Below are 288358 nucleotides of genomic sequence, written 5' to 3'. Positions count from 1 at the left end.
TTCCACTGAGCAATAATGAACATTTTTTGCCAAGATCCAAAGAGTTCTTACTGCTGTCATTTTAACTACATTTTCACACTTGGCTGTTTTCAAAACACTATAAAACTATGGAATAGTGAACTGAATGCAGTTCTGCCTGTGTTGGATTGTGAGCTGGAGCTGAATCTGGTGTTTCAGCTTGGTCTCTGTTGCTAGAGAGATAATACTTTCAGCAGCCTGGTGATGAGCAAAAAAAGCCTCCCAACCGTAAAGGAAACTGAGAAAACAAATAACTCTCAACTCTGTTATTACTATTTATGAGATTAGAATATTTCCTATTCTTATGAAATAATGTGTAAAGCTATTTTCCTAGAAAACTTTTGCAGAGCATCTCAGTGCTGAATTCTATGACCAAAAAAGGGTTTCTCGGTGTTTCTGAAATGCTTTTCCCAAATCCAGGTAGCATATAGGATTTTACAGTGATCTTAGACACTTGTTTGGCCAGTGAACACATGGGATGTCACAGTGTTCTCCAGCCAAATGATGTTCCTAGAGCCTTGTCTGATACTGAGCTTGCCCCTCCATGCAAGCAAAGGTTACTGTGGAGCATTCACCTCATGAAAATTTTCCTAAAGTGATGGTAGAGGAAAAGGTTTAAACAGCTGTTGAGAAAAGAGGGTTATGCAGGAGTTAAATAGTTCACATAATAAGCAAAGTTTAAGAAGTAAGCCAAACATTAGAAAATAGCAAAACAACAGAAAGAAAAGCAGAAATATTTTGAAATACATCAGTGCATCCTCATGGAGATGCCCTTTATGGAACCTAGTGCCACTGGATTTGCTCTCTCCTCACCATTTAAGGAGCTCCTTGCATTTTCTGTGCATCATTGCAACATTGATCCTAGCGTGCAAAGAGTAATTGTGTTTTCTTTTAGTGAAAATCTCCAGCCCCCAGCTTTGTTTCTATGGCCTTGTTCTTGTAACCATTCTTGAGAGGGTGCCTTATATTGTTCCACTTATTCATTAATAACATGTGTTGTGGCTTTTTCTGATGTAAACATTAGCCAGGCTTTCATGAAGTTTTAGTAAACTTGTCCACCACCACATACGTTTAAATGAAAAATTATTGATGACCCCTTTTTCAAGCCGTTAATAAGGGAGGACGTGCAATTTGGCTGATGAATCACAAGTTTGCTGTAGATTTAGGCTATGCCTCTGTCCATCTCAGTAGAGTCTGTCCCCTTCTTCTCCATGGTAACTGCTCTGCCTCTGACATCACTAGCCAAAATAGAGCAGGGAGGTTAGAAAATCCTGAGGGGGTGCGGGGTGGGGAAGAGTAGAGACAGACAGAATGAAAATATACTTCCATAAGGAAACTTCCTTGATGCTTTAGTCAACAGACAGTGTCCAGTGCACTGATCAGGCAAAGGATGTCTGAAATCTGAGAAATGGTAATATCAGCATTTTAGAGCTGGAAAATTGAGTAAGATTATTGAGACAACTTGGAAAGCAAATCAGTCTGTGACTTCTTTTTGGACTGAGTTATAAAGCACTCGATCCGTGTGATTTTCTTTCTTGGCATCAAAACCCCTCTTCTTCCTAAGGGGGATAAAGACCTCGCCATCAGGAGTTGAAAAAGTTCTTTGACAACTAGGGAAAGGAAAGCCAAAAGAGCAGAAATCTCAGATTAGATGTACTAAAGCAGATGCCAGTACCACTCAATCTTTATCACAACCCTTATCTGTGATGTGGGATGCTGCTTTTCTAAAGCCTACACCCCAGGAACCATGAACTAGATGACCATCTTAACTTCAATTAAAAAGAAAAAAGAAAAGGAAAAAAAAAAGAGGCATACTTTTTATGTTAAAAGAGACAAATTTGACAAAAAAGGCCAACATAACTTGGAACTTCAAAATCAGAAGGAAAGAAAATGAATGCAAGGTTTCTCAGCTACTAATATTTTGGAGTTCAAAGTAAAATTGGGAATTTCCTAGACCCCAGTTTAATGGTCTGGAGCCATCAGTACTGAAATTTGGATGTCACTGGAGGACAGAACTGCTTAGAAGTCGTATTGAGGGATGGGCGGAGACAGTGAGTGTGGGGAAAAGGTTAAGAGAATGGGAGGGTGTTTAGGCTCATCTCTGTTCATTTGAAAAAGGCTGTTAGTCTTGGGAGGGTTAAGTGTTTCCAGTGGAATGGAATCTCAGCTCGAGCCTTGTCAGAGCTCTGATGTGACAACACGTATAAAATAAACAGCAGTGGAGCGTTCAGAAAATGCACACAAGGCAGGTCTGTGCAATGTCGGGATCATTTTAGATCACTTCACAAAGTGATTATTCCTTTTTGACTTGCATGGTTAGCCAATTTTAAACGTCCTGAGCACTGTTTCGTTTAAGAGAAAAAAAGCTAACAGAGGAGCCCTATATTTTCTTACTGCAGCCCTGCTTTATTTACACAGACAGTACACGAAACCCTTTTTACTTAGGCAGAACAGGAATGAAACAGCAGGAAACAGTGTCTTTGTTCACAACTCTGAGGCAGCATTTAGTCCCAAAATCTTTTTCTCTGTGTTCTTTCATTTCTATGTTTTTCCTTTTGCAGTGCTAGCTTCCCCCACCCCACCCCATAAACCAGATGTAGCAGAGGTTTTGTTTATTTTTACTGTAATAAAATGTCTTCTAGGAAATTTAGAAAGCAAGTTGTCCAATGAACAGCAGAAAGAATGCAATGTACATTCCTATAAATTTGTACCCACTGTCCCTGTCTCTACTTCCACTCAGAGCTCAAACAACACAGACAGTGATCATGTGGCTGATATCCATTTGCAGTTTGGCTTGACTGCTTATCAAGCTGGAAAAATAACTGTTAAATGTATGCTATGGCCTTTCCCTCAGCAAGTTCCTAGCTTGAATATCTTCACTCGGTCATTGATTTTCACGCAACTTGTAAGAAACAGTTATGTTTGAGGTTTTCACTGTAGAAACTAGGGAAGCTGATGGCCAGATAGCATTGTCTCGTGTTTCATTTCCTTAGGACAGCCAGATGAAAAACAATAAATGAATCCACCTTTTTTTAAAATTATTTTATTTCAGTGAACTAAAGAATGAAAGAAATAAATAAGGAGGGAGGAAGGAAGGAAAGAAACAAAAAGGAGGGAGGGAGGGAGAGAGGGACAGAGGAAGGAAGGAAGGAAAGAAGGAAGGAAGGAAGGAAAGTATGGGGAACAATGGAAAAATTACATTTTAAGCTAATGTGCGAGGAGAAAGGAAGAAGAGAATGAGCAACTGAAGAGAAACAGAAACAAAGAATAAAAAGTAATCTACACATAATTTAGGTAAAGGAATTTTACACTGCTTATTTTAGAAACTGAATTTAAGCTGCCTTGCAACTACAGGTGTGATTAAATCACATTTCTCTATTAAAGTCAAAGATTAAAAGATAACAAAATTTAGTTACACCATCGGCAGAAACAGCTGTCAGATGTCTGCTGTCTCTGTTTATTTTGGTAAGTCTGAGTAAGTTTGGACCTTTGCACATATGCACAGCATATATATATTAAAAGGACAGGTGACATGATATGGTCCGTCCTTAAGAAGATTTTAGCCAGATACTTAAAGATACATGTTCCAAAATGCTTTTGGCTAAAAGGATGGATATTACACTGTGGTCAAACACCCAGTGTTGAGGTTTGGACTGGTGTCCAGCAGGACCAAGGGAAGTGGCAGGGAGCTGTCAAAGAGAAGCAGGAGGTCCTAGCCTGGGTCCTTGGCTCAGCCCCCGATCTGTAGGAAAGGGACCTCCAACCACCTCCTTGGCCCCCCTTGCCTCTCTGAGATGAGGGTCCCCCAGATCATGCAGAGTATCTGCTGCCACACGGCTTTAAACTCAAGATAGAGAGGTACAGTGTGACCAACCACCCTCTGAGCTTCCTGCCCTAACCCCTGCAGGGAGGAACATCCCTTCCTGCCTCTGCCCCTCTCCTCCCTCTGACATGGTGGCTGCCCCTGGTGAGCAGAGAGATCATGCCACCCTCTGATGGGCACACTCTGCCTCCAGCCTTCATGGTCGTGCACATGTAAGACAAAGGCTGTACCAGCACTGGCAACGATGTGCAGAAGTATTGTAGGCCACTGGTGTGCAACCACGCAGGATGACATCTTCACTTGCTCCAAAGCCCAGGAGAGAAAATGGCACAGAGCAGGAAGGAGTAATGCAAGCAATAATCATGGGGTGATTCAGATATGAGCAAGGCAAGCCCAGAAGCACAGACATTAGCTCAGGGGTGATGAGGAAATGTCAGCATCTCTTTCCAGATCACTGTGCTTCATGAGTGGGCACCTGCAAATACCAAGTGCACAACTCCCACCTCATCTTCTCCTCCATCTTGCACTTTCACCACGCCGTGATGTGTGGCCTTTGCAATTCGTCACCATGCTGCAGCCACTCCATGGGGTCACAGAAAGCTGCACCTAACAAAGAGTAATGGAGCATATAAATATTTTTAAATTGGTGAGGAGGCAAGGTACAGATGACAAGAATCAGCCTGAGAGCCTAACCCCAGCTAACATCACAGCTGGAATCCAGCTAAAGGAGCAGAGAGGATTTAGGGGTACACCTCTGGGTTTGAGCCGGCAGGCTGGCTACCCTTTTAAGGCAAAGATAGAGGTCTTTTTTCTAGATGGATCAGATAGTGTTGCTGCCCATCTCAAAACTGGGCAGAAAATATTTTGCTCTTTGGGTTCAACTGTGCTGTTACTCTTCTGTGTTTCCGATAAAGCTTTTTTCGGGGCACTTAATTTGTGCTGACGTGGCTAGTTCAGTCATTGGTACAGAGTTTCCTAGAGGCCTGAGCACCTTCATCAGGTCCCCATGTCCCATGAGAGCTTCAGGGGAGGGAGCTTCCAAATGTCAATTAATGTGTTGGTCTCTCCCTTGTCCCGGTTAGAGCTGCAGATATGTCAAGTGACAAGTGTGGGTTTGCTCCAGCCATGTGACAATGAATAAACCCTGACTGTGTGATTCAGATCATGCAAATGCTGTGTGATCTGAGTGAGGATGCAGGGGCTGATGCGTAGGTTGGAAGAAAGTGGAAGAACCTGCAAACTGGTGTCCTCCTTATCAGGTAGAGGAGCATGTGTTGGTTAAAACAAAATGTTTGTTTTCTCCAGCAGTGGATTCCCTGTTTCATACTGCCTGTGCCCTCAAGTTTGCTTCAGGAGACACGCAGTGAATCAGGTTTCACATTGTTTGCATTTGATCTCAGCACTGTGTGCCAGGCAAAAGAGATGGAGTGGGTTCTGACTAAGTCCTACAAGAACAGCAGACTTAGATCTAAAAAGGAAATGACAGGGAAGGCGATGAAATTATCTTAATTGTGGAGTTTGTGGATTCCCTGGTGATTTTTGGCACATGTACTCAATAGTCGCCTGTAGCAATAGACACATTTCAGAATGCAGTGTGGAAACAGCACTGCTGTCTGGTTGGGATGAGCACTCCCTGGCTGTGGAGGGCCAAGTGGTACAGCTTGGTTGTGTGGAAGGTGCTTTAGGAGGCAGAGGATGTCTGCCTGCTCATAAGCAGAGGATGTGACATGATATAATAGCGTGGCTCATTGCCATTGGACCCAAGTTGTAGCTATTACTGCAGATAATTACAGGTGTTTCAAGTTTGTCAGTGTGCTTTTTCCAGAACTGTGTGTCTTAGCACATTTCAAAAGAAGCAAGCAACCCACAATAAGCATGCTAATCAGCAAGTGGTGCTGATGAGAGACACCAAAGAGATGCTGGAGGAAAAAATGCCAAAAATGGTTCATAGGATTGGGCGTTGTGACTCTCAGCCAAACTCAGATCCTGCAATCAGTCTCCTGTCTTTGTGGGGTGACATTTCTGGACTTTGAAGTCACATTTTCTGTTGACACCTTTGAGTGTTGAAGATGAGCCCATGCTGCAATCCCTGGTGTGCAGAATCAGCGAATGGGCTAGTACAAATCATTCCTGTGGCAGAACAGAACAGCACACAGCCTGCAAACCCTGCAGCAGGCAGGCACTGGCTGTGGACACGGCAGCCCAGCTGTGCCACTGTGCCTCTGGGTGCTGCTGACTGGGCTTTGTGAGGCTCCTTTGGAACAACGATGTCCTTTGTCAAGCCAGACCAGGCACATGCCCTGCACAGGAGGTCCCGGCTGGAAACCTGACTCCTGGGAATTCCAGGAGGCTGCTAGGACTGCTTCTGGCTGAAGGAAGTGACACCTCACTTCAGAAACGAATCACAGAGTCTTCTCTTTCATATTCCTATAAACCACATAAAATCCATCCTTCTTTTCCTTTTTGTTTTTCTGGGCTCTCTCCCAAGTGTGCTCTCAGAATTTCCATGAATATTAACACACAGTATAATGGAAACAGAATTTAAAAACACATCCCATCTTTTTTCTTGATGACCTAAGCTATTTTAAGGTGAGGGTGTCATGATGGATGAGCAGGGAAGTTCATTTCCATTTTAATTTCAAACTTCAATGGAGTGGGTCACCCACTTCATTCTCTGAATGAGGCATCATGTGCTGAAAGCTGTTATCTCTAGGCTTGGCTGCATTAAGTGCATTACATTAACTTCAAATCTCTTCACATTATATTTAAACTCTAGGTGTGCTTACTGGATGGATTTGCAAAGGCTACTGTTAGCCTAGCAAAGCCAATCTCTCTCAAGGAGCTGCTCCTGTTACCAAAGGTGAAAGAAGTTATACAAAATTTTGTTTAAAATGGTAGAAATCAAGGCCATGGCTGGGACTGAGTGAAAGAGGGTACTTCTTAGTGTGTCTTTCCAGTGAAGTTAATACTGGAGAGGTAGAGGGAGTTGTTTTTGTCAAATTGAAGGAGAAAGCTTTACCTATATTTATCTCAATATAAAAAAGTATTTCAGGTCATCCTGAGGTCTTTTTGCTCAGGCCAAGAGAAAACACTTCACCACTGTCTTGTGAATCTTCTGGGAATCTTACTTTTAATTTTATTTTTTTAAACAAAATTGCTAGTCAGCTATCAAAACCTACTGTTTTGAAATTCAGTGACTAGAACACTGTTTCAAAGACTGAAGTCATTCTTAAAATCTTCAATGTGATTTAGGTTTTTCCAAAATGGAACATTTCATTTTGCACATGTATAAGTGACATTGCATGGCATTTTCAAAATTCCTTTTTTTTCTTCACACTTTTTTTTCCCCAGCCAAAATTATTTGCTGATTTTGACCCAGTTTTGCAAGTTGTTCCGTTTAGTGTTTGTTAAAAAATTTTCCAGATGATCTAGTTGTGCTGGGGTCAGAGGCCAGGAGAAGACATAAGCTCCAGCGAGGGCTGTGTGAGGAAGGAACAGAGGGGCAGGGGTGTGAATGGTTGAGCAGTGCCACAGCAGCTAAGGGTCTTGGCCACTGTCCTCATTGCGGATGCTTAAATTCAGCAAATGGGGTGTCACAACAAGGGCAATGCTCAGGGAACAAAAAGTAGGCGGAAAACCTGGAGTGCAGACGATGCCAGAAGAACCGACATGAAACAGAGAAAGAGTTAACTGGAACAACCAAAATAAACCATGAGTATATTTTCTGGTGACAGTAAAGCCACACTAACTCATCACAGCTCAGTAAGCAAACGAATGCAACAAAAGTGATTTAAAGCAGACTCCAAGTCTATGAAGACAGGCATGCAGAGGGTTAAGTTCAGCCAGCTGAGCAATATATCTTTGCCTGAGCTGGCCCAAACAGGAATGGGGAGAGGGTGAAGTCCCAGTCACAGGCTCAAATTTTTTGCCCATTAGACTGCCAATATTGACTGTGAGCTCTCAATCTCACTTGCAATAAGCCAGGCTCTGTTTGCATCCCTATCCCTATGGTGGCTACAGAAGCCAAGACTCTCATTGCCCAGACACATCCTGGAGTGGGTGATGCGAGGTGCTGTGTACCCTGTGTGGTTCCAGGTGAACAAAGCACTGAAAGCACAGACGATATCCCCCAAATCCACTCCTGCCCTTGGATAACACCATGCTTCTTGAAGGTAAAGCCTCTGTGTTCAGACACTGGCTGGGTTTCTTCACAGCCCAGGGTCTGAGCCAGCCCCCTGTGGTCAGGTGGCAATGCCAGACCCATGGCATGCAGCAGAGATGAACTGTGGAGGACAACGGGGGCCGCCTCTGCAGGCAGAAAAGGAAAACAGACAGGAGCACACTAAAACATAAAGAATACAGGAAAGAGTTTCAGGAAACAGCACCTTAAAAACTTGCAGTCAGTTCCCCCTCTTCTCTTTTTCAGTGGCCATCCATCCCTCTGTGCTGGTCTGGGACAGAAGCATTTGGTTGGGACTACACAGCACTGAGATGTCACAGCAGTTAGAGCCAAGCAGATCCTCTGGACCCATGGGGACCTGTCCTCCCTCTTATTATTTACATCTTGGGCTGGCTTCCATGGTAAACTATGATAGATCTGTTTCTCTTCATATCTGTGTTTTTCTGTAATATTTAAGGAGGAGAGACATCCATGGGAAAGAGTACTCACCCACAGGGCTGGGGGAAGCCCACATATTTTAGGTATTCCTCAAGGATACAGAAGTTACACAAGGATAAAGGAAGCCCAGCAGCTTTGGACTTGTGCAAGCAGTGGTGGAGGGAGGCACAAAAATAGAGTCTGGTGATTAAAATGTGAAACCTGTGATTGCCTCAGTCTCCCTTGCTGCAGACCAGGTATCCCATAACTTGTGTAGAGGACATAATACTCTGGCTGTTTCCCTCTCCACAACTCTCCTGAGCCAGATGGAACCAGATGTCGCAGGTGTCTTCTGGTCCATGGTGCCTGGGTGGGAGAGGCACTGCAGTACCACACTGCCACAGGGAGTATACCAGCCTCCACAGCTGCTGCTTCCCACTGCAGCCCTTTCCCATCCTCCCTAGTATGCTGGATATGTCTGTCATCACATAAACTGATCCCTCAAGCATTACACAGGAGGATGCTTGGGAGATCTCAGCAAGGAATATAGGGCCTTTTACAGACAGTAGGGGGGAAACAAATGGTACTCATGTCTCCAGGGTTAATTCGAGAGAGTCGTTGTAAGCTCTTGTTTCTTCTCTGCATAGAGGAATAATTGTGTTGATCTTCATCTAGAGTAAATCAGCATTGCTGCATAGCCAAATGAGCATCCCTCAGCCAGCAAACTGAGAGCATCCTTCTCAGTTCAACATGAGATCAAAATCTTTAAATTCCCAATGGTGCCGTTGCTCCAGTAGCTGCCTCTGGCTTTGGCTATGTCCTATGTACTCTGCCTTTATCTCCCTGTTTCTCATGGGTCCCCTTTCATTTTATGAATGCTTTTCCAGTGAAAACAACAAAACAGGTAAAGAGCTTTTGGGTATGCTCAAAAAGGAAGAATGACTCCACAGTGAGGGGCCACAGCTCGGCCGAACCATGGTCAGGTCTTTGCTCTAGGCTCCCCAGGCTTTTAAGCCATGAAAATAAGGGTTAATAAAATAAGCATGTAAGCTCCCCTAGCTCTTAACCCATGAAAATAATTTCCTGTAAAAATATCAACTGAAAGCACAAAAGTCCAATGCTAGGGAATGTGGGAGAGTCTTAACACCTTCATGCAGTTTCCATCTCATCCTACAAGTATTTAAGTGTGGTTCTGCCCTGCCTGAATGGTGCAGGTAGATGAAGGATGCTCTCTGAAGCACCACCTGGAAGAAGGAGTCAAGCTGTGCAGTGATTGGTTTTGTACAAGACTGATCTCTTAATGAGGAGGAAGCAGCACTTGGCCAGCTCTTGACTTAGGGTGATCACAGAACACCATCACCTCAGTAGAAGAAGGGGACAGTATAGGCCCCAACCTGACCAAGAACTGCTTGGAAATGTAGAACAGAAAAAGGATTAAATAATACTGCATTCTGTTTTTACGAGCAGGGAAATATAAACAAAAAAAAAAAGCCGACAGAAACATGTCAAGGTTAAAATTAAACATCTAAGCAATGTATTGTTTTTTGACAAAGTGTAAAGATCTGGTGAAAAAGGTAGAAAGGTTTTAATTCTCAAAAAACAATGCTGCACTCTAAGTTAGCTGATTCCTAGTCTAATATCTTAGTTTAAATTCAAAAAAGCGCTGTATCTTGCCAGCATCTGCAGGTACACAAACCCAGCATTGCTATGCCATAGACCCAGGGTACCCCTTCAATGAAGGAGAAAACTCACATCCCCCAGTAGCCTCTCATGGATACTTCAGGTATGCATTGGACTCCTTGGTTTGCTGATTTGACTCACGAAGTTGGAGGAAAATGAGTTCAATCACAAAATCAAAATGGTTATTCTGCACTAAGCTACTGAGCTGACCTGAGCTCTAGCATGGGAAGAATAAGAGCTTGTGAATGGGTTGATTCAGTTCAGAAGAGAATGGGACAAGGGCACTAAAGAGCACGGGGATCTCTGGAACATAAGGTTGAGGAGGAGGATGAGTGATCAGAGGTCTAATGCACCAGAAAGCATGTTGTACAAGGGTTTCGATTCCACTCAACACTTCTATCCAGAACTTTCTGTATATATGAGGGACAAACATTTGAGGCCCCTTTCCCATCTTTACAGAAGGCTTTTGCTGTCCTTCACATGCCTCTCCTCTCTGGCTACAGTACATGACTTCGAGCTATTCTGCCTGACTTGGTTGTATCCCCTCCAGATATATTCTCTGCCACCCTGGGATATTTCTGCTGTTATCAGTGGGTATTAAGCCCTATTTTTAATGGCAGACTAAAGGGATTTTTCTGTCAGATACAGACTTATTGCCTTTTGTTGACCTGGTGCTTTCCATTCTTCTTGCCCAAGCATCTCCTTGACAGTCTCGCTTTCCGCAGAGTAACAAAGAAATGGTTCTCCCCAACTTATGGTGTAGTACCACTAGAATGGCTCTACTGGAGCTGCACTTCTCAAACAGAAATGCCCTTAGAGCAGTTTCACAAGCTTTTAAAATCCAAGAACCACCTTTCCTTTCTGAAAGGGCTCCAAGGACATCCTATGCTGTGTCTCCATGGAGGTTTTCATTCACAATCCAGTAACAATTAATCCATTAAAAACACATCTATTCATTTTCTTTATTCCGTGCATTTATGTATTTTCCATCTCCTACATCAGAAGAATGCTGAGTGGGAGTAGGTTAGGAAAGAAGGGGGTTTGCAGTCATTGTCCTGGTCACAGTACCATCTGATGATACAATTCTTTAAGGGATGTTTCTATTTTTGCTCTGTAGAGCTCCAGTCCAGCAGATGAGGAACACTACCCAAGGACCTTAATGCTTTCCTAGATGATGAACTACTAGTATCTTCCATTTGCCTAAAACTGCTTAGCCTCCCTAACATCTTTCTTCCCTAAAAATAGTTATATTAAAACTGAAGTTTTGTCTTTAGAGAAGGGTAATAATCAAACCCTGAACAAAGCAAGAGATTACAGGTTTAAGAGAGTCCTTACAAAAAGGACTGAAATTAGGGAGCGCTAATACTTTCTGCTGCCAGCCACTCGTTCAAACACAGCCTAGGTCATTAGTAACTGGAAGTATTTCCTGCCTGGCGGAATTTTCATTGAGCTACACAAATAGAGGTGAAATGGAGAGGCTCCTTAACACAATGGCCAGATGCCAACATCACAGCCCCCCAGTATAATTTTCAATGGAATTGAATGGTTCAAATGGATTATGAACAGCACATTTTTTCACATGGCCTAAGTATTTTCCTCCACAGTCCTCTCCTAGTGGTGAGTAGCTTGCCTTACTGCTATCACAGCTGTAGCTTTTTTGTGAGTAAGTGGAAGATTTCACTCTCATGGGCTGCCAATTAGGTGGCTTTCACTACCAGCTAGAGCCAGAAAGATCATTAAGTGCAGCCTTTTGTCCTGCGCTTTACAAAAGGAACTATCAGCCATTCCAGAGGAGAATAAAGACTTCTCCTACCTCCTGAAGTCTAAACTATGGAACAGAATTAACTTTCAAAATGTTGGAAATATGTATTGATTTACCACAATTCTTGTTTCCCATTTAAAGAGACAGGTTGCCTTTTTCGTATGACCACTGGCATTTTATTTTAATGTTTTGGCTTTTTCCTGGATCTCCCCTTATAGTGTTAGTGCAAGCTGGTGACCAACTCTCACTCATAGGATAGACATTTCTTTTCCTGCTACTTAGCATAACTGTACCATTTTCTTTTCTCAGAAATGTAATAATGTCTTTATTAGGAGGCTGACGTTCAGGTATCAAGACCCTCTAAATTTGGATTAGACAAAAACCCAGGCTATTCATCACTTGTGTTCGTTTGCAAGTACCTTCTCGAAGAGCAGCAGTCAGATTGCTCATGTCCTGGTCATATCTCAGTTTGGCAAACTTAAATTGAAGTTTGGGCTGGAATATTTTTATGGACTCTCAGCCTAAAGCTTTCCCCAGACTGTTAAACAGATGCCACATTTCATACCAGATGTGAATTTCCTAAAATAATTCCTGCTGTACATAGAGAGGACTAACATTAAGCCTTTGAAGTAGATAGCAAAACCTGCCATCGATTCTGGATCATATATCTATGGAGTGTAGAGATATTTGCAAGTTCTTTGGGACAAGAATACCACATAGATGCAGAATATCACTGCAGGCCAGTAGAAGAGTCTGTGATTCATTTAAGATTGAAATCATTCTGCTGTCTTCAATGGGAGATATATTTCAGAGAAATATGTATACTAAATGTATTTTTACATCCTTAGAAGATTTTGGAATGACAAATATTCTTCTATTCCTTCACTGATACGAATCTACTGGGGAGCTTCTCTTTTCAGTTTCAACATTGGCAAAAAGTACACAGCTAAGTGCTGAATGATGACCAATATCCCCCAAGGACAAGTTTCATCCCAGATGGTATATCTCTGAAAAAAATCCCCACTTTCAGTGGATGGGCATGACATCATTATAAAAAAGCTCCTTTAGAAAGTTTCTGACTGGGAATTTTCTTACAGACAGTTCTAAGCACAATCTGCTACTGAGAAGGAGACTGGGAGGTATTTGGCTCCTGCCAGGCATTGTTTCTTACTTTGATTAAGCTCTTAATCTTGTGTTTCCTCTGTGAATATCAAGCTCCAGAAAACTGCCTTATTCAGATGCCTAAAGGGAAATAAGATTCAACTTCAAACAAACAATAATCACTGCTCCATTTTTGATCATAATCTAGGGGGAAATGTATCATGAAGCATCGTGGCTCGATACCTCCAAAAATCAAGTTTAGGAGTCAGAATTTAAGAATCTGTCAGAGCTAATCACTTCAAATAATGCTGGAATAGAAGATTGGTCTCACCACAAGAAGCAATTGCAGCAGGAGATAAAAAGATTACATGCTGAATGATCTGATGTGAATAGGAAAGATGCTATTCTTAAAGCCTTGAGCTCCCATGATGCAGTATTTCAGCTTTGGACCAAAATGGTAAAACTAAACTAGAACTGTGCACTGTTAACGTCAGAGCAATCAGCCTCTGGGATAAGAGTAGAATTCCTACTTGAAAAACAATTTTTTTTGTTGAATTGTGATTATTAGTATTTAAAACAGCAGCAATTAGAGTTGTTGACTCCAAGCCACACTGTGCTAGCCTTTATTCCATGCATTATAATACATTGCCATTGCCCCAAGGACCATAGAAGTGTAAACATACAAAACAGAAATACAGTTGCAGGGGATACAGAGAAGAAATGACCTGTCAAATGTTTAATATCATATCAGCATCACAGCCAAAAATACAATATGGGGTCCTAGTCTATTTGCTTCAGCCAAGCACCGCCAAAGCTGTCTTCCTGCAGAATTCATTTTACTTTAAAGGAATCTCAGTCTCAATGAGACTTTATCCTTGTGGGAATGCAGAGGCAAATGACAGCAGCTGTGATAAGGTAAATCCCATGTGTTAATCACCTGTTCTGGTTTCACCTCTGAATTGAAAAGCCTTTGGAATGAAGCCTTTGGAAAGAGATGTTCCTAAGGGAACACGAAGTATGTCCAGGTCTTCCTAGGATACTTGGGCACCTTTTCAGGGAATTAAAAAAAGTGCTCTACAGATGCTCAGGCATCTGAAGAACAGTGAAAGTCAGGCTGGCAGGTTGCATTCAATCCTAGTCGAGCTGTGTTCAGGAAAGGTGAATCCAACAGATAGAGAAAGGAGTTTCTTGGGGAGATTAAAGAGATGCTGTCATATGAGGAGAGACCACAAGAGCCTATCTCTTGAGTCTGGCTTCAGCTAAGCTCAGCAGGAGGAAAATATCAGGTTGGGAGAACAGCTGTTCAAGTTATAGGATGACCTTAAAAAGTGGCAAATGAGTAAAAGTTTTCCACAAATGCATTTAACCTTAGAGCAACCCCTGCTGATAGGACTAGTGAGGCAAAAACCAGTGTTGCTTTTACAGTGGAGTTTGTGAACTGGCTGTTTCGATGTGCTTTGTTATGGAAAAAGGAGTAGAGTTAATTGGTCCTCCAAGGCCTTTGTTCTAAGAAGATACTGCTGTTCTTTAAAAGATACTTTTCTAGAAAAAAAAAGCAATGGATTTTTTAAAAAGCTCCGTGTTCCACAGAAATCTTGTAAAGTCTCTTTTCTATTGCAACACCATGAAATATTTTATAAATATGGGGATATCTGATAGCTTCTTGAAGAGTTTCTTGTGATTATTGAGTAATTTAGTCTTTATTATTCTTCAGCTGGACATTTCACATTTTTAAAAATTATACTTCTAAAACCTGAATCCTGTCGGCCAAAAAAACCCCCAAAAGTTCCCCCAAAATGCAAGAAACTGAAAGAGAAACTCTTCCCACCTGAAAAGCAAATCCATGAACTGCAGTTATCCTGGAGTTTGTAACAGACGTATTTATAGCAATCTTTTGACCCTCCCCCCCGGCCAAGATGATTAATTTTTGAGAAAGTTTGAAGCCTGCCTTTAAAGGATGCCTTTACTACCACATACACCCATATCTGTTGCCTCTGTGGGAAAAAAATAATTATGATACATTGCGTTGGCATTGGTATATTAATCACACATATATGATGATAATTCTTGATAATGCAGCATAACAATATAATACAGCATTAAGGTAGAGGTCTGATTACATGTCATTCAGCAAGGGTTGAGCCACTATATTTAGATGCTGACAAATTTGAGAGAGTACTTATCCATCTTCCTGAGGAATTTCTGCAGCTCTCCTTCCTGCAGGATCTGAAGGCATCACACCAGCTGGGCATTTTGCTCCTAGTGCTCCTCCAAGATAGGAACGTGATGACCTCCTCATTCCACACCTGCCTCCCAGGGCTCCCGGTCGCTGCTTGCCACGATGGTACCAACCCTTCTGCTGGCTCTCTCAAGGGCAGCAAAGACCTGGTGTCACCTGGACTGGGCTGAAGTGAAGGACATGTCCCAGGAAATCTGCATCTGTGATGATGGAGATCTGGTGTCTCTGGTACAGCATCACCCAGATGTATGCTTTCACTGTATGTCCTAAAACAATAGTTTGACGTAACTGAATCTGATTCTTAGTTAAAACATGGGCACTTTCCTTTTTCCCTATAGTGTATGTAGGAGGGGAGGAGTAGAGAGTTCTTGAGTAGGTGTAAATGCTCCCCTTCAAATTCCCCTTTTCAGTGCCCCAGTGTAATTCCAGTTCAGGGCACTGTGTTCATCCGCAAGGTAGCCCTAAGGAAGCATCCTTACCTAGGAGACATGAGGTCCCCACATCCACACTGCTGCTGAGACACATTTGCTGGGAGCTAGAAGAAAACACTGCTCACATCTAAGATGAGGAGCCGTGGTTACAAAGCCCTCAGGGACAGCAGAAGTCAACTCAGCAGTGACTTTCCCAGATTGAAAAAGATCCACATCCTGGACAGACCTAGGGACTTGTAGTCAGAGCCTTTTTAGGAGCTTGTGAACTGACCGTGGAGGCAGACCCATCAATGTCAAAAGCTGGAGGAGGCATCAAAGGGCTGGCAGAGAGGTTGGCAAGGAGAAGCTGCAAGAGTGAAGCTAGCCCAAGAGAGCCAGGAATTGCCCATCATTCAGCCCAGAGCTACAGCAACATGAAAAGACAAGGCAATCAATCTTTCTAACTTACTTGGCTACATGATCAAGGAACATTAAGCACTGCATCATAAGGTTGCTGTACTTGGAAAGGTATTTCGAGTCCACAGTGTACTGAACCAGAGCATACTGAGCGAGGCTGGATGGTAGGTTATTGATTGATTCTTACAGAGACAACTAACTCCTCAGCATAGCAAGAAAGGACCACACATAAAGATCACGCACATGAGCTATACAGCTCTTCCCCTCCTTTAATCAGACCCCAGGATCCAGGCAAATGAAGCACATCTGAATGTCTCTGGCAAGAACACAATCCCACAGAGCACAAAGACAGCATGGTGCAGGCAAGGTTAGAAATAGCTGAGCCAGAGGACACAGGAACTCAATCTCACTTCGGCACAGGGACCTGTCTACCCGTGCTTTGTAACAGGTGGACAAACAAATAACAGGATCATATTTGATTGCCCCCCTCAGAAATGTCAGGTCATCATTGCAAGGGCAGCTGACTGAAAGGAATGCAATTTCAAAATCACTGCATTTAGCTGTGACTAAAGCTAGCAAACGGGAAAGTTTAATTTATTATTTTTATTCATGGGGTTGTGGGGTTTTTTGCATTTTTGCTTTTAAATCACTTTTCTGGAAAAAGAGAAGTGGCTTCCCTCCCACCCACCATCCCCCTCCCCCAGCTAATCAACAGTCAGATTTGCAGCTAGTTACAACCTGAAGAATAAATAAGGTATTTCTTTTTGCTAATCAAGAGAATAACGTGTGCACATGCTTAAACATCTTAGTATAGCAGAACAACCATTCACAATCTTCTAATCAGTTACATTTTTAAAATTCCTAATCTACGTTAATATAATTTTGGACAAAGCTGAGAATCCAGAAAACTAACATTTAGACTGATATTGTTAGCTAAGTCAAACCACATTACATGTGCTGGAGAGAAGTCACTTACAAAAACATTTTACATTAAAACGTATGGCTTGTTCTCCAAAGAAAACATGCTAATGGAAATTATTTTCCTCTTAGAGTTCACCAGGTCTGTCGAACTAGTAGATCTCAGCCTAATTGTAAGTCTAGGCTTTGAAGAGAAAAACAGTCTGCCCTTTTTTGTTGTCTTTTCTGCTTCTCAGCTTTGACTGGGTTAAATGTTGGACTGATGTAAACTGGAAACAAAAGCAGAGAAAATGTTATTCAGCTGCAAAAGGGATCACACTTGTCAAAATGATCCACCGCTTCAGTAAACTTTCACTCCTGGCAATTAGCCAGTTCAGCCAGTTTTTAAAATTTATAGCAGTTCATCTCTCCTGACAACTGTTATTTTTAAATCTCGGTCCTTCACTTTTCTTACCCCCCAGAGGAAACTGTCCAGATCCTTAAGGCTGAGCACAGCCTCTGCAGCCTGAACTATCTGTGCTCCCCCGAGGCTGCAAAGGCAGCTCGCTTGGTTAGGGTACACCTAGGTATAGCTGGCACTGCTTACACAGGGAGAGGGAAGGTGAAAGAGGCAGAAGATGCTACAGGCAGATGTTATAGAAGAGGAGGAGATAGCTGCTCAGGTGGCCCACCCTGAGTTAGATGCCTAAACAATTCACTGGGAGAATTAGGGTTTGCAACTGGTTTCCTTGTAGAGTAAGACAGAGCCTAAACTAGCCAATACATATCTGAAAGGAGAGTTATGGCTGTGTCCCATCCTTCTCAGATGCTTTGATGACTGAGTTGCTGGGTGTAAATACTGCAAAAGATCAAGGTGCTTGAATACCACTGCAAGGGACTGACTGCCTTTTAAAGCATGTACGTAACCATGACTTATTTTTGTTCTGAAAGTAGCTTATGTTCTTCCCATATGGGTGTACGTGAATGCAGCCCCAAAATAACAACCTCCACTTGGTTGGGAGTGAGAATACAGAAGAATGAGCAAAGCTGTAAACAGCCAAATTCTCCAGGGAAATAAGTAGCAGTTAGGAGTTCATAATCAAAGGCTGTTTCATGCCTTTATAGGTATTGACTCCTAAAGGAGCAAGTTAGACTTGGAAACTCCCCATCTATGAAATTTGCTCTGTAAAATCTTGGATGGAAGTAACATATCATCTCACCACCAAGTCTCAGATCCTGGGGGAGCACTGATTAGCAGTTGCTGAGGAAATCATCTCAAAAGCAGTTCCCACAGATTTGGAAGGTGCATAAAACTCCTGTGGTTGCTGGGGAGAATGCCCAGGGATTGCCCCAAGGCTCACAGCAGACAGTGCTCTGGGCCAGAGAAAGAGAGAGAAAAGTACCCTTGGCAGAAAATATGTAAGCATTCAGTGGCTGGGGACACAATACTGAAGGGCTGTGTAGGGCTGAGGAAGACAAAACTGATGGGACTCCAACTCATGCTGCCTGAAGGGCAAAGCTAAATGTCCATAGAAGAATATACAGCCTCAGTAGCAGCTGGTTTATCCATTTCAGCAGAGGCTAGGAGTGACCTAACATACGTATAGCATGGATGATCCCATGACCAGGACTTAAGAAAAGCTAGGACATAAATTATTTGCAGTACAGACATGCTCTCTGATGAGGGACCTGACTCAGAATCACACCAGCCCTGTCCTACTGCCGGTGTGTAGGACACACAGAGTTCATGGCCAAAACAGCAGACTATTTCCCTCTTCACATACTGGAGTCTCTTGAATTGCCTCTTAAAATCAAAAACTGACTTTTTTTCCCTCCCCCCATGCTCCTCTGCTGCCTTTGGTGCTGTTAGGGAGGGGCCTCAGTCTGTTCCCAGCACAGGATGGCTATTAGCACTTATACCAGTGCAGACTGGGTGGGCAAGCATCATTCCACCATTAAGTGGTAACTGCAACATAGCGTTGCCCTAGCCCATTATTTCCCCACTGTGTTCTTCTCCCAGGTAAGCTGTGTGCTAAAGCATTCTCTGCACAAAGCTGACTTGTTGCACAGTGTTTGGGAGATGTTAAGTCCCATCTTCCCCCACACGCATACACAGCTTTCTGAACTATGCCAGCACTGAACAGAGATACTCCATTCATCAGCTTCTTGTATTTATTTTCATCTGCCAAAAACCAAATCCAAGCCTGAAGGCTTGCAGGAAAATCTTGGAGTCCAGATCAAGGTTTCAAATAGGAGTAGAAGTCACAGATATTTATACTAACATGTACGTTTTTGTGCATGCAGAACATATTTGAAGAAAGTCAGAATTATCCACTATATAGCAGATTTTTACTGTATCTTTAATGTTCAACTCTACACCCACGTTCATGTTCAAGCTGGCTAATATGTTTTGCAACCATATGGAAATGCCATGTTTTGGACCTACTGTAAAAAATATGGCATCAATAAAATGCCATATTTCAGTTAAAAAGAAGTATTGAAAGAATAATCTGGTCTACCAGTAATGAATACAGACGGGGAAATTGCAACAAATTGGCTTTATCAGTAAGGAAGAGATGGAAACTGGAGAGAACTGGCTGAACCCCATGGCTTATTTAGTGGTGGACTCTTTGTGGCAGATATGAACCATCTCCAAATTCTCCCTGAGCAAGTGGAAAAGGCACTCTCCAAAACTGACTCCAACCAATGTCTCAGATGATTCCATTTATCCATTATATGCCTCTTCCCACAAGTTTTTTGCTTAAAACCTCTCTTTGGAAGAATAGGGAATTGTATTTTTTCTGGATTGCTGACTGTACCAATGCACAGACCACTCATGAGACTCTGACAGTGATGCCAGACTGACATTTAATGGTTAAACTGTGGATGTGGTTTATTCCAGCAGAAATCACTGCAGCCTTTCACCACTGAGCAGCTACTTACCCACAATGTACTGAGATGCTTTGCAGTTACAGATGGGGGCAAAAATGACTTCTATAGGTAAACTGCATTAGTCCGTCTATAAGCCCTACATCCTGACTCCAACAGTAGAAATATAACCTCTCAGTCTCTTGCGGGTAAGGTCTAGTGTAAACTGTGATTTACAAGATTGAATATCTCTTCCAGAGTGCATTAACAGGCTCTGACTCTACTCTCTTCTTTTAACTCAGATGGGGATTTGCAGCTGTGTAAACGAAATGAGAATCGCATCTATATCTGTGCCCAAAAAATGAGCTAAATATACAAATAGGCTGAAATGAATATGATTTAATCTTCAAAGCAGACACATTTTGAAGGATTTTATTTCCTTTCCCTTCTAAAAGACAAGCTCTTTCTGTGAGCCTGTATCTACAGAATGATACTGTTTGGGGGGACCCACTAGCTCTTCCTTTGGCTTAGGGACTATCATGACCCAGATCAGCTAAGGAAAGGAGCAGCCTCTGTTTCAACACCCTTATAAAGAGTGGGGAAAACTTGAAGGAGCTTGCTGGGCAATTTTATCATCCCATGTACCCAGGACTAGTGGCAATCATAAACCAGATTCACTTCCATCCAAAGACACTTACCAGTAAGTTGTAATAAAGTTCTCTCTTGCTGGTCATTATGGCAAAAAAATGGAAGAGGCATGAGCCCATATGGTGTTCATGAGGAATTGCATACCCAGTGGGCAACTGATAGCAGCCTGATATCAAACATTTATCTGTGGCTTGCTAGCAAAATGAAAATCCACCGGGGCAGGATGAGAGGAGGAAATCCCTTCAGTGGGTGGTGGAGTGTGAAGGGATGTTGCCATTTTGGAAGCAGACTCATAACCAAAAGCTCTGCAAGCCAATATTACTCAGATAAATCACACAGAGGAAGGTTTAGGACAAGGTGTCACTTGCCCAGCCTGGATTAGCTCTGTGACAAGAATGCCTGTTTCTCTGCACTATGGCATTCTGCTTTCAAGAAGCCAGAGAGGACACAGCTCGTTCAGCCATGCGCTCGTGGCCTTTGCAGTCATGTCAAAGCTGGGCTTGGGGCCATTCTGGCAGCATTGTTGGCTTCAGCTAAATCTGCCTGTTTAGTAAGGTAATGTCCCCTAAATTCCCAGTGTGCTGAGAGTTTCCTGTAAGTGTGCAGATAGATGTGTGTGTAAGTGCAGCATGGTAAGACCATGAGGGGAGAAGCAGAGAAGGTTTTATCCATATGCGGCAGTAACTCAGTCTGGGGAGGTGAGATGAGCAGGCAGGAGAGGGCACTCCTACTAAAGCAAATGGGAGCACCAGCCCACCCAAGACATGGCATTTAGTGTAGTTTCTGCCACATCTGTGTTTGTGCAGGAACTGTTTCACATCAGGTGTATGGTTTAATGAGAGGGATCTACCTTGCCTTGCAATAGGCTGGGGCACTCACTGGCTGAGCTGGGAGGACTGGGCTGCAAATCTCTGGGGACACAGTAATTTATCATGAGCTGCCCAGATTCTGGCATGAGCAGTGGGTCTGGCTAGAGACAGCAAACATCTATTGCTCATGTTAAAGAAAAAAAAAGGAAGCAAGAAAAGAGGTTAATGCTGCTTACTCTTGATAAAGCTTTTAGCGGCAAAATGTCACATTCTTCAAAACCCAATCAGCCAGTCATGCCCTAGGCTTTAACAGCTGTAACTCTAATTGGACCAAGAAAATTAGTTGATCTGCATCATGAAAACACAAAACACAGCAAAAAACCACAACACACATGCTAATCGAGTTAACATAGTGAGACAGTCATGAGTGTTGACTTTATTGCCAGTGTAGCCTTTACAGCCTCCCACAGATGACAGAGCCCACTCTGAACTCTGCCTCCAAAGTGCTTGAGGTCCTTAGACACAGCAACTACACCAAGCTGCCCCATAAAGAAATGAAGTTTTAATTACTGCTATCAGTCAGACTTCAAGCAGCGAAACAACCAGCTCACCCAGATGATTAGCATTCCTGCTGCTGCAAGAGCATGAGTCCAGCCTCGTGGAGGGAGGCAAATGTTGATTGACATCTTCCCACACTCATTACACTGTTGTCTCCTTCCCTGGGAGAAGGGCATGCTCCCTTTTGTCCACATCTGACAGCACCATACATCACCTCTTGGTTTCCTGCAATATTAATCCAGTGGCACCACCAAGAATAGTTCCAGACCTCAGGACAAGGAGGGAACTGCCCAGGGTCAGATTTTAGAAGCAAAAAAATTATTCCAAGAGACAGTCAGATGGACAGCTTCCCATTTTAAGTTGTGAATTCCTTTTTTATTTATCTGCACTGCCTCCCAGCCCTCTTCATAATGGCAGACTAGACCTGGATTTCTGTTTGTGAGAGTTCCCTGCAGTGTTGTGTCTGAAGGCTGAGATGTACTGCAGCCTACTCTGAAGGACTTCTGGGATTCTTGTTACAGAGTTGTTCATGAAAAACAGGGTTATTCATGAAAAACATCCGCTTGGATTATTTAGGGGTAAGAAAGGCCGGCGTTGGTTGCAATGGTGTGTTCTTGCAGAGTTCTAGAGATGGAAGAGGATCCAAGATGGTACATCCCTGCCAGAAGAGGACTGCTCCCTACACAGCACTTCCCAACATCTGAGTCTGTTAAGCTTTATACAAGCAACAAAAAGCAAAGCTGTTTTCAACGCTTTCCCTGGAGATTAATCCAAAACTAGTCAGATCCCAGCATTCAAAGACTGTCATAGCATTGAACAAAATGTTCTGCTCCCCAAAGAGTGCCAAACAGTTCACTCTTTTCCTTGATGTCTGCATCCTTGGGGTGTTTGTGGACTATGGTTATCTCCTCTATTAATATCCCTATTTAAAGCTTCTCCCATATGCAAAGGCCTTTTCCATCTATGGAGGGATGGATCTATGGATGCTATCTCTTTCAGAAAAAAGGTAAATTTCATCAGGCAAAGAAATTGTTAATGCCATTGGAGATTTTTTACATGGTCCTGTATGTTTACCAAGGAGCTATGAAATCCTGCTTCCATGCAGCATTTTTCCTCTTGGGCCCTAAAATCTTTTAAAGAGCATACAACACAGAGGCCTTTCTCCAGGCTCTCTTCAAGGCCATCCTCCCATGCATTTCCTTTTCCAAATGTTGCTGCCTGTTTTTCACAGGAACAGTAATAGGCAAAAGCCTTTCGTCTGCCTTTAATTTGGGCAGAAAAACCTTTAGGTAGCAGATGCTCTTGTTTTAGTTACTCATTTCACAAAGGAGTTTATCTGCTATCTACAGGAAAGGTTTTATGGGTATCTCACACATTAAGTTGTATAATTCCATGATTTTTTGAGGTATCATTGTATCAACAACAGCTATCTCAAGAGACCAAAGGGAAGAAGTATTCTAGGGTCCATGGGAGACTGTTACAGTCATACTCACCTTCAAAGAGGAGCAGTCCCAGAAAAATATGGGGTCCTCACCTCTTGAATCATCAGGGATGTGATGGTCAGGTCACACTTCCAGTGGTCTGGGTTTAGTCTCTGCTCTAAACAGGGCAAAATGAGGATGTGAAAAGCAGATTTCTTCCTTTACAGATTCCTGCAGTGGATTGTGGCAGGGTGTGACTGAGGATAGAGGGAGATGTGACCACCTGGGAGACGAGAGTGATCTAAGCTGGGCTCCAAGCAAGGAGCCATAGGACACCCCACCATTCTCCAGTATGTTTCTGGTAAGCTCCCACACTCAAGCTCCTTATTACAAAAGATGGCTGGCCAGGGTCACCTAAATACTAGGTAATTGCATTCCAAGGCTCTGACAGTAACCAATTCAGCCAAACTGCTTGTGTTTAGTTTTCTGGCTGACACACGTAGCATGTGTAGCCAAGGCCAATTTGCTGCCCGCTATTTCTCTCACATCTCTTTAGACACTTGCTTTGCGTTCCTCCCTCCCAGAGAGCATCTGTGCTTTTTGTTGTTTTCAGCAGTTAGCATTTAACACAACTTGATCTTACTGTCTTCTCCACATATCCCTTCTCTCCTTAGGCTGCTGATGCAACCATGGTTGATGCTTTTGAACCTGGATTGTGTGCATATCTCAGGGTTACTTGTGACTGCATGCTGGGCTTCAAAAAGTAAGTGCCTTGTTGGAGTCCTGTCTGAGAACTGGAGAAGGGCCAAGTGTGTCCAATTCACTATGCAGCCATCCATATCCCTGGAGTTTCATAATACTATCCATCTGTTCTTTCACTTCCTTACAAGAAAGGATTGTGGGGTTACAGAGGTACCAATTAGCACATCTTGTTGAGACTGTGTTTAAAAATATTCACTGTCCATCTGTGTGGAGAGAAAAATCCATTTCTGTTAATGTGGTTGTTTTCCTTCTGACACTTGCTGTCTGCAGTACCCAACTTGGAACAATCAGTGTTGGGGAAAAGGGAGAGCTTTACAACCAGTGGGACTGGCCAGAGTCAACACTGGAGAGTGAGAGGGAAGTTTTGGATGCAGGAAGGTGGCAGAGGAAGGGGAAGTATATGTAATGTCCCCCTTTCCCACCACAAATACCACTGGAGACAAAGCCTAAAATGGTATGGTGCCACGCTTGAATTGCTCTGTCTAACAGGACTCTGTTAAGTACATTCTCACTTGTATCTTGCTGGCCAAAGAGGGACTACAAAGGATGGTTTTGCAGAGCGCAAGCACTGCATTGACCACAAACTGGGATTCGTTTGTCTTACAGATGTCCCTAAAGGTCTCATGGCAAGAGTGCCAGCCATTCCCCATAGCCGCTGACTTCAACTCCATTGTGCTTGGACATTATTTGTGATCCTCTTTCACTGTCCCTGACAATGGTGGACAACAGAAAGCAGTAGATGTGTGAAAGAATCTGGCTGCCCTCTCATCTGAGGGCGGCTTTGGTCATCAGGCCAAACTCAAGAAAATGGCTGGCATGGAATGCCTCTGCATCCCTTTGTAAGCAGAAAGATTGAGGGGGGTAGCGGCTAGCGAGGAGAACAATGAGCAGCTCTACGCCGTCCCTCTACCATCCCCTGCAAGGCACCCCTTCCAAGAGCCACTCAGCCCATTTTCAAATTTATGGCCTGTCGTCTTCCTTCGCAGAGCTGGCACTTTCCTCCAGCAGCAATGAAGCACTGAAAGGCACTTACCATGTCTACCGTCACTCCCTCGAACACCTGGGATTTGCCTTCCTAGCTATGTCTGCGTGCTAGGTTAGTCTTGCTGCTGGTGCTATGGCAGGGAGAAATGCAAAGCAGCCGTGGCCATAGAGACACTTGAGAGAAACAGTAGGCAACAAATCATGCTTGGCTGTGCAGTCCATGTAGCTGGGCCTACACTTTGCCCTGGACTCTGTTACAGCCCCAAAAGGCAATACTCTCTACAGAACTCTGGCCTGATGTGTTCGACTGTCTCTTGGGAGCGACAGTGGTCAATGAGCAAGGAGAATGCTGTCTGTTTGTGTTAGGTAGCAAGATCTGACAATTTGAATAAAGCTGAGGGACAACTCTATTACCACACGCAGATCCCAGGATATGCCAGGACCTCTCTGCACTGCAGCTATGGGACAGTTAGGGAATACAAAACCTTTAGCTTAAGCAAGACTTAAAAGTTGTTCTATGATATATTTCTTGGCTATTTATGAATTTATGTGATCTCATTGCAGTTGGGACTGACACGCTGCAGTCTTAGGTCTGCTTAGCTTCTTTCAGCAATAACCAGAGGGGAGGAGACAGTACCTGCTATATCTTTCTTACAGCTACCTGCAATTTTCATCTCAGTGTCATAACCTGGGTTTGATCAAAAAGGAAGCCTGAAGGGAGCTTACAGACCCAAGCCACCAAATGTGAGAGCCTTTCAGGGCAGGCTGGTGTGCAAGCAAGAGTAAGATTGCCCAGGTGCTGGCAAATAGACCATAACCTTCTTCCTCACTGTGAGCTCAGCAAGTCTAGACTTGCTCTGGGCAGGCTTTAGCAGGAGCAGCAATCCCCTCTAGAGGTGTTGGCACAGTGTCTGAACATCCCTTCTTCCCTTCCCTTTGCAGATCCTTTTACATGATTCCCGTAGGCCACAAACAGGACAGCTGTGAGACAGGAGTTGGGGCAGAGGGCTGGAAGGGCTGTTAAAGAGAGTTTGTGTACCTGTTCCCTTTCTACAAGTATATCCACTTTCAAGATAGTCAGGATGAGCTTGCCAACTCCTTCTGTCACCTTCCCCTGCTTTCTCCTATCCAGAGGAGGAGAAAAAGTGGAAGCACCCCAAAAGAATGTGTATGTGTTCTCTTTGGTTCATCAAACCATATAATAAATTCCCTGAAGCTCAGTGTCTGTAATGCTGGAAAACTGCAACCTGGCTAGAGCTGATTTCTGTATAGAAAATAGCTGTTCAGCCACAGAGCAGGTAGTGAACTGGCTGAGCTCCTCACCTATTTTGATGATCTTAAAGAAGCTTGCCCAGGTTCACTGAGAAACATATCGGCATGTTTGGGACATCAAGGCACTCAGGGATACCAAAACGTTACTACCTGGGTAGCCAAGGCTTCTTGCTTCTGTGGTGGCTATGTGGGAAGTCCTAGCACCTCTGGCTAGGTGCTAATGGGACACTGAAGGTGTTTGTAGCAATGTCAGCGCTGCCTTGCCAAGTGTTTTGAAGCATGAGTCACCTCTTCCTGAAGCATGAGACTGGCTTACAAGTTATTAATATTTATTTTCTGACTGAAAGTAGGAACGACCTGCCTTTACTTCCAAACCTTTGAATATGTAGGATTAATTCCAACGATGCTTGCCGAATTTTGTCAGCATGCATGAAAACTTTGGTTTGCTGTCTTTGTGTTGCTTTCGTTGCTTTAAAATAAAAATAAAACTGAGGGTTTTTTTCCTTTCATCACACAGATCCAAATCTGGAAGGACTCATCAGCTGTTAGGAGATTTATTGTAAAACCACAAGGATTTGCAGTGGTTATTGAGCAGCCATATGCTTGGCTCAGTGCAGTGACCTTCTGCACCTCTGACCAAGCTGCCTATCTGTCCACTCTAAAGCCTTTCCTGCTGACAAGAGTTTACATTAGCTCAGCTAGAGCAAGGACATTGGATTTATTCCCTTTTGCCCTTTTCAGTATTCACAAATAAAATTTGTCTAGCACAATAGATACAGTTGCTAGTGGAGTCTAAAAACCTCATAACTGAGGATGCAATAAGCCAAGAAGAAAACACATTTCCAATCAACCCCATATGCTGGAAGAGTATCTTGGAGATTCATTCTGCTAAAAAAACCCCTGGTTTTTCTTCACCTCTCCCTTTGCTTATAGAGAGAGGACAGAAGAGCTGCTTAGCTGTTCACCCGAAAATGCTTACTGCCTAAAACTTCCACACTTCCTATTGGCAATGAGAGTGAAAAGGTTTTCCTTGGAGCTACAGGATTGTGCCTCTGTGGTGCAGACCTGGAGCACATGGTTTTGTAAGGCTGGGTGTGTAAGGGCTAAAGCACAGCAGTCAGGCGGTCAGACATCCTATTTTTAGTAGTGCTCTGTGTACCTGACGTATCCTTCATTGGCTGCTGATGGTGGACAAAACCACTGAACCAGTAACCTTTCTCAGGGCATGCTCTGAAGCACAATGGATGGGGGGAAGGGCGTTTTGGAAGCTCCCTCTGTTGCCTAAAAGCTGGTGAAACTTCCAGAAAGACGTGCAAGGCAAGGGGGAGGCTTTGCAGGAAGCACAGAGCTCTGGCAGATCATTGATTTCTGATTGACTGCCAAGGATATGAAGTGTTGGTTGACGAGGGTTTGCATGTTGGAGAGAAGGGAAGTGCCCTTTCACACCTTCTCAACCTGTTTGTGGTTGCATAAGCCTGAAGGCACAGAGCTTGAGGTTGCTATGCCAACTTGCTGAGTTCCTCCCATCCACTTGCCCTTCTGAACAATGGGGTAGGCCTGGAGAAGTGGAAGTTCACCCCGAAATGATCCATCAGTGGCGGAGGGTTTGCTCCATCAGTGGAGCAGACTGAAGGGCTCTGCAAAGTGTGTGTACCCATGGCCCTTGTGCCACCAATGAGAGAATGCACTAGAGCAACTGGTTTGCAGCACTTCTGCTTCCTTATCCTGAGGGCTTTGCCTTTGCTGCTGAATTTTGTTTTAAGTCCTCATTGGGAGCGCAAGGCCTGTGTTGTTACCCATCAAAAGAATCACAAGCACAGCATGAGTCTGTGTGCCTGCTTTCCTTTCTGTAGCATTAAAATAGAGCAAAGTGCCATTCAAAGACTCTGAGAAGGAGGAATCGCTATTTCCAGGTACTTACATAAACTGTCTTCAAGTGTAAAAGTGGAAAAACCTGAACTCCTTAGGTTCTCCTCCTACCCCCTTCCTTAAGAAGGACACTATATAGAATTAGCTTGTATGGTAAAAGGGTCTTCGAGACAGAACAAAAAAGCAGTGTGGCTTAGGCCTGTACCACATGGAAGAGGCTGGCAAATGAAGCAGTTCCATGTTTTTGCATCCTATCTTAATTAGCAGTGATTTCTAGCACAAATTGTTATGGTTAGCCCCTTCCCTTTCTTTGTTTGACCTGCCACATAAATCACAAACCCTTTTCTCTACACTCTAGGGCTATCAGGAATAGAAATCCTGATGGGTTAGTTTACCAGTAATTAAATTTGTCCCTTCTGTTCATTTCACGGGTGCAGTTGCCCTCTGCTTTGAAGCAAAGTGCAGGTCAGTGCCAATGGGAGCCTTTAATAATCTGGTCTTATCTGGCACTGAAGATGGAAAGTTTTCTTGCTAATTGTATTATTGCAAAATTATCTAAGAGGAACAAGCTCTTCTGGACAGAGGGAGGTTGGAAACGTGCAGAGTGATAGAGAAGGTAATGGGTAAATTTATACTCCTGTACACATCCTCCAAGGCTTCAGCCAGAACAAACACACAGAGAATGCCTTAGATCTGATTTCCTTTGACTCAGCAGCTTGCTTTGTCATTTACACCAGAGTAAAAGCTGCTTTGATAGGCTTTCGTGTCAGAATGATAGCTTTTTACATTGCTAAAACTGGGGTGCCAGGCTAGCACAGCCTCTAGCCTGAGCAGAGGAAATGGGTTTGTGGCAAGCCCTACTGCTTCTGCTGGGCAGGGCTCGAGGTGGATGGCCCAGCCTTGAAATCCAGCCCCTGAGGAGGCAGGCAACAGCACTGTAGGCTCCACACAAAAAAGAACTGCTTGTAGCTGTTGCTAAAAAACCTGAATTTTCCTGATTCCAGATCACTGGAGAGATTTGTGGGCAGAGTAAATACGTGCAAATGCAGAAGCTTTAATCTGACTTCTGATTTTTTAGTTAAACAAATAAGTTGCTAGTTATTTCCACTGCAGAGAAAAACCTGACCCTGCAGCACCCTGAGGGCCTCTTTTCTCCTATCTAGTTGGGTTTAATCTTGCAGTTTTTAAGCCTGTTTCATGATTTTGAGGACCTGACATATATTTGTGGAGAGACTGTAGCAGGCAACACTGCCTTTTAAAAACTGGGCCAAAGCACTTTCGTGTTCTGGTTCCTTGCAAGGACACAGATGAGATTATTGACATATCCATTAACTGTACTTCCCAGGAAGGTTTTGGTACTCAGCAATGAGTTTGTTATGCACACATCTCTGTGTGCTGTGTCACCTCCTGGCCATACAGCTGATGCCTGGGTCTGGGGACTGAGAACTATTTCCAGTTGTGCATCCTGAAGGCTATTATTTGTGTGTCCCCTTTGCAGACAGATAAAACTCATTCTGCTCATGCTCTGAACTGGCCAAAAGCTATATAATTTCTCAACAGGACTAATTAGCTCATGCTCCACAGCTAGCTCATTAGTAATGGCTGCTCAGTTTTCAGTTAGTTTGGAGTGTGGGCAGAGGGACCTTAAGTCAGGAGATGCTTACCCCGAGTAACCTGGGAGTAACTGCTTAAAACCTGTATGCACATTCAGGTTTTCCATCTGTAAACTGCTAAAATATTGATGTTCCTGCTCTGCAGGGGAGACTTAACCTAGGGAAGCAGCTTCCTAGATATTTGCAGAACATGTGGAGATATTCACAAAAAAGTTAGACTAAGAGTGCATAGTATTACCATTATTATTATTATTATGGATTTTACGTTGGTTCTTGAGTACATGATTGCAGTCCTCTGAGAGGGGGAAACAGAACAAGAACAAAGTAAATATAAAAGAACAGTCTGTCATTCTCACCTCTTCTTCCCTCAGAGTGATTCCCATTCACTGTCTTCCTTTCATGATGAAAAAAGGTGTATAATATCTCTCAGATCAAAGGAATATGGTATTTTTCAGTCCCCAAAACATTCTTATTTTCTTAATGAAAGGAACTGTAAAGCCCATGTTCTAACATAGGACTGGTCCTTTAGATAGAGGAAGGCACAGAAACAACTAACCCTCTGTAAAGACACAGTGCCCTAATTCATGTTCTTGTTAGCAACCACAGTGAACCCAAGTACTAAATGAAACCTGTGCACAATCATGTGGTTGTAGAGCCAGAACCACCACCAAGCTTCAGGGTTGTGGTTGTGCAGTCCACCCACGTGGCTTCAGGGAGCTCTATTGGATTTAGACAAACTTGTCAGCCAGGCATAAAAAGACAATGGTGTGAGAAGAGCTGTGCTAGAAGGACATACCTGTAAAGGCTGACAGGTTTTGCAGGTGAATTAACCTTGTTTTCTGGAGGCACAGCTGTAGATTGAAGGTGTTGATGGAGTAAGGAAGGAATGTGAGAAACTAGATCCTTAGAGAAGAAAGTTTTTGCCTTTGACAGCTTGTAAGGCAAAGAGGGTTTCTCATTGGGAGTGTTTATACGGAACCAGCTCATACCAAATACAGTGGCCAGACCCAGACTTGCAATTGCCACTTCTTAATGGAGACCAAAACAGAAGAGCTGGTTACAAGGCAACATCACGTGCTGTAGAGGGCTCTGGCTTGTCTCTGTTTTATCCATTTTTCATGCATCTCCTCTTGTTCCATTTGTTTTGTCTTTTTTTTCAGCTGCATCTGATGAACCTTAATTGTACTTTTGATTAGATATTTTTCCATGAGGACTTATGCTCTCCTCCACAGTCCTCTTCATCTTCTCCAGACTATTCCTTCCCCTCTGCTCTCTTTAGTTGTCCATATTCCCATTGCAGATAAAAATCTTCCAGAGGTGATCATCAGCCCTTGTAAGAGGGTCAGAACCAATAGTAAAACAGGGCAGGTAAGGACATATCTTGGGGATCCAAGCAACATCACTGAGGACACAGCTACAGAAATGGCCCAAAAGGAATTATTTTGCTCTCTGTCTTTTGGAAGGTGTCAGTCAGGGGAGAGTTTTGGGGGCCTTTTTGAATGAACCCCTTTCTACCAGCATCATTCAGCAGGAGAGATCTGCTTTGGCTCCTTCACAGGTGTTAATCTGTCTGGACAAGGACCTGGGAGCAGGTAGGGAAGTGGGATGGTAAATGGAAACTGGAAATCATGGAGTATATCTACGCCCACTCTGTGAAGCACTCTGTGTTCACTGTCAGGTGAGTGCATGACTTGTTCTTCTGCTCCAGCAGGATCAAAAGCTACATGAATGGATGTATTGGGGATTGCTTTTCCTCCATCAGAGCATGAGAGTCTACAAACCACCCTTGCCTTAGAATTCACTGAGGGTAAAGAAATTATTTGTACACTTTGGTTGATTTTTTCCCCATGTCCTACCCTGAAGTATTTTTAAATAAGCTTTTTTTTTTTTTTGAACTTTAATTTTTCTTCTGAATAATTTTTCAAATATGGGGAGTTTTAAAAAGTTTCAACAGTGGAATAAAAATGAAAGGATGCATGCATGTCTGGTGAAGAAATCTGGACATCCTGTGTCAGTGGCAAAAGGAAAGGAGGGAGGACCAGAGATGCAGTCTTTTCTCAAAAATATTTCATTAAAATGAATGAAAAACTAATTCATGGCAAATGCAGAAAAGAAGAGGTGACTTGAATTCATTTTTCACAGCCAAGTAGTGCTTTTCCATTTTGTAGGGATCTCAGTAAATACTATTAGCACATTTTACACTCTGGGATGCTGAGAAATTACAGTTATACACAAATTCTGTGACAGGACCAAGAATACAAATCAAACCACCACTTTCTAAATGGTATGCCTTCTCCAGCTGTATTCTCCCAATTATTACTGTTCTCACTCATAACTGATGATCATTAGTTATTTTCCCAGTCACTGTAACACCCCTGGAGAGCCCTTCACTGAGTTTAAATGCCGGTAGGGGGTACAGGTAATGCAGGGTCAGTAACACTTGCAGCTGTTCATCTGTTTGCTGTTCAGAACATGACTTGGTACCTGCAGCTTACTGAGTTCTGAACACTAACATTTCAGCACTGCTCAAAGGCAGGAGCAGCAACCAGGAGAGATGAATGTGGGAGGGAGGGAAGGAAGGCAAGGGGGTGGAAAAATGAGCCTGCTTTACTGAATAATGAGGGGAGTAAAAATGAATGGGAAAAGAGAGAGAAAAGCTGGTTTAAATATTTAATCTCTGTTGCATTTGCTTTCGAAGAGGAGACAAAAGCCTTGGAACATCTTTTGTCTTGAACTAATTCTGACCAGAGATGAATGGCATGTGATTGTCATTTCTGTCATTTGCCTTAAGGTGGAGAGAAACAGACTGGTCCTGCTGCATCAGCCCATCACATCAGTCTCTGTCTCCAGACACGGCCAGTACCTGAAGCTGCAGAAGGCATTAAATTACTCATGACAGTGACAGTTCAGCCTCACAAGCCCACATTTCCCTGGATCCTGGTGCCAGCGTGGTCAGTGTGCATGCTGCCTGAGAGCTGCACCTGTCTTCAGGGAGGTGGAAGCTCCTTTGAGGGGTCTCAGAAGCAGCTGTATCTCACCACAGAGCAAATTGCTTCATTTAGGTCTTCCCCATTTGAAACCAGCTGGTTAGTGCAACACACATCAGCTGTATTTTCCCCTTGTATCTCCCCATTCCTCTGTGCATCTTTCTACCCAGCCTCTTTCTGCAACATTTCTCTTCCGCTTCCTCTGACTTGCCCTCCCTAGTCCTCCCTCTCTGCCCACCACTGTACAGGCAGAACCAAAAAACATGCAGCTGTCTTGTCTACCAGTCACAGCTGCACCATTTGCAGTACCTTCCAGCTGAGGCAGCCCCACAGATGAGCCAGCAGGACCTGCATGCCAGCATCGGACGCAGCAGCTACATGTGCTGATGAGCCACTGCATCAACAAACCATGGAACCATAGAATGGTTTGTGTTGGAAGGGACCTTAAAAATCACCTAGTTCCAACCCCTCTGCCATGGCCAGGGACACCTTCCACTAGAACAGGTTGCTCAAAGCCCCATATAACCTGGTCTTGAACACTTCCAGGGATAGGTCATCCACAACTTCTTCGGGCAATCTGTGCCAGTGCCCCACCACTCTCATAGTAAGTATTTTTTCCCTTAAATCTAATCTAAATTTCTCCTCTTCCAGTTTAAAGCCATTATCCCTTGTCCTATCCCCACTCCATCTTACTGGTAGGCCCTCCTTAGGTACTGGTGCTAAGATGTTCGGCACAAATTTCTCTTCTTCAGGCTGAGCAACTCCAGATCTCTCAGCCTGTCTTCATAGAAGAGGTGTTCCATCCCTCTCATCACCTTTGTGGCACTCTAAAACCAATCCAACAAGTCCATGCCCTTGTTGGGGCCCCCAGAATCAGATGCAGTATTCCAGATGGGGTCTCATGAGAGGTGAGCAGAGGGGCAGAATCACCTCCCTCAACCTGCTGGCCACACTGCTTTTGATACATCCCAGGATATGGTTGGTTTTCTGGGCTGTAAGTGCACATTGTTGGGCCATGTCGAGCTTTTTATCCACTGACACCTCACATTGTTCAGTTGATATAACTCATCTTCCACACATTCTGTTTCTCTTGTCTCTCACAATGGACACCCAAAAGCTATGGCCAGTGTCACCCAGTGAGGCAGGCACAGCCCTTTGTAGCAATGGTGGTTCTCTGCAGCCTGTCATCCTAAGAGAAAGCCTTAGACAGATAAAAACCTCATTTAGGCTTTCTTTATAGACTGGAGGAGTGGGAGGAAGAAATGCCTCCAGAGAATAATACATTGTAAGCCTGCCTTTTAAATTGGTAAATATCTGTAAGCCCTAAGAAAGGCTGATAGTTTCTGACTAACCAGAGGCAACTGTTGAGACTAGGGACTTTTCCTCTCGTTTTGGCAATGACTTTGTCTCTCTGATTCACTTATTCCCTTTATAACCCTAAAAGCAAAGAGGTGCTGCTATTTCTACTCCTCAGATGGGGACAGATATAACATGACTTCTCCTTCAGAACCCCTCAGGATGCCTTTGAAAAAGTAGGGATTTTTTTAAAGCTCTGGTCTCCTGAGCCATGAGGGAAAAGCATGAAAGCCTGGCTTTTTGTCAACTCCTTAACTGGGAGCACACCATAGGAAAGGAAGCAAAAAACACCAACCTAAAAACCTACAACAGTGTCTTCCAAGCCTCTGAAGGCTCATAGTTATCAATTATCTTTTGAAGGCTTACTTCAAAAGTAATTTATTTTTTTACTAGCTGTCTGATAAGAGATCAAATAAAGCTAGGGTGAATAGTCAAGTATGTTCCTATTTTATTTTGATATCATTTGAGGAACTCGATTGGCTACTTGAAATGCTGGAGAGAACAGCTGAGTAGGAGTTTGGACTCGGTGAAGCCAGCTAGGCAAGAGTTTTGCATTTGGTTTTCAAAAGAGCTTGAGTAGGCTGAGATTCCAGGCTGATGAGATGGTCTCCTCGATGACTACACTTCTTTCTTGGTAGAGAACTCAGTTCACTTGACACGTGAGCTATAGGGATGAAAGTGGAGTTTATTTTCTGTAGCACTACAGGACTTGACTTTGCTGATTTTTGTGGCAATTCCTCCTCTGGTAATGATATCAAGATGCTGGTTACTCTATTTGGATCTAAGCTATACAAATAGCTGACCGGACACCAAAGATGGCAGCTTTTGGTCCAGGTTTGATCTGAACCAATGACTTAGGAATGGGAAGCATCATATCTTATGCGAAAAATTTGTCTGAGCCATAAAAATACTCCTCTGCTTTTTGCCAAAGAAAAAAGGTGCAGGAGCTGACAAAGGAGATCTGGTACTGTGGTCTAAAAAGAGCTCAGTTCAGGTCATGACCAATTACCAGTTCAGTACCAGGTGAAACACCAGGAGTGTTTCAGTGGTGCTCTGCCGAGCTGTGCTCTTCCTTCCCAAATCTGAAGTTGTTTGCAGGAGCTGCTGCACCCCAAATTTGATCAATGCTGTTTTGCCTTTGTGTTAGCCTGGGAGCCTCCAAATGCACATCAAGACAGCTCAGGACAGGCATGACTGACCTTAGTGGCAGCTGCTGCCTCTCACAGACAGTTACAGCAGGACTCATCCCACAGCCTGCGCCGTATCCTTCCATGTCTGTCGGCACAGAGACACTCACAGGAGTGTCAGACTATGTGCCTGCAACAGCCACGAGAGGAGTTCTCCTCGGCAGCTGCTGCTGCTGCTGGCTGTGGATGGCTGCTGAGCAGCGCCAGGAGCGCGGGCAAAGCAGGGAAGCGTTATTCCGAGGGTGGCGACAGAAACCTCCTTGAAGGAGAAAAAGCAAAGCATCTCAGAAATTCCTCCCAAGCTACAGGAATTTTTTCACGGGGAATAAGGGGATAGGAAAGGGGGGGGCATCTGGAGATGAAACGTACATGGTAGGTGGAAGAATCTTTGTGTTCAAAAAAGAGTAAATTTGCTCAGAAAAGGAGGAGGATTGCAGGACACCTGAAACTATTTTCGCATTTGGAAGACTGTGCCTCCCTTCCATTTTCTTATTGTCAAAATACCTTGGAAATCTCAGAGTGTTTTTCTTCCTCTTTCCCCCACCCCGCCCCTGATCACGAGTTTTAGGTGGGAAATGCTGAAATAGTTCATTTCAAATCTTTCAAAGTCAATCTTTTTGACATCTTTTAAAACACACTCATAGATCTAAACTATTACTTTAGCTCAAAAAAAGAGAGAAAATCAAGGCCATTACCAATTAAATAAATTGCAAACACAATTTTTCATTTAGGGTTTAACAAACTGCTTGGATTCACCCTATTTTTAATTTGTTTCTGTCTGTTTTCTGAGTTTCAGTTCCCCACACTTTCAGTTGTTTGACTTTTTTTAACATTTCTACTACCCATTTGTAGTTTAGTTTTTCATTTATTTAAATATTAATGAGAGAACAGCACTTGCACATTGTTCTTGTTTCTCAGTTAAACCAACCAGCCATTCTAATGTAAATGTCTCTGAGGTTGAGGAAACAGGAGAAAGTATTCCATACAGCAAAAGTATCACAGAAATCATGGACAGAAAGCTCTTACTTGGGGAATGAGTCAATCTGCTGCTATCTAGCAGAAAAGATCAGCACGGAAGTTTAGAGCCTTTAGAAACAGCTTATGAATTTACAGCTTGCAAAGTAAATGAATTCTCTATGTCTCTCATACACACACGCTAACTCATTCCCCACACATGCACACATACAGGTCTCTGGTGGAAAGACAGGGAATGTGCAGTCTGTGATGCATATGAACTTTCTGTTTAGAGGAGAAAAGATTTTTCCAATAGGCACAAAATCCCACCCCCTCAGCACCCCTCCTTCCCCTGTGTCTGACACTGACTTCAAGGGAGGAGTTGAGCCAATTATCTGTGAGTCCTACAGAAGAAAAATCTGCAATTTGCCAGTAGTTGTGAGACCGAGAAGGAGAAAGGCAGCGAGGGAAGAAGAAAGACTTAATTGGTAAATATAAAGAAAACCCCCTTCTGTCCTAGAAAGAGAATATTTTAAAGCAAATCTCAGAGCAGCAGAAAAGAAGCTTGTGCAGAGGGATGTACCAGGCAAGACCTGGGGAAGCGTAGACAACTTCTATGCCTGCACTGATCTTTCCCCATAGGGTCTGAGGCAGCATAGAGGCAGGGTGGGCCGGCCAGATGCACCCACTACCCTGCACAACTAGGTCCTGCTCCTGAAATTCTTTCCCCCTCAGCAGAGCCTACGCAACTTGTAAGAAAAGACAGTGAGGGTGGGAAAGACTCTGCTTTTCCTTTTCTCGAACTGAGGCTGTGAAGGAAAAAGCTCATCTCACCAAAGGGAAAAGCTGTCACTGATTCTGAGACTCTTCTTTAGCCCATGTCGATTGCCTGATCCAGTAATTACCATTCATGGGATAACACCCTCTGGAGCCCTGCAGTCCTTCCCAATCCTGCTAAGTTCTTGGAAAATACTGGAGAAGAACTGAGCCCAGAATAAGCAACGTAGGATCCACAGAACAACAGCTTTTTACAGCAGCAGCCACCCCTGATTAAAATTATCAGCTTCATCAGACTGCACCAAGATCCAGGACTGCTCCTCCAAGGAAAGAGAGGTAAGAAATCAGCACGGAGTTTGGGATGAAAGTAGGAAACAAACATCCCATGGGAGTGATTTTGGTGCGCATGGAAATTACAGGGACGCTAATAGTGATTAACAAGTGACAGGTCTGTTATGCATGATAGCATTTGTGTCTGCCTATGTCCTTTTTAGTTGCGTGCAGCGATTTACTCTGGGGTGGCAAACAGAGACAGAAGCAGTAGCTGGAGATGGAGGAGTGCAAGGGAGGTAGTTCAGAAGTCTGTTCATGGATGGGGAGTGGTAGGGAGCATACGCCCTGATGGGAGGATGGAAAACTAAGGTGCAATAGCTCTTGGTAGGTTGAATGAAGAATATCTTCCTTAGATATCTCTCTCTGGGTGCTCAGGATCAGATTTGTCAGTACTTCACTGGAATTCAGTCGAGCACTCTCCAGAGCATGCAAAAGCAGGTTTGTTGTCATTCACCCGATGCCTGCCTATGAAAAGAGCGGTGGTGGTTAGCGGGTAGAAGATGACACAGGGAGTCAGGATAAATGGGATTTAATGATGAATTTGGTCTGCTGTTTCAGCTCTCTCTGGGCATATGAGCCTTTCCCTTTATTAAGAGGAGATAACATTAATTGTTTATATTTCTATGGCATTTTGAAATCCCTGCACTGTACCAGTATAAAATCCTAATGTAAAATTTCTAGCATCAAGCCAGTATATAAAGCAGAAGGTATCACTGGGAATTAATCTATGCTTAAGAATTTAATAAACTGGAAGGAAAAGATGTAGATTAAAGCCAGCTGGAGCTTGTTTGTCTCCTCATTCTCTTCTGATTGATTTTGCTTTACTTAGTACATGAACATGTGGTCGCTCTCTCTATTTCTTTTCTTCTGCCTTTAATCTTTTTCAATGTATAAGTGAGTGCCTGTGCTCCCCCCTGCCACCTCTGGGTGTGAAGGCTGAAGTTTCATTCCTTTTCTGAAAAGGAAAGAAAGCAGACTGTGTTGAACTGGAGAAAAACTGGAGTGGGGGGATAAGAAGAGAAGGCACAAAACACAAATATAATATCCCAGTTCAACAGCACGCTCAGGAGTTATATTTGCAGGAGAGGTGATGAGTAGCAACTCCATGAGTCAAAGTGCTGGAAAGCATTTTTCAACTTCAAGTGAAATGAAAAACAGTTAAGAAAGCACAGGAGTTCTCTTGACTGAATGCCTTGACAGGTGGAACAAGGACAGCGTAAAGTGATCAGGTCCCTCAGCAAGCATGTTCTGTACAGGACATATAAGGCATTTGCTTAAAATGCATAACTGTGCTCAATCCCTGATGCTTTTGCACCGAGTTGTACAAAACTGATCTCTAGTAGGTGTAAACCAACACAGTCCACTCACCCCCATGCAGCTACACTGGTCCATCTCAGTCTGAAGAGCTGACTCACTTCTAGATACTGATGCTGGGCTGTAAAGAAGTTTGTAGTTTTCCTCATTAATCTATCTCCCTGTTTTTCAGGCCAGATAAGCCTGAGAGGGAGAAAGGAAGCATTAAGTCTGTTCACAAATGGAAGACAGTATTGAACTGGCTACATAGGAAAGGGCAGAGACAGTGTACATGGCAGTGTTGTTTCAGAGACTGAATATGGTGTTTCTGCACTACTGGAGACAGGTCCTGTGGTGACTAGAACACAGAGTCCAGTTCAAATACTGATGTGCTCCTTGCTGTCATTCCCACCACAGCAATCCCAACAGTACCATATGTATGTGTCCTTTCAAAGTTGTGTGCTGACATTACTGTCTGCCTCTAATATCATGCTGTCCTGCCTGCTGACTATAATTCAGAGTGTAAGCTACTCTGAGGAGAGCATTACATTTTCTTTTATCCTTTAGTTAAGGCTGAATATGCTGTTGTCATGCAGCAAATTATATTAATAATGATAAATAGTTGTGTTTTGCTATTTCCTTGGGCAATAGCACAGCACTTGAAATGATGCTGGGTCAGAATTCCAGAGACTTCTTTATTTAGCAGTGACTGTATCTTCACTGCTGCTTTGGTGCTTAGCACATGTTAAACAAAATAAAATATTTTAAGCTCTTGACTGAGATAATTGTCAGCCACATAAAAGCCTGGGAGATAAAATTCACTCAGCGTAAAGATAGGAATCCAGATCTGGACCCAGAAATGATATTTCAGTGTACATAAAGTACTTGCATTGTAATATTAAATAAACAATACCTAAGTTAAATAAACGGCATAGTAGGAACTTGATTATTCTTTAATAAGATTCTAGTAACCCAAATAAACTCTTTCCAAAATGTGCCGTCTTTGCTCTAACAGTCAGCTTTCCCCACACAGGGGTTATATTTTTCCTCTCTGCACACAATTCATTTGAACTGGTACACGAAAAACGTCTGAGCATCACTTTTTCTTTCCTATCGAAGTTTTCTGCATCCGAGTGCTATGTCAAAATGCAATCTCCAGGTTCTCTGACATTTTAGATGTCAGGGGTTGGAAATCATGTCTAATAGCGATGTAAGATGGCTGTCCTTCATCTTTTCTCCTGCTTGTACTTAGCACCCGCAAAGACTGTGACACCCATAAGAGCTGTGTATGTACAAAGACTGAAGCTCCTACGAAATCTACATTTCTGCAGTTCTACCCATGGCCAGCCATCCTGCTGCAATGCTGATAGTCTGCTGAAAGGGAATTCCCACACTACCAGTCCAAAGAGCAAGATTAAAATCTTGTTTCTAAAAGGTCACTGAAGGTACAGATGTTTGAATTTATCACAAGCCAGTGCTATTTTGTGGCTCACACTCCCTGCACCAGCAATGAAGGTTGCATGGGACCAGCTATTTAAAGTTACTGAGATGTCTAGCTGCCACTGGTGTTCAGCATGATTTTTGTTTGTGTCTGACTTTTAGTTGATCTCAGAAAACAAGTATTATGCACAACTCCTATTTAGGCAACAAAATGAAGCGATCTAGGTTCTAGTGGCAGCTGCAGTGGATGTAATATATTGGGGAATCTGACCTCTGTGTTTATGTATCTAAATGAGAACCAAGCTCTACTGAAAAATCTGGTAATGTGTAAGTGATGCAGATGGTGGGAAGGAAGTTGGTGTCTAAGTTGAAGCACAGGTGATGAATTTAGCCCTTAATGTTTAGATGAAACAGCAAATTGCAATGCAAAAGCGTGTTATTTTTCAGTGTAAATGCCTTCATTTTTATATTGCTTTAAAAGAAAAGAAAAAAATACCAACAACAACAAAAAAAATCAAACAAACAAAAAACCCAAAACCAAAACCAAATATTCCCTGGAAATGAGACTGAAAAAGTTTAAGCATTTCCCATTAAAAGATTTCTGTATGGACCATTCATCTACTAACCAGGACTATGCTCCAGAGCACTCTTTGTCAAGCTTGTGGTAAGGAGCTGCCCTATTTTATCTTCCATTTTGTTTCTGATCTTTCCTCCAACTCTGCTCTTTCCTCTTTCAGGATCAAGCAATGATGAAGACCATGTCTGGTGGAAACTGCAACCTGAATGTGCCAGCCAAGAACTCGTACCGGATGGTAGTGCTGGGAGCCTCCAGGGTGGGGAAAAGCTCCATCGTCTCACGCTTTCTCAACGGCCGCTTTGAGGATCAGTACACTCCTACCATCGAGGATTTTCATCGCAAGGTCTACAACATCCGGGGAGACATGTATCAGCTGGACATCCTGGACACCTCTGGCAATCACCCTTTCCCTGCTATGAGGAGGCTTTCTATCCTGACAGGTGAGAAAGTCGTGGGGAAGTGAGTAGATGGGTAACAGTGGGTGAAAGATCTTAAGGATAGATTATTTTCAAGATTAGCTTGAAAAGTGTAGCATGGAGATGACTTTTACTTGGGAGGGAGCTAAAGGGACTGCTTGATGTCGTTGCAAGATACACTTCCAGAGAGAGAGATTTCCTGTCTGGGGTGCTCCAGCACTATAGGGAATGCATTAGCCACAGAAGGGAAGTCCACTAAGTGAAGGTCTGAAATTGAAATTTTCTTCTAGTTTATTTCCCTTCTACCTTCCCCTCTTGCTCCGTATTTTTATTGCAGTCACAAATAAATGCCTGAATAAAATCTTGAGGGCACAAAGAGCAGAAGAGGGCAAAATAAACTTGTCATTATAAGACACATGTAGTGAAAAACAAATGTGAAATGCACAAGAAGGGAATTCTAACCAAGAAAATCCCAAAGAATTTTTTATTCCTAAAATTTCCAGCCCAATTTCTTTGATTTGATATTCCAGTAAAAGGATAGCTCTTTAGTCTGTGCTTAATCAAATGTGTTAAAAGGAGGGGAGGGGAAAGGAAAATGAGGGGCTCAGTTTGAACATTCTCACTGTCAAACTGTTCCTGTTGTGAGCTAAAATAAATTTTTTAATTGTAAAAGTAACAGTAGAGATATCTTCAGCCACACCTCACAGCAAACCTACTTTCTGGATTCGCTGTCTACCCTTCTAGCTGGCCAGTGAAACATAAGTTTCACATCTGGCCAGGATAGCATGTGCATTCAGTGAGGTCCTAGGACCAGTTTCTGGGATGCAAATGTGAGCTTTTGTCCCTGAAAGCTCTCTTAGCATGTTCCACATGAATGTCATTCAACAGGCAATGATTTGCCTTATTTTCTACTTGCATAAGGAATTGTAAGTCAGGAAATGTCAAAAGGAAATGCCAGGGGATCTGTGTCATTTATGTATTTCTTTTTTTCCATGGCCTGTTTCTCTTGAGCAAATGCAATGGCAGCAGAGTACTGCCCACTGAGAAACTTCTTATTACTGACTTAGGCATTCAGGACTGACCAGCTGTAAATCTTTAGTTCAGGTGTTGTTCCATGCATTGTGTAATCAAAAGACCAAGGCTGAGTGGCTACTAGCTCTCCACTCCTACTGGTGTCAGAACAGGCTGTGTTTTACACAGAGATACAAACAAAATGAAGAGAAAGGAAGAGCAATGCAGCAGAGCTGAGATAGAGCCACGTTTACAAAAGAGAGCAAAACGCACAATAACTTACAAGCTCAGTGCAAACTAGGAACATGCTCAGATATCACTGAAGTAACATCATAGCTGAAAGTCTTTTCCGTAGCACTACAGAAAGGTGTGGGGAGTTTGAATTAGAAGAACTAAAGTACAGCTGAGTGAATAGATGCCAAAGGACCAACCAAAAAACATGGGGAAGAGATGGCAAATAAACCTATGTCTTTTTTAAAATTTGTTCCTCTGACACTGGCTGCAATGAACAAACCTTTACAGTATCTTTGTTTAAATTGCAGGGGATGTTTTCATCCTGGTATTTAGCCTGGACAACAGAGAATCCTTTGATGAGGTCAAGCGGCTCCAGAAACAGATCCTTGAGGTCAAATCCTGCCTGAAGAACAAGACCAAGGAATCAGCTGACCTCCCTATGGTGATCTGTGGAAACAAAAATGACCACAGTGAAGTCTTCCGCAAGGTACGCACTGACGAAGGTGAGAATCTTGTCTCCAGCGACGAAAACTGTGCTTACTTTGAAGTGTCAGCCAAGAAGAACACCAATGTGGATGAGATGTTCTATGTTCTCTTCAGCATGGCCAAGCTACCTCATGAGATGAGCCCTTCTCTCCACAGGAAAATCTCCATCCAGTATGGTGACACTTTCCAACAGAAATCCTTCCGGATGCGCCGATTCAAGGACATGGGTGCCTATGGCATGATCTCTCCTTTTGCTCGCCGGCCAAGCGTCAACAGTGACCTGAAGTATATCAAATCGAAAGTTCTCCGGGAAGGTCAGTCCAGAGAGAGGGAGAAATGCACAATCCAGTGAAGGAGGCTTGCACTTCTGTCTGAAGTCAACATCCACATGCAGTGCCTTAAAGAAAAAATGGTCCATGGGAACAGAGAACGGGCTCATGGGGTTTATTGAGAAAACCCAACGTGGAGAAAGGATAACTCTTCCTGTGGATTCTGCTAAGTCACAAATGTAAATAACATCATCCTTGAAAGTGACTGGGAAAAAAGTATATGCCTGAGACACGAGTGCATCTTTTTGTCTTTGCAATGTAGTTCCTCTTCATTCCCCTTTTTGTTTAAAGAATACAGGTCTGAGAAGTAAAGATCTTTCAACCTTATCCTTACAAAGAAAATAGATCAAAAATGCACAGGAGGCATTAACACTTACCCAGCATGCAGCTCTTGCTAAGAGAGAGGAAGTTATGTGTGTGTGTGTGAATCTCTGTGTGCCTGTGCGTATGTGTGCTCTCCTTTTAAAAAGTGGGACTTGCATTTCAAAGGGCAGCAGTCCTAACTGAGGATTCACAGATTGGGAGTGGACTCTACATGTGGATGCACGACTTCCACTCACTTCTGAGGGCACCTGCATTAAGAAGAACTTGATTTTATGTTTGTGGGAACAGTTACCATTTGACATAGACATGAACGTTGGTTTATGTTATAGATTTTATTTGGAATTTGGGTTTTTTTTATTGTCTGGGGGTGTATTTTTAGCAAAATCAGATGTGTGTTTGGCATTAAATAGTGTCTGCTTTCTACCACTGAAAGGTGGTTTTCATCTGTAAAATTTTCTAGTATGTACATTGATTGAAAGTGAAATAGTTCTGCAAAAACCAATGCATTGACTGCTTTTCAAGCCTGGTGTGATATTGTTTCTCAAAGCAGCCACACCAACTCTGAGCACCATAGTACAAATGCCACCCTCTGCCTTGATGGTCACCAGAGTAACGATTTCTTCCTCTGCCTGTGTCAGCTGAGAGTGACCAGATTAATACGTAGACTTAGGCCACTTAAGAGGCAGGATTGGGTTGTTCTTCAAAATTAGGAACTGAATGATTATAGGGCCAGCTCCATCGTATTTCTTCCGTTAATGTGCCTCTAGTAATTTTGTTCATGGATTCCCCCACTGTCTGATAAAGGTTGCCTGGATGTAAACCTTTGCACTGCAGAAGCTCTTCAGAACAGAAGCTTTGTGCTGGCTGTCCAAACAGGGTTGAACAGACTGGTCAGATAAATCTGGGGCTGTCCATTCACTTCTTTCTTTTCTCAGCTCAGTGCAGGCTTCCTTGCCTTCATCTCTCTCCCTGTTCTGCTTTTGGTTCTGTTGTTTGATGAGTTCCTGTATGCCCTCAAAGCCCAATATATTCTCTCAGATATGAGCTTACCACTCTTGCTGACTGAAATGAGATGTGTGCACACATATGTGAACAAAGCATGGCCCCAAGACTGTACACAACAGCAGAATATGTATGTTATATATACCTCAGATATATTCTCCCTTTCTCACCCTCAGTTTCTGTTCTTGGCTGTGGCTGCCTTGCTGTGTCTTGGGCAGAGCTGTGAGCTAGTTCGTGCTATAATTTGACGGGAAACCAAGAATGATGATTGTCTGTAAAAATTAGCCTCTGGGACGCAAAATCCCATATTCATTTATCAGCTCCACCCTTCATTGGTACTGTATATTGACTGGTAAAATATACTGTTCTTTTATTCCTGTTGCCAAGGCAGCATCTTTCTGATCATGTCTCCCTCCCTCTCTATAAATATGTAAATGGTTTATGATTAAACCTGGTTTATTTATTACCTGTGTCCTGGTCTTTTATACTTTCTCCAAGAATAAGGAGGAAGGTCCTGTTTTTATGTTGTGCTGGTGCATCAAGGCAAGTGAGTTCTGGGTTGCAAGTCCTGATGAGATCTCCAGTAAGTTCTGGAAGAACCTTCTAAGTCCTCCAGACACCAGAGGCTACACACTTGTCTGTTTGGAACAGAACTATATCCACATCTATCTATCTGTCTATCTATCTGAACATTAACTTATATATATAGATATCTGCAGAGGCAGATAGTTACTCTTCCCCATGCTGCCTCCAACACAAGAAAACAACTCTGTTCTTCATGCACAGAGCTGATATGCTGATCTCTGGTGTGACTTAATGTGGTCTCTGCAGACACATCACTGGTTATCTTCTCAGCAGTCTCTCCCTCTCACCATTTGCACCTCCCAGCTGTTTGAGTCCTGGTCCCCCAGAGCACATGCCCACCTCTCTACAAACTCTCCACCCAAGTCCATGACTCTGGGACTCGTGTGCCACAAGGACATGGAAGGGTTTTGAAGATGGAGTAAGAAGGGCACAAGTGTGAACATTGGTTGGGTTAAGAGGCTTTGGGAAGCTAAATGAGAACTCCTTGCACTATAGACCAGGTGCTTCCTTACTGAGCCTATATCTGTTCTCCCTGGCTTGCTGGATAAAGCTGAATTTCAAGAGTCTTCATAATCAAGTCTCTGCCTTTGTCTTAAAACACTGACCTTACAATTATTTTGCCTACTCTCCTTCCATCTCCCTGAAGACACCAGCTTTCCTCACCCTTCCATGTCCTCCCATTCCTGCCTTTTCCATCATGGATAGAAAGATGCCCAGTGTGGAAAAACAATGTTGCAGAGACAACAAAGGCACAAGAATAGGGGAGGCTGAAGACCAAGGTGCTCACAGAGATAGGCTGGATCCCATGGGGAGGCCAGTGAGCCCCAGCTTCACAGTCCAGTTTGGCTGGCCAATGCTCAGGGTGAGAAGCATCTGAGAAACTGGCTGGGAATGAAGGTGAAACAGTATTACAGTCACCCACAAAAACAAATGGCAAAAAGCAGATAATCTCATTAAAGTAATCCTAGTCTTCTCATTGCATTTTGTTACTGATGGTAATTGCTTTTGAAGTTAGATTATTGTGCTCCTGAGGATATTTTTTTTATTATTATATCATTACAGTCATTCTATTAATATCTATATATTATTTGAGCTCTAGAAGTTCTTACAGCCCCTAAACCAGACAGTATGTGTATCAGTTGTTTATTCACAGTTAGCAGCCATTATATTCTGTGAAAAAGCCTGGGACTGGAAAACAGAGAGCAAAGCTACCTTCCTGCACAAAGGGTATAAGGTAAGGCAGGAAGAGGAAAGGCAAATTACTTCTTCCCTGCTAACCACTGAATGTGTCTGACTGTAAGGTAGAACAGGGAAGGGCTTTATGAGAAACTCTATTACGTGTGTGCAGAAACTGCAAGACCCTGAAAGGAGCAAAGACCAGACCTACGGCCAGGTCTCAGAGGCAATGGAAAGAGAAACCGTCTTTTTTTTTTTCCCCCCTTGGGATTCAAGGCACCTGCATAGAACTTACTGCAACCCAAGAAGTTATGAAAATGCACAGGACTAAGGGCAAGTCTGGAGGAAAGGATCTGTGGAAAAGATGCTGAGAGCTGGTGTATCTTTACTTGGTCTTACCTGGTGTAATTGAGTTGCTTTATACCAATAGCTACCTTGTCCTATATTGCAGTATATAAACCCAAACATTAGTGGTACAAAGCCTCGCTGATGTTTTTGTGTGCTTACTTTCAGAACATCTAGCAGGGACTTGATTGAGGATCAATCACAGCCCTGGAAAAAGACAGGACTGAGATTTATTTTGTATATTGCTCAATACAGCAAGAAAGTCCTTGTCCTGGAGAAATCACAAGTCAACACATAGGAGCTACTATAAATATTGGCAAAAATCTAATTAAGCCACAGGAAATCAGGAAAGAAACACTGGTTCATGGTGAATTAAGTAAAAAACAAACTGAGTGTAGGAAGGACAGAGTGAAGGCCTGTTTTGATATCCAAAGGACTAAATTAGGCTTCTGTTCTGAAGGATCCCCAGGAGAACTGCTGCCACCAGGCCAGCCTGATGCTAGAGAGAGGCTTTCATGATGCAGCCTCACAAAGAGTATTGTCTCCTTGAGACCCTGGGGTACAATATGTCTGATTGTCTGGGAGGTTAAAGGGCTTTTACAAAGGCAAGTAGGAAATGGTGGGATAATTTTTAAAAGGGCAGCAGAAAGGAGCTTCAAAAGGGGACTAACAAATGTAGGAAAGCAACAGGAGGTTGTGCATGTAAAGAAACAAAAAGATAGGCTAGAATGTATTCTATAAATCGTACCTTTCATCTTTATTTCCTACTTCTCTGCAAACAAGTAAAATGTGAAGAAATTTTATTTAGCTTTTTTGTCCTTCCTCAGATGTTAGCTGCTGCTTACCACTGTGAAGAAGCCACCCCCCACCTCTCATCACACCTTTTGCTGCCTTAGATTTACTCTCCTGTTATGCACCTTATTATGGGTTGCCTTACTAACTCTGTGCCAGTGTCTTGGCTAGGGCAGAAGCTTACAAGCAGAGGTGTTTTTGAAGTCACTGATGATTATTTGATGTAATTTGAAATCACTATTACACTCAGGGGTTTTACTAGCATTATTGTTTCTGTAAAATTACATGGCGGCAGGCTCAGATTAAACGGTCTCCTTGAAAAAGTATGTAAAACATGAGATAATGTACATTTTCCCCACTGGTTTCTATAGCAACAGCCTTTTCTCTGCACTCAAAAAGAGCAGAGAATTTGCAGGGGGGAGATGGGTAGCAGTGGCTCTGCCCTAGATCTTTCAACTCTGAGTCCTCTTGGGAAATTTTCCACCCTTCAGTTTCTCTTATGTGGAGAAACAAAGATCACCAGCCAGACCCACTTCAAAGACAAGTCAATATGTCTTGTAAAGCTGTGGGACGGATATGCTACCATAGATAAGAAAGCCATTGCCACGATGTGATTGGCATTGCTCCTGGTACAGTATCTGATACAGGGAATACACATCCCAAACTGCTGTAAACCCAGCTTCTGTACTCGGGTTTGATTAGAGCTAGCTGTGAGCCTTGCCCAACTTCTCTCTAACCTGTGTCTGGTACAGTCTCAGCCTGAGACTTCCCAGAGAAACATTTCCTTTTGCTCTCATGACAACATCACCCAAAGACCTTTCCTTGCCTCTACCATCACTGGTCATCCATAGCATGGAGAACCACCCTAGGTCCCAGGCATCATGTTCCTAGAAAGTTATTAACAGTATGGGAGGAGGCCAAGAACTAGCAAGAAAAACATTTTATGAGTCTAAAGGGATTGACTTGAATAAGCCTAAGAAAACTCTGAAAGGGATAATTCTGTGCCATGTAGGCAAACAAAGTCTGAGATAGACTGGCTGAAAACACCCAGATGTGTTTGAAAGGTGGAGATGACAACTGAGACAGCCTTTTATTTAGAGTTGGACATGGGGACAGCTCAGTGGGAACAGGAGTATTAAGCAAGAAAATATAGGCAATTCAGCAGTGAAGACTTTAGGGCAGTGGAATTTACTGGAAACTTTTCTAAGCGATGTCATGAAAGTCCTATTAGGAAAACACAGGGAAAAACATTGAAATCTACATAGCCAGCAGGGGTATGCTGTTGGCAGTGTGTTGGACTGACTGAACCACTAGGTTATTTTGATCCCACACTTGTTGCTGTGACGGATTCTGATCCCAAGTCTGCTTCAAAGAAATCTCCTCAGAGTGTCTGTCCTCACCGCAAGCTCCTGGCCCCCAAGTGGAGGATTGGTAGCTCATCGGTCCCTTCCCAGCAGACCACTAACAATAGAGACCAGACTTCTTACGTCAGACTCTGCTTTTCGGAGCACTTTCAGAAAGATCCCTGGGCTGTTTGCAGCAGACAGCTCCTTTGGTGAATTGTCCATGAAAGGTTTCTTGTGCATTTGTTTATTGTTCAGAAGTATCTGATGACTTATTAATGCATATGTGTCCTGTGCTTTAGCTGGGGTGGATAACTAAGATTATTAGTTCACAGTAAACATGAAGAGAAGGAGGAATTAGGTCACTGTGTTTCAGGACATCGTGTAGCAAAGTAAAATTATATAAAAGGAAAAAAACCTCCATTGACACATTGCATACGTGTCCTCACATTACTCTGACCTGGAGGGAAGCAACTCCCTCTCTCCAGTACATTCTTCCCCTCCAAGCTCTGGAAGGAGGCATTCCAGATGGACTGTTATTTATTCAAGAGTGTCCTTTCACAAGTATTTGGCTTTCAGCATTTAGTATAGAACACCAACTCACACATGAGAGCCCTGAATATTTTACATGGGTTTTAATGATATGTCTTGAGTCCATATTTTGAGGTTAAAAAGCAAATCAAAACAAAAACCTCTACAGTTTCTACAGTTGTGGTAGATGAAGGGGTAAGGGTGGATAATTCTAGCTGCAAGAAACAGTTCCTTCATGCATCGTGACCTTATCTGGAAAACTGCACAACTCTATTAAACTGGGACTTGAGGTCCTTCTGTATTACACTGGGAACTAAAGCCACATAGAAGCACAAGAAACATACTCCCAGCAGTGGAGCTGAATCTTGCATTTCAGAACCCACTAGCATCAGGACTGTGACAGATCCAAACTAGTTCTTCACTGTCTGCAAAGCTCCCAGGAGTTTCAGAGTTAAAGTAGGTTCAAACTGGTAAAATAACTGGGTGTTAGGTACCATGGATTTCTGTCTTACTCTTCAGGTCAGAGATCTAAAAGGCCTAGGAACACTTCTACCAGTGTCCAAACTTTACTAAATCAGCATCTTTGTTTCCCATCCCCGATGGAGGGCCAATAGCACTCATGGGAGAGCTGACAGAGGATAAACATCTTCTAGATTGTGAGGCACTTGGGTACCACAATGATGGATAAACACGTTAAAAGGTGAAGAGGAAGACTGGAAACAAGTATCACCTCAATCAGGAGCTGAGCTGCTGCAGTGCCAGCTACACAGAGAGCAATTACATTTTGCATAATCCCTGATTTCTGCACTACCTACAGTCTTGTTCTCCTCAGCATCTGCTGAGCTGGCAAGTCCCATGACTTCAGGATTATAATCATACACTGGCAACCCCCTGTTCCTCAGTCATCTGTGTGCTAAGCAGTAGTGTGCTGTAGAAGGGTTTTTGCTCAGGGACCCTTGGGTGAATGCACAGCACAACCTCTTCTTTCACCCTCTCTCTGCTGGAAAAAGGAGTGACTTAGGAAAACACAGCCTTGTTAAACACGATCTGAGGGGCTAGAAGATGGCATAGGAAAGATCAGTGGCACTGCTTTTGGCTGGTCCAGGGCAGAATGTCTCATCTTTTCTGTCACAAAACAGTTTGTTCCTTGCTGGGTGGATCATTGCCAAGGTAATAAATAGAAGTTTCTATAAAGAAATAAAATAAAAAGGAAAAATAAACACAGAGCAATGACTTGTACTGCAAATTGACAGGAGACTTGCCTGAGGCAATGGATAAGGGGTGACAGGGATGAACAGCTCTCTTGTGGAGTCTTATTAGAGAGCAGAGCAGAGCTCTTCTTAGATACTCTTTATGAGATGCTGCCATCTGGGAGAAATCCAGATTGGCAATTATCAGAGAGAACAATTCCAGCTGGCCACAACACTGTCAAGGCAGAAAATTATCCCCTTACACAATGGTACTGACTCAGACTGCTTGCAGCTTTTGACGACTTTGGGGCAGTTACACAAGGTCTGCCATTAGTCATGGTGGTATTTATTTGTATTATGGAGCCCTGCACACAGACCAGGACCCCATTATACCAGACAATGTACAAATGCACAACAAATAGAAAATCCTAATGTACGCAAAGACCAGGGCAGAATCCTACTCATTAACTCCTGTACTCCACAGCATCTGCCTTATATTCTATGATGGTTTCTACCTGTTTCCTACCAACATCCTTATCTGCAGCCTAAAGTGAGAAGAAGTTGCTGTATGCAATATTAATCCACCACTTTCCTGATTAGCATCTGAGAGTGAATTATTTCAGTAGAGACCTTGGAAGTACTACATTGTGGCAGTAGCAGAACCAAGACCTAATACAACTTAGTAATAACCTTCCTTCAGCTGGACTTAGTGAAAGAGAAAAAGCAGATGTAAGGATTATACATTGCTTCCAAAATGCACATTGGATGGGTAAATTATTTATTATTCTTGCATTGGTTTCTTGCAGTGTTCCCTAGCAGTCTTGTCAAGGAGATATCTTTTAGGAAGACAGAGCACCTTTGTGGCATTTTGGTAGTCCAGTTGTTGTGCAAACCCCAAGCCAGCCATGACTCACAGTGATTCAGACCTAACTCTGAACTGTGTCCTGAGACAGGCAGCAGAGCTGTCTTACATATATGGCTGTTGTGAAATTTGAATCTGGGCAGGACAAGAAAGTGAGACAGCCATGCTGGCATTGCCAAGTTATGGTAAAGCACTGCTGAAACTGCCCTTTCCTTTAGTGACCAGATAATGCTTCAAGGAATGTCTGCTCCTCTCCTGCCTGTGAGTCAGGACCTCTCACAGCTCTTAGGAGAACGAAATGGATCATATACTGCTAGGAGGAGGGTGTACACCCACCTTTCACAAAATCACAGGATATTCTGCGTTGGAAGGATCATTATGTCCAACTCTTAAGTGAAAGGCCCATCTGGAGATCAGACTCACAGCCTCGGTGTTATTAGCACCTTGCTCTAACCAACTGTGCTAATTTTTGAAATACAAATTGATGGAACAGAAAACACTGTTAGCCACCCACAAAATTCATAGTTGAAAGCAATGAAAAAGCACAGGGGAGACTGAGATTCTCCTCAGCAGCCCCTTTGTACTGCTGTAGCCCATGCAAGAGCCATTATTTGACCTTGATCTCCCAGGGAGGAATACCTCTGGCACAGGTTTTGACAAAACTTTGGTTTCTCCCTCCACAGCATGATTGTTGGAGAATGGTCTGCCCTCAGATGGTAAAACCCTCACAGACAACACAGAACCCAACCGATGGAGAGCACCCAGCAGCAGCAGGACACTTTACTGTGCTAGAAAGTGAGGAGATGCATAAGAAATGAACACACTTGGTGAAAGGGAGAGCCCTAAGGATGTTTTCTATCCCTTCTTCTTGAGACTTCACATCTTCCCCAATGAATTTTCTCTTTTCAGAAAAGAATTCTGCCAAAGAGGAAAATGTCTGAAAGCACCTCATTAATTAAGGAGCCTCGAGTTTTGATGATTTTCCATGCGACTTCAGACTCCCAACTGACTTTTGAAAATGAAATGAGCTTAGGCTCACTTAAGTGCTTTTTTAAACTTTATCCAAATTGGTTGAGTGAAGAGGGAGCATTTAAGGACTGAGATTTGTGAGGAGAAAATACTTGTTCTGAACCAAATTTCCACTGAAAGAGAAAACTGAAAAGGTAAGTGATTTTGCCTGAGAGGTTCTTGAGTAGTGAAGATTTTCTTAGTAAAGCAAGAACTGTCTGAGAGGTCCTTGCGTTTTCCCACTCATTTATATTAGGAAAAAAAAAAAAGAAAAGCTTTCTGTTTCTTAAAAGAACTGAGAAAAGGAGTGTATTCCAAAGCGAAATGTTGGTTTTGCATTTTTTGCCATGGTATATTTTTGTCAACCAGGAATTAAAGCAAAAGGGAGGGTGGAGCCCAAAACATTATGTGTCATCTGTGCCCCCACCTGGGGTTGGCTGGCTCTGTGTTTCCTACCTCTATCTTTCCCCTCACTGGCTATAGGAGAATCTGAAGCAAGAATAAAGAACCAGTTTGATTTTGAGTGGAGGTATTTGGAGTGCTCCAGGACTCTAAGCCAGTAGGAAGAACATCATTAGCAATTGAGTCAGAAAACTACCTCTAAATTAGCTCTCTGTTTTGTGTCTGCCGCTATTCTTAACTAGAAAGGTCCTGTCCTCTTCTATTCTCCTGCAACACTCTGGCCACAGAGCTGCAGGCTCACAGGCTAAGCCAGGAGTTTTACTTTAAAATATATATACAGGATTCTTTAATACCTTGAGATAGCGTCAAGAGAACAAGCCACAGACTTGTTCCCAAGAGGTATTTTTTATTGATAATTTAGGGGAGAAAACAAGGGAACTTGGCAAAAGCTCAAAAGGGCACCACACAAGCTAGAAAAAATGTTCCACCACAATACTGACCCAGCACAAACTATTCCACAACAGTTAAGTCAAAATCCAAACTCTCCAGCTCCAAGCCACCCAAAACACCAAGAAAGAAGCAGAGAAAGAGAAGCAGAGGGAAGAAGAAGAGAGGAGGAGAAAGAGGGAGAGACAAATTATATAGCTACCATAGGAACCTTGTGGAAGACCAGCTCTCACATGTCCAGATGGCAGGGCCGTGACATGTGGCAAACATATGCCTATGGTTTTAGGGAAAGATAACACCTATTATTTCCAGCCCTCCTAAACTTCAGGTGAAAGCTTTCTCCTTTTTTTCTGCTTACTCAGAATCAAGAGGACCTGTGTTGATACTGCCAGATATTTCCATGTTTTGTATATCAGGTCTTGTGATCTGACTGTCCTCATCACCTGCATGATTTTGCATACTGCAGAGCCATGCCTTCTTGATGGCTTTTAGTCCATGATCTTGCTGTATTCTCAAGCCTGTGACCAGAGTCTCCACAGACACAGTTTCCAGAGCCTATTCCCTTTTGACATGTCAAAGGAGATGGCTGAGGAGACAAGGGCTTTTCATACACATGGCACAGTGACTTTTCTCTGAAATACATTCTGTCCCATCTCAGAAAGCCATCAGATGTCATTTCATGCCATACAAAGAGAGCCACGATACAGAAAGTGACAAAATACTGACAGAACTGAGGGTTTTCCACTGGCTTACTTCACATAAGTAAACATTGGTCCCAGGTAAAGAATTAGAAACAGTACAGTAAAGAGTAAGCCTAGATTACAGGAATATTTCTGAATTTCCATGCTGCAGTGCTTATCCTGACTTTGTCCTATACCAGACGACTGTTTTGATCTGCAGAGAAAGGAAATCTGGGATAATACCCTAAAAAGAGACTTGTGATATGTTCCAACAGATGCATAATGTGCTCCAACAAGTCCATTGTGGGGCACAGCCACAGACCATCCCAGAGATAAGTGTACAGCCAGACAAAATAACTCCAGAAGTGACAAGTCAAAAGGGGGCACTGTGGAAGACTTGCAGTTCTACGCCAGGGCAGTTATGTAAGGCTTGCTGCACAAACAGTGCCACGTTCCAACAGCTTGATTCTAGGATACTTACAGAAAAGCACAGCTAAGTCCAGAGCTCAGGGCCAGTAGCCTCAGAGGGACAAGAGTATGTTGGCACCACATTAACAAGCTAGCAAGGTAAGTGTAGGGAGACGCCAGCCTTTGACACCATGCAACAAAGCGGCAACCTCACAAAGGCCTGATGCAGGATAACTAGTCCACCAGTTCCTCTGTGGCAGGAAACGTCAGAGGCTCATGCCTTGACATGACTCCAGCTGAATATGGGCATTTAGCCAGAAACTGCTCTGTGGTGGGATGTCCTGTCTGCCTGTTTGCCAGGAGGGGCAGAGAGGGAGCAGCTGAGTATATTGAAAAAAAGGCCAAGCCAAGGGTGATGAGTAAATCTTCAGGTTACCCCAGCAGAAAGCCAATTTACTTTCTGAAGCCTGGAAGGTGCAGAGAAGAGAAAGTACAAAAAAGTGGTCAGGAACTGGGAAAAATTAACCAGACAGAGCTGTCATAGGATGAAGTCTGTCCTGTGGACAGGAAATGTTTCTTTGGAATAGTTTTAAAAGTTTCATTTTCTGCCTCTGTTCCAGAGGCCAGAGACAAGAGCCTGACTATTTTTAAAGATGTCTGACGCATTATGAAGGACCTTGTGTGACATGATAGGATGCTGCAGTCAGGAAATGGACACCCTGACCCAGGAGAGGCATTCCAGCACTGCACTCCTAAGCTCAAGTTCTGTCCGTCCACAGGCTTTGGTCTGTTTCTCAGGAAGAGATAGGAAAAAAAAAAAAAAAAGCCTTTAGTTTCACTCAAGAAGAAGTAATTCAGGGGGAAAGAGGAAACTTTGGGAAGCAAACTCAGGTGGACAAAAAATTGTCTAAGGAGATGTGTATGTCAGACATCCCTTTTAACCAAGTGAGTATTAGTGCTGTTCCTGGCATCTGGGATTTGACATTAGCCAGCAGTAGCTGGGCACCAATGGCCTATGACTTGCTGGATTAACAGGAAAGCACCAGACCATGCAAGGTATTCACAAATGCCTGTGCCTCCAATGTAGCTGTGAGAACATGTTGCCAGGGCAAACCCATACTAGCATGTAATCTGATGCAAACCCAAAAACCTAGAGGTGTTAAATCCTGAGAGTTAATCAAACACACTGGAACCTAATACCCCAAAGACTTTGTCTTTTATATCTCACCATAAAACTTGAGAAGCTGAACAGGGGTTAAAGTGACAAGTTATCTCTCGGAAGTATAGATCTCATCCTTAGACAGAAGTCTTGACTTCTTTTCCCAGCCTGGGAACCACAGCTTCACAGCTCTTGCCTCCTCACAGAAACAGCAAATGCACATTCAGGCAGACTACAAAACAGAAGCTACCAAGAAAGGTGGGATGGTTTGCCACCTAGGTAATTACAGTCTCTAGTATTCCGCTAGGAGGTGGGGCAACACGAGCCTCTATTCTGCAGAAGAAAGGGCTTTAAGGTGGCAGTTGTGTTAGTGGGTTTACAAAATCAAATGCTCAAAGGCAAAAGACATCTTGGTCATTACTATATTAAAAAATTAAATGGTGCCTGGGTGTGTTCCCAGACTCCAGAACTGAATCACCCCCTCTTAAATTGTTTGTACATTTCCTGCCACATTTTTGACCCAAATCAGGGAGGGGTCCCACCAGACAATGCCTGCCTTTAAGCAGTCTCTGATTTAGCCCAGGACAGGAACAATTCTTCATAAGGAGTTTACAGACAGACAGCCATTTCTAAAGGGTAATGAGGTTTAATGTAAGTGAATGCAGACCTTTCCATTCCAGTTGGTTTCAGTGCCAGAGAAAGATCCTACATTTAGTTTTCTGGTACAACTCTGATCTACAGTACCATTGAAGGAACAGGGTAGAAATGGCTGCAGGGTTTGGAAAAATCTCTGCCGTAACCTGCTCATAGTGTGAAACAACATCATCCTTCACGTCTTTGATAAACAGAGCTGTGGCTGCTTCCTTCATCTCTATCTCTGTTAACAAAAGGGCCCACTGGCAAACTCATGGAATAAACTAGAACAGGCACGAAACTCACTATTTTGGAAGGTAAAGCAGAGAAACAGCAGTGCATTTTTACATCTAAGGCTCTGGAGTAGCAAAACTATATGTGGTGGGGAGTAGGGAAGGAAGACTGCTCAAAAAGAAAAGACAATGAGGTGTGAAGGCAGGTCACACAGGGCTAGGTTGCTGACTTGAACCATGAGTCAAGGGTCTCATGCCAGTTTACATTGCCCCGCTGGCGCTGTTCAAAAAGCCTAAATGTACTTGCAAGCTAAGTCACAAACCTTTAGCTCCATTTGTCTTTTGCATCAGAAGTACTTGGAGCACAACAGCAGTAAATTAGTGCCAGCTCTCCTGCTGAGATAATTCAGAGGATCTTTCCCTGCCCAGCAGGGCCTGATTTTTCATGTCGATTCCATATTGTGATTAATATGGAGGCATTTGCTCATTTAACAGGAGATATAAAAACCCATAAAACCCCCACAAAAATACTCTAAAATCTTCACCAAATAGGGCTTTTGAGGGGAAAACTTGCTTGTTTCTTCTTCTCCACTCAGCGAACTATTAATTAAATGAAGATCTGTGCCAGTGATGGGCAATGATACAAAGAGATTGATTGATCCACCCTATTTCACCCTCACATACCTACATGTACATGGGGTACATGTACATCCTCAGTGAGACTTGTCAATCACCTCAGTGCTTGATATTGTCCCTGCCTCCCACACCACTGATTAGTGTCACTCACTGAATGAGCAGAGAGGGCGCGGAGGCAGATTCTGCCAGCAGTAAGAAGCTTACTTCCAATCAAATCTGTGGAATATAGCCTAAGATTCATGCCATGTAGGTGGAGGAGGGAGGAGAGGAAAACATCTTTCCCTTGAAGGACTCATGGTTGCTTTTATTTCTTGTAGAAAAAGAAGCAGTCTAGTTTACTAGAGGAGAAAGGTGTAGATTGATTTTTAGGAGCACTGTGTGACATCTTGGCAATGAAACCGTTCAGGGTTAAGGGGTGAGAGAAACTATGCTACTTGTGGAGGGTCCTTGTGTAGGTAGGTGATCAATATCCATCTACCAGAGATAGTGAGATTATCTTTGTGGGATTAGTTCCACATTGCAGGAGCCTGAGAGATTCTGCGGTATGATAGAGAGATAGGGAAGGAAGAAGGAGGGAAGTGGGAGGCAGGATTGCACATCTGCATGTTGACAGCCAACATCTTGGAAGCTCGATGCAGAAGTCTTTTGCTAAATGTTGGTCTAAGAAGAGGTGACATGCGGTAGCTAGAAATGGTGCTGAGCTGCAAAGAACTGAACTGGAGTCTCTTCAGGTCTTGAGCATGCTTGGGAACCGGAGCTCTGGTTACCGCCCTGTGAAGGCGGCCAAATTCATTTGGATGTTATGGAATTGGGAGGGTGATTGGAAGGTCCCAAATTATGTCTGGTTGAAGACGAAGAACAGGAATTATACCGCAGACTGGGGTGTGACAGAAACATCTGTGTTGCTTAGTGGTTCTTCAGTGCATTTGGAGTCAGGACTTGTCTGCAGTGGGACAGAGATTCACCTGCGTGGTGAGTTCTACCTTCTGCAAAATTAGCCTGTTAATATTGCTGAGATAGACACTGCGAGGCTTGAAAACACTTGCAAAAGGGTACAGGGGAGCCCAACTACCCATCCCAAGAGATACCTGGAAGTCAAACAACAGTGAGCCCTCACCACTTCCACCGATGGCAGTGACGTCTGAGTGGAGGAAAGGAATGGGGGAGGCTTACAATCAGGTTGGACTGGGCTTTTAAAAGAGCCACATCTTCAGAGTGCCATGAATTTTGACATTTGTGGTTTGAGGAGCCTGGATAGGTCAATTTTTACTGTGGTAAGGGAAGTTAAGGAGAGAGGATGTAAAAGGAGATGGAGGGCTAGGAAAGAGCTCTTAAGGGTAGGGGTAGATGCTCCCGCAGTCATTCAGAGGAAAAAAACTACTGGGAGCAGGGGCTGCTCTTCCCAGCATTAGTCATCAGCCCCCTGTTGAAGCCTGTCAGGAGCCCGAGCCAGCTCAGCAGCCCTGGCAAAGGCAAGGTCAGCTGCAGGAGCAGGGTTGCTGTGTTCCCACCCAGCAGACTGCTGCTCAGGGCCTGTCCTGCCTGTACCCAGATGCACCTCGACTGGCCTTTCCTGTAAAAGCAACAGACCTTGGGCCATATTGGCCCTTTGCAGCACCTGCCACGTGGGATTCCACCCTCTTGGGGCTCTAACTAAAACCCATAAAGCCATCAGTGCCATTAAAAGGCTGTTATGTGATGACATACAATTAGGGATTACAACACAGCTTGATTCTGCACCCTCTGACATTGCCAACAAAGCCCTGCTAGGGCAGAAGTCCTTTCCAAGGCAGTGATAGGGTTCTCCACATGACGTTCACACTTTGAGGAACTGATCATTTCACTGTCAAACAAAAGCCATAGAGCTGGATTCCATGCACAAATGACTCCGTCTAGAAATAGATGTTCAATTAAGGGACAATATGTTTCCAAAAATCAGTTTGTTTCCTACAGTTTATAAGCTTTCCTTTTTTTTTCCTTTTTAACTGACTTTTCATTTCAGTCAATTTGGGGTTGGTTTATTTTTAACTGAGTTAGAATTTCTGTACACTAAACCCCCTATGTAGAAAGAACAGACTCTGCTATTTCTTTTTCTTTCAATCATAGAACAGCTATCACATTTTCCCCTCCATCTTTCACCCCAAAGCCTTTCATGCCATTGTAAACTAATAGATCTAAGATCTGTTTTTAAGGGAAGCTGCAGAGGCTCAGAAAACCCAAAACCAGGCAGGCCCTGTGAGCTTATAAGTGCTCTTAAGGACAATCAAGAGAAGTGAAAAGTGAAAATGAGAAGAAATTGGTGTGTTGTTCTAGTTTACACCTCTGAGAAAGTACATCCAACAGTCCTGGCATTAAGTAAACGACCTGCAGTGAGGAAAAATGAACAAGAGTTCACAAAATAGATCCTTCTTCCCAGCAGAGATCCCTGCATCCTCACACATAATCATTCCTTGAATTTGGTGAAGACAAAGGGACACACGGATAAAGGAAGGAGAAGCTGCTCAGAGCAGGTACATGTCAGGCAGGTCTGGTTGTTTCAGTGCCACATCTTTCTTTTGGGCTTGTCCAGTGGCTCAGGATTACCACTTTCACTGAGTGCTCAGGTCAGATGGAGGTGAGGGTCCCCATCCTCCCCATGCCTCCAGCAGGAACTGAAAAGCCTCCTGGAGAAGCATGCTTTGCACGAGTCCCGGGCTGGAGTTGTCCAGCTGGTTTGGCACCGGGTTTCACCAGGATTTCAATCCTCTTATGTTTCGTTGTCCCTCCCCCACAGACTCCTGAGCCTTCGGTACAGGGCAATCACAAAAGCAGGAGAAGCCAGTGGTGCACGTGGAGGTGCCAGTGGGGGCCAGAAGATGGGAAGAAGGAGAGGGGAGATTGAATTATCCTTTACTATGCTTAGTATGCTTTTGAGCCACTCCGTGTATCAGCGAGCTGACCATCACAGCGGGTGCTCTCCCCGGGCTGGGGGGGAAAAGTGGGGGTGCTCCAGCTGCCGTGGGGCGTGTGGGCAGCACGGGGGCTCCCCGGGGAGCATCCTTCACACGCCTCCGCCACAGCCGGCAGCCGCGATCCCACCGCGGCGCTGCGCAGCCCCCTCCTTCCTCACCCAGAGAACCCAGCATAGCTCCCCAGATTGTCCGTGGGAGAAGCTGGGGGGGGGGGGGGGGGGGGGGAAGGAAGGAAAGGCTTAAAAATGAAAAAAAGGCGGAAAAATAACCCCACAGGCCGCCCCTCTCTGCGGGGGCGAGAGGTGCCGGGGCGCCATCTCGTGGCGGCTCTCCCGCGGTGACAGCCCCGCGCCGCGTCCCCGCCATGTCCCCGGCTGTGCCCTGGGGGCCGGGCCGGCGGGGAGGGCCAGAACCGGCTCCATCCTCCTCCCGGGGAGCCAAGAAAAGGCAAATTTCTGCGCTGACGGACTGGGTTACTTGTGGGGGTAGTTGGAACGCCGTGAAAGCACTTTCCATCGTTTTAGCGACAGCCGTGAGCCCAGAGCAGTGGCGTTGAAAGAGTCCCCTGAAATGCAGCCCCTCGGGGCGCTGCGGTGCCTCCCATCCCTCGCCCACCCCGAGCCAGGGCAGCGCAGCTGTGCAAACACCGTGGCTCCTGGGGCAGCCCTTCCGCCGGCTCCGCTCCCCCCGCGGCTGAGCATGGTGTGAAGCTCCCAGCTCTCCCAGTGGACCAGGGAGGAATTTTCTGGCAAAACACGGTTCACGTTAACAAATGTCGGTTTGTTAAACGTCATACTTTAACCACTGTGAAGCCCAGTGGTGTGCTGGTGAACTAAAAGCCTGAGTCACTGCTCCTTTGCTGCATATGCCAGGTGGGAAAATTCTCAGCTGGGAAATTGTATAGTGGTAAGGTCTTTGCCTATGGGCAGCTTGCCCTGGCAGTGTTACAGGAAGGTTTCCATGACCAATCATGGAAATTCTGGTCAAAGGAAGAGGGAAGGCAAAATAAGAGACCCTGTGAGCAGCTGTCGGCAGATATTGTCCTCTGTGCTCACCTCAGAGTGCTTGACCGGCACTCAGAGAAACAATGAGGATCCCAAAGACCAGGAAAAGAAGACTGTGAAAATGAATTCTCAAGCTTTATTCCTAGCGTGGTCCTGAAGTGCAGCAGCAGAACTAAAAGAAAGTTTGTTTCTGAATGAATTGTTCTTGACCTTCTTAGTCATTGGACTCAATGTAGTGAGTCAAGGCTGACAGAGTACGACCATCTGCGTTTGAATTCCCAGAGAATGGTTTGATGCTGTTTGACAATCCAACCCCTTATATCTACCAAAAGGAGGGAAGTCTGTTGTGACAGTATCAATCACAACATTGTACGTATAACTCAGCACCCCTCAGATTACATTCATGTTTGCCCCAGCATCTTTGGTGTACTTTACAAGTGCAGTTATCTTCTTTGGGTCTTCTTTTTCAGATTCTTTTCTTCAAAGCCAAATCTGTAGTTGAGTCAGATTTGGGAAAGGAATTGCTTTTGTACTCTGAAGTAAACACGAGAGAGGTGAAGATGTACAGAAAACAAACTCTTGCATGTAGTTTCTTTCACCTGATCTCCTTAGAAGTTAGCTTCAAATTTTTAGGAAAGGCAAATTGCCTCTTGCCTATAAGTTTTCCAGGTGGTGCAGCTGTTTCTGCCAAAGAAAAGGCTACTTCGAACCAGAGAGCAGCCTCCTATCAAACTAGGATCATAGACTGGGTTTGAGCTCCTCTGAGAGGTTAGAGTTCTCCTTGCCCAGTGTTGTAGTATGGGCTGCCATATGGCATGGCATCAGGTATGATACTCTTTAGAGACAATATCTGTCTTTCTGTTGCCTCTCTTTTCCCATCTCAAATTCATATAAAAACCTTTCCTTAACATCTGAGAATGAAGGGAATTGGAACATTTACTCCATAATTCCCCACAGAAGAAGCCTTTGAACTTTCTATTTCTGTTCTTTATGACATCAGCACAAATGTGTCCTGGACAAGTCCTGATAAGATCCTTAAGAGGAACACTCTGTGCTTTGTGTGCTGCATAGTGGTCCACAGACGCACACAGACACTGGTAGAGCTAGGTAGGAAACTCATGTCTTAGAATATCACATCTGTTTCTTTTTGTACCTTGAAATTATCACCCCCCATAGTCATACAATCATAGAATCATCGAAACTTGAAGCTGAGCTCACAACTAAGCTCATGTCAAGCGTGTCATATCTTTATCTAAAACCGAATTCAGTTTTGTTGCCAAATTCATCTCCTTTCCTTGGCTGCTCTGTAATCAAGTCAAGCTTCCTCTTATCTTGACACCTTCTACCTGCTTGAATAACACTGAAATCCTTTGTGTCATGGTGCCTAATCCTACAGATGTAGCACATTGTCTTTCACGACTACCCAAAGGAGTTTTGTGAAGAACAAGTAGATCCATCTGAGTGTATTTTGTGTCTGACTGGTGTTGCTTCTGCACAGTTTAAAGCCGTGTTGAGTGTATGAGGTCATATAATGAAATAGTGTCACATTACCTTGTGCAGCAGGACGCAGCATTTGGAAGCAAATGATCCAAAGTCTGTCTTTTTGGTTGAAGTGACTGCCTTTTCTGAAGCAGGTTAAGCCTAGAAAAAAACCAGAAGGAGTCAACCAACTGCATTTTAGGCAGGCTATGCTCATACTCAGGCTATGCTCACACTAGAGGAACATTAGAAGTTGCTCTACAAAATTGCATGTAGTCTTCTGTAACAGTTATGGTAGTGCAAAGGTGGACCTCCAACAGAAAACAGGCAGGTGACTTAAGGAATGATAATCATGCTCTCCTTATTTTTTCACAGTCATGGGGAATGAAGCGGATATTAATTTTACCTTATTGGGAAATGACCTTGATACAACCCTCATGGCCAAGAAAAGTCAGCTCAGCAAGGTTATCTATGGAGCAGAGACTATTTATCTTTGGTGTCTTGCACTTTGTCCAAACACACAGTCATCCCTCCACCAACTATAATAAAGGTAATGCCTCAAACAGATCTAAAGTTTTTCATTGAGAAAGAATGTTGTTTTCAGATAAATGATGTCTTGTGGAAGACTGGGAAAAGTGCTGTATAATGAAATTATGAAGCCAGTCCTCTGAATGTGGAACTGACATAGCCCATTACTATATCTTTGATAAAGAAGCAGGTAGAATCTGAAGGTACAAATGTCCTTTCCCCTGTTCCAGTTCTCATTTCAGTGTCTAATCAGACCTCCAACATCTAGCTAGATGCTGCTGTGTGAGCAGCTGTCTCACACCTGCGCCGTTGGACAGTAACAGTTATCTGAGTGGGAGAAAGAATCTGAACCAGGAATCCCAGCTCAGTTGCTGTCTTGGTTTGAAAAGAATTGTAGGATTGATCAGAGGATTGGGAGGAAGAATTCCCTTGGGCCAAACAATATCTCCTCCAGTAACGCAGGTGACAACCTGGAAATAAAGTCAGGAAAGAAGAACTAGAACTAGTCACTGCTAGTTAAAGTGCTTTTTTTTTCTTTCCCATTTTTCCCTGCTCAGTTCCCCAGAGGACTGCTTCTTGAATCAGCTGTGCTATGGTACCAGGCATGACTCAAACTGCTACTTGACTAATGTCATGATTTACAATCTTTCTCTGCAGCCTGGGTGGGCAAATATGCTTCCCATCCCTGTTTCTGTTACAGGCCAAATCCCAATTATTCAGGGAAAGAACCAAACAAACAAGTGATGTCATGACAAACTAGTTTAGGCTGCACTGGGAGTTTGCATTAATTCCTGCATAAAAAGGAATTTTCTTAGAAGACAACAGTCAGCAGCTCAAGAGTGGAGCAAAACTTGGTATCATGTAAACTCAGCCTTCCCCTTTGAGCCCACCAGGATGTTCACCATCTGTCTGTGAACTCCATAGTCTCTTCTACCCCCACCTACCTGAGCATGATACACATCAAAAAAGTGGCTGCAAGAGAAAAACCGTCCCTGTTTATGTGGCTCTCATGTCTCCTGATTTAGCCTCGCAAAGCTTGGTAAAACACAGCAGAAGCCCTTTCGGACTACCAAAATCCAGATACAGGACCTAATCTGAGAGAAAAAGTAACTGTTCTCTTCCCTGTGGCCCACACCTCTTCCAAACAAAAGCACACAGCTATTGATATGCATAAGCTAGGGCTTAAAAATTTGATTCTCAGCCACACTTTTTTCCTTCATGAGGTTGATGGGCCTTTCAGTTACTCTCCTGAGCAAGCATAAATTGCATTTGTTCTTATAACTTCCATGTCGGTATGTGGCTTACAGGAATAAGGCTGCAACCACGATATACAGTACTTTATAGTATTGTATATGGTAGTTATTTTTTGTTTCCTGTTTGAGAGTGAGATGATTCCATTCATCCAGGCACTGATAAGAAGGACAGAGTGGGGAAGCAGAGTGACACACCAGTAGGGAAATAAGTCATAGAAACATAGAATGGTTTGGGTTAGAAGGTACCTTTAAAGATCATCTAGTTCAACTCCCCTGCCATGGACAGAGACACTTTCCACTAGATCAGGTTGTTCAAAGCCTCATTCAATCTGTTCTTGAACACTTCCAATGCTAGCGCATCCCCAGTTTCTCTGGGAAACCTCTTTTAGTGTCTCTCTACCCCCATTGTAAAAAATGCCTTCCTTGTATCTAATATGAATCCAGCCTCCTTCAGTTTAAAACTGCTTCCCCTTGTCACTACAAACCCTGGCAAAAAGTCTTCCTCCATCTTTCATATCAGCCCCCTTTATATACAGAAAGGTTGCTATTAGGTCTCCCTGGAGCCTTCTCTTCTCCAGGCTGAACAGCCCTGCAGAGAAGGACTGTGCTAAATGGTACTAAATAGTTTTGGTCCCTGTATGGACCCTTGAGGGACACCACTCATGAGAGGATCGGGACACACTACAAGCACACCACTTGCATACCTGGTGCCACTTTTACTCTTTTCTCCATTTGCTGCAGGCTCATTCCAATGAGAACAGCCTAACAGGAAACAACTCTGACAAATATGAGCCTTGGTTTACATAGCAATTTGTAGCCAAACCTTTACTATCCAGAATTCTTAGTAGCCATCCATGGTCTCCTACCAGGCTATTCTCCAAGCAGAAGAACCCTGCACTTGGCCAGCTCTGACACCAGTGAGTATAGTGCATCTCAACAGTTGCTCCAATAAAAAGATCTGGTTGAGCCCCTCTGGTTTCCTGCGAGACTTATCCTCCCATACAGCTTTAAAGTTAGTATTTAAGGATCACTTGCTGAGATGAGAATGAGTTTGCTGCTGTAAACAGGGGACCATGGCTGGCAGTCATGCCACATGGATTTAGGCATGATGTCTTTAAAGATGCAAAGCGAGGCCACAAGAACAGCAGTGTCTCCTCTTTGTATGCTCTTTAAGAGGGAGAAATGAAACAGAGTGAATATGAAGCAGGGAATATAAATGGCAGAAAAACTTCCCCAGGAAAACTAGCCTCCCTCCAAGCCCCAAACCACCAAAGAAGGAAACAAAGCCTGTGTGGCAGGAATTGGGTAACTGTTGCTGATCAGGATGAAGCCCAACCTTTGAGCAGCAAAATGAGTTCATTTTGACTGATTTCCATGGATATCTGCTTCTACCACATCTGCTGTGGGGAATTACAGATTGAAGGCTTAGCACTTTAAATAGATCACAGCTATTGCCACAAAAGGCATTAATAAAAGGGGCTCATACTTCAGCTGATGAATAGTTGCAGAGCTGATTTCCGACTTTGTACTGCATCATGAGCAGAAAGAAATCACTGGTCCTAACCCTGTGGCAAAGAATTTGCTGTATGAATCCAGGTCTTTGAAAGGTCTCACACCCACTGAAATTAATGAGTATTGAGAGACCGTGTACCTTTGGGGTTCCAGAACAAAACATTTAATTCTGTGTACTAACTACAGGCTTTGTGCTGTACATACATACACACCCACACACATGCGCTCTCATCACAGACTTAATTGTAGGCAAGCACTTCCAACAGGAGTGAAATTAAATGCCCAAAGAAAGGTTATTCTTTAAATTTATTTCTAAGATGTTATGCCCTCAAGATACAAGTGATGTGTGTTCAATCTCTTCTCTCTCTCTCAATAGACACCCTTATGTATTATCTCTTATCTCGCCAACACCAGTACTTGAAAGCATGATGTACTCTGCAGCACCTACTCTGTTTTGGTCTATTTCTAACGTTGAGAGGCTCTAACACACTTTTCTTCACAGATATAATTAACCCCTTTACTGAGGCAGATGCAGCATTGTCCATTTCCAACCTGACCACAGATGGAAAGAAAAAGCATTGCTTCCATTTCTGTCTATTTTTTTTGCACTATATGTTGCCAGAAGTATTGGAACTGAAGACATTCCGGTTAGGAACCACCACGTGTATGAACAGGGATGTGATGAAGTCAGGTGAGGAAATGTTTCTTACCATCATACATGAAATCTGTAATTTCCTTCCAGTCAGGCACAGCTGCAAGGTCTCCTCAATACAGAGCAATGAGGAGAGAAAACCTTTCTCCTCTTGCACTCACTCCTGTTGTGGGTAGGTCCAGATGTTACTGTCAGTGTGGTGGGAGGGGATGTTGCGAGCATAGCTCGCAGGAAAAACAACTGCAAACTCTCTGAACAACACATAGCAGGCTGTCACATAGCCTGTTGTTCCCAAGCAGACACTTCATGCTTCGCAGTATGTCATTTTATGCTAGTTGTAGAAATATTTTCTCCCTTCTCTCTCCATTTTCAATTGTTCAAAGACAATCTTTTTGGGAAGGAGTGGTCTCATTAAGACAGTAACAGCCTCAAAGGTGTATGAAGGCTTTTAGACAGCCCTGGTTGCTGGAGTAGAATATGAAGCCTGAGCCACTTGCCCAGGACTCCAGCACACCACTAGAGAGTTTGGTGGTTTAAAAGGATTCAGCTGGCTGTGTGTTGAGGGAGGAGGGCTAGCTAAGTACAGCTAGTATGAAATCCAGCTCTGGCATTTTTTAGGTTTTTTTAAAGCCTACTGCTTTAGAGCCTAGCACACAAGTCAGGCAGGGATCCATCACCAAAACCTGGTCTCCTGAAGGCAAGGCCTTTCCAAAACAGAGTGCAAGACACAGCTCATTTTTAAAAGACCAAAATATTATGAGCTGAGTGATCTATAAGAGGCATGCACCTCAGCCTTGTTCACTAACCATGCTGTTGGATGGAACAGCATTTTTTGGAGGCCAGATGTAGGCAAAATATGACTGGTTTCTGCCAGAGTAGGCAGAGCAAGGTCACTTCTGTGGATTATAAATTAAGTTAGGCAGATGCACACTGAATGGCTTAGACGCACCCAAGCTTGTGGAAAATCAGGGCATAGCAGAGGCTAAATGCTAGAAATCAAGGAGGGGGTTACAGATGAGAATGTAAGCATGTAAATAGTTACACAGGAGGATCTGAGATTCATACACTTGGATTTAGGGACCTCACTTCTGCCAGTGACCTGTTTTAGATGTTCATGTCCTTTGTTATCTCAGTCTGGGATTCTTTTTCTTTGAAAGTGAGAAGATTAGCAGCGTCCCAAGTGATACCAAGAGAACATTAATCTCCAGAGAACTTCATTCCAAGTTCAGCCCAAAAGTCACTACACTGCTTCTCTCTGTATGCAGCATCTGTAAGCTCTCTGGGTATTTACACCACCCATCGTTTCAACTGCATGTCTACATCCAGGATGTCCTTTGACAACTGCTAAAATGCCACTACATCAGAGCAAGAACTGCTTACTGGAAGATGGCACAACTTCACACTACACAAAAAGATCACTGTCATGCAGTCAGCAGCCTGGCCTAGTGGACAACTGAATGAAGAAAGAGTGAAACAATGTGCTGGTGCCTGGCTCTGCCTCAGTTTACCGTCTGTAAAATGGGGCTAATTGCACAGTACTGTAGATGGAAAGCACAGATAGGCCTCTAAGATCTAGGCTAAAAACAGTATAGCAAATAACTCAGGCATATTGTAAGAAGGGTGCTGTTTCAGTATTTTATAGACTGAGAGTTTTAAACGGGATGAAACAGAGGTCTTAATTACCATTAGAAATCAGAACAGAACTCGCCCCAGATGACACTCGCAGTCAAAAAGTTTTTGATCTAAAACAGACAAGGAAGCTACAGCACAGCTGGACTTGAAAAACCATAGTAGGAAATATGTTAAGGATTATTTTCTGATCGCTCTTGTTGTTATGAGCTAGCAATTTGTGACAGTTACAAAGAACTCCATTTCAGGATAGAGGATTTTGACTGGAAAGAAAAAAATTGATGACTTTATGCGCTGAGGGATCATTTCAGCTGTAGAGGGAACATAGCAAAAGACAAAGGGACAGAAGCTTAAACATGACATGCTAAAATTAGCTGGGGAATTAGTTGTGTTAGCAATACATGCCATTACCCAGGCAAAACCAAAATGTACAAAAAGTTTCTTTCTCATGATTTATGGTCCAGCTTTGTGAAAGCATCACATCCGTAGTGCTTGCACCACCACGAGTAAACTCCATATTTCTTCCCATACAAAAGCACACCACTTACCAGCTGGAGTTAAGAAACTCCCTCCATCACATTACAGCAGAGTGACTGTCCGAATGATGCTATTGCTCTTCAAAAGGCACTATAGCAGTAAAAAGCCTTTGAGGGGAGACAGTTGTGTCTCCATTTCCCACCTGTATTTCATTTTTCATTCTCCCTTACCAACCCCACAGATCCATCTGCCCTGAAAAAGAGGGGTAGCTGCAAGTGTGGCACATGGCATGCCCTGCCTGCTTTTCCTGCATCTCTGTACAGCTTGTCTGAGAATGCCTGCTACTAACCCTTTTTTCATTGAAGGCTCTCCCACAGATTCTGCAGAGACACCATATGGCTGGTTTAGACAAAACTCTGTGGTATTTTTTCTCCTTTCTCCCCAGCCAACTCACAGTTAATCCATGACATCCCTCAAAGGGCACCAGACTATTCATCCAGCTGCAAAGTGAGTGAAAAAACACAGACTCACTTTGACACTGTATCAGCTAACTCTCCAGATAACCCAAAAGCTCACCAAGAGGACAAGCCTGATGTCATGCAAGCCCTGGACAGAGCAATCCCAGATCCTGGTGAGGGTATCAGCTCCAGGAATTTTCCACCCCTTTGGTGAGAGTTCAGACACTGGAATCTAGCTTGCATGAGGAAACAGATAGGCATGTTAAGGGAGGACAGAAGATAGAAAACCTTAACAAAAGCACCATTAATAGAATACACTGGGAAGTAACAGGAGATCCAAGCTAAGCACGGAGACATAGAGAACTAAGTGCTAATAATGCAGAAGGTCTTCCACCCAAAGCTATTCTGTCACTTGAACATTTGAACCCGCTTTAAGGACAATCTAAAATAAGATTGGGCACCCAGCAGCTGCATTCATACCAACCTTTCCTTGGAGAAGGGAAATGGGAAAGAGGGATATTTTTCTTTAAGCTCTCCTCCAGACATAAGGCTACAGCTAAGATGTATACACCAGTATCAGCTTTGAAGTAGCCTTATTGGGTATCAATAATAGCATAGCTACAGCCCCCTTCTCAGCCTTACAATGTGGGGAAATTCACAAATTCCTGGACATGAATATCTGTGTTGTACTCATTTTTAATACCTGAGGCAGTTAAGTGGAAAACTGTTTTGGGGTCATGTCTACTGCTGGATTGCAGAGTAGCCATACCAGCGACAGCCTCCTCTTAGCAGCTCTGGGCAAATCCAGTAAACCAGCCCCACAGCCCCACGATATATACCCGAGCTAGTGTTTAAATGAAGTGAAATAGTCTCATATCCGGGCTGTCCCCCCTCGCATTTACATGGGCATAACCCAAATGACCATTTGGCCAGCTCAGCGCAGCTGAACTGCTGTTTCTTTCAGCATGAGATGCCTTTCTTGGGGCACAGAGGGAGGAATGGAGACTCCAATACCCTCCCCATCCCAAATATACGTTGCCTTTTCCACAAAAACTACCAGCTATGCTGCTATGCCCCGTGCCAGGGCTTGCTTGCCTTGCCCAAGAGAGCCCCAGACCTGCCTGTCTGACATGGCTTGTCACAGGTGGTCACCACAGGGCTGGGGGAAAAGGTGGGAGCAGCTCGTTCCATTTATTTATTTATGGAATGAAAAGCCAAACTGGGAAAGGACTTTGGTACAGTGCAGCCAAGTGACTATTAAGTACTGCTTTAAAAAGCCACAAGGTCACCTTTACTGACATTTGGATAAGGATTTTATAGAAGTCACAGGACTGGGAGATGGACTTGTTGTGCCTATGATCACAGGGGAGAGAAGGATTTATGTGCTGGTCAAGAATGCTGCATTGTTATGACTCTTTCATGTTCATAAATGCTCATTTATTAGCCTGTTGGATAAAAGAGGTCGATTGGACTTTCTTTTTTCACTTACTGTAGTTCCAGGTGGCTTCTGGACTCTGTTGGCATACCTTCATGAAATTTAACAGCCCCCTACCTACCGGTACTCTCCAGGTGTCATGTCCTTGCATAGTCTGTCTTCTCACTTGGTTAGACCTTAGCCATTTCAAGTCTGTACTTTTTTTGAGCATGATGTGAGAATTCATATATATCATCCTCTCAAAGGAAGAACCAGCACACAGGAATGCTGGAATCTGAAGGATTTGGACAGATGGGCTTTGCTATAACGTGTGTTTTGAAGCTGGTGGTTGTATATAGATGTCTGTGTCTGTGTCTGTGTGTCTGTGTGTGTGTGTGTCTCCGTGTGTGTGTGTACTTAGAAGCAGAAGAGACTCTAGTTGTTAAGCCCTGCACAGCCTGAACAAGCAAGGATGCAGCCTTGAGCAAACCTGAGAAGAATGAGTCCAAGAAGAAGAGGATATGTTCTGATGCCATGCACCTTCTGGAAAAAATATTATTGGCAAGCATGTCTACGTCAAAGAAACACCTGGTTCCACCATTTTTTCTCCTCAGTGGCATAACATACAGGATAGGTTTTGGCCAGGTGGTAGAAAACATAAGGATCATGGCAAAAATAATCCTCATCTGAAAGCATGTGGTATAGGTGTGCATTTGAGTCTCCTTATTAAATTGATGTTATATAGACATTAAATCCTTAAGGCACTGTCTGTGCTTCAGTTCACAGAAACCAGACATATCTGTTCAGTGACTGTGACTTGGACTGAAAACTTCCCTGCCCTTTTCTCACGTTAGCCCTGCAGGGAGGTTCAAACACCAAGAATGTCAGAAACTTCATACTAATTTGCTAAATATTTAACATAATTAGTCATTGGAGCCCTGTCCCTTTCTCCCACTGAGGTGACCAAGAGACAGATCACAGGACTAATAGTATGGTCCCCAGCACTTGTTCTGTGATGCCACCTGATGTTGGAAGGTGTATTGGAGTCAGGCAGGATCTGCGGGCAGAAGGAAAGAGAAGGGGAACAGTCAGCACAGGCTGCAGTGCTGTTGTACCTTGGCTGGGGCTGACTGGATCACTTGCACAGTGTCTGGGAAGTGAGGGCCTGCTCCCTGCATCTGAGATCCTGACAAGTGGCTAATGTCTGACACCAAAGCCCAAGAGAGGGCAGACAGGGCAGTGGCTCGGTGCCATGGTGAGCTGTGCCATGCAATGGAAACCTCGGCAGTGAGAGCAGCCTGACCTGGCTGCAGTCAGCATGTACGTGCTGGAGCAAGGAGGCTGGCAGCCACACCATCCACATCCCATCCAGCGACCCGAAATGTGTATGTGACACCACACGGTGCTAGCGGGGAGGGGGCCTGAGTCCAAGTCCCTGGGACCCATCCACCTTATGTAAAGCTATTCCTGGAAAGGAGGCAGGAAAATGTCTGGGCTTACGCTGATATGGTTTATCTCCACTGAAGGACTTTGTCCCATATATGAATCAGAAAAGCTCCACGTGCTATCAGCACAGTAGAACAACAAAGATTCTGAATCAATATAGCATGGAGATAAAAAATCCTTTCCCTATCATCCTCTTTGCTCTAGGAAACTTGCCCTGTTCCTGAAGCAGAGGTCATTGCAGGAGCTTTATAGACCCACTGTGTACGAATTACTGCCCTTTCACTGCAGTTATGTCAGGACTCAGCCAAGAGCACAATCAGTATCCAGAGTAGCAAAGGTCTGACATTGATTTCACCATAAGCATCCCAGCCCACCGAGCCTGATGGATATAGCTCCACTGTCATTGGTGTTTGAACTTGCTGGTTCATCTCAGCTTGTATGCCTTCACTGAGACATAGATACAACCAGAAAACCTCCATCAGATCCCACAGATGTGGGGTGGACTTAAGGATTGTCCCTAGTGCACTGACACAGTGGGGTAAGGCAGGCAGAGAGAAGGGTCAGTGCTCCCAGTGGACTGACATTTAGTCCACGTACCTAATAGTGGGTAGCTAGGCATAACATACATGCAAACACTCCCTCCTCCACCACAGTGGCCTACATAAAAATATCTGGATAACTCTAGTCCCACTCAGACTGACAGAGGCAGCTGCTATAGCAGAGTTTTTAATCCTAAAGCAGAGTCTGTTGTCATTGGCAGGAAATCTTATTGTGTTGGACAGGCAATCCTAGGCTTTAATTAAATACATCGCCCTCCCCACAGAACCAGACAGACCAGACTGGAATCAGACGAAGCATGTTGCTTAAGCCAGGGACCACCTGGCTGTAACTTCATCTAGGTGACAGCACATGCTTTTGTGACCCTCTCTGAAAGGCTGAAACCCCAAGCAAGCTCCCAGAGGTAAAGTGAGGATTTATAAACAGCAAGAAACCAGAGATGCACTCTTCTGGGAAGGAATTTATTATTCCTTCTCCTTTTAGAGACTGAAATTTTGTAGCCTTTTCCCTGACCAAAGACGCAGCAGTTCATGCTGGTTCAGGATTGATTTCTAAGGGAACTGGTGGCTCCTCCTCTGTCTCCACTGCACAGAGTATAGTAGGGGGTACTTTGAACCAGATCCTGCTAGTAGCCCCTGTTACCGAGCACCTCATTTTTTCTTTCTGGTGCTTGCCCTCACACTCAGTGGGATAAGGCACAATACTTTCTCCACACAAAGAAGAGCAGCCATGTCACCTCCACACATTTCCCCTAACTACAACCCCGTGATATCAAGATGGGGAGAGGGCAACCGGCAGAGGGAGGCATCTTGCCACTCTCTCTGTCCTTTAAGTCCACCACAGGACGTGGGTGTGCATCTGTAAACAGAGTGCAGCATGCACTGCAGAGGCACCTCAGCAAAAATTCAAAAGGCTACAGAGACCAGAGGTTGAGTCGCAAGAGCATATGCTGCTGTTGCAGCCTCCCTCCTGAGCTAATCAGTCCTTCTTTCCAGTGTCTGGAGGGAGCAATGCACTGTGCTGCTACTGGAAGCTGAAGCTGCTTGCACGTGCCACCTCCCAATAAATAAACAAAGGACTCTACCTCACCACATCCCCCCAGCAGTGGCCACAGCCTTCAGTCAGGGAGCACCTCTCAGCCTAAGCTGCTCTTTTGAGCTGTGAGGTCCGGTATCCAGGTCACGTCCCCATGGTGACATCTGAGTGCCCTGAGCCCCCGGCTGAGACAGATGCCATGTGCTGCTCAGGTCATGGACTGACAGTGCAGGATGCGGCACAGCCAGATAAGTAGGCAAAACCTCTTTCCACTTTCTCCTTCTCCCCCCCTTCTCACTGGAGCGTTTATAAAGCCAGGAGCAAACACACAACACTGGTGCAGGGATTTTTATTTTCTGAGAAACACATACTTTACTTCCCAGTGCAACAGACCTTCAGATACATAGTGGCGGCTGCCAGAAACATACAGATCACAGGCAGTACTGCTCTTTATAGTTTTGCTAGTGCAAGTTTAACACCTAAACCCTCCAAGAGCTGGCAGGCCCTGGAGACTGACCGGCTGCATTCACCCTCACAAAGCAAAGTAATACTGTGCTGGAAGCTCGCCATAGTAACCTGCTAACAGACTGACCTGTGGGAAGAATGGGAATCTGTGTCTTTGCTTGCCATCCTTACAACACTTTCATTTGGGTCATCCCTTCACTCTCTCATTCACCACACTCAACACTTCCCTTGTTCCTCCACATCCCTTCATTTCTGGCCATGCCATTTGCCTCTCAGATGAGACTGAGGGAGGGAGAGAGAGAAAGGAGACAGGCAGAAGCTCACAAATAACCTCTAACATTATTTTTCCTAAGAAAGCAGATTATTTCTTTTGTATACATGAAGCCAAGAAACAACAGTTTATCATGGATATCACTCTGAGTGCCTCTATTCTGCCTGGAGTGACTCTTGGCCTCTCATCAAAGCTTTCCCACACATCATGGATGGCCAGTTGTTAGATGTCCAAAACAGTGCTGGGGAAGCTATCTAAGATGCTTGGCCAGGCCTCCATCATGATGTTCCTTTGTGCTTATGTGCTAACCCTGGAAACCGAACTCCTTGTACTTGGCGGCCATATCATTTCGGAACAGCTCCAGGGCCTTCTTCATTGCAGCCTGGGCATCAGCCCCAAAGTCTGCAGCATGTTTTTCAGCAAGGACCTTGATAATGACTTCAGAAATGAACTGTGAGGAAGGAAAGAGAGAGAGAAAAACTGAAGGGACACTCAAGGTTTATTTTCAGAAAAGCCAGACTAAGAAATAGGTTGCAGAGCCTGGAAATATCTCTGAGCTAATTCAGTAGCCCTCTGTGAAGTCTCTGGAGAGACAGTGAAGTTTAATATGCAAGGAACCTGGGCTAGGCAGAAGAACTGGGCTCTATTCCTAGCTCTGACACTGATCTGCTTCATGACCTTGAGCAGACCATGGCCCTTCCCACTTTTTGTCTGCCTCATCCATTAAGACTGAAAATTCATGCCGTATGTTTGTATAATATTTAGTTTTATGGGTCTAGGGCTTCCTATAAAATTGTATGTCCCATGTGTCCAGCCACTGACAGGTCTTATGTAATACAGCTTCCCAGGCATGCAGAGGCTGCATGGGTTGGTTTATTGTTGTCAAGGGTTAGTCAGACTGTGTGTGGTGTTTGGAATGGGAAATCTAAATTTGGATATTCACATACTATTCGCATACCATTAGCCCTTTCTGTGCCTCCTGCTGCCTGTACACAGAGACTTTGGTCTTGAGGGAGAACTCACTGAAGTCCAACTAGTCACTGGTAAATAAAAGCACAGCTCTCACATAGATGTCTTACACACATTCACTGCGCATCAGACACCAAGATTCCTTGCCCTTTTCCATACCTCCAGATATTTGACAGGGATTTTGTGCTTGGTCGCATGGGTCTGAGCCAGGGGCTTCAGCTCTGACTCGTGATTACCCTTCTGTTTCAGGATTTTTCCCAGCTGGGTAAGAACAGTAGCTCCATGTTTTTTCAGATCCTCAGAGCCTTTCATTGCATCAGGGGTCTTCAGGCCTTTGAACTTTTCAAACTTTTCAATGGTCTCAGGGTGGTCCTGAAAGAGTCTGTGGACAAAAATAGAGGGACTTGTCTTTGGAGAGCAGAAGCTCCTGACATACCTCCCTTTGAGTATTGAGTCTGCTGTAATCCCATCCTTTTACACACGTCTTGATACGATCACCATTGCCTATTTCCATTCCCTCTGGTCGTGGCAGAGACACTGCCCTAAACATGTCCAACTAGAGCAACAGAGTAAGTGTCTGTATTTTTTTCATACAGCTCTGCTAACTCTTTGGCACCAGTCCTCTGGGTTATGTTAACTGTTTGAAGACAGAGACAAGAGCCAAGGCTGGTTGTGGTACTGAGAGGTGAGTTCTTGCATTCATCTGAAGGAAAACCAAAACCAAACAAAACCACTTGTCTTCATTGAGTTACTATTGCTGAGGAGCCAACCTGCAGACCTCTGGTTCTCACAAGGACTCTATTCCCAGCCCATTGTTCATTTACCAGGAAAGGAGAGTTCTAGAAGCTTCTCAAAGATAAAAAAAAAAAAAAACCTTGGTAGCAGTCCCCAGCCACAGGTCCCTTACATCTGGAACTCAGGTTTTCTTGAACATCAGATGGATGGGAGTGCTTACTGTGCCCCTCAACCCTATGAATGCAGACACAAAGGAATTCCTGCCTTTTTTTCCCACCCTCTTTCCCTTGCCTCTCTTCTCCCTCAGAAACTCCTTGGAGGAACAAGAAATTGTTTGACTGGGGAGCACAAAGTTACAGGGGAAGAGCTGCCATCTATTTATTTAATGCCATGCTCTACCATGGGATATTTGTAATAAAAATTGTATTACCTTTCCATTTGGAACTGCTTTTACCATCATGTGGCAAATTCAGAGCCAAAGTAGCCACCTCACAGAAACTGATACGTGAGGAGGGCTCAGGTTCCTGCTACCCCTCCAGCATGCCTGCTCCGGACCACATGAGGGGAAAGCCATCACATTGCCACTCACTTCATTCCCACTTCATTCCTTTCCCTTCAAATGGCAGCTGAACTGGGCCATATAAAGAAGGTAAATAAAACAGCTCCCTGCTTTGTCTCATCTTTGAAAAAAGGTTTTGCAGAGCTCTTCAGTGGATATGCCTGATGGTGTGGGCTCCTTTCCTTAGCCATGCTTAGGGTAGGAAAGCCCCCAAGTAGGTGCCATATCCCCAGGAGAAAAGGACAATGAGATCAGCATGGGAAAGGGAAGGCCTTTTGAGTGATGGAGCCAATGCTACTGACTTTCCTGGCCTTTTCTGTACCCTTCCAGCACATTGTACTCTGCACCACCTCAGGGGAGATCTGAAGAGAATTTCCTCGAAGTCTCCATCCCTGCTGGTCTTTAAAGGACAAGCTACGCTCCAATGCCCACCTAATGTTGTTTCCCACTGCAGTATCTGGGTGTTCCCCAGTCAGGGTACCAGGATCTCATGGAGTTTGGTGTCCTCTCAGATGGAGATCTCATGAGCACTCCTGCTCTGACACAAGAGTCATGGAGGAGGGAAGCAGGGGGAAGGATGTGCTTCATTTCACACACCCAGACTGCAGATTCATCATAAGGTAATACACAAGTGTTACCACACAGATTTCTGGCCAGAAAGCGGGATGAACAGGGCTCTGTGAGGTGACACTAAGGTGGAGAAAGGGAAACACTCAGGTACTTCACAGATAATTTTACTGAAATAGTAAATTCCAAGAAAATTTTCACAGAGGTGATTTTCCTCTCATTTCCTTCCCTGCCTCCATATATCCTTGCTGCAGAGCACCTGAAGACTCATGACACACAATTCTCCCCAGCATTTCTTACTGTAGTGCTTGGGAAATGGGGATCCAAAGCAAAGCTTAGCCACCAGAGACAGAGGGACAAAGCACCACCATCTTTTAAAAGCAGCATTGGCCTGCTCCTGCACCCATAGAGAGATGGAGACAGAGAAGCACAGCCACTTTACACAGTGAGTTACTTTTAACCCAGAAACCACAGCACTGGAAAACCCACCACCCTACAAGAAAGCAAACAGCTTGTTGAAATAAACACTGACAAACATGTCTCTCATCAAAGGCTCTCAGCTTTAATCTTAGAACAGAAGCTTCTTGCCTACCTCATTAAAATTATATGCCCATGGCCGGCGATGTCAGACTCCACCTTTCCCCAGACGGTCAGGACCTGCTGCCATTCCTGGTCACTGAGCCCCATGGTTCACTGAAGGCAAATCCTGAGTGCTCCCAGCAGTCGTTGGCCTTTCCCCAAAGGGTGGCTGGAGAGCTCACCTCTGGGATTTATAGCCCCTGTTCACAGACCTACACCTGTCAATCATTAGCTGGAAATCTTGCTCTCTTTCAGGCTTGTCTAACCTAATCAGCCTCCCTGTTTTTTCCTAGGGAGCTATTTTGGGTCAGGTACTATTGTGGGTGCCACTGATGGCATAATTTCTGCTTTTCGTATTGGACTGGCACATATCCCACTCTACACATAAAGGGCACTGCCGAAACACAGTGCCAGGAGCCTGTCCTAGGTTCCCAAGGACCCAGAGACAGTGTCAAGCTGTATGCCAGGAGATTCCTGAAGAGCACTGTCATCTGCAAGGACACCCTGCCTCCCTCTCCCCTGGCCTGGCAAGGGCAGGCAGAAGAAAAGGCCAGGTCAGTCAGAAACATTGGCTCCATCTCTCCAAAGGCCTTCCCTTTCCCATGCTGATCTCATTGTCCTTTTCTCCTGGGGTAACACACCGTTTGTTATTAGAGCAGAGCACAGTGTTAGAGGAGACATGTCCTTAACCATATTCAAAGCAGCCCAGCCATTTCCCCAGCTGTTGCAGGAGGAAGGAGAGGGACAAGAGCTGTATGGGAGCCAGTTACGCCACACCTGTTTGCTGGGATCCTGCTGCCTGCTCTTCTGGGAAACACCTAGGATTAGCTGTTGGATGAGCCTGGATATTGGAGCCAACGGATGTAGAGCTGAGCCAGGAGGGTAGTTTGCAGCAGGCTGGAGACACAAGGACACAGCAAGGCTTCACTCAACACCCACCCAGCCAGCAGTTCTGGGCTCTGGCTACCTCTGTCAAGCCAAAAAAATATCAGTGTTGAAGGAAAAGCCATTGGGCTAACAAACCACATGGGTATGTTTTGGGACACCTCCCAGACTTTCTCCTCCCTCCCTGTCAGGACTGGTAACAGCCTGGCACACCAGTGGGATGACTAGTCCCTTCCAAGGGCTGGCTGCAGTCAGAGCACAGCCTGATAACAAAGCTGAGCTAGCACTGCTGTCCCAAGCCACGTGGAAAATGTGTCTCAAACCTATCTCTGGATGTTTCCAAGACACAAGCAGATGAGAAATGTCAACAAAGGGCTGAAGATACCTGCCTTGTGATTCAGGAGCAGGAGATGCACCCTATGGTCTCTACCACAGTGCTGCACAACCTGAGGTGCATTGCTGCCTCCACACACTTCCGCTCTCTACAGCACAGGAACGGGTTCCCTGTTCCAGCCTTGCAAGGGGAGAGAAGTGCCCACATTAGAAGGGTAATCAGGCAGCAAGGATGATGGAGACACAGAGCCTCAGACCCCTCAGAAACACAGAGGTTTAAAGGGAATAGTTTGATTAAGAAGGGTGGCAAAAGCCAAATGGAGGTGTCAGCTGGTTTCCAAGTGTAGAGGTACAGAAATTTTGACCATTACATTGTTACAAGTTTCTGTCAGCCAAATGAACCTGTGACCCTGAAATCCACCCCTTCCCTCTCCTCTATGCACCAGTTTGCTTCACATCCAAAAAGCCACATCCTAAACACTTCAATTCCAAGATTTCATCCTGATTTATCTATGCAAACACCAGGTTGCTACCAGTTACCCAAACTAAGATAAGCTGCTGGAGTAGCACCTAGGACTCCTCCAACTCATTCCTTGTGCAGTTTTCCACAGCACAGGACGGAGAAAGGAGAGATCACATACCTGCAACCTCACTGCCCAAGTACTCAGAGCAGTAAACAAGTATTTGTACCCTGCCAGGTTCGGCCTTGGGTAGAATCCTGAATACTGACCTTACAGGTTTACAAGCCTTTCAAACGTGGCAGAAACATGCTCCTGGTACACAAGAGGCTACTGCTTATGCACAGAGCTCTGTCTTATTCCCCAAGCTGAAACTACTCAGTTCAGTGTAAAACTAAAGCTGTAATAGCTTTGTTTGAAATTGGTCGACTCCTCTCTCTGTAACTTTCTCCAGGGCTGTGAAGCCAAAAGTCCTGGTATGAACATTAATGTTAAATGCTCAGAAGACTTAAAACGAGCATGAGATTCCATATTGCTCTTTTTGCAGGCGAGGTAATAATGAAATAAAATCATAAGCTTTCTCCCTAGAGTTTAAATAAATAAGTAGTCTACAAAAATACTAAAAGCTTTATAGTGCACCTGACTACCACTCAACCCTGCAGCCTTGAAAAAGACATAACATTTTAGTATCTACGGGTCTCTTCTCGGGGCCTCCCTTGGGGCAAAATCTATCAGTTGCATAATCATCTTGATAAACACAAACCATAGAGAACCAGCATTTTGGCTGCCTCTTCTAAAATGCTCCAGGTGAATGAATAGCTTATTTCAAGCAGCCCTGCCCACACCAGAGCCATCCTGGCACACGTGGCTGTGCCTCTGCATCCACACCTGAGACACTCTTGCCAAACCAGCATAAAATGGACCGCTGATGCTTTTGGCCATTTCGCGGTTTGGGCCACAATGTTTTGGGGTACATTAGCCACTGTCACCTCGTTGCAAAGCTCCCGGGGTGGACGTGCTCTAGCAGAGCTTGTCTGAGCAGGGTACGTTGGACTGGATGACCTGCAGTGGCCCCTGCCCAGCCCAGCCGTTCTGTGGCTCCGCGGCCAGCGCGGGTCCCCCCGCGGGTCCCCCCGGGGCTCCCCTGGCCCGGCCCGGGCAGGACCCGCCGCAGCTCCGGCCCCGTCGGCCAGGACTTGCTGCCACCTCGTGGCCACGGGTGACTGAGCCACGGGCACTGGAGGCCACGTCCGAGCCCCTGCCCGGGATTTGGAAGCGCGGGGAGATGTCCGACAGGTAGCCCTCGCATTTCGGAGGCAGGAGGGTGACCCTAGGGCAAGCAGGACTTCAGCGTCCCCCCGCCAGCAGCGCCACGGGGCTGCGGCTGCGGTCGGGTGCAGAACTTGTGTAAGGGGCTCGTTTTCGGTGTGGGATGTAGAGACGTTGCATTCCCTGGTCACTTGGGATGCTATGCCTCCCTCCTTTCCTCTCCAAGCCTTAATATTGGAGAGGTCTGGGGTGGTGAGATCCGGGCAGAAGATCCCATGTGACAGCAGCGGAGCCACAGCCAAGACTCAGGGTACTGCAGAAGAGAAAGGCTGTTTTAGAGACTTTGTGGGGCTTGTTTCTACCCAAAAACGTTCCCAAAAGGTGGTTAGGAAAGGACCCCCCATGTAACGAGTGCAGCAGGTAGGGGAAGAGCCATCTCTGGCAAAACAGTGGATGCAATCATACCTCTGCCTTGCTCCTCCCTCCACATATGGCCAACCTTTCTACAGTTATTAATGAATTTAGAACATGCCCCAATCCTGCGGATGGACAAGCCACTTGTTCTCTCCATTATGAGTGATCAAAGAAGTTCTGTGACTTGCTTGAGCCCACAGATACCCCACTGAAAGAGCAGGGACTGGCCCTTGGGTATGATTTTAGAAACACCAGCTGTTTGGTGGTTATTACTATGGGGCTCAGCCACCCAAGTGGCGCTGGGAGGCACAGAGGAATTGTACACCAGCCACAAGGATGGACCAGATCAACGTTTGTTTGGCCACATTCAATTTTTTTCTTAGGGTATTGTTGTTATGAAGAGAGAAGTCCAACCCCAACCTGTAAAGTGAACATCAGAGAGCCCAGCAGTTCCCCACATTGCTTTGGTGGTTAAGAGAACAAATATCTAGCTCCGTTTCCTCTGCAGCCAGACCTGCTGCAAGTAGGAAAATGGGCACCTAAGAGAAAGACACTGGCAGAAGTCATAGATTTCTTTCTCATTTGAAGTAAGCTTGTGAAATAAACTTCCCAGCAAGGAAGAGAGAGAGATGCTCTAAAACCCAGTTCTTCCTCAAGAAGGGAGCCAAGCCATCTTGTGTGCTTACACAGTAAAACGTCTCAGAGGAACAAACAGATATTTTCATCAAATACTTTTTTCTTTTCAATGAACTTTGTCCCCCACAGTACAATTTTTTAAAAGCCCCGAGAGTCCCATGGCTGGGAGAAGCAGTGACAGCAGCCCCAGCTCTGCTGTGATCCTGGGTTGTGACGTAAGTAGTACACACTGCTGTGGTCAGAGGGAGGCTGGCACTCCAAAAAAACTAGGAATATTATATAACAACAACTTACATAATTACCCATTGCATAATGCCAGGGGAAAGGCCCTCCATAACGCAGCTGTGGTTTCTATGGCATTTTGCTGAAACACGGCTGCTTCTAGGGGATTCATTTGCACTTTGTTTCAGGAGCCTGCAGCTCAGTCCATGCAGACAGACAGGTGAGACCCCTGTACTCACAGCAGCTTTAGCTAGAGAGGTAAGGGATATAGTAACGGGATCTTACAGCCATAGTGGGGCAACAGCATTGAGTTTTTTGAAGCTGTGCCATTGACTTTGGTATTCAGAGGATCAGAAGACGGTCAAGTAAGAGCACCATCTGTAACTATGTTCATTGTGTAGCCTCTATGGCTTGTAGGAAATGAGGTGGAGTCTAACTGACGATGGCAGTGGCTAAATCAGGCTCACTCCTCTCTTCCCCTTGCTCTTAGACACTATTCTTAGCAGCGCCTCCAGGCAGGGCTCCCGCACACTGATGCATTTACACAGCTGAGAGGTGACCCAACCTGCTTGCTTAAAAAGAAGAGGAAAGGTTAGGAGAAGAAGATTTCAGCATCAGGACAAGGTTTGGGCTGTGAGTTTGCGGAGATGTGCTACGTACTTACCAGTATCTTAGCATGGATTCTTCAGGGATCATGCCCTGTGCCATAAAGTCAGAGATAGCTTTACCTTTGCTTCAGTGCTCACAGGATCCAGCCTTTGGTGACTATCAGACATAACACAGGTATGACCCACAGCTCCTGTGCAGTCACTGAGGCATCTCACAGTGTATGTGACACGGCACAGCACCTGGACAAAACACTTGTCTCGGCTAAGCAGGACACTTATTGCAGATTGTTTGGATTCAGTGGGAGAACATGTGGGAAAGCAGCAGGGCAATCCAGGACAAGAATATTTAGGCTACAATATAGAAACTGAGGCTGTCTCTGAGGCACAGGAGCTCTCTCTGGGGATGTAAACCTTCTCTGGAGGACTTGGTAAGCAGAACACAAAAGGACTGAGGTTTTTGTATGGGAAACTGAGTGTAGTTAAAGGAAGGAGGATTATGATTAGAGAACAGGCAGATTTTAGTCTCACCCACCCCAGAGCAAAAGGAGGAAATTACTGTTTAGAGGTAAGAACATGGATGATAGCAGTGAGACCCCAGAGATCTTTAGGAGTCAGTGGGAAATGTGGAATGCAGAAGTCCCTTCAGGTGGATTAGACTTCATAACAGCATAATGGCACTCAGGGATTTGTGTACTACTTACTGAAGTACTAAAGCAAGAGAGAAATTCCTCCCTCATCACAAATAATGTAGTGTAACTAGAGCCTGCTGAAGGACAATTGAGAAAGGCAAGGGCCACAGAAATTCATACGGGCAAAAAGAGTCAAGCAATGAGCCTGCACATCCAAACATGCACTACCTGCCACTGCGGAGCTCTGCAGAGCTTACAGCTACCCCCAGGAAGCTGTAACAGAGACTCTTGCAGCATGGCTGAGGTTGGGATTTCATGAACAGGTTGACTGAAATCCAGGCAACTGGAAGGGGTAGCTGTTCCCAGACCATGCTTTATGCCAGAGAGTGTCTTCATCCCCCTCTTCCCAGTGCCTTGGGAATATGGGTGGTGCCTTGCAAGCTGCCTTGCCATATAAGAGTGTGGGGTGCACTTTGGGTGTGGCTGAGTGCTGCTGGACAGGTGTTCACATGCCTGCAAAGGCAGCAGCAATTGCAGCATGGCCAAGACCAAAGCAAGAGCAGCATCAGCAGTGACAAAGTTGAGCCACTGTGCAAACAAGCACACTTTTTGCAGTCCACCTTTCCTTGGGACACACCAACTCTCATGCCCAAAGTTTGCAGGGAGCCAGAAGTGTCTGACTGCTGGTTAAACTCACAGAATCACAGAATATGCCAAGTTGAAAGGGACCCACAAGGATCACCGAGTCCAACTCCTGGCCCCACACAGAGTCCCCCCCCCAAGAGTCACACCATGTGCCTGAGAGTATCATCCAAATGCTTCTTGAACTCTGTGAGGCTTGGTGCTGTGACCACTTCCCTGAGGAGCCTGTTCCAGTGCCCAACCACCCTCTGGGTAAAGAACCTTTTTCTAATATCCAACCTAAACCTTGCCTGACACAACTTCAGGCCATTCCCTCGAGTCCTGTCACTGGTCACCACAGAGAAGAGATCAGTGTCTGCCCCTCCTCTTCCCTTCATGAGGAAGTTGTAGACTGAGATGAGGTCAACTCAGCATTGAATAATTCTTCCTATCTGAGCTGCTCCTCGAGGAAGAGGAGTTAACCTGGCCTCAACACACAATGCACAGTTCAGACTCCCAAAAAAGAGTGGGAGAGCCCATCCCTACATGGTATAACTGGGTGATACAGCTGGAAATTGCCTTCTCAGGCCCAGTGGGCAGACAGTGGCCCTCAAGGTACCAGCACTTAATATGAGGCTGTGCATATTTTAAGTTGGATTTGAAGGCAATGCCAGCAGAGCCTGCTCCATTCCACAATGCCTGTGCAGCTCTTTATGAGGGCTTGAAATGAAGTGGATCAAGGAACTGGTCTGAGTTTAAAGTAACTGTGTTTGTCTTTTGGAGAGTTTATTTTGAAGCCAGATAAGTTCCACAGTCTGGTTTGTCACACAGCTGGACCAACATATGCTGGCAGGGGGAGTAGGAGGATGCAGAGCTACTTATGCAGGCATTGCTTGTAAAAGAAACACCCATGGAGCCATCCTCCAGAACCCCAGGCAGCACTGTCTAACTACTGGAACAGCACATACAGATTAGGGTTTCCCTTTGCCTGAGTTTCATGGGGTGAAAAGTGAGAAAACAGGCACACTTTTTATTCTCTTTGCCTGCAAAACAGCTTCTCATCCACAAAGCATGAAGCTTCTGCAAGATAAGAGCCCGTGGGGAAGCCAAGATCTACCCCTCATTTGTATTGATGTTTACACTTGCCCTTTAATGAGCTCCAGCAGGTTCTTGCTTCCAGCTGCAGTTGGCCCTTTTCAAAGTTCAAGGTCTCATTTTGCATTATCGTTCCAACGCCAAGTGCTCCCTTAGGGAGGAAAGGCACAATCAGGACTTCTTCTCTTCTGAGAAGCAGCACCAGTTTAAGCAGCCCCTAATCCAGTGGTGCCTTCTGTGCTCTGCTAGTCTTCTGGGAACTTCTGCAAGTAAACTGATGCCTTGGCAAAAAATAAGTGTTTTCTTCAAGCAGATCAGCACTGAGCAGCAGTGAGCACCCTAAACACAATGCTGGTGGCTTGGCTGCCTGAGCAGAGGATGTACACTGAATTTGGGGTGGCGTCTCTGTTCTGTATCTCTTCCCTGTTATTTTCAATGCTGTGCTTGCAATCAGATCTTTTGTCTTCTGCCCTTTAGGGTCCTGCTAGCAAGACAGCCACAGTGGTGGGACTTGCTGCTGACTGCAAGATACTGGCATGAAAAAAACACTGGAAGATTTCACCTCTGCTGCGACTCCTGGTCCCATGGTACAACTGTAACATAGCATTCCTGCCACATGCTCAGCCTGGCTAGCCCCCTCAGCTCTTTGGAGTCTAGGTTGCATATACAGGTGCCCCAGGCTGGTCACCTTTGGAAAGCTCACCTTGCACACACAGGATCCATGGACAGATAGAAGCTCATCTAGCTCCTTATTCCAACAGCACTAGTGGCAGATGCCCAGGGAAAGTGTAAGCAGGAACAATTCTACTCCTGTGCAGCAACTTGAGGCTAAAAGACTTCCCAAGGTTATATTTGCATGCTTGCATTTAACAGCTGTAGGCAGAATTCTTCACGAGTTTATAATTTTTTTTAATCCTCTTATACATGCTCCTCAAAATATATTTCAGACATGGCTGCAGCCTTACTAGGTCAAACTGTTTAAAACAACCTGCTGACTTGGTGACTCTGCAACAGATTAGCCAATGCACAAAGACAAAAATCTGATAATCACTTTCTAACCATTCACAAACAGCTTTAAGGCATGATCATTACAAAAAAAAAAAAAAAAAACCAATAAAAATGAAGCTACATTACCATCGAAGATCTCTAGATCTCTGTACATGCAGGGCTCCCACCTCTGGTGACTTTTTAATTGCAAGTTCCTCAAACAACATGGTTTTATTTTTCGATCTTCCTCTTTCTGCTAAGGGGTCCAGTGCTGGTGGCTCAGCTGGTCGGATCCAGCTTCTCTGTGACAGCATCTGTTCTGGAAGTTGCTTATCTTAGCCTGTGTCCTTTTATTTCGTTCCCCATCATCTTCAGCAGAGATCTCATTCCACGTGGTGACTCTTTGCTCTAAATGAATCCATGCTCCTTCTCTGGGTTTCAGTGCTAATTTTTTGACTTATCTATGGGTTTACACAGGATTTATTATCCTTTTGAGCAAAAGGCCAGAATTTATCTGCTGCTCTTGCAGACCTGCAACTGATGTAGCTGAGAGAGGTACATTGGTCCCCACAAGACAGCCCCAGCCTTACCTGTTTATTGGGACAGAGAGGGTCCAAATCATAAAAGAAAAACAGACAAGGACAACAGTGGGACCACATATAAAAAAGTCAGGAGAAGAAAGGAGACTGCAGATAGACTAGACAAAGCAGGTAGAGGTTTTGTGTGAAAAAATGTATATTACAAACATCTCACCCACTGAGCATAGCCTGGGCCAAGAGGGAGTCTTTGGGGTCAGGGTTCAGATGGAAATTCAGGTGGGAACATGGGCAAGCTTTGATTTGTTTGGGTTATTAAATAAAATAAAAAGACCAACTTGAGTAAAGTGAGAGGAGAGCAGGAAAGTGAAGTCCTGGCCAGTATGACCTGCGAGGAGTGAACATGGCAAGTAATTTATTCAGTATCTGCCCCCTTGTCATGGGTCCTGCTTTTAGGTGTTTCACTTTATAGACATAGATGTGCCTCTCATCTGCTGAGTGATGAGCCTGATGCCAGGACACTCCAGATGCCAGCTCTGCCAATCAGCCCACCCTCTTGGCCTAATTTACATGGATATTTAATACAGAAGTTATTACGAACCATCTCATCACAATGAAGCCATCATAGGTTCAAGGCTGCTGGCAGCAGCTGCAGATACCAGACTCTACACAAGACAGAGGAGAATGCCCACAAGAGGGAGAGTTGGCGCCAGTCTCGACAGTGATGTGCAAACGGCACTTCCCTGCCTGGCAATTGAAGATCCATTCCTCTTGCTTCACTTCTCCCAGCAGAAATGTTTCCCACCCCTGGACATTCCCCTTTCCACGCTTTTTCCCCTCCTCTTCTTTCTCCAGATGACTGGTATTTCATCTTCTTTGTGTGCAGTAAGCCAAAAGGTCACACTGTACAGGCACTAGATACAGTACTATCGGAAAGGCACTGTGATTAAGATGGTTTCTCTCCTCTGCTTCCCTTTCCTTCCACGCATATTGTGCTGTGCTGGAAGGGCAACCCTGCACCAGCCTCAGCACAGGCATCCCCTCCTCTTGCCCAGCCCATAACTCAGAGGTCCACGTCTGCTCCTCTGGGGAGCCCTCCATGGGCACTCATGCAAAATACCAGCCATTCCTGCTGGGCTCTGCTCAGCCTCAATACCTCAGGTCTAAACTAGACTCCATCGAGACATGGGATTTTCAATCCATTTTCCAAATATAGTGGGCAGCTACCAGCAACAAGAGCCAGAAGTCTCTGAACTTCTGCAGGACAAAGCTTATTGTGAGGAAGTGCTGGAAGACATTGGTGATGTGGAAATAGCCGCTCTGCAGCCTCTACAGTTGGAGGTGCTCCTTGGTGCTGGTGCAGCATGAGCACCAGAGGGACTTTTCTTGTGGGATCACCCCACCAGCTCCACAAACAGCACCCCTAAGTCACCAGGTCCAAAAACTGTCAAGATACATTTTGATGACTTTGGCTAGTGATTCAGCAGAAACTCTAACAAAACTCGTAGCACTCCTGGGGCAGTTTTCTAACCCGAAAGCCTAGAGAAATGCCTTCAGAGGAGATTCACATGAACCACATCACCAGGATCACCACAGAGCCACCACGTGTGGCTCCCAGCACCTTGGCCACCCTCTGGCCACCATTAACCTCCAACTGCCAGAACAAGCCTTGCTTGTGCCCAACTGGCTGCAGTGTGGTAGCAGCAGCAGCCAGCAGTGTTTTTGCAAGTGTGTAGGAGAAAATCAGCTCTCCAGAGGAAGGGAACAAAGCAGGGAAGCTGCTGGTTCCCTCTAAGAAGAGGGATTTCCAGCCCGAGGCAAAAAGCCACGGATGCTTCCTCTGAAGCACATTGTTCCTGCTGGTATTAGTATGTCGGGCATTGCACACAAACGGCCCTGGAAAGCAGCATGCATGCGAAACCATATGGGCTCCTAAGCCTGCTCAGTGGCCAAAGAGCTCACCAAAGCAGGGAGAGTGGTTTATAGCCTAGCTTGGGGTATTGGGCAAGGAGAGGCCTATCAAGTCCAAAGCAAGAAGATTTATCAGCACACCTGCATGACCTGCCTTGTAGCACATTGACAATGCTGTGCAAGACACTGCACATTGAGATGGAGGAGGGAAATGCAAAAAGAAAACAGAGGGAGGGGAGACATGCCACCAAGATGATCAAAGGGATGGAGTACCTCTCCTACAAGGAAAGGCTGAGAACAGGATTTGTTCAGCCTGGAAAAGAGAAGGCTTAGGAATTACATAATTGCAGCCTTCTGGTACCTGAAGGGAGCCTATGAGAAGGATGGAGAGGACTTTTTACAAGAGCATGTAGTGACAGGACAAGGGGGAATAATTTCAAACTGAAAGAGTAGGTTTATATTGGATAATAGGAAAAAATTCCTTACTGTGAGGGTAGTGAGGCACTGGAACAGGTTGCCCAGAGAAGTTGTGGATGCCCCATCCCTGAAAGTGGTCAAGGCCAGCTTGGACAGGACTTGGATCAACTTGGTCTGAGGGGAGGTGTCCCTACCCATGGCAGGGAGGTTGGAACTGGATGATCATTAAGGTCCCTTCTAACCCAAACCAGCCCATGATTCTATGATTCTGTGCTAGCTTTACTGTAAGCCTTAATCACTCTGTTCCAAATTATAACATGGGCTCACGAGCTCATGCACCCAGTTGGCCTTTTAGAGCAGCTTCTCACCATCCACCTGATGCAGAAATGCACAATGTGAAGAATCAGCACCTAATCCCAGCTCCCGCAGTCAATCAGAGCATCTCGTTCAGCATTACCTGCTCGGATAGGGTCACCTAAGCAGACCCAGTAAGACAGCTGTGTAAACAGAGGCTTAGCAAATACAACTGATTACTGTAGGCAGCGTGTTTTTACTTGGCTTTGGGCATGCTGACAGGAAATAACATAACCAAAAGGCATCAGAGGCGAGAAGGTGGAGATACGGGCTACCCCTTGGCAGGGGTGAGGCAGTGAGGTTATTTACAAAACAGCCAGTGGATTTATGTATTATTTGTACAGGATAAGAAAACGAAAAGCAAAGTTACCTTGTGTTGAGTGGGATCATTTAATAGTACACAATTACTTCATACAAATTTGGATAGAATTAATTAAAAGTAATGTCGTGCTCCTAGGTAGAGTTCCCCTGCCACTGAATTCAGGTCCAAAGGGAAGCTCTTACTTGTAGACACTCACAAAACCAAATCTCTAAGCTTCAGACCATTTTCCCTAGCAGCTTAGCTGTTGTGTCCTTTGAAGTTATATTTTAGGTTTAAATTTAAATCTTTATCCTTCTTTCTTACCTTTAACTTCTCTCTAGTTTGAAATCCAGAGGCAACTTCCATCTGCAAAGCCAAGCACACTGGTGCACTGGGCAGGATCCCACAATCCCGCTAGGCAGAGCAAGGAAGACACCAGTTGTGTAGCTTCAGGCAGCCAGGAGGCAGCCGTGCCACTGGCCAGTGTCTTGCTCCCTGCCCCAATGCAGGACCTGAAGGTTGGAGTTCAGAAGTATAGTACGGGTTACAAGGAGACCTGCCTTGGGACTGGGGCTGGGAAACGAAATGTTTTCATCTGAAAACAAAATCAAACCATGTAGACCCCTGATGCAACACACGGTCAGGATACCAGGAAGCTTTTGGCTTGCCAGGAACCTAAAAGAAGTATTTTTAGCCTGAGTGAGGTTGACATAAACATTTTTGTTTTTTCTTCCCCCCATGAACTTGCAGGTGAACCATAAGCCATCTTGGGAGTAAATTTACAACAGCAGCAAATGTTTTTCAAGTGCCTCAGTGAAGTATGAAACTTGCTCCTTCCTTTCTGTCTTTGCCCAAGTGTGCATGCATGAGCCCTCTGTCTCTGTGAGAGCATAACTTTTAGTACTCTGGCAGTGGAAATAACATTAAATCACATTTACCCCAGTTGTCCATCATTTTTGATCCCTGCACAGCACTCACAGGCCGTGACATGGACCACAGTGCTGTGTCAGAGATGCCTCCAGCACTGCACAGCACACCAACTGCATGGCACCCACAGTGAGGGGATCCAGAGAGCATCCTTGGGCCAGGGCACTGATACTTCTGCAGGGATGAGAGCTCAGCTGGGGAGACAACATCGAGAAGCATGGTCAAGTGTGGAGAGGATGGGCTGAAGACTTCTCCCTCACCTTCACAGACACAGCTGCAATATCCCCAGCATGTCCTGGCACAGAAACTAATAGAGCAGATCTTCGCAGTGATGAGATGGGGGGAAAAAACCAGAGAAACGTTTTGTGAAGGCTAAACACCCACACTAGCTTTGCAGAAGCGTTTTGCTTTTCCACCTGCATATTTCCATCCACTTAAGCAATCTAATACTGACTTCTCATTCATACTTTTGGGGTTTTTTTTAAAAAAAGGCATTTGGAACAAAACACTCTAATTACAGAATAAATATTTTGCTTGAAATGAGCAGACAGATATTCAAAATCATTTTCTGACATGACAGATGATTTGAAAGGAGCTGCACTGCGGGCATTGTACGCCATTCAAGCCCAATTTAAAAATACATGGCGTTACAGCAAAAATAGACATGACCCGAAGCACAAACATCACCACACGGGCAAATGTCTCCTGTAAAATGCCATCGGTGATTTGCATGGCAGCTGAACCCGGTGGCAGTGGAATAATGTCGTCCACTTTTGTGGGTGTTGCCGTGGTAAACCCACGTGAACACCATTGCAGCAACACGTGCACATTGCCATGGCAGGGATTGTCCAACTGCTCCAGTTTTGAGACCCCAACCTGAGTCCCAGCCTTTCTGGAAAACCTAAGGGAAATTCCTGTCCTCTTACGCATGTGATCTGACTTCAAACTCTTGGCATGCTGGAAGAGACCTGAAGGACTCTTGCTACCTTTGCCACATCTAAATTATTTTGTGGCATTCCAATGACAGGTGGGAGTCAGGTAGTATGTGAAAAATAACCTTTTCACCCTTAAATGCTGAGGAGCTCATGTCCAAGCGTTCATATCCCAGAGATGCTGAGGAACAGAGGGACAGAGGAACAGCTGCACCCCCTTAGCAGCTCCAGCTCCAAGCCCACATGGCATGCTTGGAAATCAACCCATTCTGAAAGCTTTGGCTCAAACTCTGGTGCTCCTGAAACAGTCCTGAGCTTGCAGGAGAATTGGACAGAGACATGACTCCAGCATTGGTGAGTGCGGTTGAGAAACAAGAGCTCCAGGGCCACCACACCACCCACACAGGGGAAACACCACCTCCAAATGGCCAAAGCCTGTACTGTTCCCTGCAGGAGTGAAGGGATGTGACCAGATGTGCATGTTCCACGTGGGAAATGCAGCCAGAGGCATGACCTGGGGCAGCCAGTTGAGAGGTATGAGAGACTTCACTACCCACATGCCACATGTGGGAAACCAACAAGGCATTTGTGGGGTTAGATAGAGAAGGAAAATCCTCAAGGAAGTAGCTCTGGGATGGGAAAACAATACGTGAGTATATCACACAATATCACTGAGTCACTGTGCCCACATCCTGGGAAATATGTTAACTAAGCAAGGCAGCGTCTCCACGAGGTCATCCCGATGTCTAATGACCCACATGTTCTGATATCAGAAATATGTAAAACTGCAGCCATGGCAATGAAAACATGGACATCAGTGGCTCCTGGCAGAACTGTTCTGCAGGGCACAAGTACTAATGAAGCCAACTTCAATGATGAGGTTCTAGTCCCATTTTTCAAATGGAAGGGCTGAGCAGGAGGCACCAAGTGGTCATATGGGCAGGAAGAGGCAATGCCCCTACCCAGAGGATTGTGCCCCATCCTGCTGACAATCCTTTGGTCTTCCAGATTTTCCACCCAGGGTCTTGTTTGTTTGCATGAAGCAGCTGTAAAATCAGACCACCAGCGGGCCAGATCTGAGACTGGGTCCTGAGTTTGCTGCTCTTCACTGGTTAGTGACACCTGCAAGGCCAAAGAGGAGAAGCCAGTCCGGTTTCCAGTGTGACCACAGACCTTCAGAGATGCAGCACAGCTCTGGCTCTGGCTTTCCTACACTCGGAGAGGCAGGAGATCCCTGGGATATAACAGACCAGGTGCCATACCATGATTCTGGGAGGCGAGGGCTGATAACTCCAAGATCTGGACCTCTCCAGGCTCTTTGCAGAAACACTAGTGAAAGGAAAGAGGTGTTAAAAAAATAAATTGTAAAATTAAGTGGAATAATAACAATCCTGGGTAGAGGAGTCTCAGAAATATCATGGCCTTGACTACCCTGGTGGGTAAGAGACAGCTCTGGGTGGGTGTTCATGGTGCTGCTGAATCCTGCAGCCATGTCCAGGGCAAATCCCACACAGAGCAAGTAAAGAGGGGATGGTGTGTCCTGAGAGGCAGGCTAAACCCAGATTTATTGTTCCTAGTTCTCCTTTTAATTTTGTCCACATGATCAGACTATTAAAATACCATTCAAAATCTGCCTTTCTGCTTTTTCTGCCTTGGATCATCCTGTCTATTCAAGCCCTGTTGTTCCCATGGGTCATTCCTTTGGGTATATTCATGGCACATGGTTTCTCTGACTTAGACGATGAGATGGCAGCTTTTAAAAGCATTCCTATTTTCCCCAGTGCCTGGAGTGAAATTGAGGCCAGAAACATTTCTGGGCATGTTAGGATTTTGTCCCATGGAGATTGCCTGGCTGCCAGAGGGCAGTGAAGGGTTTGGAAAAGATAACTCCTGTACTGCAGCACTCCCTGAGCAGCCACCTACCACCAAGCCAGGCAGTCAGGGCAGCATAGCACAGCTCAAAGCTTGGGATCTGATTGTTTGCAAAGCAGAAAAGAGGAGATTCACCCATCGCCTCTTCTCTCCTCCTGGCAACTTTCACTGTATTCTGGGCACAGATGCTCAGACTAGATGCTGGTAACTAAACTAGAAACCTGTGGCCCCAGGAGACCTACGTAGCTCCAGTGGCAGGGAGGGAATGAAGTGGATGCACGTGATGAGCGAAATCTTCAGGGTTCACATCAGGGATGCACTGTACTGGGCTGTTCTTCAGGACATGCTTTCTGCACACATAGGCTTGCCAAGATCTCACCCTTGGCAGTGCCCATAAGGATGCTGCTCTGTGCCTCTAGGGCCTCTCAGCTGTGAGGGTCCCCAGCAAGGGGACAGGAAGCCATACAAAGGCACAAGAGAGTCGAGTATTTCACCTTTTCCCAAGAAGACCAGAGTACAAATCCACTGTGCATCTGCCTATCTCCAAGTAGAGCCAGGCACTGCTGCCTCACAGGGATAAACTGGCTCCTGGGTCTGTACCACAGGCACACAGTACATGCCTTTGGTGCCATCAGTCACCAGCAGGGAGAGGGATGCTCAATCAAGGTGTTTCTTGCAGGACCCTTCATTCAAGGTGTTTCATTTCTGGTGGAGGGCTTAGAGAAAAACAGTTGCCAGGAACTTGTGAACAGGCTGAGGGCATGCCAAAGACGGGCAGGGCTCCAGAACAATTATTTTTCCACAAGTTCATTTACCACCCACTTGCTAGGGAAGGGGGTTGGTTGCCTTTTCCCAGTACGAGAAAGTGAAGGAAGCTTGCAACTTACCCCTTGCCAGAGTTCAAACCCTCCAAATGCTTTTTCTTCTACAAAATGAGAAACATTTAAACACACACACAAAGAAAAATGGTGAATAAAGCTCCTTGCATGCTCAGTGGTTGGCATTCACTGCCACTGAAAGGCAATCTCCCCGGTTCCCTGCTGCAGTGCTGGGTCACACCTGGTCTGTAAATCACAGTGGATTTTCTGCAGGTGCTGGGATGTCCCACCTGAGACACCTCCCAGGAGGCTGGCGTGGCTCTGAGCACACTGAGCCATTGCTGGGAGCCGTTGGACAGTCACCACTCCCACATACAAGCAGCTCCATCCAAGTGCAAATGTGTACAGCCCCTGGAGTGAAATTTGGCTTCAGCCTCATTTTTTGTTTTGAGGGCACCATTCCTTAGCAAAATGCAACATGCTTTTGAGCTTGAAGGCTCCAGGCTCAACTGGAGGAAAACCAGGGTCTGGCATCACACCCCCAGGGTTATTTATGACCCTCCTCGGTACTAGGGATGGCTTACAGCCACCTCCTGCATGCTGCTCTTCAGGGGAACAACCAGAGCAAGCTCCCTTAGCTCTACAAATGGGGGTTTTGCCCAGTTTTGGCATGAGGACACTGGTTGATGGTGGGAAGGTGTTTCACCATCCCCCACAGCTCATGGATAATGGTGGGGACTGGTGACTTACCAGCATTCATGCTGCTCAGCAAAAAGACCCCAGTACTTAGTTGTGCTGGTGTTGACGGGTCCTAAATCCATATTGCAAGAAGTATTTGATGTCACTAACAAGCCTGTGGGAATGGCATGTTTCACTCAACCCTGCAGTAAGCCCAGGTATTTGCTCCTTTCAAGTCAAAGCTCTTTGAGAGCCCAGGGCTAAATAGGTATTTTGCACAGCCGCTCAGTGACCCAAATTGCCAAGCTGACCTCTGCCTGGCCTCCCCTCTAGAGCTAATGACACTCTCAAACATGGCAGGGCCTGGATTTTAACCAGGGATGAGGCGGCTTCACCACTAGCTGTCATCTCTGATGCTTCAAGGCTGTCTCACCCAAACTGACCCTGTGAAGTGTGTCAGACTCATCTCTCCAGACCTCTGGCTGCACCGGCTCTCGGCTTGGTGCCTGTCACACAACAGTGTTAGCAGGGAGCAAGGGTGGGTCATTTCCATTCCTGCATCACAAATCCCATCGCTGGTCCACAGAGGAGAAAAAGGAGTGTTATCCCTGGGCCACAGCCTTGCAGCCATCTCAGCCCTCACCCCTCAAGGCCACTGAGCAAGCTCAGCAGACACCAGCTTTTCCCCAACCTTGAATTTTTCATTTCATCCCCAAACTTTCAATCAGACCCCCCCAGCATAGGTGTGAGGCTTCCTACCTGTGCAAAGCTTTGCATGGATGACACTGACTCTCCCGCTTCCTTTCTCACCCTCGAGCCCCACAGCTGAGTGGGATGGTGGAGCAGGCAGCTCACCCACATTCACACTGGGGTGAGCTGAAATTCCTCCTCACCCCCTTGCACTCTGCACACAGGCATCTGCAGCTGCCCTTTGCTGGGTGAGACCTGTCTCCATGCTCAGTGAGAGTGCAGGGACAGCCAGCAGCATCTTGCCCATGTGAGCTGCACTTGGCCAAGAGCAGGAGCTATTTCTGGAGAGCTGCTTCTCTCAGAGCAGAAGCGGCAGAACTCGGGAGCACTGACCGAAAAAGAAAAGCCCTGGTGTTTCAAATGGGAAGCGAGGTTTCCCAGCCTCCCACTGGGGAGGACAGGCAACATCCTTGCAAAAATAAGGGAGGACTGCAGTGCTCTGTGGCGGGAGGACTCCAGAGGAGCTCAAAGGCTACTTCAATAAGACCGTAAACACGCCAGATCGGCTGTTGTTGCAGAGCTCCGTGAAATCGGTGATGTCTGAGCAGAGTTCAGCTGGAGAGCGCTGGTGCTATAAAAAACAAAATGACTTTGGGCTTTGACGCTTCCTTCTGACACACAAAAAGGTGATTTGTGATTCAAAAGACAAGGAATTTATCATCAAAAGGAGCTGGGACAGAGCTCAGTGTTTACACATGGCAGAACAAGACAGGCACCAAGAGCAGATATATTTATACTCATCCATTAATAAAAGAAGCCAAGTCAACCATACCTTTGTGCTAAAGTTAGAGCATAGCACTCTGCATGTCCTTAAAAAGGCAAGAAAGTTTCCACAAACTGGGACAGCTGCTCCTGGTGCCAGCTCTGTGCATCCCCTCCTCAGTGCGCAGCAGGGCTCCCAGCATGAGCACACTCGCTACCGCAGGAAAGGGGCCAAACATGGCAAGGCTTCTCCAAGTGGGAAGGCTGACTCTAGATTCTGGTCATGGGCTGGTGGCCACTGCACCTTAGGAGCTAAATGGTCCCTTCTCTACCTTCAGAGACCTGCAGAATACAACTGCCTCTTCCCAGGCACAAAAATCCTCTGGTTTTCACTCCAGTACTCTCTTTGCTTCCCTGGTTATAGTGCTTGTGCAAGCCAGGAGCCTTCACCACTGCTGCAGGCAACATGAGGGAATGCTGGTCTTGGCATACTTGGGCTGGCTCTAGGGGTTTAAGACTTGGCTTGTGGGGCTGCCTTCATCAACCAGCAAAGCAAAGAGGAGCAGCACCCAAGAGTCTGGGCTGTCATTGAAGGGCCAGTGTGAGCCCAAGGTGAACAGAGAGCACCCAGGACAGTGGATGGTTCATCTCCAACGAGGTAAGCAATAGGGCTGGATGATGCGAGTCGCTGGAAACTCTTGGATTTGACACTAAGAAATACTTTAGAAACCACTAATTGCAGCAAATTCCTCAGCCCACGGGTACAGCCGGAGCTGCCTGGCTTCACCTGCAGTGTGCAGGGGAACATTACACCAATTAGTAGGAAAGACCTGGAAAAGTCAGATCTCTGTTCCTTGCAAGGTGCTTCTAGAAAACAATCAATTATCCTTCTGCCTGACAAATAACAGATGAGCTCTTGCAGTTGTTTCCCTGTTTCCTGTCTCTGCCCCCACCCAGTTCCAGCCCTTGAACAACACTGGAAGCTCTTCACTGAACCTCTCCCAGTTCCTCTGGAGCAGCAGGAGCCAGCGCTTGATGTGCTATGCCAGAAATGATTGTGCTTCAGGCAAACTGAGAGCAACCATAAAAAATAGATCTTGTCTAAATCAAAGTTAAGCCCACTGCAGTTTTTCCTCTCTACACTCCAGTAAACCAGCCACAAGCAAAAACCAACCCCAGCTGCACAGGAAGGAAACAGGGCTGCAGGCACACACCAGAGGCCACAGGTCACCTCTCACCTCCCAGGGCACGCTGAAGTTGTTGTCACAGCAGAATGCATTTTCCCTTTGAGCTCATGCTGAAGATGCTTCAGTTACATGAACCTGACTGACCTTTGAGCAAGACAGAGGACTAGATGGCCTCCACAGATCTCTTCCAACCCAAATTATTCTACAGCTTTGCAATTTTCTGTATAAAGACAGAAAGAGGGCATGCAAATAACTCTGCCTCCCACACCAGCTACTAAGCTAAGCTCTCCTATCAAAGGGTGCTCAGGCTGCCATCCCTGAGCCAGTATAGTCAACAGAAGTCCAGCAGCAAAATCCTGACAAGAAGTCAGCTTTGCCACTGGTGCAGGGATCAGGGCTTCTTCCTGAGCTTTCGGGTCAAATCTTCTGATGCAGCTTGTCAGTGCCAGCCTAAGATGCAGCCTTAGCAGTCACACTAACCTCACCCTTGAACTCTTCTGCAAATTCAGTTTGAATTCATAAATCATTTCAACGTGACTCAAATGCTTTCCAGCAACTGTTACCATTTATTAACTATATCCCACCCTGCAGCTGCCAAGCATGGCCGTGTGGCACAGGGATTCTCACTCAGTAACCATGCTGGTGGAACTTGGGCTGGCACCAAACCCCAGAGCCCACATCCAGGTTGTCACCAAACCTTCCTCCCAGCTTCTCCCTGATGTGACAGTGGTACTGTCACTCTCAGCTGATGCTACCTACACACATTGAAATGAGCACCATGGCTTGTGATCAGCTGTCATTTGTGTGATTTGTCTATTATCTATTATAATTATTTACAGCTTATAGAAAGGGAATGTATTAGATCAGCTGTGTTCACTTCCTCAACCAACTTGCAATGCATTCAAAGAATCTCTGCTTCCTCTAATGAGCTTTACTTTTGATAAATCATATTGAGAAATGCTGAATATTACAACACTTTTACTGACTTACTAGTGAATTCCAGGATCAGCCAGTTTACAGCTTTGCCTTGAAATGAAGGTAGGCTGGAAGACCTAAAGCTTCTTTGCTTTGCCTCTGAAGCAGCTCTGCAATGCCTTTCTCCCAGCACAGCCAAGCTTCCTTTCAAGACCACTCCCAGTTCCACTGATGAAGAATCCCTTAACCAGCTCTTCTTCAACAATTTTCAGCCCTGATTTCCAGGCATCTAATTTTAGCAGTCACTGTTGAACATCCTCTTGAGTTATTGTTAGAATGAAATGAGGATCATCTGACAGGAACATATCCTTAGTAAGTACTGGGAAGGAATGCTTACGGAGCTCGCATGCCTTCCTGCATCCTAATTGACAATCCTACCACCCAGAGACACACCTTATCCCACCCTTTTTGTTCCTGGTACCTTGTATTTCCAAAAGCAATAAAATCCTGCACCAGCCTCAACTGTACTAGGCACATTTAGCTGTACCATTTTGCTCAGTTATTGTTTCCATAATTACTTCCAATTAGCCATAGGGATTTATTTGTTATTTTTATGATCATTTCAGCTGAGAGACACCTGATTATATGGATCTATATTTGCATGACATCTTTCACTGCAGGATCTCTAAATACTTTGTAGGATATGAATGGATTTCTGCTTGTCTGCAGTGATCCTCCTTCTATAAGCAGGAAAACAGGAGCAGTGATCAAAAGACATGTCCAAACTCCCAGAGGAAATTTACACCAAACACAGTAACAGCAGCTTCCAGTTGTGTATGTTAACTATTAAACCTGTGCTAACACAGATGGAGTGAGGTTGGCTACACAGGCATTAAAGGAAATGCCGATACTGTAATTTGAAACAGTTGTCACTCCTTCCACACTAACAGGTTCAAACAGCGATTGAGCTTGAGGAGGGGAAAAAAAAAAAAAGGCTCCTTATCAAATACCAAACAAATGGCCCTTTTCTGCTAATAAGCAGGAATGGGAAAGAATTTGGATTTTCAGAGAACTCAGTGTACAAACAGATGGGGCTGGGATTTTGCCAGCACGACTTGCCAAGGTTTTGCCCTTTATCACTGTTAAGAAGATTCAATCTCCCAGCTCATTCTTCACACCAGCTTCCCTTCTTTGCGTTTTGCCTGTCAGGGAGATGCACCAGCAAAACTCATCCAGATGCACTGAAAAACAGACAACACATGGGAGCCAGTAGACTGGTGTTTCTCTCTTTTATTTAAAAACAGTGCTTCATTACCATTTGCAAAGGGTTAGGAAGGGTTTCCCCCCTTGCTTAGAGTTTATAAAAGCCAGCAACATGATCAATAATTTATACACATGGATAGTAATACAAAAAAAAGGAATAAAAGCTAAAGATCTAACTACTCCAACCTTCACAATTCCAGCTACTTGATAATAATAGGAATAACCCAATGAATACTGTATGGTCTGAAAGCTACTATACAATATGATACTTAACGAGGGAGGGCGGGAAGTTAGAGGCTGTCACGAAGCCCTGGGATGCAGATACTGCTTCTCCAGAGTCAGCAGGGAAATGGGACCCTGGGCAAGCGGCTTGGGCGTCCTAGGAAATGATCCAGGGGAAGGGAACGCATCCCACCCGGGACACGTCCTGTTCCCCGGCGGTACCTGGCAATGGGAGGTGCTGGGGAGACTGCAAGAAGGGGCAAGTCTGTCGCTGCCACTGGAGGTGCTGCGGCGTCTCAGCCTTGCACTGAAAATCTGCAAGTCTCAAGTAGATCAGCCTGTGAGGTCAGTAAAATACTCCACCAGCTCCGTATCACTCTATAGCCCTGGTTCTCATTTGCTATCGGCCCCAGGTTTTAGCTCCAGCTATTTACAAGCAGGATTTATCATATAAAAAAAAATAATTCAAAAAACAAATGAACAAACAAACAAAAAAAACCATTAAAAAAAAAAAAAACAAACAACTGAAACCAAATCATATCCCCTGGGGTAAAAGAGGATGATTTCGTCACTTGATAATGCAGCCAAACTGAGCTGCCAAAACTACAACACACGCAGCACACACAAAATACTGTGAACAGAAAAAATAGAAAAACATGACCAGAACTGAGACTACTAATGCAGGAGGCCTGATTTCTCTAATTTACTCTGTGGGGAATCAACAAGCCCCTCCACCAGCAGAGAACTGGGAATCTGGTAAGAGATTTCTTGACCCACTTCAGAATAACAACAAAAAAGAATAAAAAAGAAAAAACATTCCCAAGATTAACCAGCATTTTGCTGACTGCCAGCCAAATGAGTATCTGGGTGGACGGCTTTAGACACCAGCGATCTCCTGGTGAAATCAGGCAAGATTTTTGGCTGATGTGTTCTTGCTTTACCATGAGCTGAGAGGCAGCATGGGAAGCTTGTCTCCTGCACAAGCCTGGACCAGCTGCAGCCTGATAACTGGACAGGACAACCACTGGCAGCACTGGCAGCTGATGGCAAGAAGTTGCCTTCCAGGGTCAGCAGTGGCAACGGAGATGGGACTTGGACATCCCAAGACCCATTTAGGCTGCCATCGATGCAGGCACTGCAGAGGGACAGGGGCTATCCTGACAACTCCTGGCTAGACCAAAGCATACCAGGGATAAACCCCAGAGCCTACTTGTAAAGGGCCCCATTTCATGCTCTTGCTATCAGACTCCTGCTTGCCTTGTTGACTGGAGTTTTCATTGTGGAAGAGAAGTTTACTGGGGTTGCAGGGCAGAGAGGGCAATCAGGAAGGTGGGGGTGGAGGGAACAGGCTTTTCAGACATTAACATCACAAAAAATAGTGTTTTATGCAACAAAGAATCAAGTCTCACTGGTGTATACTACAAAATGTTTGACATTATCCAAGAGCATGTCAAAAATAAAAACACAAAGAAGTTTACATTGGATGTTTTTCTTGTTCACTATGTTGGTTTCCCCCCCCTCCTATTTTAAAACAGTGCAAACAGGTAAAACACTTTAAAAATCACCCCTCTGCACCAAGGACAGCATTCCCCCATCCTGCCAGGTTGGAGGGTCACAGGTAGCAGGTCCTCTGCCATGCTGCCTGTGCGCTTTCCCTTTGGAGCTAAACTCAGCAAAAGCGCTCCCCAGAGCTGTTGTTTGCGTTTCCCTTTATTAAATTCCTAAGTGCTCCACAAACTTGTTCTCCACTTGCCTCCATCTTCACGGCCAGGATGGGAAGATACAGATAGGGATGGGCTAGGGAAAAACATGGGTAGAACTGGGAGGCTCTGCTTTGTATTTCCCGCTGATGGAGCTCTGGGTGCTGGAATTGAAAGCTCAGCAGCCAGTGTCTCTTTTCAGGCGGGGAAATGGCTTCATTAACCGTTCCACAACTAGCACTTGAGCCAGCTATTCAGAAAACCCTCCTCAGCTCTTGCTGTGCACTTCACATCCACAGATGTCTCAAAACAGGTAAGAACAGGGGGTAAACTTCAACTTCACTTTAGGGACGGGGAAGCGAAGTCTAAAGTAGCAACACAACTGCTCCACGGTGGCCCTTGAGGATCACTGACAGAGCCCTGCCCAAAACACAGGTCTCAGACTCCAGAGCTGTCACTCTTTCTTGCTGGGCAAGTCTGCTCCCTCTTAGGCACTGAAACAGCCAAGCCACAGCTATCTTTAAACATGGCTTTGTCTATCTGAACTCACGACACAAGATCCACATAACTGCTTAACCTGGGAAAAGCTGGCTATAGCAGGCTCATACTGAGCTCCCCATTGCCTCCAGGTCCTGTCATGGCTTTTCTTAGAAAAGCTAACCCACCTACAACAGAGCAGCCTCCCACCCAAACATGGGGACAGGGATAACAGTTTGCTAATGTGCTGGGCACCAATACAGCTTATTCCCAGTTGAGAATATGCTATATTAGTAGAAGTCATCTTTGTACCAGCACAACTGTACCCACAATGAAATACAGACCAGCACATTAAATAAATCAACTCTTCAAACCAAAATTTTATCAGTATATCATCATGTGCTGGCCAGACCTATTGCAAGACAGTACAAACAGCTACACTTAAAGAAACGTTTTTATTCTGCATCAAGAGGAATCCCAGATGCCACCAGACTAGAAGGTGACAAACAGCAAGCTATTTGCCATGCTGCCTGTGTGGTTTCCCTCAGAAAGCCAAACCCTGCTTTGCAAGGGACCTGTGATTGCAGACCCATCACAGGGGCAAGCACTAGCTGCCATCATTCAAATAAGCCAGGGCCCAGTTTAATTTATTAAACGTAATTCTTTTTGCATAGGGAGATATAGGCTTTGTCCTCACTTCTTCAGAAGATGGATATAGCCACGGCTTGGCTACTCTGAAAGCATCTCTAGCCAGTTCATAACACATCAGAGCGAAACCAGAGCTGTTGTTCGCCAACAGGGAAGAAAGGCTGAAGAGCTCTCCTGTCATGGCACAACACTCATTCGAGAAACCTTGCTGCAAAATTCCAGCTGGCATGCAAGTTTTTGGGAGGTCCGGTGCTCTGGACACCTAGAACCAGTGAGCTACTTCTGGCCCCCAGCCATGCAAGTGTCCCAGTGTCCCCTCTGCAGCTCACTGCTGAGAGCAGGAAGCCGGGCTATCAGCAAGCTCCCTTAGCAGGGATCTGGCAGCACTAACTACGGAGTCATGGAGACACTGGCTGGTTAACGCACCAGAGGAGCCTGGCAGGGAGTGACCAGAGCAGACCAGGCTCAGGTACAAGAGGAATCAGGCTGGATCGTCTTAGAGCAGGTATTACTCGGAGATCAGGGGACCAGAGCCCCACAAAGGTTGAGTGCTTCTGCACTAACCCACTCACATTCCTAAAATATACTCGGGCGGGCTGAAGCTGCCATGCATAGACTCTGCTCAGAGGCAGAAATGGGGATGGCCTCCCTACTTCCAGAGAGGCCAAGTGGCAGGCGGGGATTGCAGGCAGCACTGCCGGGGCAGGGGAGGGCACTCGGGGAGGGAGAACCCAGCTTTTCAGGAGCCGCAGTCAGAACCAGCTGAACTGAACGCAGGAGAGGGGCAGCAGCGGTGGGGAGGGAGCAGCGCCCCCAGGGGTGCTCTGCAAGCTGCACTCCTCTGCCCACAGCCTGCAGACCTGCTGCCTGAGGAACTGCCTGCGGGCACGGGAAGGGATGGCCTCACTCAGGCCCTCCATTTACAGCGGCAGAACAAGTCCAGTAGAGGCTTTTGCTGCATCCCAACTCCTCAAGTACCCCGGCTGCCCTTCAGTGGAAATGGCTCCCCTTGAATATAACTATTTGTACCACAAGTCCTCCCTCTTCTACCCCAACTCAGGCAGTAAAAGCCCCCAAACACTCCGAGTCCCTCTCATTTCCTAGATTTTGTGAAAGCCCCAACACCCTGTTCCCCTCCCTCCCCATTTTCAAGCTAAAATATTTATATACAAACAACAAAAAAATTGTCATAACAGCAACAAACCAAACTTTGGCTTGGGGGAAAAAAAAGTAAAAAACCAACAATAAAACCAGAAAAAAAAAAGTGGCCAACAGGCTGGCAGTTTGGTGTCCTCTTTATCTGTCTATTCCTCCATAGAATCAATTGCTTCAGCATCTCTAGCTTAACTAATGGCTTCCCCATTCTTCCCATTAGAGGTGCTGTGCACAGAGAGGCTCCATGTGTCACTGGGGAAGAGCTAAAAACATGTGTGGTTGCGTGTGGCTGGGCCAGGACACCTCCCCAGGAGCGGAACCTCAACTTGGTGATGTTGCTTAGTGTTAAATGCAGGAAGTTTCCTATTCTGTATCAGCGGTGGATGGAGAAGCACGTGTACAACAGGACTTGGAAAGGCTTCACCAACAAACCCACACTCCAAGCCGCCCTTCTGGGGGCAGTGGCTCACCCCAGCACCAACTGATGGAGTCGAGGCAGCCTAATAAAATTAGGGTTCTGCACCTCTCTACCAGGTGGTGAGAGCCCTGCCTCTAACCACTGGGGTTACTGGGAGCACTCCAAGAGCCGGTAGCTGAGCAGGGAGGTCTGGAGAGCAGCAACTCCCCATCACACCACAGCTCACACTGTCATCTAAATGTGTTATCTTTGAAACACAGCGAATTTGATGTATGTGGGAGCAGAAGGGAGAGGGTCTTGGGAGTTGTGGAGCCTTCTGCTAAATAGTCTCTATGCTTCTTCTAATATGTAGTGTCTATATGGACTCAGAAGACCAGGTGCACAACTTTCTACGAGAGGCTGGGCAAAACAAACCCAGGGGCTCCACTGCAGCTATGTAAGGGCCTGACATAGCTTGTGGTAGGAAGTTCCTATGAATTCAGAGCTTGCACAAACTGCTTCTGCCAGAAACAAAACCACTTCAGGATCACATTTAGATATAAAAGATCCTCTTCCCCCACACAAACCCACATGCTTGTCCCTCACCTCAAGTAGCTTATACATGACTGTTTTTACCTTACTCATGTTGTTTGAAATAGATTACTTGCAGAAGCACCTAAGCAGCTCAGGATGAACAGGAGCAGAGACCTTGCATGCTTGGCCTCAGAGCATCTGCCATGCTCGACTCTTCTGCTAACTTTCTTCCTCTGCAAGGCTGCACGTGCTTCACCTCTGCAAGTTTAACCACTTGCTGTCTGCAGCAGAGGTACTCTGCCTGATCCTGCACTGCATCTGCCACTTCTCGAAGAACGGGACAGCAAGGGAGAAAGATCTTGAAAAGGAGGAATGAAAACTAAGATAATTATAGCCACCAGCAATGGACAACGATCAGCTAGTAAAAGTTCTGTGTGGGGGGGAAAGGTCATCCTCATCAAAAACTTCATCCAAAGTCTTGTCTCCTATACAGCAGATAACAGCAGAAGTCTTAGAGCAGGTTGAGGGACTCTTCTCTTGTGAAGTCTAAAATTCTGACACTGCTGAAGCTGTCCCAAACCTGTGCGTGTCAGATGATGACAGGAACGAGGAAAGTCTCTGCATTTCCCCCATTTCCAAATGTAAATGACTATTTCCCACCAGCATTTAGGTCCCAGCCGCAGCCAAAGAGTGCTTCCTTCTGCAGACCAGAAACACGGCAGGCGGAGACTTCTCCCTCACGTCCTTCTGTCTCACAGGCACCAAGCACCAGACCCAGGGAAGTAACTCTGTCTGCGTGTTCCTGATTAATTGCATGATATCAGTTTCTAACCGCTTTCCTTATCACTAATTGCCTTTTCCGTGATTGGTAGGATAAGCTATGCACCAACATACAGACACGGAAATGCATTATTTTTACCACAGTTTAAAAAAAACCCAAAAATGAAAACAAAAACCAAAACAAAACAAAAAAAAAAAAGCACAATCTTTGGAACAAAAGAATTAAAGGCAGAAATTTAAAGGAAAAAAATACATATTCAAAGAACATAGTGAGGTATAAAAAAGTATTTTCTCTTTTGTTTTTTTGTTTTTCCTCCTCAACTTGCTATAGAGTTCCTCTACTAGTAAATATTGCAATAGCCAGGCCTCATGACTTGGGGGGGCTGTCCCACTTGCAGGGGGCTCACGTCACTTCAGTAGGGGGCAAATCGGCTGTAGCCACCTCGGTATAAACTCGCCTGTAGAAATGAAATGGGAGAAGAAAAGGTTGTTAGGAGAACTGTGAAGTGATACCTAGGACAGCACCCAAATGCTTTTGGAAGGACCAATGGACCTGTCCTGGCACTGGCCCACCACCATCAGCACCTCTAAGAAGCAAGAGAGAACTCCATCTGCAAATCCAAAGACGTGGCTCAGGAGAACATGCTCATGGCCAGCCAAGCTGGAGGTGAAGTTTGGCAAGTCTTAGTGGAAGGGAGCTCAGTACCAGAGAGGGGATTCACGAGTCTTAATCTCAAGCTACATTTTTAGGCTGCCTTTATAGATAGACAGCAGACACCAAGACTTCTAGGATGCTCTTTACCTCACCTTAGGGTGATATGATGACCAGGTACCCTAGAATCACCTGCTTTTCCCTCACTGACCCTAAAAGAGAATCCACATGATGAGCTGAGGCTGAAACAGAGGTGCTACACTGCAGTTATCTATTTTTAGGTGCCTTTTTCTCTGAACACATTTGTATTCCAGCTTCTGCAACAACTTAGCTACTGCGCTGGCTAGCAGATGGGCAAGCGTGTGTTTTCACCAAGCTGCTCCACTCGTCTCTGATGCCAGCATACCTCATTCCTACCCTTGCATAACTACTGCTGGCAGGCAGGACACCGCATCCTTCCACTAGCGGAAGAGGGAACCAAGTGAAGCAGCTTTGCTGCAAGATGTCACAAGAACAACTTATTCCCTTGCTTCCTACAACTGAAAATGGCACAAAAGGGCGTCTTGAATCTCAAACTATTGCTGATTTTTGCTCTCTATATCACTTTGATACAGTTCTACTGATTCACCAGCAGTGTTCTGGCTCCTGGCACTTCTGGTCAGTTTTAATTTTTGTTTTTCATTGTACTAGCTGATGTGCAAGACCAAGTAATAACTGGCCTCCTACAACCTGGTTCCTTTCCTAGTGCACACACACATATGAATGCAGAACAACTGGGAACCCAGCACTGCAGCTAAGGACCTCCTCTCTCAACACAAAAGTCCTTCTGGGTGAAGTTTCATTGCCTTGTACCCAGTGAACAGCTGTTCCCCACGCTGGAAATGAGAAACAGCACAAGAAAGAAAATCCCACTTACCACAGCGCCAACTCCGTAGCTAGCGGCAGGGGCAAGGGCATGGTAAGGATCTGCTGTGTACACCCTGCCATAACTGAAGAGAGGGAGAAAAGATATAAAAAGAAAAAAAAAAAGTCACTCGGGAGGGGCAGAGAAATAGCTGTCTGACCACAGGTAATGGAAGAAGCAGCATGCCCTTCCACACACATGTATGCACACATGCACACACAGGCACGCAGGCAGCCTCTCTGTGAAGAGACCCAATGGGCATGCTGCCATGCATCGGTATGAGATGGGCAAGAGAACGGCCTGCATGGAGGGATATGGTAGAAGCCATGAGCTTGACCTGTAGGGAAGAGGTCATCGCCTTTGAAATGACAGCTAGTATATCCCTTACCTCACGTGATGCAATTTGGGAGGAGAGTGACTGCTGGCACTAGCGCTACTGGCACGGTAACAGCTGCTACATGGAAAGCAGTGAGGGATTCTCCATAATGAAAAGAGAGCATAAACTTTAATGGTCTCGCATGTGCTAGGATTAAAACACGGCCTCACTGCACAGGAGATGAAAAATCTTAAGGCAAGCACTCTGATGATGACAGTCCTTTGTATCTATTCAGAGCTGCATGTTATAGCATCCTAGAGCACTGCATGAGCTGAGTCATTTTTACTTTATGGATGGGGAAAGAAACGCATCCAGTGATTAAGCAACCTGCCCAGAGTCACAGAGCAAGGAAAGCCAGATCTCTGACTCTGAGGCTGTAACCACACTGCCTCCTTTGTGCAGAGAATCACAAGGATAGGGAAGAGGCTAGGATTTGTGCCAGCTCACATACACCGGAGTGCAACACTGTCTGGGAGTAGAGACAAACCGTGCATTCAAGTCTTTCGTGTTGGGTTGTCCATGCATGTGTGCGCATGCGAGTGCAAGAAAGACCAAAAAATGGGGGAAAGAAGTAGAAGTTCTGTAATGGATCGATGCTCCTTGAATCCCTGAGCACAGCAAGCTAACCCCCATGGACACCTGTCCCTTACATACCCATCGCTGTAAGCTGCTGCAGCGGCTGCAGCGGCCGTGGCTGCTGTTGCAGTAGCAGGCTGTGCATATCTGTAGGCTGCGTATCCACCCTGCAGGAGAGAAGAGAACTGACTTTACAGATACCTGTCCACCCACGCAGAGCATAAAAAAAAGAAAATTAAATAAAAGTCACACACATCACAAGGAGAGGAAGTATTTCAAACTGCATCAGCTCCCATGTCTTGTCTATCGCAAGCATCACCCATTAACTCATGTATATTCCTTTCCTTAGAGGGACCAGGGAGGCTCTTCCACTACCCTGTTTAGCAGAAAAAATATACTGAAGAAGACTAAGCATGGTTATAACCCTGCAGAAAATGCAATTTGGCATGGAGGAACTGAAAACCAGAATAGACCTGAAATCTTGCATGTAACATAATTTTAATGGTCCCTTCCTCTTAAGCTGGAGAAATTAGAGGTGGACATTTTCTGTGAAGTGTGTATTTTAGAAAGGGGATCATTAAGAGAAATTCCTGCATTTATTTATTATTATTTTTTAACCTCTCTTTTTTTAAGCCTGGAAAACACAAAAGACTAGAATTTAATTTAGTCCACATGTGCAAAAGTTCAATAGCCAGAGAAGCCAAAGAGTAGTCAGGAAAAGACGGTCAGAGAAGACAGTCCCTAGTGGGTTCAGGGCTGTCAACAAGCAAACTGACAAGGAAGCCAATCGGACTGTTCTACCTTCCCCTCCACATGAAAAGGACACAGGTCAAGGGAAATTATTCCAGAGCAGTCTGTACTGCTGTTGCTTTTCTGCCTGTGCTACACACTGTAGCAAAGGGGCTTACATTGAGCAGAGGCAGCTACTAAAAATGTGCTTACAGCTATGTTGGCAAAACATGAATCCTGACTCAGAGAAAGACCTGTGAGTCTTCTCCTGGAACTCCCACAAGGAGGTCCTGGGGCAGAGCAAGGCTTGGCCCAGGCTCTGCACACCCTGCAGCACTGAAGGGTCAAGGCCAGCCACCTTTCAGACCAGGGGCAAAGGTGGCACAGCAGGAAGCAAAGGGGACTCTGAAGCCCTGGTTAGGTCTTTCCTTACTGGACACTTCTGAACACATTTTTGTTAACTTACAGGGGAAGGGGGAATGGTAAATGAACCATGGCTTTGACTTGCTTGAAATACGAGTCATTAAAAAAAAAAAAAATAAGAAAATTCCAGATTGTTTCTGGCCTTTTCTTTTCTTTTTTTCTTCCAAATGACATTTCAGGGTTTGAAGGAGCAGAAGGCAGAGTTATGGTCTTCACCTCCAGAATCAGCTCAACATACCTCTACCACTTTTATATCCTTTGCACATATGTAACTAGGAGTACAAGATCAGCTCTACCACAGAACTGTGTTTGCTCAGCAGTGCTCAGTTTGGGGCTAGGTAGCTTTTAAATTAGAAGTAATGATTTTAAACTAATTTTGGTTGCTTTTGTGGGGCCTGTGTTAGTCCCATGGAGGCTAACATGCTATCGAAAACGTTTGCAGACCCTTTCCTACTCCAGAGGAGAGGGACCTGCAGCCTCTTCAATTTTCTAGTTAACAGAAGAAAAAGCAACCCATATCTACACCTGTGAAACATTACCACGTGACCTGGAAGAGGTGTCACGTTGCAGTTTTGCCCTTTTAATCTCACCTGGCTGTTTCAAACTCTGCATTGTGGATTGATGGTTTGGGGATCCTTAGCTTGGTTTTGCCATGGTATCACTGCACCATTATTTCCACCTCCAAAACATGATGGAGGCAACCGCAATGAGGTGCAGCCTTAATCCAAACCAAACCTTCAGCAATCTCACCAAATTAAAACAAGACTTCATATCATTGTTACAGAGTTATTCCCTTAGGTTTATCAGCTTCCTGAACCCTTGATCTGTTACTTGGGCACAGCTAAGAGGCACTTTCTCCTGGCACCACTCTCTGCAGGGCAGCTGACTTAAGCATGCACTCTGATTCCCACCCTACCCCACACTTGCCAGTCACATTTCTGATCAGAAGCCACTTCAAATGTGCCTGGCACATACTGTGAACATGACAGCAAGATGCAGTTTGAAACCAAAAAGGCTTATCATGTAATTATCTTTTAACTCATGTCTCTCATAAAGGAAAACGAAACAAAAACAAACCAAACCAAAACAAAAAAAGAAAAAAAAGAAGAAGAAAAGAAGGGTTGGAATCGGGGGGGGGGGAATGGTGTAACATTTATTAATCAAAATTAAAAACTAAGCATGCTGACATCTGGAGCTAGAACAACCAGCAAAGTCACCACGTTCAGACTCATATTGGCTAGTTCTATCCATCCCAGCATTCTCTTGGGACAGCAGTTCGCCCTAGGCTCTACCACAAGCTCAGTGAAGTACACAGCCTCAAGTACTAGAGCGTGCAGCCACAACAACCTGCTATTACGGAAACAGTCAGTCACCACTGGAGTTAACATTCCAACCTTAACGACTCCCGCAGCCTCCCGCCCTCGCCCCCCAGAATGGCTCCCACCCTAGCCCTGTCCCACACCACAATGTTAATAATTATAACAAGCAATAACCCATCTGTTATATCAGAGAAGGGAACAGAGACTCCACTGAGAGATTTAGAGCGGGATGTTAACATTTCTTCAGTCAACTGCACAACAAACAAAAAGAAAAAAAAAAAACAGGAGAAATAATTCATTGGAGAAATGAAGTTAAGAAATAGCTGACGTGTATTGCTTTTTAACCATGCACTGATGCAAAATTGAAGCTACTGGTTATTTAAAAAAGGAAAAAAAAAAACAAAAAAAAAATCTCAGGATAGAGGTACACACGTACAGGCAGACCTGCTCAGTTCAAAGCGATCTGCAAAGTCTACTTATGTGTACTTCAAATAAAACCAAAAATGGGGATTATAATGGCCATGGTGCATTCCTGTCATAGGAGCAATGAGTGGGGACAGCTGGGAGATTTCTGACACAGGGATGTATTTAGCATGACCAGCAGGTCCAAATACACCAAAACAGGGTGAAGGAAAGAGGAGGAACTATTACAACTATTATTCATTATTTCATAAATCCTTTCACCAAGCTCTGGGACCTGTACAGAGTAAAGCAGACACTGTACAGGTTGCCTCATCCAGCTGATGCTCCTGTTCTCCATAACCCAGTGCCCACCTACACAATTCCATAAATGCATCTAAAGCCCTGCTCAGTTTGTCCAATGCACCAGATATTTTCTCTCGCTATTCCTGTTCACACAGAAGTTTTAACTGATATGCAGAGCTCATCCGTAACCTCAGTTGCACAGTCCTTAAAACCCCTATTTCTGGTGCCACTCGCTTCAGGTACTCCAGGAAATATAAACTATAACAGAGTAGAGCATCTGCAATAAAGAGGAACAATCCCGTTTCCCAATTAAATAAATAATTATTTGAAAAAAAAAAAAAAGGTCCTTGCTAACTTCACCACTTTCCTCCAGTGCCACACAGCCAAACTGCAACAGAAGACACCACTGAGGGACAGAGTACCTGAAACCCAGGACAGCCATGCAAACTCCCACTCCCATCTATTTGATTCCACAGGGACAGGTTACCCACCTAGGTTCAGGTTTTTAAAATCTTTAGCCTCATCTCAAAAGAGATGAATCTGTCTGAGCTACTTGCAATGATGTTAAGTCAGAGACCTTTCCATCACTGGGACAGTTTAACCACTGCCTCCACAAGGAAACAGGAACTAATGAGAAGGCTTATGCATTTTTACTGGGCAGTAACAACCAAAAGGACTGTGTAAATCAAGATTATACAGACTTTTGGATTGTCCGGGGAACATGTGAGAGAGGAACACAAGCCTAGATGTTGCTTATATTAATTCAAAGTTCTCTTTCTCTGGCTATCTGGCCAGTGTTGCTGGGACTATGCTGAACCCTTTCCCCATGTAGCACTTGAGCCTTCAGACCTAACTGCCTGTATTAGTCAGGTATTCACAAAAGCCCAAATTCAAAATGACTCTTCTGCAATGTTACTGTCCTTGGCTCATCAACAAAGCAATTTTTTTTTTTAAATTCCTTCTTTAATGTTAGATGACAGCTTTTTCAGTACTGTCTTATATTCTCTGAAATAATACAAACATGGAAGAACAACATACACAGGAAGCTGCAATCCCAACTAAAGCAGCATTCCAATTACTGAGCGTGTTAATGTAAATAAATGAGCACAATGCAATTCAGCTCAAAATAAGTCCATCTTCTCTTCCACGCTTCAGGTCCATATTAGGTGATCAATCCAAAGAGAGCGGGAGGAAATCCAACACTACAGCTTACTATGCCAGTGTATCCTATGGTATAAGCCTCCCTTTTTCTTTTTTTCCCCTTCCTGCCTTAGACAGGCACACAAAAAGTATGTTGCTGGCCCTCTTTACTTCAAAGAGCCTTAATACCCCTAAGGCACAAGCATACACATAACCCTGGAGAAACGTGTAACTCATGGTACCAGTTAGATACGTTCGACCACCTGCCAAGTTTAGGCAGCGAGCCCAATTTTAGGATCTTCTATTTGTCATCTCTCAAATGTGTCTTCTCCACCCCCAAACTGCCATATAACAGAATTTAAGAAGCAGAAAGGGCTAGAATCCCTTCTGGTATTTCTGTATTAGAAGGGTGGCATATGTGCACCAGGAATGAGCATGAATGAATTAAAAGAGGTGACAGGACAACGGTGTCCATTGCAGCAGGTGCTTCTAACATGGTAATGGGACAAGCATGACCTTGTTAACCCTTCCACTGAATTTATGTTTTGTTGGGTTTTTTTTAGTTTTTGTTGTTTTGGTTTGGGTTTTTTTATTTTGAATGAAATGCCACTCAGTATGAAATCTGGACACACGCCACCCTGCTACAGCGGGGGCTTGGATCACACGTGAGTCTGCGCTGCCCTAAAAAAGCCTCTGTTCCCATCTCTAATGTGGTGCTGGAATGGTTAGTATAATTCAGTTTGTTCCACTGCAATCCACAATCTGATTGGTTGGCAGGTCACACTGGCACTCCTACCTGAGGTATTTTAGCGCTAATGATTGGTTCCTGTAAGACTATTCTATAACAGAACACAGGAAGAGCAGTTCAAAAAAACACAGCTGTGGAAAGAAACAATCATACAAACAGCCCGCAGCGGGGCTCACCAGCCTTTTCTTTCCAGTGGATGCAAGCACGCTTTTCACAGGCAGGAGCAGTCTTCGCATGGGTGGGTTTGTTTGGGTTTCCCCCCCACCACCCAGATTGACCCCATTGTAGAAGAAAGATAACCTTTCTTATGATCCAAAATGAAGCCCTCTGCATCCTGGGGCAGGTTGTTTTATCAATTCAGGTGTCTTGCCAGAGTGGGACGCATCCAACAACAGATGGAATGCCTTCTTCATAGAAGAAATGGCTAGCAGGATGGTTGCCCCAGGAAAGAAAAAAGGAGTGAGGAAAAGGAGGAGGAGGAAAATGAGAAATTGGTGCGTAGCATATATGCAGAAAAAGCAGCCCAAACTTGGGACACTTCCCTTTCATCTTGTCTATGACTAACCACTCCCTGCCAGCTTAGCTCCTTTTTCTACCCTTCCTTCACACAACCCTATGGGCTCAGACGTCCTAAGAGAACCTCAATTTAACTTCCCCCCAGTCCTAACTGAAGTATCCTCTGCCATCTCTTCCAGAATCTGGACAAGTCTATCACACCAACCAGAGGGATGGAAGCACTGCAGTGAAAAGCACGACAAATCAGTGGGGCACAGGGACATCGCAATCATTCCACCTGTGACAAAGAAATTGTTTGGAAAGGCAATTTCAAGTTTGGATTATGACAACTTTTTCCTGAGTTCCACTGGAGGGCTTTGAGCAGCAATAACATAGGAAAAAGCACCACCATCTACCTTGATGGAGTTCCCTCTTCTATCAGCCTGCTTTCTGACAGAGAGACCATAGCCACCAACAGCAGTCATCAGAAGTCCACCTAATGGTTCTAACCTGACTTGGGGGCTTGCTTTTGTGTTACGTGATGGTAGTGCACTGCAGTACCAAGTCGTTACGGGTATTCTTCATTACTGAAGTCTCTGTCCTTAAAACATGTTAAGCCTCTCTCCCCACCTGCAACAGAAGCTCTGAAGGAGCTTTCTCAAAAGAAGCAGGGAGTAACCCTGGCCAGTCTTTCCTTTCAATGTGGCAGACTCTTATACACCACACTGAGGGAAGAGGCACTAAGCATCAATCATTTTCTTGGTTACTTGCTGTAGCAAAGTCAGTGGTGGGTAAAGCTAGTGTTTTAGGCGTGAAGCAGGAAAACCCAGAATCTTCTGTTGTCTTTGACACAGTTTTATAAAGAAACACTTGACTAGGCAGATCAATTTTTAAAGGACTGCACACATAATAGTATACGTAAGAATGAAGAAATGCACCCAGTATCTCTATGCTCAGAGAGCACATCTTCCAACTAGTGTACCTGGCCTGGGAAAAGCACCTCTACGAGACTTGATCCTCTACATAAGCCCACAAAATCCAAAAGTTAGTTCCATCCATTATCCTGAGTCTAACCCCAGGATCCTCTTTATAAATGTCAGGAATAGCACCTTCAAAGGAATGGGAACGTGAAATTCATGCTGATAACTGTGCCACTACCCAGTACAAAACTTCCCCAGCTCCGAAGAGCTATGACCTACAATATCACAAAAGCAAACTCCACTAGAGCTAGGCAGGCCACAAGTTGCAATGGCAGTAGTGAACCTGAACGTATTTGCTTTGAAAGGCATATTCCTGCTCTGCAACAGCTCTCCCCCTCCCACTTTTCTCACTGGCCAGTTCGAATACCTCCATCTACAACCCACCTAGGTAAACAGAGATGCCCTGGAGATTTGCAATACAGACTGACTGGGTAGGACAAAGACAATGACAGGACGAAGTCTCCCATGGTATTACAGCTAATTCCCAGACAGGAGGAGGCTGCTGACTCTTGTAACCGAACATCTAAACATATTTGTACTCTACAATTCCCCAAAGAGATGAGAGAATCTGGCCTATTTAGGTACCATTTCTACTAGCAAAATCAGATGTCAGTTTTCACTCTAGCATCTCAGTCTCCATTTTTAATCAGTCCCAGTGTCTTCCCCAAAGGGAAAATCTCCACATCCCAGTGGCACATGAACATTTTTAAACATACAGCTTGCTCAGTTTAGTGTGGGCTGCACAAATCAAACCTGAAAGGGCCCCAAGAGGGAAAAGAAAGGGGAGGGTGAAGGGGGAGAAGGAAAGGGAAGGTCTGAGGCTAAACCAGTCCTGTTATTTTTATATTCAAATTATGAGAGAAGTGTTGAGAGAAATTTTAATTTGCTAGTCATCTCTCAGGCTGATTAGTACCAGTGTGCGTGTGGGGGACAGGACACCCAGTGAACTGACCCTGGCAATGATCAGGAAACCCAAAGGCTTAGGTCTTGCACCCAGGGGCAAGCGCAGTGACAGAGAAGCATGCTTGCATTCCTAAATATATAAATATATATATATCCACAAGGAAGAAGAAAATGAAAGTAAATGATATTTAAAAAAACAAACCAAACCAAACAAACAAACCAAAAGAAAAAGAAAACAAAAAAAAAAAAGGCTGGCTTGTCAGGGGTTGGGGACGAGAAGGCTCCGGTGTGTGTACTTACATAGAGGTCAGCACCGTAAAATCCGTCCTGGTAAACCACACTGCAGAAAATCCACACAAAAACAAAAAAACAAAAAAACAAAAAACAAAAGAACAGAAAACACATTCCGGTTATTGAGGACGGCAGCATGCACATGCGTTTTACACAGGCAGGTGATGTATGAATCCACAACCTGGGCTTTTGGCAGGAGCAAATCAGCAAGAGAATGTGTGTGCGCACGCACGCTAGACGGCTCCAAGTCATCTTCCATGGCATGCAAAGGGGGAAGGGGCGGGCAGAGGGGGAGACAGTATGCGAAGGAGAGAGGGAGGGGAACCACCATCTTGTACAATAAATATAGACTCAAAAAGATCTGATGTCCTGAAGAAGAGAAACAAGGGTTTAGAAACCTCCACTCTTGGTTATTTTCCTGGAATGATTTTAGTTACCCCCTAAACACGTGGAAACATTGGCTTCCTGAAGTGGGTTTGTGAAATTGAGGAGCCCCTCAGAAGGCATCCCACGGGGACTGGAATCACCTATGTCAGGAAGTGTGGTTCAGAGACTTGTGCCTGATTACATATTTCAGGCTTCACAGGGCTGCATGACTTTGTTTCTGACATCCATACATCACCTGCTTTTACCCTGCACATTAGACATGCGATAAGATTTGGCTGATCACACAAGCATGCAAAGTATTATTATTCAGCATCTTAAAGAACCGATGCAACACCTCAGGAAAACAAGTCAATCAATTCTGATCAAAGTAAACACAGAGAAATGTAATTGAAAAGAAAAAACCAAAAATACCCACAATGCATTGCTTTCACAAGCAGAGATAATGAGCTAAAAAGGTTAGGTGACTGGTCCAAGGTCCGAGAATTGAAAGGTGCAGTGGGAGTCCCTGGTAGTAACAACCTATTCCATAGCAGAAAGGAGCAACTGGAAGGGTTTCCATGGGATGGTGCTTTTTCTGCTTTAAGCCATAGTTTTCTTTCTCTCAGAACTTCAAGCAGGAAAACTGTTAAACAGAGCCTGGGGTTCCCAAAGAGCTGCTCTTACCAGAGCATTCACTAGCTTAAGACTATGCAGCTCGCTCTGGGGACAGGGGTTGGGGAAGGATGAGGAAGGAAGAGAGGGTATGCCCCCCACCCAATTTGAGTTCAGCGTGTGCTTCACATACTGAGGAATTTCCTCCTGCTTCGTCCTCTCAATAGCTCTGCACAAACTTGCTCAAGGCTTTAAAAAGCATTAGCCCCACCATCTGTGATGTTCATGGATCTGATGTGTATGACTTACCCATAGCATTAAGGAAAAAGAAGGTATGGAACACTAGCTATTCTTTTGACTATTATTTTTTACTTATCAGATGAAATGTGAAATGCTGCCAAGAGCCTGCCACCCTCAGACACCCACCTATTGTAAGGCACACACACGCAAAAAAGCCCAGCAGATCTCGCCAAAATTCTGCATGCTATTACTAAAAAATAAAATAAAATTAAAAAAAAAATCTTGCCATGTTAGCTACTGCTTGAATAATTTAGTCTTGCTGTCTTCCCCAGGAAAAGTACACTCCATTCCCAATGGACAAAGTTACTGTAGTCTCCAAGAGCGCTGGGAGCAGGTATGAAGATAGAGACCCTTGTTAGAGGAAGAGGGGAGCCACTTCAGCAGGGAGAAGCAGGCCATAAGATCATGTTTGTTGAAGCTAAATTTTTACAACCACATAACAAAGAATTTGGCTCCTGGGGCAGTGACTTACATTGCTGGGTTCTCTATCTAGGACCAGGAGTGTTTTAGCAGTGATACTCCACCTGCTCCTGCAGGAAAGGCAAACGCATGACAGAGGAAGTGACTTGGTTTATGAACAGGTTAGCAGTTTTAACAGTTATTCCGAACACAATCAGTTGGATGAATATAAGCATTACCACATTGGATCAGGCCACTATTTCTGTCAGCAAGAAATGCTAGCATCAGCTCTCCAGAGAAAACTGCAAGGAACACTAATAACAGGTAAGAGTAAGACTTCCTGGATCAAAATAACCAAGCACACGTGCATCCTCCATCTCTCCTTTAGTTAGGACTTGACTGACATCAACTCGCAGGGTTGAAATTTAGCAAGGTTTGTTTATATGCTAGAATATCCATATTTGTTGCTTCTTAATGCTCATAAAAACCTGAGAGAATTCCATCATTTGAGAACCACAGAGGCCATTCTGGTAATGTAGCCTGACCAGAAACATAAAGCAGTCCAGCAGCCCATCAAATCTGCGTCATCTGCAAAAAACACACTAACTGAGCTAAAACACATCCACGGGAAAAAGAATTATGCTGGTTTTGTAAAGCAGCCAGCATATCATTTAGGTGTACCAACAGTTGACTGTGCTGTAAAAAGAACCAAAAAACCACTCCAAACCCCCAAAGCTCCCTGTTGCCTTGTACCTAGTCTTTTATCTGCTGCGGCTTTGAACCTGTGAATCCTCTATATATTTATACTCCTAGACTAAATTACTCTTTACTAAGGCAAGTCCACTCTTCATATAGGTACTTAATGACCACAAACAAGTCAAAGACTAACCTACAGTTTGAGAAATAAAATTTATCAAGCTTATTTAGCTTCCAGAGTTTTACAGTAGGCAAGTTTTTTCCCCACTATCTAAATTCTTACAGCTTTTGGTCTGAAGTGTAATTCGTCAGCATTCTCATTTAAAAAGCGTGGCTGCTACAAATCAGGGCAATATTCCAGTACAGTTTTTACTCATGCTATATATCAGAGGTCTCCTTATTTCTAGTGAGTGGTATCTCAGTTATAAACTGAAGGTGGCATTTATATTCAAAGTCAGGCTCAGGTGACTATCTAACACCATCTCCAAGAGTCTAAGCAACTGCTTTCTGAGGTATGGACAGCCTTCCCTGGATGAACATCCATGTCCGTACATAAGTATGGAAATTCCAATTACACATTGGTAAATCTTAGTTTGAGTTCTTGAAATAAATATTAAACCATTAAGAGCTACGATTTCTTGCACCTTCCTCTGGTCTAGCACTTGACACTGTCAAAACTTACTCTAACCTGAATGGCCCTCAGGTCTGATCCAGTATGGCAATACCAACGAGCTTTTATTAATCTATATTCTGTATTTTTTAAATTCTGCTAAGCTCTCAAATGCAGTGATACCATTAAGTTTTGTAATTTAAACACCACTGAGGTTTGTGAAAACCAATTTCTTCCACCAGGTTTGAGTTAACCTGCAGCTTATTTTACCGTCATCTTCCACATTACTCACTATGTCTTGGTCACTCATGTGTTGCTGACTGATCTTGTAGTGTCATCTTTCCACTGGTCAGGAAGAAACTAAATGATGCAGGGCAAGGTGTCAGGAACATGTGCCTGTCCCTGACCCCACAGAGGTCAACAGTGCCCACACATGGAGCAGTGGCTGTCCAGGTTACTGCAACATGGAATTGAATAGCACATTTTGTATGATTCCACTAGGAAACAAATTTGGTCTACAAAATATCTTTTGGAGACTCAGACTATGATGACAAAAAACATCAGCAGTTAATTACACCCCAGTGCTTGGACTAGGGACAGTCCTGGGCCATCTGTGAACCTGCCTTGCTTACTGCTGCCCTTGTCAATGTTTACTACATAGTGTCCTGCCCATGAAGACATGGAATCAGTCAGCACAGTCAAAAAAACTCGATGTAATGTAAGTAAATACAGACATGAGACAGTATTTGGGATGGCTAATAAATGGAGCCCGGCCCATATTCCAAATGGAAATAAACCTTTTACAGGGACTCAGGCTGGATTTATATCAAAGACAAGCCCTCCCAGTGCCCCACTCACGACAGTCTCTTCCTAGGAAAGCTTAGCCATTACTCCCAGGGATGAAGAGCACATTTCCTCTCCCTGGTGCAAATATTTCATATTCTGCTAGACGGCAGCACTTAGCTCAGTTTTGCTTCTCTGTTAAGCTGTGGAGCACTTCCTAAGAAAACTTGACTGGGTCATTTTTAGAGCAACAGACAAGTTGCAGGTCAGAGGTTATGGTTAGAGGATAACATGAACTAGAAGTGATAGAAGAAAGAGGTGGAACCCAGAAGAAACACTGTTCAGAAGACCAACATTCAGGCAGGAGGTTTCATTTAAAGTCTTCTGGCAAATTAAATACAAACATTGTCTAGCTTTGCTCTCTGGCAAATCTGGCAGATACATGACCACTGCAGCTTGCTTCCTTGAGCTCCACTTTAAATATCAGATGGGACTCTAAAAAGAAAGGGCCACAGAAGCTCTCACCACTTAATCTGGTATAGAAGGTACTCTAAGTTTATCAGGCCAGCTCCCTGAACTGATGTGTGTGGATTCCACCTTCCTTTTTAATAAAAGATCTGTGATTTATTTTCTTCCCTTTTGGGTCTAGTCTAAAGAAAAAAAAAAAAAAAAGGGTCAGTCCACTTCTCTGTCTCGGAGGATTCATTACTACTCCTGTTCTTTCTGAGAACATTGCCTGGAAAATATGGCAAGTAAAACTCCAGAGACAATATGAATAAAGCATCCTCAAAATCAGAAACAAACAAAAAAAAAGACAGTTTGGAAGGGATTTGCTGATTTATCTGTCATTCCATCACATTTACACAAATCAACAAAAACCCCAAACAAAACTCACATACGGACCTAGTTCCCTGTACTTTTAAACAGTGGAATATTCTTTTGTAACAGCATCTATTCCACTGCATTACTAGTGAAAAGTCTGAGGGCAAAGAATGCTAAGGCCATGCATTCACTGCTGCTTCATTGCACTTTTATTTTCCCTACATCCCAAACACTCCCAGCTTTAAATTAATGGACTTGATTAATCTTTGTTTTAAACCTTTTTAAACCGTCTCCAACAAAGAAAGCAAATCCATTGTGGGTAACTGGCTCTTCTGTGTCCTACTGCCAGATGGTGAGGCATGAAGGTAATGGATAATATTCCTCAATCCGGGATATGAAAACGCAAATGGAGTGCAAAGAGCAGAACCTTTTCAGGAATTTTAGATCTCTTTGTGTCCTTCTCAGCAGCACTATAACATTTGGGTCAATGGATGACAAACGCCCCATAGACAAATTGAGAAATTATGAGAAGGAATTCATCAGCGCTTGAAGCTGTCACAAGTACTGAAAATTGTTTCAATCAAGAACTCAACACAGAAAAATTTAGATTTGCCCCCACTGGATTCCATCATGTGCAGAATGCTCTGGCACTAGCAATATCTTGACTCTCACCATCCAGACAATTTTAGGGTTTTTTTGTTAACTGATTAGCTATTTGACACAGTTGTGCAGAGCACTCTGCTCTTGTGACCTGTGCTTACCCTGGGTAGGCAGGGATGGCCGTGGGAGGTACCGCCCGGACTGCCCCATACACTGTCCTTCCTCGGCCCCTCAGATGGGCGCCCCGAAATGCGGCTGCTGTGGTGGCTGCAGTTGGATAGGGGAAGCCTGGAACTGCAAAGACAGACAAAGTGGAAGGTGAAAAGGATCTGAGGTCTTTCCTTGAGAACAACCACCTGCTTCAAACAAAGTGACACAATAGCTCCACAGCAGTGGGACGTTTTGCATCAATCCTGCAGAGGGACATGCTTATAACCCAGCAAGCATCCCATACAGACTTCCTTCTACACCATGGCCCTTTGGGGGGAGAAGGGTTGCAGAGAGGTTTGGCATGCAAGAGGTTAATGTTTTGGCATGCCTTACCCACCCCAAACAGGGTTCCAATCCCCCCACCTTCTGACACCGCCATGCAGTCTGGTTAGAGTCTGAGAAGCGCGGGGAGTTACTATCAATACAGCACGCGGTTCTTCCAAAACTGCAGAGGCTCTTTAAAATAATTGGTCAAGAGGCCCTTAAAGTCAACCAACTTACATCAGTCTCTTCCCTCCTTTCCCCTCCCACTCTTTGCCACCCAATCCTCTGTATGTTCATTTTAAAGCCTGAAAGACAAGATAGCCCATATAACAGCAGCAGAAATTTCCCATAAAGTGCCAGTTTACTGAGAGCCCACCTTCATTTAACAAGTGTGACCAATAACCAGCACCACATATAGTGATGCCTATATTATTATGCTTTAAACTGGAGTAAACTGGCTCGTGAAGAAATGACGTAAAACCTCACAGGCATCTGCAAACACGTAATAATCAGATACCGAGAGGGAACGAGTCCCAGGGCACAAACCAAAGCCAACCCAACGTGCGTCCAGGTACATGCCACTAGGGGCCCTGCAGACTCGCGGTTTAGCAGCTTGTATAATATGTACTTTAGGGATTTGTCTGTTTGGTTTCTTCGATTTCTACAGCGGGGGGAAGGGGGCAAGGGAATGGCCTATTGCTCACACACACCCTCCCCTTGTTCTGCAGCTTCCTCGTTGTTCAGAAAGACACATTCAGTAGTGAAGCAACACACTGCAGATGAACAAGTTACAGCAACTGCACAGTATACTTTGGCTCAAGGTGAACTCATTCCCAGCGAGACCCATCCTTTCAAGTATATATTATACAGATTGGAGAGAAGAAGGGTAAAAGGTCATTGTTAACTCAAGCACAGTAACAATACAGGGGTCAACAGGGGTTACTTACTGATTAAAGGAATGTAAGTGTTAATACCCCCCCTTCCTGAGAGGGGCACTGCGGCGTCATTGCCGAGCGAGACATCTGCTTGAAAGCTGGACGCTATTTTAATTTTAAAAAGAATAAAAAAAGAAAAAAACAAAACAAAACCATAAAAAGGTTATAAAGAAACAGCAGATTAAGAACATAAACAAACACCACTGCAGTTAAATGGCAGAAGTGGAAGTGTCTACTTAAGCTCTACCTGCATATAACTCAGGGCCGTACACCGCTCCAACCACAGGACTCAACTTCCAACCTGAAACAACAAAGACTGCAGTGAATGCCAAAATCTACACCAAGAGAAGGAATGGGCAGCATGGGTAGGGGGAACGGTCTCTTGCATGCGGCCCCAGCTTCACATGCATAGCTCTTTCCAATTTCTGCTTCGCCTCAATCCCCCTTGGTGTAGATGGAGGCCAACTGCCTTTTTCTAATGTCAAGTTCTAGGTACAGGTCGCTGTATCAGAGGGAACAGCAAAACATCAGCTGATCCGCAGCACGGCAGAGGCACTGCTGAGGGAATGCCAACTGCCTTATACGCATATTCGCCGTGAGCACCATGCGACCTGGCATTCCCTGCTGAACCTTGCTGCCAACTCCTCCCTCCTTTACCAGGAACACCGCAGATCCAAGCCCTCTCTAAAGCCACTGGCCCAGACTGTCATCTCAGGCAAGTCAACCTATAGCCTTGAATTCTCAAAAAACCCTTCTGTCTTGTTTCCTAGAGAACTGCTGAAAAATAACAGTGTCTGAATTTCCTCATTAACTGCTTTACACAACTGTGGTTCATAAAGCCAATTTGCATTCTGTTCATCTCACATTGTCTTCTCTCTGTTATTTTAGTATTTCCTGTCTTCTTTGTGCTGCTTTTCAGGTGAAAGCCTTCACAGAGAATTGATTTTAATATAATCTGGATAACTGGCAAGAACTGCAAATCATCAACATACGATGATTCCCTACAAGAGAATAGGGTTAAAATCTATGGGTACGAGGAGGAACATATTTCCAGTCAGATCTAGAAACCTATCTGTCCTTTTTCCCTCCATCTCTCCAAGATGGGAGAAGAAGGGGTGTAAAGCTAACAACATATTCTGGTTGGCTTCCACAAAGCATTCCTTTCAGGAAAGATCTCAGCTATTCAGCTAGGAATCACACAGGCTTTATTATTTAAATAAATCCATACTCTTCCTCTGTCTTGGAGCCCTGGTGCACTTACTGAACTTTAACACCTCAAACCACTCCAGAAATCCACCTTTGTGAACTGCAGCCCATCAACACCACCCCTTCATCTGCTGGCAGGTTATCAGTGAGAGATGCAGTGCAAGCTCCCTCTGTAAGAACAGGCAGGCTTCTGCTGCACTGCCCACCTTGATGGCAAAATACTCCAGTGGTTGCAACGAGTGGATTGGGAATCAACGCTCAAACTTACTAACAGTGGTACACCCACTTGTCAGTATGCCCTAAGCCTGGCCTAATACTACACCTTTGCATAGCTTTGAAGTTGGCTTTAAACTGCTGGCTGCAAAAGCAAAATATTCTTGCCTCTTATCAGTTTCACAAGTACGTCAAGTTTTGTTACCAAACAGTCACATGCATGACACTTTATGCCCTTGTTTTCAGGACAATATAGCACGGCTGCATTGCCTTTTGCTACAAAATCCTTTCAGGTACTGAGACTCAGAATCCCAGCCCTTTTGCCTGGCTCTGTTTCCCCAGCTCTGCACCCAAAATAAGATTTATTTGCCAGGAGCCACTCAACAAGTCAGCAGCAGAGGCACATATAAAATTTTTATCTTCTGACTTCAGAGTCTTATGTTATAATCAAAAAAGGTTCTCACACTAGCAACAAACTACCTGTACGCAGTTTCCTGCCTTGCTGAAGCTGTTTGGGAACATTTTCAGCCCAAAAAGGACTTTCCTGCCTGTTTCAGGACAAAGACTCAGATTCAAAATCTTTATCAAAGCAGCATTCATTTCTGCTGGGAGAATTACTTTTTATGCTATATATGCCTATGCAATAAAATTACTGTACAGAGAACCACCAAGATATCCCGATGAAACAGGATTCTTCATTATCCAAACAACTTGGTCTTTCTCTATTTAGGTTCGCTAGAAAATTACTGAACACAAGCAAAATCCGTAACAAAAAGAGAGCACACAAGCAGTGCAAAGCCTCTGTTTTCCTCGTTGCTTGGGGACAGTTGTAGTTTTACAGACAGAACCTAAACTGAGATATAGCTAATTACGCATCTTAAGTTATGCTTCTGCATTCATGTTTAGGTATCTATGTGATGGCAATGAGACACAGGAGCACTGCATATCCCACTGTACAGCATCAGCTTGCAGTAGTAGGGCAGGCAACTCATCACTCCTTGGCATCTTTACTTAGCTTGGCCATGTCAGGCATATCCCTACTTCTCTTTGTCCCCATTTCTCCATCTGGAAAATGGTATTTCTCCACAAAAACTTTCAGGTTATACTGAAGAATAAATTAGGGTTTGTGGGGTTTTGTCGGTTTCTTTTGGCCCTGAGGAGAGGTCATGACTTTTCCCTTTCGTCTTTCTTCAAACGTTTCAGCTCATCAATAGTACAAACAGTCTCTCTTACCATTTGCGTAAGGTGTGACCATCTTCTTATTGGTCATCACTCGCGCAGTGGCGTTGTTAACCTGAAAGTAAGAAAGGGGAGGGGGAGGAGAGGGAAGGAAGCATAGGACATTAGGGAAAATGGTGGAAAACTCAGATACCACACATACACACACACACACACACACACACACTATACTTCTCTGAGCAAAAAAAAATAATTTTACATTAATGCAATCTTTAAATTACTTTTAACAGTTGCCATTTAATTATAAAAGTTACAGCTAAATGTGGCATTTTAAAATTATGCATTAAACAAAAGGCCAACGAGAGTAAAGTGCAGATTCTCCACCGCCCTGCCATCCTTCGGCACAGGATTATTTACAGCTCAGTGATCCAAAGGCCAAAACTTGATGTTTTGTCCAGGTTCTGTTCAAGAGGCAGCAATAATTTCTGCAGCCCAGGGCAGGGGAGTTGAACCAGGTGACACACAAACCGACCTGTTTCTCAAGCTCACTGCTGGAATTGGGGCCCAGCAGGTCTCTGGCAGGCATGTTTTTGGATAGAAAAAGGTAGCTTGGAGTCCATCAGCTTTAGATTTGAACTCCCAAGGCTTGAAGAAGTCTCTGGAACACCACCAACTGTTTGGACGGTCTATATTCACTGATTTCTTCCCCAAAATTTTAAAATCTTTTTCCAGATTATTTTTTCCTTGTCACATATCTCATAGAGCAAAAAGAAGAAAAACATAGCAGCAGACCTGGGTCTTTTTTTGGTTTTATTGTGCCCTCCACCCTCTTTGCAGAGCTCTGTATAGTTCCAAGCAGTTTGATTGCTCAAGCAAGTGGGGTGTTACCACAGAGATGGTGCTGATAAAGAAAAGATGGACTAGTTTGGAAGCCAAGTTACTGCAGCCCTGTGTCAGACAGCCTCAAAGTTCCTGCAAGGAGGGTGAAGTCTTTATGTATCATCAGTAATTTACCAAAACCCATGCCAAATGCAAATTGAGGCCAGGGTGAAGAAGAAAAAAAGTGGATATAAAAATAAAAGCTGCCTCGGGCCCTTGAGACGTATGGATGGCGAGCGTACACAGGGTGGGGAGTCCAGAGCTACATTTTACTCTTGTTTCAGCCCCAAAACAATAGAAACATTACACATTTAAAAAGAGAGAATGGGAAACAACAATGATGAGACTGAGAGCATGCAGTTAAACACACACAGATAAAAAAAAGAAAAAAAAAACACCACAATTGATTCAGAGGGTGGGGAGGGGAGGAGTGAGGGGATAAGGTCTCACAAACAATCATTTAGATGGAGCGAGTGCCTGAAATCAGCTGCTACAGCAAAGTGCAACACAAGCACTTAAAGGAAAAATTGCCAGAACCGATCAGAAACCACCAGTCAGCAAAGAGACCAACAGCTGCATTTAACTTAGTAAAGAAATAAACTGGGGAGGGGGGAGAAACAAAAAGAGAGAAAACAAACAGTAACAGCTACAAACAGGTCTCAGATAGAAAGAGCAGCAGAAAGAAGGGGCAGGAAAGAGAGAAGAGGAAATGGGTGCATTAATAAAAACCAGCCAAACTGGAGTTCAGTAACTCTGAGTAAGATGTGCAAGGGGAAATCACCATGAAGTCAGTAATCAAACAGCTCAGACTGCTACAAAACAATATGTACATCCAAAGTCCAGGCGGCATTACTCAACAGCATTGAAAATAAAAGGGGGAGAAGGGGGAAGGAGGTGGGTGGGGACAACAAGTCAAATCACATTTCGTAGTGTTAATGTGAGATGGCAGATGGATTTTTTCTTTCTTAATTTTTTTTTGTAATTTTAAGAAAAATATATTAAAAAAAAAAAAAGAAAAAAAGCTTCTTCTCTAGCGCTTTTGTTTCACTTACCGCCAACTCGTACCATCGCCAGCATTGTGTATAGTTACCATGGAAAGAGTGAGTCAAGTGAAGGGCCCTAAACGCTAAACCATCGGAAAGGGAAATAAAAAAACAAAACAAAAAAAAAAGCAAAATATGCAGACATCTTACTCAAAAACGGTGGCTTTTTCTGTTTCAATATTCTTACTTTTTGGTTTTTTTGTTGGTTTTTGTTGTTGTTGTTGTTGTTGTTGTGGTTTGTTTGTTTTTATTTTAAGAAAGAGGGAGAGACGGATGATGCCAGTTAGCCTTCAACACAGTGGAACACCAAACCGGTAAATACCAGGCATGCCCAACATCTGGCCACGTTGGCCAGCCACACATTAACCCTTCCCTCCCCTGCGGCGAGAGCTAGAAGCTTTAAGGATTAGCTTTCACCGAGCCTACTTTTGACCATGGGCAGGTCAAGAAACCAGCAATGTGTATAGCACAGCCCACTTGGGGCTTCTGCCCCCATGTCTCCCAAACCCTCCCCACCACAGGCATCATCTCACACTTGCATGGAGGAGAACTGGCCTCAGAGGAAAGAGAGGATACTGACTGGCCCCCTGCTTTCTTTTTTGGACACAGAGTTAGAAGTTGGACAGTACTCTTTCAGTTAGTTTTGTTCAGGCCTGGTAACAGGAAATCGGAGCCTCGCAAACTGAAGCAAAGGAAAAATCAAGACAGCAGAAGGGCAAAAATTTGGAGTGGGTGGGAATAAAACATAATAAAAGAAGAAAGAAAAGAAAAAAATACCCAAAACAACAATAAAAATATTCTGTAAAGGGTGTAAACTTCTATACATTTCAGTGCAGGGAGGTGAAGGACACAGACACAAACACACACGCACACACGAGACTGGGATCCAAATGTGAAATAAGTGAGGCAAGACACAAAAAGAAATCAAAAGAATAAATATAAAGAAGAAATTGAATTACTGAAGACATGCACCTCGATTTTACGGCCCTCTACCACGGTGCCGTGTAATTTCTCCCTGGCCCTGTCTGCATCAGCACTATTCTCGAAAGTTACGAACCCGAATCCCTGCATGCAGCGGGAGAAGGGGGGAAAACATGCACATCGTTATATATTGAAATACTGATCTCTAGGTAAATAGAGAAAAAATATCACAGTATGAAATCAACATCAGCACAACTCAGCAATAACCTCCTAGAGTCACATTGTTGGTTCATGCATGTTTCATAAATGAAAGAAATTAAATTCAATAAAAAAAGGAACCGTAATCATAATAAGAATAATAAGAGTAATTAAAAAAAAAAGAAAACATAAAAGCAATTGAGGCCAGACCAAAAAAGAAGTACAAAGTTACTCGAGACAATTTTTCATTTTGTTTTGTTTTGTTTGGGTTTTTTTTTTGTTTATAAACACTAAACCCTGCTCCAACATAGGCAAGCTGGTCAAGCCCAAGCAGGGCTTCTCTCCCCTCTGCATGAACACATGCTTTGCAGGACCCCCACCCACCCCAACACAGTACAGGACATTGAGCAGCACTTTGTTCTCTTGAGAAACTGCTACAAGAGCAAGCAGCAATCTGAGTTCATGCCTGGCACCAGGAAGTCTGCGAAGCTTTGGGCAAATCAAACACTGAACCTTGCTTTTTCCACCTGTAAAATGGAGACAATAATAATTACCTACCTTAGAACACTGTTGAGAGGAAGGGCTCTTTGTAGAGCATCCCTTGTAAGCTCTTCCGGGCACAGCTCATGTCTACTCCTAAGCCTGTAACCTCCCTAATGGCATATGAGACCCTGAAAGTAAGCAGGGTTTCTAGGTGGCACCATCAAACAACATTACTTAATGTGAAGATTTAGAGTATCACATACTGTAGTGTCATCTCTGAGTACTGTGTTGGACTTGACTGTAAATCTAAACACCTAAATACCAATTCATCGGTCAAGGCAGGTTTTGTCTGACACTGCTGACCCACTGTTACCTCCCTTCTACCCTGCTACCCACCTTACTTTGGCTTTGTTCTGAGATGGCAACCTCTGGGCTGTGGATAGCAACAGATCTCTGCCTAGTTAGACCAGAAAGCTTCAGAAAAATTGACATGCCCTGCTTGGCGCAACCACAAAGGCTCAAGGACTGCTAAAACGTCGCTTTAGCTGGATGAATTTAGGTTTATCGCATCCATGAAGGCACACACAACACGCCTGTCCTGCATGCTCATGCTGCTGCCAACTCATGCAGTCGTGTAGCAGGGCAGGGTAAGAGATCATGCTTCCTTCCACAGAGATAAATGCGCTGACATTAAAAGAGAGCCAACATGACTAAGTGAATTAGGATTTTAACTAGTAACAAATGGCATCTTAATAAGGACAACTGTGATGAGATACTCTTCATGCCATTACAGAGAGCAGAAACAAACAAAAAATATTGTTGCATTCTGCTTTTAGGGTATCTTAAGAACAGAAGTAATTGGCTCCCGTGGCTTGGTATAAAGCAAATACTGATTTAATGTACTGGTTTAATCTCCACTAGCTTCAATACCCTCAGGAGCAGAACAACAAAGCTTATATTTGATGCAATGGAAACTCACAATGTTCATTGAAAAGCAAGGTGATGAGAGTGATCTATAGCTATGCCTGTCAGGGAAATGGCATGCTAGCCACTTGGCCTCTTCCATGCACCTCGGGGTCCCACATGTATGGACTGGACACCCCAAAAAACAAACAGCATAATGATTTCTAAGCATTGTTAGCAATGAGACACAAGCAAGCCATTATTCTTCAAGTGCTTTTTAAAGGTCTTTACAATACTAATCAAACAGTCCAAGTCATTTGACAAGATGGCTTTTACAACCCACAGCTAGGTTTCCAGCACAAAACTCTTACACATTTGTAAAACAGCGGGTTGGGGTTGTTTTTTTTGTTTTTTTGTTTTGTTGGGTTTTTTTGTTTGGTTTGGTTTTTTTTTTTTGGGGGGGGGTGTTGGTTTGGGTTTTTTTTTTTTAACTTCCCCCAAACCTCAAACAGCAATAATAAAAGAACTTAGCCAAGTAGTGCAATGTTGTGATCAACAAGAGTGCTCCTTTGGGCTCCAACCCAATAATCTACAGCTTCAGATAATTTCATTTCTCCAGCTATAAATAAGGAGCTATATATATATCAGACTGATGCCTTTTTCAGAACAGCATAAAAGTTTGCTGTTTAAATGATTTAAAATAAGAGCTACAAGACATAGAGGCTAATAAAACAGCCCAACTGCATATAACTCTCAAATATGTCACAGAGAACCAAAGGGAGTGCAGGGGGTGTAATAGCAAAGCTGATTATGAGGAATAGGGTATTGTGTCTGCTTCAAAGAACCCCTACAGAGAAAGGCAAGCCTGAGAAACAGAGCAACACCTTTCCCTTTGGTTGTGTATAATGGGGAAAAAGTATCTTCTAAAGGCTGGAGGAGGAGGGGAGGTAAGGACTGCAACACGAATCTCTATTTCCCTCTTCTCTTTTTACATTAAAATTTCTGTTTGTTCTAGACAAGCCTGTGGAGACTGAATGAAATTTATGTCTTCGGTGGTGATGTGAACTGAAAGCTGGAGTGCAGATGGAAGGTAATTTTTTAGACATTAAGCTGTGCAGGCTAGAACCAAACTAAGACTATTTTAATTCACATCTGCTTGCAATTAGTGAAGTCTGTATGGGTTTTTAAAAAACTACATTAGCATTAATTATCTTTAAACTGAGTAGGAATTTTCAGTATTTTTATTAAGTTGACTCAAGGTAGCATACAATCCACATGCAGACTATAGGAATATAATTAACAATGTGAATTAAACCAGAATTAATCTGATTCAGAACAACATAACTAATTAACCATATTGACAGATCAGTCCTTAGCAACTCACTTTGTTGAGAACCGTTTAATGTCAATGCTGAATTAATGCTTTATATAGTTGACTATGGCAGTCAGTATTTGTGCCCTCTTGGTTTGTCATATTAATGCATCTCTTACACATTCAAATTTTCATCAGGAAAAACAGGTGAGCCATGCTTGACATTTTTGTTATTTCAAAGTTTAAAAACTAGCAATTATATATATATATATATACACACACATATTTTTGATGTGGGAGAGAAAAAAGCACATACATATACTTTTTTTCCTTCTCATAGACGACCTGTAAAGAATAGGGATTAATTTGTAACTACACATATACAACAAACAATTCTCAGTTTTCCCTCCTCAAGGTTGTCTTGACCTTGGAAAAAAAAAGAAAGAAAGGAGGAAGGAAAAAAAAGAGATGGCAGGTATCCAATATTTACTAGCTTAGCTTTATAGCAGGTACTGGATTGCTCCATAGTAGTAGGTATGGAGCCAGAGGAAGGGAAGATCCTGGATAAAAGAAAGACTTAGGGTTTCTAAAATTTAGATTATACAAATAGCTTGGGTTTAATAATGCTGTTATGATAACAAGGCTGAAATTTTCAACAATTCCTCCCCATCAGTAACTGCCAGGAACTTCTCCCAAGCAGAAAATAAGTTTGACCCAGCGAACACTAAACTCCAGCAACATTTTTAGGATTAGTGAGTATTTTGCAGTACCAGACTAACCCCTTTTTACCCAAAGGTTTATTGAAAGGGCCTGAAGAGACCGAGTAACTGCCACCCTTTTAGTCTGGCCTCAGACTCTGCAATAAATAACAAGCAACATGATGAGCAGTGAAAAAAAAATAATAAATGTATATATAGTATTTGAACGTTTCCATCTCTGAAGAATGAGAAAGAAAATTTACCATGTAACCGTAAAGGGAGAAATCAAAAGCAGACGGTTCTCCTGGGTGTGGCCAGAACACAGAAATTAAACAAAAAACAACAACAAAAATAAAATAAAGTAAAATAAAAAAATAAAACCAAAGAAAACTAAACAGAGCCCCTTGAAATCCATGCACTGTTATCCCTTTGTTTGTCATGGAGTTTAGACCAGTTACCCCAGCAGCAGCATCTTTGCCTTGTACCACTGGAGCACACAGCCAGCAACCAGCCTTGCTGTCATCTGCTGCTGTGCTTGGTTCAAACCAAGTTTTTTTCTTTTGTTTCTTTTCCCTTATTTCCATAATAAACAAACTTTTAGAAGCCTGAAAAAAACGGCCAAAGAGGCAGCAGTTTAGGCTACCTGTTTGCAAGACATTTGGAAAGACTAGGAGGGTTTCAGCTATAATCCACCTGAGATGAGCAGGACTGAATGCACCGACAGCATCACAGCAAAAAATCCAGAAAACACGTTACTGAAGTCACACACACAAACGCACCCTTCAGTTGGTGAGAATCAGCATAAAACAAGCTGCCACCATTTCAGCAGCTCTTCCAGCTCCTCCCTGCCCTGTGCCTCACTTCGAGTGCATTAAAGCATACATGTAAAACACCCACCCGCGTACCTGTGTGATCTGGTGAGGCAGATACAGGAATTAATCTGGCTAAAAAAAAATGTAAATGTATCTTCGAAAAAACCCCACAGGGCTATTTTTAAGCTGTATCATTACTACAGTCCAGCTTGTGTCCCTCCACTGCCGATCCCTGCTGCAGAACAGAGGAGGGGGCAGAGGCTGGCAGTGGGCAGCGGGAATCCAGCCAGCACTGCTGTGCAGTGAGAGCTTGGGGCTTCAGGGCAGTTCCAGCCAGCCCAGGTCAGGGGCTTCACGGCCCATGTCATCCCTGGCCGTGTGCTGCTCCTCCTCCCTTCAATCAATCGTGGATCTCACTGTGTGGTCTGGGAGTTCAACAGGCTAAACTGGCTGAAAACAAGCTTATTTCTCTCTCTCTCCCTTCCTGCTGCATCAGTATTTTGCCAATTTAGCACCCTAGATTCAGTTCTCTACACAGTGAAACAAGCACTACTGGGAAGGTGCTCCCACAGGAGCAGTAAGCCAGCCTATACTATGAAAACATCAACTTCAGCCTGAAATTCAAGTTTAAATAAACCAGTTCGGCGTATGGACTAATTTAACTCGTTGGTTTAGTATTGCAGACTTCAAGGCATAAAACTACTTCAGTGAACTAGGATAAGGGGACACCAGTCACGTCTCCTTCATGCCACTGGCATTCTAACCGGATTTGGTGACCTGAGAAGGTCACGCTGGTTGCCAGTACTTAATTTGTTTTTAAGCCTCTTTGTGTTAACAACACAATTTGTATTTCTGGCTCAACTGATGAAATCTGAACAAAATTTATAAAAATAGAATTAAAATGAAAATAAGACCTCTAATTCATTTTATGTAAGAAGGGGCTTTCCACTGACGGGAAACTAGGCCCAGAACAAGAGTGGCTCAACTCAAAGCACCTAATCCATTAAAAGAGAAGTAAATGCACACTCAAGCATACAATCTTTAAGGCTTAATTATCAAAATCCGTATTCATATTTTTATCTTAACTTACAGTTAACTGCAAACATAAAATCCCACACAGCTTCCTGCACAAGCTTTTAGTTAGGACAGGTTTACTTACATAAATCCAAACGCCAATAGATGCAATTTCTTTGTGAAGACAAGATGTAACCTACTACACAACTAAGTTTTTAATTAAATATGAAGCACTTCAAGTCACTTCAGTCCTATACAGGAACTTGGAGATCTGGATCTTCCAAGTGGAAAGCAGTGAGGGACAAACTTACAGTATCCCGAAACCATGAGCTCATCTGCACTGATATGAACTCTTATGATTTAAAAAGCTACAAAAAAAAAAAAAAAGCTCCCTATTCAGCTAAGATTTTGCTATGTGCTTATGCACTCTTGGTCTCTGAATGTCATCGAGGACACATCTTGGAATGCCACATGGTACACAGCTGATGAGCAAAGAGCTTGGATTCCCTTCCCCTGCAGCTTTATGAATGCCACGGGGTACTCGTTACACAGGCAGACTGCATTAATTCTGGAAATATGTCCACTTGTTCAGTTCAGCACAATAGTGATAAAATACGCATCTAGAGGATGCATCTCCACTAACAAAACGAGCAGGAATCCTCTCAACTTCCTCTAAAGGTGTTTTATTCATGGTTCAGTGAAGTGCATGGTAAACTGCAACCATGGGCAGAATGCTATTTAAAGGCACTTGATCCGAGTCAGAACTAGAAATGTAATGGTAAACAGGATAAATTAAACAAACAGCTAGTTTCCTGGAAGCAAGTAAAAAAACCCAAAACAGATCAAGGGAAGACTGATGTCATTCTATTAAACAAGAATAAACCAAAATGAAATTCAAGGGATGTTTAAAGTTTGTACCTTCTTTCTCATACACAACAAAGCAACATAAGTGTAAAGTCTGCCAGGGCCCGTATAATCCTACTGACCAGATTGAATCTGGGAAGAAACTGAGTTACAAAACAAGAATTCACATTGCTTTGAAAGAACAATCAGCAAAACTAATTATTAACTGCCTCCTACTCTGCTGTGATACAGAAAATCAACAAATAACACTTCTGAGAGAACCTGAGGCTGTGGTGGACACATGCTGCTCTCTCTTTGGTCACCAAGCTTCCTAAGTACACAGAGATCTTGAATATGCAGCCAGTTTGATAGTTCCCCCAGGCTGTCGAAGAAAACTGCCCAGTCATCTCAGGTGGATTCAAAAGGAAGAATGCAACCAGCACGCTTCCTTCAGTCCCTCCTACTGACCAGCACTGGAGTGATCCCAGCAGAGTTCTCCTGCTACAGCTTGGCAGGGACAAAGCGCTGCTCGACCCCATCGCACGCTGGGTGGGGACGAACCCAGGGCAGTTTGGGATTCACCACTGTACCTTTTAAATATTTACAAAACATATACACAAAACTCTACAACCCTTAGGAACCCGGGGAAGGGAAGGGAGCATTGAGAACACAGCACAAGGCAGGCAGCAGGAGCATCTGCTTTCGGATTCCCAAGAGAGAGGAGGAGAAGAAGAAGAGAGAGAGGTTTCATATCATTAGATTAGAATGGAAACCACAGGGCAGGAAAATGCATTCAGAATTTTTTTTCCTAAGGTGGAGGAAGAACCCAAGAGTGAGTGAGCGGCCTCCAGAAAGATCCATTTCCTTTGCTTCACCATCAGATCACCAAACTGTTGTTTTTCCATTATTATGTGAATACCAGGTGCTTCGTGCAGCTACACCCCACTCAAACACTGGGGCTCCCATTTTCATGCTAAGCAGAAAGAATCTTGCATTCTTTTTAAAACAGGAATTACTTTGGGTAGAGAAGGATGCAGAGATACCATGAAATAACTGCTTTGGCTGTTTTCTCATTCTGTTCAGATTCTGCCCCATCCCTCAATACAGGCTACCAGGTTTGTAACTGCTTTTTGCTATAAGATGACAAAAAAGCAGTAGAAAACTGCATGGTCAAGGACTGGAAGAACATCTCTGCTTTTTTTTTTTTTTCCAAATATTTATGAAGGGTTCAGGATAAAATTTGTCATGGAACTCTTCAGCAGTTATTTTTGTTTTAACTGAAAACCGGAAGCCTTGGGCTTTAGCAACTGCACAAGAAGGTACTTTTTATAATAATAAATCAAGTCTTCACAGAAAAGTCTTCAATGTCAATGTTGCCTAGAAGGGAAAGGGCAGCCGTGGGTGTTTAATACACAGGGCTGTATGGATGGGAGAGAGTGAGTGAAGTTCATGTGTGGAGAGGAAAAACACTGCTTTGGAAGGCACAGGCAGTGGGGTATGAAAGATAGAGCTCACCCCTTTGCCAGGCCAGTTACTTTTGTTCTTTCTTTTGCAATAATATCCAAATAAGTAGAGATTTGATAGAGGCCAGAGGCTATTCCCAAAGCCAAACAAAATTTACTAAAATCAAGAGTAATTCAGAGATAGCTTTGGCCTATAAATATCAAAAGAACAGCAGAGTGCAGAATAAATATTTACAAACTCAGCACAGCTGATTGTTTTGGTAAAGCGTATAGATTTTTATCCATTCGCGGAAGAAAAACACTCTAACTAAATCATATAGATATTTACTTTTTCAGACTGTCTTGTAAAAAATCAAAACGAAAGAAAACCATGGTATTAAGCACAAATAAAGGATGGGAAAAGGGCTAAGACTCATTTATTTAATATAGAGATCAACGGCTTTCTGGTTTCCAGCTAATACAGAGACTGAAGAATTTCAGAATGCATGTTGGGCAACATGGGTGGAAATTTGCAGAGGGCTCTGAACATGAGCATACCCCAGAATATATGTTGAAGCAAAGAGGCCACCATAAAGACTGTGAACCTCAAATCCAAGCAAAAGGCATAGACTGTAAACTGAAACTGCTTAGCTGATTTGCAACTTCAAAACTTCTTGTGTGCATGCACACATGTGCACACACGTGTGTGTGTGGGGAGGAGGGAAATTTTGTTTTAATTGAAAATGGGAATCTTAGCATTGATTAAGTCAAGCAGAGTATAGACATGCACTGTGCAAGCTTCCCCCATAGAGCTTTGGCAATGCACCTTGCTCCTGACCTGCAAAACTCCCTGCTATTCCAGTGCTGAACCTCCTGGGCAGAGAGAGAATCACATCAATTTGTCATTGTGGTGATACCGGTTATGTGATGAGAACCAATTGCCAATTAGGACAGAGATCACTGAATATCTCTGCAGCTGACCTAAGCAACATCTGAAATCTCATCTTCAGAGAGATAAATTACCATTAACCCTCAACAAAACCTCCCTCTTAATATATCTGTAAGATGAAAATAGGTGTGTGAATGCAAATTCTGTGGGGGAGGTCCACATGGGGCAGGGCAAGTAGAATGAGGATACTTATATTAAGCATCAAATATCTCAAACATGAAAGGTCAGTGTCTCAGAAGCACCGAGTAAGTCTATAAAACAGAGTAAATAAAATCCTTTCACATATGAGATATGACAGTTTTTTGCAGAAGTATTTTAATGCAATGAAATGGGGGGATGGGGGTGAGTTAGCCTTTTTTCTTACAGTCTCCCATCACACAAAGCTGCTTTATCTTATTCTGCCTTCCCCACAGGGCAGTCATTGCTAGTGCAATGGGAACAGCTTGGTATGAAGGTTCAATTGACCGACTCCCTGTTTGTTCAAAAGGCTGTGGAACCTGATCACACATTACAGACATGAGTGTCCAGGAGCATTTGTACATGCTGCCCAGAATTGACCATGCTCAGAGTCTCCAGTCAGAGGGAACAGGAGACAGTCCCCAAAATAGCTTTTCCCTTCCCCCATCACACTAATTCCTGCTGATCTCTACAGAATATATTCTCTAGGCAATGAACTGCCTTTTACTCTGCAATCAAATCAAGAGAAGCGGGTACAGAAACAGGACTTACCTTCGAGCCACGCTCATTAAAGATTATCTCTACATCAAGGATTTTGCCGAATTGCTGCAGAGAGACAAGGGGGAAAAAAAAGATTTATTTTTGGCAATTCATTTTTTCTACCTTTTTGGACCTGGCTTAGTGCAAGAAGGGAGGTGAGAATATTTCCATTTCTAGCATACAGGCAAAGGAATAAAATCCCAGTGACGCGACCCAATTCTCTTGGGTTAAGACATGCAGATCCTCTTGGTAACAAACCCCAGGTTTTCTCACAAAAGTCTACAGGAAGAAAAACAATCTCCAGAAGAGTTTCAGGGATTTGAGGCATCTCATCTTTCCTGCTTTTAACCTAAACAATTCCTTCTTCCCTCATTCTACTATTTCATCTACAACATGGTTATATGATTTCATCTCAGGCATCTAACAACATTTCTAACATGTAATTCAGCATTTCAGCTTCCTCCTGAACTGGCTATCACAAAGAGAAACCTAACAATGATGTTTCTCTGGAAGGGATAGTAGCATAACATCCTAACCTCAGAGATTCCAAACTCTGAGTCTCCTTTCCTCTTATTTACCAAAACTCCAAGCCTTTAAAAGAATTGATGGCAGATTCAGAAACCACAAAAACAGTTTGTTTTTCAGAAAAAAGATAATTCAGCTTCAACCTGTGACATGATGTTGATGGTCTGTGCAAGTCTACCACATGTGACAGAATTCTGACCTCTGTCTCAGCTTGGAGACCCTAAGGAGAGCTTTGCTCTGTATCAATGGGTTCAAAAGAGCTCCCTATTTGGCACAGAACACAAAATGGAAAACAAGAGTTACACGGTAGAAAGGAGATTTACCACCTCTGTGCAATTACATCTTTCATCTTGCTTGAAACATATTAAAATATTTCTATTGAAGTGGCCAGACTCAAACCAGTAACCTAGAGTTAAAAGTATCATCACTTCAGAGGCCCACAATGCTCTGTCTTCAAGAATTGTCATGGCTCTATTTCCAAACTGGAGGTCTTCTCTCTAGGAACACAGGTCTAGATGTCATTTTCAGGAGCCATGTATAAAAGTAGTCTTCATTCTAGAGAGACATATTGTGCTCAGACAAATGCTACATCTGAGTGTTTTTCCTATCCCATTTTTTAGGAAAGCTTCCAATGACATAGTTTTGATCTCACCACTTGCAAAAGTTTGGTAGCATATAAAGGAAGGGTCAGAAAGAAAATAAAGGTGATGAACACAACCTCCAGGCACTGGGACACTCTCTCTCCCTTTTGCCTGTTGCTCTTAATATAGTATTTGCCTTTTTTTTTTTTTAATTAACATTTGCATTCAGAGTCAAATGGGTGTAATACTCATTTTGTGGGAGTCCTGCTTGAAAGGCTCGTGGCTAGATTTGAAAACATGGAACATTTATAACAGGGAGTCATGATGGCTGAGGAGAAGTTCTGAGTATGTAAAGCAACAAAAAGCTATTAAGTTCCTTGAACAAGTATTCCACAACTGTCTGCAAGCAAGCAAACCCCTTCCAATAATTTTAGCTATAGTTTCTGTCCGCTTCCATTCTTCATTCTTAAAAAGGAGATCTTGGTTCACAGATGTTGTTTTTGCTGTTCTATTGTTTAAGGACAATACTTGATCTTCTATTCATCCCAAGAACAATTGAATTCACAATATTCCACGTTATATGAAGTTTGAATAATGCTAATGTAAACACGCATCTTCCTTGAAAGGAAACCTCAACATCTCAATAGCTTAGGCTTGATCCATGCTGGATCCTCTCTTGACTGCGGCTGTGCCAATCACCGCTAAAATACATTTTCTATTTCTATCCCACGCTTGGCGTGGGCTCGTCAATAAAGAAGATTAACCGTTGATTGCTTTTTATTGTCTTTGTTGCATATGGTTTGGGCACTGCCATGAAAGAAATCAGTTATGATTGCTTTCCTGGTAGACTATTCCAGCGTCATTACATGACATGGGTTGAACCAATTTAAAAGCTCGTGGCTGCTGAATAGCTGTCTCTGCTCCCTTGTCCTTCCTTGTCTGGTCTCACCAGCCTCCTAGAGATGGCCTCAGTTTTCATTCTCACCTGTAGATAAACTGATACAGCTCAATGATTCTGTAAAAACCTAACCCAAGAAAAGGAATAAATACAAAGCTTTTTTTGACAATTTACTGATCTGTAGTGGCTTAAAGGGTCAGGTGAGCATTAGGGCTCTAAGAAGCACAAGGGAGCAGAAAGCAGACCCTGCCTGAGAGCAGGATCTGTCCCCTGCCACATCACCTCAGCTGGTTAGCGTTGCCATACACACACTGAAACAGCCAGCCTCTCGATAAATGCAAGTGCCAAAATTATTTTCAGAATCTTCAAAGCCAAAATCACCATTCTACCTCAGTAGAATCATCCTGAAAGCAAACAAACTGTGCAGCTTCTGGTGCACAATTATGCCATGCCATCTTCCCTTTTCTGCACACCCAGCTGGGCCTGGATTCCTGGGTAGTACTACCAGCACTGCCTCCCAGACCCATTGGGCTGAGCTCCCCCCACAGGGTTTCCACACCAACAGAAAATCCTGTCTTGTGTGTTTAACTTCTTGTGGCTGACAAAATGCTGGTGGTAACATTGAATGCACATGGTCTGACACAGCTCTATGAGAGGTGGCAGGTTTGCCTCCTTGCCTAGCAGGTGATGGAGGTACATAATTTCCTAGATGACAGACTTAAGATCACGAAATCCTGTGGCTGCAGCAAGCACAGCCTTGACATCTACTGTAATAGGCTACATCCACCATGCAAACTGCCCCAATCTCTTTTCTGCCTAGGAGTTGTGGGTGTTTGAAGAGGCAAGAGGGAAGGACCTCCTTGGGAGAGAAGAACAGACAAAACAGGGGCTAACTGCTGAACTGAAGTTTGCTGGGGAAGGGCTTTCGACTCCATGAAAATCCCTGGAAGAAAGTAGCATGACCATGAGGCAGTAGGATGTGTCCTGGGCTCTTCAAGGCTCTGCTGTTGCCGTTGCCACAGCTGCTCTGACAGCTCCTAACACCATGACTCTTGTCCTCGCTGCTGCAACAGTTACAGCAGATCCAGCACTGGAGGCACTTTTTTCTGGTAGCATGCCAGAATTTTCCTGAAGAATGGAAGCAGGGAAAAAAAGAACTAGTTCATTTTAACAGTGTATATCTCCTTCAAAGCTGAATCTAATTCAGTGGAACATAAAAAGGCACTTTGTTCTCCGATGGTGCTTCGCCTACCAAATGTCAACAGTGCAATGCAAACAATGGAAGTTTTAAGAGCTCCTTACTGAAAGGTCACAATTTTTGTATGGAAAATGGTGGGCCATCTAAATACAAGGGTCAACACCAAGTGCCCTCCATAATAATTTTTTTAAATCAGGTATACAGGCATATTTCTATGTTCCAACAGACAGAGGGTCTGGCCAAATGAAACAAGTCCCATGCTTAAGTCATCCCTGAGGACTAACCGTCTAATCTCTGACCCTGAAGACATGAGTCACTGGGCTGATAGACTTGATTGGCTCATTCAGTGATTACCAAGAACTTCTGCTTAGAACCCTGCACAGCCTCTGGAGAAGGCATTGCATGCTCACCACCGTGAGTTAAAAAGCTTGCTATGTGACTGAGAATCCAGTACTTCCCCACCATATATCAGGTTGTGCAAGAAGCCACCTCCATGAACTGCTCATGCACATGTCGTATGATAGAAAGATAAACACACACACTCTTCCAGTTATGCCATGGCATAGGAGCTACAGCATCTTGTTTTATCTTAGTAGTCCCTTCCCTGGAGTGACCTTGACAAGCTTTCAGTTATTTTCCTGTAAAGTAGATAAATGAAAACTCAGCTCTGCTACAGTGCTAACAGGGAGTGATAGAAGTAACAGTTTTTAAGAGGCATAAAAGTAGTAACAGACATGAGTTATGACCAGAATCCAGTTCTCTTGTTTGAACATCAACCTTATCATTGATGCAAGGGCATTGTGCAAGTAAAGGTATATGCATGCTGTGTGGTTTTTTCCACCCAGATGACATGAAGGCAACAGATTTTTCCAGCTGAGGCCATAGCTACATTCAGTATAATAAATCTGAGAGATCTGGCACCCGAGAGCTTTTGCCTTTCAAGGCACTGACAGTTTGGTAATGCCCCTCCTGTATGCTCTGTTCCAGTTGGCCCTGCCTCCTCACCCTGTCTAGAGCTTTCAAAATCAGCTCCAAATGTGCCAGACAAATAACTTAATCCTAAAGATGCAAATAACAGGGAGTACAAGGCAAATTCTCTAGAAATCATGGAACAACAAAAGGTAATGTAAGACACCATGTGACCACATCACATCCCTACAAGAGAACTCTGTAGGCCCAAGCAGCTTCACTAGCCTTACAAAATTCACTTAAGAGTCCAGTGAGCTATCTAAATTTCAAAGGTGTCAAACAATCCATTCTTAAAGATGGTCAAAATTCAAAACAGCCAGTAAACCAACCCCCCCATGCAGGAAACTGTTTCAGGTCCTCAAGCTTCAGATGCATGAGCAAGAGCATTTCATAAGCAGAATAGGTCCATGCTGCAGAGAGTGTCCTTTCCCTAGCTCCCAGTTCCATGGGATATACTTTCAGCTGAGCACAGCTGGCTCCATCCTAGCCTGTATTAGTCAGTGCTTAATTATGGCAGCATGGGGTCTGCCAGAGCTACGCTGTTATCAGTACACGAACTTCCTCACGCAAAGCTGAGTCACATGTCTTCAAACAGTGGGGCCAACCCTGTTCAGCCAAGCTACACCAGTATGTTTTGCATTGACAGGAAGATGGAAGCATGGAGCATTTATAAACCAAAGCACTACCACAGTTTACCAGCTGAACAGATAATAAGCAAGCACCAAGCAGCCCTTATTTGGGTTGACCTGTTGCCCAGCAAAACACACATTTTCTAAGAAACCAGATTTTTAACAAGAAGCCACACAAAGAGCACAGATTTTTCACAGGATTTACAGACCACAGACATCCCAGTAAAAAGAAAAAAAAAAAGGTGACAAGGAATACAGCTTCTCAGTCATTTCTTATCCTCTGACTCACAAATAAAAGATTTTCACATGAAACACTGAGACAGGGGTGAAGAGTACTGGAGGGTACCATCCAGAAATCTTAACATCATCCAGCTTCCAGCTGTACACTTCCAGCTCCTTACTGCTGCCTTGTGCCGTTCCCCAGAGGTCTGACTGCAGTGTACCTGGTACTGCTGCCACAGCAAAGGTACTTGGACCCATGCCCACAAAAGTAGCACACATTTAAAAATCAGTTTGAGAGGACTTAGCATGTAGACTGAGTCCATATGAAACTGGGTTAACAAAAGTTAACTCCATGTAATTTTACCCAGGCCTTTTACACACTTAAATCCAGCCACAGCACGGCACTATTTACTAAATGACGTTCAGCCCAGTCTCGCTGCAGACTCTCCTAGTAACTCACATGAAAACCTAAACAAATCTCAGACAAGTATGTACGATCCAGTCATTGCTGCCTTCCACCAGAAAGTTAGTACAGAAGTTTCCACAGCAGATATGCTTTTGCAGAGCAAGACTGACAGTACAAGAGCTGCTGACAGCTGCAGTGACAAGCACCCCTGCGCAAGAAGCACCGTGGTCCCTGCCGCGGCCGTGCAGCCAAAGCACGATGTTCAAACAACACTGAGTACACAAGTCCTTAGCAAAAGGTGGTTTCAGGAAATGCACAAGTGAAACACATCAGTATAAACAGCAGCGCCTCTTGTAACTCTAACCAACATCAGCAGGAACAAAGTCCTGCCATGTGACAGGGTTGGGGCTCACTCTCATCGAAGAAAGAGCTTGGAAACAAGAAAAGTCACAGAGGCCACCTTGTGCCAGAATATTTGTCTTCCAATACTGACACATAGGACTTGTTACATGCAATTGGTGGCCAATACTATTAGCAGATGAAAAACTTAAAATATATCTTGATATCCAGAAGACAGGATTTCCTCTTCAGATGTCCAATCCACTAGGAAAGCAGAGTCCCTTTCTGCAACTTTCCTACTGCTGTATTTCAGGTTTCAGTGCGTGAACACCTGCAGGTCAGAGCTTCTTGGTCTATCATATTATTCACCTATATGCCTTAACCCATAATGAGTAGTTTTCTACCATCACCAATACTTGTGTATCATGAATTACTTGTGTATTTTAATTTATTTACTGGTAAATACAGATTTAAAATTCTATTGAATTCTTGGTGACAAAGAGCTGTAGTCTAACTTGTTATTGCTTTAGCCTCGAACTATAGGCTCATGGAGGTGTTTTGCACTCTTGACACCAGAATGAAGTTGGATGAGAAATTATATCCACTGAGTTATTTTAGGAAGTGCAAAGTGACAAAATGTTTCCTCAGAGGCCAAGATCTGAGGGCTACAAGAGCTTCCAAAAATATCCGAGCTTGCAGAGCTGCAATGCTTGGGTCCTACAAAGAAGTGGTCTACCACAAACTTACATTATAAAGAACCTCGCCATAGAGATATGAATTATGCTTAGAGAAGGAAAATTATAAGATTACCTGCCTTAACATCCAAAGGAAAATAAATAAAAAAAAAGTAGCTACCATTCTGTCACCTGTAATAAATGATGTTATTAATAAATTCATAAACTGAAAGTTATTAAATGTGACAGAATAGTCACCTTCATGGAAAACATCTATGGGTTATTACTGCCGTAGCTGATAATGCACAAAACCCCTTTATCAGCTGGGCTGATGATGCTTCCCATCAGAAGCAGTAAAGTCTACAAGTAGTAGCCATGCAGTAAGCATGCTTTAAAAAAGCTAATGTCTCCATCTGAAGCCAAAGCCTGAGAAAATTCACACCCTGTACAGTGCTAACCCACCTTCATCTGCAAACATCATCAGCATAGTCCTTATTTTTATCTTACTATGGTAAAATGCTCTTTGCTTAAGTGTATATTCTGACAAATACGAAACAGTATTTGTCTGCAAAGATGTATATTACAAAGTCCTCCTCATACTGTTGCTCTCACAACAGATAAAGATTTAGTGCACAGACACCCATAAAAACTACCAAAACAATCCACTTTACTTGTTTTTGTAGAGGCAATTCAAGATTCAGCTTGAGAACAGAAGAATCTTTATCATGCACGCTGTCCAACCCAGCCTCCATCTTCACCAGGAGACTCCTAAGTCCATCCTACTCTGAAGTCCAGAAACAATGAGACTATGCCAGCTAATTTTATACTGGGAGGAGAACTGCTTCTTGAAGCATGAGAGGGAAGGGCCGAAGCTCTCAGGAATAAGGTACAAGCACAGACACGATCATAGCACAAAGCTGAAACACACTGAGGGAAACATGAGCTTTTCTTCTGCATACATAGTCCAGAAAAGAAGGGGACAACCTATCAGAAGTTAAGGAGAAGATTACTACCATCATGTCAGAGTCCTTACACACACTAGCCAAAGAATGTCTAATGATAGTAAGATTTTTAAAAGGTTGCTAATTTGTTTTTAACACTGATAGCAACTCTTCTTCTCCCTGCTAACTTGTTCCACTGCTTAAATTAGTCCAAATGACTATTTAATGAATTTTGCTCTTATTTCAAGGGTAATTGTGTTAAATCTCAGCTTCCAACTGGAAAATCTTATTGTGACTGTAAACAAGATCTAAACCCGTTAGTAGGTATCATCCATACATAAGCACCTCTATAGGACAGACTTGTCATCTCCCAACCTCTCTTTTTAATAAGCTGAGTAAATAATGTACCTAACACCTTACACAATTAAAAAAAAAAAAAAATCACTCATCTTTCAAGCCCTAGTTGGTTTTTTCTTTTGGTCTTAAACTGATCTTAGACCTGAGTAAAATTATGTAGTCACAGTCTTTTCAACTTTGAACATGAGCTAGATCACAGCCTTCCTTCAACCTGATAACTCCCTTTGAATTATTGAAGCAACCATCTTCAACGATCACTAGTACTCTTCCAAATCAGTATTTTCCAAAGAAGGCTTTCCATTCTACGAGCACAGACCGGTTCCCATATAGTCAGTGCTCTGCACTGAGATGCATCAAACACGTTTTTGTTGGATTTATCATCAGTCAACCAGGCATTTCAACTCATTCTCTAACAGTAACCTTATCTTTCTCTTTCCTCCTCCTCAAATATTTTTTTAACTGCAAACCTTACTGGCAAGGTTTTAATAGTACTGTCTCCATGGGTTGATACAGATACTGAACAGAACAGAGACGGAAACAGATTCCCAGGGAAACTGACACTAGAAACAGTCTTGATCACAGATGTCTCCCCAGTAACTACTACTTTTTTATTATCTGTCATTAAAGAGGTTTTTAATCCCTCTAATGTGTGCTGTGCTTGAGATAAGTACAATTTTTCTTAAAAATTGGTCACTTGGACAAATTCAATTGGTTGAGCAGTGTTTAATTATACCAATATTGCTTTGTACAATCTTGTCAAAATAAACGAAACAGTATTTATTTGTCTGCAAAGATGTATATTACAAAGTCATGCTGAATAGATACTAACATATTTCTTCAGATTCTAATGGGTTTTTTTAAAACTTTCCAAAGTTATTTTTATCTTGGATCAACATACAGATAGTTAGTTAGTAGCTCTTTGAGTCACTCCTTTCAGATTTTTTCAACAGTAAATTCTGGTTGGCAGTCTTCCGGCCTCCTGCAACTCCTCCTAGTTTATAAGAACTGGCTAAAAACTAGTATTCATGAATAATCCATCTCCTTGCTTTGGTCATTATCTTTGGATGTACCTTATCTAGATCTGCTATTTTTAAAATATTAGTGAGCACTGTCTCATCCTCCTTTGTTATAAATCATATAGAAAAGCAGATAAGGTACAAATACCCTAACTGTGGAATCATGCCTTTTTGGCCATCAGTATGATGCTGCTGAATACTTTACAGCTTCCATTAACACTTTGCTTTTAAAGATACCTTCCCGGACAGTTATCCTGCCAATTGTTTAATGTCCAAGAAACAGACTCTTCTAAAGCTCCTTACATTACTGCCTGATGCCATATTCTGTTTGCACAAAGCAAATACAGACAAATAACAATCACTGGTACCTAGGCAACGGTGGGATTTCAGGTCGGCTATTAACTCTTCTTTATCTGCTAGAACAAGGTCAACTATTGATTTATTCCACAGTGGGTGCAGAACTGTGGGCATTAAAAAATGACCTATTCCTTCCAGAAGCTTTCTGGAAGTCTTTTTAATGGCCTCATGAAATGTCAAGCAAATATTACCTGTTCTAAGCAGGCCATTTTATTTGCCTCCCTATAAGATGCATATGGAAATGTTTGCTCCTATCCTGAGGATATTTCAGGGACCCGTTAGAAACACGTAATTGCTGAAAAATGGTTGGAAACCAAATAATTTGAATTTGTTCAGAAATCCTTATGTTTGCCCCTCTCACAAATCGTGCAAGTTCAGAGAGCATTATGTAATATCCATTTAATCACATATGGGACAACACGTCTGAAGTCCCCCTCTACTCAAGTCTGGACAAAAGCATTAGATAGTTTCTGCGCCTCAGGGCTGGGCTGACCTCTCGCATGCTGTTGCATCCTTGAGGGGACTTCTTTACTCCCTCCCTACCATCACATTTATTTCTTCCTCCACAGCTTCACTGTCTACCCAATTCCTCTCTTTGTACAGTAGCTTGGGAAAAACACTCCAGGCAAGGATTTTGAGTCTCTCAGATATGACGTTGAAGAGATGTGACCTGACACACAGAAGGGAGAGGGAGAAGACGGGGGTTACAGGCTAGTCACAGCTCAAGACTCACACAACCATGAGTCCCCGTTAGGAGAAAGGGTAGGTTTCAGTGAGTCACCCAAAGGAAAGCATCCTGATCCTGAAAAAGAAATAGGAGCAAGCAGGATTTAGAGAGAATTGCTCTCCTGCTTGAGGCTATGAGCATGCTAAGAGAAGCAGCACTGAAAGAAAAAGGAAGATGCACAAGGATCATTATTTCCTTGGCAAAGTAGCAAAGTTCTCTGTTACCGAAAAATGGCACATGGGAGTTTTTATGCCCCAGAAGATGAAGGGTCAGGTGAACTAGCAAAAGGTTTTACAAGAAATATATCATTTACCCAAGTTAAAATCACATCACCGTGCTGGAGCTTGAGATTATGTTTAGAGAAAAAAATAAACAAACAAAAATAACTTGAAGAACACATAGTGCTATTTCCTTATCCCTTCCATGTACAACAAGGGTACCATATGGGCCCAAAAAAAGGACAGGAAATCTTAAGGCAAGTAATTAGGCTGCATTTTCTACAAATCACTACTTAGGACAGCAGTTCATTTAAATTGCCTGGGTCTTCCAATCTGTAAAGCAGAGGCAAGAGTCACTAGGATAGGGATGTCCTTGGCATTTCCATCTCATCCATGTCTCCCATACCAGGAGCACACGGAGGAGGAGCATCAAGGTGAAGGAGTGTGAAAAGGGCTAGTTGTCAAGCCAAGTGCCAGTCCCAGGAGAAGGGACAGCAACATGTAAGTGATTTATGTAAGCGATGCAGCTCCCAGGAGAGGGGAGCAGCAGTAGCAGAGAGCAGGACGTGATAAATACAGATTGTAGCAGGTGGTCCAAGAACTGTCTGTGATTTCAGCAACCATTTATCCAAACCGGATGGAACTGCCTACCACACAGCCCTGCAACAGCAAAAAGCAAGCTAAAAAACCACAAAAGCAGAGCAGGCGACTGAGAATATTCAGCAATCACAGATTGCCAGGAGATGAGTTTCATTATGAAAACATTCCAACAGATGGCAAAAGTGTGACAATCTAAGGTATGAACAACACGGAAGCAAACCCAATCCTCTTGCAACAGAATCACAGACTCACTGTTTTGGCTGGCAATAAAGTCCAGAGGTTGTTTAATGTGACCCTTGCTCACAGCAGGTCTAAGAAGATCTGGTTGGCCAGGTTGTGTCAGTGAAGGCACACACCTTCAAGGATAGAGCTTCCACAATCTTCCTGGGCAACATTTTCCATTATTTAAGCATCTTCACAGTAAAAACAAAATTTTCCTGATATCTAATTGATATATCAAAGGCAGAGAGGCCCTGCAGAGAGACCTAGACAAATTACAGGGCTGGACAATCAACAACTATACAAAGTTAAAGAAAGACAAGTGCCAGATTCTGCACTGGGATAGGGCAACCCTGGATGTTCATGCAGACTGCAGAATGAGGTGCTGGAAAGTGGTGCCACAGAAAGGGACCTGGGGGTCCTGGTAATGGCAAGTTGAACATGAGACAGCAGTGCCCTGGTAGCCAGGAGGGCCAACCCTGTCCTGGGGGGCATCAGGCAAAGCATCGTCAGTTGGTCGAGGGAGGGGATTGTCCCGCTCTGCTCTGCACTGGTGAGATCTCAGCTTGAATATCGTGTGCAGTTTTGGGCACTGCAATATAAGAAAGATATTAAGCTGTTGGAGGGTGTCCAAAGGAGGGAAACAAAGATGGTGAAAGGCCTTGAGCGGAAGCCGTATAAGGAGCAGCTGAGGGCACTTGGTTTGTTTGGCCTGGACAAGAGGAGACCGAGAGGAGATCTCATAGCAATCTACAACTTCCTCACAAGGGGAAGTGGAAGGTTTGGCACAAATCTCTTTTCTGTGGTGACCAATGACAGGACCTGAGAGAACTGCATGAAGCTGTGTCAGGGGAGGTTTAGGTTAGATATCAGGAAAAGGTTCTTCAATTAGAGTGTGGTTGGACATGGGAACAAGCTTACCAGGGAAGTGGTCACAGCACCAAGCCTACCAGAGTTCAAGAAGCATTTGGACAACACTCTTAGGCATATGGTGTGATTCCTAGTGGGTCCCTTGCAACTCAGGATATTCTATGATTCTACTTCCTATGTTCTAACTTGTGATTGTTGTCTTTGTCTCATCATCAGATACCATCAAAAATAATCTGGATACATCTTTTCTGTATCCTCTGATCAGGTAGTTGCAGACAACAAAAATAGCCCTCCTCTGCCCTTTTATTCTCAAAGTTGCAAAAGCCCAGACCTCAGACTCTGCTCACGTGCCAAGTTCTGCAGCCTCCTGATCATCTCAGTGGTGCCCACTAGGCTTCCTGCAGTATTTCATTTAGATGAAGTGCATTTCTTGCACTGGAGATCCCCCACTGGACAGAGTTTTCCAGATGCAGTCCAACAACTCCTGGAGACAGGGAAAGGATCCCTTCCCTGGGCCTGCTGGCTACTCACTAACAAGGTCCAGGGTGCCATCCGCGCCCCTTTGCATCGAGGGCACACTGCTGCTCATGTTCAAGTGGCTGTCCATCAGCATCCCACATCTTTTACTGCAGGGCATCTCCCTAGACAACCAGCCCATACTGCTGCAGGGGTTATTCCCTCTCAAATGGAAAGCCTGAAATTCAGTTTTGCCAAGTATCTTAAGATTTCCCTCAGCCCATTTCTCCAGTCTGGCCAGGTCCCACTGAATAGCAGCCTTGCCTTCTTGCATTTTGACCACTCCTCTCCATTTGGCCTCATCCGCAAAATAGTTTCTTATGGACACAAAAAGTTTCAAGAGCAAGGAGCAGAGATCTCTCACAATATATAGCAACTGGGGCTCTTGTTAAGACCATCAGTGAAATTTTTAACATTTCTGCATGTTTTGTTCGCTTTGTACTGTCCATGCTATGAACAAATAAGCCCAATTCTTCTCTAATTTATAGGAGTCTGAGTTTGAAGTCCATGAATTTGACATATTTACAATATTGCAACACTACTCTGCGTGTGAGTGTGTGTATACACACGCATGTACACCCACAGAGATGGCTCAGGAGATACAACAACTGAAATAGGAATACTGCAGAATCTGGAGGAGCAGCTGGATATGCAGCTAGGACCAAGGTACACACTCAAAGCCTAAAGTGACAAGAGGAACTCTAGCTTTGGTCTTTTCTGACTTGAATTCTCTGGACTGTATCTTAAACAGGTTGTTAACTTAAAAACTAATCAGAAATATTTTTTAAGACTGTAAAACATGCCATCAACCAAGGATTATATTGTAATCATATCAACAAGTCCAATACTCCTGATGATGATGATGATATATAGATAACCTCACCTCAGGGTTAGGTCATGAAGCATCTATAACATTTATCTCTGTGTTCACATGGAATGAGTCACCACCTATACTCACGTAAACAAACTCTTCCTTGAAGAGCTTGTAAATTGAGAATCATGAATAGCATACAAGGATTAGGGAAGACAAACTATTTGGTCAAAAGAAACAGAATGTATATCATACACAATGTAAAATACCATCTGACGTGCACTAGCTTTTCCACATGCAATTGCTAGGTGGTAAATACCTTGCAGCAATTTTTCATCGCAGAAATGGATCACGGAGAAGGACATAAATATTTCATCAAGTTTCTATGCAACTGAAAAACAGTCCTTTGCAAGGGATACATTAAGTCAATGTTTAATCCAAGTCTTTACTCAGAAAGAAGGTGAAGTTTTGTTTTGGGTATGTTGGTCGGCTTTTTCCCCCAAACCAATTGTTAGGTTACACTGAACATTGCTGCCCAGAGAAGCTGCGGATGCCCCATGCCTGGAGCTGTTTAAGGCCAGGTTGGATGGAGCTCTGAGCAATCTGGTCCAGTGAAAGATGTCCCTGCCTATAGCAGAGATGTTGCAATTAGATGATCTTTGAAGTCCCTTCCAATCCAAACCATTCTATGATTCTATTAACAACTTGATAGGAAGAACACTGTTACAGTTCTCATGTGTATTTACCAGCCAAGTTAAATGCTACCAATTGTCCTAGTCCTGCAATCATTTTACAGTGTGCTGACTAAATTGAGGGGGACAGGTTTTTCATTCACATAAGTACACCAGCACCAGGTGTCCCACCTGTGGGAAAGGAGAATCTGCCATGCCTTAAAAGGCAGCGATAACTTACCCCAAACATCTGCCGAAGGTCAGGATCTCGGAAGCGGAAGGGAATGTTAGACACATGAAGTCGTTTTGGAGTGGATTTGCTCTCAGTATTCTCGCTGCTCTGCGTCTGTGATTGCTGTCCATCTGTCTGTGCCCCTCCTTCTGTCTGCTGAAATCAGAGAGACAAAAGCACGTGCATGAGTAGAAACCACAATTCCTCCCACATGCCATGTCTACCTCTTTTTAGGTATTAGCACTACACTTGTAATTGCACTATCTAGCACTTGGCAATTATTTTGATAAAGCCAGCAGCCCTTAACAATTGATTTGTTGTTCTTCCCCTCCCTTTCCATGAGTAAACAGTAATGAGATCTCAGCCTCCCTCCCCTCGTATCACCTATCAGCTTAGTAGAGTTGTCTTTGGTTTTCTTAAATTGCTTCTCTCTTTTAGCCTGTTCTTCCTCACTTCAGCTGCCACCATATGAAAGCTCTAATGAAGAGGCGGATCTTTCATATCCTGAAGCTGGGAGGTAGTACCGCCACTCTAATCTCATGTGGCAGGATGTTCATACAATCATCAAAATCCCACAGCTGAAGTGGCAGCTCTTCACTGGGCCAATACCAGACGTGCATCCCCAAGCAAAACGGCATCTGCTCTGCCAAGCTCCCTTCAGAGAAACATTACCCCAAAAGAAGATCTATAATTAAATGGTAATATCCATGTATGAACAGATTATGGATGTCTTTGATTAACTTTTCTCATACATTTAAGTGAGCCCAGGAAGAGAAAACAGTCATCATCATCACCGCAAGATTTATAAAAAATTTCAAGTGCTACTTTCTGCTACTAGTTCCATAGCTAAAAAAGGTATTTGTTCCACCATTCTCAAGCATTGTCTGGCATTGCAAAGCAAGGCCAAAGAGTAGGCCAGGAGTTCTTGTTCACAGAAAAAGTACAGCATGCAGGCAGAGGAATAAGGGGGACCTGTGTGCCAGACGAGAGACCTAATGCCCCGCAGAGATAACTGCCCACTTGTGTGGGCTTAGACTGAAAAGGGGTAAAATTTGAGCACAGCACTAAATATAACGGCAAGGCCTCTTTCCAAAATGGCTTGATGGAAAAATGGCATTCTTCACACTTTAGTCACAAACGACCTCAAAACCTCAGAGCTACAGAACAAAGCAGACTACAATTTGGTCGGTTTTATTGCTCTGTCCCTTTCCAAGCACATGCACTGACAGGCCAAGGTATTCAAAGAGCACCCACCCCCTCACTATCTCCTGCTGCTTGCTCAGTCTCCTAAGAGTCATGCTTTGACTACCTGTGTGATGCACTTTTAAGTGTCATTTCAACTCTTAAGGCAGAAGTCAGGTTGGCATCTAAACTCATCAAGTAAAAAGTTCTACAAGAAGGCAAGGACTGTGCAATTGCTAGAGTCAGTCTTTTTTAAGGCATTTTCAAGTACACACATAGGCCTTAAAGATGGAACAGTAGGGGTGAGTTTTTTATTGGTTTGGGCCCTTTTTTCCCCCCATTTTAAACATGTGATTTGTGTATCAAAGATGAAAAAAATCTGAGGGGAGTTGCCCACAACATCTCCCCAACCACTGAATGTACTTGCTAGGCTGATCTGCACATCACTCAATATACAACACTTCATGTACATTTGGAATCATCTCCACAGATAAGCTCAACCGGCAACATTAAGAGAGTGTCTTCTGCCCAGAAATATCACTTACAGACATGACCTTGAACTTGCACATTGGTTATAAAGCAAGTAAATATAAAGATAAGGCAAGGAAACAGTAAGCACTGGGGTCTTGTCATGCTGAGCAAAGCAGTGGCAGCTTTCCATCTCATTTTGGGAGGGTTGCGCATTCAGCAGCACAAAACATGTTTGATCTGGTTAACACAAATTAAGCTGTGGCAGGAAGAATGAAGATACTGCCCTGGCGAGTATCTCTACTTCCCATAGCTGTGTGAGTCTTAGGTGAAGCCTGGCAGAATGAAGAATTTTTATTTGGCTAAGATTCATCCATCCCACAAACATAAAATGTCTAGGAACAACCTCAGAAACTTCCATTTGCTCTTATCCAAAAGCTGTCTCCACCCACCCCCACCATCTCCCCTCTTCTCCTGCTCTCAACCCCATGACAAAAAGGTTCTCCAAACATACAGAGAGTGCACCCTAGGGGAACAATCAATGCAGCTGGCCTGCGATTAAATCAGACCATGCTATTTAGTGGGGGTTTTTTTATCGCTCCACCAGAGTGCTTTGCTCCTCAGGGCAAATCTGTCCAAGAAGGACAAAACACAGGAGTAGCCTATCTATCATCACTGTATACAACACCTGCAAGTGAGTTCTTCAAAGTAACTCCCAAAAAACACCAACACTCCTGCTAAAGGGGATATCTACAATCCACTTTGGAGCCCTGCTAGTGCAATTCGCCAAATCCCATGTTTTCTATGGCTTTGCATGGATTTGGCAAGTGACCAAACACCCATGGACAAAGTGCATCTTCTGCTGTGTGAATGAGGAAACGCACAGATCTTGAATGGTGATGACAAAAATGTTTTAGTCTTTAAATTTAAATACAGGTTGCACAGGACTGGATCTGCTGTTTCCACAGAGGAGGAAGCCAGAATGTTGTCTGCACTCCTCTCCCATCCATTTGTTCCTAGGCAAAGGGCAGAACTCCTTTCTTACCAAGGCTGTGATGTATCATGTAGAGTGGCCCACCCAAAAGCACTCACAGCTGGTCCTGCATATGGCAGTGTCATTTTGCAGTATGTGAGATGTGTACAGCAAGACAAATGCTTCAAAGAGGAAAAACAATATAAGGAACAGGGGATTTTGGTCCTTTACCTTTTTAACTACACTGAGAGTCCCCAAATGCTTTTCAGGCTTTCACATATCCTGATTTTTCAGTGGAAGTTTAACATTAAATACCTTGTCTCTCTGGATGCTGTAGCTCCCTCATCTCTATGGTCCCATGGTCCTAAGGTAGGATTTGAACTTTCCACCACTATAACATTAACTCAATACATATGACTACTGCCACACATTCAGCTACAACATAAATGAAAGAAACAGTGTCCTCAGATATTTCTTTTTTTCCTTTTATAGTTATTCCTTGGCTTAATTCACTAGGAAGGAGATGAAAGGAAGGAACTGGAGTCTGTTCTAAGGCAGCACATAACAGATGCTGGCAACAGTGCTACTCTGACCAAGCCAGACTACAAAAGCCCACATTTCACCAAGCACCCACTCCCCACCTTGACTCCTTCCCCATACGGAGTTTAATCTCCTTCTGGCCTCATGTCAACACTTCACAGTGAAGAAATGGACCTCTCCCTTTGCTATAGACAGTGATTCAGCTCGGAAGGGAGCTAACACACGTTCAATGCCTGTCATCAGGCAACACAGAGACATGCTGTGGCAGAGATCTCGCATTTAGGAGCTGTATTGCATTCACCGTACCTCCTCAGCACAGTCCGTGTAACATATACTGATGCAGGTGATAATGTCATTCATGCCTGCACACGCAAGCTTTGAGCTCTGCTCAAGGTCACTGAGAAACACATCAGAGCTCAGGACACCAGCAGCATGTGCTTTACTTTTAACTACTTGCTGCCTGTGCCCCCATGTCAGCTCCTCCCTTACACCCACCAGCAGTAAGGAAACGCTACGCAAGAAGAGGCAGCTGCAAAGAGAAGCACAGATATACACGTGCGTGTGCTCATGCAAAAGGGGAGGAGGACACCTGGCAACATGAGGGTGTTCTGAAAGGTTTGGGGGCATCTTCCCGCCTCTCAGCTGGACTCCTCTGTCCTAACCCAGGTGGTGATCATTTAAATGCTGGGGATTTCTCCGCAGCAGCAGGGAGGCTGGGGCTCCAGCACCACCTGAGCTCCAAGCAGATCTCCATCTGCATGGCTAGACAGAGGGCTACCTCCCCAGCAAACTAGACAAGCACCAGTGTGACAGGCCAGCACAGAGATTATTAATACCCAGAACATTCTGTTTACATCTCCCACTTGCTTCTACAACTGGAACCGCTTCAGGTCCAAGTTAGAGACAAACAAAAAACAACCCCTCGTTCTCTCCCCCAAGAAGCAGGCAGTCCAAAATGCTGTGAATCATAATGAGGAGGTTAAGAGCTATAAATCACTGCAAAGAAAATATTTACAAAATACAAACTGTAACTAATAACTATATTTAAAAGGGGATTTGGGTGGCTTACAAAATCTGGGAGACAGACTGTGCTCACTCCACTGTTCCTAGACCAATCTTGAATTCAAAAAAACCCAAACCCACACATCCAACCTTGTTTGGATCAAGAGCTTGAAGAACTGTGGAGACAAGGACTGAAAGCTACAAGTGGCAGAAGGCAATCTTCCCATTGTGAAGCAGAGCGCAGATAATGTGGAAAACTCTCTGTAACTTCTAGTGAAGAACCTGTGTCAAAACAACCAGTCACCCACCAATGAACAGATGTCCACTGAGCAGGTCTGGTGGAAAAACGAGTGAAGAATTAGGCTCCAGACACAAGATCACTTTCCTGCCCCAGCACACTCTACTCAAGTCAGACTGAGGTCCTACACATCCAAGAGCAAAGGCCATGGGAACTCTGGCTGCTTAAAAAACTCATTTAGCAGACACAAGACCACAAGGCTAATCATCATCTTTCAACAGCAGTAAATATAGTTTTACAATTATATCCATGTACTTGATTTTTCAGAGATGCCAGCAGCGTTATATTAAAAAAAAAAAATGTTTGGGCTACTTACAGGCACAATTAACTATTATCCAAAGTACTCTGTATGCCAAAAAAACAGACAAAAAATGCTAAGGACATACCAAATTACTTCTGCAAGATTTTTTTACTATTTTCAGTACAGCCAGATGAATTCAGGGCATATTTTTTCAATTGTTAGTTACCTATTTTCAGACACACTGAAGCTTAAGTCATTTTGTTCACTTTCCTCATTAAAAACATACCTCACAGAATACAAACCTAACATAGGAAAGCACACAGGAAACTTTGCTATCTCTCTTGTACATCTCTGATTTGTCAGGTAACACTTTCAATCTAAAGGTGTATATTTCTAATGGGATTCTATAGTGCTTTTCACTTTTTTTTTCCCCCCCACCTTTCAATGAAGTGGTGAAATGGAGCCCCCCAAAAAGCCTGCTCTGCTTGTCACAGCCAAACCCTTTGTCAGCAGTTCCAGCCCATTCCTCACAAAAGGATGCCCTTACAAGGTGAAAGAAACAGCAAGATTTCCCCAGCTAGTAGTCCGCCCTGGACCGTTCCATTGACAGTGGCAGAAGAACAGCCACACAGTGACAGACTTTAGATCCATCCAGCCCATTATCTTCTTTCTAACAGCAGCCAAATCTGTGGAAGAATGCAAGAACAGGGTAAATGTTCACTGGTTTTTCTCCAGCAAACTAAGCCAGCTGATGCCACAACTTGCAAAGCACGCTGTGGATAAGAGTTGCAATGACAAGTTCTTCATTATATGAAAAAAAACCCAAGTAATAAAACCTGCTTTTTTTTTTTTCATACATGGCACCCCGTTATTTCCTGTGTGCATCCTAGTAAGTGAAAATGGGAAAGTTCCCTATTTTAGTTCCCTTACCATCCAATATTCTGTGTGCTTGTCATATGCCTTCACTCCTGTCAGCTCTTTTTGTAAGTGAAGATTTCACTTCTTTTCATAAAGAACCTGCTACATTCCTTTCATCATCACTATTATCCTTCCCTGTACTACTGCTAGATCTGCTACAACCTTTGAAAGATACACAGAAGTACCACAGCTGTATACTCTAACATAATGATATGTGCTGATTTATTTCCCATTTCTCATTTTAAAACTGCCTCACTAGACACAAGTCTGCAAGTGCTGACAATAATCTGCCTCGTACTCAGAATAATAAAATAATCTGCCTCATATTCAAAGAAAACTCCTGATGTTAAATGTCAGGGTTTGCAACCTCAAGACAGCAATTTCTAGGCTGAGGTGGCCAAACAATCAGCAGCCAACTACTTATTTGAAGCTAGCTCTTCCTTGTGTCCACCTGCTCAGCAGTATCAGAAAATAACTGAGGATATTCATTAAACATATTCTTCACCTGAAATACCTCACATGAGCAATTGCTTTAATTACTAAAGGGATAAAAAGTAATTACAGAGGAAAATTCTGCAATCTCAGTCTAGGCAAGAAATACCCAAGGGAAAGTCATCATTATAACATCATCCATGTGTTGCAAAAGCCAGTTGAGGAATCCTTGGTGCCGTTGGCTCCCGTCTATCTAAAGTCTTGCTAGATGTACAGGGCACAGCCAGACGACCAAGCACCTTCCCTGCCTTGGTTTTGAACATGACACATATGAGTCTCCCACCACAGATGCGTCTCCTTTGAGAAACTGGAAAGTTGAGATCCCTTTATGGTATAGTGGATGAGTTAAGTATGTTCCAGTATGACAGCACATCAAGAAGCCGAGGCACGACGCTCTGTAATTAAATAATGCTTTATATTGGTTCATGACAACGTAACATCAAGGCAACAGCACCTGCCATTTTCACGCAAAATAATTTACATAAACTTATTCCTCTACTTCCGTATCTCCAGCTGCATTCCATAATTTATACAGACATACAGATTCTTCCCTCTGACATTAACAAGAGAAACAAGTTGAATAATCAGCTCGCAGTATTAAGTGCATTGCATTTACTATCAAGCAAGCTTTTTTAGTTCAGCAGATGATTAATCTTCCCTCTGCAGGTAGAATACCAGGGGATGCAGAGAGCTGACAACTGCTCTCGGCTTCTGGCCATGCTCTCCATACGCTTACCTTGCAACAACAGCATTTGCTGGATCCCTCCAAGAGCTGCTCTAATTCATTAACCCAGCAAAAGAATTGGACAGCTTTCTGCCAGGTCAGTGAATTAAAGTGGCTCACGTAAGGAATGCCAGAGCCAGTAAACAGGAGTGGGAGTTTGTGCTTGGAGCCAGATATCTCTTTTCTGATAGCAGTGAATCTTTTAGATCAGCTCAGCTGCCAGAGGTACTGCAGCCTAATTAGCATCTCCCCTTGCAGCTAACTATGCTGGGTGTCTCCATTAGGGATAAGAGCACTAAAGTAAACCAAGAAGGGGGAAGGGGGAAAAAAACAGGCGACCCAGCACTGTAAGTAGTGAAATGCAGAGTGTCAACTGTGTAAGAGACAGGCTGCAACAGGCAGACCAAGTAGGCCAAATATGGTCTGGTACCTCAGTCTATTTTTAATCCAGTTCTTTCAGCTGTGCTTTGGGACAGTATCAAGAGAAAGGACAGATGCCTGGAGATGAAGTATGAGAGATCTGCATGCCAGGCAAGAAACAAAGCTCCACAGATGAAGCTTGATCCTAAAATAAAAAAAAGATTCTAAAATATGAAGTTGTTTGTATTACACTACCTATTGTGTCGATTTCTTTTCCATGCCTCTGTTCTGAAAGCTCTGAATGCTTTCCACTACACTCATACTACCAGAACCAAGCTCATCCTTAGCTGGTGACACCAACCAGTCGTTCCCCTTTGCTCAGGGCTTTTAGACTGCATAGGAAGGCATGGACTTTGACTCTCAGAGTTTATTTTACGTAAGTTCACTACTGATCTTTGACCTCAGGCTTCCAAACCACTATTAACTCAGACACCACTGCTAATTTCAAATCATTCAATCTGACTCACCCACAAGAATCTGCCAAGTTTCTATGAAAAGGTGCTCCCACCTGGTGTGTTAGGGACCTTGCTATAGACCCCTTCACACTGCTGTGTAGCATCTTACCAACGAGATTAAATTGCCCTTTCCATGAGGGGCCCCTAAGCCACCCCATGTTCTTTGTTACTTTGGCAATTATCCTAAAGGCTATCAGCCTGAAAAGCAGGAAGGCCCCACCATCTGACCACACCTTTTGCTATCTCACCCTGTCCCGACAACTGGACCAAGCACAGGCCTTGTTCTTAAAAGCAAGCAGGGAACTTATCTGTCTGGCTGAATGAATTTCTGAATCATCCCATGGGAGCACAGGCTTCAAGTCAGCAGCTAGAAAACCTACTGGCTGTTTGGTCTGGGGTATCACCTTCACACAAATGACAGCAACTGTGCTTGTCAGTCACAATAATGGGAGGGAAGGCTCATACCTCACCCCTGATGACTTTTCACTCTATTCAAGTTAGCACTTTTGTTTGAGTAAGATAACAAAATGGTGAAAGGAAAAGATACCTTAAAGCATAGCAGTCCACATGGACTGAACACGTATATCCAACAAGCAATAACCAGTGCATGTAATGGACAAGGTGCTTGACATTACCTGTAAATGTTTAAGGTGAAATACCCAACCTGTTCTGCTGTATATTTTAATAGCACACTTTAGCCTGAGTAACTACTGAGCCTTCTTCCTTCTCCTAGATCCTACATCATTAATCAGCGTACTGAGATGGAGAAAAGTTACATGGAATTACATCCCAAGGCAGCCCACAGAATAAAAGTAACTTCATACAGAAGAAGTCCTCTACAAAAAGATAAGGGGACTTGGAAGATCCAGGATGCAGTGAATGTGAAAGCAGCATGTGAAAGACCCTTGGTTGAGGCACCTTCCCCCCCTCTCTCTCCTTGGATTTCTTTATGTGCCACCATCTGGGATCCTTTGGGCTTGATGAGTCCCAGCCACAACAGTCACAGCAACACCCCTGTCTGTGCCCTCACCCTTTCCCAGCCAGCTTGAGCCTAACTCTGCATGCTCAGCTCACACACTTTAACTACATCGAATGGTCACACCAGATGTGCCCACCTGTTTCCAACAGCCAGTACAAGTGTTGTGTGTTATTCAGCCTGTTTCTTGGATAAACCCCTGCCAGTCAGGCTCCCTCTGCAGACTCCTGGCAACACCACTGCCTCCCAGCAGTCTCCCAGCAACACTCCCTCTGCACAGATGGGCTCCCAATCCCTCCTCATAGGCTAGCCACACGCTGTGGGCTCCTTGGAGCCAGCTTTAGTTGATAAAACACAGAGCTCAGCCCTGCAGAGCCACCGAGATGGCTCCTAATATGGAAGAGGAGCAGGAAGGTTGGCAAGAACTTACATTCAAGGTCAAGAGTCACATCATTTCCATTAAAAAGAAATGCTCTTAAGCTCTGGACAAGGATGGGAACAGTAAAAACACATGGGGAAAACCACTGCCCTGTTTTATTCCCTATTTCCAGCTTCCCCATCCAACCAGCAGTGCTTGAGAAAGTTGCTTGCTGGAGACGGGCAGCCCCAATCTTACAGCTTGGAACGACATCGGACAATCTGGTGCTAAAATGATGACTTGCATTTCTGCACACTGCACCAGCTCTAAGTTTTATTTCCTGCCTGACCTCTTCTCATCTACGTTTGTGTTTACAGAGTAAGGCACTCAAAGTTCCTTTTACACACTATCAATGTGCCTTACAGGGTTTGTACTCTTTTGTTTCTTCAAGATGCTGAAGTTGAGGCATTCCCAGGATGAAATCAAAGATATCTTCACAAAGTCATGACCAATAGAGCCAAGCCACTGCAGTGGAGCAGAGGCACACACCAGGAACTGTGCACACTTGAGCTGGCACTATCAGTTCTTCCAACTGTTGGCACTGAATTCATTCAGTACTTACCAGGGAAAAAAATAATCTCTACAAGCCAAACACCAACTACAAGTAAAACTGAAAGCATTAACAGATTAAATCCGCCCCTGAGCGCTGAAGGCTCTCACCATAAGGCTCTTTATTAGGAAGTTAAGTCTTAACAAGTGGCTTAAGGGGTGGATAAAGCTTTTCCTGGGATAATCTGCCAGCATGTTGCCCAGTGCCAGTTCCAGGCCATGGGAAGAAGAAAGCAAAAATACAGAAGATGCTAAAAATCTTGGTTTGGCAGATGGATGACCACTAGCTAAAAGCTCCTCTCCTAACTTTGCCCTCTGAAGCTCCCTGCCATCTTCAAAAAGTCAAATAAAAGTGATTTTCTACTCTGGCAGTTTCTTGAAAACAAAACCACATTGGGATTACACCTAAAATGCATGTGCTCACCCTAATTCTGTGTACCATCAACCTTCCAGAGTTTGCCTCCATCGTGTTTATTTGAACCATTTGCCAATTAACACAAAGTTATTAACACTTTTATAAAAGACTGTCTTTGGATAACACCACTATGGTAACAACATTGTGATTTTAAATACTACTTTCCTTTTTTTTTTTTCTTTGCAGACACCAATTCACAAGGGGAAAGATGGAAACCTAGTAATGGAAGGTCAGAAGCCACGTTTTGTTTATAATTCTCTCCTTCTCAAGTCTGCTGCTGATTTGCAGTATAATATATACTTAAGAAATAGCAATCCAATCAATGTCTGCTTTTCCCCAAAGCACTGTGCTGCTCTCCTGGCTCTGCACCCTTGTGCACTTACTGCAAGAGATCCGTTCTGCGTGCTGGCCGTGTTCGTGCTCTGCTCTCCGTGCGGCTGCGTGCTTCCGTAGAGTGTCAGATTGTGCTCGCTGGTCTGGCCTGCATAGTCCTGAGTGTGTGGCACCCCGTACTCTGTGGGAATCCCATTCTGTGGGGGTGGCGGAAATGGGATTGTGGTGAATGGCTGCACCATTGCATCAGGAGTTGCTGCTGGCTCCTGGTTACCCTGAAGAAAGGAAAAGGAGAAAACAGATTTATACTACAGAAGGTAGATCAAAACGTCAGCCCGAGAAACAACACACACGTGTACATGTGAACATCCCACCCACCATCACCATAATATTACACAGTCTTCTATTACCTGTTCTATCAAAAAGAGCATGCCTTACTCCTCTGACCCATGACATTGTTTTCTTCATCTTTTCAGAGCAACTTTTTTGCTAATGGCTGGCACATGGAGAAAAAATTATGGAGTTTGCAAACTGCATACCCCTGTGATCTCACACAAAGCTTTACACACAGTAAAGCTGACACTGAAACATTGGAACAGAGAAGGAAACACAGAAAGAAGATCAGGCTTCTTTAATATCCCTGAAAGTACTGTAACTGGGTCCATCTCCTCCAGCCTGACACTCATTGCTCTGCTCACAAGCAAGCACATTATGTGGTTCAGAGCATGACTCTCTGTTATGTTGCAGTAATAAAAAGTTTACTTTTTCAAACCCATCTGTGCAGAAGCCCCCTTCTTTGCTCTGGCAGCACTGAGTACGCAGCACAGGTGCTCAGGTATCAATTGCTGGAATATCCAATTTGCTGCTTGCTGGCCAGGCAGAAGACACCGAGGACCTGTAGGGAACTGAGCTGAGATTGCAAGCCTGGAGCACACTCACTCTTTCCCATTCCTGAGCATCCCTATTATCACAAAAGACATTAATCAGCCACTCCTCCCTTAGCTTTGGGTATCCCATAGAGACCTCTGTGCTAGGATAGTGGGCTTTTTAGAAGCTTTTAGCACTGTCTTAGATGTTGCTGACACCAACCAGATGACTCAGAAACAGAGACCTGACCATGCAAAAGAAATCCCAAAAAAACAGTAAAAAATGTTACACCATCATGTCAAAAAAACCACAATAAGCAAACAAAAAAGCATGCAGCTCTGCAGCCTCTGCAGGGATCTCACCAAAGGGGGAGCAGGGAGCTGCATTCAGCCACCGGGGGTGAAGGAGAACAGCCTTGACATTGAAGCCCAACCCTGGGAAGCCCAGGCTGCTGCACTGCTCCTACTGCTTCATTGCCGCAGCAGAAAAAAATCCACAGAAAAGATTTATGATAGGAGGGCTGTTTGATTTATGTGCATGTCAACAGACTAATCCTGATTTTAAATTTTGGCTGCTGTTCCAGCCCTGGGTCCTCCCCCATAAAGTCTGGAGGTGCTCGAGCCTATTCTAACACCAGCATGCTTAAATCAATGGAGTAAAAGCGAAACAGACCTTATCCCACGGGTAGGAAAGGCAGAGTGGGAATTACCAGGCAGCCTTTCAGCAAAGAGCGCGCAGGACCTGACAGACCTCCAGTGAAGCTGGACAAACCTCTAATTCCTTTTATCAGCCTACCTGCAGCTTTCCCTTCCGGGCGAAGGAAACAATGATAAACGCAGCACACCTCCAGCCAGCACCGGGTCATTCAGACACTGGCTGAATCCCAAATTTGCTCTGACATTAGTCTATCTGGTCTGCCTCCCCTGGGGGCCACGTGGCCACACGCTCCCGCAGCTGGGGAGAAGGAGAGGGAAGGGCATTCAATACCACTTAGCGGAGCCAAGCTAAAGCCTTGGCCTGCGCCGGGAACGGACCGTTTCATTAACTCAAGTCCAGCCACTGCAAAGCCTTGCTGCCTGCAGAAACACAAAACTCTGCAGCCTTATCTGAGAAAGAAAAATTCAGGCACGCACGCCAGCCACGGCCAGTGCTCAGCTCCTTGCACGCACTCCCCCAAGCCGTTGCAGCCCTGCGTCGTGTGCTCGCGGGTCTGCAGGGGTTTTTTCTCACACCAAGCACATTTTCTGAAAGCAGGGCAGGATGTTTTAGTTTTCTCCCCCAAAAGGAGGGCAGTTCCACCAGCACTGTGCTTCTGCTCATTCCTTTGCCATTCTCAGCTTCAAAGCAAGGCATTTCTGACTCAATCTAAACTCACCAAGATCTGCAGAGCTGAGTTCTGAAACAGGAGGCAGGAGAGGCAGAACGATGGTTGTCCCACTGCAAACCAGGTATCAGCAACCCTATCGCTCACTTGTTCACACTGTTTATCCCCTGACACGACAACTCCATTCTGTCCACATACTGCCTCCTTTCCAAATTCTTCTGCTTACAATATTTCATTGTATCTGATTGTCTGTGTGCTACGGTCCACACTGTCTGCCCCTTTCTTACGTTTAAAACAGGACTAAATATGAAACTGATTTTTTATTTTAAATTAAAAAATTGATAGGGTAACCCCAGAAAAGATGCAGGTGCAGAAACTATTTCCAATTTTCTCAGAACAAGCTAGATTTCCAAGCCAGTAGCCCTAAACAAAACCTATTCTGCCATCCTCTCTACAGTGCAGGGCTGCTCCCCAAAGGACACAGTCCAGCATCTTGTTTAATCTCACTCTTAGACTACTTAAAATGCCAGCCCATGAACCTTGTATAATCTTATTTTCAGTGGTTTTACCCCTCAGTTAATACTGTTCCCTCCAGTTTAAATGCATTGCAACCTTTTTAAATATTTTCTTTCCCTTCTTCAATTATCTACAAATGCATGAAGGATGAAAAATGCTTACTCTCTCTTCTGTTGCTTGTGGCGTTTTGATAATACGTATTTATTTTGAGTTTAATCACACCTCTCAAGCCAAAATATCCTGGTAACTTTATTTATTACTTCTCTCTGACCTTCTTAGATTTTCAAAGAAAGGATTTCTGGTGCAGAATGAATGTTTTTAATACCATTGTCACCCCCCCCCCCCCCCAAATCGCATTAACATGCAAAAATCATATATCTTTTATTACAAATGTATCCTTCATTTAATGTCTCAGGTTATCTGGAGATTTATCACCATTATGTTTGTCCAGGTTTCATCTTCCCATGGAGTATCTGTATCTCAAATTATTTCTCTCTTTATATGATTATGGACATATTTCCCATCTGATTTTTTTCTGTAATTTTAATTTCCTTCGGTGCTTTAGAATTACTTTTTTCTCTGTTTCCACTAGTGTCTGCAGAAAAGGACCCCCGATGAGATCTCTGCAGGTTTCACAGCATACTGATATCCTCCAAACCCAGAGGAGATTCTACCTCTTCTGTTAGTCTGCTAAATTTCAACGTTTACATACTTTATATTTTCAAGAACTAACACAGGACACACACAAAAAAACCCCCATTAATCTTCAAACATAGAATCTGAACTCCTTTCCCTCATTCTAACCCACCATAGAGAATTCTGCAGTCAGAGGTGCTGCTTCTCACGCTTCTCAGGAGGTACAAAGAGCACGAAGAAACCCCAAGTTTTCCAGCTGAAGGTACGTACTTGGGAAGAGAGACTCAACAGAAAGTATTTTGCCCATCCAATCCTGACAACATACCTCACTGTATTGCCAGTCCTGCCTGCTCTAGTCATGAAAATCTCTGTAACATCTACTTAAATGCAACAAGAAACTCAGATAGGTATGTCCAAGGCAATCACCATCCCCAAACACACACAAGGACACCATCACGAGACTAGGAAAACCTGGCTGCAGCTTCCCCCAAAAGCTAGTGTCATCTTAAACTTCTGTGAGGGCATGAAATAAATCTTAACTAATGTTCAGGAGCAGACAGACACTTCTCTCGGCCACAATGCATCAGGCCAGCAGTCTTCAGGAGGGGAGTGTGATGGACATTTGGTTGCAGGAATAGTTGTGGCAATTCCAGATCATCCAATTCCCTCCACAAATTTGTGCTGCCATGCACCAACCACGATAGCTGTCATCCCATGCTCAGTCTGGGAAAGGCTGGTCAGCGCAAGTGGAACTCAGTGTAATTTACACATACTGCTTAAAAAAAGGAAAACACTTCAATAGGATACATGGTAACCTCAAGTTCCAAAAAGAAGAAGTAATTCCTGTGTTTGCTATTCATTCTGTTGCTCTGCTCCCACAGAAATCATTCATTCACAACAGGTGGGAATTCAAAGCAGCCCTTCCCTTGCAAAATGTTGGCATCTGATTCATCAGCACTCAAGACCTCAGAGCACAAGAAGGATATGGATATTCATCTGGGCTCCCTATTCTCAGCCCTACAAAGGTCTAGTCAGGTCCTTGCAGGTGCCAACTTTCTTCCTTAAGTCAGGGTTTTTCCTACACTGCTCATTACAAATCCGTCCCATATTTTGTTTAAAAAACAAATTAGCTAAAACAGTGAAAATCCCTAATGGGGACACATTTCTTGGAGTTTATGCAGCTTTAACTTAATTAACGAACTTTGTAGCTCCAAGCTAAGCAGAGGAATGGTAAGTAAATGCACGGAGTGGTACCTTGTGGAAGGGCGGGAACTGGAGATGATGTCTCAACAAGGAGCAAAGTGGTTCAGCAAATGCAACATAGGATGAATTCTTTCAGCAGACAGCAGGTGGTGATCCAAGATCACTGCACTGGAGCGCTAAGAGCAAACACCAGAAATGCACACAAAGGCCTCCTACTTCCATAAAACTGTCAAAGATCAGTGAGTTTTGTGAAGGAGTGGTTTTGTTTTGCTCATTAGAGAAACGGATGTAATTATAGGAATATGAAAGGAGCCTTATAGCAATGCAGCCCCAGATCTCTTCTGTATTGGTACACCATAATACGCATATTTAGTAAAGCATAACTACCCAAATAAAAATTATTAACCTGGTAAAGCTAAACTGGTACAATTTCTGTACAGACATGGCAATCTGCCACGAGGTAACCCATCTGAGCTATCCATAACCCTACAATAAGCATCACAGAAAGGCGCAGAGAAATGGTACAGCATATAAACATCAAATAATCTCTTAAAAATGCCTTTGAACTCTGCTAACCCCCAAATCACTGGTATAGATGTGAGTATAAGCCTATTAGTGGAATAGGGTTTCTAATAGGTATATCTTCACTGAACTAATTTTATGAAACCTTGAAGCAACTGACTTGCAGCTAAGGGAGGTAATTAACCTGTTTGTGAAGACCAGAGTGTTCCAGCCTACACTGTTTGCTCTCTGCACTAACCTAATCCCTTTCGTAAACAGCAAAAATGTTTGTAGCTGGGATCTGAAGAGCCTGGCACGACTGTTCAACCTGGAGCCGCTGCCCACCCTCAGCTCTGCATGAAGGGGATCCTTGTAAGTGAGGGGGATGTAGGGACCACACCGTCTCCTTTCTACAACCCAGCTCACAGCCTCCTGCCAGGGACGCAAATGTGACACACAGCTCTGGTACAGGAAGCAAAGCGCTGCTCCCCGGCTGTACACAGGCGAGAGAGAAACGGTTTACCATACAAGGCTCCTGCTTAGGAGCAAAAGAAACAATAATAATAAAAATAATAATAGGCTGGGGATTTTTTTTTCCCCCTCCCCTTCTCACAGGCGAACAAAAAAGCTGCTCTAGCAGGGTCCTCTTCTCAGCCTTTTCCAACACAGTCTCCCTTCCCAGTTCTGAGCTGCAGGTTCAGAGAGGATCTGGTTGGAGCTGTCACCATCCCACCTCTAGCTGTGCACTCCTGCCCTCTTCTCCCTGCCAGCCTGCCCACTGCTGAGCCCTTTCAACACATATCCCAGGGGAAAAAAGAAAAATTACTCACTTTTTGTTGTCAGGTTAGTTTTGTTGCCACTTAAGAGTGCTGAAATGCCTTGGCAAGGAGCTGGAGGAGAATCAGAGCCAGAAAGGACAGGGGGTGGAGAAGCTGGGGAGGGAAGGGCCATGGGCACCAGCTCTTGGATGAGCTCAGGCTGCCAGGGAGCTGCAGTCTCCAGCATGCATTAACCCTCTCCCCAGGCAATCCCACAATTTGCCCACTGATAACAAACAATTTCTTCACAAATGGGAATAGATACAAACCAACGTGAACAATGCTCCCCAGACACACCCGGAACTCCAGCATTATCGCTTCCAGAAAAACAGAGGTTGGGGCATTTCATTACACCAGAGAGGAACCCCACCCTACACTGGTAGCTCTCACAGCACATAGAACCTAAGCTTTAATTTTTAAAACTGTGCTTTTGCTCTTTAGGGCCATGAGGATACTCAAACACAAGGGAAAGTGATGTACAGGATGATGAAGTAATGGCTTTCCAACTCCCCAAACACCCCAAACCAGTGTCTTGGCCATGCCAACCCTGCAGGTACCCACAAACACCATATGAGCTCTCTATATAAAAATGCAGCAATAACACTTCCTCCATCATGGCCATTTCATTACAGATTAGCTTCTGAATGGGAAGAGCGGGTAAAATCCCTACAGAAAGGAAATCTGGAGGTGAAAAGGATATATACAAAGGATATAACCATCTCACATTCATCTTTGTACAAACCTGTTCCTGGATTCAGAGGGGTATGTGACCCTAACCTGACACCCAAAGTCCACGCTACAAAGGCATTTCTGTAACTCCAGAGAGCAAGACTGGCATGCCTGTGTGTCTGGAGACCGAGACTGATAAAATCAACACTCTTTCTTGGTGTGGGCTGATCATAAAAGCACCTTGAAGAGGATCACAGTAATAAGAAGTTTTGTATTTCATCTGCACATCTGGAGCTTGATCTTTGTTTGATCTACGACACACTGGGGTAACAGAAAAGGATGTTGGATTTTCACTTTACTACCATGGGCACAAGAGCAATTCCTCCTGAATCCTCCCAAAAGCAGGGCTCTATCTATAGGTAGTTCTGCAAATGTCTGCTGGACCTTTATGCTAGTTCTGTTAAAACAGAGAAAAGTTCATAAGTTCATATGTATGCCTTTCTTTTTTTTTTTGTAATTTAAACTGGATGTAATCATTTCGGAAATGCTTTTTGCATTGGGCTAAGTTAAGCCTCAATAAGCTAATCTTGCACCAAAGGGGGAAAAAAAAAAAAAGAAAAAAGAGATGCCTGCACTCAAGCTTGCACCTAGCTAACCATTTAAAGGCATGTTTCCTTCAATTTCCTGGTGCAAGCTTGCACTAGATTATCTAATCTTGCCCTTCCCTCTCCTAGATATGTAAAGCAAAGGAAGAACAAGTTATCTTCCAATACACACTCTATCATTCCATGCCACCAAAAACTGTTCTGTAAAATAAAGCAGCTGGCCTTTTTTTTTTTTTTAAATGCATCTAAGAACTTTATAGAGAAGAAGTTCAAGCCCCCTTCTGTAAGAAAGGATAAAAGAAAATTATAGTCTTATCTTACTCTTATACACAGGAAGCACTCACTCATCCCCATGCTACCATCATGTCCACTAATGGCCAACTTTTACTCTATTGCTCTGCACAAACACAGGCTCTCAGTGCTGAATGCATACACACTTGGTAAGAAGCCCTTGGGCAACCTGCAAAGAGGCTTCCTGTTGGATACAGCCAAAGCTTTAGAGTTATGCAACATTAATAAGGCCCAGGGCCACATCTACTTACCAGCCTGAAACACAGTTTTCAGATTTTAAAAAGCACTGATTTCTGCTCCTGAAATCTACATTATTCCCCATTCAAAAAAAAAAAAAAAAGTTAAATGTTACTAGCACAAAGACATCCCAACAAATGCTTTCAATCAATTCACGCTCTCTGGGGCTGATTAGAGAGAATTGTGTTTCAAGAGATGACATTGGGGTCTCAACATCTGTTTCCATTCCATATTAGGAATGAAACTACCTCTGAGAATTATTGGGGAGAAGGGGGTAGGGGTGTGGAACAAAGGAAAAAGTCACCAGGATGGATATATCTTCAGCAACAAAGCCAGCAAGTAAGAAAAAAGCTCAGGCTCAATTTTTTGTTCCAGATTGGTCCTTTAGCACCTCTCCTGGCTGTATTCTCCCCACCTCTGCAGTATTCCAAGTGACTGTTTTCCACTTCACATTCACAGTCAAACATTCTTGGGGGAAAAAAGATTTCCATAAGATGACTAGCTTTCAACAAATCAGCATGAAAATAAAGTCTCAAAATACTACACATCTAGTCCTACGTTAATCCAGCAGGCACCCAGAGCAGCAGAAGCATGTCCCACACAGGGGAGATTACTCTACCATCAGGAAAAGGCGCTTAAGTTTCTTCTGTCGGACTAGAATTCAAATGAGTCACAGCTAAGAAACAGTGTGCTGCAGATGTGTCACGTATGTTTAATCCAAACTAACTGTGATTAGCTATTCAGCAGATTAGCAAACCAATCACACTTTCAGCTGCATGATTGCAGATCCTCTCTCAGGGAAGCAGAGGCCAGTGGTGGGGAAGGAATGTGCTAACTGCTCTTTCAGGAGTGTTCCATGGTTGCATCAGGGTATATGGGCACTCATGTACATGATACTTTAAATGGCTCAGAGGATTTTCCTGTGCTGGTTTTCTGCCTTACTCTTGATGCTAACCAGTGGTTTCTGGTGCTGCTCAGAAAAAGAAGGGCTACAGAATATGAAAATATAACAGGGAAGAAAATCCCACCTGATGCCATGGTATCTCTTGACCAGGCTGTCAGGGTAGTGTCACATCTACTGTCACCTCAGCTAATTCTGCAATCAGATTGCTCGCTTCAGACAGCTTTGTTTCAAGGAAGACAGTAACTCTCCAGATGACATATTTCAGAAAACCAGTGCTGCTTCTCCAAGCCCAGTCAGGTACCTGGTGCTGGACAGATAAGCAATTTTTCATCCCATGTCTCTGCTCTGCAAAATGGACTATCATCGTGTATCTGCAAGTACACCACCAAACCCCAGTGAGTGTGAGGAGTTATTCCTGCAACGTCAAGAATTCAAACGGCTTTCCTGACTGTTTAAATCCTCATGAAGCTCATTCAGCCCCTTAGAAAGATTTGTATCTACTTTAGTCACAAGAATTTCTCAAATCGACACAGCTATCTGTAATAGACTCTCTCAGATCTCTCTCTATATCCAGTGCTCTTCTAGGAAGGATTTTGAAGATCAGTTTTGGTACCAGGCTTTCCCGTCCCCCTCTTCCCTGCTGTGAGGGCTATAAGCCGAAGGCAGTACCGAGCTGTGCAGAGGTCTTGCTCTGAGCTGACTTGGCTCCTGGAGGAAAGACAAACCTTAAAGCCCTGTCTGGCAGCTTCACTTATACTGCACTTATACAGGCCCCTTCAATTCCCCAGATTTCAGTGGCCAGCAGGAAAGTCCTCCCGCCTGCCTGCACTAATTCCAGCACCGCACAGGAAAAAAAGCAGCCCTGCCTCTGCTGCCAGCGTAGGAGGAGGAGGGAGGGAGAAAGTGCTGGGAAGGGGAGAACACATCTGGAATCAATTGGAGAGAGCCGAATGCCTCAGAAAGAACTGCAGAGCTGGCAGAAACCATAGCGAGGAGCCACGTGTTCGGACGTGACTACGAAGCAAAGGTGGGGGACAAGACACATACAGCATACTTAAAACCAGAGCTCCTCTTGGGGCTCTTCGGGTTTTCTTTTTGTGCAAGCAGCTAAACATCTCAGTCCTGTCATATTTTCACTGCCCCTGGCCTATCACGGATATGGTCAGAATTCCATACAGAAGACAGGAGATGAGATGAGGCAAACGGGACCCATCTGTGACTCGAGTACCAGGACTCAGTCACGCAGCAGCAATATTATATCAAGCTGCTCTCAGGGCACAGGGTGGAGGAAGTCTGTGACTGACTTGGCACATGTTTGAGAACAGAAATTTGCCGGTTTAAAAACGCAGATTTCTTCCCACAGTTACTTTCCATTCCAGCAGTGCATTCTGCTATCTCCTGCTACTCATTTGTTCCAAGAGTAGTTTTCCATTTTTCAAGGAAGCCTCCACTATGTGTCCTGGAAAGCAGAGGTTCTGGAAAGGAGCAGAGAGTCATGGAGAAGCAATTCACCAGTGCAGCAGCCTGGCACAAAGAGTGACTACAGCTGTTCAGATATATTACCAACAAGTAAGATGTGGGAAGCACTGTTACTTTGGTACGTGGCCTTGGCCAGATGAAAAATAAGACACATAATTCACATACGTGAATTTTAAAAACAGAATTAAAAAATTCAAAAGGAACACAAAAGAGCCACGGAAATGACGACAAGACTGGAAAAAGCCATATGGCTGTGCACTGAAAAACTTGAAAAGCCCAATTTATTTTGCTGATAATTTTTTTAAAAAATTAAGTGGCAACTGATTATTTTGTGAAAGTATATTAATTGTGAGGGGGGGAAAAACCACACGCTTATAATATTTAATCTAATTTAAAAAGACATCAAGAAATAGCCAAAAGCTGAGACTGATAAATTCAGCTCTGGTAAAAGACACCATTTCATTTTGTTTGCTGATTTCTAAATGACAGTCATTAAGTCAGCTGCTGAGAAGGACTCAGTCGTTTCCATCTCTTTGCGCCTTTGTGCTGAAAACATTATGTCACTCAAAACAGAGGTACCTGAGTGAGACATAATGGCCCACACCACATGTACAGCCAAAAGAGGCTATCTAAAGCCAGATCTATAGGACAATATTCTGGAAAGCTAACAAGAGCTAGTGGAAGTCAATGCACATAAACAAATGATTAAACTCAGCAGCATACACATTTATATGCAAAATGACTTCACCTTATGGAGAGGGAAAAGCTATTGAAAAGTATAGGTGCAGTTTTGTGTACCACCTAATATGATAAACTACCAACTGGCCTCAGAATCAGTTGCTCCGTTTCCCTCCCCAGCCGTTGAGAGCTCTTGTCATGCCACGGCCATTGCCAGAAAATTAATCCAAACAATAGTCATCTGTTTGGTCATAAACTGAACTGTCTCGCTTTATATCTGCTTAAGCACGATGCCCAAAGTGGTGAGGAGGCTGAACATATGGCCAGGGCAGAGAGATGAGGGGGACTATTCTTCTCACAGCAGCCCACAGTTACGCTACATTAAGCGCAACTTGAAAATGCACCTGAAAGCCACTTCATACAAGAACAAGAGGCTACGTGGACATTTAGCATATGTTACTGCCACTACCTGTTTCACTTATGCTTAACTTCTAAAGCACGCCCATGTAAGCCAGCACAAAGCTGGTTTGTACACAGTGAATTTGTCAAGTATCTCAGGAAAGATTTCCCCATTGTTATAAAATCCTTTTAAAGCCTCTTTCCCCCAGGCCTTCCAGCTAATGTATGTTTACCAAATTCCTGCTGTAACCACAAACCAGTATAGACTTCTCCCCTACACAGGCCACCTGCACAGCTGAAAGGTAAAACTCGAGGTCAGCAGCACATTTGACCACCTTTCAGGTGTCTTCTCCTGGGCTGGGTGCAATTAATGCAGCTCCTGTGGCCCCCACGCTCAGCAGTACCTTTGGAAGAATGCCCCTCTCCCTTGCGACCACCACATCAATGCTTGGTCACATAAAGCGTGTGTGGGTCTCATAGTAGCGATATACCAAATATTCACATTAAACTACTGGCAGTCCCACTTTTAAACTGCTCTATTTTACTAAAGCTTAAACTGATAAACCTTAAAAAGCTAAACTGAGATAAGGGCAATCCCGTTTCAGTGTCATGCCTGTCAGCATCTGCAGCTCCCTTAATACATTACTGCAGAGGTTCCCGTGAAATTTACCCCCCTGCATAATTCCCAGCAGATCTCCACCTTCCACAGCCAAGTGCATTAAAGGTACTTCTTTCTCCCTCCTCGTGCACCTACAGAAAGACAAGAGCACAGGATATGCAAAACTTAAACCCTTTCAGCCAGTCGGTTTGCCCTTCTGTACATCCCCTTTCACGCGCACCGTGGCAGGCTAAACAAAGCCGCTCACTCCAGGATACAGGCCTGGAAAAAAAGCATTAGCATCTGGCAACCAAGAGCAGCACCCCAGCATAAGAGCCTGAGAGCAAATACAAGTCTCTGGCACGAAGAGGAAACACCGAGATGTACGCCTGACTGCTCCTGTCAATCTTGCAGTGGGGGAATGCCCGATTTTTTTTTTTTAAATATATTTTTATCATATTACTGAAAGAAAATGCCAGGGACTGCTGTGGCCCCTGTCCCTTGAGGCTCCACTGCTGCCATCAGGCTGCACTGCCTTTGCAGCGATGAATATTTAAACAGGGCAATAAATATTTCAGAGCACATTCATCCCAATGAGAAGTCTACTAGCACAAGAGAGCTGAGACAACCACGCAGAGCTTGGGCTGCTCCCTGTTCTGCCTCTCCAGTTCTCACACTGCCTGCCCTCCCTTGGCCTTACTTCCCTCCAGACCTCAACAGAGAGCCTCAAATATTCACGAGCACAGCTCCGGTTACTTTACAAACAAGCAGAAACACCCATGAAAAAGTAAAAAAGTGCTCCACTTCTCAGAGAGGTGCAGAACACAACGAGTGCATGCTTTGCTTTCACCTCTTCTGGGCTTTTGGGTGCTTGCTCTCAGGAAGAAAATAATTTCCTTGAAGACTCCACGGGATCTTAAATCTTCTAATACTGCACCTCAAAAAAGCAAGAAACTAAGAGCAACAAAGCCAAAAGCTTGACAGCATCCGGTCGAGCGAGAATGCACGACAATCTCTCTCTTCCCCCCACAACTCCCTCCTTAATTTCAGTGGTGCATTTACTCGGGCATTTCTCCGGTGTGAGCAGCTCTGCTGGCCTCTCAGTGGGATGCTAACAGATGTACAAAACTTGGCCATCACTGGCATGAATAAAATTGGCTAGAAAACAGGTTTAGGACGTAACAGAAAATGCATTCATTTACTCAGCTATCACCTGCATGCCCTTCATGTACTGATGGCTGTTTCGACTGTCATAGTGATAAAAGCTTGGGTTTTTAACTAGGACCTTAGCTACAGTCTCACTTTTAAATTTTTGGGTTTTAAAGACTATTTCACGGGGTAACTAAAATTTTGCAGAAAATCAAAATCACATATAAAGACACTTATTCAGGATCAAATTTATAGGGCCATGAAGCCTTTGGCCAGAATCAAAAATTATGTTTCATAACAGCTTCCACTGCGTATCTCACTAGATTCAAAAGATCTGTGATATTTGCTGGTTACACAATACATGGAGAAGGCTTCAGAAAACGGGTACGGCTACTCTGAGTGAAAGGAAACCAAAAAAGACACCCTCACAAACAGCAGCCAGCAGACAAAGGGTTATCTTAAATGACAGGCACAAGCTAGTCTGCCCTGGCTAACTGAGCTGCACCAGGACATCTCCTTTCCAGGTAAAGACTGTAATAAACAGTATACAGAAAGAGTCACCTCTGCCTTTCTTGGTACCCACGGACCATCTTTTAAAAGGTGATGGTAACTAAGCTGCAATCTCAATGTATCACATGCTGTCCAAGATGCCTCTCGGACTGCGCAAGAACACACTTCTCATACCTGGATCCTGGCCCAGCTTAAGGTACAAGCTGGGCACCAAATGGTTCAGCCCTGTCATGGCTTAGGCACAGCAGGGAGCGTGCAAGGGTATGCAACAACTCAGCAAGGTCTGCAGATGCACAGTCTTGAATTAAACTGCTAAATTCCCCTGCAGTCTCATTTCAGTTGCTTTTAGTCCTTTGAAGGAGAACAGCCGGGTCCTTGCTTTGCGCAGAAAGGGCCCCGCAGCACATCAAGAGTGAGCTTCCTATGGCAAGCCAGAGCCCTGTTATTTCATCCCTGGTCCTCATAGCCAAGGGAAGAGACCAAGGCAGGACCCAGGTGCTGCACAGCCCGCTTGGGATGGCTAGTTTCTTATTAATGAAATTCACTCTCATTCTCCTGGTCTGTGGCATGAAATGGCTCCAAGCTGAAGTACTGAACTGTACTTCAGTACTGAACTGTCAAATAGCAAAACCTCCTTCCATGTCAAGGAAGAGCAGCTGACTACTGAATAGGTGGATCAATCACCTGACGCTACCCTCTGTCCCTTCTGCTCCTGAAAGAGCAGTAGCATCCCTCCTTCAAGGCTGGTGATCAGCCATGCCACCAAAAAGATGCTGTTTACATTAAAAGTATAAAATAGCAGTCACAGCAGTGTAATTCAGAGAGTGACAAAAATCCCGCTGCTTTGCCAGCACTGAGTCCTGGGATTTTACATCTCTGCTTCTAACCACCACCCCAGCAGCCCTTTATATATCACTGAAACTAAAGGATCCAGTCAGAAGTCAGACCCAACCTGACCCAAAAAACATCTTGTACTTTCCTATCTTATTAACAGACCTCATACACAGATAGAAGAAAACTTCTCGGAACATGAGTATTACCTCACCAAGTCATCTCGAGCAGGAGCCACCATTTTACAGCAGACATCAAGAATAACGAGTGTTCCTCTGCTGACTGTGCAGCTCCGTGTTATTCCCATGATGGGCCACATACCCAGCAGCACACTAACATGGAAAAAACCAGCATCTGATCCCGGGCAAGAATAAAAACCCGTGTTTGATACCATATAAAAAGTGTTAGGAAGGAAAACAAGGCTTAATTCTGTGGCTCCTGAGGACCTCTTATGACTCAGAAAATAAATGTAAACAGATGTAAAAGTTAATTTGGATCATATCAGCTTCACTGGCATGCAAAGGGCAGAGCAGGCACCCTGGGGAGAGGGAGGGAAAGATTTGCCATAGATCGGGTTACTATCGCTGACAGCTGACCTAAAACACCCCAAGATTTCAGCAGACTCTGCCAGATCTTCTAATTTTCAAAGGTGCAACCGCTTCCTTTAAGAGATGTGATGTGTGAAACATTAACACTAACTGAGGTCAGGGACGAAGGAGATCCTGCAGCACAACTATGTAAGTGGTCCAGATGATAATCCTCACTGCTTTAGAACGAGCCAAATTAACTGAAACAAGAAGAAAGCAGAAGTGAATTGTTCCTCTGAAGATGTAAAATTTCTGATCCAAATCAATGAGGACATAAGGAACTGAAACAATTTCTCCGCAGTCTGAAGCTACTGCACGGAACAGACAGACACGGACAGTTGCTCTGTCCTACAAACATGCTCCTTCAAAACAGATGTCTGTCTGCAACCCAACACACTCAGCTTGTGAAGCCGGAGACCCAGCTTGCTGGACGGGCTCCATGGAATCATCTCCCAGATAGGCCAGCACAGCTCACAGATATCCCTCGTCAGTGTCAAACCTGAGAAACGTTCTTCAGCACGAGCCCGCAACACTTGGTTTTCACTTTATTTCATTTGACGAGTTCTGAACTGCCCATCATCACAAACCAAGCATTGTTTCTGTCCTATTAAATTTTTAGGAAGAGTTAATGTTCAAAAGTGGCCAACGACAGCATGTGTAGTAGCCCACAGCAGCAAACATACCTATTGTTAACTGAAGTCCCTTTGCTTTGTTAGGACTTGAAAATGCACTAGACGATTCACAGGGAGACTGATGTATCTGAAAAACTTCCTTTAAATCCTTTAAAATGAAAATCGCTCTTTTAGCTTCCCCTTGCATGTCTAGGACATAAAGCCTTTCCAGAATCCCAGTATTTGGCACCACAGGGTACAAGGACCACCTGCATTTTATAGCCATGGTTGATCTTAGATGATCACAGAAGAACTGGTTTGAGCAACAGCCTCTAGTTTTGTGTTCTGCTTCTGCTGAGTACTACCAACATCACACCTAATCAACAGACTCATCTCCATGCACTTAAGCAAGAGCAGGACTAAGACAGTTGACCTCACATGGGGGCACAGGAGTAGCTCATACAGGCACAGTAATCCCAAGCAGAAATTTGGGACAGACACAGCTGAGGGCAATTTCTGAACCACTTCACAGCTGGATTGTGAAGATGTCTCTGCTCATGACAGAGGGGTTGGACTAGATAACCTTTAAAGGTCCCTTCCAACCCAAACTGTTCTATTATTCTATGATTTTATGATTTGCTACAGGAACATTTCTGCTAGGATTGCCTGAAAAGTAGCCAGGAGGCTCATCACAACTCTGCATTTAAATCGTGTCAATCAAACATGGTTCTTTCCTGCCACCAGATTCTTTTCTCCTAGATTTAGGCCATAGAGTGCCTCAGAATAACTGTACAGTGACACACAGAGCCTCACAGCTAACCTAGAGGCCTACTACACTTTTGAAAGCCACTACAGCCCTCTACAAATGTCCTAGAAGAATGAAATTTATCTTCTTTCATGCTCCTCCAAAACATTAAGAAATTCCTATTACTCAGCTCCAGCTATTCTTCTCTGTGTTACAAATAACATAGGTCAGAGTTTCCTATCCACCCACTAAAAAAAAAAGCCACCGGCTTTCTAAATACTTCTGCTTTAAGCAGAAGGCTGGCTGGGAGATACGTTCTGGGCCATGTGGCTGAGCTCTGCCAAGCAGGACCCCGGTCACCCATCAGGCAGGAAGGCTTGGAGCTGGCAGGCAGGAGGCAGGGTAGGCACAGATCTGAATGGAGACTCTCAGCTCTGCAGCTTCCAGTGCAGCTTTCTCCTGACTTCTGTGCCACACTTGCAGTAAGTCCTGCAGCTGTCAAAACCAGTTAAGAGTACTCCTAACAAAACCCCAAAAAAGCCCTGAGAAATCACATTTGAGCTGAAAGGGACAGTAAAGTCACCGCCTTTCTTACCTCTTCATAGCAGGGCTTGTTACAGGACCTTCCTTTTGTCTAGGGCCAGTCACCATTGGGCTGCTCAAAGCTACGGTTTCAGACTTGATGGAAAATACAGCTCAGGGATCTTTAATCTGATTAAACCCAATTTAGATTCATGTCCCTGAATAAGACAAAGTATTCAGAAATCTTGCTTTCTGACAAAGCACTGAGATCTCCGCAGTATTTTTTCCACCCTTCTGAAGTCCATGTTACCAGATAAATTCATTCTCACACTCTTTGCAGCATTTTGATCAAAAGAAGCTTTGAAGGGACCTAGAGTCCCTCAGAAAAATTCTCTTATGATGGAGGTTTGCAACTGGCTTTGGATGAACTAAATCCTTTCTGACACCAAGAGGGTCAGTCCCTCCTTGACTACACCTCTTCATCAGTCACACCTATTGTATGCTCATCACAGTCTGTCACTCACATCCCTGTGAAGGACACAGGAAGCAAGGAACTGTCCCAAGTTCCCACTACAGCTTTCAGTCACCACCTTCCTCATTCCTATATTTCACCACACCATACTCTTTGCCACAGATTGGCTCCATCACACAGTCTAACATGACTCTCAAAAAGCATTAACACTTCCCCAACCAAACTTAGATAAGAGGGACTCATGGAACTACTTTTCCTCCCTTTCCCACTGCTTCGAGACAGAAGGAGCTTCATCCTGGAGCAGGGTGGAGACAGACCAAAGAATGGTTTTGCAAAGCAAATGTAACAACATTAAACAGCATCACACACACAAAGAAAAGCAAGGGGCAAAGTTAAAGCAAACTAAGCTGCATTAAATATTTGAGCACTACGCAAAGTTAACATACCACAAATACCTTATAGTCCAACCAATATTAGTCAACAAATTGACTAATTCACTGATTTCACCAAATTATCATGCTCTTCCTCCTCTACCTCCTGATTCAGGATGGAAGAATCCTTTGTAAGTCAAGATAGATCTAAAACTCTGTCTGTTGAAGCTCTGAAATCCTTTCCCTTGCCGCCCTATTTATTCTCAACCACATTTTACAAAGCAGGAAGGGACACATGCTGGAAAACAAAAGCCTTATATACTCCTGCTCCCTAATATTCGTAAGTACTTTGCATAATTGTTCAGTTTTGATAACCTCTTTTCATATGCTGCAATAGCAAAAATAGGAAAAGCTACAAAGAACAACAAATCAAATTAAGGGTTTCACTCTACATGGAGGGTACACAAGACAAAAGAGGACTAGTGCAATCCAAGAAATCCAAACTCGTCTCCAAGGCATTTTTAAATCAGTTTTTTTAAGTAATTTAAAGCAGGTTTTGCTATTAGGACTGGAGGGAGAGTATAGGCTTCAGATAAGGAGTTTCAGTGAGACCCGACAGATGAATGATGGTCCACGCACTGCATAGGTCAAACTCTGATTATCTAAATCTTGGTTAATCAAAAGCAATTATCTGAAAGTCAAATATGCCCTCCAAGTCAGATAACTCAGCAAGACCAGGACTTATATAAAGCACATAGAAATCCTAAACTCCACAGGACCACATCTGCCGACAGTATGAATTTTAAGCAGGATAACTGGGAGGACAGTTCAGAGGGTTTTAACCATACTCAAGACTCCCAGCCTGAGGGCAGACTTCAGAAGCTAGAAAGATTACCCTTCCAATTACTTGGACATTTTTGGTGTCGCCATGCACCCTCAGATTACAGGCTACTTGGAGTGCAATTCCAGTTAGGTATTTAGAGACTGCTCAGGGTAAAAGTCTCCTTTACAGGCAGGCTGATAGAGCCAGCCTGGCTGATACTTCTCAGTGTAGGATGTAGTTTTCAGTTGTTTATAATTCTGAGAAACCATTCAAACTGAATTTTTTTTTCAAGCTATCTGTAATTGATTTGGGGGTTGGCAATTTTTTTGTTACTTCAGCCATAGCAATCCAACACAAGAAAGAAGTAGGTGGAATATTTTGTTTTGTTTATGATTAAGGGGGGAGGAAACCACCCCAAACAATTTGAAAAGTCTATGAGGACTTCATATTTCACAGAAAAACTTGCACTTCAGGAATCTATATTTAGCAACCACACTAAAAAAAACCACCAAAATCTGACCAACATTATAACAAAGCTATGGAAAACTACAGTACCTGTCTTATATTTTATCAGCTAAATCTGCTAGTACAGCTGTATGCAATGGTCCAAACTGGCTAAAAAATAAAAGGTAAAGTAATAATTATGCAAAACCTGCTGAAAAGGAAAGAACTGATCCAGTCTTTATATTTATTATGGAAAGAACAAATGGTGGCAAAAAAGTTTTATGTTAAATACTAGAAAAGACTTGAGCAATGCTCAGAAAGGCTGGCAGCGGCATTGCAAATGTTTTTAAGGCAGGTTACTTGCCATCAGGAATGGTTTAGATATTGTTTATTCTAACAGGAAACAGAGATGCTCTTGAGGGTGGCTGGCAGTGCTGCTTGCACCCCATTTTCTGTGATTTCATGCCCTCATTCGAGGCTTGTCCACAGCTTCACAGGAGATAACAGCCATATCAGATCCAGGTCTGTAGATCAAGGACAGCAGGGAGATGACCCATCTCCTGTACTTTGCACCATCTCCTTTGTAGGGATGATGTAACATGAAGTAGCAGTTTCCTACCTCAAATCCAAAAACCCCAAGAAACAGACCTGTAAGTACAGCAGGAGGTAAGTAAATTGGGACAAGAAGCCTGGGCACTAACAGGACAGACAGTGACAGTGAACAAAGGGATAGAACAGACAAGTTTGACTGCAATAGGAACAGAGAAGGCAAACTAAATGAGGAATGCAAGGAGTGGGTGGAGAATTAAAAAAACCCTATGACAAGGAGACTGTAGTGAGGACAGGGAGGAGGAGGAAGAGAAGCAGAGAAAGAATAAGAGGGTCTAAAAATCAGCTCCTTCAGAAGGAACTGAAACGATTCAAGCAGTAAAGCAGTAGCCTGCCAAAACAGGAGGGCATTTAACTGAAGAGGAATGGAGACAGGGAGAGCACAGATACACATTTCTATGGGACGAGCTACTGACCAGGGATCATGAGGAGAGAGTGAGAGGAAGAAGACGTATCCATCAATCAACGATGGAAGGCAGAGGTGAGACAGGAAAGGTCATGCAGGGATGGAAGAGAGGGGAAAATGTGCATACCAGTGTACAGCCCTAAAGCCTAAACCAGAGCTTCATACTGTGAAAAGACACCATTCCTCTGCTGTCAGCAAATATACAAAACCAACTGGCAAGCACTGACCAAGCCAGCCCGCACAGAAAATGACAACTAATTACACATTCAGTAAAAGTGGCAGAGGTCTATGGGATGCATTTGGGATGGCCAGCTCTGCCACAGATAACTTGCAGAGGTCATCATGGTGCCACATATACTGAAGCTGACGGGGACTGGTAGAGGGTTGTCTGGTTTTTCTTCTCTTTCTTGTGGAAAAAAATAGCATACAATCATGTTATTAAAGAGTATCATAAATAGACACAGAAATAAAGAGAACAAATGAAGGTTTCTTTCCCAGCTGAAAATATGGAAATGCCACTGGAGTGCCTTCCCATCACCATCTTGATCACTCTCAATTCAGTTTGAGAATAATATTGCTCAATGGACAATTTTGCAAAGAAAAAAATTCAGGTATTAACGCATGCTGTTTAGCAAGCATAGCGTTTATTCTATTTTCTTTTATACAGACAAAACACACTCTATTTCTTCAAAAAGCTTTCAGTTGAGTAATAATCACTCTAGCTTCTGTGAACCCTACAAAACCAGCCTATACATCCCCTGCTCTCACTGGTCATAGAATAACCTCCAGAAGCCCAGCAAAACACCATCCTGCACAGGACAGGATCATAAATAACTCTACAGGAGGACATCAACATACTTTTGGTAGGAAAGTTAACATTTCGGTACTCTAATTCCAGGGAACATGTCATATGGGAAGAATACTGACCACATCCTTTTACATAATATTTGAGAGTAGACTGAGGCAAATTAACCATCTCTTTCCCAGTACTTTAGACCTCCAAGGGATGCCTATTAGTGAATTCTGTGACTCTGCAGCTGGGAGGTAAGTAGGTTACAGAACTCATTCCAAAGGGGCAGCCAACTGCACACATCATTTGCTGAAAATGGATCTAAAGCAGGAACATCGAGCATTTTACCTGAAGTGGTTAATAAGACCAAAATCCATGTCTGAAAAACATCACATGCAGACACACCCATTGCACTGGTGTTAGAATTTTATAGAAGACTGGTCAATACTAATTAAGTACAATGGAGCCATCATGAATTAATAACCTGGAGGGAAAGACATTGCTAGTTTTAAGGGCCTCCCTCCTTCTCAACCTTGAACTTTTCATAATTTTTGGTAGCTCACTACAGCCTTTTCACTGATCTGAATACTTCATAAATTAATAGTTTTTAAAATACAGTTCAACAGTATGTTAAATTTACACAGCCTTGGCAACCAAATATCACAGCAAACTTAGGCATCCTCATTTCTCAATTCCTGGGTATAGCTACCTAGTCACCTGCAGGAGAAATGCATTAGGGAGCAGTGAGGTTATTTCTAGGACAGGGACTCAAGGAAATGGCAGTGCTGTATCAAGTTCCCTTTCACATCTCCATCCTGCCTAGGCAACGATGAATACAGCTTCTGCCATCCCAAGGCAGCTCTGCAAGCGCCTGCAGCAGTTTGCTTCTACTCCAATGCATGCGAATGCTCAGCTCAGGTGGTAGAAAGATTTTAAAAAAAACACTCACTGGGTTCTGACAGGCCCCACTGATTTGTAAGCCCTTCTCAACCAGTAGTTAGTGAGTATCACAACAGTTATAGACACAATGCACAGCCCCACCTCAAGCAACCATGTCCTAACATCTGGAAAAGTGAGATGGAGATTAATCTCTACATTCCCCAGGGAGATTCTCTTGGAAAAGTGACTGGCCAGGATTCCTCTCACACAAACCTCTGATGCTGACATGGTGTCTGCAGCACTAAAAAGAAGTCCTACAAGAAACAGTAGAAGGGAAGCAAAAGCTAGGGGATAGGTACAGGCACTGAGTCAGATACCATGCAAACAAGCACCACTTTCTGAACGATAAAGAAAGGGGAAGAGCACAAGTATGGACAGGACAGAGAAAAGAGCAATCCCCCTCAGACAGCTCATGCAAGTTTGCAAGAGTAACACCAAAGCAAGGAGCAAACAGCAAGGACAACTGGCCCCAAAGGAAAGGGAGATGGAATCCTCAAAGCCAGGAAAAGTGACAAGGGAATAGTGGTAGCTCCTGAGAGAAGTCAGAGAGGAAAAATGGGGGCCTTCTACCACACATAGAAAAAGCTTTTCTTTTTTAATTCTTTCTTTTAGGGGAGCAAGGGAATCCTGCAGCATTCATCTTGCCTGGGGGGGAACAGAACCTAAAGCAGACATACAGGGATGGGAGGAGGGAGACTGTTCTGGGACTCATCTCCTTTACAGACGGTTCAAACAAAGGAGGACGGTCTCCTATAATGGGATGCATTGTACACTTTTAGCTAGCACAAGGTGGCTGTCGTGACAGGGTTCCCCATCTCCTGTCTTCCCCCTCCAAATACCCCCCCCCCCCCCGCATGATCACAACATGGAGTTCAGACAAAGATCTGTTTTATCACACCATTACTGTAACAGGAGATGGAGAAAGATAGGGAAAAGGAATGAGGCAGAGAAATGAAAAGGAGACAGAGGCCTTTAATGAGTCAGCTGCTGCTCTGATTTAAATAAGATCTCCATTTAAGGAGCACTGCAATTGGGTTTTTTTTTAATTTAAAAAAAAAAAAATCACTGACTGAGCAAGCAACTTTTGGCTGCACAAGGTTGTCTCACAGTTACACATGGGATCTGGGAGGGAAAGGGTTATGGAAGGGGGAAGGGAAAGGGAAGAAAACCTCTGGAAAAAATGAGGCTGCTTGCTGGTTCATTTTAACAAGGACATAAATTAGTCTCAAAGCCACAAACGCCATCACCTCCCCAAGCCCTGGGCAGAGTGTAGCAAGTCAAACACGTGCCAAGATAAACGGCGCTAGCTGGAGCCTCCAAGGGGTGCTGGGGGGAACAAGAGGGGGCATGCTGGCAGGCAGGGCAGCGAAGATGCTTCAAATGGTGCCACAAAATGGAGACTGGTGATCCTACAGCTGCACAAAAGCGGACCTTCAGATGTTTCTGCCTACACCCACATCAAAAGCTGGGAACTCAAGACAGAGAAAGACGGAAAACGGGGTGCTGCGGTCGGAAAATAGCAGTTCTCCCTGGTCTGGCTTTAATTATCACAAGCAATCCTTCCTCCTCCTCCTCCTCTTCCTATCTTGGAAGAAGGCCCGCCAGCAGGCAGCAGCCCAGGTGAAAGGTTCCACTGCCGACAGCAGGGAGGGGAGCAGACAATGGCGGGGGGCGGAGGGGGGATATTCATTACAAAGGCAGGCATACATACACACACACACACACACACCGGCTGCCAGGGCTGCCACATGGGCTGGCGTCCGGGACTCCTTAAGGAGGCAGCAGCTCCCTCCCCACTCTGAGATGCTCGACACCTTCCCCCTCTCCCAGCCCTGATGGGAAACAGATTCGGAGGAAAACGCCAGCAAGGCACTGGGCTGTCCAAGAAAGGGAGGGCTTTGTGCTCTATGCAAGCCAGCAACCTCACCATGCACCACATGGAGAAAAAGCCTTTTAGCATATAATTCCCATCCACAGAAGAATCTCTCTTTTATCTGCAATTAGCACATAATGTACTGGGCCTCGTTTAACACTCATTTTCACTGATTTAGGATTAAGGGGGATAAGGCAAGGGTATTTTCTGTTAATGAATCTGAGCTCTTGCTCTCATTAGCAATTTTGGTTTCCTCTTTTTCAAGCATGTTTCTGCCTTCCAGCATCTCTCTTTCTTTCCATCACTGTTTCTAGTCTTCCCACTCCACACATTCATGTTTACTTTGTTCTACCAGCCTCTCATGCCTCTATAGAAGCTGATCTCCCAGACTTCCAAGGAAGATAGGCAAGCTTGCTCCCTAAAACACAACAGAACTCAGACCAGGCAAGCAATAATGTCTGGAGACTGAACCAAAAGGAACAAGAGACTGTATTCATTCACTGGCAATTACCAGCTTAACATACCAACAATATTTATTTTTCATAAATGAGAAAGAGCCCCAAGGAAATAAGTTCACAAGTTGTAAGTAAGGCCATTCCACTGCTTCAAACAACACTGCAGAATGAAAATAACGTGGTTGGGGATATTATCTTGGATTTGCCATGCCCCTTCAGCTCCACATTCAGCCAAACCTGCAGTGAACTATTGCTAAGGACCAGCCTAGCAAGCCAAATGCTCCCCCTGAGAGAAGGTAGCACTGTGCTATAGCTGAACTCACCTGTGCTGTCTCCTCAACTCTGCATACGAGGGTTATCCATCATTCATCCAGATACCCAACTGACACACAGTCCAAGCTCTCCTCCCCTACTGTTTTTTTAAATATGCATCTTCTTCAGCATCAGTGTGTAAATACACAGCACAGATCCTGAAAACCTACCCTAGATAGCACATACTCCTAAGACAGTTGTAATTCAAGGTCAAACAATACTAATAATGCACAGTCTTGATACCTCCTTCCCCAGGTCAGTAAATTAGCAATTTCCATGGAAGACAGATTTCCCAGAAGTCTATCAGAATATCCCAAACCTTTAAATGAGTTTATACCCTCCCCTATTTCAGCCAGCGCTCCAGCAGAATCCCATCCTTCCCAGCTCCACATGTCTCCAATCCACCAGGTTCATGCTTCAGGGTGCTTGGTCCTAGGCACACACGAACTACGCACTCTTGCATACTGGTGACCCAGGCACCTTCCTGCACTGCACAGACACGGGCTCTGTGCGTGACAGCTGTGCCTCAGAGCACATTGCAATACAAGGCTGTGAGGAACGACTCTCCGAAATGTGCACACATCAGTCTGCAGCTTAGGGGTACACACCTGCACCTAACCAGGCAGGCTCTGAGCACGCAGCAATACACAAATGGACTCTGACTGCAAAACACGGCTTTTCAGCATCACTTGCTAAACTAAATATAGGTCCAGAAAGCCTCGGGAGATTTCTGCAGAGCTCTTCTGTCTCAAAACAGAAAGCCTTGGTCCAGATAAAAAGGAATGTGTAATGGAAGGGACTAAAAGCAGAAGGTGGTGCTTGGGAGTCTGGGAAGATACCTTCAGAGCGGACAGAGACCTATTTTTCAGCCACTGACAAAAACATGGCAGAGGGAAAGGGTCAAAGCGGGTGTCACTTTTTGCAGCAGATCATTCTGAGTCAGACACCAGCAAAAGCATTGCCTCTTGCAGTGGGACAGGAAGGATCTCAGTAACAGCAAACGAAGAGGGATTCAACCAGGGCTAAAGAAAGCCAAGGCAGTATGCACCTAGTCTAAGACCTGCAAAGCTCCAACGAGAAACAGCACTTGTGAAACCCAGATCTGGAAAAAAGTTCCTTCTGAGAGTCCTTCCCTCCACCCCCTTGGGGAATATCCCCCAAAGGTTTCCATCTCTGCAAGGCACTGCGGGGGCATTATATAATGCCTAACTCCAAAGGATTTCAGCTCCACGATGCTGCTCTCCTATTCCTCCCTTTGCCCGCTCCCTCCGGCGACGACTTGCAGATGCCATGCCAAAAAAAAAAAAAAAAAAAAATTTGAAAATCCAAAAGCGCACAGCAGCCTTAAAAGGCGAGCACTGTCCGACGAAATCCCCTTGCGAGGCGGTGGATGCGCGATGGCCCTGGCAGCTGGGCGCGCTCCCCAGGAAACGTCAGCCTCTTTCCCCCGGGAAGACACGGGCAGCCCCACGCCTACAGCTACCTACAAGGTCTTCCCGGCCCCCGCGGTGACCAGCAGCCGGATGGAGAAACGGCTGGGAAGACGTTTACCTTCGGGATCGGCCGCTCAAAGGCGGGTTTAGTCTAACTCGGAGCAGGGGCACCCTCAAGCACCGCTTCTCTCTAGAGGGCACTGCGAGGTTGCTCCGGCCAGGGGGACCGCAGGAACCCCTTCCCCGAAGCGCCCAGCCCGAGTGTCCGCCGCGGGGCTCCTTCCCGCAGCGCTGCCGGCCGCTCCGCTCCGCTCCTTCCCGCACCGCGCCGGGCGCCCGCTCCCCGCCCAGACAAAGCCGGGCTGGCAGCCGCCGGCAGCCCGGCCCGCTCGCCAGCCTTACCTGAGTTACCATTTTCTTTTTCTCCATAAACCAAAATGGGGGAGCCCGACCGCAGGGGGGAGGGAGGGGGAAAAAAAAAAAACAAAAACAAACCAAAGAGGAAAAAATAAAATTAAAAAAAAATAAAATAAAAAAGCAGCAGCCCCGTGGAGGCGGGCGGCGGGTGCCTGCGCTGCGCTGCCTCGCCGGCGCGGTGCCCCCCGAGCCCTTTTTCCTCTCTTTCTTCTCCCGTGTTCCTCCCCTTCTTCCCCCTCCCTCCCCCCGCGCCGCCCCCCCGGCTCAGCCAGATGGCTGCGGGAAGCGCCGCCCCGAATGCCGAAGGTAATTAATGCGAGCCGGGACCGCCCCCGCCGCGCCCCGCCTCGCCCCGCCCGGCTGGGCTCGGCTCGGCACGGTCACCCCCCGCCCGCCCCCCGCGGCAGCGCCCGCAGCCCCGGCCAGGCGCTCCCTCGCCGGTCCGCCGGGACCCCACCACCACCCTGCGGGAACCGCGGGGCTCGGCGGGGGCGCAAACGCGAGCTAGAAACAAAAGCGAAGGTGGCCCCGCGGAGCGCCGGTCCCGGCCGGCAGGACCGCACGGCGTGCCCGCGCTCCTCCGCACCTACCATGCCTAGCGCCCAGGCCTCCACCACCTGGACCTCACCAGCCGGGAAGGAGCATCTCCCGGCTGGAGGATGCTGGGGAGATAGCTGTCAGTTTTGCACAGATCTCCCTCCTGCCACAAACGGGAGAACGCGTGGGTTACATATGTTGAATGAACCGGAAGCAGTATCCCTGCCAGGATCTGCATTTCTATCATCATAAAAACTGGAGACTGCTGGACTCCTTCCCAGCTTGCTTTTTTTTCCTCCTATTTATCTTCAGCAAGCATCTGGCCCATAACACCTGAGCGCGCCACGGTTGGCAGCATCTGTTCTCCCGGCGACCCCGTAAAACAGAGCGATACACTGCTACCCCATTTGCCAGACGGGATCTGAGATGCTCTGATTGATTTTTCCCAACATTGCACCCATGGAAACCCAAGGACAGGGCTGACTGCAGGTCTGCCAATCCCGCGGTTAGACAAGAAGACTGTATTGATGCTCCAGTGCGCATGATGCAGAGATAAAACCAGCTCAGGCAAGTTGTCCCTCTGATGTATCTCTTCCTAACACCTGGTACTCAAGAGACTCCCCAGGCTTTAGCAGCAGAAAAGTCAAATTATGGTGCAGTAACACCTTGCATCCCCATGTGCTCTACTTTACATGAATAGGCCCAGTTATAATTTACACACTCAAGCTTCATGGGCTTCTGCTACGGTCCTGCTCTCCAGGCAGCCCGTGCTGACCCACAGTGCTTTTCAGTTTCCCTATTTCATTCCCTGCAAACTGACCTCTGGCTCCCTCCCTTCCTCCTTCCCTTCCCCCTTCTCTCCTCACTGAGCAAGAGGTGAGCTGGAGCAAGTGTCACAGCCCAGTCCCCTCCTCTGTCATGAAAAGCAGGAGACCAAGACACCAGAAGCCCTTACATCCCACCAGCGCGTGGAGGCAGACAGCCACGGGCCAGCTGCCCAACAAGACCAAACTATGGTTCTTTTGGGAAGAAGCCAGCCCCCATGGCTACAGCCTGCAGGCCTCTTGAGTCAGAGTCCACATTTTTTTCTGCTTTATCTCATCATCACTGGTAACTTGTATCTTACTATACTACATAACATTCAATGTTGCAAAACCAGCGAAAGTATTGGATTTGTTTTTTCCTCCCCTATTACAAACCTGAGATTCTGGAGCACAGTTCTAGGCCAAGTATAAATTCCACTTCAAAGCAGTAAAAAACAGTGTGACCTCCTTAAACCTTTGACATGACAAAGCACCGGGTTTCAGTATTGTACATCCCATTCATCGGACCTCTGCAAATGACTCAGGATAATCTCTTTATTCTCTCCACTTGGTAATTTAACTGTCGTGTTTACTCAGTTTCCTCTGTGCCACCAGGTAGCAACTTCTTGTCCCAGATCTGGGGTTGTAGCACAGACCTTCAGGACAAAGGAATGACATGCTACCATCATTCCACCACTGTTAACCAGGATAGCATCATTTCCACTCCATTTTGGCCTTCACCTGAGGAACCTCTAGGAATAGTTGCCATCGAAAAGTCTCCTAAGGACACAGAGGTGCCCAACCGTGCACTGAACCCTCCCCTTGCATTGCCTCCCACCACCCAGTTGGTACAACTGCTTTGCTCATGTGCCAGCAGAGTGGGAATCCCCTTCAGTGTGATCTTCTGCTGGTCTCCCTCTTTCATCTCCATTGTAGGCCAGAAAGCATCTCTTCACCCGTGGCTTGGAATATATCCACCTTTGCTCCTGTTGAGCAAAAGAAAAGACCCAATTTCCAGAGGATGTGCTCAGCCAACAAGAAACACTGGCCTGCAGGAGTTCCAATTGCTGCAAAACCAGCTGAAATGAACATCTGATAGAGAGTTTCAAAAGCTTCAAAAATACCACGCAAAACATGACCAGACTTGGCATTACTGGAGATCTTTTTTGTCTTGGGTTTTACTGGAACCCACAGAGCAACATCTGATAATGAACAAAACTGACAAAATTAATTGGTGAATCTGTGCAACTCACCTTTCTGCACTGAGAGCTGGGGGTTCAGGTGTTGTCTCAGCCACGTGGAATGAGTTTGGTGGGCCATCACTTAGCTTCTCCTACATGAGAATTATGGAACCACTCCTGAATTTACCATCACCATTTGCCACCCTCTGCTGAGCAAAACCAAAGACCCAAACTGGAGATCTTGGGGCTGAAAAGAACTGAGAAGCACGAGGAGAGCTGGAGGCTGGGAGCCTGAAGAATACACAGCTCAGAGCCAGGAGATCAACCCTTCCTACTTACTGCATTTATTCAAAAAGCAATATATTCAGAATGGCTCTAGATGCCAATACTTAGGAGTTCTTATGATTTCTTGTGCATCACAGGCACATATGTGTTGAAACTTCATTACTGTGCTGCAGAAGTAGCATTTTGAAATAACTGTGGGCAAATTTCACTAGTCTGCCTCTGCAGTGCCAGGGCACAGCTGATCATCCTCACCATGCCAGGCAAAGCTCATTGCTCCCACCTGAACATGCCTGTGACACTTTTATATTCTCTTCTGTGTTCACACAGATGTACATGATAGTTTTTGCTTAGCTCCTATCATTCAAATTCTAATGGAAAAGAAGCTGGAGAAGGATGTTTACACAGCAGGTGACAGGATGAGGCCACTGAAATCACACTGGTGAGAGCACAGGTGAAGAACTAACCACTAGTTCGACAAAGTGCACACTCTTAAATGCTTGGGTTAGTTTAACACTCATAGGAATATAGGAATCATGGAAATGAGGAGGCCACAAATACTCTGCTTTCAGTGAGTTTCAGAGTTGTTTTCCTTTTTTTTTTTTTTTTGCTATGCTTATAATTCCCCTTTGCTGCTAAGGGTGGAAAGCAAGCACAGCCTTCAATTTTAACATCCCATTACCTGCATTTCTGTGCTGGCTCAAGTTTACATGGAGCAAATCTGCCAGCTGGACCAAGGCCAGAGGGAAGAAAAAGAGTTTCAAGTGCAAAGAAGCAATTTATCAGGAACAAATCTTAACAACCAAAAGACACACTTCTGCTGGTGGATTCTATTCATGTGCGTAATAAAACCCCCCGATACAAGGTAACCTAACAAAATACTCTTTAGTGGCTATCTGATGTATCTCAGGGTAGATAATCTTCAACTGCTAGTCTGTGTTTCACATTTTCTGGATAAACCTGGTGCCTGTGAGGACAAGGAATGCTGACACTGAATAGCCAAGGACTGCCTAGAGAACATCATCTTTCACTTGGCTCCAAAAATATTTGAGCCTGACCCACAGCCTCTGGCTTCTCCAAGACTCCACACACACTGGGCCAGCAAATCTCACGTATGCTCCAAATATAGCCCCCTCCCCCAGCGGAGGCTGCAATACGGGCTTCGCCCAGCCCTGAGCGCTGCTCGCAAACCCACCCCTTCCTATCACCCTACACATCCTCTCTGGACCTCCAAAAGCAAAAAGGTGACAAACAAGACCTTTATGGGGGTTTTCTGGGTGGTTTCTGAGGAGGGAGGAGGAGAATAGGTGAGAAGCTGCTCTGGGTGGCTCACCATCCCTGTGGGACAGGCTGCAGTCACACGCACAAGTCACATGCGCTCTGACAATGCAATAAGATACGCAACAACACAAGTTTGCAGAGCACAGCCTTGCTGTCAGCTCAACCCCTCTAGAAACAAACAAACGAAAAAGGCAAAAAATGCAAACTGAAATACACAAATCTCAAACAACACAGATCTCATAGTTAAAATACCAAATGGTACCGCTCGCGTGCAGCGGTTTCAAAGCCCTCCGCAGAGTCTCTGGGCTGCTGAGGCCTGGGACACACCAAGCCAACAAGCCCAGCTTAGAAGCAGTGTCCTTCTACAAAACCAGCATGTAAGCTCCAATTTTGTCCAAAGATCATATAGGGCAAACACCAAAACTCATTCAAGTTGCCACTGTCCTTTTGCTTACCTGGACAACTGGGTATTGGTAATCCATACAATACACACCATACATAGCCAAAGATCCTCCAGCTAAAGGCCAAATGGACACAGGACTGAAAGCTTCAAATCGGAGTCTCCGTCTTTCAGCCTTGTGGGAAGGACTCTGGCAGCCCTGCGCAGTGCTTGGCTCGGGCCTCTGGGGCCACTCAGGTTGACACTAGCTCAGCTGAAAATAAAAAGGAGCTGCCTGGCTCAACACAGCTCAGCCCCTCTCTTCTGGGATCCAGCGAGGCAGCGCTCAACCATAGGCGGCACAGGCTCCTAAAATTAGAAATCCCCTACTGAAAACGGCCCTGCAAGCCTTGACTGAGGAGTGTCCTGCGATTCCCAGGCAGCAAACAGAGCAACTGCCAGGAAGAAGGGGACACAGGATCTTCGCAGCCACTGCCGCCAAGGCTGGGAGGAAGCAAACAGCACTTAGGATCCGAAAAGAGCATATGTTCTGGGCTCTAGGTGCGTCACAGGGAACACTCCCAATCCAGGACAGGGAAAAACATATGGGACTGTTCCTCCCCCACTCCCATACCCTTCTTGCTGTCCTCGGCAGGGACAGGTGCTGGGATTAGCATAGTAAAACCCTTTGGTGTCAGGGAGGGAGGGAGAGTGGAGAAGCCACATTGACATCTCGAACTGAAGGGATCTCTTTCACAAGGGAGCATGTGCCTGTATCATTTAACGTTTCTCCCTCTCTCCCCACTTGAGGCAAGCAGGGACAGCTGCCGGAACTGGGGCTGGCGGGGGGAGCTGGGCCCTGGAATGGCCCCCACCACTCCAGCCTTGGGCCAATGGGTTGCCCCCTCAGCTGTTCCAGTCAAACTGGGGGCGGCAGGGGGAGGATTAACTCTGCCATGGGGGACGGTGAGCAGTGGGGAGAAGGGGGCAAGGCTGGGCCGGGCCAGTTGTTGTGCCCGTTTTAGGAAGCCCATCCTCCTCATTCCCAGGGAGGAATCTGCTCCCTGACCGACGGGGACAGATGGGGAGCTGCCTGGCCAGCAGGCTCACCCCACCAGCCCCACATGCCGGCTACGTTACCAGACACCCGAGAGCCCGCTGCTGATTCTTTAAAGATACACCATGACCAGGGGGTGCCAAGTGGCCCTGACCTCCCATAGCAAATTGCACAAGGTTGCACCCATCACTGCACAAAACCACTGGCCCAAACCCGGGGTCCTAAAGAGTTAACAGCCCAAACCCACAAAAGATTCCCACCTTCCTCCAACAGACAGCAAGGATAAAACCCCTCCCTCCGAAGTTTCAACATACGGGGATCAAACCCAAGAAGGGCTAGCCAAATTTCCCCTCCACACGCCATTTTAAATGCATAAAGTCAGGGTTTTTTTCACATTTCTAATCTTTACCTTTTCTGTAGTCCTGCTGTGCACCACTAAACAGCTACCTCAGCTTACCTCTGGGGCAGCTGCCTTTCCATCATACTGTTAATTTCCTCCCCCTCAGAAAGAGTTAAACTTAAGATTTACTTTTCTTCAAGAGGTTAAATATGTGGATCATTATCTAGCACAACTGGCATGTGTGGATCTTTGTAATTTAGGTAAGGGATGTCTAATCCACAGCCCTCTGACCCACTCAGCCCAGCAGGACAACTCTTGGCTTGTCCTCTGCTCCCACTGTCCTTTCTTTCTCAGACGCCTCAGAAAAGGACAGCTATGAGCTGGGTGAGTGGTTACAGCAGCTGTCGCCCACTCTCATCATCTTTCTTATGGCAACAGGGCCACTTCTTCCTTACAAAAGGAGCATGACCGATTTGGGGAGTACAAAGCATGACATTTTCTACATCTAAAAAAAAAATAAAAAAAAGTTTCTATAGCCATTGTTTCTGTGTGAAGATTTGCACAGAGAAAGAAATTAATTGCCCATAAATGGGAAAGCAGCTATGCTTCTAGATCTCTTCACTGGGAAAAAAGGATGAGGCTCCCACAACGAACTTCCATCTCATTCTGCTTTTGGCCAATTTGTTTTGCCCCAGACACAAACGAGCTTCCTGAAGCTCACATTATGCCTCTTTCTCCTCACCTTCAGAGGGCTGTTTGGCTACCTCTGAGCACTCCCCCCACATGCCCTGCTTCAGGGCACAGATAGCATCTGGTTTCCTCTGAATGACCAATACTTCTTTATTTCCTTCTCCTTTCTGTAACTACATGCTCAAAAGGTGCCTACCCTTCATTCTTTTGCATAGCTCATTACTATGGACTCAAGCAATTTAGTATCTCCAATAAAATCTTTTTATGAAAAGGCATTAATTTATACAAACCCAGAGCCTTTTCCAGTAGCCTGTTTTTTGCTACTTCATATTACTGCCCCAGGTTTTAAAACTAAATACCTAACTAAGTTAAAAACCTTACATTTATTTCACAATCCAATTCTTGTCATTTCCAACCAGGCCTCGGGGGAATAAAATGTTTCCAAATCCTAGTGAAGATATCTTCCTATCTATAAATAACCATCAAATGGGCAAAACAAAACAAGGAGGGAGAGCATCACCTAAGCTCCTCTGCTGTTTTAACTACAGATCCAGATAGAACTGCCATGCTTTAAAGTTTTTGATGTAGACTTAAATACTCTGCCTAACCAGCATTAAGAAAGTCAGGTGACAGTTTGGTAACAAAGTATCACACCTCCTGTGTCCCACCAGACAATTAAATGACAAAAACTAGTTTTAAACTCATATGTGCCAAGATGGATAGAACAGGACTTTACTGGCCAGCAGTAAACTACTGAATTTTCTGCAAGGCTGGCCACAAGGACTGGTTTACTACTGCACACTGACTTGCAACAAATATTAGTCAAATATAAGATGGCGCTGCACTCCATAATTCTATTTTGAGATAATGGTCCAACTGCATTACCATACAACCTGCTATGCTCATGCATTTCCAGTAACACAAGTTAGGTAACTTAGAAAATCATAGCCTTGTTCCTGCAGATGCTTACACGTATGAATAATTTTAAAATTACAGAAATATGAAGACTGAAAAAGATCTCCTGACGCACAGAATCAGATCAACTGCTATCACACAACATCCTCTTAAGTTTCATAAAATGTATCACACTGTATCTTAGAACTGGGTTTTGCAGCTACACTATCCCAGCAAAAAGGCTGCTCTAGAGCATCTGGGATCATCTATGTTCTTCTCCAGCTTAATGCTATTCCTGAGCAATTTCTGTTTATTCTTTGTTCTTGTGCCAGTACTGTCCTCTAGCTTAACTGTATTTTCTCCTTCCCTTACAATTAACCTTCCTCGTGTATCCCCTCTCTAACTATCCAAACAAGCAGCTGTTCCAGTCCTCTGTCACATGATAGGCTTGCTATTCCCCGACCTCCAGAAGCACTTTCTTGCACCCGATCTAGCCTACACTCCTTTTTCTTTTTTAAAGACATCACCCAGATCAACATTATCTCTGTTTCACAATTTCAGCACTAAATGGCATCTTCTCTAGTCTCATTAGTACTTTCCTTTGTAGCACCACATCAGATGGTGTAGAACCTGTCTACAGTAAGAGACATCATCCCATTAAGAAAAATGCACATTACCAAGTTAAGAAAATTGGTTATCTTAAAAACAGATAGGCTGATAAGGCACACCCTGATTTTGATGGATTTGTGTTGCCTTTTATTGCATTTTTCATTTGTGTCCAAGCCTTTAATTAATATTGTTGTGTCAACATGCAGCTGAGTTTGGGCCAACAGGTCTGTATTTACTCAGATCATCCCCTACCAGCAGCAGGTCTATTACACTTTCTGTTCTCCATATGTACAACAGCTCTGCTATTTGATAGTTTAAAACTTGTATCAGAACTGCAACTGCATTAACCAGTTATTTCACTTCTGGGAATGGGCATCCCGTTTCCCCGGGAGCATCCCCTGCTCCCCAGCCCAGCCTACATGCACTAACTAAGGTCTTTGAACGTCCAGCACAGTTGTTTCTATGGTAGGTTCATGGCCATTACCCATCTTGCCCTTGCTCCCATGACCAACTCTACTTACAACAACAAAGATTTGTTCCATTCTGTGACCACAAGAGCATCCTCATTAACTACCCTATCCTCAACACTAACATCTTCCCTTCTCTCGAATTGTATTTTGAGAAACTGTCACCCATTTCCTTAGCAACATTTACAAGGTTTAATTCAGCCTGATTTTTGGCAGTTCTCATTTTATCTCTACTGACTTTAAAGGCACAGCAATCTCGGCTGATAAATTCTCTTTTGTAAATTTTTTTTTTCACCTAATAGCATTTATAAGGTTAGGCTGAAGTTTCTTCTTAGAAGGTTTTCCCCCTTTACATATACCATCAATAATTTGTATCCAAAGTGCCTCTAAAAACAAACAAAACAAAAAAACCCAACCAAACAATAAAAACCCCACCAAACCCAAACCGCACAATTCCAATTCTACATTCAAGGCTGTTTTCAATCCACCTCACTGACTTCATTAAACATATTGCTTCACGTATTAAAGCTTGTATCATGATCACCCCATCCAAAGGTGGGGAGGTGGAGGCTTCTAAACAGCTTGTTTTCCTGTAATAGTCATAGCACTGATAATTCACTCACTGTGTCAACAACAGGTGATGATGTTACGGTGACAGAATTCTTTTGACCTGATGATTATTAGCAGCATTTGTTCTCCAAGCTATATCTGAGAAATTAAAGTTTCTCAGACTAATATTTATCTCTCGAATGGTACTGGGAATAATATCATTTCTGAGCCTCAAGTTTGTATCTGAGTCCAATCCTATGAGGGATTACAGCAGACTCACTGTACTCCCCCAGGACCTCTTTTACCATTCTTCCCCACAGCAATTTGACCAGAAACAGATCCTGCATTATCAGTATTAACTCTGCTTTCTTCTTTACAGTCTACTGCATACAATGCAGCCTATCACCTTTTACATCTACCCTATCTGAATCACACATAATCTTGAATGCATGTTAAAGCCATGATTACTATTCTCGCAGATTGATATTATCCCTATAATATCCAGTTTCATGTTCTGCACCAGTAGCTCTGATTCCTCTATTTGTTATTTCTAATGCCAGGAGCCTGAAAAAAACCCAACCCTGATATGTTTGCGCATTTATTGATCACACAGCTCCCAGCTACCTCAACTAAGAGTATCACCCATCTAGTTACTGCTGAATTCTATTACTCTTTTCATAACACTGGATTTTATTTTTTCTATCTCCTACCTACCCATTGCTTTTTCTAGAGATACTGTTTTACATGCTACTGCAGCAGCATTTATCTAATTTTCCTTTTTCCATGTACTAAGCAAGGCATGGAGATTACACGAGTTCTTCAAAATGTTCCCCAAACCCAGTATTTTCCTTCACATACACTGCTCTCTTTGATGTCTGCAGACTGAGGAACATTTTTGGAAAATGCAAGACCACAGCCCTGGGCTTTGCTTTGCCTGCTTTGTTCAGACTGCTTATAACAAGCATGCTAAGTCACAATTACAAGTACAACTTTAAGAACATAATATAGCCATAATCTCCCGATGCTTGAAGTGCAGCCATAGTAGTTCCAGACAAATACATTTTTTTTTAAATTGATAAAAACTGGTACTGTGGGGACAGAGCAATACAGAATGGAGTCTGAGCTATTTCCATCTACATAGTCATTACACCACATTGATCTTCACTAAGGAACTACACCAACAGTTTTGTTTTACAAACTAAATTTATAAATCTTTTGTATAATTCTCTGTTCTCCAGACAAATTAATCCAAGCCTTATCTAGTTACTCCCACTAAAGAGCTCTTACCTCTGCTGATTCTAACTCTTCATTGCTAGAAGCCTGGCTGATGCTCTTCCTCTCACTCACCAAAAATGGCATCTTTAACAATTAGCCAATCACTACATCTGCTAAACTGGGTCATCAGGGATCTGATGAGCAGCTTACAATATGTCTCTGCTTTTTAAAGACTGATGTAAACGTAGGAAACATGCCAGCAAGGATGCATTTTCTGGCTGGGTATGTACTGATTTCCATAGCAGCTAAATAGATCAAGCAGCTCAGCCAGTTCATACCAGTGTTAGACAAACAGCACTCGATACCAAGATTACATCTATAGAGCTGCAAGAGATTCTCATTTTGCACCAAGGCAAGTCCCCTGTCCTGAGCACAAAGATGGCTTTCGCTCACTCCAGGTAAGAATTTGTACTGGAAAGTCATCATTCCTCTCTAGGGCTACATTTTCTGGGCTTTATTGTTTGAATGGTTTGAATAGGTATAATGTTTTTTAAAAAAAATGGATGATTTTTTTTTTCTTCCTAGATCTGATATCACCAACAACTAGAAAAATTACTTATGGTCTAGTTGTTATTCTTACCCTGGAATCATTAGGGATTCAAGTGGGGAGGCCATAAATGTAGGCAGAGCATACACAGGAAAGCTCAATATTCCCAAATGGCAAGTAGAAGCAAAGATGACAATATACAGGTAACTGCAGAAAGTGATTTTTTCTCACGTTTCAGAAACCTGTCAGTTTTACATAGTTGTTCTGATCTCAAGAGCAAGAAGATCTGGTGGTGGATTAGTTATGCAGGTGAGTAACTCAGCACCAAGCCAGTGCGTTCTCTGAACGTGAAACATGTTAAGCAGGCAAATGCTGCAGATCAGGAACGAGATGCATTAAGTAGAAATGAAACCAGCAGTTCTGGGCAATGTGGAGTAGCAGTAAACCAGAGTGTGTTGGATTAGCATAATAAGGACATCACAGGAAAGAATTTAAATGCGTTGGTAAAGCCATAGGAGCCACTACTTGCCTGAACCCTGTCTGATTAGTTAGTGCTACTGATGCCTCGTGTTCATTAGGATTAATAGGCCTAAAACACATTAGCACAAATGAAATTACCAAGAATATACTTTGAATCCAAGGAAACTAAAAGCCTCCTGGCAAACGGCCCAAGAAGCCCAAAGTTAGAGAAGGCAGCAAATACCAGGTTATGTGTAGCAGAGAAGATAGCCCCATCATACTCACTGTTTCTGCCAAGAAAATACCACAGGCAGACAATGGAACTTCAGTCATTACACATCCAGTTTTAATGGATAAAATTCACAATTTCAAAAAAAAATTTGAGAGATAAAAATACCACAGACAATATTTAATAAAATCGAAGTTCTAAAATAGCTCCTGGTCATGTCTTTTCCCCTCAAAGTGCTGGAGATCTCCCCTTTAAATCTTTTGCTGCAACACATTCCCCTCTTGCAAGACAATTTACCTATGAGGGATACAGTTTGTTTGCATCTGCCTCTACCACTCTAAACACTTTCTAAGCTCTGTAGTCCTGAAACCCATTTAAAGTGGCTTAATAGCTAGGCACCATGCATGCTCTAAACTATGGACATAGGATACCTGCATTCTGTTACTGCCCTTAGCTCTTCACTGCATCATCTACACATAGCTGTTAAATATTAATGGTTTGTCTAGACTGGAAAACTAGCACAGTTTTAAAAAACAATCCCAAATATATAGCATAAGAGAACAGGTTCGAATTAAAAAAAAATTACTTCTTTACTACTGCTTATTTTCAAAGCCTCAACAAACTCTGCTTTAGGGAAGGACATGGAAAAAGGAGGCAGAACAAGAATATGACGTTGGTCTGCTAAAGCAGCATCTTGCAAGACCTTTGTTTGCTGGACAACTGGTTTTTGTTTTGTTCTGTTGAGCTTTCTTACAGCCATCCAGTAAAACAGTAATATTAGCAAACTCAAGAAACCTATGTACCAAACAGGACTCATGAAATGACAAGCCTGGATCTTCCTCAACCAGAAACCAAGCTCTCTGAATACACGACCTACAAAGTCATGGCTGTCAAGAGACAAAGGCTCTTGATCCTGAAGTTAGGTTTCTGTAGGCAGAGTCTTTCTTAAGTTGGAAATACAGATCCTGCCCACACAATTTCAGCTGCTGGACAAGGACCCAGAGTCAATTCAGGCAAAACTCAGGTTGCCCAAAGTCTATCTCTGAAATTATTACAAAGGAAAATGTAAGGCAGTGATGAACACTCATCTCAAGTTTGAAAAATCCTCTGTCAAAAGACTGCACTCCCAAAACTGAGGTTTTATGCATGATGCTAACGAGCTGGCTCCCAGGAAGGCAGCTTTAACAGAACAATAACTCACAAGAATGTATTCATGATTAAGTTGCAAAATAAACCTGCCAGCAGTCTGGATATACCAGCAGCAGATAGAAGACATGACTTTAGCTTTCCTTTCTACCCCAACTCAGTGCTTTACATGCATTACAAAACAGGTTTTAATTACACTATCTTGAGACAACTCCAGAACATCTGAGTACAACATGCGACAAGTCCAAAAGGAGCTTCTAAATTCAGACAGGCTCCATCGCCTTAGTTATCTTCAGAGGCACAATATAAAAGGGGGAAAAGAAAGTATACACAGCTTTTTCAGAAAAAAATTATCTGTATGTTGGGCCTGGGCCTCCTTTCAAAGAGAACTCTAAATGCTTGGCATTGCTTCAGGAAGCAAATAAGTGTATTTTTGGGCTAAGCCATTTGGCAACGAAGGTCATCGTATCACAGCTTTCTTTTGGGACCACTTGTATACGCACTGATCTTGGTAATGCTACATCTCCATCAAAATGCTTTTTGCCTGTTACATGAGAAACAAAAAGGTGCCCAGATCCAGAATTTCAACATCAAAGAAAAGAAGAAGTTTTCTCTTCGTAGTTTAGACATTACATGAGACCCACACTGCCTTTCTATATTCCTCTGGGAGCAGTGGACAAAGAGGAAACAAAAGAACAGACAGTTTTCCTTCACTTCAGAGGCTGCTCCAGAACCTCAGTCAGAGGAAAGCTTTGCCCATTCTATCTCTCATAGTCCCACTTGGTTTTTCACTTAACAAGAAGCAGCAGTTCAATTAGCTGATCCTTAAGGGGACAATGAGGAGATACAAAAAAGAAAGACTTGACTCTTCTAGAAATAGAGCAGCTTAAGCCTGAGCGTTTCTTCAGATCTACACTAAGCCTACAAAAATTAAGGTTAATTCCTTAATTAAAGAACCACCTTCCTAAGAATAAATACTATTAAAAGTCACCAGATGGTAGTATCAGAGATACTCTCACCAAGTATTTTTAATTGAATGAATCACAAACTAGGGCTGGTCTGCACTGGCGAATTCCCCCGTAACGCAAGCACAGTTCTGCCATTACCTCAGTCCTAGCAGTGAGTGGCCGCATGGGGCCGTTGGTAATGCCACTTGCATTCCCAGTCTCTCCCAGCAAACGCTCGTGGGATAAACCACTTTCACCAAGGATTTGAGCTAACACGTTTTACCCCGCCCTTGCCTGGGGCGAAGGGAGCACATGATCAACTATCACAGAGCATTTCAGTATGTGGCCCTGTCTTACTCATCCAGCTGAGCGCTTGCTTCCTAACGGAGACGGGTTTGCTATGGATTTTCCTCCCCACCTCACCTCCCAGCTTATCAAATTGCTTCCACGTGACAGACTAAAATAGAATAAAGTACTTGTTCCAAGTTAAAGGATGTCCACACAATAAATTATGCTAGTATCAGCTTAAATTTATCCCTACCATAGAGCGGAATGGCTTCCCAGCCTCACAAACAAAAGTAGAATTTGGGGGAAAGGTTTTCTCAGACAGCATTCTGTTCTTCTGACACAGGAGCAAAAGCATTCCCTGCTCAACTTGGTTCAATCAGAACAGCAGAGCAGCTGCCCACACACTGTAAGCAAGAGGCAAAACATGTCAAAAGTATTAAACCAAACTCTTAATGGAATGAAAGTAAGACAGAAATAAACAAGCAGCACAGTCTACACGTGATAGCTGGGTCCGAGACTTCATTACTGGCAGGAACTGAGGAATTGGAGAACATCACGCAGACAGGACCTTTAGCTGCCACAACAGCAGGTCACCAAATAAATCTCAGGAAGTCATTTGGAAACACTTACAGCACAGCAATATTCAGAATATGACACTTTCAGTGTAAATCTGCAATGACAATTTCATGATAGAAGAATTACACATCTGTCCATTAATTTCTGTAGGCCTCAATTCAAAATCTCACTTGCCTACTAAGCTTCAGATGATGAATCCTGCTTTTTCCCCATTCCCATTTAAGAAAACTTCAAAAATCCCAAACTCAGGCATCCGGATCTAAAGAGATTCAAGAGCAAAATACCAGAAGCGCCGCAGTTCAGAATTTGGTGCATTTGCTGAGTGCACAGAAAGGATCCAGAAATAGCATGCAAAGCCGAGGTTTGGCAAAAACGATGCAATTTACCCTGAAAGAGGAAAGTCAAGACACTAAATGAATGGTGACAGCAGCAAGTCATGCTTTAATGTAGGAGTGACCCCAGAGACTACTCTTCTTGGGGCAGAGGTGCTAGTTATTATTGTGTTCCTTCTCCAGTGGTTTTAGTGGAGAAGTATAAGGCTGTGGTGGAGAACAGAAGAGGTATGTTGAGGCTACGCCAGCTCAGAGGCAGGAGGTTGTCTTCACATCACTTTCTGCCTGAGACTGAGACAAAAACAGTAAAAGGCAGCAAACACCTAGATTTATTTTTATTTTTTTTGTGGAGTTTTTGAAACCTGTATATTTCTCAGAAAGCAGGAGAGATCAAAATTCTGACAATCTTTTTATCCTCACACAGAGTCCCAAGAGATGGGCACAGAGGTCTGCTACAGGCACATAAGCTAACTGCTACCCACACTTCTTCCATGAGCCAAAAGAACAGCATAAAGGCTGACACAGCTCGGTCCAAAGTCCTTTCCTGCAAGCTAGCTTCAACTCCCAGCAAGTTCTAAAACAAGCCACAGCAGTTGAAATCCCTGGACAACAAACACCGAGGGCTTTCTCTGGTTGCACCATCTGCACAATCAAGATACTTGCTCTTTTCAGCAGCTTTCTGTGACCTTCACAAAAAAAAAATTCACTCATGTTTATTTGCCCCAATTTACCACACTATCTGCATTCTCTGTCCCAAAACCAGGATGCCATAAAGATGGTTTCCTGGCTCCCATGAAAACTCATATCTCTGCTTTCTGTCACTATCAAGAAATCTCTACCAAAGCACTTGGCTCATGTTCTATGCACATTTCTCCAGTTACTCTGCAGTGGAGCTACTCTCGCTTCATGGTAACAGGCTTACTAAGGCAAAAATTCACTGCAACCCCTCCAAATTATCAGCTTGGATATCAGCAGCACTCAAACTTCAGCCTCTATGGCTTTATGGGTCTCTTAGCATGAATTTAAAAGAACCACTTATCTCAGGCTAGAGATTGGTGTGCAGGCCAGAGTTAAAGTAGGGCAATACTTAAGCTGCATCTGAAGCTCACATTGTAATGAAGTAAAAGCTGCAACTTCAAGCTCTGAAGGGGCACAGCAGACACACCTCCTGCAACTGCTCTGAATTAGACAGCTTCTGAGAAACTTGCGTGAACCTTAAAAATCCAATACAGCTCGACAGGCAGATTGAGCTGCAGCACCCTCTTTCACATACACTACTGGGTCCTCAGCACAGTGCAGGGAATGAGACTATTCTGCAGCAGAGGAATGTGGTAGATATGCAAACACCGTAGGAAGCAAACTTCAGAATGGCAGATTGCCAAAGGCACCTCTGGGCAAAATGAAGAAAAACCATCATTGCCACCCAACTGTCCCAGATTGTCTGCAACAGAACAGGAAAATACATAACCCCCACCAAGATGAAAACAAAGAAAATGACAGTCACTTCTAAAAAGAAAAAACAACATGTTTACTGCACGTTCTCTTCCTGACTTACCCTCTTTACAATTACGGAACAGATCTAATAACAGCCCCCAAAAATCCAGCTGTCACATTTTGATAATTCAGTGATTGCCCACATAGATCTAATTACCTCAGCAAAGTCCACATGCCTAAAACCTCATGTGGGCATGGCCACTCCTCAGCCTTGCCCTGACAGAGGTCTGGAGAGTGGAAGCAAGAGCAATGCTAGGATGATCAGATGTTTTTTGGAGTCACCATGGTCCAAGTATAGAAACAAGAAGGGAAACAGCTGCTCTAGAGCTAGAGACAACAGAATGCTTAAAAACCTAGAAAAATAATTAAACAAACTAATGAGCCATAGTTGGCAAAGGAACAATAGGTCAAGGAAGATACAATTCCTCAGTGGAGGGAGAGGTGAAGAAGGGGAGAAGCTCTCCCATGTTGGGACAGAGAGGAACCAAGCTAGCAGCTCCAGAGCAGAGCTGTGGCAAGGAGGGTAGAGAAAAAAGGACATATCAAAACAAGAGGTGATTAATTCTTAAGTTTCAGGGCTGGAAAAAGCAGTAGAAGACGAATAAAAGGGAATGTCTGTGGTGGATCCAAACAGGAGACAGGGGTGGGATGCCAATGCCACAGGGCTTGTTTTGTTACTGGGTTTGTTTGTTTTAAAAGGAAGCTAATAGAAAAACACCAGTGGCTTAAAATGCTACAAGCATACAGCCTGCCACTCCTCCGAGGTTATGACAAAAATTCCCACCCCATAATGAGAAGGGCTTCTTGGGATCCAGCAGCCCTCATCCCCAGCTGGGGGGCGGAGGGGGTTCCCGTATCAGCGACTCAGCAGTACGGAGCTCCCCGCGCTGGCACCGGCCGCCTGCCCAATTCAGACCTGTAATCTCCCTCGACTTTGATTTAATGCAGCAATTACTGGTAATGTGGTTTGAAGGAGATAAATGCCCAGTACAGGGCTGGCTGGCACTGACGCTCATTTCGCTCATGATGCGAGAACAGTTTTAATTAAAATCCCCTTTATGATAAAGGAGCTGCTTGACTGGATGTTTCTGTGCAGCCCTGATACGGAGCCTCCTCCAAAGCGGATTAGAAATCAAAGTTTCCCCCTTCTCGCTACTGGCAACACACAAAAATAGGGAACAGTCACCGTGTCACCCCTCTACAATTTCCTTAACCCTAGAACTGCTAGGAAAATGCCCACGTTTCCTTAAAAGCAACTGCTACTTCTTGTCATGACTTCTAAGTAAGTGTTTTCCAAAAACTAAGCACAAGGGTTGCTTTAATGGGAATAAATGCACCCGGGGAGCTCATCCTCTGTGATCCAAACTCAGTTTCCTCTCTATCTGGTTTAAAAGGGAGTCAGCTTCTATGGCAGACCCACACCTACAGCCTGCATTCTGGTAAGGAGAGAAATCAGATCCATGGTGCTCTGGCAAGGTGGTAGGAAGTCAGGATTTGGCTGAAAGGCTGGAAAAGCAGAAGCCTCTGCTGGGTGAGGCAGAGCAGCATGGATAGGGGAAAGGGAAGGCGCAGCACTGCAAGATAAAGGCACAGAATTTGGCAGAGCGGTCAGGATCCCAGCACAGACATGTTCCAGAAATGGTCTGTCAGCTCTTGATCAAGTTACAGCAAAAGTAGGTGCAATTTTTGGTTGGTTTTCTTCTTTACAGTATAGGAAATACCAGAGATGAATACATTAAGCACAGCTAGTTTCTGTTATTGCAAGTGCCAGGAGCAGATTGTCACAGTGAGAAATTGGCCTTGCGCATTACACAGAAAAGGCAGTGCTGGGTTTGGAGGCCTGCAGACAGTGCAATGTGAAGATAAAGAGCCTCAAGTCTGAATGCACATTATTCCTCTCCTCAAGCCACCGAACACACGTAAACATAAAAAGGCTGATTTAAGCAGCTGAATTTCTCTGTGACCTTCAGAATACATCTGTGAGCCATGGGACTACCTAAGCCTTGACCTGGGTCCGAGCCTTTTCAGAGTGTTTGCCTCATCACCCGAGCAGTGCTCCATGTTCCTTGACATTGTCTTCAACTCCAAAGCCCTCAATGCCAGTCATTGGGATTCTGTTCCAAAAGACCTTTATCTTTAAAATAAGAAAGTAATTTCGAAGTGGCTCTCATGTTCTGTGATTCCCCACCCCCTTCACGCAGTACAATATCAAACCACAGCGAAAAAAAAGAAAAATCCTGACAGAACCAGGAGGAATTCAGCATAACAGCATAACTAGCTGAGTCCTCAGGAGTCTGCAGAAGCAGCCCACTGGACCTCCAAACACACTGCTATGAATAGTGAAACCAGCCTTCAGGAGCACCTTGCTCCTCAACAGGATGAACAAAGGGTAAAAACACCAGGTCAAAGATAGCAACATGAAGATTTAATGTGGTTTTGCTGGTCCACAAGGGAAAAAAATGAAACCAAAAAAGGCCTGGTATAATTAACAAGATTAAAGGGGGATTTAGGATCAGGACAGAAAAGCAACGGGTCAGATTGATCCTTACAGGATTAAAGCTGGAATCCTACTAAGAGTCCAGTGGTTGAGAGATCAACACAATGTAATGGGATTAAATCAACATCAGCTTTTGTTTTTACACAGCTGAACCTCCAGTGCCTGTGTTTTTACTGCTCCAGATAAGCAGCAGCAAAGTTGACAGGTACCCACAGAGAACCTGTGCACAGGCCGGCCAAGCACGTCCCCTTCAGCCCTTTTAGGCAGAAGAGCAATAGGTTAATGCCACTTTCAGAGACAAAGGACAGAAAAATTGTGCTTTATTACAAATTGTCCAAACAATTGTCAAAAAAAGCTGAGGATTTACCTAAGTCCATGTTCTGGCCAGCTCTAAATTAACTGTTTTCAAGTGTGATGGGATCGCCTCAGGAATGATGGATAGGAAAGCCAGGAGGACAGTCCCAGCTGCAATCAGACATGCTGCCGACGGGCAATTGGATTTTGATAGTCTCTTGCCGGCAAGGAACAAAGGATGCAGTATACTCAGTGGAACATATCAGCAAATACGTTTAAGGCAAATTGTCGCATGTCCCTGTTGCACAACAATATCCAAGAATTACAAAAGTGAGAAAAGCCTCTTTCAGCATGTATCATTTGCATTACAGCTGGTGCAACACATGCAGGCCAGCTGCACCTCTGTCCCCCTGCCCCGAAATTTCCAAAGCTTGTCGGTAATTTGAGTTGGTAGCAAGGGGGAGGGAAAGAGGGAAACAGGACAAGGCTAGATATTCTTTCTAGATACGTAAGCTATTTTTAAAGTTTTTAATTCTTGTAGGAGAGAAAATCATGCATGTTTAAATGAGAGGGTATCCATCACCACCACACTTGGTTGAAGAGGGAAGGGGTGTTTATTGCACACCTGTTCGCAACAGCTAAACAGACAGCTGCATCGGAGAGCAACATTCCTCATGCAAGGAAAAAGCATTAAAGCATCTCATATTTCTACAGCACTTCTCAGTCCAAAAGGTGTTTAAAATCAGCAGTTACACATACACCATACACACTCCGACAAAGTTTTTTCTGCAGAGGAAAAATTTCCCCAACACTAACATTTTAAAATGCCAATACCGCCCATTTCTTAAAAGATGTTGCAGGCAGTAGCTTCATGTATGCTGAACGGGCTTCTCCTTTCAGCTAGCTGGACCAAAAAAAGTAATTGCCATTCACTGTTCCTCCTCACTCAAGCAGTAGCTAAAATCACAATGTAATAAATTTGGCGGGTGGAGGGGGGGAGAGAAGCTGCAACTACTTCTGGATCCAACAGGCCTCGGAGCAAAGCTCCTCTGCAGTGCTACTGAGATGGTCCTCATAGGGCTGCACACCCCACTTGTGCTGCACCAAACAGGCTTTGCCACCTTCCTGAGGGATGCTTTGTCTTTACTCATAAGAGTTCTCCATCCAAAAGATACGTCATGGATGCAAGCAGACATCACCATCGTGACTGACAGTGGGATGAAAAAGGAGGCTATTACAACAGAAATGAAAAGTGAAAAAATAGCAACAGGCAGTTCACACTGCACATTTTCTGTCTTCTAGCCACGTATACATAATTAAATTTCAGCATTTTTCTGCATTTAAACTTTGTTTCAACACTACATGATTTATAAATTATAAAAAAAGGAATGTTCTAGTATCATCCTATGTCAGCTCCTTAAAACATAATGAATAATAATCCCTAAGAATATCTTTAAAAATTGTCATCTGGTCAAAATATTTTCACTTCATCATTGTCTTCTGTCCAATATTCAATTAGAGCATTGTGTGGGGGACAGCATCTTTCATTTGAGGCAGGAGAAAAACTAAATGCCTTTGCCCTGGATTCAGCTACAGACCCAAGAACCATCTGGTAAAAAATCAGCCAGCGCATTGTGCAGGCAGTATATTAGTCATGAGACATAGGACTCTGAGAACAATGAAACCTAAATTTAAGGGACAGACGAAGGAAACTTAATTACTTGTTTAAGTTTCTTCACAGCTTTGAGGAATCTTTAACACTTTCAGTAAAAGACTTTAGCACCAGAGGGCACAAAGCACATCCTCAATTGATTTCCTAATTTTCTGCAGGCCTGTTTTCACTTCCAGCATGGAACTATCTGCACTGGTCCATCAGCACAGCTTGTCTATCCAATGCATGGCCACAGGGTGCATCATACGGCCCTCAGTACGGGGTACCATCCAGACCGCAGATCCTCCTCCAAACTGACAACTCCACAAAGAAAACATTTTGTGACTCAAGCTCCTGCTGACCCAGTAGCCCTCACTGAAGGATGAAGGAATCTTTTCCAGCTAACTGCACAAGCCATCCAATCATCCTTTTGGTTAGGCGTGCACACATACACAGTTGCTACCCTAGTGACTGCTTAGAGCTGTGGCAAAAAAGCCACTCCAATTTAGAGCCACTCAAAGACCTCTCCTATACTGCAGCCATAGCCTTGGGGACTAGGACAGCCTTGATAGACTGGAAAGCTGGGCAGAGAGATATCTAATGAGGTTCAACAAGGGCAAGTGTAGGGTATTGCACCTGGGGAGGAATAACCCCAAGTGCCAGCACAGGTTGGGGGCTGACCTACTAGAGAACAGTTCTGCACAGAAGGACCCGGGAGTCTTAGTGGGTGACAAGTTGACCATGAGACAGCAGCGTGCCCTTGTGGCAAGGAGGGTCAATGGTATCCTGAGGTGCATAGGAACAAGTTTGGCCAGCAGGCCAAGGGAGGTGATCCTCCCCCTCTACTCAACACTAGTGAGGTCACATCTGGAATGCTGTGTCCAGTTCTGGGCTTCTCAGTACAAAAAAGACAAGGAGCTACTGGAGAAGATCCAGCAGGAGTGCCACAAAGATGATCAGGGGTCTGGAGCATCTCTATTATGTGGAGAGATTGAAGGACCTGGGCCTGTTTAGTCTAGAGAAGAGAAGACTGAGAGGGGATCTCATTAATGCATATAAATATCTCAAAAGTAGGTGTCAACAGGATGATGCCAGACTCTTTTCAGTGTTGCCCAGTGACAGGATGAGGAACAATGATCATAAACTAAAACACAGGAAGTTCCACCTCAACATGAAGAAGAACTTCTTTACATTGAGGGTGGCAGAGCACTGGAACGGGCTGCCCAGGGAGGTTATGGAATCTTGTTCTCTGGAGACATTTAAAAATCACTTGGATGCATTCCTGTGCAACCTGCTCCAGGTGACCCTGCCTTGGCAGGGGGGTTGGACTAGATGATCACAAGAGATCCCTCCCAATCCTAACAATTCTGTGATTCCGTGAAAACAGTTCTGGGGCTAATGGAATTAAGATTAGCAAATAAGCACCATGGGAAGTGCAGGAAACACAGATGTTCAGTCTCAAATCGCTATTATCTGCGCTCTTCCTCAAGCTTTCAGCTGGAAATCAGGAAGGCTGAGGTTTATTCTCTCCTTATTCTCTTATGGTTTATTCTCTTCCTTCCAAGATAAACAGGCTGTTTTGTGAAAAACTAACTTAAACATGACCCGGTCCCTGTCAGTCTCCCAGGACTTGGACAGGCTTACAGCAAACAGAGTCCCCTGTGCTCATCACTGTTTGGACAGGTGGGAATACAGCAGTCAGGCAGAAGAGCTGCTGGAGAAATTCACACCAACTCAGCCAGTCTACATCCCCCTAATTCTTTTGTTTAGACTCCTCAAGGAAGAGAATTCCTTAATATGATAGCAATGTGCTGGACACTTGATTTATACAAAACCAGATAAAATCATCCTACAGAAGAGATCATTCTGATCCTGAATCTCCTTTCTCTGAAGCCATGAAATGCCTTCTCTTTCTGAACTGCACTGGGGTCTCTCATCTCGGTTATGACCTTGACATCTTCCACAATTACAGGCTTGCAGGAACACAGAATTGGAAAAGATCACCTGGATTATCAACTTTAGTCCTCTAATAACACAGTCACATTATATAATCTCTTTCATAAACTCTTCTTTCTCTGTTTCCCAAAACTCCAAAGCTTTTATAAAACCCTAGATGTAAACAGATGCAAGTCGCTTTGTCACACTAACCCCCAAAAGAACACAATGCAGATATCCCCAACCCAGCTGTGCACGGAACAGCTCGAGTGTGGAAGCAGTATAACCATGTTCATGAGGTGCTGCACCAAAGCTAATAAACCTTATCGAGCAGCAGAACTCATTATCTCAGCTGCAGAGCTGGACAAACATAACTATATTACTTCTGGATTCAAGCTGCTACGTATGCATGCCACAGTATGGCACCGCAGGGACTTGCAGGCTGGGGAATCAGCTTTCAGGCTACTCACTCGAGGATTTTCACATGAGCTCCATTTTATGATTTTCCAGAGCTTTCCTGCTCTGGAGCAAGAATCCAAAAATCAGTGTTTATATTAACACAAAATGTCTTTTAATACACTTGCAGAAATTTACCCAGACTTGACCTCTAACAGGCAATCAGGAAAACCTTTCTACACCCTCACAGCCACAGTCTCCCAGAGGCAACCCCATTTTAACATCTCTTAGCACTGATCACGCCATGCACGCACCTTTCACATACAGCAACTGTGCGTTCTCCCTCCCGTCAGAGCTTCATTTGCCATTTTGGCTGACGTGTTCATTTGCCATGCCTACCAAACAGGTTCCAGCCAAAGACCTAGAGGCACAGCCAGACTTCCCCAGCAAGAGCTGCCCCAGGCTTGGCACCAGAACAAAGCAGGGAGGCAGTTTTCCCTGGATAGCCACTTGTTTTGCTGCTATCAAACGCACACTTTGAAAACCATGCCATAACATCCATACTCTTCACTGGCAGTAGCTATCTCTCATGAAAAAAGACCAAACAAATAATAGAAAGACCTGGCGTGAGGAAGAGCATGTTGCTAAGACTCAAGTTTGGCATTGGAGTTGGGTTTCCAATCTCTTGGTGGTAAAGTTGATGAGCTTTCAGCCTACAGGGAAAAGTTATTCCAGTGAATGCAAGGAGAGACTTTTAAGTGATAAAAAGCAAGTAAAAGACAGGTCAGGAAGAAAACTAAAAACAAAAAAATTCGAAATGAGCTTGGCAAGCTTACTAGCATCATTCTTGCTGTATGATAGTTAGCAGGTCTAGGTAAGATCTCCACTTTCACAAGGCTCTAGAGAAAGGAATCATTTCTAGTTGCAATAGGCAGCCAGCCCTCTCACAGACACTCAGCATGTACCCTGTACGTGGCTGCAAGAAATGAGGAAATTATCCATACCCACTATAAACTGAGATCAGAGCAATGAATCCAGTGCTTTCCTACCAGAAGCCTAGCAACAGCATGGACCTCCCATACCTTGGTCCCTCCTGCCTTTGATAGTTTCAGCTGTCTTTGAGCACAGGAGAAGGATGATTGATAAATTGCTTCATAGGGCTGCTGCCCCTTCCTTTCAACCTTTCTTGTAAAAACAGACCTCCAACAAGGCGACATTCATACATGCAACTCTCAGAACAGATCATGCTCTTTAGAAAATACTTGGAATGAAATGACTCTAGATTATATCTTATGACTCACAGTACACAAAGATTCATCTGCTCATAAATGGGAGGAAAAAAAAAAGAAGAAGAAAAAAAAAAAAGAATCAGGCTTTCTTATCCAGTAAAGGGTTGAACATTTTTTCCATGTTCAAACCACTCTGCTCCTGGCTGTCACCAGCAGAACACCTGCCCCCATGTTGTCAGTACTGACTTCCCTCAGAGTAAAGACCCTCTTGCCTTCATAGTCCAAATTACCCCATGTCCCATTCAGAGAATAGATGACTAGGAGCCCTCTCGAGCAATTCAGGAGCCCAGACAGCTGCACGCAAATGAGGACGAGTGAGAGAAGAGACAAAAGCAGAGTTAAATGGTCCCCCCCCCCCAAAAAATACTCTTGTCTGCAAAATAGAATTCCTATACACACCTATACATATGGCAAAGCACCCACCTTGAGTTTCAACACTGACGATGCACTCAAATGGTCTACGCCATCAGAGAGACTATCATACCATCTCTGCCTCAGAAAGACTTCATACAACTGCATCCTACACAGTAAAAGCGTTAAGATAAATAGTCTCTCTTGATATTTAATGGCACAGATAGTCTGCCGCCTTCACTTCCCTCACAATGCCAAGCATTAGGTCATCACAACAGATATTTTAAGTTTCCCATTCTCCAGATCTCCACAGCCCACAATCTCCTGTAGTCTACAAGGCTCTCAAATATTTAAGAGTATCCTGCAACAAGTTTAACCCGAGGGAATACAGTTCAACAAGCAAGAATGTCAGTCTGAACCAAGGCTACAGCATCACTTCGTTCCAGAGGCAGCATTGTGATCAGGGACTGTGATGTTGAAGGTAGCCTGTATGTCTGGGTTCAGTATCCATGCTGTACCACAGTTGTAGAGAAAGATGTATTCTTCTTTTTATTTTACTATTTGTCAAACCTGACAGCACTCAATATTGCACAATCTTTTCAAAGAAGATAATTCTGTAATGTGCACCCCTTGAGGGGTGGGGGGAAGAAACATTATGGTTGCTGTGGGAACCTTAATTCTGGATTTCAGGACTTGCATATTTAAAACCTCAAATTTAACATTGCATTAATGTAGCTTCATGCATTGAATTAAGGAATGACTCAGTACAAATCTCCATGCATCTACTGAAGTTCTGACATTCCAAGGACAAGAGGCACAGAACAGAAAAAAAGACAGCATGGGAACAAGGAGACAATGGGAGGTGGCGGGGGGGGGGGGGGGGAACCTGTGAGCAGGGAAGCAAGAAACTGGCACAGGCGAGGCACAGCAAACCCCACACCAAACCAGATCTGTCACTTGAGGCTCCTTGTTCTCACTGCTAAAGGTTATGCAGCCTGTCAGATAAAAAGAGCTTAAAGCAGAAACACAAATAGGCACGGAAGAAAAGGTTCCTGAAAGGACCAAGGAGGAGAAGATTCCCTGAAAGTAACAAGGTAACCTGCACTGAGAAGGCAAAGATCATATATAGATAGCAAAAATTCACTAATTTCTTTAATTATCATGGCACAGTGCCCAGATGATGCCTTTAAAACCCCTTCAGCTATTTTCAAGCATTTAACATTTCTTTTCCCCACTTCTCTTAAGTTTAACACAGCAGCAGTGTTGCCCTAAGTTTAGGATGCAGGCAGAAGGGGCACCCCACGGAGGGTTACCAGCCTTCGCCTTGTCAGCAAACATCCCAAAACTCACTCTTCTTTTAAGGATCCAGGACAAGGCTTCACCTTTTGGGCCAAAGCTGGTCTTTAGGCAGGCTAACACCTCTGCTTTATGCTACAGTGCTCACACACCCCTCAGCATGAGGAGGCAAGAGAGCAGGGCAGTTCTACTCTGCTCCCACACTCATCCTCTTCGTTTTAGCAGAGTAAGGAACATCTCCATTGTTTACTCCTTATCTAAAATCAGCAGCAGCATGGCTGAATTACTTCTCCTCTTACCCCACCCACCAAACCAAGCACAAATCTTAGCTGAGCCATGGGGCCTGCCCAGTCTCTCTCAGTAAAAACCAGCACCCCAACTGGGGTCCCGCACACCAGGTTGTGGCAAGAGGAAGAGCAGAGGAGGTGGACGTGCCTGCCAGCAGGGCCTGCTGGACGAAACCAGGCAAGTGTGCATACCCCTGCGCAGAGTCAAGTTACCCTGCAACAAAGATAGTGTGTGTATGTGCAAAGGAGGGAAGTCAAATCCTTCTGCCTGGGTTCCAAGGCTTGCTTTGTTGCTAAAATAAACCAGTGTTTGTTCCTGGGAGTGATGGGGAGTCAGACTCTAACAGCAGCCAGCAGCAGCGAGAGCCCCCACACTCAGGAACGAGGGTGGGTTTTAAGAAAAAAAAAAAAAAAGAAAAAAACTTGGGACCCAATTATTCTTCACCTCGCATATCTAGGTAAGGAAACGCAAGGGCAAACTGCTGATCTCAAGAGTGCCCAGGAGCAGACAAAACTACACATAGATGACCAAGCACTCTAAGAGAACTGACTGCTCCAGAGGAAATTCCAGTCCTTGCTCAAAGGCTGAAAATATATATGCCTTTATATAAGCTTTTACTTTGCTTGCTGGATCTATATAACACTTTACACATGTTTTTCCTGACATTATTTTCCATACTCCACCAGAAACTGGAGTAACTGTGCCACTTCTGGAAAAACAACCTTGCATCCAACTTTTGTAGAAACAGTTTCTCTCTCCCAAACTCCAAAACTATGTATTCCCTTCCTGCTCCACTCCTAACCTTCAGTGACTACAGATCCTTTTCAGCAGCAGTCCTTCACTACCTGGGATGTCTCTCAGTAACACCAAAATCCCATAAAGCAGAGGCACATGGGAACAGTGTTATGCAACCAAAGAAAAATTATATATATATATATATACACACAGAGGTCTCTCAGATGGCAGACAGTGATGAGCATTATACCAAAAATCTTGTCTCCAAGGCACCTGCCCAAAACTGTTCTCTCCAGAGAAACCTATAACCACAGGAAAAACCTGCTCGATACCCAGTTAATAGTACCTGCTCAAAATATTATTTTTTACAAGGGAAAAATAGCCCACTGTGTGTAGAGGGTGCAGAGAGCTAAGCCCAACAGTGAAGGCCACTCACGTTAGTGCAGCGTCCTTCAGCTTTCCATTCCTTATATGTGCAAAGTGTGCAAGCCCTCACACACGCTTCCTACTCACCCAGAGGTACATCATGTTAGCCTGGGTCCTTCAAACCCAGCAGTGAGATGATCCGGCAACACAAGAGGCACTTCAGTAAGATTGTCGAGACCGAGGTTGGTTGAGGGTGGTTTTTGGTTTTTTTTTTTCTTAAAGAAAAAAAATCCAAACGGCTCAGTTTGAGGCTTAGAAAGCGTCTCGCCTCCTCCACCCCCCTCCTCCAGCTCTGGCTGCTCTGCGCTCTTCTCTCGCACTTAATCTCTCTCTGGGAGTTCCCAGCCCCGTGTGTCTGTACTGGCGTGCACAGCACACACTCTGCATTCGCCTCCAGGGAATTTCTCTCTGTCATTCTGCTTCTAAAAACACAATCTCGGCCTCACAAGATTCTTGCAAGAGGCAGGGATGGGTGGGGTTAGTAATAAATGCAGCCCGGCTTCCAGTGCCGGAGAGCGCTTACTTTAGAAGAAGGGATCTGTAGCCGTGAACGAGGCAGAGCAGAACATTGTCCTCCAAGGTCACTGGGGGTGAGGACCCATTCCCTGACCCACCCACTAACTGCTTCTCCAGGAATCATCCATAGATGCAGGAGTCGTGAAAGGTGCCATAGGCAGGTTCTGCACGTCTTCATCTACCCCACTAGTCAACACCCCAAATTCGGTTACAATTCAGTAGCTGTATTTAATCATTAACCACTGACAGGAATCAAGGAGCACAACTATGGGGATCCTGAAGCTAAGCAGAAAATCTGTGTGTGCCAGCCACCCTGGAACTCCCTCAGGAAAAACAACCACTGGCGGCGAGAGCTGGAGAAAAGAAGCGACACAGATAAAGGGGTTAATCTGCTTTCGCAGGTGGCTCCACATGAGTATTTTACAGACTTGCATATTGCTAAAGGGAAAGCAGCAGCTGGCTCCAGTTCCTCAGAGTGTATCGGGTTCCCACTTGCTTGGAGGCAGCTTTCCCCCCAAGTCTGACTGGGGCAAGTGCCCTTGCAGCCTTGCGCTCCCAGCCTGCTCCAATTTCAGGACTGCAAAGCTCTGCCGGTGGGGCGGCAGCGCCGGGAAAGGCGCGCTGAGCAAAAGACACTCGCCCCAGCCACCAAGACAAGCACCAGCAAGCCCTTCCCTGCAGGAGCGAATCCTCGTCCCATCCCCCGTGCCCGATGCCACAGGATGAGTGTCACCTCACATCTCATTAATCAGTTAAACTGCTCTTCCAAACTAGGAAAACGGGTTTCTCGCCCCCTTCCCTTCCCACCTCAAAATGAAGAATTGACTTCCCTCGCTGGGCTCCAAATGCTAAGTTAAATATGGCCCTGTGTCTAACAGGGGAGAAAAAACCCAAACCAACCAACCAAAAAAAACACAAAGAAAAAAAACAACCTTGTTTTCATTGAGGGACTGGTCTCCTTGGAAATGAGTTTTGAAGGAATAGTTTTATCTCAGCTAAAGATATAGAAATACTGTTATTCCATGTATCACCTCTGCTCCCTGTACTTATAGATTACTTAAATGCAATCCAGCGGGCTTCGAGCAAAGCAAGCATCCTGTGGCCTGCCAGGCTCCACACACAAGTGAAGCCCTACCTACATGGGGTGACAAATGGATGGGCCTCCCACCACAGCCAGACCAGACATCCCAGACGTGCTTTGCACTCCACAGGCTCCCCTCGCCTTCAGCAAGCCACAGACACACCCCAGGGCAGGCTTGTCCCAGGAACAGGCATGAACACACAGGACGCCGATGGGCTCTAAGGAAATAAATACATGACTGTCACTGCAGTCACACATAAAAACCAGGAAAAAAGGCTTATTGTCATGACCAGGACATAGCAGTCATAGGGATGTACTAGTTAGGGACTAGGCAAGATGATGCTCCATCTTCCAGCCAGGAAAATTCAAGCCCTGCTTTTCAGGGGAAGGAGCAGAAGGTCCTCCAGGAACATGGGATGTCACAGGGCTGTTCCACTACGGCATTGCGCAGGTCCCCATCTGTTCTCACCTTTTTGCACAATGGGTCAGGTTGGGAAGGTGAAAAGCAATGTTCCTAAAAATCACTTATGGCACCAAAGCCTATGCACCACAGTCTCCAAAGAGTGAAGCATGTGATCCATAAACCTGTTCTCAAAGGCTCTGAGAGGAGTGAAACAGCAGCAGTGCTGACATTTGCATCATGGTTAGACACTTCTGTTAACATTCTGCTTCTCTGCAGCAGGGTCACACCAGCAGCAGTGACTAGTTCAACCAGCCTGCAGACTCAAGCAGACACTTCAGCACCAAATAACCTTGACGGCATTTTTAAGGTTTTCTTCTGATCCAGAATCACGATCTAAAAATGATCTTAAGTAACATTTTAATGAAAGCTGAGATTCCTTGTGTGCAGAAGAGAAAGTGAGAAGACACATGGACCAGGTGAGCAAACCCAAATAAATCCTACTTCATATGTATTACCATAAAAGACTTGAAAATGATGAGTGCTTAAAACTAAGTTGAAGAGTTACTATCAAGTTCCCTAATTTAAAAAAAATGAGAAAAGGGAAAAAAAGAAAAAAATTCTCCCCCTTCTTCCCCAGGATCTCTCATCCTTTAGGTCACTCTTCCATGGGGGGGGGGGGGGGGGGGGAAGAAACTTTCAGAATAAGCCTGTTCCTTAATTTCAACAAGTGAGACTTGTCACAGATCATTCCAGTCAACAACTGAAACTAGTTACAAGCATCATCCCAGTAACTCCACAGCTGTGCAGGTTATATTCAACCTCCAAATCAAAACAAGACCCATGAACCCTCCTTGAATCATCCAAATACTGACTCAAAATTTATTTCACTGTTGCTACAAGGCCACCACCTCTCCATGGAAGGTATATGGGAAGATTACTGAGAAGAGCAGTGATGTAATACCCTTGTCCTGGAGCAGGAGCCCTGTTTGATGAACTGCAAGAGCAGGTTTCTCAACACTCAGTATTGTCAAGCAGTGAGAGGAGTACCCGGCAGGTCAGAAAAGGAGGCTGCAGGATGACTCATTTCAACAGAGCTGCTGCTGCTGCCCAGAGGCTCAAACCAACACTAAGAACATGAGGTGCATGCCTAAGACTATCCACAGTTGTAGACAGTACAGGTGGCAGTGGGTTAACCATTTTAGCCTCAGAAGCAAGAAAAATGTTTACTTGGTCAATATAATTATTGGCAGGGGGAACAACTAGGCGAATTATTACGTCTTCTTTAAGCTTTTATTCAGATTTTTCAACTACGTTAGATAGTTTGTACAAAGTACCAATACAACACACTTTTTTCTAAAAAAATTTATCCTAAAAAAACCCAAAACTATTCTCTAAAGAGCAAGAGGACAACAGTATGTCAATGCCTCTTATTCCAGAAAGACACACATAACTAAGACAGGCTTCTGAAACAGGTAGCTAGGATCCTCTGCAAATGCTTTGCCTTAATCCTAACAACAGAGCTTTACAGGATATGTGTCAGGGAACTCAGAGAGGCTGTTGTGTGTGGAAATACACATGATCTCTTAGGGATCTTTCATGTCTCAAAAAAGATTAAAAGCAGAAAGAAAAATATTTTAAAATTAATATATACCAAGCAACTAGAAAAATGTTCAGAGAGCTGCAGCCTAGTGAAACATTGGTCCCTCTTCTCTCATGGGAGGCTGTTGTGTAAATCAAAGTGAAAGGGGAAAAAAGCAGTCTGCAAAGACTTTAATGTTTGTTAGAGAGGTAAGGAAGGTCTTAGCAAGTAACAAAAGGAAAAAGAGAAAAAAAGGATCAAGTAACCACCTATTTAATATTATTTAAATGTCTTAGGCAAAATAACAGGCACTGATAAAAAGGAAAAAAAATTCTACCTGCTTCTGTACCAGTATCAAAAGCCTTTATGACATAAGAGTAATCGTGGCTGCTCAGTTATGTACATAGATTGAACCCAAAACCACTGCTGGCATATAAGTTTCAAATAAGCCAAATGCTTAAAAAATATTCTACAAAAAATTCTAGCCTATTTAGGAGAGATCAGAGTGGGCAAATGGGGAATGGGTACAGCACAGTTTCAAACTGACGTTATCTCTTTCTAGCTGATGGTGTCTCAGAGGCATATGATTTCAAATGCTTGTGGATTAACATTCTAGCAGATAAAGCTCAAGACAGGGTACAAGCTGGTGTGCCTGCTACACACTACTGAAATCACATTAGATAGCACCCAGGATGAGTGGCTAGCTGAGCACCTCTTCATAACAGAGGGAAAAACCCATTTGATCAGGAATTTCTAACACAATGACATTCACGGGAGGCATTGGGGGGCTAATGCCAAAGAACGCCCTCCAAATTTCTAAATTACAGAAAACAATTTCTTAGTTCAAGAAGTGTTACATTGAAAATGAGTAAGTCCATATTAGATTCCATCTTGACAGAAAAGAGCAATCAGTTGTAAAAACAGAAATTAGCAGTAGCTTAGTTAAAATGATTGTGACAATTGCATTTGGATATATGTAAGGAGAATAGAGACCAAACCAGTGTATCTACATACATACTGAGCACTTGAGTGGGATCAGAGGTACACTGGCATATTTTTCCTAGACAGACAGATTGCCTATTGAGCTTCCTTGTCACATCCCCACACTTGAACACTCGTACATATTCTAGCAAGTGGGTAAAAAAAAAAAAAAAAAAAAAAAAAAAAGAAAAACTGAGAGAAGAAAATAGAAAGGAAATTAGAAAGGGGAAAAATAAAATTTACAAGGGAATCCTAACAACAGGAGGCAAAATCCATGGTCAAAGCTGGAAGACGATAATGAGTTTTTCAAAGGTTCTCAAGAATAGAAACTCCAGCAACTGCATTGATTTGCTACTATGGGGAAAAGGTAGACACATTCCCAATACTGAAGAAAGAGCCAAAGGATTCAATACATATTTCTGTTCTATATTTGGAAAAAAGTCAGCTGTTGCAGTCTGTGATAACGAAATGCTTTCCATTCCAGCAGTAACTAAGGAAGATGTTCCAACAGTCAGCCAACAAACAGCTCTGCGGTTCTCTTATCTGGCTCAAGCTTGCAAACAAAAGGGATGTAACCAGATAACAAAGTGGGTTTTAACCAAACTACAGCTGTGAACATATTTAGATGTGGACACTTGGGAAGGTGTGCAGTCTGCTTTGAACTGCATCACCTGCACTTGCGGCTCTAACAAGCCCTAACTACAGTACTAACATTAAACCTGCTGCAAGGCCAAAAGTACCACTGTGGTGCAATGGCAACCCCAAATGCAGGTGTTTCTTGAAGCCCATTATTATTAAAGTGCTGCTGCTGCTAGCTGAGCTCGGCCAGCTTCTGTCATACCAGAAGACTGCATCAGGAAAGCAATGCTACAGGGGAAGGCACCAATACCAATTTTCGCAGCATCTGAACTTTCCTAGAGGCATCCATGTTGGAACTCTTCCACTAATGAGAGCTAAAATAACAGCCCAGTGCTGAGCAGAGTGAAAAATGAAATGGGGTCTGATAATAGAATGTTTGCGGAACAAAGATGCCAGTGGAAAGCTACTGGTAGGGAAGTGCAAATTAACCTGGGTACCTGAACACATCTGGGAGAGCATTCAGGATACATGAATAAAGAATAGCGATCATAAAAATATCTATTCCTAATGTTTAATAAGGCTTCCTGGCAACCTTTTACCTGTCAAACAAAACTGTAAAATACTTTAAAATAGGCTGAACTCTAAAATAAGATTATTCTTTTATGGTTAGTAAGTGCTATTGAATCTACATGTTCATCTTCACCGTGCAGTTTTCCATGGCTGGGGAGTGGGAGGGAAGGTACCCCAAGGCTGGGGCAGATTGAAGAGGGAAATTTAATTTCAAAATTAAGCAGTGACTTTCACAGCCAACAGCCAGACCGAGCTCTCGTATTTTATGCGGAAGCTGGATTTAGACTGAGGATGAAGACTCAGACCATTGTCCCACCACTATAAACATTTCAAGAACCATCTACAAAAGGTCTGACTGGAGATGGGGACTGTGACATGTTCTGCAGCACCCAGAGAGAAGTTTCTCCAACTCAGCGGCTGCTTTCCATGGCTTATCTGACTCTGGCAGAAGGTCCTGGTAAGAGAACAAGGGAACCAGACTCCTGCTAGCTGTGGGTTTGGGCTTGCCTTGTGTCTTGCCATTTTTTATTTGGTTTGATTGGTTGATTTGTATTTGGGGTTTGTTTTGGTTTTTTTTAAAGAATATTAGAAATGGGGCTGGAAGCTATCTGGGGAGAAGCACAGAAGGCAGCCCTGGGCACACATGCAGTTCCTATGGAGATAAGAGGATCTTCTTTGAGGTTGGTTTGCTCCTTTCGGTGCCGCTGGAGACTACCCTGGCGGCAGAGTACTGCTCATTTGCAAAGACTCCCTCTGCTCAGGATCCTGGCATTATCTATGATTATAAGAATTTCTGAGCCACAAGGTAGATTTCCTCTTAACATCCGAAAGGACTCCAGGAAGCCTCTTTCTGCATTATCCTGTTTATGAAAGGAAGCAAGAACACAAAGTGCATACAATAAATCACCCAGAAAAAAATACCACAATCCCTTTCAGATGTTTTGCCAAGCAAATAAGCCAAATGTTGGCATATTACAAGGGGAATAAAAAAAAAAAGGCCTTTTTGTTATAGAGCAACCCATTTCATTACTGGAAAACTGGATTCCTATTCTCTCTCCTGCAGGTATGGTTCAGCTACACAGCAAGAGGTTTCTGAAAAGAGACTACTTATTTAAAAGCAAACTATCAAGAGCTAGTTTATCTTCCACAAAAATCAGAAAGCTTGGAACAATAAAACACCTTCACATGCAAACAAATCCAATAATTTTCAAGGACTGTCCTGCTACTGACTTCACACAGTAATTAAATTTAAGTCCTTAAATAAACTTCAGGAGATCTCAATTCTCAGGCTTATCATTCAAGGGGGGAGGGAAGAAAACGGATCCCAAGAAAAGCTTTTTTGAGTTTGTTTGGTATTTTCCTCCCCTCACAACTATGCTCAAGAGCACCATTGTGTAAGGTACTGTCAATTCTTCAAGAGAAAAAGCTCAGCAATACACTTTTAAACTAAAACCAAGAACACCCACATCAATAAAACTAAACTGTGAACCCAGAGAATTCAAAGTTAAATGCTCAAGAGCATGTGAGCATTTAGATGTAAGGAATTCTTAGTGCTCTGGTATACTGGTTTGGGCATTCACCTGCAGAAGCAGAATGATGATGCAGCCACTCCCAGGATATAGCAAACATGAGCTTGGGCAGCAAAGTGGGATTTTCCGTGAAATATACCTGTCAGTCTTACTATGGTGGACTAGGAGCAAAGTCTGCAATTCCCAGTACCTTCTGAGGAGATTCTAGCAAGCCGCTGTGTTGCCACCCCAGACTTGATTTTCAAGCTGTATCTTCTGCAATTCTGTCATACCTGGATCTAGTCTAAAGTCCATACTGAACTGGCATATAGCAAATACATTTAGGTACTTGTAAGAGGGGATCAGAATAAGCTCTAATCCTGGTATTTAAATATATACTTTTTAAAGTTTAGTTAACTAATAACTGCCCTAATATCCTCACTAGTAATGTCCAGAGCACAAATTTTGATCTCCCTTCGATTTTTCCATTAAGTAGCAGAAAATTATCAGACAGCATCAAATTCCAACAAAAGTCTATTTTTAGTGTTAAATCAGGAGTAAAATGTCCAGCTGAACTGATAAAGGGCAGAAAGATTCTCTGTGCCCTAGACTTATTTGACAGTGCTAAATAGGGTATTTCTTTTGTTGTGGACTCTGAAGAGTCATAAATAAATAAAAAATTTTTAAAAAAAGGCAACTCAGCTCCTACATCAACAATTCATCTTTCTATAGTCCACAAGGGAAGTTGTACAAAAGGACGAACTGATGGCATCCAATTCAAGGTGTGAGATTTCACATGGCAACACAGAAACTGTTTCCAAAACCTCATCAATGGAGCTACAGCATCATTACACCATTTTTTTGTCTCCATGCTTACCATGTCAAGTGGCCATACTGCATCAGCAATTCATCAGCACAGCAACAACCCAGCAAATTAAGAAAGGACATGAATATGAGAGTATTGTAACAGTAGAGAAGAAGGAAGAACAGGGCATAGCTCTCTTCCCTGGACCACACAGGGGTTTATTAATATGCTGAAACTTTGGCTTAGGCCTGCTGGTGATAAAGGGGAATACAGATGGAGAGTAATACCATCCTGCAGAAAGGGACTCCTCCTGGCTTGTTTGTGTAAAGGAAGGCTAACAATGTTAGCGAGTTATTCAGGAAGTAATGGATACCCTCTTGCCCTGAGCAAATTCCTTTTCAATAACAGTAGTAATTTCCTAGGCAATACAACTGTATCAAGGTATAATGGCTACTATATTTATCTAGAGGCCCTGTACTGCTGGGATCTAATTTACTATGGTGCAGAAAGCAGTTTACAAATCCTGGGATAGTAAAGTTTCTGGAGAAAAGAATAAAATTCTATCCTGTATTGCTCAGTTTGAAGACTGGGTTTTACCATTCCTTTTTAAGAGCATAAAATGCATTCACTCCAACTTAGAAAGACTCAAGGACTAATAAGCCCCAGAAGTAAACTGCAAATACACTTCTAAGAGGGAAGAAATCAGCTTAGCAAATGCTACATTCTGTGCATTTTTTAATCCTTATTGTCACGGCTGCTTTATTTCTTCTTTTATTCAAATAACATTCTTTCATTTGACCCTCTGAGAAGAAAAATAATCCATGACATTACCTAGCAGCCTTACGTACCTAATGAAGACAAAAGAGCTGAATGCCTGAAGTGCGGCTTCACTATGGGGAACGGCACAAGTACATAATCAGCAAGGAAGAACGGAATGACTGCAGCTAATGAAGGGGTAACACCAATAAACACTGAATGACATCTCCTGAGGAACAACAAAACTAAACTGCTAAAAGACTTTGGTGGAACACAGCATCAACCTGAGATAAGTACAGGTGGGTGGAAAGAGACCAAACACATGTGTCAGGGACTGCAGATACTTCCATTACATAACGGCAGTAAGAAATCCCAGGTAAAATCTCCATTAACAGAACTAAAAGCAAAATATTTCAAACAGGGGTATTGGCAGTTGTCAAACCACACAAAGGAAAGGCAGACTGCTCAAATGTCAAAGGCATTAATAAAGCAGAAGACAAGAAGTATAAATAGATATAAAACAGAGGAAGATTTCTAGATGACAGAAATGCTACCGGAAAATTTTAGTTATAGAATACAATATCCCAAAATGATCAGCAAAGGTCAGTTGTCAGAAAAGCAATTCTGCTTCTGATCTCATTCAGAGCAAAGCAGTCCTTAACCATACCTGCACCACCACCATCCAGCTGGATTACTCTCATGGCTGCAGCAAACAGCTCACTCCATCTGACTGGTCCCTCGGGGAATTATGAGCATAAGACAATTTAGAAAAGTGTGTGTATGTAAAGACTAACCGCACTACTGTTCTCCTGCTTTATAACCAAAAGAGAAACCATTCTTCAAAGTCTTTTTAGTGTATATATTTAATATGGGACTTCCGAGAAGGCATATGGATAGATATCTACCTGTATCTTTTAACAGGCCATTTTACCATTCTGCAGATCTCACACGCAGCAAGTACTAGAAACACACAGAGTTTGCAACACGGGATGTTCCAACGAATTGGCACTTGTGTCAGCTGATTAACTTGAATCAGGAGGATTTTGGCTCTCACAGAAGCAGAGCAGCTATAGATCCAGTCTTCAACATCACTGCAGTCTGTGTGGGGCCACATACTGTGACCTTCAAACACCTTCAGCTGAGCTCACATTAAGGCTGTTACACCTTCCCTTCTTTCCCCGACATCCAACCATGAACAAGAAAAAAGAAACAAAACCCCAAAACCAAACCAAACAAACCAACCAACCAAACAAAAACAACCAACCAAACAGTACTGTAAATTCCATTCCATTGCATTTTCTGATCAAATCCTGGGAAAATTAGACTCTTCCACTAGAGATTGATTGCAACGTTCTTACTCTTCCAATCCCTTTCTAAGACAGACACCCTGAATGAGTAGCAACTCACTCACACTGAGTTTAGATGAGATGAATGGTTTGAATTAATTATGGCTAGTCAATATGTGCATTTATTTTGTCCTAGGTCCTATGCAATACATTCTCATCTTATCCTAATCCAAATTTCAGCTCTGAAGTGTAGCCATACTGTCTGACAGCTATTGTAACTGCTAGAGAAGCTACTCATTCAGATAACAAAGCAACAATAATATATTAAATTCCTCCCTGTTCCCAAATTTCCAGAAAGCAACAGTAACCAGAACAATCTTTTTTCATCCTTGTGTGACCCAAAGAATGCACGTTTCCTTTCAGATAAAGGCCTTGCTATGGTTATCTAATGCTAATGTCACTACAAACTGGATTAGAGACGCCCAGAAACCTCGAAATACGTACATGGATAGTCAGCTGTATCCAGATTCTAAGTCTGAAGGAAATCAAGTGCTCCAAATTGTGCCTAATGTAGTTAAGTTTGCCCTTTAGGTAGCATAGACCAGTAAGAACATATTACACAGTGATTAGATTAATTCTTGAGTGAAATTCAGATGGCTGGCTCTATCTGTCTATTGTGTTAGTATATTTCAAATTATTTCAGAGACGATCACTTTTCCCATACTCTTCTCCACAGCAGCAGCTGCTCAAGAAAAACAGCAGTTCTCTGTCCGGGGTGAAGTTGGCAGCAACTGGGGACAACGCTGCTGTCAGAGTTCAGCTCCCAGTTCTGAAATGCCATTCTACTGGAAATACCAAAGAGCCTAAATCTAGCTACATATACCACGGGATGTAAAATATCTCTATCTCAGCTTTCAACAGAAAGCTCCGGAGTCTCATGACATTTACTTCTTTGGCCCCTGTCAGTCTTTCTCCAGACCCTGCAAAGGATCAGAGCTAGCTGCCATAAATGGCTGGAAAACAAGATGTTCCAGAAGCACTTGGAAATGAGCAGCACTGTTTTAGCTTAGGGAGACCATGGCAAGGAGCCAGGGTGACAGGTGCCCCAGAAATACAGATGACGATCAAACTGTTGCCAATGTTAGCCACTGCTGTCCTCCTGACCTGTAAGAAAGGATAGCCCAGGTGTAGCAGGAACAAGGGACCAGAAAAGGCAACGATGAGTTTGCTGGCAGTACCTGAAGTCTCTCCTCAACAAAATCCAGCTGCAAAGGAATTTCAGTGGGTCTCATTAGATACAATTCTACTGCTAAACCTTTATTAGGCCTGGCAGCAAGTCAGTTTGGTCCTGCTGTGACATCAGAGTGCAGCTCGTCACCACAGGCACCAAAAGAGTTAAATACGCAGATTGCTGCTAAAACTGCCACAAGCTACAAACCTGCTACAAACATTCTCCTTTGTAGGGCAGCAGCAACTAAATCCACTCCCCAACAATTGGTTGGCCTTTGGAGGCAGAGGCGGGAAAAGACAGGTTGGGGGGGACTGTCCCCCCCCAAGTAAATAGCAGCACAGCATCTGCTCCGGTTTTCAGTTAAAATCAGTGAGATAGTGCTCATGATTTTAGCAGCAGCCTCTGGAGACAGCAGCCTCTGACCTTTATCAGGAAGAGCATCCTTGTCCTCTAATCACAGACTTCCTGGAAAATGCAATCTAGCTGGTAATTAATATAGAATGGAGGGGGGTGGGAAAAGACTCATAACATCAAATTACCACTGCAAAAATTTTTAAATACATCCCCCACCAAAAGGCAGAAGAATTCAGGCATGCTCTCACAACCCATCTTGCTCCCATAAGCATTGTTTAACAGTACTTACTAAAAAAATTTTCTCCTGTCTCCCACCATCAAAAAAATCCTGCCCCCCCGCTCCCCAGTGTTGTTTTGCAGATGTTGCCTGCAGCAGCACAGCATCTTACTGTGAAAGCTTCAACACAGGTGTGCAGAGCATGACCTGGGCAGAATTACATGTGCCATTTCCACTGGGAAATCTAAGAGACTTATTAAGCCAGGACAGTGCCGATTAATCTACTAATGGAATGAATCAGAAGTGTGTTCCTGGCCCTTTCCCTTTCACATCCCAAAGCCTCAGGGGAGCTGAAACCATCTGGCAAATGCCTGCTCCGAGCAACGTTATGCTACTCCTGGAAATACCTCTCCCTTAATACTAAGACGAATGAAACCATCTTCCATCCACCAGCTATTCTCGGGAGCATCTGCGTAGCTCACTGAGGTAGTCTGCTTGCACACAGCATCCTTGCCCAGCCAATGCAGAGCTGCTCACTCACCATGCAGGAGATGGCAGCAGAACAGAAAGCGATCCCATTCATTTACTCGGGGTCCTGCTGAAGCAGCCGGACTGAGCGGGGTGGGGAAGCGGTTGCTGCACTCGGGGTAAGGCACACGGGCTGCCCTCCCACGGCAGATCCCAGCCACAAGGAAGCACTCTCCCTGCCCAGACTGAGGAAACTCTCCTCCCGAACTCTCTCAGTCCTTTCTTCGTGCAGGGTGAGTTGCAGGTAGGGTAACAAGGAGGGGGTTGTTTATGTTAATTTAAAAAAAAAAAATAAATAATAATAATAATCTTTCCTGGAAACATATTCATAATGGAGATCTGACCAGAGAGCTTAAAGGGAAATCAAGACACCAAACAACTCCAAGGTTCATACATGATACATATTATTACTGTGAGACAGAGGGAAGGACTGACTCAGAGATGCTGAATACCCTGAACCCTTTGAGTAATAAGCAAGCTCAGGAAAAAACAGAGTTGAGGCAGCTGTCAGAAAAAAAGGAACTCTGTCACTTTTAAGATCATATAGGAGCAGAAGAGCATCCTATCTTACAATTTAGACACCCCACAAAAAAAAAAAAAAAAAAAAAAAAAAAAAAAGAGAGAGAAAGGCCCAAGACAACAGCAGTCATATGGTTGTGGAACAATGTAGATGGTAACAACTGGTTTTTGACTGTCACAAAACAACACAAGTACAGGGCAGGGGAGACAAGAGGCCCTCCATGCTCAGAGACAGCACAGAGCATGTTTAGACAAACATCCATCAGGAATTGCCTAACTTGTTATTACAGACTCCTAGAAACTGGAACTCTGGTCCCCTAAATTACCATTCCACTGCTTCACTACATTGAATCAGAAAATGTTGGTTTACCCCATAATATCTAATTTAAGCCATCCTTGATGCAAATTTAGCTGTCTTCAATGGACATAATAAATAATCAACCCCCATCCTCCATGCTTTCTACTTTCTTTTTTAAAAGAAGGAACAAGCTTGGTGTTTTCCTCCTGTGTCAGTCTCTCTGAGCCTCTGTTTCTTGTTCTTCCCTGGACTATTTTCAGATTCTGCCTTTGTATTTCCTGAAGTGCTAAAAGTAGGTACAGTGCTCTCCTTTCTGTACCAAGCTGTAAACAATAACTACCTTCTGCAGTTATGTGACACACCTGGAAATGCATTCCAGGTTTTTAAGATCACAAAAAACAGCACCAAATAGTCAGTCTGTTATTTCCTATTACCCCAGATCTTTCCTTGGATATTCCTTGTTAGCCAGTAAAGTCTCCATTTTATACTGCATATACAGTTCCTTTTGTTAATACAGTTCGGTTTTGTTTAATTTCACATTGTTGGATTTCAGGCCATTTCTGCAATTCACTGTGATCTTTCTGACATCTAATCCTACCTTCCAAAGGCTACCAGCCCTTGCACATACACATATTCAGTCACTGTTTTATTACCCTGATGTTTGATGAGCAGTACAGAACAGCAGAGCAGCCAGGCCAGACCATGTTAAGACTCCAGATCACACACGCAGAGACAAGCATGATATAATTGCTCCACATACGGTTTTCCAATGAGGCACTCAGCCCCTTCTTAATTTCACCTTTCATTTGCCTAGTTTATGTAAAGGTCATGTGGGACTGGGTCCAAAGCCAGTAGCTTTCTCCATCTGCCAGGCCTGCTGCCATGTCAAAGGAAAAAACTAAATTGATCTGACATGATTGGCCCTTAAAAATTAGCAGTGTATGTCTGTTGTTGCCTTAATTTCCTTTAGTAAAGGATCTGACCATAAGCATCTGATGTTTTTCAGCATCTTCCCAGGTTCTGTATCTACACTGACCCGTTGAGTTTCTTGGCATTTCCAGCCTCCTTTAAAAAGAAAATTAGGATGGGAGAATAATATTTATTCACACATACACATGTGCGCGTGCGTGCACACACACACACACACACACACACACACACACACACACACACACACACTCCATTCGCTTGAAAGCTGTGAGATTTCATGATGTGTGGAATATACACTGGAGAAAACCCACCACTCCAGCACAGCCTCTGTGGGCTTGAAGGAGGTGACCATCCTGCAGTGCCCTCTGAGCAGCAGCAATGCCGTGCAGCACCGTGCCTCCTGATCAAACCAGCTCGGGCCAGGAGCCTGCCCAAGCCAGGAAAGCCTAGAGATCGCCTGCTCAGGCTCCCCTCTAAAAGCAGCTCCATCAGGAGCACTCCTTCTCAAACATCCCTCCTGTGTGTCCCTTCTGCTCACCCTGAGACATTTTGGAACAGATTAAAGACCTGCATAATGGAAACCTTTTCCACCATGACTCGGAAGAACGAAATATCAACGCAGCTCCCGTGGAGGGGCTGTCTGTGCCCTCCCTGGATGCTGCCCGTGCTGGGTTCAGGCAGTGACCCATCCTCTCCCCAACCCTCTGAACAAAACTTCCCTTGTCCAGAACAGAACACATGAGGAGTCACCCCCAAAACGCTCGCGGGACGCCAAGAGGCCGAACCACCTCTCCCCTCTCTCCCTGCTGCTTCAGCCCTTCCCGCCCTACAGCCCGGCGGGAGGGCTGCGCCAGGGCAGCCCCGGCGGCAGCGGGACGCGGGTCTGAGGGCGGGCGGGGCGGGGAGCGGTGGCCGTGCGCCGGCTGCCCTCTCCCGGCAGCCCAGCGCCAGCGCCGCCCCGGCCCGCAGGGCTGCCCCGCGCACCCGCACTCGGCCCCCGCACCTCCCGGGGCCCTCCCGCTTACACGGCAGGGCAGGGCAGGGCACGGAGGCCGCAGACGACGCTCCAGGAGCCCAGGCTGTCCACCAGCAACGCGCTGGGGCACTTATGGGTACCTAGAAACAACAGCTGTGCAGGTATTATTCAGGAAAAAAATATATACAAAGTTCACATAAGCTGCTTAAATTTTCTTCTGTGATTTCGTTTGGTTTGGTTTTGTGGGTTTTTCTTCCAAGAAAGAAAACCCTTTCCAAGAAGAAAACCCGCACTCATGCGGTGACAGTGCAGCTGTGCAAGCTGAGGACCCCAAGCCCCCCTCACCCAGAGCTTCAAAAGCACTTTGGTTTCAAGTTAAGAGCTGCACAGAAGAACTTTTTCCCCATAAAACATACCTAAAGCAGGGACTTGTTGCCACAGGATGTTGCGGATGCCAAAGATCTAGACAGGCTCAGAAACCATTTAGACAAATTCAATAAAGAAAAAATCTATCACAGGTGACTTGAAAAAAAAAAAAAGAATAAAAATCTATGGCCAGGAAATCCCAAAGCCACAGGATTGCTTGAAGAGCACAGAGGAGGGGAAGTATCACTGAATCTTGGCCGTGCTCCCTCTGCTTTAAGTACTTGCTATTAGACACTGTCAAAGCCAGAACACTGGAAGGCAGAGACCTTCTGTCTGACCCAGAATAGCTGCTTTCATACCCTCAATAGGATATCATATCCATCAACAGGCTGTTTTCTCTGCACCATTTGGTTTTGGTCCTCCAGCTGATCCTTTTGCAGACTACTTCTAACACGCGCCACACTCTAGCATAATCATTCAGCAGGAAAAATCTAAACAAGATGCTGTCCCTCTTGCCAAAGGAACTGAGGGTCTTGGGAGTCTCCAAGACTCTTGCAGACACTGGGTAACACTCCAGTGCTCACATCACATGAGAAAACGTGGAGTCCTGGTCCCTTCAAAGGATGACTCACATCTCCTCTTTAACCCCAAGCAGAGATGAGAAATTGCTTGAATCAGAGGACTCAAACATGAAAGGAATTCGTATTACATCATCCAGCCCATTTCCTGCCAACGCCTTATAACCCCAGAGCTTTGGCCAGACTATTCATCAGCAAGGTATTTGTTACTTCCCTTGAGAAGCTGTTTATAGGACTTAAGGAGCTTACTGTCAGGAAGTCTTCCCATGTATCTGAATTAGATGCACTCCTTAACTACCTCTCCTCATACAACTTTTCTCCACATGGTTACTTATTCTCTCTTGTTATTGATTAGGAGACAGGCATGCATCGGTATGGATGCTGGATTGTTTATGGAAGGTATTCAGGGCTCTGTAAGGAAAGGCTACGAAGGCAGCAGACATGAGAGAAAAGAAGAACAAATATACAGCCAGAGTGATCTGTTTGCAAGACCTGTGTCAACTGCAAGGCATCATGTTTCCTGTATTATTTATGGATTTTGATGCTACGAAATCAGCTAAATAAAGGAAAGGAGAGATTTAGGGGAATGTGGCCAATATAAGCAGAGAGACTTGGTTCAGAGGGAAATTTCAGAAACCAGGTTTATATCAAGTTAAATTATTTAGCGGTATATGTTTTACAATTTTTTTCTAATCCCACTTGCTGTATCTTCCTGTAGCTTCTTCTGGATATAGTTTGGCCTTGAGAAAACAAGGAACCACTTCTTTGTGCTTCAAGTGATCAACCAAGTGTCTGGCCAAGATGGTTCTGGATTTACAGAAGACATATCACTAGATTAGTCTCAGTGGATCTTACCTGTCCTCTTCCAATTCATCCTTAATTATTTCAGCTTCAATCCGTACATTCTGTTCTCTGTTTTCCTTCTCAAGATGTCACAATTTACACTGCTTTAACTTAACTCTCTTCCACTCTATCAACACTTTCTTACCTTTGAATGTGCTGAGAGTTCTAAGTAGTGTGGGATGCAATGCAGTAGAGGATCTCTCAAGCTCCTCCTCTTCTGCAGTGTTAAATGGCTTTCCATAAGCACATCTGAACTCTCCCACACTTCTCACAGCTTAGTGAAGCAGTAACATCCCCAGTAGTTACCCCACTACACACCTTCGAACCCCTCTGTGTGCAGCTGCCTCACAGATGCTTCCCATCTCCTGAACATGGTGGACATTTTTGCCCAGACCACATTCTCTGAAATGAAGCTTGTTATTTTCTATGGGACACTGCAGTTAGGTCAGTAATAGAATATCCCTTCGGTCCTGTCTAGTACAGTGTGAAAACATTACATTGCTTGTCTGAAGAGAGGCTGTAGGAGCCAGGACACAGCAGATTTGGCAACCTTACCCTAATTCACCTCATTTTGAACATAAGGAAGATGTTTAGACCATCATTGGGATGGTCTCATCACAAATTTTGGTTTGATTGCTTTCAAGCAAAGAGGCACTCCTTAAAAGCACTAGGAACATCAAGCCTGGTCTTCTTCATTTTATAGAGGACCTCACATGCTTCCTGATTTCTGTCCTAGCTATTTACTCGAGGAGTAAGGTGTCAAAATTTTATTTAAGTCTCTCTAGAACTTCTGTCTGTCCCCCAGTTTAAAAATTTGTGTCAAATACACTCTTCAAACTAAGAGTGTAAGTAACAAACATACCAAAAATCCACAAATCACCCTCCTTTATAGGTCCTGAACAACTTAACACTTCCACTGCCACCATCTCAGGGGCTAATGAGCCAGTTAACTTACACACTAGAGGGATTTTCATAGTGACAAGCAGAAAAACAAATTAAAGACCAAAACACTTGTCAGGAACACTATTTAGATTTAAACTCTTGAGACAGGAAGTCTTTGTTCCACAAATAGGAGGGACTGTGGCTGGTGCTATCATGGTACAAGTAAAAACAACAAGTGCCCAAACCATTTTCCTCTGGGTCCCTCCTGGAGGGAGCATGTCTTGCTTCATGCAAGAGCATGTCAGTCTGGCGATATGAAACCAAGAGAATTTTTTGTGGGTATCCTAATCCATGCTGAACCTCTCAGCTGCTAATCAAGTGGTGACAATATCCCAATTCACACTTCATCCACAGGACAGGGAAGAGGAAGATAGGTGAAGGGGTCTCAGACTCCACAGAGCAGCAAGGACAGAGGCTTCCCCCTCTGAACTCTGTGCCGAGATCCCTGCTGCTTGCCGCAGAGACCACCAATGTGAGCAGCAGTGCCTCTGTGCATCCAGCTCCAACGGAAGCCTGGTGACCTGCTGTCCTGCCTCCCTGTGGGAGCTCACACACCCCCTTCACATCTCAGGATGAAGGGCTTCCTTGCCGAACTCCCCGCATCTGGAGGGACTGGGCAAAAAAAAAACAAACAGGGGGAAAAAAGCAATAGGAGAGGCTTCCTGTTCTCACAGACTGCCACCACTGCAGTTCAGCTCCCCCAGACCAGCTTGCAGCCCCAGGGAAGTGAGCACATGCATCCTCCTGCAGCCTATGATGCCCCAACAGATATCCCAAAGCAGCAAGTGAGTAAAGACCCAGGGGAACAGCCTGACAATTGCAGAGGATTTAACAGCATTTCACCTTAAGCTTGAACTCAAACTGAGGGGATACTGATAAAGGTGTTCCTAGCAGTTGCCATGGGCACCCACACTACTTTGGGCTGCAGTCTCATCTACACACACGAGAACAACAGGTCAGACTTGGTGAGTGCTCAGATGGAAAACCAGTCACTGAAATTAAGCTGTTGAAGGAAGTGTCACTTGTGATAGGTAACGATGTTTCCACCACATTAGCAGCAAGCCAATGGCCCAGTTTGATTTAAGAATTGTACTCAGAAGTACAAGCTTTTAAAAGAGGCTTCAAACCAATATCCTAACCGGTTGTGATAGCTGAGGATCACTTTCCATAACAGAAGAGGTATAATAGCTCTAACATCCTGACCCAGTTCTAATGTATGCAATTACCTCCTGCTTCCATAAACTCTCTCTCCTCCTCTCTTCCCTTCAGTGGCAGCTAAACAAGGTGTTCTTGCTCATTTTGCTTCCTGTTGGGGAACAAAATTATTCTGTGCAGCTGCCAAATTCTGCCACATAAGTGCCAGTATTCATCACTCTAACAAATCTCAGATATCATGTCTAATACAGTTGGACATAAAAAGCACTAGAGCAATACAACATAGGTCTTGGCTATATACAAAATGAGCTGGCACAGTCAGCGTGGAATAGCTTTTTGGAAGCAGCGGATGTACACTTGATGAGTTTGTCTGTATGTAAAAGTATATCAGGATAGCTGTACCACTCATTTTCCCTATTGAGACCAACTCACAGTACCTCAGAGTTGTTTGTCACAGCCTGGGAAATGAAGCAAGGAAGTCTTGGTTCACTGCATTTTAGGCAGGCACTCGCATTACAAAAAAAGAAATACCACTTTGCTGGCAGAACCAACAGAGAGATGAAGAACTGAATAGTTGAATAGTCCCCAGAGAATAAGCTCTCCTCACCAAAAGACTTGGTTCTCATCTCAGTTAGCAATGTTACACTAGCACTTCCCTTATTTTCCCTTTTTACAGAGGGCTTTGTCCCTACCATCAGCCTAGTTCTGGGGAGAAGGAAGGGCATCTCCCATTCCTGAGCATGCATTAGACATCCCCAGAGCAAACCTTGAATTCTTGAGAACAGTCCCAGAGGGCTCTCCAGATCCTGACACAGCTGCAAGATAGATCCAGTAATGCAACACTTCAGCAACAGAAAGCCTCTTTTTAGGTAAACTTACACAATAATGATTTAGCACACATGCTCCCCAGGGCCTATCACCACAAAAGTCCAGTAAGCCAGTGCTTTGGCAGGGCAGGTGAGGAACAAGAAGGCTGTGCAACAACCCAAAGCTTTGGGTTTATCATAAAGCAATCACATAACACCAGAATTATGAGAGAAACAGCCTCAATATGAACCCCATCTCATATGCTTCAGTGCTGCTGCCCATGCATGATGACAACAGAAATCTTAAATACTTAGGAGAAGATAAAAAAAACTCCATACTGGAGAGCTAAGCATTCCCAAATGGCCAAAGCAAGGACTCAAACCAATCACACATTTCCATTGGCAGGAAGAAAATCCAAAAGAACCATCTGGGTATGATTTAACCACTAGGGGGTGTAAAAACAGCATAGTGAAAGGTTTGCAGACAGCAATTAACGGCATTTAGAGCCTGAAGGAACGAAAAGGACATTCAAACAAGGGAAGGAGTAGGATGCTACATAAAGTGAAAGAAAGGGCAAGTTACATCCACAGAATTTCTGGCAGGACTACTGTGGTCACCGGATGAAAAGCCCTAAAAATAAGCTCTGCTTTGCTACTTCTCCTTAAGAAAACACTCTGGAAAAAAGCACAGTCCAAGTATTTACAATAAAGAACTGCAACGGGAAACAGCAAGACACATTGACTTACCCTCACCAGCTCAAATCCAACACAATTGCTCCTGCATCTCATAATTGCTCTGTTACAGGGTGAGGATCCCTACACATATTCTGACACCACTTCCTCCTTTCCCAGTGCAAAAAGGCAGGTGATGGATCAGCCATTCCTGACTCTCCCACACCAGCCCGAGCCTGTGGCAACGGAAGACTTCTTTTTCTGCTGCTATCAAGTTAGAGGCTCCCAATCAGATTAGCTAAAAGCCTTGAAACCTCATTAGTGAAAATCAGATCTGAATTTAAGCTGCTTCAGGGACACAAGCAAGACAGAAGGACAAACACTTACCACAGATCAAAATGTTGTCAAGAGTAGGAAGAAAAAAACAAAACAAACAAAAAACCCAACAACAACAAACCAGCCAAAAATATTTTTACAAGTATTTGCTAAATGAAAACACACAAGTTAAACTGAAGCTGTTTGTCCTCCAAGAAAATTCCATAAAGCTACCTGCCATCTTAAATACACATACTTGCTAACATTCATTATTCCCTGTGTTCATCCATACAGAGCCTTACACGGCTGCCCAGGCTGTAATTCTCATTTCACGCCCTGGCTGTTGTACAGCTTTCTGTGCCCATCTCTGCTGATCTGGTGACCTGCCAGTAACAGCAGTTCTGGACTTTCAAATCAGAAGAGTTCTTACAGGATGAGAAAGAGGAAATCTGTGAAGTGGGACATACTGGTACATACCAAAATAGAACATCCCTAAATGGGTAGGTAAAATGAAGCACAAAACAGGGTGCAGAGGGTGCCACCAGACTGGGAAAGCCAAAAGCAAATATGAACCACTTTAAGGATCTGAGACTGGCTCTGCCTCTCAATTTAGTTTACCTTACTTAGCCTGGATAGAGTAGGAACACAGCTCTCCCAGCATCCCCGTGCGTAGTATTTATTTGTGTTAGTTAGCAGTTTAATATATCCCAGCAGACATTCTGAACAATTTCCTCCTATATGGGAACTCACACACACGTACCAGGCACCAAAGGTTGGAGCTCTTCAGTTGCTGAGGCTGCACTATGCTGCACTTCCTTCATAAAAACATCTCCCATTAAGCTGTTACATATACCCAGACCTCATCAAGAGATGATGAAAATCACTTTCTTTATATAGCAGTACCTGAGAGTATTAAAGAATTTGATTTTGGTTTTGTTATTTGCTCATTACTGAAATGTGCTGCATTATTGATTTTCCGTGCATATTAATTTCCTGCTACGCTGGTTCATACTCTGCTTTGCAGTAGCGCTGCAGAGCACTGGAAAAAACTTCCTTCTAAGAAGGGAGATTTAATGTGTGACAGTTGTATCTCACAACCATTAAATTTCATTTGTTCCAAAGCATCTCCTCCTTCCATCGCGCAAATTCATCAACTGGGATTTCTCTGTCTTCTGTCAGGAGCCAAGAGAATGCTTACAGATGCAGTGCACTGAACAGTGTCATTTTTACTGCTGTAGAAGGAGAACATCCTGAATAAGAGCAAGGGGCAGGGGCCCTGCAGGACTTGAAAGGAAGGCAAGACAAGTTTACAGATACTAGAAACAACCCAACAGGACATGTCATTCCCTACTCCACCAGCAAAGCAGACCCTTACAAAAACTCAGTGTTGTTTTGCTTCCCAGATGCCAGAATTACAGCAATAAGTATAAAACAAGGTCAAGCATGCACTGGCACTGAACATCTACATTCATTAACACTGAGGAGATAAAACAGGAACTTAGGACAGAGATTCTAAGTTTTGACGTTTTTAAGGATAAAGAATTTCCTGGACTGTTGGTAATGTGGATGATATTTAACCACTCATCAGGCACCTTGCCACATACTGTTGGAGGCCAAAGAAACCCATTCAATTTATCACATATGTCTCCAGAAACATTCCACAACAGAACAAAACTATTTCCTCTCCATAACACGACAGCCAGGAAGCTGTCAGACAAAACATTCATAAGTGTACGGAGACGTATGTACACACACATTTACTGCAATCAGACACTTACTTGATTGTCTCTTGCTGGATATCCATGATAACCTGAAGTCAGAGGCTCGTTCTGCAAGACAAGAAAACAGAGTGAACGTAGGGGTTACAAGGAATAGAAAGCAAGTAAATAAATGTCTGTGTTAACTCGGCCAAAGACAAGAACCTGCATGAAATGGGAGAAGAATGAGCTAAAGTATTCTGCCAACTTTCTTTTTTCCAGGTAAGCCAATACACCTAAAATTTATTTTCAACTGCGTGTGCCAAATTGTGCAGAAAAAAAAAAAAATCAAGGCCATAAAATAAGCATAAACTAATCCTATCTTACCCTCTGTAATATCAGTTGTGTATAAATTTTGTTATTTTCTGAAGAATTTTTCAGTGCAAACACATTTACCCTCGTGAAAACTGAACAAAACTGAACACAAAACTACAGAAGCTATCGCCCACCTCGTCTAGTCTTGAAGAAATGCTTCCCTAAACATCAGACATAAAAGTGTCATTTTTGTCCTTTTCAAAACTATACTCATAGTTTAACATGAACTTAAAAAGCAGTCAGTGTAACTTCAAGCACCCTGGTAAGCCTGTGCAATACCTCAACACTCCCAACAGGAAATCAATCCTCTAGGCTTTATTTCTTCAACCCAGAAGGGACTCTGAGCCTTCACATTTTGTGATATTGGCAGCTCCATCATTCTGCTCTGCAGGAAATATATGAGCCTCCAAAACTTCTGGAATTTCTCCACGAAATTCCCAGACTAGTCACTATTTTAGCAGTGCAGTGAGGATTAAGATAAACATACTTCATGATACTTCCTAAACGTTTATTTCTGTTTCTTAATTTATTTTCGGTTACTCTCCCTCCAACACATCCTATGTGGAATGGGGAAAGGGCACTCACACATGCCCCAGGCGTGCATCTTTGTCTCGAGGTGGAGGACAAATTAAACTAGACAAAGCCTATATAAATTCCACCCTGGTACCCCTGTGCGTTCACAAGCAACTCCCAGCAGAACACGAAGAGGAGAAGGAAAGGAAACAGCCACCCTCCATGATCACTTTTTAAGTCTGTTCCTATCTCCTGTCGGGACTTGTAAGGAGGAACTCCTAAGTCAGTCCTGCACTTTCTCCAGCAGCTCTTGGGGAAGGGAAGGTTGAGAGAAAAGAGGCCCAAGGGGAAGACTCTGACAAAACACAGCGAAACAACCTCAAATTGTCCAAAGCAAATACATTCTGGGCATGAAGCTGACTGAGATGTACAATCGCTGTCAGAAAGATTTTGTTGAGATGTTTTGGGTTTTGTGTGGGGACATTTGAGTGAAACAGGCCAGCTCCTACCAGAGAGAGGTGTGCTGCCCTACACGGGGCATGTGGCCACTGGCACAATTTCACAGTTTACACAAAACGCTTTAACACAACTTCTGGTGAAAAGTAAGGTGCTAATATTTCAGTGCAGGAACTAGCATTGCTATTTTAAGTTTGTATCCATCCTCCCTCTCTTCCTCTTTACCTCACGCCTGCCCAGGGGATTCTCCATGGAAACTTGCCAGGAAACATCCAGCCTCTCCTCATGTTCTCATGCTAAAGCTACAGTAGCACGCACAGTATGAGAGCTTCAAGGACAACAAAACTTCTGGCAGTCGGTTTTTGGGGATTAACAGTGATTAATTAGGCTGACCACCCTGCGAGTACATTCTTCTCAAATACCAATAGCCAGCAAGCAGGTTAAGCACAAAACTCTGCAAATAATTCAGAAACAGAAGGAAAGACACAGAAGTTGGACAAAGCAAGTGGTGACTGTCAACTATAGCACCACTCAAAGCTTTTGGGCTTTAACTAAGAACTTAATTAAAGAATAAGCAACACCACACACGGTTAGTTCTTTGCTCCCCCAATGTAAGTACACCTAAGAAGCACTGTGATTGTCTCTCCAACAAAATATAGTTTACCAACTTTTGTCTACGTGTCATAAATATCCAAACAAAAAAATGTATCAAGAGAGATGGTCTTCTCCTGAAAGACTATTTCAGGTATGCTTTTAACAATACTTGTACACACACCTACAAGGTCAGTACCTCAGACATGCTCATGTGCCAGTCTCTCAACACCTTGTAAACCAGAAAGATTTCCACACAGAGAATGATGTACGAATGGACATGTTGCCCTTACGAGTACTAAAGACATGGGCAGTGAATGCAAGTTGAAAGTTATAATGAAAAAAGGGAAAAAAGAAATCATTATTTTGAGGATAATGTTCTTCACATTGAGGACTAATAAAAGCGACTGTCACCACGAGGCTTTGGCAGAAAAGAGATAACACCGAACTTTATGGGATTTCCTGAAGTCAAAGAATCTGGATGCATCTACATCTATAAACAGTAGAGTTTCATAAGTAAAAGCAAATCAGAAGAGTGTGAAAAGGAAAAGAAAGATGATTACAGAGATCTTAGAGCAGTCCACAATACATGAGAGGTCAGCAAGAAACAAGAAAAATCAAATGGAGGAAAAAAACCCCACATTCACAATCTCCACTTCGCTTTTTGGAAAACAAACCCCACAAACTGCAGATTAAAAATGTCTGAGAGATATGGCTGCATCAGAAGGTAAAAGAAGAGGTGAAAGAGGGTTACATTAGGAAAGCAAGAGTTTGGAGATAGCAGAGGTTAGAAAGAGGGCAGCAGCTGGAGCATTAAGGTCACAAAAAGGCCAAAGATATCTCTTCGTCTTTCATACAGCAATGCTACCATCAAGTACTGGACTCTTTGCAAAATCCCTGCTGTGCGTATCATTGCTCTAATTGAACTTAACTCTCCAAGAGAAGGCAGGAAGCGCCTGGGGAAACCGTCTCCTGCCAATAATCTCCAGTGCTGCCAATTTTACAGGTCACTAATGGTGAATCTGGGGCCTGCTGCATGATTATTCCATACGGAGTTTGCTTTTGTTGAAAATTAAACAGAGCAAGAAATGAAAGCGTTAAACTCCTGCAACTGGAACAGCACAGTCCAGCAACATCCAGACAGAAAACCCCTGCTAGTAGGCAACCTAAGGCAGCAGAGGCTGGGGATACAGCTCAATCTCCTCCTCTGACTTTACAAGCACAAAACTAATCTCACAAAATGGAAGTGAAAAAGAGAGAGGGAGGTTTGACACAGATAAACACCTTGCCCACAAACATGGAGGGACCCTGCCTTCTGGCAGCAGCCTGATGGCCTGATGCAAGAGGGAATCCCCAGATAACTCCATCTCTTCTGTGCAGCTCCCTCCTGCCAATTACATTCTCTCTCGATGCCAACATGCAACCAGACATTCATAAAGAAATTGAGTTAGGCAGCGCTAGCCTGCAAAATCAAATCAAACTGACACCGGGATGTTTCATTACTTTGTTTACCACTGAAAGGCATTTCTCAGGTACTTGAGATTTTCTTTAGAGTGGAGAGAATAAAACTAGAAGCTGAAACCGTAAATCAGCTTTCTACAACACACATGGGGATTTTATTCAAACCGTATCAATGATCTCACACATGGGCTTCCACACTTCCATAGGATGTGCGACCACATCCTATGTGCGACTGTACCCCAGTGATAGTCTCTGTGCAGGCCAATTGGATTTAACAGGACGAAAGCCACAACTCAGTTAAATTCACTAGGCCTTTAACCCCCACCCCTTTATTTCAAATTTTTCCTGTTCCTTCATTTCCCAGCCTTGCTAACACGAGTTCTTTCCCACTGGCACTTGCACTTTGTGGCAGCCCTTACTATTGCAAGTCACAGGTACTGCCTCAGGTCAAAGGTAAACACGGCACAGCCATTTGCAGATGACTGAGGCACAAAGGAGACGCTCCTGCACTAGCAGAACAGCCAGGCTTTGAGGTTGTTGGGATTTTGACATCTGTCAACTTGATAAATTTTAAAAGTTGCTGAATGAGACACATCTTAAAAATGTAAGGAACTATCAATAAACCTGGACACCAGTAAGAAGTGATCAGATCTGCAGGTGGTATTAACTTATGAAAGGCCACAAAGGTCTGGAGTAGAGTCATTCCTCTAGAGAAAATGTCACGGCCCTAACACATAATGAAAGTCCTCTTACCCTTCGCACAAAATTAAAACTAACTTTTAGCTTAAAGAGGCAATAATCCTCTTTGACTAACCTGACCGCAGAACAAATTAATTTTACATCACAACTTGCCATTTTGCCAGATGCAACAATCACTGAAGCCTGATTAGCTATTGTTTCTTTACACCCAAACTAAACCTAAAGCCTGCAGATTAAAACTCTGCTGGTAGGAACCACTAGCTTAGTGAGTTCATCCACATTTCCCTAGCAAGACAATGAATTCCAAGCTTCCACTTGAAGTGTTGAGTCCTTTCAGTTGCAAAGATAACCTCAGAAACATGCCCAAGCAATCTCTTCCCTGGATCTGCAGCATTCTTGCTTTCCTGACAATGCCAGGAAAAGTGAAGTAAATGTAGTTCTTTCAAGTTTCACGACGGCCTGACGGGTTCTGAACAGCAGAAGCAAAACTCATGAGAGCAATTCATGTGTCTCTGCTCTGACCGCCCCCGAGAGTGCAGCAGCCTGGTGGCTTGGACAGAAGTGACAAGGGAGAGTCCCTGCACCAGAAAGCCAGAAACCCCGGACTACACAGAGCAATGAAATAAAAGGCAACAAGAAATTATTTGTTCCTTCCAAAAGCAAAATGGGATTTTGATGTGATGAGATAGCACAAGCTACACATTTATCAGAGACTTGTACTAGACAAACAGAAGCCACTTTTCTAGAACACAGTGAATAAGATGTTCACAGAAAAAAAAAAAAAAAGGCTGGAAACACTGGCAACGAAGCTATTAATCTGAAAGTGACAGTTGCGAAAAAGTAAAGCTCATGAGCCAGACAGAAATCCCAGCGCTGTTCATCACAGCCCAGTGGTTTCACCATCTTTTTTGTTTTACTTCTTGCATACCAGGAAAGACAGAAATCCTGTGCTGAGGGAAGGCGGGGTGAGGGGGGGATTGTCTCGAAAAAGGCTTTTTAGCACTTCAACTGTGGCAGAGCACTAGTAAAACTGTAAACACCTTGATCTTATTATCAGTTACCAAGAAAATGGGCAATTTTTCATCAGACCCTTACTTGCACAAACTGTTGCATATAAACAAAAAAGAAATAACCATTTCTTTGTCTAAGTGTATCTGATGTGTTCAGTCTGCCTTCTCAATTGTGTGTGCTGTCTCCTACCCCAAATTGTTTTGGATAAAATTAATGGGAGAAAGCAGCATCTGAGGGTGAATTACCAATTATTAATGGAAAACTGAACTAAGTAGTTTTTAAATGGATCTTAATGTTACCCTTTTCCCTCAATACTTATCCTAATTCGATATACAGCTCTTGCTAATCACTCTGCGATCCCAATAACTGTGTCTATAGTGTGGGACGCTTCCCTTCAGCTGTCTTCACTTTCAATTAAACTTGCTTCATGGCTTTGGCCAGTTTCCAGATGAGCAGACCTCATCTAGTAAAGGTCTTCCATTTATCCACTTCCTTGTTAATGCCCTGACATCAACAGCCTGTACAATTTTCTGGATGCAGGTAACAGGACTTACATTTTACTCCTTACAAACACTAATTTTTTTCTTTTTTCAGTGTATTTAGGGACTAGAAGCTTGAGATTTTGATAAAAAGCACCACACCAAGTACACTGTGCATGGTTGCCCTTGATGGCTGGGGAGACACACGCTGGCTAGCACAGCCTTGGCTTCCGACACGCGCCCGAATGACTGAGGCCACTTCTTGAGGGACAGAAAACCAGGGTTGCAGCTGCCAGTGCAGGGCGCTGGCTGAGGGGGGCCTGATGCCGGTGGCCGTGCCCATGAGAGCAGAGAAGCGCCCACAGGCTCCTCGCTCTGGATCCTGGCAGAGGCCAGGATGGAGGTTCATCCGGTTCCTCTTCCTTCCTGGAATTCTGGCCCTGTTGCTGCAGTGACAGCAGCCTCCAGCCTGGCCCCCTCCACCCCACTCCAGGCTTCCCCGTATCCTAAAAATATCATGTTTTCTGCAGAAGCCAGTACGATGTTGGATGCACGGGGCAGGAGAGCTCCTGTGCTGCCAGGTCCCCAGTGCCTCACAGGGCTCCAGTGAATGTAGCTCTCCACCTCCAGCCTCTCACCGACTCCAGCCCCATAGCACAAGGGGGTCACCGTCACAGGTGCCCACACTGGCCTCTCAGCTCTGCAAAGCTGGACACCCAGCTCTGCTGCAGGGACATGGTACTCACGGCCCCAGGCAGCCCAAAACCCACCGTGGAACTGCAGGTCTTCCGCTTGGCCGTCGTTACAGAGCAGGACCCCAGCAGAGCCCGCTGGAGGGAGGCCAGGCCTGCCAGAGGCTCCCCGGGCGGGAAGCCCAGTGACACAGTAAAGACAAGAAAGGAAGGTGATGTCAGATTAATAAAAATAGCCTCCTGCCCCAACCAGAGTTTGAATAGTCTGGAGCAGTCAGCTAAGGAAGCCCACAAGGTAGCCAGACAGAACCGGGCAACTTTGGGATGGTTGTGTCCCTGCTGAACAGAGCCCCAGTGACACCACCCAAATATGTCAGTGCAATTTTCTGTATTTTAAAGTACCTATTTCCTCAATTCTAACCTCCTGGCACTTCTTTTCCATGAAACTCTATGTATATAAAAGAAACAATAACTGACTGATACAGCTGAGGCTGCAGAGTGGAATATAGACAAATACACACCTGATCAAACCACACAGAAAGGTGGTATTTAAACCTTCAGATCTATTAAAAGATTCAGGATGCAACAAGTTTACAAATACATACTCAGGCTTTAAGCTGACAGTGTCCGTATGAAGTTACAGAACAGATGTCTAATGCTGTAGAGAGAAGGGGGACTTTTATACACAGAAAGCACTTCCTCAGCTAAAATTGAAGTATTTTACAGAGATTCTTTATAACAATGCTGACTCCTCCCTGACTTTCCCCCTTCCTCCCCAAATAATGGAAGTAGCTCTCTGGAGGTCAGAAGCAGCTTTTCCCCAGCTAAGTTTTTCATTTTCCAGACCAGCCAAGGGGTGTTTTCAGCTTCTCAAAGAAGTGGGATTTCATTAATTTAGTGTAATTTAAATGTGCAAAACATATACTTTTTTTGGACTACATATGGCAGCATCCTCATACTGCTCCAGGCATAAAGGAAATACAGCCTGACTCTGCTGGTCCGTGACCTATGTCGGCAACAACAGATCCAGTGCAAGTTAAAGCCCCTGGGAATACTGTGCACAGTGTGACGTCTATGATCCAGCAAATACAAGGACACACTGCATGCATAGAAGTCAATAGCACAGAATATTGATTTCCCTCATTTCAAAGCATTTTAAAATGGCAGTTCATCTTTGTTTATACTCTTACTCTACAGGAACAGGACAGGGGCCATAACAAGGCTTAAAAATCCAGCACTGGGGGCACCTTCACATGCCGTAATTGTTACATGGGGCTGAGGAAGCATTTCACACGTAATTCACTCTAAGCAAATTCATTAGAGGGCAACATACACAGGAAAATCCGGCTTGCTCAAACATGATGGCTACAAGTTTTCACAAGGTGAAGAGGGTTACAGAGTTATGCTTTAGTAACTAGCTTCATTGCTTCTGTTTGCTTAAAAAAACAGGATGGAGAATACCGGAGAGAACAGGACAAGGGAGATGACAGACCACAGATCCAGAGGGGAAGTCAGTTGATCACAAACTCCTTGGCTGATTTTACAAATATTCACAGGCTCAAAGGCTAAAAAGAAGAGTAGTCCTACTTCCCAGAACAAAATTATTGTTACCATATTTCCTTCAGAAGAAAAGAATGAAGCTAATTTGTTGCTTGAGTGTGAAAAGGCTGTGATACAAAATTAAACCTGCCCTGCTCTTAGGAAAATTGGCACAAAAAAGAACGAGAGGCACAAAATTATGCTGTATACCAAGTGCCGCAGGCAAATAGGTGCGAGAGAAATTTTCTGTGCCCTGGACACACTGGCCCGATTGCATAAGCTGCCCTACATAGTTGCAGAAATTATTTTCCCAGGTTTGCATTACAAACCATCTTCCCTTGGCCCAAAGATATAACTTCCTCGAGCAGTCTAGCCAAATGCAGTTTCATCTCCAGAACACTGTGAGTGCCCACAGCCAGCTAGAGAAAGGAGAGAAGCGATGGGGGCAGGCACAAGGGCTGAAGTTGTAATGGCAAGGAGCTAAAAAGCCTGGAGGAGGGAGAGAGTACAGGGCTTGGGGTACAGGGTGAAGCAAAGGCAGGCTTCAGGAGTGCCTCAGCAGCCAGGACTGCTTCTGATTAAGCCTGCAGGACTGTGGAGCTGCACAGGAAGCGCTGGGGAGGGGAGGGGGGCTGGGGGTCTCAGAGCCACCATCCCAAACACACTAGAAATCTTTGTGTTCCAGCAACACCATCTGGAAACAGTTAGAGAGAAACAACTCCCAGTCCTTCCTTCACAAAATAGAAAAAAAATAATAAACCCACTCTTAAGACCATTAAGTCTGGTCTCTTCATCCCCCTCCTGGAAAACTCTTCTCCCTGCAACAGAGGGGAACAAAAGGGCATCTATAAAAGGGAACGAAAACCCCTCGAGTGCTGCTGCAAGGGCAACTTGCACAACATTAGCTCCCTCTGCTTTTGAGGGGCATCCCAAAGTGGCACCCCAAGGGATGGAGAAAGACCAAACCCTCGTGTCTCCTTGGCACACACCGCTTCAAAAGCAGCCCTGATCAAAGAGTATCCAGTGCAGTAATTGCACCTAATACGATCAACTTGACAAAAACATGGACAGTGAGTCATCCTGCAGCTAGAATATCCCCAAATGAGCGCTGTGCACATTGAGGGCTCACCCTGAACTCTGGCCCTTTGGAATCTCCCATTTCTCTACCATAAATCCTCACATGGATGCAAGAGAACCCAGTCCAACAGAGGCAAATATTCCAGACACACGTGAAAGATTTAATTCTGTTCTTAAGAGGACAGAAAGACTGTGATGCAAAGCACATCATCGTCATCATGCTGTTGCTCCCCTACTGCCTCAGAGGTATCAAGGATCAGAAAGGCAACAGAGATTGATCCAGCCATTTCCAACCCATGACAAGCTCCTTCCGATAACGACAGGGACAGCCTGTTAGTGCCTCAGCACATGTTCTGAAGACAAAGAGGGTGTCTGTCTCCAAAGCCCCATTCACTACTATTTTAAAAGGGAAAAGTAGAGGTCATGACTGTTGAATTTTACCAGAATAAATCCCCATGTAACAGTTTATTATAGAGGTACTCCCCTTGCAAGGGTTGCTATCTCCACAAGGAAGTAAAGCCTGCAGGGCTTTCACCCTTCCTCCTTGCTTTTACCTTTATTCATCTCTCCCACACACATCAGTATTTCTCAGGGTTTTTCTTCTAATTAGACACCAAAGTGCTAAACACTTGCCTGCAAAAAATGTAGAAACGTATCAAAACAAAATCAAAGCTAACCTTTCAACATCCCAATTAAGCAATTCCATATAAAATGTAACATGAGTGATTCCTGCTATAAACCAATGCCATTCCACTACAAAACAACACACCTTTGCTTTTCTTTTTACATCCACCCTGTAGCTGACTGCCACCTTCTTATGAGCCACAGACAGTCTGGATGGGATGTGGCCACATGCCAAAGCTCTCTATAACCAGAGTGCAATTCATAAAAATAAATTTTAAAAAATGTCTTGAAATAACAGGTTTTCTAAGCCATTAACCAAGGACTCCCTGGAACCCACTTTTGATATATGAACCTCCTCACTGCTCTCATGAAGCTAACTATTGCTAAACACGACCACCCTGAGATGCCTGCATGGTAGCCGTGGTCACACCTCTACTGTAGAGCATATGAAAAGTGAGAAATCCTACCTAACCTACCAGAAATACCCAGCCTAGATAAACAGCACAGGATGGCAGGCTACAGCTGATGTCCCAACCTAGTCAAATAACTTATGTTGGAGGGACAAAACATCCCCATGCAGGCAATAGTCACCATTAGAACAGGATTAAAACAAGGAGAAAGGGAACACTAATCAAAGGATCTCCCTCCCTCACAGAGGAGGAACACCTCCTCTTTGGAATAGTTTTGAGGAGTTTAAGTAATGCTTTGTTTCAAAATTTTAAGAAAAAGGAAGAAAGGCCTGACCTTCCCTTAGAAGGCTGCATCCAAAAAGTTGGGAGAGTGCTCTGAAAAGAGAGGAAGATTCGAAACAAAACACCACCCAACTCAGCTATGGGGACAGAACCAGGCATTTACAGTAAGTTACTGTTTCCATTTCACTGCACACAGAAGCAAGGCAAGCCTCTCTGAAGGCGTTTCTAGGAAAGATCGTGTTACTGTGGAGAGCAAAATTAACCAGCGAGGTATCTGCAAGTGGTCTGAATTGTTCAGTTTAGCCAGGATGGGATTGCTAGCCCTGCTTATAAGGGAATAGCTGCTGCTGCTTGTATTCCACCCAGTAGTCTCAGGCATTGGATATTCTTATACATCCTGTATTTAGATACAGCCATCGACAACAAAATTAAGACTGCAACTAAACAGCACAAGCTCATAGGAAGAAATTGGACCTATGAAAGGTCAAGACAGGTGCCAGAGGTCTTTGCAGTGACTGCAGCACTAAAGCACCAGGATGCTGCAACCCAGGTACCTGGGAGACTGCAAGATCTGTGTCTGTCAAACAGGCAGGAGACAGACACAGTTCTTCCTTGCAGCATCCTGCACGCCTGCACTGCCTCCAATGCATTTCTCTCTTTCTACCAGCTCTAGGTTTAGTTAAAGCTCATGAAGACCTCAGGAACAGCACACAAATTCCTTACAGGGCCACAGTTCCACCCTATTGTCTTTATGGATAGTTTGAAGCCCCTGGAAAAAGACCTATGCCCTGCTACAGGAGGTCTCAAAACCCCCAGACTGCATATTCCTGCCAGCACCACACAAAAGCATCAAAGCCCTCTCCCTTCCCCGCCTGCAAGACAATGTAATAAACAAGGAGGGGGAACTAACCCAAACTAGTTCCTTGCAGATTTGTACCCTCTTTCTGCCCCGCCCCCCCCCCCAGCTGCTTCCCATTCCAGCCTCTTGCAGTTATAACCACAGCCCCCCTCACTATGTCCCCTGCTATGGTTCCTCCAGGCAAAAGGAAGCAAACACCATGGCATGGCCAGACAGATCGTCCAGCTGCTCCATATGGAGTGCATAATCCACAAGTCCTGACTGCCTTGCCTTTTGTGGGGCACTTGTCTGCATCTCTCCCATCCCATCATCATTTTTCCAGAAAGCCTTTAGGAAAGTGATAGCATTACAATTCCTCCAACTTTTAAATGTGATTGAAATTACCACTTGATTTGTAAGTGTGCATGTGTGGGCAAGGACTGTCACAGCACATTCACCTAAAGCTTGTTTCCTTCATAATTTAGTCTAAAAACCTCTCCTGTGCGCAATCCCTGGAGACTCCTTTGCATTAAGAAGTAACATTTCCCTCCCTGAGCCTACGGATGAAATGCAGAACAGAAGAGATCTAAAAACACTGGGCTCCTGAAATTACAGCATCCTGTATCTTCCTATGTGGCACATTCAGATGAAGGAAACAAAAAAGGGAGCCACCCTCCCACTGAACACACAAACATCTTAAATTAGGTACAGAGAAACTGGCAGTATAGCAAACTCCTGAGCTGGAGCAGACTGAAGGCACCCTGGCAAACAGCAGACAAGAGCCAGTCAAAGCTTAAAACCACGCCAAAGCACCACTTGCTTTTTTTGTTTTATTTCTCACGGTTCCTTTGTAAATATAGCCAACATTCTTAGTCAAAGCTCTAGACAGTTGCAGCCCTATACATTCAGTTCTACTTGCTCCTTCCTTCTGCGCATTTGGTAACAACTGTTCAGCCCAAGTATAAAGGGATTAAAACTCAACTCCCTTGAGCTACACATTGATACAAACCTTTTAAGAGCATGGTTTTTACAGCCAGATTAAGCCAACCTCAGAAATCACTGTGCCAACAAAGGGAATTGCTCTGGCTTTTTTCCCCTCCTGTTCCCAAGTGTGCATCCCTACCTCACCTCTTGCATGCGCAGTAGGGATCACAGAAGAACATGGCAAGTCAGATCAGCTTGCTGATCCTCCTGGAAACTAATCCCTCAAAAAGGAGAAGGATTAGCTTCATGAACAAAAGTGGTCGCTACAGGCCACGTAATCCCTAACACCTGTACATGGAAGGGTGTATGACCACATAGTTGGAGTCAGGGAGAAGGCAGAGCTGCTCTTTCAGTGAAAACATGGTTTTCCATCTGTGTAAACCAACTTGAGCAATGCGAGCTTTGCTGACAAGACTCCTCCTTAGAAACTATCAATCCTTGACCTCCATGCATTTCAGAGCCTTTTACACAGGTATCTTTAACAGTGCTTTAAGATTCAGAGTTTATACTCCCTTGAAGAATTCATCATAAGAAACATTAAGTAATCATCTGAGGCAGTAAAGAAAGTCATGGTTCTCATCACATTTAATGGCTTCCCTTCCCCATGCCAAAACATCTCCAATGCTGTATGGCCTAACCAGATATAAGTGATGTTTGCTCATACTTTGCCCCTTTCTCCATTCTCAGAAGCAGGGAGCAACTCAAGTCTGCTACTGCTCTACCAAAGACTGGAGCTGCTTAAGAGAGTTTTCATGAGCAAAGTGATGCTCTAAAGATAGTAGCCCCAAGTATCCAAAACCAAGTTGTCATGATTGGTCCATTAATTATGTACAGAGCTGTGAGAATTCAGGAGGGAAAGAGCATTTTTATCAATTAAATCTACCTACCCTTGGTAGGTGTTTTTCAGATCAGTAATTGGAGAGGACCTACAAAACCAGATGCTAATACTTTCCTCTCCAACAAATTTGCAAAAGCACACACAGACTCCTTCTGTTTTCAGTGCTTCATATTTGTGACCTCTGTGACTTTCAGACAAGAAGCACTGCTCTTTGCTACAGGCCCATCTACCACTGTCACAAAGAGACACCAAGGATTTGACAAGACCAACTGCAGAACACTGATTCTGGGGAGAATGTCACGGGTAGGATGAGGCATGTAGAAGAGTTCACTATTAAACATGCTAAAAGCACACATCCTCTGTCATCTGAGGTATCCATATTTTAGAAATGTTCCTGCTTCTCAGCCTGATGCTACAGCCTTCAACAACAAGATCTGTACACATCCAAGAGCTGAGAGACTATCTTAGCTTGGAATATGACCTGGCTTCAGTGATTAATGGTTTCATTACACCTCAGCTGGACTACAGCTGGTGACAGTGACAGCACAAGACTTCAGCTTTAGGAAACCACAAATCACACAGAAACTAGAGGTGACGATTTCATGCCTTGAACCACTACCGTTCTCCATACAAATGGCTAAGCATGTCTCAGGGTGAACATTTACAGAGGTCATCCTGAAAAACACATTGAAACCAAGGAGGACCACAGATGTCATCACTTCCCAGGAGCAGCAGGCACATACTTACTTCAAATCCCCTCTGTCTCAAAAAAAAAAAAGCAAACCTTTTTTCACATTAAAAAAATGTACAAAAATCTTCGAAAACTAATCTTGAAGGAATATATATGGCTTTCCCTAAAGAGGATAGCAAAGAACAAATAATCTCATTATACTAGTTGCATTGCTTAATGCAACCTAAATGATGACCACAAAAGATAATGTTTTGTTATATAAAACATATATTTCACACATATATTACATATATTTATATATGAACCTGACCAAAACTAAAATGTAACATATCTCTACACTTTCTAGGCAACTACCAACACCAATGGGGATTTTGCAGCACTAAAACTGTCACATAAAGGCATAAAGGCCTAGGGAAGTTGCTGAATTCGCAGTGCATCTTCCTAATGCCAAAAACCAAGTCCTGAGGCACCAACACTACCACCTGTAGTGTATAAATGTTTGTGTCAAAATGAAGCTTGTAATCCACCTGGGTGAAAAACCGCACCTCCCAAATCCCATCCCATATGAAGACAGCATTGCATCAGTCAGAGTCTATTGAAAGATAGCACTGGTGCCTGGAGGATTACTTGCAGCTTTGAAGCAGCAGCAGGAAAAGAAAAAAAAAAGAAAAAAATTAAAGGATGTTGGAATTTCACACAGATGTGGCTGCTGCATGGGAAAGCTGTTATCAGCCGCACAGAAAGGCACTGTACAGATTTGGGACAGAAGGGTTGAACACATGCAAATCACAGATTGAATGAGATTGCTTTTGTCCCCCACTGCTCTTCAATCAGATCAGGAAGATGAGAAAAAGACTGAAATCTGCTCCCTTCTGAAAACAGTCAAAAATCTCCTGGGGGAATAAAAAAAAGAGGGAAGGAAGAAAAAAATTTTCTGTTTCTCCTGCCATTACTGTGGGTATGAATGGGTACAAATGAGAAACTTCCAAACTTAAAATCTCTACTAGCCAAAGAGAATATAAAAGAACAGAGCCCCACACTCTGGAGATGGCAATTGCAGCTCTCCTGCATCCTAAAAGCCATGTATGACAATCAGGTTTAGCTTCTCAACTGACTACATGGAGGCCTTACCATTCATGAGTCCCAGTCTGCCAGGTTTTGTATTTACTTCTGGAAGGGCTGAATGCTTTTGCCCACAGCAAAAGCACATTTGCAGGTTCTGTGTGCTGATTGGGAAGTGCAGTCCCAGACTTTCTCCTGGTTGCTGCATGAAGGCTTCACACCTTTGCAACTTGGTGTCTCCCACTCATCCAACTTTAAAAGCAAAAGGCAGAAGCTTGTTTCAGACATTTCCCTCTCCTCTACTGTCAGGGAATAGTACATTCCTCTTGCCATTCCTGCCAGTAAAAAGGTCAAAAAAAATTACTTTACCCTCTGTTCCCTTCCTTCTAGCCTTTTTGATTTAATAGCCAGTGGATGCTCATGGACACATGCAATGATTTAGGCTTTCCTGGGGTTTGTCCTGCTCCTCTCTCTCCATTCAATTACTCTGCTGTTTGCTGCAGAGAAGCCACAGCAAGCAATATTGCAGCCATTGCTTCACAGGTAACAGCACACTCCACTGCTCCAGGTGTAAGAGTCAAAGTGGGAAAAAGGACAGCACATTCTTCTCCCCCCGAGGTTGCCCATCACAACCACACACTGCAAACTGCAGCCAGTGACTCTGAGAGACTGTCTTTGGCTGAGGGGAAAACATCCAGCCCAAAAACCTTTGCATTTGCACAGGCATGAAAGGACTGAGTTTCTCTCTAGGAGGGAGCTCTGTTTTGTCCAGCATCTGTCAGACCCTGGGGACCCCTCAGCACTCTATCAAACACTAAAATCCAAGAGGGCTGTAACTGCACAGGATTTAAAAACAAAACAAAACAAAAAAACCCAACAAAACAAACAAACAGGAAAAAAAAAGCCAGCCCTTTCCACTGTGTACTCCATCATTTACATATCACCTCTACTACAGAAATTGGTTTCTGAGGGAAAAACTATTGGTCACAATTCTGATTATTACACCTAGTTTGTTCATGAGATATACCAGTTTTCAAATATCAACATAACTACTAAAGAAAAATTCAATCCAATGTCAAGGTTGTTTTATTCATCAAAATCCAGAAGGAGATTCTGCACAAAGAGGGTGAGACAAAGAACGAGCCGATTTACATGATCCAATTAGAGGTGAAAAAACACTCCTCTGTGCAGCCAGGAGGAGGACCTGAAACTCCATCCGACTCTGTCAACCGGGACCAGAGAGCACTCTGGTCAAAGGAAGCTTCCCCAGGGACCAGCCACCTGCTGTAATTGCTTAAAAAAGAAAATACAGAGGAACAAAGCAGAGGATCAACACAATGAAGATGGTACCAAACATACACCCAGAAGTTTTTGTAAAGAGAAGTGATAATCTGCTTCCAAAAGTATAAAATATGTCTTCAGTAGCTTTTATGAGTTGTGATAATGTGAACAGTACAGATCTTTTAAATGTTTAAGAAAAAAATTATTCAGATTACTAAGAGTAACATCACGGGCAAAAGGGAAATGGTTTCCACTAGAACAGTAAAAGCAGCATTTCCTCTCAGAAATTGTGAAACATGATTTTTCTTTTTTAGCACAACCATCCCTGAAAACTTGGTATACAGAAGAGAGGAGAACCCCAAATGGTGTGTGTAAAAAATAAATATTTGGTTTGCAGAGAAATTCATGCCACCCAGACAAAATACATATAGGACACAATTCCAGATACCGCGTATAAAGAAATAGTAGGAAAAGATTAGGATCTGGTAGCCCAGGCAGACTTCAGCACGGCTGCAAGGCAGAGACACACACAAACCTGCCAACAACCCTCTGAGCAGCAAAAGGGCCGGCGCCCACCCACGCTGCAGATGGAAAGACCTTAGGGCTACCTAAGTCTCACCAACTTGCAGCTACAGAACTCCAGGGCGAGCCTGGCGCAGGCGGCCGCCCCCCGTCCCCCCCAGCCCCGAACACACAGGGCGCAGGGTGCCCCTGGGCAGGCGCAGCAGTGAATTCACCAGCGGGTGCTGGCAGGGTGCCTCGACACCGGGAATTCAATAGGAACAGCAGGCCGAGGAGGAGTGAATAATTCAGACACTCCACTCGCTTACACCATGTCGAGGAAAGGCGAAGCCTGCTCACACTGCCTTCAGCCACCCCGCGCATTCACGTTCGGGCTCGGGACGAGGAGCCGGTGCGGGAGCGGCACATGGGTGGGCAAGGCCCGCGGTGCCGGGAAAGCCGCCGGTTTGGTGAACCGTGCCATGCTGGCAGGAGCCAGCGAGCCCGGCCTGCCCTTGCCACCAGCGGGAGTGGAGCGCCGACGCGCTACACAGCACAGCTTGTTCCCCTCACACACACAGCTCCCTGTGTCCCGCCTGGAAGGAAAAGCCACCGGGAGTGTCATGTGCTCTCCATCAGCCGGGCTCCCAAAGCTTAAAGCAGAAGAGGATGGAGGCTATTCTCTCACAGCCACTGCTCTGCCCCTGGAAATGCTAGCAAAAATGGGAAAAGCCGGGGGGAGGGAAAAGGGGGATAAAGCAAGACAATATATAAGTGCTGGGGATATGAAAAATGTTAACCTTCAAAGCGACAGGGTTACTGATTCAATACTGCATCATGCAGGAGAGGAAAAAGCTTTTGGAAAAAATCCTCTGTGCCAGTCAGCAATGTCTAATGATGAGCAGGAGCACACAGAAACACTGGGGAGAGTCTCCACCTCCTCTTCGCAGACTGAGAACAGACAATGATTACAACTAAACACATTCCAGAAACACAATTTCTCCTTGCCACCACTAGGAACAGGAAAACCTCAAGAAGGGCAAAAAGTATCACTGGATTTCTTTCCTCCCCTTCCACAGAGACACCTAATGCTGAAACTGTTCTGCCAGATCGACTTTTGAGGCCAGAAGAGACCTGGCAGATCAGCCCAAAGTTCTAGGTACTCTCAGTTTCAAAGCATGCCTCTCCAACCACATGCTGCAACATGGCAAAAATGCCTCCAGCACATAATGAGCACGCTCCCTCCTCCTCCAGCCCAGCAGCCAGCTTTGCCTTGAGACAAGGTACCTCACGTTATCCCACTGGCCAGAATAAAAGCATTCCAAATTAGCAGTTACAGCAGCCGAGGGCAAGACACGGAGCCTCACCACGTACCAGGCAGCTGATAACAGCACTGAATCAGTCTTCGCCATGAGGAGCTCTCCCCATCCTTTCTGCTCTCAAGAACTTTCCAACCAACTGATTTGGGACCAAACACTTCACACAGTGGCCAGCAGTGCCAGCTGTACTTCCCAGGCATCGTGCTGCAACTCACGGACACGCTCAAGCAAACAGCACTGTACAGGGCTAAGCAGATGGACATCGATTGGGTCCACTGTGTTCAGCAGGAGCCTCGAGGGGAAAAAAAAAAAATCTCATTTGATACCTGTTCCTTTTCCTGCACAGCAGACAGACAGGGCAAGGCATCTTAAACACAGATGTCTGTCCCATTACAGATCTCTCTGGGGCCTGCTAGGACTTAGCCTGCAGTTCAGCAAAGAAAGAATCCCAAGCAGAACACAAAGCCCTACGTAAATCCTCACAAGCCTGGGCTCCAGAAGCAGCTTCTTTATCTTCCCTGCATTTTTTATTATCTTTTTAAATTTTTTTGACACTCTGCTGACTGCCACAAAGGTAATGTTTGGAATGTACAAATCTGTGCCAAAAACTGTGCAGAGAGAAAACCTTAACAACTGTATTTTAGCTGAATACAAACTTAGTTCACAGTGTATTTAGGTCAAGCCTTTTGACCTTCAGATCTTACTGTACAAACACCTGCAAACCAGTAGCTCTTCCTTTGTAAAACAGAGGTGGGATGAGAGAAGGGAGAAGAGTATGAAGTCCCTCTCAGTCTAAATTCCTCATTCCTTTTTACAAACAGGAATTACTGCATCATTAGATTTAGTGGCAGTACTTAAAATCAAATCAGATTCGGCAAGAGGAGAATAAAGCTATCGACTCCTGACATTTGCAACTTCAAGTATATTAGACCAGCTCCTCTATTTATATTTAGTACACCAGTAAAGAAAGCAGCAGTCTCTAATTAAACAGACACAGCATAATCTTAACTGAGGGAATCAAATGCACCAGAAACCTTCCCCTTCCTGGTGCCACAGCTCCCTGGGAAGCCAGGCTCCCACACGCAGCGGAAACCATCCCAGTGAGTGAGTCAGCGCAGCTATCCCAACGGGGCATGATCCAGAGGGCCGTTGGAAACAGCTGCTGGGAGATCAATCGAAAGAGAGAAATAAATTCAGACAAGGTCCCAATTTTGCCTGCTCCAAGAGGATTGTTTTATTCTTCTCACTTTGTCTGGGCCACAAGCCTCCTCCACGCCTCCAGGGACTTGTCTCCCCATTGAATGGGGCAACAGACATCATTTTAGCTTCACTGACACCATCAGGGACTCTAGAAGCCAAAAGAAACTTATGTGATGTGCCTCTTGCTGTCCAAAGAGAATCTCCTGGAAGAGCTCATATGCAGCCAAGTCTCAGGCCATTTCCTAGCACGAGGGAAAGCAGCACAAATTGGAGGGGACAGAGGATAGCAATTTGGGAGCGCAGGGCTCTGTCAGACACTATCAATCAGTTTTTGATATCCCTAAGATTTACAGAAGCTGCAGACTTATAGCTCTCACCTACTTTCCCGACTCAAATCTTTCAAGGAATTTACTGATTTCCCACAAGCTCCTCACCATAAAATGGTCCCCGTTTTTCTCATGTTTGCACTGGGCACAAACAGTGCTGGCGCCGCTTGGGCACATGCTGCCTAAATTCAGAGAATAAAGATGAAGGATGCAAATTCCCTTTAGTAATAGTAAATTTAAATTTACTATGAGAAGCAGTTTTCTTAACTGATTCTTCTCACTTCAAGAAAATTGGAGCTATTTTATATCGTGACCTTTGACCGACAGGAAACAGCAAAGTAAGAGCCGAAAAGGAATATTCACAGAGAGAAAACAGCAGGAAAGGGACCAGATGAGTATCTTCAACATGCATAAAGTTTTCCAGATCCCTGTTTCAGTTTCTGGGCCAGCTGAGAGTCACCGAGCAGCAATGCACTGCACCCAGCTGCAAACATGCATCTCAACCTCGAGATTCCCCTTCACAATCAAAGGAAGGGTGGGAATCTCTCCGTGAGACTGCCCAGGAGGTGGAAACACGGCATATTTGGCCAAACCTCATTACAGGGCATCTCCGGTCTTTCTCTCCTCTGCTGCTTGCTCACTGTGACAGCCAACTTATCCGTCACACAATTCATCAGCATGCAGTCGCCTGTCCCCCCCTGCCCACACCCTCCCCGTACGCTCCCCAGCATGCAGCAGTAATTGCCTTTCCTATTAGCCCACAGCAACAACAGCTGCCATGGCAACTAGCAATGATTTTAATAAGTTGGGTCTGTTTTCAAGGGCAGCACACGCGTGCCGGCACATGAGCACGTTGCGGACGCGCGCCAAGGGAAAGGAGGACCTGCCATCAAATACAAAGACGGAGCTGGAAACACAGTTGGATCAGAGAAACCATGGATGAGCAAATGTTTATCACCCTCCTCTGTGGGAGGAGCGGACAACCACTCACTCCTAAAGCAGTATGGATGTGAGAGAGGTTGACAGTGGCATGGTGGTACTAAACACGCAAAGGGCTCTCCTTGCCAGAGCTACAGATGCTGCCCAGGTGACAGAAGTGATGTGCAGCTGCACTCTGGATACATCGTGCCACATCAACACACACACTGCTACTGTTGGCACTGCTGAGATGGGCACTGCCAGCACTGGACAGCACCTTCCCTCTCAAAAGGACAGCAGAAGCAACACATCCACCATAGTGGAGTCAGTTGGATTTAGTGATAAATTCTTCTCTTTGGCATTACTCATTTTCTACGAGATCATGAAAAAGAAATTCTGAGCCAAATAGAGAGCAGAGGGAAAGGATCACTTCTTTCAGAATCTACTGACCCTCAGACCATCTTAGACTTGAAGAAAGGTTTCACACCATGCACCCCAACACAGGGAGTTACTACACAGGGGCTGTACCTACTGTAAATACCCCTTGAACACAAGCATTTGGTGGCCCAGGGGTGTTATCAGTCAGACTAGGCTACACCAGGTGGTCTAATGCTGTTTAACCCGGAAATACTAATACAACATTTGCAATTCATAAATTTAATACTACTGGGGTTTTTTTCAGAAGCCTTTTGAAGATTTAGCTTAATCAGCTGTCCATCATCCACTCATCAGCTGCTACAAAGGGACACTTCCTGCTATGCAAACTGCACCAGTATCTGTAAACACATAAAAAAGTTGGAGCAAACAGACAAGAAAAGCAAGTATGGCATGGTGAAGCCCAGAATTCCAAACCAGCTGCAAGGCTAAGCACATAGTATCATATCAGTCTCACAAGCTATGCAGACTCATGGGAGAGGGCATTAAAAAAAAAGATAAATCTGTACAGCTATACCATGTATTTTGCACAAGCCTAAAGAAAATATTAAACATGTAACAACAGGATGCAGATCCATATATGTAATAAATTTTAACTGAATTCTGGAGCTAGGGAAAGATGCTGTAAAATGCTGCAAACTCCCTCCTGCTAACACAGCAAACTGATGAAGCACAAGACAGGAGCAGTGCACAGCTCATCAAGCCCCAAGGACCCTCCTTTAGATGGAGGGGGCAGCATTAAAGCAAGGAGATCACCTAGTTCAAACTAGGGGAAAACTAGCACTGAACCCAGTGCTCCAAGTTATCTGCTCCTTCACAGGTGACCCGGTGGAGTTGTTTCATTCTTCTGTGCATTACCTCACACCACTTTTCTTCCTAGCATGAATACCATGCAATTAGGATTTAAGAAGGGCTCAAATCCAGGATAACGAAGGCTAGGCTAAAAAATACAGGGATATTTAACCGCTAAAAACAAAGGATTAAATCAATGAACAGGAACCAAGAGATCTGTTTTGATTCCTGTAATGCTATCTGCCTTGAACAAACTCTGTGGATACATTAGTCTCTGGCCAGCCCATACATGACAAAAAAAAAAAAAAAAACTTCACGCTACCTAGTGACTGACTCACACTGGAAGCTGTAGAGAAAAAAAAGACTTCTGGGAACCTACACTATTCCCTTAGTCTGACACCTGAGCTATGCCTGTGAGTCCCTCCTCCAAGCAGCAACACTACTTCATTTTGCTGTACATCCTCCCTTTCCAAGCAGCACACGAAAATGATGCTCCATCCTTGCCAGATTCATTGCTGCCCAGGGGGTTAAATACAGCAGCAATGAATTGACTGGTCCTGTTAATTTAATTCAGCTACATGGGAAATCTGTAAACAGAAGCAGAAGCCATGACAATACTATCAGAGGGCTCTGAACACAGCCTTGAATAATTTGCTTTTGGTTATCACTGCTAAACCACTCAAGGAAGAAAAAATTTCCTATTGGACATTTTATATTTTTATACCTCTTCCAGGTAAGAAGAAAGTTTCCTACAGGCAACATCACTTTTTCTACCCTGTCAATTAGCTTCACACATAACATACTGAACTAGCATTGATTAGACCCGCTTCCAGCAACTCCAACCCAGGGCTAATTTAACAGAGGTAAAAGCCCCCCTTGAGTAACCAGGAAAGACAGGACCACTTGCCCTGGCTCCATGAAGATGGAACAGCCTTTGGAAGAGGGAGTGATACTACATCCCATTCTCCCTTCCCACTGCAATCTTATTTGCCCCTGTTCAAACACAGCCTGTACAAAATTAATGGTTATTTTTTCTAGCAACTTCATGAAGACAGTTGCCTCCATGATGAGCACTCAGCAGTAGTCATCTATAAATAAGTACGTCATTCTGAGAGTGAAGTTAATCATCCAACAGCCTCCACACCCCAGGAAAATCCATACAAGACAGAAAAATATTACCTAGGAAGTAAAGTTGGGAAGTGAACTATTAAGAAGTTCTCCACTATTTAATGTGACTGTATTCATCATCAAAAATCCTGCCCAGGAAGTCAGAGGCAGGGGAAGCCTTACCATGGTAGGAATTAACCCATGGAAGAGGAAAAATGCCACATGTTTACTCCTGCCCAAAGGGCCCAGAGATTTCAGGACTGTCTTTAAAATCCTATTCTAAAAACAAAAGTAAAAATCACAAGTTGCAGAACCAACCAGACAGATCTACAGACCTCAGTATCTTAATTGCAAACTCCCAACAATTCAGGCATCAAGAAACTGGTGAGCCAGGAGAATGGACATAAAATTTGTATTTCAGACTAACCTTGAGGATAACTTGAGGTTAACTACAAAAGGCAAACAGAGCCCTTGATACTACTGTGCCAGCAGGGCTGGTCAGTCTATCCAGTGTACTGCATCTTCTCCAGAACACATGCATCATCTCCTTATCAAGCACAAAATCGAAGAGAAGCTACCTCACAGAACACCTTACAATAGATATCTGAGCCCAAGCATAGAGATTTTATGCTTATTTAAAGACAGACTTCACAAAGCAGCTTGCTAACACCTTGTCAGCAACAGTGACTAGCTGAAACCAGGCATCTTGGAAAATTTCAGTGCACGCGGGAGTCAAACACACCCACCTCCTGCTACACCTCCCAAGGAGTAAGGAACAGGCACTACTTCAGGAAGACTGTCACCACACTCACGTTGCAGCCAGAGGGTTCCTCATTCTGAGGGAACAGGACCATTCTCCCGAATTTGCCTGCAAATTCCACACTAACAACTACTAAAACCCAGCAGAAACAAGAACACTTACCAGAGGATGAAGCAGACCTAGTGAATCACTATCCATTCCCCAGCTACATGTTAAAAATATGCAGACTGGCTAATCTTTTCCCTGTACATAGAGATGCCTCAGAGGTTTTGATGCCAGCATGAGAAGGAAGGAGAACCAGACCACCTAAGGTGAAAAATAGAGGCTGGTTCAGAAAGGATGTAACTAATACAGTAAGGATGAACAAATGCTGTATCAAATGCCACACTGCAAAGCAACCCAGTATCCCTATCAAAACTTCAGTGGAGCTGTCAAACCCTGCCCCACAAAGCTACCAAGCCTATAGCTACTTCCACCATAAATGTCTGCAGTAATCATGAGTTCCAAAAATGAAACAAACACCACACTCAAAAAAAATCCAGTGCAAAAACTATCTTCCTGTTTTCACTAGAAAGGTCATGCCTATTTAAGGAAACCTTCCCAAGCAACATGGACATGCTCCATCTACATCCATCAACTAAGAGTCCAGACTTAAATGAAATCATTCATCAAAAAATTCCTAGTCTTTAAAGGAATCATGGTCGAAGCTGCAAATCCAACCCATGCTCCTCCTGGTATGCCAAGCAGTTACAAATACCTGATCACTCAAGATGAAAACATCAACCCATAGCAGAGGAGGAATTCTTACTCAACCCTTTAAGCAATTAATAACAGAAGGAAAACAAACACACACAAAGTCTCATTGCACTTTCATCTATTCTAGTCAACACCTTTCCCAAGGGAAACATCCCCAGGAGAACCTATGCACTGGTCTGGCTGAAACAGATACACTCAGTTCTCAGCCCTACAGACACGCAGATTTCAAGACAGAATATGAAGCACCAAGAATTCTTAATGGTGCTAATTTGTGATTAATCAACAGAGAAAAGTTATTTTTCTGAATCTGCAGTATTTGACCACATGATGTTCCCATTAAAAGCCAGAAGAGATCAGGCAAGATGATGAAATGCAGCCAGCCTTTTCTGGAAGGATGTAATCAGTGGACAGAAGCACACACAAAAAACAGACCTAATTACAAGCATAATTTCAATTTCCTGGCAAAGTCACACACAGACATATATATATAGACACGTTTATCAGATGGTCAGACAATATAGACTCAAATACCAGTCTCAGCCTCATTCACCACATCCAAGTCCATCACAACAGTCCTGACAGGTCAGAAGTGAGCACTGAAAGAAGGGATGGACAGATGGTGTCATGGATTTGGCTGGGATAGAGTTAATTTTCTTCACAGTAGCTGGTATGGGGTTGTGTTTTGGATATGTGCTGGAAACAGTGTTGATAATTCAGAGATGTTTTAGTTACTGCTGAGCAGTGCTTACACAGAGTCAAGGCCTTTTCTGCTTCACCCCAATCCACCAGCAAGGAGGCTGGGGGTGCACAGTAAATTGGGAGGGGGCAGAGCTAGGACAGCTGACCCCAAATGACACAAGGGATATTCCATACTACATGGTGTCATGGTCAGCATATAAAGTTGGGGGAAGAAGGAGGAAGGGAGGACATTTGGAGGGATGAAGTTTGTCTTCCCAAGTCACCATTACATATAATGAAGCTCTGCTGTCCTGGGGATGGCTGAACACCCATAGGACATGGTGAAATCATTGCTTGTTTTGCTTTCCTTGCATGTTTGGTTTTTGCTTTACCTGTTAAACTGTCTTTATCTCAACCCACAAGTTTTTTCACTTTTAGTCTTCTGATTCTCTCCCTCTTCCCAGTGAGGAGGAGTGAACGAGTGGCTGCATGAGGCTTAGTTGCCAGTTGGGATTAAACCATGACAGATGGAAACACTACAAAGGGTTAGTTCCACTGTAACTATTTGACGATCAAAATCCACAATTAGTCCATTTCTTTTTACATTCCTCTTCTCTGAACCATTCTCTGGTCCATGGTTGACATCTAACCATCACACAGACAGCACTGTTCACAAAAGCCACTACCACCTCCTGCTGAATCCATTCCACCATGGCATTGCAGAGGATGGTATTGCCTCCTGTCCCTGACTGTGACCTCTCAGCCCAGCCCTCACAACACTTGGCATGTAGACCACCACTCATAGGGAAATCTAACTAGCCCAGGAAGTCAGAATCTTCCAAGAAGTGCTTAGGTACACAGGTCATATAGGAAAAAAAGCTGTTAGATGCAGCTGGTGACATCAGCGGATGTCAGATCTCCACTGGATTCATGTGAGCATTGGAGAGGACTCCAACCTCATCTCCTCCTGTCACTTCAAGGCAACAAGAATTCCCAGAACACATGCAGAGGCACAAACAATGTATTGCCAGATTGCTCCTTATCTCCTCTTTTCAAAAAGCAATGGGATTGATTTGCAGCCCTAATGTGTCACGAAGTCTCCTCAACAAAACATGCCTCTCTCTCCTCCTGGATAGTCCAAGTGACCACACTGAGACCTGGGCACCCAAGAAGGGAGAGAGTTGCAGGTCCCACATGGCAGCCAGCGCAGGAGCAGGTCAGGAGCCAGTTCCTGCCTTTCCTGTCCACACAGCAGCTCTCTGCTAACAGACAGAAACATGCTTTTAACTCAAAAGGCAAGGTAGCTACATTCTCTCCTAGAATAGCAACTGCAAAAGTCAAAGCCTGTGGATTAAAAAATAGCAGCTACAGCTACCCATGCAACTTGCACTTCTTCCTCATGTGCAGGGATGTTACAACAAATCAGGATTATATGCTATTTTTTCCTGATTCCCACTGCATTCAGGCCTAGGAAGTGCTGTATTCCGATCAGGAAAAACAGCTGCAGAAACCAAAAGGTACATGGTTTTGTAGTTTAAGACAAACAATATTCATTCTACTTGAAAAGTTAGATTTCAAACCTCATTTTCCAAGTGAAGTTTAACTACAATGATGACCAAGTTACTTAATTCAAGCTTTTCTGTTGTTTCTTAAGATGAAGACAACATCACTTTATATCTGCCCAACGTGACACACTTAAGGATCAGTCTGTGGAAGCAGTGGCATTCATATATAGAGTGGATGTTGTGGAGAGTCATAGATCAAGGATTTAAATATCAGCAAAACCCCATCAACTACAATAAAAAATACAAATCAAAAATAAATCAGGTTATAAGTGTCAATCAGATTTTTGCAAAACTGGTCTTATTACCAGTACGACAATTCCCCATTTCTACAATAAGACAGAATATACCTTTTCTACATCTCAGAAAAACTAAAAAATAAGATCATCAGTATCTCTGAAGCACAGTGGTGAGTACCATAGAAGAGACCATTAAAAATTAATAGTTGTGTTTTCAGTGCAAAGTTTAGATTATCTGCAGTAAATTCAGTTTGGGGTCATACGTGAGATGAAAAAGAAGAAATGAAATATTGGATAGTTCTCGGTCCGAAACCTGACCTCACACCCATTTTAACTGGTTACAAAATTCCCATTAGATTTAATAGCCCTCAGTGAGCACTATCCATTTGCTACACTTGCGGAGATGAAGTCATTTCTAAAAACATAAAAGGTACAGCCACATAATTATCACCTCACACGATGCCTTCTTGCCACATTCTCCTGCTGGGCACTTGCTGGGCATGAACTCCAACCCCTACCATGCGGATGCCCCATGTATCAAGTCTCCCCAGTCGTAGCCTGCTGCAGCACAGGTTCTGACTTTGGCATGTTCTCTGTCTCCTTTGCATTGAGGACACAGCACCCAGCACCTTCAGACCACAGAAGGTCAAACCCCAACCCCCACAGCACTGCCATAGTGTAACACACCTCTTCCAAAAACTGGAGCATTGAGAGCATTCTGCATTTTCACATGCTTCAACTTCTGCTCCTGGACAAAACAAACAGCAGGATGGGCAGGAACTTCAGAAGCCAACCGGCTTCTCCTGCAGGCTGCCCAAGAGACATTCAGATCCACTACTGCAAAACAGCAGCAGTGTTGCAAACGCTTTATTGCCACAGTTTCCTCCACGATCTGAATCATTCCTAAGGCCAACATAACACAAACTCCTGCTTCCCACTCTTGTACATGCCACCAGTCCCAGGACATCTGCCCATATCACACTGCCAGCTCCCATTTCCTTCAGTATGCCCCATGGTTCCATCTGTTGCAGCAACACCACAGCCTAGATTTCCTTCCATGAATGAACCTTTTGGATCTCCTTAGGCTATATGCCTGGTCCCACTAATGGAAGTAAAAGCAGCATCACTCAGAGAGAGCAGTCTTTAATCCCAGGAACAACCCCACATCACTCCAAAGCTGAGCTTCAAGAACAGGCAAGGCAAAGTACCTACAAAATACACTCCCTCCTGGTCCAGCTTCACTTCAACGCCACAGGGCTTTTAACATGAAACAAGGATAGGAAAGAGGCCTCTGACGGACCTGCTTTCCAGGACAGAAGAGTACAAAGGGTAATGGAGAAGCCATTCCTTGCACTTCCCCTCACTTCTTCCCACAAAAAGGAAGCAAAGCCACAGAACAGAATAAAACCAAAAAGGCAGAGATGGCTCAGAAGCACGATCCCACAGAAACTCCTTGGAGAGTCATGCTTGGCTCCTCTGCCTGCAGATCTGGGAACGCAGGAAGAAGGCACCCAGCCCCTCAGCAGTGCAGAGTCCAGCCTTCCCCCTGCCTCGCTGCCTGAGGTCACTGAGCAGGCTGGAAGAAAGGCGACCCTCCCACCCCTATCCGGGTAAGGGAACGGCAACCGCAAGCAGCAAATTATAGCGCTAGGATCCCAGCTACAGCCTCCCATCAGCCCACACAGCACTAAATCAAGGCTTTTTAGTGATGCTTTGGTGGGATTTTCTTCCTGGGCATCACCCCCAATGGTGATAACCACCCCAAGTGTCTGCAAAGCTCTCCTACAGAAATAGCAGTGGGAAAGCTGTACAGAAAGCCTCCATTAAAAGAGCACAATGCTCTTGTTCCTTGAAGAAACCTGAGCTGGATCCAGATCCCAAGACCTCAAAGGCCTCTGGGGAGCATATTTTGATATTTGCAGCACACAGAATGCCACATAAAGTTGCTTCTTTAGTCTCTTTATTAAAGGAAATTCAGCTACGTACAGCCAGAGGGTAAAAAGTGCTGACACGCTGAGGTTTTTTTCCCCCCCTTAAACGGTGCAGCTTCTTCCCCATCTCTATGCTAATACTTACATTATTGCTGAGGCAATTACGAGCAGGTAAAACCCAAGAAAGTCATACAAAAAAATCAACAATTGCTTCTAGCTCATGCTCTTTGAAGCAAGCATCCAATCTTTCTGCACAACAAACTCTCCTAGACAAAGGCAAGCACAAGCAACAGCCGCGTGAAAGCACAGCCCCTTCCAAAAACATGACAGAGTGAATCCCACTGTCCTATCCAAGTAAAAGATCTCATTATCTCTTTTCTAATCGGTATAAATTACAAGTACACTCTGCCCACACTCCAAAGGTTAGGAGGTGGCAATGGTATAGCTGATTGAACACCAATGTCGCACTAAGTGAGCTGACAGAAACTGCCAAAATTTCCTGCTCTGCCCAAGCAGATGCTGGATCCAGCTCAAGTTCAGCTGATGCCCCTCATTAAACAATGGAGCTTTTGTGTACAACCTTTCCTTCTTTGTGGCCACTTAAATACATCATATCACTGCTAAGGAGTTAAAGACCCATTTCCTTCAGACCAGCAAGAGAACTGATGCGGGTGGTTTAGATAGATGCCGTATGTATGTGTGACAAGCCAAACAAGAGAGACACTGGAACGGTTCACAAACACCCTGGAAATCTTCCAGAGCCGAGAATGAAGGTTAGAAACCTAGAAAACTATGTCGGGTCTTTCTCAGCAAAGGTTTTCTGCAGGAAAGATGCCCTGGCACAGCTCAGTAGAGCCCTGACAGGGAATGCTGTGGGGTCAGGACAGTGGCATGGACCAGGACTGGCGAGGACTGTTTCATACAGCCCCTGTCATTGTAGATTTGGCTCCTACAAACACCTCTAACTCAACCTAGAAAAAAGGAGGTGTGCTCAGGAAAGTGAAGCAGAGGGAGGGGGAAGCATGCTGGGGAAAACACACACACATCTTTCAAACTGAATTTACAAGATTGTTGGTAAAATTAAATTTATTGGAGAGCAAAGGGAGTTAAGGCCCAAAATGCAGCCAAGCAGCTCTAATCCCTAAACATCGGGATTATCTCATGACAGCTACACTCAGGCGTCCACTCAATACCACTGTAAAATGTAGATCAACAGAATGCTTCAATGAACTGGAACTCGTTACACCTCTAATTGCTTCTCTCACTTCTCTTCTGGATGTTCCTCTGATCCCTCAGCCACCACATTTCAAAAGCAAACACACACACACATAGAGAAGGTCAAGTAATATCAGAGATGGGCAAATTAAATAAGAGGTTTCCAGACATCCAAAACATCTGCCCTTCTCTTTCACTTCATACAGAAACCAAGGTTTACTGCACGCCAAGAGACAAGTCAGCAGCATAGTGATAGGTTTTGAAACATCTTCAACTGATGTGATCCCTAGCATTTTCCAAAGGGGCAGAGGTTCCTGTGCAGCCAACCAAATACTGCTAACAACAGGCTTTATTTTTCCAAGCTAACAGGGGTATGTCCTTCAGCAGCAGTTTCCAGGGGGCCACAGACCACACACAGAATCCAGTCCAGATTCGTCTCGACTTCAGTTTGGCTTCCCTACCACTAGTGCAAATGAAGCAGTTATTTTTTTTATTTTATTTTACTGCTGCCTCCTTTGCATCTCGTGTGTTCTGGTACTCCTACTGCCACAAGCCTCACGCAGCAGAGCCACTGAAAGCTCTCAGCACAGTCAGGAAACTCTCAGCAGAGTCACAATAAAGCATGAAGCCAGTACAGCAAACCTTCAGTGAGCAGCACTTCTTTGAGACAACCTTGAAGACAGAGATGCAAACCCCCAGTGCAAAAGGGCAAAGCGGGAGCCCTGCTTGCTACATCACTGGAAGGAAAAGCCGACAGAGGGTATTTCACAGGATGTGCCTGGAGCTGCTCCAAACTCAGCTAGGTGGGCAACCTTTCCAACATGCAAAGGAGAGGCCAGGCTTCCTGCAAAATATCAGAGCACTCATGTTTCTAAATGGGAATTCTGAAAAGGAAAAATAAAAAGCATATGTCTACAGCTGGTACACATATGCAGAAAGAAACCATCTCCAGTAGAGCCAGACCTCTGTTCGGCTTCCAACCTCACAACTGCAGCCATCACCTTTAAACAGAAACCTCTGGAATCTACAGAGAAATACTGAGAGAGCCTGGAGGGGTACTAAAGCATCCAGAATACTTCACTTGGGCTTTCCATTTTCCTGAGTAGGGCAAGAAAAGAGCCAACATTAAAGCATTCTCAACAACTCTAAAATCCCAACTTTCAGTCTGTATGCCAAAGGTTTTCTTTGAACTGGAGATTTTCTAAGTGTTCCCAGACTGTGTCAGGTCTAACTCATAACACGCAAATATTTAAAAAAAAAACAAAGGACAAAAGCAAACAGAGAAACAACAACACGCTTAGAGGTGATTCATTATGTCTCAACACATCAGCAATAGTCTGTCAAAAGCATCCTAGGAAACCTCATCCTGGATCCAAGGCAGGGGTCAGCTTCTAAAGGTTGGAACTTCCTTTCTTTTCTACAGTATCTTGTATCCCCTGCATTGCTCTGCATCTCTTTACAAAGACAGCCATGCCATGAATAATAAGAGGGAGGAAAAAGCTAACCTGATTACACAGCTTTTCCACCATTTACTGGAACTAGATGTTCTCTTCTGTAAGATTTAAAAATACAGACTTCCATAGGATCCCTCACAGCAGAAAAGCTGTTATACACTGGCCCCTTCTTGATTACAATCCCAATCAGCCCTCTTACTTGTAAACCCAAACCTGTATTAGGAAGTTATCAGCAGACTGATTTCTTGCTGTCCTCTGGAGCACCACAAACAGGCCACAATCTGAATGAGGATACTGGTGGCTGTCATGAAGCACAAGCCATGTTCCTGCTCCTCCCTTTCTGTGGCATACTGCGGTTCAAGGTTTCCAGTCATTATGGTGGAATGAGCCGGGCTGGTAGAGGGTGTTACAGACCATCTTCTGGCTCACGGCAGGAGGAGAAACCGTGGACTTTCTTGCAGAGGAAAGACTTATCGTCTATTACATCATTATTTAGTCACAGGGGACTGATCTCAACACCACCAGTCATCTTTATGAACCCTATGCAGACATGGCTGAATGACAACACAAAGTCTCCACTCATCGCTGCCACTAAAGGTTTACATGGCCTGGGTGAGGCACAGACCACAGCTGCACTGTCTGCCCCGAGCAGTTGGCCATGCTCACGGCTGTAGAACAGTAACTCTCCCAAATACTCAGGGATGCTGAGCACAAAAGTCATTCATGAAAGAGGAACAAGGACCAGCTCTGTTCACACCTTGCATATAATTCCAACCATATATTACCCCCAGGTATAAACTAACCAGTCTAGACCCCATAAAAAAGTTAAATCAAAATTCAGCTTGGGCACTGAAGGAGGAGTTGATTAACTCATTCAACCCCAAGCAAAGCAAGGGGAAGATATTTTAGTAACTTTCTTCAGCAGTGTAAGATGTCTGATACACCTCTAGCACTTGGAAGGAGAATACAAAAACAGCACCCTGGAATACAAAAACAGGAGCTTTGACTGCAGCTCTAAAGAGAAAGGGACACTTTCTAGCTAGCCACAACATTTCTCATCTTTCATCGTACGAGGAACAGAGGAGGAGAGAGATTATTGCAAGGGTACTTTCTCTTCCATCTGTGCAGCAGTCAGTCTCTTTTGATGAGCAGCAAATACAGCTGCACCAACAACTGCACTTCAGTGCAGTATATAACTTCTTTTTTCGTCTCCTCTGTTAGGCATTATTTTTACTCAGATCAGCAAGTTGATCCAAATGACCCAACCATCCAAGCCAGCAAAGAGCACAAACTAGTCACTAGCTAGTATTTATACAGTTAAAAAGCAGCAGCACCTTTGGGGCGCTTCACTTCCAAAGCTTACAAACCTATCCAAATACTTCCAGGAGACATTCCTGGCTGGTGGTGTTTGATTTTTACCACTTATGAAACAGAGGGAGCTAAAAACCAGCAATTTCTGATGGACCTTTTCCTCCCACGCCATGATTAACTGAAATATGTCCCAGAAGCAGATAGCAGCCATGATCCGATTTGTCCCAATCCCAACTCAAGCAGCTTTACACCACCCTCCTAACAAGATCAGCACTGGCCAAACACCATTTATCCGGCCTGATCAAAGATGGATTAGATAATGAAACCCTAACTGCATAAGCTGTCTGAGCATGCTGGCCTGAGACAGCAGAAGACAAGAAGCCCAGTAAATATAAGGACTGCTCTAAGCTTTTAGACACCCTTTGCCCCAAGGTCTTAATAACTAGCTACTATCTTATCTTCCTGTAGGTTAGTTTTGATACTTCATATTAATAGGCCCCCAAAAAAGCTATGAGTTTTAGAGTTGTATTAGTAATTTCTACAGCTAAATGATTTATTTCAGCATTACAAGCCGTGTTCATATCCTGAACCATTGGTAGGTACAGGTCATGCAAAGAAGAAATGGTGGTGGGCACGGCATTCCACGATTCCCTGCTATCAGCCCAGAGACCCGAGGTCACCAAGTTTACACAGCAACAGCCTGTGGCTCTTGGAACAGGAAGTAGAAAATTGACAGGATCTCCAGGAAAAACAAGGTACGACAGTTGCTGGTGTTATTTCCAGCTTCCAGAAAGCCTCTAGTACATATGGGGGGGGAGAAAGAAAAATCAAAGAATAGGCTCTTTATTCCTCTTGTAAGCATTACATACAGTTAAACATAGAGGACTTACTAAAAAGAACCCGTTATTCTAAAATAAGATACTTCAAAAGAAGACACTATCTGAACCAAAATCCTTGTAAAAGGCAATCTTGTGTTTTGACTTCTAGGTTAAAAGACACCGAATTTCCAAAACATTGGAGAACACTTTTTCCTACCTCTGATATTATTTGTAAGTTTGGCTTCAAATTTGGTACTTCTTGCTTACAAACATGAAAAGATTCTCCAAATATATAAGCCACACGCTTTAACAGTAAAAAAAGTCAAGAGAAACTTCTGGACATAGAATCATAGAATGGTTTGGGTTGAAAAGGACCTTAAAGATCATCTAGTTACAAATAACAGTAAGTATTTGTGCACATACACATATATATATATATGTTCATTTTCGTATTTTATATTGAAAAGATTGAAAAATCTTTTCCATGTATATACATATGGAAATATTAAAATTATGCTATAAATGCCAAATAAGTACAATATGGGTGTCCTATTCTGAAGAACAGCTATACTGACTATAGACATAATTAAAAATCAGACCCTACTAATAGCCCATCACCTAATTTCTCCACTGTTTGTCACCATTTGATACAGAAATAAACCCCAACTTTCCACTAATTAATTCCACAATTAATCCCTAGTATCATTAACACCAGCATTACACACTGCTGCACACACGCACTGTTGTAGCCTCGTGGCTGAACGCTGCAACCTAACTTGCACTGTTCATTGGATAGACAACAAAACACTCTTCCATGTAAACATAAAGGGGAGTCTTTTATCTGTACAGAAATTGTATTCATTTGCAATTAAAAAAAAAATTCAGACTTTTGCTAAACCAGTCCAAGTCCCTTCCCGGGCAATTTTCAGTCGATTTACCACTAGTTTACATGATCACCAACTAGTTTAACCACTAACTGCAGGTAAACTGGTGCATCTCCTGTGGTTACACAGGACTTCTGTCTCAGTTCAACTCTGCAGAGCTGGAAGAACTTCATGTCACCATGTTTGCGCACTCATTCATAACTCCTAGTTAGACTCAACTCCTTCGAGGCTGAGCATCTTTCTCCTTGCAACTGTACACATTGTCTGAGTCATACTTGACACCTACGCGTGGGAGAACACACTACTCCAAGGGATAAAAGAGTGCAGCACGATTTTTGCCAGCCCTTGGGGAGCACAAGCGGCACCACTTGGGTGCGAAGCTCTAGCACACATTCAGGCCACACCATCACACTGGGAAAAACACGATGTTGTGGTGTGCAGAGACCACCATGAAAGGCTGAACATCAGACAGAACCACAAACAAAACTCCCCTGCTGCAAGCCGTTTAAAAAATAAATAAATCTTGAGCATGAAAACTGCGGGCAGCCTGTGAAGCAAAAAGGGAAGAGTATTGGCCAGCATTCGGTATCTTGATGAGAAGCACAGTGGAGAACAGGATGCTCCCCTTGGAAACTACCAGCAGCGCTTACCAGCCCAAGAAAAGGTGAGAGGAGAAACAAGTTGAGATGAATAAATCACTCCACTTCCAAAGAGCTCTCATATACTCGTCACGAGAGACAGAAGCAGAAAAGGCCAATGCAACTGCCATAATAAAACAACCCTCCACAACACCCAGACAAAGGGAGGCAGAAATACCTTGCCAGCATCATCCCACAAACACAAAAGCCAATGCACCTGGAACGAGCGATGTTTTGGGGCCGATCAAATCGCGCTGGCAGAAGACAAACAGGAACGTGAGATCCCGAACCAAGCTGGAAGACGCCCCACTACTCCTCTTCTTCCCCTTCCCAGGCAGTACCTGGGATTTCTCCTGGTGAACCCCGCTGGCCCCGGAGCGCTGCCGGTGCCCCGCGCCCGGCCCCGCACCGCGGCCTCCCCGGGCTGTGCCGCGGTGCCCGGAGCGCCGGACCCGCCGGCGGCTCCCGCGGGCCCCGCGCCGCCGCCCCACGTGCCCGGCTGTGCCCCCGGAGCCGCCCGGCTCGGCCCGGGGAGCGCGGGGGGAGCCCGGGGGAGCCCCGCTCGCCCCGCTGCCGACGGGAAAGGGCCGCACGCCCGAGTGCAACGCGCCGAATCCCGCAAACCGAAATTAAACGCGGCCCGGCCCGGCCGAGCCCCCGAGAAGGGAGAGCCGGGGACGGCCCGGCCCTGCCCGCTACCTGCATGCCGCCGCCGTCGGCCTCCGCCTCCGTCCGCAGCCGCTTGCTGTGGCCGCCCTCGGCGCCGTCCCCGCCGGGCATGGGCTGCTCCAGCTCCGGCTCCCGCTTCACGCCGCGGGCGGACCCCGCGCCGCCGCCGGCCAGGAGCTGCGGCTGTGCCTGCTGCTGCTGCTGCGGGGGCTGGCCGCCCTCCGCCATCCGCGCCGCCGGAGCCCCGGCCGCCCCCCGCCGCGATCGCCCCGCTCTGTCACCGCGGCGCCCGGCGCTGCCGGAGGAACAGGAGCAGCACAAGGAGGAGGGGGAGGGCGGCGAGCCCCGCGCCGCGACCGGAGCAGCAGCGGGAGCGCCGGGCTCCGACCCACCGGAGCGCCTCGGTCACGGGCTCGGCGGCGGCTGGGGAGGGGCCGGAGCCCCTCGGCAATCTCCGGAAAGGCCGCCGAGCACCGCGACCCCCGCTCGGAAACCTTCGGCGGCGGCGGGCGGGGCGGGGCGGGCGCCGGGCGGGGCGCGGGCGGAGCGCCGGGCGGGGCGGGGCCGCCGTGGGGCTCTGGCCGTCCGCGCCCGCCGCCGCTGCGGAGCCGCACGGGGCGGGAAATGGCCGCCTGGGCCCGGCCGCCTCATCCCCACGGCCCGGCTGTTTGCGGTGGGGCTGGGCCAGAGGCGCTGCGGTTCGGGCCAGTGCCGCCCTGTGAGGGCCCGCGATGGGTGCGGGACCGCCCGGCGGGGATGGGGTGGCCACCTTGACCGCAGGAGCGTGGGGCACCGTTCCCTCGGGCACAGCCGGGTCTCCCGTCGCGGGTTCGCCTGGTCCTGGCCCCCGCTGGCGCGGGGCTGCTCTTTGGGGTGAGGTTTTCGCAGCTCTTCCAGTAAGGAAGCGGTACTGAACTGAGGCGAATCTGGGGTGAGGGGTACTGGCTAGACCCCCAGCTTCAGGAGCATCCAGCGTCAAAGGATGTGCTGCCCAGCTCCACTCAGTCCAGGCTCACATTAATCAGTGCATGTGTTCTTCACAGCCTTTTCCGGGCCTCCTCACTGCTGTTCTGGGCACATCAGCCCAGGCCTCATCCCACAGCCCCAGACTGCATCTGATCCCTTGAGAAAGGGGCTGCTCTGCTTTGCTATTCCTAATAGCCTCCATGGGTTTCTCCTGCATTTTTATATATATATATCTCCTCATTTGTTCTGCTTCAGATGACTTCCAATGAGATGGAGACACCAGTCTTGAAAAACCCTGTTCATCAGCCCTTTTGTATGTCTCCACATTTTTGATCTTGAGAAACAAATTCGGGATCCTCAATGGAAACATAAAGTTGGCTTTATTACACAGCTGTTGTCTGGTAGCACCAAGGACGATGTCTGTTCTAGGGTGAGGAACGCACAGGCAGCCTGTACCATCCTGAAAGTAGTCTGGAAGCCATGGCAACTTGATGGGGAACTAACCTGTGGATCATAACACAAATCTGCAGTTGGCTTTATTACAGGATGGGAATGTCACTCTTCCTGCAAACAATTTGGAGAAAAAGGAGGAAACTAAAAGTGGAGGTGGTCATTGTGAGTCAATGCTCATAGGAGGAAGCCCTTCCTGAGTTCTCGAATCTCACCATGTGTAGCAAAGCCTGGGGACCAGTTAGATAATCTTGGTGTCCCGTATCCCCCGTGCATGCTACATCTGACAATCTTCATGAAATGATAGAGCCTTTGGTTTTGAGTGACGGTTACAATACATGACTCCAGTCTTCCCTTACACCACTTTTTTCATCATCCAAAAATAGTTTTCAAGGCCACATTAAAAGCTATTTTAAGTGGTATGTTTTGTGCTGAGGTGCCAGCTTGTCTCCTCCAGTGACAAGGGAAAATCTCTTTTTTCAAAATGATTACAAATCCCCACGGAATGGCAGGCACCCAGAGGACAATTACATGCAGCTTTTGTCTGCTCGCCCACCAAGGGTAAACACATATTTCATTCATCTTGACTGGGTTTGATAAAATGAGCCAGACTGTCAAAAAACATTGAAGGAACGTGTTCAGTCCACTCTTGGCTTGAAGAGAAGCTGAGATTCTTGTGACTGGGATGCTGCTCATAGAGAGAAAAGCAGCATTTCTGTGTTCATCTTCCCTCTATTTTGATGAGGGGTTCTAGATGAAGGGTACAGGTAAAGTTATTGCCTGTGAGGAGCTGCAGAAGGCTTCAACCTTCAGACAAGCTTGGAGTAAACAGTCTGGAGAGAAATCTGTGTACACTGGGAGCGCTCCTCTCGCTGCGGTCTAGGTGTCTGTCTGACACTCCCCTTGAGAGATATCAAAGGAAGGAGTTGCTCTACAGTACCCAGCCTCCACTTTTCTCTTCACCTGCCCGTAACCCCATTTCCGCCACCTCCTGCCATGCAGGTGCCAAAGCTGCTGCCAGTTCTTCCTTGCATCCTGCGTGCACATGGTCTGTGCTGCAGAGCAGCTCCTGGCAGAGCTGGCAGTGCCATAGGTATGTCCCTTGGCGAGGCATTTTTGGCTGGCTGTGGTCTGCAGCCTGCCAGGGGAGCAGCCAGGACCACTGCAGAGCACAGAGCACCCTCAGTTATGGTGCAGGTGAAAAGAGCTGAGGTACTGCTCCCTTCCTACCAGTGACCTGCAGCTGCCACTGCCATGGGCTGTGGCATTGTGTGCTTGCTGACATTACTGCCGGGCAACTATGTATTATTATTTCTCTAGCTCTTTCCTTTTCCTCTTAAAAAAAAGATTAATTAATTAATCTTCCTGGTGTGTTTGGGGGATAGGTATTATTTCAATTTAACAGATGGGATATGAGGCATTCCTGAAGTCACAAAAAAGCTTTTGAGCTGGGACCACAATCTTAATCCATTGATTTCCTTTCACACAACCCAGCTGCCTTTTAGGTATTTGTATGTGACATCTGAGAAATACTAAAGAGACAGCTGACTCCTCTGTTAACCCTTCCACTGCTGCACAGTGCTCTTGCCAAAGGCCCCTACATGCTGTGATTTTATGGACAAGTTTGCAGAGTGCTCTGTTATTTAACAGATCAGTGAGAGGAACTCTCAAAAATGTTATCCTACCAGAGTGCTCCCAGAAGCTGGGATGCAGAATGTATCCTTCCTGAACAGATTAATATCATTTTAGAGCAAAGTTGTGGGGTTTTTTCTCCCCTCAGAAAGACACCCTCTGAAGAGATTCCTTGAAGAAACATGTGCTGGTGCTCCCACTGGGCTGGAGATCAGGTGGCATTGGGATGCTGGGTATGAAACATCTATGGAAGTACAAAGGGCTGGGTCCCAGAACGTGCTTGGATTAAGCAGAGGCAATGACTCATGCAGGTTCTAAGGCACAGGCATGAAGAGAGGCACTAGCTCAGCTATTAGTCTTTGGCCTGAAGGCATAGAAATCATTAGGAGACAGTTCAAAGCAAATCTCTCCTCTCCACCACCACAACTGAACTGTTTCTTGCTGCTTCCATCATCTACACACGATGTCTCATCCTGCTGACCAGCTCTCTCTTGCCCTTGCAGCCTCACACAGCTTTGTCCCTGGCACCTTCACAGTGTATTTGGTCTCTCTGCTAAGCAGATCAGGGGAGGTTTAGCGGCTTGCCCAACCCAGCTCATTCCTGCTATTTCTATCCTGTCAGACAAACCTCCAGAGCCAAATGCTCTTCCTTCTCACAGCAGTGCACCCCCAGGTAATGAAGTTCCGCCGAGGTAAAGTTTCAGCCTGGACTTTGGTCCTGGTTTCACAGGAAGCGGCGATGGAGCTTTCCGTAGCAACGAGTGTGGGTAAATGTTTCTTCTTGCTTATCTCCAGCCAGCTCTTTGCTACAAAATGTTATTAACAGAAGCTGCCTTTTCTTGTCGCCAATTAGCACACAGCCAAAAATACATAACCTAAGTCAACAAAATCCAAAGACCTTGTCACCTGACTCAAACCGTCTGCCGGAAGGATGCCAGTCCCCAGGCAGAGGCAGAAGGCCAACATCGATATGTCACTGTGGCGCAAGGGTGCTGGCAGCTGTCAGTCACTGGGTCAACACCCACAACGCACCCAGTGTTTTCCCAGTGCCACCTCTTGCAATGAGGACATCTGGCATCAGCAAGAGCCACAAAGCACCTAAGCGCTGCAGCATGGTAGCAGCTGGGAATCTAACCAGAGAGCTCAGAGCAAAACTTTCCTGACTTGTTTTCCTGCTTCCTTCAAACATCACTGCAGCACATTCATCATTGCTGTTTGCCTGCTCTGTGGTTCTGTGGGGTATCGGCATCTACAGCAGTTGTGGCTTTTCAGGTGTAACAGTGCTGCTAAAGCAGGACAGCACCTGCAGTGCAGATGCAGTTACCTGCATGTGTGCAATTAGCATAAAAATGCCATCTGCCTGTGCTGCTTATGCCTGGGGGGATGGGAAATAAAGTAGGTCCTTCAGCACTTCTAATATGAAAGAGCATCCCACCATATCCCCAAAATGTATAATAACAGAAAACTGTGTGAGGAGCATACCTGGGAGATGAAAGGTCTTTTGTTTTCCTGTTGAGACAGCAGGGCTCAAGATAGTGTGAGCCATAGGGGTGCCATGGGGACCTGTGGTACCTCCCTGCATGGGGACGGTACCAGAAGGAAAAAAACCACATTGGCTCTCCACTACCCTCTGGGTGCCAGAAATCAAGAAGGGGGGAAATGCCTGGTATTTATTCCCCTCAGCTGCTTGTCATGAGTGAACCAGAGGTAGTTGAAGGCTGGAGTTCACATCAAAGGGCCAGCAATGGCAGCTGTTGATGCAGTCCTCTGGTAGCCTGGCTACATGTCCCTAGCTGTGTCTCTGAAGTACCTCATGGCTGTACCACCCTCTCCTCTCTCAGACATCAGTCTGTAGCAGCTGAGTGGCCATGACATTATTATTCAGCTTACAGGGGCACACAGACAAACAGACAGCATGAATCATTATTTACAACTGCTCATTTCCAAATAGGCTGGAGGCCGCACAGCTCGAGAAGGGCAAATGCCCCGCCAGAGGCAACGTTCATTCCTGGTGTAACAGGCAGATGGAGCAAAGGACAAAGCAAAGCACCCACTGTGGTGGCTGCGCATATCATACAAACAGAATGGGTGTTATCATGTAACTCCTGTTCATTTTCAGTGAAGCACCCTGTTTATTAGGGCCCTTTAGCTGCAGCTCAATTTACTACATGGCTGATCTCTGGAGTTGAGGCTGATTTTTCCTCCCTAATGGGTTTATTGAAAAGCATCTGAAAGTGCATTCTTATACACAAAATGCCAAACTAAGCTGGCCCTTAACAGAACTCAATAAGTGAGAGAAGCCATCTCACAGGGCAGAGAATAGCCTGCAGATATTTTCTGCAGCGATCTTGGTATCACCTTTCACTTCTGTGACTGATTCAGGGATAAAGAAAGGGTGTGCGGTTGAAGCTGGCCCACACCCTGATGTTTCCCAGCTGTTCGAGCCTTCCCTTGAGACATCCGCCATCTGTGCAAATTACAACAGCATGAATTACGCCTCGGGATCCGAGCCACAGAAGTGTTTCCAGGATTGCTCCAGCTTTTTGCTATTCCAAACATTTTGCAGGTCCCTCCTCTTTTTCTGCAAAAGTTTTAGCTCTTTGTGTCCTCCACACTCGTGGCATTTTCCAGTTCCATTCCTTATATTTTCCTTGGTCTCGGCTTCCAACTGAAATTTCCACGTGTCCAGTCGTACTTATTCAACTTTTCAGAGCACAGCACATCCATTATGGATGACTCCACCTGCTGGCTATCCAGCAGTTCGGCATTTGCATCGCAGGGGCTGTGAGACACAGTACAACGTACTCATATAAACATGACCATAAAATCGTGCACTCAGATTGTACGTTTGCTACAAACGACGACTGGTTTTCCTTTGTGCAGAAAAGTGCTCTGTGAATTTATGAAAATATCATACCAATAAGCACTTGCAATCTGATTTTACCCTTTCACAATGTGATTTTTGTTGCTGATACAGCACAGATTTCAACTAAGATTTGAAAACATACCTTTTTTTTTTATATGATTTCTCCACTCTAAAAATAGTTACCGCCTCTTTGGCTTCAGATCCAATTTAGAAACGGCGATAAAGCACAATAAATACTCTACATACGAGGCAAAAGGGTATCTTCAAATTAAGCTAACCCTCAGTTTGTAAGAGAATCCCCCCTACAAGCTACATCTTCTTAAACACTAAGAGTTCAGATAAAATCCCGATGCGTGCACAAACACAGAGCCAGCTAGGTCAAGAGAACTGACTCTGTGAGAGCGCAAAGAAATCCTTTGCTTGTGATTCAGTGTGACATTTAAGCACTTGCTTAACTTTAAGCATGAGAAATATCATTGTAATCAATGAGGTTATTGACGTGCTTCTGGACAAGGCAAGTTCCCCAGTGCCCATGCCTTGTGCACACGGCCAGAGCGGCTCTGCAAGTGGCAGGCTGGGAAGCTGCCTACATCTGTCTCAGAACATGTCCGTCTGCCCTGCCAATTGCCAGTGCTCTCTTATCTCCAAGAAGACGAAATTATTTCAAATGCAATTTGTAGCCCCTCCATGAAAAAAAAAATAGCTAATCCTCTCTCCCGGAATCATCCGAAGTCCAGACAACATATAATCCACTACAGGAAATATAAACGCCTAATGCAATTTTATAGGCAGCTGGAGGGTGCCAAGTTTGCTAGCCCACACAATAGGTTGCAGATTTCTCTGTGGAAAACAAAAAAATAACAGAAGAAGAAGAAAAAAAAGGCGAGGGGAGGAATGGACTATAGCTCTCCTCAGTGTTCCTCAAACCTTGGGAACTTCAGCTGTGGCTGCTGGCAAGAAGGGGCCGCTAATCCCGCAGTCTGTAGCAATCAGAAACACAGCCATATTTAGTCATGTTTTCCAGCCCCTTCTCCTATTCCTGCCTGCTGAACAGCCATTTGGAAGGTGATCAGGGCTACAGATTCAAACCAAAATGAAACGTTACCAGCCCGTGCAAAATTCAGAAGGGGATATCCACAGCCCTGCAAAGCTGATGATAAAACCATGGTGGAAACCCCTGCCTGGGTGACACTGGAGCTGGCCGGGGATACCAGCCCCATGCCGTAGGGTCTGGCTGACACAGAAATCAGCTGTATGACTCAGGATTACCATTGTTGTGCTGGCCCCACTCCCTCCAGACACTCGCTTCTCACTTTGTTAATACCGCTTTTCTTCATACAACTTGCACTCAGAGTTTAGGTGGTTTGGGTAACATGGGTTAAGTACAGAAAGGGGAATTCAGCATAGTCTCTCAAATAAGTGCTATAAATTCCAGCAATTTAGAACAGAAGGGAAAGCTGGAAGCAGTCTGAGTGCATTCTTCGGAAGTGAGAACGCACAGGTAGGGCAACCAAATAAATGTAATTGCGGTACCGGGTTATAACTGTGTCATTCTGGAGGAGTCACTTCAGTTTTATCTCCTGGAACCTGCTTATACTGATTTTAAAGTCACAGTATATCTTTTTCTCCTCTTGTTATCCATTCTTCAGCCATCAGCCTGTTTGGGTGCCTCAGCTGTACAGCTCTTACCTCATACACTTGTATTTGGCTCCCACACTGAGTTTCCTCAGTTTGCAGTATGTATTTAGAGGTTAATTACAAAATCCATGTGACAGACTTTATGCTGGATAACATCTATGTTCTACTTAATGCAGACCTACATACATATGTCAGTTTATGCCCATATGTAAGCTTATCTATACACGTATGTTCACACACACCCACGTGCACACACATATATGTAAGGGTTTAAGAAAGCCTCAGCACTGCTCTTTGCTCCTTCAGGGGCTGCTTCATGCATGTAGGCTGCTCATCCCTCACTGGTGCCTCTCCCTGAGCCTCCATCTCCTCCAGCTGCTTGACACAGTGCCAGGCGCTGGGTCTCAAGGGAGCCCCTGGGTTCCTGTGATTAGAAGGTCGCTGGGGATTTGGGGGCACATCCTCGACTTGCACCCTCCTGTGCAGCTCCCTACTGGCCTAGGCCAATGGGAACCCAAGCCTGGATGGGGGGGCAGGCAGGGGGGGTCTGTCCCCACTGCCACTCCCTCTCCAGCATCCCTGCATCTGCTCCAGCAGGCCACTCCCTTGGGGTTGCTTCCCCCACTGCTTCCCTCAGCCCTCTGTTTTTGTGGTTTGTCTTTTCATCCCCCTTACTGCAGCAGGAACTTTCCCTTGGGAGCCATTAGTAGGGGAAGGGAGATGAGGAGAAATGAGAGCCAGAGGTTCAGATTGTGAGCAGGATTATACTCATCCCTCTGCTGCCAAAACCTCGTTGAAGGCTCCGGAGCTACCAGGAGCGTTAGCCTACAAGGGCTCACTGCTCTGCCTCAGGCTCAACCCTCTTCTTCCCCAGAACCCACTGAGGTCTCTGCAGTGTGCCCAAAATCCCTGCTCGGGCTGCCTGTGACCATCCTGTGTCACTGAGCCCAGAGCTCTGCTAGCACAGACGCCATGCCAGGTAATCCCTTCCATAAACTGCTCGAGCTCTAACTAAAACCATTCTTAAAGCAGTTTCCAGCTCCTCCACATCTGTGGGGCAGCCTCTCTAGAACTAACTTATAGCACAGCTCTCCATTTAATATAAAGCTATTACCAAGCTGTTGCTTTGTTTTAAATAAGGACATCTCATGCTATCAGCTCTGTGCTGTGACAAAGTGTCAGCTTAGGTGTCAAGGCACCAAACCAGTCAGAAACAGGCCGAAAAAAAATTACCAGCTGAAATAAACTTCCCCCAAGTGCTTTAGCACTCACAGGCTACCTGAGAGGCGTGGGATCCCCGACTCTCAGACACAAGCCCCTGCTGCAGTGTGCAGCCAGTAATCACATTTCATCCTGGCACAGACAAATTCCTTTTGCACTTCCTCCCTGCCGCCGAGCGCAGCATGCTCGCCCCGGAGAGCAGATTATAATCAAGCTCAGCAGGGCTCATAATCAACACAGGTAAGTACACATCGCGCCTCGCTGTGCTTCGGAAATAAATAAGGCAGCCCCTTTCACCTGAAGTATCGTTGATAATTCGTCTCCTTCCTCCAGTTTTTGACCCATGAGAAATTTCTTCAGCTGAAGCCATTCTTCATTAGTTTTCAGAGATACCTAATTTTTAAATGCATCCCAGTCCATTAGCCACAGCTGGTATTCTCCATCCGCAATTTCCACGTTATCCTCTAAGGCTGTAATTTAGCAGTAGGACCCTACCAGATGCTCATGTCCCCAAATTTTACCCAACAGCTTCTGCATAAGCCTATGCCCAGCTGTGACAAGGGTGTGAGTACTTGCTAAAGACAGATTTATATTTTCATCACTGGTCTTTCTTCCATCAATGTTTGTCTCTTTTTTTTTTTCTTAAGAGGACAGAAGTTTAAATTGCAGAGCAGGATTTGCCACAAGCACTTCCTATTTTCTGTGAAATGTTGTGCTGTGACTGACTCTTTCATCAAAGGATTTGCTGGGTAGTTCAGAAAAGAGAGGAGAGGAGAAAAAAAGAAAGAAAAAAGTAGAAAAGACAGTAAATATTTTATCTATTCACTGCTCAACAGAACCAGAAAGCAGTAGCAACAAAATCACATGAGAACTGTCACCATCCTGACGCAGTAGCCACTCAGGTTAGCAAGAAGGGCTGTGCCAGTTGCATCCAGGGAGAAAAAAACAACAGCATCCAAAAGCTAAGCAGGTAAAGGGAACAAATCATGTCAGAACAAAATTTTTTTGTCTGTGCAACCCATCTCTGCTGCTTGGTTCACTCTACCTGGTGACTTGAACACGACGGGTGAGCCCTGCAGCATTCCAGAGGTGGACACAGGGCTGGTAGACCTGGGAATAGGTGGCTGTGATCATCCCTGGCAAAGGTACTTGGGTGGTGGCAATCAAGCCTTTACCCTCAGCCTAAACAAGAGCCTAAGTGCCTTGTTTTTAGTGATGGTAGGGGGGTTACCTGCCCACATAGTTGCAGAGTCCCTGTTGGGCAGGCAGAAGGGTTGCTGGGTGCAGCTCGAGGGTTCTCAGGGAGTCTCTGACCTATGCTGGAGGAAACTGAGTGCAGAAGGGAGCTGTTGGCTCTTCTGGTTGGCCCCGGGGTGGATGAAAGTCCTACCAGCCCACTGCAGTTCACAGGGAGCGCTCTCTGCCCCGGTGGGATGGGGCTGTTCAGAGCTCAGCTTGAGCCCAGAGAAAGCACGTGAGCAGGGCGCAGGCACAGCCCGTGGGGCTGTTGGTGCTGGGAGTGACCTGGCTGTGCTTTGCCTGGTGCGGGGAATACCGGGAAGCGTGGCTGAAGTCGTGTCACACCCTTTGCAGCGTTACGTGCCTGACACTGCGAGAGCCAGGCAGGAGGGTTTCCTGCCTCTGAAATACCCCTGCCCCAGAGACACCAGCACAGGGCTCAACTCCGTGCCCCAGCGAGCTGGGCTGTGGCCAAGAGCTGCACCATGGGCTCCCACCCAGGCACCTCTCACCCTTCTGCAGCACGGCCATGGCTCTGCCAGGGCCAGGAGGAGAGCGCTGGCATTTCCAGTCCCGGCTCTTCCTGCCTCGGTGCCTGCTGCGAGGTGTTTCCTTCCTCCACCCCAGTGGTCAGGAAAAGGCTTTGTTTGACAGGGGATAATGGAGCCAGCTGCCCGCAGCAGTGCTGCTGCCCACACACCGCTTGCCTATGGAGAAGTGGGTCTGGGGTGCCTCCTGCCAGCGTCGCTTGAGCGCCTCCCAGGACACGTTCCTTGCCTGCAAACACAGATTAACTTTCCTGGGAAACGAAGGAATCCAGCTCGTGCTTTTTGTTTGGAACGAATGTCCCATGACAGTTTATTTTAATCATCTTGCTGCTTTTAATAGTTCGCGGCAGAGTTGTGAGGCAGCCTCTCCTGCTGGGCAAACCATAGGTACTGCGGCTGTGCGAGCGTAGCTCTAGCTGTGCTCTAGCTACGCTCTGGCTCTAGCATAGCTCACAGAGGTGCCAGGGGAATGCAGAGGGAAGATTTTGGGGGACTGATCTGCCAGATCGTAGACAGCAGAGCAGGGAACAACTGCTCTGTCTGCCTAAGGGGCAAAGACCAGGCTTGGCTCATCCTCAGTGTCCCCCAAAGCTACGCCCTATGAGAGGAGGGCCAGTCCTGCAGGCCATGCTGCACATGGTGCCAACATCCTCAGCCACTGGAGTGCCTGTGCGGATCCCATCTGTGTCCTGAGACCCGTGGGTGGCAGTGGGCAGTGTGCCCTGCAGCAGTCAGCCCCACAAATTCAGGTGCTGGGCCCCAGCCAGTCCTTTGGCTTTTCTGCTCAAGCAGCTCCGGTTTTCTTACCTTCTGCCCTGGGGAAGCGGCACAGGCCAGTGACCTCTGAAGTAGGTAAGGTTTAGATTGGTGTAGATTTCCTCCTGTGCTGTAGAGATACTGGATGTTACCCTCCAGTGGAACAAGCCTGCTGGCTGTCTCTCCTCTGAACCAAACTTCTTGGCTGCAGTAGAGAGGGGAGCACTTCCCTTAGCAAAGGAAAGGGGGTGGGGTGCAGATAAACCCCCTTCAGCCTCACAACAAGGGTCCAAGTAAACATGGACAGCACAAACCTGGGATCTTTCCTTGTGTTGGATGACACTGCAGTTAAAGTGTGGATCTGTGCTGGAGCATAAGCCAAGTCCTTGAAGTTGCCTCCCAGAAACTTTCCAGGTGAGAGGGAAATGGTGAGCTGAGCTTCAAGCAGAAGCTGATCAAGAGGTTTATCCGTGCCTTACCCACAAGGGCACATCAGGGCAAGACAGCTGGGTGCCTCGTGCTTCTGAAAATGATGAGCTGGTGAGCTGTGCACCACACAATTACATCGACAGCAGAAAGGATCAAAAGCCTGCACAGCAAATTGGGCTGTGTGTTACCTCATTAAAACCTGTTTTGGCTGTGCCGATACCTCAGCTTCAAAGCCTACTGCAGTTCCTAGCGACAACATTAACACTCAGGCAAGCACAGAGCCTCCTCTGAGTCTGGAGCCAGTCCCTCCTCCAGAGATGAGCTGCTTGCACCTGCACCGGCCACAGGGGAAGCTTTGGGAGGCAGAAACACAGTCTGAAAGAGCCAGTTCCAGCCCAGGATGGACTTGGCAGCACGGACATGGTGCATGCAGACCCCATATGTCCCTCACAGCCCCCAATGGGGAAGTGCTGAGAAGGAAACGAAACAAGTTTTCAACACATGCCCACAGGCTGTGGGGCAGCCTGTGGAGGCTGCATCCGTCCAGCAACTTGCAGGGGTTGGAAGTTTTACCAGAGTCCTCTGTGGAGAACCCCAGGGACAGCCCAGGATTGAGGAAAGCCTTCCGGGAGGGAAGAGCCTGGCCTAGGTGGAAGGATGCTTCCCATCCTGCTACACTAGGAGAACTCAGTGCCAGGAGTTTGGGGGAGGAAGAGTGAAAGGTGGGCTCAGCTCTGGTTTGATGCTGTTTCTTTATAAGGCAACACAGGGAGATGTTTCCCTGGATACAACGGGAATGAAGAGCAGAAAGTAAGTTTCTTTGATCACAGCTCCAACGGTTTGCCTTTTTTTTTTTCCTCCTTTTCTTTTCTTCATCAAGTTGTCACTTCACCCACAAAGCTGGGTAGGCTGCCCTACAAGGCCAGCTGCTCAGCACATCTCTTGGCTGTATGGTTCAGCACCTCCCCTCTCATGGCTGGTACCACCACTCTCTGCCACTAGTACTTCATGCCTAGGGAGACTTTTTCTGGCCCCAGAGCCCTGCTTCAGCCTCAGTCTTACATGAGGTCAGGGATTTGAATGATGGCTCCTCTCCTAAGAAGGAGCCTAAGTAATCAATACATTTATCCAGGGTGATACACCCTGCCACAACACCCACTTCCATGAGATTCCACACAATTTCCATCAGAAGCCAATTAGGGCTGCAGTGAATTAAGCCATCCACAGTATAATTCCAGCTTAATTAGCAGCAAGCAACCACATTATGAGTAACACAGCATTGCGAGGCCAACCACTCCATCATCATCAGTTCTCCACTTCCTCCCTCATTCTTCCTTAGGGCTCGAGTGCTGAGCAATAGTGAAACCTCCAAGGCAGGCCTCTCCCGCAGGGCATGTGTGCACCAGGCAGCACCGAGTCCCACAGATCTCTGCTGCCTGCACGTGCCCTCAGCCACTGGAGGTGAGTGGAGAAGGCAGCCTGGACTGCCTAAAATGCTCGTCATGCACAACCAAGCCATCACCCAGTCCAAAAAGTGACTGTACTTTTGCCTAATCGACTTCTAAGTGTCCTCTGCAGGTTTTACCCAAATTGAAAGTCTTGGTGAGGGAGGCTGCCCTAGCACAGGGAGCCAGCTTGAGAAGAGACTCCAGCACCTCTTCTCTCGTGTGCCAGACCATCATTCCTCAAGACATTTCACATTTTTCTTTTCCTCTTGCTGCGTGGCCACTCAGCTGTTTGTTTTGCTCAGCACACTGGCTCAAAATGGTAGCAAGGATGGAAGAGTCACAAATTTGGGACAGAAGGGTTTTTTGGTTTTGGGGTTTTTTTCTAACCTTTTCCTTCTGCTTTCACTCCCACTGCTAGAGCATTGGGAAAAGGCAAAATTAAGTCCAAAAAGACAGCATGCAGTTATCTACAAGCATTAACTATCTGTCCTGAAACTGGGAACACTGTTTCCAGCTGCACTTGAAGACAAAGTTTAAAACTACATGCCCCCAGAAAAGTTCAGATCTAAGCTCTTCAGGGAAAGCAACACAGCTGGGATCTTGCCAGCAGGGTGGTGACAAAGCATCTCCAGAACAGGCTGAGCTGCCTGATTTCTGGTTGGGCTGCAGCAGCCTGCATTTTATTTTCAGATCACTCAAACCACTGTCCTGAGAACTCCCTCACCACACAGGCAGGGCAGGCTGCACATTTCCAGCATAGCTGTCCCACTCCAGTGCCTGTCACCGAGGAGTCCCACTCCACAGCCATTGCATCTGCACCCTCATTCTCTGTTTACATTAAGTGGTACTTGATTTCAGTTTGTGAGAGAAATGGAAGAGGGCTAAATCCTAAACCTGTCAGGTTTAAGTTCCTGCTGTGCCCAGGAACCCAGAAAGAACTGGCTCTAATAGCCACTGTTCTTGCTCTGCCCTGGGGGAAGCTGTAGCAGGAACAAGCTCAGCTGCTCTCCACAGGGGAAGGCTCTTGGCAGCAGGATGATGCTGCAGGTTTAGCGATTTACCTTCATTTCCCAGAGGCTGTGAAGGGGCTGGTAGCTCTGTCTCTCAGCTGCACTGGCCCCATGAGGGTCACACTGTAACCCGCATCAGTGTATTTTCTTTTTTTTTTTTAGCCAGGTTTATTACATTTAATGATCTGGTTTGCAGATCCTTTGTGCCAGCAGAACTGCCTGGTGCAGGGACAGGAATGTTTGAAATCAACGTCATCACTTGCATTTCCTCAAACTATCTCTATGCCCTCCCTCTCATTCAGGCACTTCCAACACTGGCTGGGATCAGCCCTGAGGCTGGAAGGTGCAGACAACAGGGCTCCAGCACCAACTTCCAGGAACTATTTTCTTGTAGGGCCCACAGATCAGGTCCCAGCTCAATATCTTTTGCACTATTATTACAGCCTTTGTAACCACTCACCTACTCATATTGTTCCCAAAATCCCGGGAAAACCTCTATGAAGCACTTAGCAGCTCTGGAAATCTACAGAAGAAATCTAACCTGGAGCCACAAGAACTTCCTAGCTCAAGGTTGCACTCTGCAAAGTGGTAAATGTTGTAGGAGGTGAATTTTGTCCCTTCCATGAGGATGCACAAAGAGGTGCTAAATTGCAGGAAAATACTGTGCCAGTGGAAATAAAAAGGACACGACTCTCATTTTGCACAGGAGAGAGCAGCAGCAAAGGACTGGCTCACGCATCACAGTGCAAAGGACACAAAAAGCAGCCTGAGCTTAAAAGGGTCAGCACCCCGTCAGCACGCAGGTTCTGCTCTGTACCACATCAGTGCCTGGCCAGCGGTGTCATTTCAAGTTGATCCTATGATGGGAAGGCAATTTTAATGCAATTTAAAGGGCACACTGGTCACAGAGATCCCCTGCAAGTTCCTGGTAAACACTTTGCAAAAAGATTGAAGTAGCTGAACCAGTAACCTCCTCGATGACAGTAAGTCCAGTCCTGTTTTTAACAGTTGTATGTGCAGGACATCAGCACAGCAGTGCCTGTATTCCACACACCATGAACCCTCTCCAGCCCTTCATGTCTTAATCCCTATTAAAGCTTTCAAAAGCTGTAGCTCATGTAACACAACTTCAAAAGTAGCTCATGCTTACACTGACCCCTTAATGGGACTGCACCCACTCATGCAGCAGTGTGTGGTGAATCTTCATGCCTCCTCCTGGCTGCACCCCCTCTTGGGTTTTTAACTTCTACTTACACTTATATTTCTTAATGAGAAGACTTTTTTCCCCTCCCAACATTTGCTTAGACAGAAATCCCACCCTTTGGGAGCAGCAGACACATGTGCTCCCCTGGGAAGCAGTTTACTGTAAACTGCACCCTCCCTGCTCCTTGTTTGCCAGCACTGACCTTGGCAGCAGCACTTGCTGGCTGCACCAAGCCCTTCATGGTGAGTGCCAGCACTTCCTTCCCCATCACTGCCTGACCCAGCCCTGACCACAACTTGTAACTCAGACTTTCTCATCAAGGTTTAAATCTCTGCCAACACAGGGAGGGGACAAAGTTAGAGTTAGGAGGTGCTGGTGTCGCACGCCAGCTTTTCATGCTGTGGCTGTAGGACCAGAATACACCTGTGGCACTTCAATGAGCCAGAAAAACCAGAACACCAGCACATTCTTC

At 44.6% G+C, this 288358-nt stretch overlaps 3 protein-coding genes across 9 annotated transcripts; 1 reads left to right on the top strand and 2 right to left on the bottom strand.

Moving 5' to 3' along the window:
* Positions 1-36562: 36562 nt before the first annotated feature.
* Positions 36563-44918, top strand: RASD2 (RASD family member 2). Its single transcript, XM_032689352.1, has 3 exons — positions 36563-37345; positions 40813-41092; positions 42622-44918. The coding sequence occupies exons 2-3, from the start codon at positions 40822-40824 to the stop codon at positions 43149-43151; spliced, it is 801 nt and encodes a 266-aa protein (XP_032545243.1). The 5' UTR covers positions 36563-37345; positions 40813-40821; the 3' UTR covers positions 43152-44918.
* Positions 44919-73613: 28695 nt separating this feature from the next.
* On the bottom strand, positions 73614-77687 carry MB (myoglobin). The gene is made up of 3 exons (XM_032688938.1): positions 77439-77687; positions 75145-75367; positions 73614-74467 (listed from the first exon to the last, which is right to left on the bottom strand). Exons 1-3 carry the CDS (start codon positions 77531-77533, stop codon positions 74321-74323), a joined length of 465 nt encoding a protein of 154 aa, XP_032544829.1. The 5' UTR covers positions 77534-77687; the 3' UTR covers positions 73614-74320.
* Positions 77688-99155: 21468 nt separating this feature from the next.
* On the bottom strand, positions 99156-272707 carry RBFOX2 (RNA binding fox-1 homolog 2). Of its 7 annotated transcripts, XR_004357380.1 has the most exons (15): positions 272510-272675; positions 237145-237195; positions 161139-161363; positions 150694-150840; positions 136721-136774; positions 127389-127481; positions 124549-124609; positions 122144-122197; positions 121909-122001; positions 120649-120781; positions 115309-115348; positions 112679-112721; positions 107645-107733; positions 106627-106699; positions 105326-105516 (listed from the first exon to the last, which is right to left on the bottom strand). XR_004357380.1 is itself a non-coding variant. In XM_032689499.1 (14 exons), exons 1-14 carry the CDS (start codon positions 272588-272590, stop codon positions 105472-105474), a joined length of 1236 nt encoding a protein of 411 aa, XP_032545390.1. In that variant the 5' UTR covers positions 272591-272675; the 3' UTR covers positions 99156-105471. The 7 variants fall into 7 exon arrangements, 3 of the variants coding, with proteins under 3 accessions (XP_032545390.1, XP_032545388.1, XP_032545389.1); XM_032689499.1 differs by lacking the exon at positions 112679-112721 and having other exon boundaries at positions 99156-105516; positions 150694-150837; XM_032689497.1 differs by lacking the exon at positions 115309-115348 and having other exon boundaries at positions 272510-272707.
* Between the last annotated feature and the right edge of the window lie 15651 nt (positions 272708-288358).

Source organism: Chiroxiphia lanceolata, chromosome 5 (genome assembly GCF_009829145.1).
Source record: "Chiroxiphia lanceolata isolate bChiLan1 chromosome 5, bChiLan1.pri, whole genome shotgun sequence".
NCBI classification, from domain to species: domain Eukaryota; kingdom Metazoa; phylum Chordata; class Aves; order Passeriformes; family Pipridae; genus Chiroxiphia; species Chiroxiphia lanceolata.
This window is presented reverse-complemented; position numbering and strand designations above follow the sequence as displayed.

Coding starts and splice junctions, on each gene's coding strand:
- RASD2 (XM_032689352.1), top strand. CDS start 40,822: ATGATGAAGACCATGTCTGGTGGAAACTGCAACCTGAATGTGCCAGCC. Junction 41,093..42,621: donor GAGGCTTTCTATCCTGACAG/GTGAGAAAGTCG, acceptor TTTAAATTGCAG/GGGATGTTTTCATCCTGGTA.
- MB (XM_032688938.1), bottom strand. CDS start 77,533: ATGGGGCTCAGTGACCAGGAATGGCAGCAGGTCCTGACCGTCTGGGGA. Junction 75,368..77,438: donor GGGCATATAATTTTAATGAG/GTAGGCAAGAAG, acceptor TTTTGTCCACAG/ACTCTTTCAGGACCACCCTG. Junction 74,468..75,144: donor TCCCTGTCAAATATCTGGAG/GTATGGAAAAGG, acceptor CCTTCCTCACAG/TTCATTTCTGAAGTCATTAT.
- RBFOX2 (XM_032689497.1), bottom strand. CDS start 272,707: ATGGCGGAGGGCGGCCAGCCCCCGCAGCAGCAGCAGCAGGCACAGCCG. Junction 237,196..272,509: donor CCGACGGCGGCGGCATGCAG/GTAGCGGGCAGG, acceptor CTTGTCTTGCAG/AACGAGCCTCTGACTTCAGG. Junction 124,610..127,388: donor TAGAGGGCCGTAAAATCGAG/GTGCATGTCTTC, acceptor TCTTACTTTCAG/GTTAACAACGCCACTGCGCG.